The sequence below is a fragment of the Balaenoptera ricei genome, chromosome 14, assembly GCF_028023285.1.
Source record: "Balaenoptera ricei isolate mBalRic1 chromosome 14, mBalRic1.hap2, whole genome shotgun sequence".
NCBI lineage: Eukaryota > Metazoa > Chordata > Mammalia > Artiodactyla > Balaenopteridae > Balaenoptera > Balaenoptera ricei.
Window position 1 is genome coordinate 79,781,908 of NC_082652.1, and position 288,358 is coordinate 80,070,265.

The 288,358-nt window shown below is 38.4% G+C and overlaps 1 pseudogene; it reads left to right on the plus strand.

The window, feature by feature from the left end:
- Positions 1 to 35,906: 35,906 nt before the first annotated feature.
- LOC132348180 (nuclear transport factor 2-like) lies at positions 35,907 to 36,290 on the plus strand (annotated as a pseudogene).
- The last annotated feature ends 252,068 nt before the right edge of the window (positions 36,291 to 288,358 follow it).

A 288,358-nucleotide genomic window follows, 5' to 3' on the forward strand; every position in this document is an offset into this window, starting at 1 on the left:
ATAATATATTTACAAAGGCCTCCAAGTTTCAACACAAGAGTTTCATCAATGGATGAGAAAAAGGTTGAGCAAGTTCTCAAGGAAGTTCTGGTAGTTGTATGTAATGATGCCCTCCCAGCCCTAATTCATTCTCTTGGATCTGGCCTTCACACACACCACCACTGAAGAGGTAAATTTCATAGCTGTTTATATTCCACATGAATATTTGTAATTCATCCTTTCCCCTGTACTTATACAGTCACATCTGGTTGAATCAATGAGATTTAATCCATTGACTTGTCAGTAGCCAATCATATTCTTTCTTGAGAATTTTAACTAAGACTAAGAGTAGAAAGCTGTGGTTTTTGAAAGGAGAGATCTTGAAGACTAGAAACTAAGTGGTTTTTCATGATCAACAGCAAAGAAATGCCAATTTGCCCCCAAAAAGAAGCTAAACTCCTTGGCTTGCAGGGCTCTCTAAGGTCTGGTCTCTGTCAGACTAGTCCTGGTAATCCCAGACTAGTACTAGTACCCTTGCTATGTGCTTATCTAGCATATGCCACCTATAAACATGTATAACCTCTTTAGTGAATTATTTAATGTTTTTATTCTTTCTTGTTCATGACTTAATTCCCATCTAGCACTAAACTGAAAGCAATAGTGATGGTCTACAAATATTTGATAAATGGATGAGTAAGTGAATAAATAACAAACAAATAATAGGTTGATTGACAGACATGAAAAAAAGCAGAAACGAGATACAACCTGGATCCATAAGCAACGGCCTTGATCCTTGAGTTTACTGGTTCCCTGGGCACCAGTTTCTAATAAGCCTAGTGCATTTCATCTGATTGAGGTATTGTTCTATATTCATTAAATTAAAAATAAGACTTCTCCACTAGTTTGGGTTTGTTTCTGTGCCTTAAGCCAATAGTCCATGGCCAAGATGGAAGGTTATCAGGAGGCAGGATGGCCAATTATTATAGATCTCTCATTTTTCCTCTACAAGAAAAAAATAAGCAGTTGGAAAGGACCAAATTTCAGCCTTTCCTCTAGGAAAATCCTACATGTGTCAAAGATAACTGAATTTTTTTCACTCTCAAAGAAGAATACTATCTGGATTCTTTATACAAATAAAAAAAGAAATGAACCTCTGAACGTTTATTATCATCTAGTTACATGGTTGCAAGGCAGCCATAAAACTCTTTCTCAATGAGAATTCACTAGAATCAAGACACAGTGAAGAATTATTTTAGAAAAATTTATGCCAGAAATATTCTTTCTTAGATGTAGATTTACCAAAAGTGGTCATTTATACAGGTAAACTTTTCCTCTCTTATTATGCAGTACATGTTTGGGGAGTCAGAGCTCACAAACATGAAAGGAAGCACATTGGCATGGGACCAGGACAACTGTAAGTCTTCACAAAGGTAGGAAAACGGGGTCAATTTCAGAATAGTTGGACGAGGCAGCAAGGAAAAAGAAACCCCTCTGTACTCTGCTTCTATATATAGACCTTTAAAATGTTATTAACAAGAGTGGAAATATCTGACAATATATCTTCCTGGAGGTGAATTAAAAATTCCCCAAAACTACTCAAATTCAACAGAACCTAAGAAAATCAGTATTCCATTGAGAAAATCAGTTTTAGTCCAATTTTCAAGTAATTTTATTTAGTAGGATTTTCTTTTTTTTTTTTTTTTTTTTTTTTTAAACATCTTTATTGAAGTATAATTGCCTTACAATAGTGTGTTAGCTTCTGCTTTATAACAAAGTGAATCAGTTATACATATACAATATGTTCCCATTTCTCTTCCCTCTTGCATCTCCCTCCCTCCCACCCTCCCCATCCCACCCCTCTAGGTGGTCACAAAGCACCGAGCTGATCTCCCTGGGCTATGCGGCTGCTTCCCATTAGCTATCTATTTTACATTTGGTAGTGTATATATGTCCATGACACTCTCTTACCCTGTCACATCTCACCCCACCCCCTCCCCATATCCTCAAGTCCATTCTCTAGTAGGTCTGTGTCTTTATTCCCGTCTTGCCACTAGGTTCTTCATGGCCTTTTTTTTTTTTTTTTTCCTTAGATTCCGTATATATGTGTTAGCATACTGTATTTGTTTTTCTCTTTCTGACTTACTTCACTCTGTATGACAGACTCTAACTCCATCCACCTCATTACAAATACCTCCATTTCATTTCTTTTTATGGCTGAGTAATATTCCATTGTATATATGTACCACATCTTCTTTATCCATTCGTCTGTCGATGGACATTTAGGTTGCTTCCATGTCCTGGCTATTGTAAATAGAGCTGCAATGAACATTGTGGTACATGACACTTTTTGACCTATGGTTTTCTCAGGGTATATGCCCAGTAGTGGAATTGCTGGGTCGTATGGTAGTTCTATTTGTAGTTTTTTAAGGAACCTCCATACTGTTCTCCATAGTGGCTGTATCAATTTACATTCCCACCAACAGTGCAAGAGTGTTCCCTTTCCTCCACACCCTCTCCAGCATTTATTGTTTCTAGATTTTTTGATGATGGCCATTCTGACTGGTGTGAGATGATATCTCATTGTAGTTTTGATTTGCATTTCTCTAATGATTAATGATGTTGAGCATTCTTTCATGTGTCTGTAGGCCATCTGTATATCTTCTTTGGAGAAATGTCTATTTAGGTCTTCTGCCCATTTTTGGATTGGGTTGTTCGTTTTTTTGTTATTGAGCTGCATGAGCTGCTTGTAAATCTTGGAGATTAATCCTTTGTCAGTTGCTTCATTTGCAAATATTTTCTCCCATTCTAAGGGTTGTCTTTTGGTCTTGTTTATGGTTTCCTTTGCTGTGCAAAAGCTTTTAAGTTTCATTAGGTCATATTTGTTTATTTGTGTTCTTATTTCCATTTCTCTGGGAGCTGGGTCAAAAAGAATCTTGCTGTGATGTATGTCATAGAGTGTTCTGCCTATGTTTTCCTCTAAGAGTTTGATAGTGTCTGGCCTTACACTTAGGTCTTTAATCCATTTGGAGTTTATTTTTGTGCATGGTGTCAGGGAGTGTTCTAATTTCATACTTTTACATGTACCTGTCCAATTTTCCCAGCACCACTTATTGAAGAGGCTGTCTTTTCTCCACTGTATATGCTTGCCTCCTTTATCAAAGATAAGGTGACCATATGTGTGTGGGTTTATCTCTGGGCTTTCTATCCTGTTCCATTGATCTATATTTCTGTTTTTGTGCCAGTACCAAACTGTCTTGATTACTGAAGCTTTGTAGTATAGTCTGAAGTCAGGGAGCCTGATTCCCCCAGCTCCATTTTTCGTTCTCAAGATTGCTTTGGCTATTCGGGGTCTTTTGTGTTTCCATACAAATTGTGAAATTTTTTGTTCTAGTTCTGTGAAAAATGCCAGTGGTAGTTTGATAGGGATTGCATTGAATCTGTAGATTGCTTTGGGTAGTAGAGTCATTTTCACAATGTTGATTCTTCCAATCCAGGAACATGGTATATCTCTCCATCTATTTGTATCATCTTTAATTTCTTTCATCAGTGTCTTATAATTTTCTGCATACAGGTCTTTTGTCTCCTTAGGTAGGTTTATTCCTAGATATCTTATTCTTTTTGTTGCAATGGTAAACGGGAGTGTTTTCTTAATTTCCCTTTCAGATTTTTCGTCATTAGTGTATAGAAATGCAAGCGATTTCTGTGCATTAATTTTGTATCCTGCTACTTTACCAAATTCATTGATTAGCTCTAGGAGTTTTCTGGTAGCCTCTTTAGGATTCTCTATGTATAGTATCATGTCATCTGCAAATAGTGACAGCTTTACTTCTTCTTTTCCGATTTGGATTCCTTTTATTTCTTTGTCTTCTCTGATTGCTGTGGCTAACACTTCCAAAACTATGTTGAATAATAGTGGTGAGAGTGGGCAACCTTGTCTTGTTCCTGATCTTAGTGGAAATGGTTTCAGTTTTTCACCATTGAGGACAATGTTGGCTGTGGGTTTGTCATATATGGCCTTTATTATGTTGAGGAAAGTTCCCTCTATGCCTACTTTCTGCAGGGCTTTTATCATAAATGGGTGTTGAATTTTGTCGAAAGCTTTCTCTGCATCTATTGAGATGATCATATGGTTTTTCTCCTTCAATTTGTTAATATGGTGTATCACATTGATTGATTTGCGTATATTGAAGAATCCTTGCATTCCTGGGATAAACCCCACTTGATCATGGTGTATGATCCTTTTAATGTGCTGTTGGATTCTGTTTGCTAGTATTTTGTTGAGGATTTTTGCATCTATGTTCATCAGTGATATTGGCCTGTAGTTTTCTTTCTTTGTGACATCTTTGTCTGGTTTTGGTATCAGGGTGATGGTGGCCTCGTAGAATGAGTTTGGGAGTGTTCCTCCCTCTGCAATATTTTGGAAGAGTTTGAGAAGGATAGGTGTTAGCTCTTCTCTAAATGTTTGATAGAATTCACCTGTGAAGCCATCTGGTCCTGGGCTTTTGTTTGTTGGAAGGTTTTTAATCACAGTTTCAATTTCAGTGCTTGTGATTGGTCTGTTCATATTTTCTATTTCTTCCTGGTTCAGTCTCGGCAGTTTGTGCATTTCTAAGAATCTGTCCATTTCTTCCAGGTTGTCCATTTTATTGGCATAGAGTTGCTTGTAGTAATCTCTCATGATCGTTTGTATTTCTGCAGTGTCAGTGGTTATTTCTCCTTTTTCATTTCTAATTCTATTGATCTGAGTCTTCTCCCTTTTTCTCTTGATGAGTCTGGCTAATGGTTTATCAATTTTGTTTATCTTCTCAAAGAACCAGCTTTTAGTTTCATTGATTTTTGCTATTGTTTCCTTCATTTCTTTTTCATTTATTTCTGACCTGATCTTTATAATTTCTTTCCTTCTGCTGGCTTTGGGGTTTTTTTGTTCTTCTTTCTCTAATTGCTTTAGGTGCAAGGTTAGGTTGTTTATTCGAGATGTTTCCTGTTTCTTGAGGTAGGCTTGTATTGCTATAAACTTCCCTCTTAGCACTGCTTTTGCTGCGTCCCATAGGTTTTGGGTCGTCGTATCTCCATTGTCATTTATTTCTAGGTATTTTTTGATTTCCCCTTTGATTTCTTCAGTAATCACTTCATTATTAAGTAATGTATTGTGTAGCCTCCATGTGTTTGTATTTTTTACAGATCTTTTCCTGTAATTGATATCTAGTCTCATAGCGTTGTGGTCGGAAAAGATACTTGATACGATTTCAATTTTCTTAAATTTACCAAGGTTTGATTTGTGACCCAAGATATGATCTATCCTGGAGAATGTTCCATGAGCACTTGAGAAAAATGTGTATTCTGTTGTTTTTGGGTGGAATGTCCTATAAATATCAATTAAGTCCATCTTGTTTAATGTATCATTTAAAGCTTGTGTTTCCTTATTTATTTTCATTTTGGATGATCTGTCCATTGGTGAAAGTGGGGTGTTAAAGTCCCCTACTATGATTGTGTTGCTGTCGATTTCCCCTTTTATGGCTGTTAGTACTTGCCTTATGTATTGAGGTGCTCCTATGTTGGGTGCATAAATATTTACAATTGTTATACCTTCCTCTTGGATCGATCCCTTGATCATTATATAGTGTCCTTCTTTGTCTCTTGTAATAGTCTTTATTTTAAAGTCTATTTTGTCTGATATGAGAATTGCTACTCCAGCTTTCTTTTGATTTCCATTTGCATGGAATATCTTTTTCCATCCCTTCACTTTCAGTCTGTATGTGTCTCTAGGTCTGAAGTGGGTCTCTTGTAGACAGCATATATATGGGTCTTGTTTTTGTATCCATTCAGCCAGCCTGTGTCTTTTGGTGGGAGCATTTAATCCATTTACATTCAAGGTAATTATCGATATGTATGTTCCTATTCCCATTTTCTTAAATGTTTTGGGTTTGTTATTGTAGGTGTTTTCCTTCTCTTGTGTTTCTTGCCTAGAGAAGTTCCTTTAGCATTTGTTGTAAAGCTGGTTTGGTAGTGCTGAACTCTCTCAGCTTTTGCTTGTCTGTAAAGGTTTTAATTTCTCCATCACATTTGAATGAGATCCTTGCTGGGTAGAGTAATCTTGGTTGTAGGTTCTTCTCCTTCATGACTTTAAGTATATCTTGCCACTCCCTTCTGGCTTGCAGAGTTTCTGCTGAAAGATCAGATGTTAACCTTATGGGGATTCCCTTGTGTGTTATTTGTTTTTTTTCCCTTGCTGCCTTTAATATGTTTTCCTTATATTTAATTTTTGACAGTTTGATTAATATGTGTCTTGGCGTGTTTCTCCTTGGGTTTATCCTGTATGGGACTCTCTGTGCTTCCAGGACTTGATTAACTATTTCCTTTCCCATATTAGGGAAGTTTTCAACTATAATCTCTTCAAATATTTTCTCAGTCCCTTTCTTTTTCTCTTCTTCTTCTGGGACCCCTATAATTCGAATGTTGGTGCGTTTAATGCTGTCCCAGAGGTCTCTGAGACTGTCCTCAGTTCTTTTCATTCTTTTTTCTTTATCCTGCTCTGCAGTAGTTATTTCCACCATTTTATCTTCCAGGTCACTTATCCTTTCTTCTGCCTCAGTTATTCTGCTATTGATCCCATCTAGAGTATTTTTAATTTCATTTATTGTGTTTTTCATCATTGCTTGATTCCTCTTTAGTTCTTCTACGTCCTTGTTAAATGCTTCTTGCATTTTGTCTATTCTATTTCCAAGATTTTGGATCATCCTTACTATCATTATTCTGAATTCTTTTTCAGGTAGACTACCTATTTCCTCTTCATTTGTTAAGTCTAGTGTGTTTTGACCCTGCTCCTTCATCTGCTGTGTGTTTTTCTGTCGTCTCATTTTGCTTATCTTACTGTGTTTGGGGTCTCCTTATCACAGGTTGCAGGTTTGTAGTTCCCGTTGTTTTTGGTATCTGTCCCCAGTGGCTAAGGTTGGTTCAGTGGGTTGTGTAGGCTTCCTGGTGGAGGGAACTAGTGCCTGAGCTCTGGTGGATGAGGCTGGATCTTGTCTTTCTGGTGGGCACGTCCACGTCTGGTGGTGTATTTTGGGGTGTCTGTGGCCTTATTATGATTTTAGGCAGCCTCTCTGCTAATGGATGAGGCTGTGTTCCTGTCTTGCTAGTTGTTTGGCATAGGGTGTTCAGCACTGTAGCTTGCTGGTCATTGAGTGATGCTGGGTCTTGATGTTGAGATGGAGATCTCTGAGAGATTTTTGCCGTTTGGTATTACGTGGAGCTGGGAGGTCTCTTGTGGACCAGTGTCCTGAAGTTGGCTCTCCCACCTCCGAGGTACGGCCCTGATGCCTGGCTGAAGCACCAAGAGCCTTTCGTCCACACGGCTCAGAGTAAGAGGGAGAAAAAATAGAAAGAAAGAAAGGAAGGAAGGAAGGAAGGAAGGAGGAAGGAAGGAAGGAAGGAAGGAAGGAAGGAAAGAAAGAAAGAAAGAAAGGAAAGAAAGAAAGAAGCTATAATATAGTGAAGTAAAATAAAGCTATTGTAAAGCAAAGCTATACAGACAAAATCTCCCCCAGAAGCATATACATATACACTCACAAAAAAAAAGGAAAAGGGGAAAAATTAATATATCCTGCTCCCAAAGTCCACCTCCTGAATTTGGGATGATTCGTTGTCTATTCAGGTATTCAACAGATGCAGGCACATCAAGTTGTTTGTGGAGTTTTAATCCGCTTCTTCTGAGGCTGCTGGGACAGATTTCCCCTCCTCTTCTCTGTTCGCACAGCTCCTGGGGATCAGCTTTGGATTTGGACCCGCCTCTGCGTGTAGGTCGCCTGAGGGCGTCTGTTCCCCGCCCAGACAGGACGGGGTTAAAGGAGCAGCTGCTTCGGGGACTCTGGCTCACCCAAGCCGCGGGGAGGGAGGGGTACAGAGGAGGCGGGGCGAGCCTGCGGCGTCAGAGGCCGGCGTGACGTTGCAGCAGCCCGAGGCGCGCAGTGCGTTCTCCCGGGGGATGTTGTCCCTGGATCACGGGACCCTGGCAGTGGCGGGCTGCACGGGCTCCCGGGAGGGGCGGTGTGGAGAGTGACCTGTGCTCGCACACAGGCTTCTTGGAGGCGGCAGCAGCAGCCCCAGCGTCTCACGCCCGTCTCTGGGGTCCGCGCTGATCGCCGCGGCTCGCGCCAGTTTCTGGAGTTCGTTTAGGCGGCGCTCTGAATCCCCTCTCCTTGCGCGCCGCGAAACAAAGAGGCAAGAAAAAGTCTCTTGCCTCTTCGGCAGCTGCAGACTTTTTCCCGGTCTCCCTCCCAGCCAGCTGTGGTGCGCCAACCCCTTCAGGCTGTGTTCACGCCGCCAACCCCAGTCCTCTCCCTGCCGCCAACCCCAGTCCTCTCCCTGCGATCCGACCGAAGCCCGAGCCTCCGCTCCCAGCCCCACCCGCCCCGGCGGGGGAGCAGACAAGCCTCTCGGGCTGGTGAGCGCTGTTCGGCGCCGAGCCTCTGTGCGGGAGTCTCTCCGTTTTTCCCTCTGCGCCCCTGTTGCTATGGAATCCGCGCTGTTAGCTGCGGCTCGCGCCCGTCTCTGAAGTTCGTTTAGGCGGCGCTCTGAATCCCCTCTCCTCGCGCACCAGGAAACAGGGAAGAAAAAGTCTCTTGCCTCTTCGGCAGCTGCAGACTTTTTCCCGGACTCCCTCCCGGCTAGCTGTGGTGCACTAACCCCTTCAGGCTGTGTTCACGCCGCTAACCCCAGTCCTCTCCCTGCGATCCGACCGAAGCCCGAGCCTCAGCTCCCAGCCCCGCCCGCCCCGGCGGCTGAGCAGACAAGCCTCTCGGGCTGGTGAGTGCTGGTCAGCGCCGAGCCTCCGTGCGGGAAGTGCGGGAATCTCTCCGCTTTGCCCTCCGCACCCCTGTGGCTGCGCTCTCCTCCGTGGCTCCGAAGCTTCCCCCCTCTGCCACCCGCAGTCTCTGCCCGCGAAGGGGCTCCTAGTGCGTGGAAATCTTTCCTCCTTCACAGCTCCCTCCCACTGGTGCAGGTGCCGTCCCTATTCTTTTGTCTCTGTTATTTCTTTTTTCTTTTGCCCTACCCAAGTACGGGGGGAGTTTCTTGCCTTTTGGGAGGTCTGACGTTTTCTGCCAGCGTTCAGTGGGTGTTCTATAGGAGCAGTTCCACGTGTAGATGTATTTCTACTGTATCTGTGGGAAGGAAGGTGATCTCCGCGTCTTACTCTTCCGCCATCTTCTCTCCTCCCCCCCAGTAGGATTTTCTTTATTTTTTACTTTCAAAGAAGGACAAATATATTTTCTGTTAACACATGAATACCCTTTTTAAGCAATAAATTAATTTATTCTTAGAGATGTCTAGAAGGAACAAACTATAAAAAGCCTATTCAAAGTGTATCTACTCTCACACTGAAGCAAAGATAACAATATTTTCAAAGATAGACTACATTTTTCCAGAGTATAATCCTAAAAATGTTACACAAATGTATCACTTATGCATGTTTTTGTGCCCTATTAGTCTGCATTATGTTGCCTTATACCTAAGCATCTTAAAAGCCCATTATGGAAGGGCCTTAATGCAATATCTAAATGAATCAAGCCCATTATAATTATTTTCAAACTTAATTTACAACAAATAAGCATATATGTTTTGTAGATTATTTAGGTTAGCCTTCACATAGTTCCATTAAAATTAGTTCCCCAAAAAACATAGTAAATTGAATTTCAAAGGCTGTTAGGAAAATATTCATAGATACTAGAGATTATTTAGTAATTATTATTAGTAGATTATTTTTTTCCTTTAGCATTATCCTATGCACAGTTAAGATGAAGAGATATTAGAACTGCTACTCCACCACAGTGCATTAGGTTTAAGTATTACAATGAAAGATCTGAGGTCTAACATACTCTGGGAAATCCATATATCCTGCTCTAAAAGTAAGGTGGTACATTAGGGAACTATAAATGCATGATATGTGGAGTATTCAAATGAGAAATATATCAAGCTTATATAGGTCCATCCTTAAGAGAAGCTCAGCACACATAAAAAATATTTGGAGGCATATTCTCCCAGTGTGTAAGATATCCACTAATGACCATTAAGACTTTATAAATTGCCTTATCTGTGTGGTAACATTAGGATGGCACTTAGTAAACCACAGCCATAATATTCCAAGGGGGTACTCTAGTGTACTGAAACAATTAATGTACCTTTCAAATGTGTTTTTATTTTGTTTTAGTTTGTTTTGTTTTAAACAAAAAGATACCTTATAAACCAGCAGAATCTGATCAACTCCTTATCTAAATAACTTTTATATTATCCAAAGCCTCTTCTAGAGTGGTATTAATAACTAAAATATTAATTTTCTTGTCTCATGTTCTCTATTCAATTTAATTTAAATTAATTTTTTTTCAATTTTACTTTAATTTTATAATCATTTTCAGCCTATCATGGTGGATTTTCAACTATTTAAATATGTAGTCTCTATTCTTCTTTGTCTCTAAAGTTGATGCCAAGACCGAGGCTACATTTTCAAAGCTGTATCATTAACTATTATGTTCCTAGTGCATGAACATATAAGTTTCTTATTGCAAAAATCATACTTAACAGAGTCAGTTCTGTAGAATGAGCATTTTCTTTAACATATATATAGTTTATTTGCCTACAATGATATAGGCTAAAGTAAAGTAAAAAAGCTGGGCCTAACCCACAACATGACTGAAGGTGAACCAGACAAGGCTGAAAACTAATTAAACTAATCAAATTTCTTAAGCTACATAAAGAATAAGTCTTAGAGGTCAGCTGAGGGCCTGGGAGGAGGTGCACCAGCCCCGAGTGACAGGCAGAGCCCCGACGACGTTGGAACAGCCCTGGGGCTGAGTGGAGGTGAGAAACAGGCACAGGGAGATTTGGGCTATGCCAGGGTGCCACAACCAGCAAGTGACTGAGGCATCACTTCAACGAGTTCTTCTGACTTTAAACGTTTCTGCTCTCTCAAGGGTCGGGTGCCTGCCAGAGCTGTGGGGCTGACAGGGTATTGGTGCTCCAGCTGGGTGTCAGGCCTGAGCCTCTGAGGAGGGAGAGCCGAGTTCAGGACACTGGTCCACCAGAGACCTCCCATCAACTCTTAATATCAATTGACGAGAGCTCTCCCAGAGATCTACACCTCAACGCTAAGACCCAGCTCCACTCAACGATCACCAGCCTACAGTGCTGCACATCCCATGACAAACAACTAGCAAGACAGGAAAACAACCCCACCTGTTAGCAAAGAGGCTGCCTAAAAACATAAGAAGTTCACACACACCACAAAACACACCACCAGATACAGTCCTGCCTACCAGAAAGACAAGATCAAGCCTCATTCACCAGAACACAGGCACCAGTCCCCTCCACTAGGAAGCCTACACAACACACTGAACCAACCATAGCCACTGGGGGCAGACACCAAAAACAACGGGAACTATGAACCTGTAGCCGGTGAAAAGAAGACCCCAAACACAGTAAGTTAGGCAAAATGAGAAGACAGAGAAATCCACTGCCGATGAAGGAGCAAGGCAAAAACCCACCAGACTTAACAAATGAAGAGGAAATAGGCAGTCTACCTGAAAAAGAAGTCAGAGTAATAATAGTAAAGATGATCCAAAATCATGGAAATAGAATGGAGAAAATACAAGAAACGTTTAACAAGGACCTAGAAGAACTAAAGAGCAAACAAACAGTGATGAACAACACAATAAATGAAATTAAAAATTCTCTAGATGGAATCAATAGCAGAATAACTGAGGCAGAAGAACAGATAAGTGCCTGGAAGATAAAATAGTGGAAATAACTACCAGAGAGCAGAATAAAGAAAAAGGAATGAAAAGAATTGAAGACAGTCTCAGAGACCTCTGGCACAACATTAAACACACCAACATTCGAATTATAGGGGTCCCAGAAGAAGAAGAGAAAAAGAAAGGGACTGAGAAAATATTTGAAGAGATTATAGTTGAAAACTTCCCTAATATGGGAAAGGAAACAGTCAATCAAGTCCACAAAGCACAGAGAGTCCCATACAGGATAAATCCAAGGAGAAACATGCCAAGACACATATTAATCAAACTCTCAAAAACTAAATACAAAGAAAAATTATTAAAAGCAGCAAGGGAAAAACAACAAATAACATGCAAGGGAATCCCCATAAGGTTAAGAGCTAATCTTTCAGCAGAAACTCTGCAAACTATAGTTTGCAGACTCTGCTATAGTCCTAGCCATGGCAATCAGAGAAGAAAAAGAAATAAAAGGAGTCCAAATCGAAAAGAAGCAAAACTGTCACTGTTTGCAGATGACATGATACTATATAGAGAGAATCCTAAAGATGCCACCAGAAAAGTACTAGAGCTAATCAATGAACTTGGTAAAGTAGCAGGATACAAAATTAATGCACAGAAACCTCTTGCATTCCTATATACTAATGATGAAAAATCTGAAAGAGAAATGAAAGAAACACTCCCATTTACCACTGCAAGAAAAAGAATAAAATACCTAGGAATAAACCTACCTAAGGAGACAAAAGACCTGAATGCAGAAAACTATAAGACACTGATGAAAGAAATTAAAGATGATACCAACAGATGGAGAGATATACCATGTTCTTGGATTGGAAGAATCAACATTGTGAAAATGACTATACTACCCAAAGCAATCGACAGATTCAATGCAATCCCTATCCAACTACCAATGGCATTTTTCACAGAACTAGAACAAAAATTTCACAATTTGTATGGAAACACAAAAGACCCTGAATAGCCAAAGCAATCTTGAGAAAGAATAACAGAGCTGGAAGAATAAGGCTCCCTCACCTCAGACTGTACTACAAAGCTATAGTAATCAGGACAGTATGGTACTGGCACAACAACAGAAATATAGATCAATGGAACAGGACAGAAAGCCCAGAGATAAACCCAGGCACATATGGTTTCCTTATCTTTGATAAAGGAGGCAAGAATATACAATGGAGAAAGACAGTCTCTTCAATAAGTGGTGCTGGGAGAACAGGACAGCTACATGTAAAAGAACGAAATTAGTACACTTCCTAACACCATACACAAAAATAAACTCAAAATGGATTAAAGACCTAAATGTAAGGCCAGACACCATCAAACTCTTAGAGGAAAACATAGGCAGAACACTCTATGACATAAATCACAGCAAGATCCTTTTTGACCTACCTCCTCGAGAAATGGAAATAAAAACAAAAATAAACAAAGAGGACCTAATGAAACTTAAAAACTTTTGCACAGCAAAGGAAACCATAAACAAGATGAAAAGACAACCCTCAGAATGGGAGAAAATATTTGCAAATGAAGCAACTGACAAAGGATTAATCTCCAAAATATACAAGCAGCTCATGCAGCTCAATATAAAACAAACAAACAAACAAACAACCCAATCCAAAAATGGGCAGAAGACCTAAACAGACATTTCTCCAAAGAAGATGTACAGATTGCCAACAAACACATGAAAGGATGCTAAACATCACTAATCATTAGAGAAAGGCAAATCAAAACCACAATGAGGTATCACCTCATACCAGTCAGAATGGCCATCATCAAAAAATCTACAAACAATAAATGCTGGAGAGGATGTGGAGAAAAGGGAACCCTCTTGCACTGTTGGTGGGAATGTAAATTGATACAGCCACTATGGAGAACAGTATGGAGGTTCCTTAAAAAACTAAAAATAGAAATACCACACAACCCAGGAATCCCAATACTGGGCATATACCCTTAGAAAACCATAATTCAAAAAGAGTCATGGGCTTCCCTGGTGGCGCAGTGGTTGAGAATCTGCCTGCCAGTGCAGGGGACACGGGTTCGAGCCCTGGTCTGGGAAGATCCCACATGCCGCGGAGCGACTGGTTCCGTGAGCCACAATTGCTGAGCCTGCACATCTGGAGCCTGTGCTCCGTGACAAGAGAGGCCGCGATAGTGAGAGGCCCACATACCGCGATGAAGAGTGGCCCCCGCTTGCCACAACTACAGAAAGCCCTCGCACAGAAACGAAGACCCAACACAGCCAAAAATAAATAAATAAATAATTAAAAAAAAAAAAAAAAAGAGTCATGTACCACAATGTTCATTGCAGCACTATTTACAATAGCCAGGACATGAAAGCAACCTAAGTGTCCATCGATAGATGAATGGATAAAGAATATGTGGCACATATATACAATCAAATATGAACCATAAAAAAAAGCGAAATTGAGTTATTTGTAGTGAGGTGGATGGACCTAGAGTCTGTCATACAGAGTGAAGTAAGTCAGAAAGAGAAAAACAAATACTGTATGCTAACACGTATATATGGAATCTAAAAAAAAAAAGGTTCTGAAGAACCTAGGGGCAGGACAGGAATAAACACATAGATGTAGAGAATGGACTTGAGGACAACAGGGAGGGGGAAGGGTAAGCTGGGAAGAAGTGAGAGAGTGGTATGGACATATATACACTACCAAATGTAAAATAGATAGCTAGTGGGAAGCAACCACATAGCACAGGGAGATCTGCTCGGTGCTTTGTGACCACCTAGAGGGGTGGGATAGGGAGGGTGGGAGAGAGACGTAAGAGGGGGGGTATATGGGGATATATGTATACGTATAGCTGGTTCACTTTGTTATACAGCAGAAACTAACATACCATTGTAAAGCAATTATACTACAATAAAGATGTTAAAAAAAAAGAATAAGTCTTAGAAACATAATTGTTGACATTAATGTGGTATTTATTTTACCCTTGAGAATCTAAGAATTGTTTTTTACTCAAATTCAACAACAGTTGTATGAACATGGCTTTAGACATATTTCAAAAGAGAACACAGAGCAAATAAATAGCCCTTCTACAGTATTATACTGTAATAACTTAATATGTGTATATAATCACAATAGTCCTAAACTTATTAATTGTCAGATTGGATAACAGGTAACTGAATTTTGCAGTGACTCTCTTTTTTACCATGCTCAAGCTCTTTTCACTGAAGCAACTATAATAAAAAAAAGAAGCTTTTTTTGTGGAATTCATAACTAGATGAAAATTTCTAGAGATAATGTAGAAACAGACATAGGTAAACTATAAAACACCTCAAAACTCATGAAAATTTTTTTTGTCTTTGCCCTTGGGCATTTTGGAAGCAGTCACCACTATAATCCTAAATTTGATATTTGAGATAAATTTATCTCAGTTCATTACTGTTTATTGCTGAAAGTCTAATAGACCATACTGGCAAATTTGTTCTGTAACACGTAAAAATGTATTTTAAATTATTTCAAAATTGTACTTTATGAAGTAGATTTTGTTTTCTGCAAAGTAGCCCAAAACCTTTATTCAAAGCTTATTTTGCTGGAGTTAAGGAGGCAGATTTCATTTCTCAGTTATACACCAAAAGTAATATTGTTCACTTGTTTCAGTTCACTAAAGTATAGATTTCTATGCCAAATATAACATTCAGAAATGTATTCTTTCACTAATTTTCATAATTTCAGGAAACATGGAAAACTTTTACCAAGCTTGGTCTTATGAAACAGTAATGATAAAATTTTAGAGTAGGAACATCTTAATAGTCTTAGTTCATATATTTTATATTGATTTTTAAAAGATGCTCAAGCCCAGAAAGAGTCCATACTTAATGAATATCAGATAAGGTGTGGCAGACCTAGGAGCAGATGTCAGACGATCCACTCATTTACTTATCAAATGTGACCATTCATGAATCAGACACTATTATAGATGTGTGAGTTGTACCAGTGAACAAAACAAGCAAGGATACTGGTCTCATGAAATGTACATTCTAACAAGGAGAGACAGAAAATAAAGAAGAGACAAAATAAATATATAAATTATATTCTATGTTAAATGGTCATAAGTACTATGGAAAAGAAAAGAAAACATGAAACAAGTTCAGAGAGTAATGGAAAGAGAGAATGATGACAATCGTAAACATGTTGAACAGTATAAACATCACTAAAAAGTAAAGAGTAAGAGGAGGAGGTGAGGGAGTTAACCTTGAGGATACATCTGAGGACCAAATGCCGCAGGCAGAAAAAACACCAGTTCAAATGATTCCAGGCTGGAGTAAGCCTGGGTGCTGTGGGACCACCAGGAAGCCAGGGTGGGTAGAGCAGAGGTAGAGAAAGAAGAGCAGAAGCTGAGGTCTGAGAGGCCGGTTGGGTGCAGATTTTATGAGGTCCTACATGTCATGCATGATCTTACTCTGAGTGAGGTGAAAAACCTTTGGAAGGAACTGAGCAGGGTAGTAACATATGAATTTCATTTTAACAGGATCCCTCTGGCTGATCTGTTGAGAAAAGCCTAAAGAGAGGCAAGAGAAGAGGCAATAAGACCAGTCAGGAGAAAACTGCTATGGTCTAGGTCAAAGATGATAGCAACTTGAACCACGGTGGTAGCCATGAGATGGGGAGAAGTGATTGCATTCTCCCTGAAATGGGTGGAGCCAGTATGAAGAAAGAAGGTTAGAAGTACTACTGGGCATGTTAAGACTGACAAGCCAGTTGAATAAGCTTATGTCCCTTAGGCTGTTGGATATATCAGAAATCTTGGTTGGAGATAATAATCTTCAGAGTTGTTAGTGTAGGGATGGTATTTAAAACCATAATACTGGATAAGTTTCATCAAGAAGGTGAACATACACAGAAAAGAGAGGAAACCTAAGCTTCAGTGCATTTGTTGAATATCTTTCATTCCCAGAATTATTTTTTAAGTCTTTTCTGCAGCAGCCAGCTGCTGTACAGGTGCAGCTCTCAGTCTCTGTGAGAGACTTCATCTCAGCTGCACTGTGTATATTTTGGGCTTTCTTTGTAGCCACTGCCTGGGACCCTGTGGTAACTCACTCAGCCATTCCAGCATATGTGCACAACAGAAAGTTTTGAGGTACAATTAACAGCCGTGGGGGAAAACTTTGACCAGTGGGATACATAAATACTCCATCAGCACTTTGGTAGGATTCGTACTAGGTTAATTTTACATGATTTCTCAGAAAGCCAATAGAAGAATGAGCTCCAGCTATTCACAAGAGTTAAAACAGCTCAATAAATCACCCTTCACTGGACTTCCCTCTGTCCCTGATTCATGCTTCTCAGTCCACCTTCCTCTTCTCTTTGGAATCACTTGATAAAAATAACTACTTGCAGGCAAGTCCTTGTTTCAGGCTTTGCTGTTGTTGTTTTGTTTCCTCAAAAATATTTGAAAATTCACAACTGTAATATGAGAACAGAATGCTATGAAAAAGGAACAATTAGAAAAGGAGAAAGTATTGTTAGGGATTTTTAAAAGTCCAATAGAGAGAGAGAAAAATGAAAAATATAAGAAAAATGCCAAGACAAATTGAGTCTCAAGTTCTAATTATTGGTATCCTATAAGAGAGAAGAAATGAATGAGAAAATCACCAAAAATGTTATAAAGAATTTCCCAGAACTAAAGGATACCAGTCTTCATACTGAAAAGTTCCATTACATGATATGCACAATAAATTAAGATATACCCACATCTAGGTACTTGCTTATGAAACTGAATAAACCTAGAATAAAGATAAATTCTCAAAAATATCCCAAATAGGAAAAAATAAGAAAGTTGAGAAAAAAAAAATCACAGGACACCTACAAAGAATGTTACTGGGACTAGCATCAGAATTCTCATCACCAGCATTAGATTCTAGAAGACAATATAAAAATTCCTTTAAAATTATGAGAAGACACTTACTTTTAACCTATTATACTATATGTTCAACCAACTATTAAGTTCAACAAGGAAAGCAGATATGTTCACACATACAAGGATTCAGAAAATTTACCTCCTAGATACCCATTCTTTGAAGATGAATTTCAAGAAAAATAGAATAAACTAGGAAAATGGAAGTCTAGATGGCTCCAATGCAGGAGAACAGCAAATGAGAATCTCAGCATGACAAGTTGCCACAGGACTAGACAGAACCTGCCCAGATTGGCCAAAACAAAAACAAAACCAAAATCTCCAAAGAACTCTGGGAGAAGGGCATTCAGAAAAAAAAAAAAAGGATTCAGTGACTAGCAGGTGTTATTGAGATGTTAGGGAAAGTATTAAGGAGAATATTAAGACAAGTTGCAGAACACAAACATGCCATTAGAAACGCAAGAAAAAGAGAGAGAAACAAGACAGCTATGCAAAAGATTCATGGTTCAAATATAAAATAAAAAGCAAAGTAAAATGTAACATTATTTTAAGCATTTGATTGGGTGAAAGTAAGGAAAATCCAATTGACCTTGTGGCCCAGTGGTTCTGATACTAGACACATAGAGAAGGAAATGAAATCCTAACATAGTATTTAGGCTGGCCTTAAACGATATTTATAAGGTCTTAGTGGCAGTTTAAAAACATATTTGTACACTGTTTGACATTAAGAGGTGGAATCTATCTCCCTTACCCTATCTTTGATTCTGGGCCAAACATAGTGACTCCCACTTAGACAGGAGAATGAAGCAGAGTGGCACTGAGTAACTGCCAAAGCTAGGCTAGAAAAGAGCACACATCTTTCTCCTCATTCTCTTTGGAGACTTACATTTGGAGCCCTGAGACCATATAAGAAGTCCAAATACTCTGAAGCTGCTATGCTGTGAGAAAGCCCAAACCACATGGAGATACTCTGTCTAGATGCTCTGGTTGATAGTCCCAGCTGAGGGACCAGCAGCAACTAGCATCAAGACTGCATGATGAAGTCTCTGAAGTAACTCTACCTCCAGCCACCGGATTATTGCAATCACCAGAGAAACCCCCAGCAGGATCACCCAGTTGAGACTTGTCAATCTTTTGAGTCTTTCCAACTGAGGCCCCAGACAACAAGGAGCAGAAACAAGTTGTCCCTACTGTGCTCTGGCTGAATTTGTAACAGTAGAGTCTTTGGGATTAATAAAATTATTATTTTATGCCATTATGCTTTTAGATGGTTTATATGCAGCAACAGATAACTGGAACACTATCTATGGTCCATTAGAGAAGAATGATTTAGGCTGATTATGCATATTTACAAAATTGAACAGGAGAATAACAGCAAAATTTAAACATCTAACACTGAAAAAAGGAGAGGGGAGGATGGATCAATGTAAGTAAACAAGCTAAATCCTTATTTTATATATCTCAGAATCATTAGATAAAGTTGCTAAATCAATGAATGAAAACCAAAAAATATGTAAAATGTGGAAATGACCTAAGGAAAAATCTAAAATAGAAGGACTTTTTTTTAAGATTTTTTTTTTTTTTTTTGATGTGGACCATTTTCTCAAAGTCTTTATTGAATTTGTTACAGTATTGCTTCTGGGTTTTTTTGTTTTAGTTTTTTGGCTGCGAGGTATGTGGGATCTTAGCTCCCTGACCAGGGATTGAACCCGCACCCCCTGCATTGGAAGGTGAAGTCTTAATCACTGGACTGCCAGGGAAGTCCCTAAAATAGAAGCACTTTTAAAAAGAGGTTTCCTCTGAAGAGTAATGACTGAGTTTAGGATATAAGGCTCTAAAAATAGCTCGTAAACATCATATCTATATTATTTCATTACCAAGTATATGTATTATACTTGGATACAAACTCTCATTATGATTTCTAATTTTTATTCATGATTTCAAAATGCAAAAGTAAAATAAATGTTAAAGTTTAATGCAGTAAATGTTATATTTTTCCATTTCAAATTATGAAACTAAAAAATGTTAAGTTAGTCAATATTGTGGAGGCTGCAATTAAGCCAATATTCTCATATGCTGTTGGTGCAAACATGACTTGGTAAAAGGCAATCTGTCTTGGAGGAAATCTACCAATATGTATAATGAACTCATAAATGCAGATAAATCTATATGCCCAAAGATGTTCACTTTAGCATTTATTATTTGGGAAAAAATATCATTTTAGCTTAGACTTTAGTGCTGAACAGTCATGCTTGCCTGAAGAACTGGTTGGGTAGAACTGATTAGTTGTTTATTTGAATGCCATTTGAGGAGTTTCCTGGGATAATATGAAAGCTCTTTCTGCTGACGGTGTTCAGACAGATCTTAAGAGGCTTAGTAAACTGATGGCATAGGCTGCTAGAATTATCATTCATCAAGGGTGAGAAACCTCCTAAAAAATACCTCTCATAATTGTATATCTTATCCCTCTGAATAAAAAAAAAAGAATCCATTTCAAGGCAATGGACATAAAACAACTTTGTCAACAATAATAGCACTGGTTCATGGCTAGTTCAACAAAGAATACAGCAAAGGATAAAGAAAAATGCTTTCCTCGCTTTTTCTCAGGCTATTCTTGGGTTAGGTTCAGTGCTTCATTGGTATCAAGTGCACCAAGAAGGCTCTATAGAGACTTGGTCATGGAAGAGCATAACAGGCAAGGTTGCACCAGACAGGAATTAGCTTATTCATAAGCATGGGTGGGTAACAACTGAAAACACCCAGAATTATTTGGCTGGAACATGTAACTTCCTTGGTTCTTGTCCAGATTTGTTCACACAGGAAGATGAAAAGATATGGGGAAGAACAAGAGAAGTTAAACGTATGTATCAAAATATTGAAAAGAATTCAAAACTATTGATATTCAGAAGTTTGGTTAATTATGTTATAGTTCATTTAAAATAAAACAATGGTTGCCAAGAGAAAACAATGTTTATACAATGCAGTAAAAACAAAATAAACTGATTCTAAATTTTATATGAAGAGGCAAAAGACCCAGAGCAGATGACACAATACTGAAGAAAAACAAAGTTAGAGGACTGACACTACCCAGCTTCAAAAATTACTATAAAGCTACAGTAACCAAGACAGGGGGGTATTGACAAAATACTAGACAAATAGATCAAGAAACAGAACAGAGAACCCAGAAACAGACCCATATAATTAGAGACAACTGATCTTTGATAAAGGAGCAAAGGCAATACACTGTAGAAAAGATAGTCTTTTCAACAAATGGTGCTGGAACAACTGGACATCCACATGCAAAGAAAAAAAAAACAACAACAATTAATCCAAACACAGAACTTACACTCTTCACAAAATAACTCAAAATGAATAATAGACCTAAATGTACATACAAAACTATAAAATTCCTAGAAGATAACATAGAAGAAAACTTATAAGACCTTGGGTATGGTGTTGATATTTTAGATAAAACACCGAAGTCATGATCCACAATGGAAAGAATCAATAAACTGGACTTCATTAAAATTAAAAACATCTGCTCTGCAAAAGACAATGTCAAGGGAATGAAAAGACAAACCACAGACTAGAGGAAAATATTTGCAAAAGACATCTGATGAAAAACTATTATACAAAATATACAAAGAATTCTTAAAACAACACTAAGAAAACAAACCACCCAATTAAAAAATGGAACTGGGGATGGGACCTTCAAGATGGCAGAGGAGTAAAATGTGGAGATAACCTTCCTCCCTGCAAATACAACAAAAATACATCTACATGTGGAACAACTCCTACAGAATACCTACTGAATGCTGGCAGAAGACTTCAGACTTCCCAAGAGGCAAGAAAATCCCCACGTACCTAGGTAAGGGAAAAGAAAAAAGAAAAAACAGAGACAAAAGAATAGGGATGGGACCTGCACCTCAGGGAGGGAACTATGAAGGAGGAAAAGTTTCCACACACTAGGAAGGCCCTTCACTGGCGGAGACCAGGGTTGGCGGGGGGGAAGCTTCGGAGCCATGGAGGAGAGCGCAGCCACAGGGGTGCAGAGGGCAAAGGGGAGAGATTCCCGCACAGAGGATCGGTACCAACCAGCAATCACCAGCCTGAGAAGCTTGTCTGCTCACCCGCCAGGGTGGGTGGGGGCTGGGAGCTGAGGCTCAGGCTTCGGAGGTCAGATCCCAGGGAGAGGACTGGGGTTGGCTGAGTGAACACAGCCTGAAAGGTGCTAGTGCGTCACAGCTAGCCGGGAGAGAGTCCGGGAAAAAGTCTGGAACTGCCTAAGAGGCAAGAGACCATTGTTTCAGGGTGCACGAGGAGAGGGGATTCCTTCCCAGTGTGCCCACAAAAGGCAGAGCACTGCCTAAACAAGCTCCAGAGATAGACACAAGATACAGCTATCAGCTCAGACAGCAGAGATGGGCATGAAACGCTAATGCTGCTCCTGCAGCCAGCAAGAATCCTGTGTGCAAGCACAGGTCACTATCCACACCACACATCGCCACCAACCCATGGGAGCTTGTGCAGCCCAGCAAGGATCTCATTCAGATTCAACAGAGAAATTAAAACCTTTACAGACAATCAAAAGCTAAGAGAATTCAGCACCACCAAACCAGCTTTAGAACAAATGCTAAAGGAACTTCTCTAGATAGGAAACACAACAGAAGGAAAAGGCTTACAATAACAAACCCAAAACAATTAAGAAAATGGTAATAGGAACATACATATAGACAATTACCTTAAATGTAAATGGATTAAATGCTCCAACCAAAAGACACAGACAGGCTGAATGGATACAAAAACAAGACCCATATATATGCTGTCTACAAGAGACCCACTTCAGACCTAGGGACACATACAGACTGAAAGTGAGGGGATGGAAAAAGATATTCCATGTGAATGGAAATCAAAAGAAAGCGGGACTAGCAATTCTCATATCAGACAACAGTCTTTAAAATAAAGACTGTTTGTTACAAGAAAGAAGGACACCACATAATGATCAAGGGATCAATCCAAGAAGACGATATAACGATTGTAAATATTTATGCACCCAACATAGGAGCACCTCAATATATGTGGCAAATGCTAACAGCCATAAAAGGGGAAATTGACAGTAACAGAATAATAGTAGGGGACTTTAACACCCCACTATCACCAAGGGACAGATCAACCAAAATGAAAATAAATAAGGAAACAGAAGCTTTAAATGACACATTAAACAAGATGGACTTAATTGATATTTATAGGACATTCCATCCAAAAACAACAAAATACACTTTCTTCTCAAGTTCTCAAGGAACATTCTCCAGGATAGATCATATCTTGAGTCAAAAATCAAGCCTTGGTAAATTTAAGAAAATTGAAATTGTATCAAGTATCTTTTCCGACCAAAACGCTATGAGGCTAGATATCAATTACAGGAAAAAAAACTGTAAAAAATACAAACACATGGAGGCTAAACAATATGCTACTAAATAACCAACTGATCACTGAAGAAATCAAAGAGTAAATCAGAAAATACCTAAAAACAAATGACAATGAAAACACGAAGACCCAAAACCTATGGGATGCAGCAAAAGCAGTTCTAAGAGGAAGTGTATAGCAATACAATCTTACCTCAAGAAACAAGAAACATCTCAAATAAACAACCTAACCTTACATCTAAAGCAATTAGAGAAAGAAGAACAAAAAAACCACAAAGTTAGCAGGAGGAAAGAAATCATAAAGATCAGATCAGAAATAAATGAAAAAGAAATGAAGGAAACAATAGCAAAGATCAATAAAACTAAAAGCTGGTTCTCTGAGAAGGTAAACAAAATTGATAAACCATTAGCCAGACTCATCAAGAAAAAAAGGGAGAAGACTCAAATCAACAGAATTAGATATGAAAAAGGAGAAGTAACAACTGACACTGCAGAAATACAAAGGATCATGAGAGATTACTACAAGCAACTCTATGCCAATAAAATGGACGACCTGGAAGAAATGGACAAATTCTTAGAAATGCACAACCTTCTCAGTCTGAACCAGGAAGAAATACAAAATATAAACAGACCAATCACAAGCACTAAAATTGAAACTGTGATTAAAAATCTCCCAACAAACAAAAGCCCAGAAACGGATGGCTTCACAGGCGAATTCTATCAAACATTTAGAGAAGAGCTAACACCTATCCTTCTCAAACTCTTCCAAAATATAGCAGAGGGAGGAACACTCCCAAACTCATTCTACAAGGCCATCATCACCCTGATACCAAAACCAGACAAAGATGTCGCAAAGAAAGAAAACTAGAGGCCAATATCACTGATGAACATAGACGCAAAAATCCTCAACTAAATACTAGCAAACAGAATCCAACAGCACATTAAAAGGATCATACACCATGATCAAGTGGGGTTTATCCCAGGAATGCAAACAATCTTCAATATATGCAAATCAATCAATGTGATACACCATATTAACAAATTGAAGGATAGAAACCATATCATCATCTCAATAGATGCAGAAAAAGCTTTCAACAAAATTCAACACCCATTTATGATAAAAACTCTCCAGAAAGTAGGTATAGAGGGAACCTACCTCAACATAATAAGGACCATATATGACGAAACCACAGCCAAGATCATTCTCAATGGTCAAAAACTGAAACCATTCCCTCTAAGATCAGGAACAAGACAAGGTTACCCACTCTCACTGCTATTATTCAACATAGTTATGCAAGTTTTGCAACAGCAATCAGAGAAGAAAAAGAAATAAAAGGAATCCAAATCGGAAAAGAAGAAGTAAAGCTGTCACTGTTTGCAGATGACATGATACTATACATAGAGAATCCTAAAGATGCTACCAGAAAACTACTAGAGCTAATCAATGAATTTGGTAAAGTAGCAGGATACAAAATTAATGCACAGAAACCTCTTGCATTCCTATACACTAATGATGAAAAATCTGAAAGAGAAATGAAGGAAACACTCCCATTTACCATTGCAAAAAAAAGAATAAAATACCTAGGAATAAACCTACCTAGGGAGACAAAAGACCTGTATGCAGAAAACTATAAGACACTGAGGAAAGAAATTAAAGATGATACAAACAGATGGAGAGATATACCATGTTCTTGGATTGGAAGAATCAACATTGTGAAAATGACTATACTACCCAAAGCAATTGACAGATTCAATGCAATCCCTATCCAACTACCAATGGCATTTTTCACAAAACTAGAACAAAAAATTTCACAATTTGTATGGAAACACAAAAGACCCCGAAGAGCCAAAGCAATCCTGAGAAAGGAAAACGGAGCTGGAGGAATCAGGTTCCCTGACTTCAGACTTTATTACAAAGCTACAGTAATCAAGACAGTATGGTACTGGCACAAAAACAGAAATGCCGATCAATGGAACAGGACAGAAAGCCCAGAGATAAAGCCACGCACATATGGTCACCTTACCTTTGATAAAGGAGGCAAGAATATACAATGGAGAATAGACAATCTCTTCAATAAGTGGTTCTGGGAAAACTGGACAGCTACATGTAAAAGAATGAAGTTAGAACACTTCTGAACACCATACACAAAAATAAACTCAAAATGGATTAAACACCTAAATGTAAGGCCAGACACTATAAAACTCTTGGAGGAAAACATAGGCAGAACACTCCATGACATAAATCAGAGCAAGATCCTTTTTGACCCACCTCCTCTAGAAATGGAAATAAAAAGAAAAATAAACAAATGGGACTTAATGAAACTTAAAAGCTTTTGCACAGAAAAGGAAACCATAAACAAGATGAAAAGACAACCCTCATAGTGGGAGGAAATATTTGCAAACGAAGCAACTGACAAAGGATTAATCTCCAAAATATACAAGCAGGTCATGCAGCTCAATAGCAAAAAAACAAAGAACCCAATCCAAAAATGGGCAGAAGACCTGAATAGACATCTCTCCAAAGAAGATATACAGATTGCCAACAAACACATGAAAGGATGCTCAACATCACTAATCATTAGAGAAATGCAAATCAAAACTACAATGAGGTATCACCTCACACTGGTCAGAATGGCCATCATCAAAAAATCTACAAACAATAAATGCTGGAGAGGATGTGGAGAAAGGGGAACCCTCTTGCACTGTTGGTGGGAATGTAAATTGATACAGCCACTATGGAGAACAGTATGGAGGTTCCTTAATAAACTAAAAATAGAACTATCATATGACTCAGCAATCTCACTATTGGGCATATACCCTGAGAAAACCATAATTCAAAAAGATTCGTGTACCACAATGTTCATTGCAGCACTATTTACAATAGGCAGGACACAGAAGCAACTGAAGTGTCCATCAACAGATGAATGGCATATATATACAATGAAATATTACTCAGTCATAAAAAGAAACGAAATTGAGTTATTTGTAGTGAGGCGGATGGACCTAGAGCCTGTCATACAGAGCGAAATAAGTCAGAAAGAGAAAAACAAATACCGTATGCTAACACATGCATATGGAATTAAAAAAAAAAAAGTGGTTCTGATAAACATAGGGGCAAGACTGGAATAAAGATGCAGACGTATAGAATGGACTTAAGGACACAGGGAGGGAAGGGGAAGCTGGGACGAAGTGAGAGAGTGGCATGGACATATATACACTACCAAATGTAAAACAGATAGCTAGTGGGAAGCAGCTGCCTCGCATGGGGAGATCAGCTCGGTGCTTTGTGACCACCTAGAGGGGTGGGATAGGGAGGGTGGGAGGGAGACACAAGAGGGAGGGGAATATAGGGATATATGTATACATATAGCAAATTCACATTGTTATATAGCAGAAACTAACATTACATTATAAGGCAATTATACCCCAATAAAGATGTTAAAAAAACACAAAATGGAACCAAGACCTTAATAGACACTTCACCAAAGAAGATATATGGATGGCATATAAGCCTATGAAAAGATGTTCCAAATCATATGCCATCAGAGAAATGTAAATTAAAACATCAGAGATCCCACTACACACCTATTAGAATGGCCAAAACCCCCCCCCAAAAAAACACTGACAATAGTAAATGCTAGCAAGGATGTGGAACAACAGGAATTCTCATACATTGTTGGTGGGAATGCAGAATGGCCACTTTGGAAGTCAGTTTAGTGGTTTCTCATAAAGCTACACATATCTGTGCCATACAATTCAGAAATCATACTCCTTGGTATTTACCCAGAAGAGCTGAAAACTTATGTCCACACAAAAATCTGCACAGATGTTTATAGCAGTTTTATTCATAACTGCCAAAACTTGAAGGCACACAAATATCCTTCAGTATGTGAATGGATAAATAAACAATGGTATTTCCAGACCACAGAATATTATTTAGCACTAAAAAAATGAGCTATCAAGCCATGAAAATACATGGAGGAACTTTAAGTGCGTATTTCTAAGTGAAAGAAGCCAATCTGAAAAGACAACATACTGTATGATTTCAACTATATCATATTCTGCAAAAGGCAAAACTATGGAGACAGTAAGATCAGTGGTCGCCAGGGTGTAGGAATATGGGTGAGGAATGAATAGGTAGAGCACTGAGGATTTTTTAAGGCAGTGAAAATACCCTGTATGACATTATAAAGGTGAATACATGTCATTAGACATTTATCCAAACCCATAGAAGGTACAACACCTAGAGTGAACCCTAATGTAAACCGTGGACTTTGGTGATAATGATGTGTCAATGTAGGTTCATCAATTATAAAAAATGTACCACTCTGGTGAGGATGCTATACATGTGTATGGACAGGGGGTTTATGGGACATCTCTGTACCTTCCTCTCACTTCTGCTGAAAAACCTTAAACTGCTCTAAAAAATGTTTTTTTAAAAAAGAAAAAATCAAATATACATAAATTAATAAATTACATATATAAATTAATAAATCATATATTGATGTAAAATACTGGAAGGCAAGTATTAAAGTAAAATGAAAACACAGCTAAATCTGAAGGGTGTTAAACTGAAGTTTAATTCTTGCTCTTTGCTCTTTTCCATCACAGGTCAGCAGAGGTACTTTACTCATCATAGAGACTAGAAATTACCAAACTAGAAAAATATTAAGTTAGTCAATATTGTGGAGGGTGCAATTAGGCCAATGTTCTCTTATGTTGTGGATGCAAATGTGAATTGGGGAAAAGCAATCTGTCTCAGAGATGCAGGCTGAGGGAAGAGCCACCATCTGTTCCAGAAAGAAAGAGAGAGCCCTGGAGGATCACACATCAGCAATCAGATGTCCCAGCCCAGAAGTGACATATAACTTCCACTCAGAACTCATTAACCTGGACCTGTCACACAGCCCCACCTAACCTAAGAGGCCCGGAAGTATAATCCTACCTTGTTCTCAGAAAGCTGAGAACTAGTGATTATCTCATATCTTTTACGTTGACATGTAAAAGCTTCCCAACTGTGACTTTGATAAACAGAAAATATAAAGAAAATTTTTTTATCTAAGTAAACTCTCAGGGATCATACCATTAGATTCACTTGATACAATCTTCTCTTCTCTTGTCCCGTCCTGTCCTCTCCTTTTTTCTCTCCTCCTCCTCCCCTCTCTTCCCTTTCCTTTCTCCCACCCTTCATCCCTTTCTTCCTCTCTTTCTACTATTATTATTACTGGTAACGTATAACCAGAAGATACTATGATTACATATAGAACAGAAGCCTTTGCCTTCTTAATTAATTGAACTTCATGTTGACCATATTTAGTGATTCTTCTCACTGTCAGCTGAAGCCTGGCTTCCATCACGCATCAGTAAATTAAATGAGAAGTGAATGTCACTACTGACAGTGGAATCACAACCTCAAAGCGTAGTTAAAGTTCTCAGGGTTGCTGTGTGACATTTAAAGAGAAAAGGAACTTAAAAGATATATTATCAGACATGACAAAGATATCTCTACCTCCTGTATTTTGTCTCTTTTATTCTACAAAGTACTGCAAAATTAATCTTCTTAAAGCACAGTCCTGATCATGTCATCACTGTAGTGAAAATATTTCAACCAATCCACATTCCCTGCAGAATAAATCTGATTTCTTGGTTTCACATTTAGTGTTCACTGTAACTTGGCCTGAACTCAGTTGTCCAGCTCATCTTTCTACCATTTGCCTGTTAACATTCCAAGTTCATAATAACTGACTGCCCCCAAATATGGCTGGCATTTTCCTATCTCCATGCAATTATGCAATTCTCTCTCCAAATTCATACCAATTCTTGAAGACTCAACTAGAAGTCTGCCATCCCATCAAATCTCCCAATATCTCTGGGAAGAAATCACCTCCATCTCCCATGACTTCCACAAAACTTTATATTTACAACTATAATATAGGGGGAAAATCAAACTTTAGAACGTTTGTGAAAATTTTCTTGTTCATATTAATCACAGGTAACTTCAGAAATTCTTGATAGTGGGATCTTAGCAAAGTGATGAATAAGGATTAGTGTTCTAGGAATACTCTTAAAGCTGATTTCTCAAGACAAGAGCACATATGTTTTATTTATTTGGGAAAATTTGGTAGGAAGATACTATAGGGAAAAAAGACTAAAGTCACCCAAGATTCGTACTTGTGGCATCAATGCCTCTACCATAACAAGGAAAAATGGCTTTGTCTTACTTACTTTTTAATCCCTCAAAGTAAGTATTCTTTGAATATACACACATGATCATATTAATAGTTGCAGAAAAAGCATTTGATGAAATCCAACTCATTCATGATAAACACTCTCATTAAACTAGAAATAGATAGGAACTTTCTGAACTTGATAAAGCCTATCTAAAAAGAACCTACAACTAACATCATATTTAATAGTGAGAAACTTGAAGCTTTCCCACTAAGAACAGGTACAAGGAAAGAAAGTTCCCTATCACCTCTCCTTTTCAACATCACACTTGCTAATGTAACAAGGCAAGAAAAAAAAAAGGTATACTTACTCATGAAGACATAAACTGTTTCTTCCCCCCACAGGTGACATGATCATCCAAGTAGAAAATCTGAAAGAAGTGACAAAAACATTCCTGAAACTAAGTCATGGCAACAAGGTTATAGGATACAAGGTTAATATACATTTGCTTTCCTATATACCAACAATGAACAAGTGGAATTTGAAATTAAAAACCTAATACAATTTATGTTAACATCCCCCCAAATGAAATACTTAGATTCAAATTTAACAAAATGTGTATAATATCTATATGAATCAAATAATAAAACTCTGATGAACAAAATCAAAGAACTAAATAAATGGAGAGATATTCCATGTTCATGGATAGGAATACTCAATACTGTTCAATGGACAATTCTTCCCAACTTGATTGACAGATTCAGTATAATCCCAATCCAACTCCCAGCAAGTTATTTTATGGATATCATGAAACTGATTCTAAAGTTTATTTTATTTTTTTTCAGATCTCTTTCTTTTCTTTTAAATTGGGGTATAGTTGTTTTACAATGTTGTGTTAGTTTCTACTGTACAGCAAAGTGGAGTTCCCTGTGCTATACAGATTCTAAAGTTTATATGGAGAAGCAAAAGATGAAGAATATCAAACACAATATTGAAAGAGAAGAACAGAGTTGATGAATTGAAGCTACCCAACTTCAAGATTTACTAAAAAGCCTATACATGTATAAAGTGTCCAGTATGAGTCTGTGATAGAAAAAAAGAAAAGCTCAACCTACTCTGGTAAAAAACAGAAAGAAAATATAGGCTCAGATATTTAGGAAACAAAATGAGTACAGGACCCAATAAATCAAATCATGTCATTCATTTCTTGGCATTTCTTTCCTCTATGGGGACTTCATTCTTAAAAGAAGCACCTCTTTACGTTGTAGCAGAGATGCCTACATGGCTACCGGCAATTCCAAATATATACCCTGTTCTCTACAAACTGCATTTGCAGTTCACTCCCCATTCTGGCCTTGGGAAGTCCTACCCTGGCACAGCCTTTGGGCCAGAGCCCACACTCCCACACCTGGCTGGGCCACTGGGACAAGGTACTACCACATTCTGACTCTGAGTTGAGGGGGTGGGGCAAGGTGCCCACAAGGACTGGGGTTTGCTTGATAGGTGACATGAGTAAGACTCCTTACTGACAAGTCTGGGATGAGGGGGTCTCTGGCACCTGAGGCTCCCAGCTGTTTCTCATCCCATGCCTCCTCTGCCAGGCCTCATAGAATTCCTGAGATCCCGCAAGATTGGTCACAGAAACAGAGCTTTGAGCCTGATTCTGCCAATTCTCTGAGCCATCTCTAAACCTAATGCTCAGCAAATCCCAGCCCATCCTTTCCCTGCCCCTCCATCAGGACCAACACTTACTCCCCCCCACATACCCACAGAGCCCACCCTGCAGGCTCCAACCGCACCCTGACTGCCTTGCTGTGAGACCCCACATTCCACCCACCAGGCCCAGGCCCCACTGGTGTCCCCCATGGTGTTCAAGACAGGAGAACATTTCCTGATGGAGGGGCGTGGGTGAAGGAGTCAGCTCCCCCATCACAGGGCTGTGGCACTTGGGCTGGGCCAGCAAGAGGGAGGAGAAACAAATAGACAAACGAACTCTAGATAAAAAGAGATTTTTTTCCGTAATAGCTCCCACAGACAAATCTCAGGGAAGAATCTGATCGGTCTAGTTTGCAAAACAATAATTGTATTATGGGAGAGAGGACCCCAAGGAAGATTTAGATTAACCAAGACTGGGTCATGGGTCTACTCTGGGGTGGGAGATGGGTGGGGACAGAATGGATAACCATTAGGAAAAGGAATTTTTTATCAGAAAAATGGGGAAATGATTTGGGGCAAGCAAAGAATGACATGTGTACAAAATACCTACATGTTAACATGCACATACACATTAGTACACACATTTTAATATTTTTATCTTGTGTGTGTATGCACATACGAGAGTGTGTTATGTATTTGATTTTATCTTGTTTTTCTAGTTGTTTCAGTGTTATATATTTGGTTTTAGGCAGTTACCCAGAGTTAGCCAAACTGCAAGGTCAAAGGAAATACTCCCCACAAGACTGCCTTCACTCTGACACTAACTGCAAGTTTGGAGATTGCTAAAAACCACCTTCAAGTTTAGTAATTCACTGGAAGAACTCACAAAAGTCACTGAAATCTGTAATACTCTTAGTTACAATTTATTACAGGAAAAAGATACTAGTTAGAATCAGCCAAGGCAGAGTCCTGGAGGGGTACAAATACAGAACTTCTGGTTGTCCTCTTCCTGTGGGGTCATGGACAACATTACTTCCTCCCGGCTATGATGTGTGACAACACACTTGGATACTGCCAACCAAGGAAGCACACCCCAACCTTCAGTGTCCAGAGGGTCTTGATCACATACTGCCTGAGTGGATGACCATTGGTCTCCAGCCTTCCCAGAGTTCAGGCTAATACCTTTAGGCTCCTGACTAAATACCTGATCTCCAAAGGAACTGATATGGTGTGGTCCAAAGCCCCCATCATAAATCATTGTTTGTCTGTCCAGTGACCAAAGCCTCCAGGCAAACAAAGATACTCCTACCATGCAGGACATTCCAGGAACCTAGAGGTCACCTCTCAGCAGCCAGAACTCTCTTTGGCTAAGGTGAATTGTTCACAGCACGACAGTATTTTAAGTGCCAAGTCCAGGCAATGCCAATTCACTTTACTGAAATAGCAATTTCATTTATTCTCCTAAATTATTAATGAAAAATAGTATTTTACCCACTTCTCTACCCGCAACCCTGGTTATTATACAATGAATATTTTTTGCTTTACTTCAGTTTTACTGGTGTGTAAAGACTTAATGAGGCACAGCTCACAGATTGATGTTCCTATTTATTAGTTTCTGTTCTTTTGCTAAGCGTGCCCTGTGTAATCTTTGATAATCGCTCAAGTTATTGAAAAAGAGTTTGCACAGCCTTAATATTATTTGCTTATTAATCTGTGACAAACCATAATATTTGATATTTTCACCATGACTACCTCATGAAACTTGCTCACTTGTTCTCTGATTAAAGTAGCAGCACACTGACAATGCCAACAACTTTTAGAAGTGTTTTTGGGAGAGCTATGTGAATATCTCCTTTGTTTTCATTTGAAATATCCAAAAGAAACTGAAAATGTTCTTCCACAACATAACCACATACCTGCCTGTACTTTGGCTGTTCTGAATTTGACCAAATGAGGATCAGGACTGCAACACACCCTTGATCCATAGAATGAATCATTCAAATATCAAATTCTCTTCTCTGATCTACCTTGAATGCTTATCTTCAATTTCCACAGTGCTTTCCTAGAAAACAACACAAACCTCCTGTTCTACAGTTCTTCTGGTTCGTAACCACTTTTGGGTCACAGACTCTTTATGACAAACCCACAGAACAAATTCTAGAATAATGAGTAAACAGCAACACAATAGAAAAAACAACAAAGTTTAATATAGTTTCAGGGGGATTCATGGGTCATGGTTTAAACATCCTGCTCTAGAATTTTTTGGCCATTGAACATTGCTATATTAGTGTCAGATGACATACTTGCATCTAAGTATATTAGGGAGAAAAATATGGACTTTCCAGGTATTTAGAGACCTTCTCCCCCCTTACACTGTAGTTATTACATTGTTCTCTCCTTCTTCCCAGGTCTTCTATACATCTTTTTAAGTTGAATCTAGTCACATCTATTTCCCTCAACAAAAATCCAAGGCCAGATCTGCTAAGGTTACTGTCATCTGTACAAATACCACATTGCTCAGGAAGTAGAACCCAAAGGGAAAAGAAGAGAAAGGAAGGGGAAAAAAATCCCAACAGGTGCTATCTGAAGAAACCTACTCCAACACCAGAACATTCAAGAACTGATAAGAATTAAGAACCACTATCATCCGAGCCTCCCTTATTTTGACCCACCTTACTTTTTGCTTGTAATAGTAGCAGGTCTGTTTATTTAAAATAACAAGAATCAAATAGATTCATTCTGTTCATATGAATAACACACTGCATTGAAAGGCAAATGCCCACTGGATCTCTGTGTTTCATTTTTGTTTTTAAAATCTTAGGCTGCATCAAGTCCATACTGAGAAAAATATACTGGAACTCTGTTATTTTTCTTTTATAAGTGGAAAGTAACTGAAGTCTGGTTATAGTTATCAACCAGATAACTATTTAAAGACCTAATGCTGAAGTTTGGTTTCCTTTAATCAGGCATTGAATGTAATGTACAGTCGGGTCTTAAAACTTCACTTTAAGAGGAACGTTTGCAATTTTGAAAGGAGCTTCTAAAGGGAAAGATATATCTATGTAAAAACTCCCAGTCCAGTTGCCCCACATACTTTAAAAATGAGAGATTAAATTACTAGATCTTTATTGAATAGGAAAATGCATTTTTCCTTCTTTGTCTTCTTTTACTAAAAACAGGATTTCTCTAAGCAATGGTTATCATAATATGGGTGAACACATCTGTGCTTCACAGCTTATGACACCCCAGGGCATGTTTATCTCCACTCTGCTTTTACGGCTCACAGCACTCCAGGGTGCAGCAAGCTCCTAATGGCTCTAGAAAACATTGCCAGTAATTTTTTTACCACTTAAGACAGTAATATCCCAGACGATAATTACAAGTTGGATGGTATTCAGTTCTTGCTCTACATGGCTTACCCCAGCTTGTTTAATAATTGTATGTAGTATCACAGTCCTGAGAGATGTACTTTCTGACCAGAAATATGACAATTTTCATATAAGTGTATATACCTAAATGTTCACATTTCATATTCAAATTTCATAGTTCACTCAAGGTAGGTCAAGTGCCAAGATCTAAAGACTAAAGGTAATGAAATCAATACTTCTCTCAAGATCTCAGTGGAAATAACAATAATGCTTAAAGCTTAAAGTGTAACAATTAAAAAAAAAACAGGTTTCTTAGGATAGAAAGGAAGCATCTGCTCAAATTAGTGTTTGAGATTGACAGCATGACAAATGATTTATTTTGTGTTTTAATTTTATTGTATAATTCTATGGGACAACTTCTATGGACGACCCCATGAGATCTGTCATATAAAATTATATTTTATATATGTATGTATATAGACATGGGACTGAGTGAACTGATGAGGATGAGTATAATTTTTGTGACTTTCTGTCTGAATTAAAAAAAATAAAAAAAAATAAAAAAAAATAAAAAATAAAAAATAAAAAAAAAAAAAAGAATTGCTTTGATAAAAAATATTTTTGACCAAAGTTAATGGATATAGGCAAAAATTCATAAAACACTTGGTGTAAAAGATTCAAGAGGCAGAAACTATATATGATTTGTTCACCACAAAATTTCAATCACCCAGTGTCTGACATGTAGTAGATCTTAGTAAATAAGACATAAAGAGCTCTTACAAATCAATAAGATAAGAACAGCATCCAAATAGAAAAATTGGTAAAATACATAGATAGTCCCGAAAATAATTACACATGGCCAATAAACATATTTAATGTTCAATCTCACTAGTAACGCAAGTTAAACCTACAGTGAGTTATCACTTTTCCCTTGTCAAATTGGAAATATTTTACAATAATGCCTGTATGTATAGAAGTTGTGAGTCAAAACTCTCCTGTGCAACCAATTTAGGTATAAATTGATTTTTTTAAAAAATCAAGGAAGAGCAAGAATTCTTAAATATTTATACTTTTGACGTAGCACCCTTATTTCTGGAAATCAATCTTAATGAAATAACACAACATGCTATAAAAGATTAATGTATAAGGTGTTTCCCAGTCCTATTTAACAGAGTGAAAATTGGCATCAATCCAAGTGGTCAACGATAATGGTTAAATAAATGTACATCCACATGAGAGCATATTATTTAATAATTAAAATGTCATTACAAAATATATGTAATCAAATGGAAATATTCATGATATGTTAAATGAAGAAATCAGAATACAAAGTAGCATATATACACCAATTTTGTGTGTGTGAGTTCATGGGTGTGAAAAAATTGCAGAGGGAAAACTTTAGTATTTCAAAATGTTAATAATGGTTATTTCTGGAAAATAGTAATACAATTTATTTTTCTTTTTTTTTTTTTTTGCATTTTCTACATTTTCTACAATAAAGACTTATTTTTAGAAATAAAAACAACAGAGTGCAGCGGGGTGGCAAGGGAAGGTGGGAGAAGACCACACTGGGTTGCCGCCACTGCTGCCGCCATTGTGCCAGCTCCTCGGGTCTCAATGAGGCCGGGTGGCACCCCAGAATGGGAGACAAGCCAGTTTGGGAGCAGACTGTATCCAGCTTCATTCAACATTACTACCAGTTATTTGATAACGACAGAACCCAACCAGGCGCAAGTTATCTTGACGCGACATGCCTTACTTGGGAAGGACAGCAATTCCAGGGGAAAGCTGCCACGGTGGAGAAATTGTCTAGGCTTCCGTTCCAGAAAATCCAGGACAGCATCACAGCACAGGACCCTCAGCCCAGGCCAGACAGCTGCATCATCAGCATGGTTGTGGACCAGCTCAAGGCCGATGAAGACCCTGTCATGGGGTTCCACTAGATGTTCCCATTAAAGAACATCAATGATGCTTGGGTTCACACCAGTGACATGTTCAGGCTTGCCCTGCACAACTTCGGCTGACCTCCTCCCTCCTCTTCCCGATACTATTCACACTCCTCCAGATGCTCCAAATATCATACACAAATGAGCAGGGCCACGGTGGGAGTGGGCAGGTGCGCTGCTGCTACTGAGGCACTGCACATGATGTTTGAACGCTTAGACTGGTTGCATCTGACAGGAGAAGTTTGTGTTGTACCAGACCACGCCTTAGAAAGACTTAAGTAATGCAAAAGGTTGTCTTTTTTTTTTAAAATCTACTGACAAGTTGCTCTAGTAACCCAAAGAAGTGAAGGAGAAAGCAGCTGTCTCACGGCCCAGATATTGATTTGTTCAGGTGTTTCACTGCCTCATGATACAATAAAACCATGAAAATTTTCTTAACAACAATGAAAGAAATAAAAATAACAACAAATGGTACATCATTAAAAGTTAATGGAATTTTACTTCTGGTGATGGCAGAGTAGCTGGTATTGGATGAAAACTCCTGCAGATAAAATCATAAATACTGGAGAAAATGAGAGAAAACAAGTGGCCAGAAGCAGCAAGAAACTGGAAGAGAGTTACCTTTAAAACAGAAAAATTCACTTGGTAACTTTGCATTTATTCAACTTTTCATGTGAGGAAAGTCCTCATTCTGCACAGTGTGGGATGTCTGCACCTTAGGCAGAAAGCATGGGTCTTACTGGCCTGGTTTTAGGACTGTCATACTACCTAGAATCTATTAAAGGAAACCCTGGAAAAGAGAGAGCCACAGTATGAGGAAGTCCAAAATTCTGCATTTAAAATCTGCCCAAAGCCTTGGTTGACCCCTGATCTATGAAGAGCTGAGACTCCTTAGTGTCTTACAGAAAGTGACAGACAGTTACAGCTTTTAGCTGCTGCCAACTGTAAGGAGCTAGCTTTTAGAGTTTGAGTCCAAGCAGATTAATTCCTAATAAAACAATTACGAACATTCTCCAGGGGAAGATAACAGAATTTAGTCTCTAGAATGTTTCATACACAATTTTCTGTTTAAAAACAAAAATTCCTAGATAAGAAAAACATAGAAAATTATTATTCATGCTGAAATGAGATATCAGCCATCAGGAACCAACTGAAATATACAGGGAGGTCAGAATATAAAGCAGCTGTTTTGTTATAAATATGTTCAAGGATTCAGAGGAAAATACAGAGCAAAAAAATAGAGACTTTCATAAGAGAAAGAAAAACCACAAAAAATGGAGACCCAGTAGTACAATTTGTGAAATTTTAAAAATCTGGATGAGGACAGCCACATACAAAAGAATGAAACTAGACCACTATCTTACACCATACATAAAAATTAATTCAAAATGGATTAAATACATGAATATAACACCTGAAACCATAAAACTCCTGGAAGAAAACATAGGCAGCTAGCTCCTGGACACAGGTCTTGGCAATGATTTTTTGAATTTGATACCAAAAGCAAAGGCAACAAAAACAAAAATAAACATATGGGACTACCACAAACTAGAAGTTTCTGCATAGCAAAAGAAACCATCAACAAAATGTAAAGGCAACTTACTGAATGGGAGAAAATATTTGCAAATCATATTTATAATAAGGGATTAATATCCAAAATACACAAAGAATTCATACAACTCAATAGCAAAAACAAACAATCCAATTAAAAAATGGGCAGAGCATCTGAATAGACATTTTTCCAAAGAAAACATACAGATGGCCAACAGGCACATGAAAAGATGCTCAACATCACTAATTATCAGGGAAATGCAAATCACAATCACTATGAGATATCACCTCACACTTGTTAGGATGGCTATTCTCAAAAAAGACAAGAAATAACAAGTGTTGGCAAGAAATAACAGGTGTTGGCAAGAACACTTGTGCATTGTTGGTGGGAATGTAAATTGGTGTAGGCACTACAAAAAACAGTACGGAGGTTCCTCAAAAAATTAAAAAATAGAACTACCATATGGTCTAGCAATTCCACATCTGGGTATTTATCTGAAAAAAACACAAACGTTAATTTAAAAAGATATATGCACACCTGTGTTCATCACAGCATTATTTACAATAGCCAAGATATGGAAGCAACCTAAGCACCCCTCAGTAGATGAACAGATAACCAAGATGTGGCATATATAAAAAATGGAATATTAGCCATTAAAAAGGAAATCTTGCCATCTGTGAAAACATGGATGGACCTTGAGGGTATTACACTAAATGAAATAAATCAGACAGAGGAAGACAAATACCATGTGATATTCACTTATATATACAATCTAAAAAAAAAAAAAAAAGAACAAACAAAACAAAACTCATAGATACAGAGAACAGACTGGTGGTTGCCAGAAGGGAAGGGGATGGGGGTAGGAGAAATACGTAGGTCAAGAGGTACAACCTTCTAGTTATAAAATAAATAAGTCATGGGGATGTATGTAAGCATGGAAATTATAGTCAATACTATTGTATTGCTTATTTAAAAGTTGCCAAGAGAGTAAACCCTGAAAGTTCTCCTCACAAGAAAAAAAAATAAAATAAAATTGTATCTTTGTATGGTGACTGATGGTAACTAGACAGACTTACTGTGGGGATCCCTTCACAGTGCATACAGATACTGAATGATCATGTTGTACACCTGAAACTAATATTATGTTATATGCCAATTTTACCTCAGTAATAATAAATAAAATCAGTAGATGAGATGAGCAGAATATTGGATCTGGAAGACATAGGATCAGTGAACCTGAAGACAGAGCAGTAGAAACCATCTAATCTGAAAAGGAGAGAAAAAGGATAGATCCTCAACGACATGAGGAACAATACCAAGCAGTCTAACATATGAGTAATTAGAGTCACAGAAAGAGAGAAAAGAGAGAATGGGACAGAAAAATATTTGAGGAAATAATGGCAGAAAAGTTCTCAAATTTGCTGAAACATAAACTTACAGTTTGAAGAAGACAAGCAAAGCACAAGCATTATGAATACAAAGAAAACCACACTCAAGCTTATCATAGTCAAACTGCAAGCAGCCAGGAAAAAAAAGGATGCACTACACACAGGGGGAACAATGATATGAATGACAGATTTACTTCAGAAAGAACAAGGGGTATTGGTACATTCATCAAAACTTATTGAATTGTACATTTGAGAGGTGTGCATTTCATTCTATGTACATTTAACCTAAAACACTGTAAATAGATATTGAATTCCAGTTTGTAGGTTTGCTTTTTTTTTCACAGTGGTATGAGTCAGGAATTTAAAAACTGTATTCCATATACTCTAGTTTGAACAAAAGTGTAACTATATTGAGGATAATGAAAGCTAGGTTTCTCATTATTGGAGAAGGAGCTACAAATATGGAAAAAGGGATGACTAGAATGCATTCTGCAGTGCTGGATTGGAACTAGAGATATTAGTATAAACCTATAAATATATATATATACACACACACAAAGATAGAAATAAATACAAATCTATACATATGTATTACATGTGCACACATATACATGTGTGTTTATATAGATATGGATGTCTATGTATCTGATATGTCTATATATGTGTGAGTGTGTGTGCACATATACACCTACACACATATACTTCGTAGCTCTCTGATGAAGGGATTTAGAAGCAGTGATCCATCAGTAGCACTGAACATACCTAGCACCCAAATCTTGGTTTCTCGGGACCATTCTCCACTAAAAGAAAGCAGGGATATTTTTAAGAAAAGCCTAAACATCTTGCTGCACCATAAAGTAAGGAAGCGCTGAATGAATGCTGGAGGTATATTTAAAGAATACAGGCCAGTTTGAAAGGGATCCCACTGGACAAATTTTGGACAACTTGAATGTTAAAATAAATATTGATTGAAATGGCTTACATCCCTTTGAATAAAATAACAATTCATACCTACATTTAGATATAAATAAATTAGAGTACATAAATAGATGGGGAAGTTCTTCCTTAGTGTAGAACCAATAAATATACAAGGATGCTTAAACTAGTGGGTAAAAGTTTGAGAAACAGGATATTTGTATAGTCTCCAAGTAACTTCCTCTCCATTAATTGCTTATTAATTTCAAAGGGAAAATAGTAGAAAAACTTGGCAGACACCACCTTAACCTAGGGACAAACCACGATAGCACGTACCTCTGATATGATGCATTGAGATGATTACAGCACACTTCTGTGATAGTTCTACTAAAATGTATTACGCCAATCTCATTATGAAGAAACACTAGAGAAGCCCAAATAGGGGAACAGTCTACAAAATAACTGTTTAAAATATCAACACCAAAAGACACAAATAAAAAGAAACTGTTCTAAACTAAAGGAGATGAGAGACATGAAAATTAAAGGAAATGCATAACCCTGCATTGAATTCTAGACCTGGGGGGAACAGAAAATATCTATAAAGGACATTACTGGGGCAGTTGATAAAATATGAATATGGAATATAGATTGTATTTTATCACTATTAAATTTTCTGACTTTGGTCACTGTACTGGTTTTGTAAGAGAATGTCTTTGCTCCTAGGAAAAAACACATTTATAGGTAAATAGATACATCTCCAATTTACTCTCATATGGTTCAGAAAAAGATATGAACACATAAATATATGGGTCAAATATATATGCAGCTAATCCTCATTATTCACAGAATCCAATTTTGTGAATCTGCCTACTCTTTATATTTATTTGTAACCCAAAAATCAATACGCACAGTACTTTACCAATCATTCATAGGCATGGGCAGAGCAGCAAAAAATTTGAGTCTCCTGACTTGCATGTTCCCGGTTGAGGCAGAACAAGGACACACTTGGCCTTCTTGTTTCAGCCCTCATGTTGTAAACACACGTCCTTTTCGAGGTCTATTTAGTGCCACTTTTTCTGCATTTTTGTGCTTTTTGGTGGTGATTTTGATGTTTAAAATGACCCCCAATTGCAGTGAAGAAGTGGTGTCTAGTGATCCTAAGTTCAAGAAGGCTATAATGTGCCTTACAGAGAAAATGTGTGCATTATGTAATCTTCTTTCAGACATGAGTTATAGTGCTCTTGGTCAAAAGTTCAATGTTAATGAATCGACATTATTGATTATATTGATTATACTGTTAATAAATCAATAAATATTTTAAGTAATAATATTTATTATATTTATATATTAAATAAGGTGTCTTTAAACAGAAACACACAAAACAAAGTTATGTGTTGATCACTTGATTAAAAATGGTTGTGACCAGAGATTCAGAGGAATATACTCCTGTATTTCTTCTAAGAGCAAAGATGCAGTATTCACTAATTCAGTGTTCAAGGAAGATTTATAGAACATAACTACTACAAATAACAAGACTCCACTATAGGTCAATAAATGATAGATACATATGTACATACACACATACATATAGATGTCTAGTCGACTATATAGATATGTAAACACACACACAGCAAACAGAACAAAAAGTAAACAATTGCTGCTGAATCTGGGGAAAAGGTATATAGGAATTCCTCTTACTATTCTTGCAACTTTTGTGCAAGTGAAAAATGGTATCAAAATAAAAAGTTGCTAAAATACATAATGGATAACAAATTATCACAAGATGCTCTTGCTTACAAGAGACACAAATTGGTATCTTTCCCCTAGAAATCTGAAATCTTACAGGGATGCAGCCATCTGTGTAGTATTCTATGGACAACTAGAGGGAGAGAGAGATACTGGTTTAATAAAGTCCAGGCACTGGGAGAAATAGGCCCATTCATGCAGTAAAGATGAAGTAACCAAAAGACACAAAAGAGAAACAATGATATTTTTAGGTAGCTATTGGAGCTTAGGACATATGCAGCCTGACCAAGGCACAGTAAGCAGCAGGGTAGAATATGACACTGGCCCTCAAGAAGCTATATTTTTGTTGGGGACCTACTAGAGAAAGGGAGATGCAGTCACAGGAAAAAGGTCCACATTCTCAGAAATGGGATTCTCTTTACAGTACACGTAAAGTTAGCTTTGCCCTATTGAAGTCAACTGGCTTAGACTGGAGAAGTTCTATTGTGCAGAAGGGGCTCTCTTCACTCCTTCCTCCTCCCATTCCTGGGTGGCAACCATTAAAGCACTGATCGCAAATAGGCTATGGATTTTATTTTCAATTAAAATATGTTCCTTATATTATGGAGTCATTAGTTCCTGACATTAGATTCTACCACTTGTTTCTAATATTAATGGATCTGGGCTCTTAGCGTTTTTAGCTATAATTTTAACATTAAGGCCCATATTTTTAAATATGGAATACCTATCCTTAAAAAAACTTACTTTTATAGTTACACTCACATATATATATATACATATATATATATAGTTCCTATGATGTCAAACATCTGACTTAAAAAAAGAAACCTATTACTGCTATTGTTTTCAATGTTTTTATTCATTGTTTTCATTTTTATTATTTTAATTGATATAGCTCAGATAATCACATATTGATTTTCCCATCAAATTCTTGGAGAAAAAAATAAGAAAGTAAAATAATAAAAATTAATAAAGTAAGTCATTCAACTTATCTATTTAAATAAAAAAATAATTTTATTGAGACTACAGTGTTAATATAACTGAAGGAAAGACATAGACTTAGGACTTAATTCAACAAATGTTTATTGACACTTACTATGTACTGCAAGGTTCCTGTCTTCAAGGAGCTCACACAAGATATACACTTATACACACAATCACACATAGGTGACAGAGGTTGTAATGAATATTGGGAAGAAAACTAATATTTATTGATCACCAAAAATATGCTTACCACTATGCTAGCTCATTCCATCTTTACAAAAACCTCCTGGTTCCATATTTTACAGATATGCTTTGAGGCTCAGAGAAGTTAAATCACCTGCTTATGATAAGTGGCAGAGCTAAGATTCAAACTCCTATCTATTTCCAATGACTGTTTATGGCTTTGTTTTAATTTTTTTTTAATATGCTATAAAAATACAGATGATGGAGTAACTAATTCTACTCAGGGCTTAAAGAAGGCTTTTGAAAAGAAGTGGCATGGAGGCTGTCTTTAAAAATTACTGTAATGATCAAGATCTTGGTAAGTTCAGCGGCTATGGTGATATCAGATATGTATTCCCAAGGTAGGATCAACTTGCCAGTGTGGATCTGGTAGACTATGGGTAATTCTGAGTTGATTCTGAGGTTTCTAGCTCCAGTGATATCATTTATTAAAGTAGGAACCACAAAAATGAAAGCAGGTTTGTGGAGCAAGATAACTCACTGAAATGACTGATTCACAACCAATTATTATATCAAGACATTATTTTTACCCGACTTCAAGGGTAAAGGAGAAGATAACCGGGCACCAGAGGAAAAGAAGGAAATTATGCTTGTGTAGGCTGAAGTATGTGTAAACCCTTGGCAATATCTGAAAACTCTATAACGAAATGCTTTATACCTAAAGGTGAAAAAAGTATTTTTCAACAACACAATTGTTTAGCCAAAATCGTTTTAGTTTTTGTTTGTTCATTTTTTCCCACTGCATGTTGGTAAAACTGTCAGCAATTAATTAATGTCTTTCGAAGTTTCAGTCTTTACAAACTACAAGAAAACATAGTGGGAAACATTTTGAGCCAAATAACATATTAACGTGCCCCTAGATTTCAAACTCATGATTGTCTAAAATGCCTGTAGTTGTCGCACTGGGGTGTTTAAATTTTTGTAGATGCTCTCAAAACAATCCCTTCTGATCCTGAGTTAATTGTCAGTCTTCTGAGGCTGGCTCTTGACAAGGATGGGAAAAGAGGCTTCCATCTGGGGTTATACACCAGAGTCTGTTAAGCTGGGATCCAGTGTGTTTAGAGGTGTCCTCCCACCTCCTGCTGTTCTGAGAGCCACCATTTGATTAGAGTGTAAGCAAGGGGGAGAAACTTTTTTAAAAATGGAAAATAAAACTTACTAAGGCAAAAATAATATAAAATTACTATTCTAAACCAGTCTAATATTTTATTCAAACTGTCATTCTTTAACCTAACAAGTAGTATGTAGGACAGGGGAAATACACTGATTTCCTCCTCCCCCCAAAAATAATCATACATGGTTAGGTTGGGCTTCTAGAAGCCTCTACAGCTTCTTGAGGTAATAAATTCCATGGCTTTTCTGCCCACTATGTAAAGCAGTACTTTCTTGTCTTTCTTTAAAATTCACTCTTCTAGGTTTCAAGAGATGCCTCTTATATTTAATATTCCAGGAACTATCAAAGCCTGAATTCACCTGACACTTGGACTTCAGTTATAGGATCATATGAACTTTTCAACCTACATCTGTTCAGGATTCACTCTTAATTATTTTGCTTTCAGGAATGACTTGACCATTTACCAGGTATGTGACCTTGGGCTAGCTGCAATAATTTCTCTTTATCTCAGTTCCTTCATCTTTAAATACATTTCAATAGTATCTATCTCAGAGGATTATTTTAAAAATTAAACCATTCAATGTGTAGAAAGACTTTAGAGTACTGCCTGATTTCTGTGGTAAGCGTTCAATAATTCTTAAATATTATTTTCATCATATACACAGACAATGCCTAGATTTTAACTGAATCTGAACAATGAACAATCTGAGCACTGAACAATGCTATATTTATAGCACTTACCATTTACCACTCACTGTTTAAAGAATTGTACATATATTAAATCATTTGGTTCTGAAACTCTATAAGGAATATACTGCTATTGTCATCACCATTTTGTATATGAAGAAACTGAAGTTGAGGCAACTTAAATAAATTGCCCAACATCACACAGATAAAAGTGGCAGAGCTGGGATTATCCTAGAAGGTCTGCAGATAGATTATACACCCTTAACTATTATGTTATATTGTATCTCATAATGGTTGCTGGAAGATGTCAGTTATTATTTAATTAGTCTTATTATAAATGTTGCTGCTTCTGTTGTTATTGACCCTCATCCTTTTAGAAAAATCCAGCTGAGGAGAACAAAAGCTGAGAAAATGAAGTAGAGTGTATCTTTCAACAGCATCATGAGAATTGAGAAGGCAGGAAACCAGGTCTTGTCACTCAATAACATCACTGAAATTGGAAGGATTGGATATGGACAGGAAGTCGAACTAAGTTTGGCTCTGATTTTTAGTGAATGGATATTCACATGCTCAGTGGCAAAATAGTCGTGAGAATCCAAACTTTTCAATAAACTGCTCTGAACCCTCAGGTAAAACTATGGAGAAATCAGATGTGGGTGGAGGAGAAAATACAAAGGATAAACAGATCAGGGCAGCAGAGTGGTTGAATGGGAAACATCAATGGGGAAAAAAATGACACTTTTATGGACCCTCCCCCCCAAAAAATCTACACTATTTTAAGGTAGTGCATGAAAAGGACCATTTAAGTTGGATAAAGAGGTGATATAGTACAAGGGTTGACAAACTATGGTCTGTAAGCCAAATATAGTATGACACCTATTTTTGTATAGTCCCAGGAGCCAATAATGATCTTTACTTTTTTGAATTTTTTGAAAAAGACTGTAAGAATATATTTTGGAACACATGAAAAATATATAAAATGCAAATTTCAGTTTCCATAAATAACATTGTATTAGAACACAACCAACCCATTTGGTGATGTGTTGTCATGTCTGTTTTCTCACTACAACAGCAGAGTCGAATAATCCCCACAGACCAGATGGCCCACAGAATCTAAATGTTTCCTATCTGGCCCTTTACAGAAAAAGTTTGTCAACCTCTGGCATAGTGCAATGGAAATAACTTAGTTTCTGCCAAAAAACATTAATTAGTGTCACATGGATAAAAATTGCTGCACTTCTGTTGCCTTAGGTTTCCTCACCTGTAAAATGAGAGAGTTGGCATCAGTCACAGTGGTTGTCAGACTACCCCTCAGGAATGCTGGGGTTGGCTAGGAGGGGTCGCTGAAGGGCAAATGAAAGAAGCCAACAGGGAAGACCTTTGTCCTTCCTGCAATCCCCCTTCTACAACCAGAACCATGACTCTTGCATCTGATTTGTCTAAAGAACATTTCTGAAGAATGGACTGCAGTTCCCAAAATAAAAACCATATCTGACCACCACTGAAAGGGCCTCTATGACTGTGAGTAGGCCTTGTTCTGCCTTCCCACTTTCCTATCTTGCCCCCATTCCCATGGTAGATGCACTCTCTGGATTTTTATTTATCAAGGCCTGTCCTAGATCAGAGTAGGCAGGTTCACTTTCTCCACTGTAAAATCTACATGTTCATCAGTGAAAAATTTTAAGCCCTATCATTCAAAGCTCTGGGTCTATACACTAATGATAGAACCTTGTTCCTTGAAAATACTGAAAATAAGCCCTTGTCCAGGTTACCCTTGGCTTTAAAATATCTAAATGCATCAGTAAGAAACAGTGGCTAGTTTCTTGGATAAAAGGAAAGAAAAGAAGAGGGGACTAAAAAACTGAATTAGCTGCTGAATTTCAATCCTTTTATGTAAAATATATATGCCACCTCAAAAGTGAAAGATTTCATCAACAAAATTAGATGGGGAAGAGAAATGTAGGCATGATACTCAATAGCAATTTCACCCTCCCCCCTTTTTTGTAACTTTATATTGATCTTCTGACAGAACCATCAGATGATCGGTTGTTTGCTTCAATGCTATGATGATAGCCTTCCACAAATTCCATCTGTCTCCAGAGATTATTAAAGAATGGAGCAACCTTTGGTTCTTTGTAGATGGGTATCATCTTCTTGGATGACAAAGAATTTGCAATACATTTTTTTTCCCTCTTAGTGATTTTGCATTTAGGAACTCTATGTTATTTTTACAGAGTGATTTCCACTTCGAGATGGCAAAAATACAACTTTATGGTTCAAAGAGAAACGCTTAACATGGCTTATAAAAAATGTACAGAACTTCTCCAACATCAAATAACTCTTGGAATACTACAGCCTGGTAGGCTAAGTGTAAATGAAATGAAAACACACTCAAAACATACTTGAGTTTAAAAATTAAAAGAGAAAAAGACTCCAGGCAAAATTTATCATGATCTTGATAAGCCCAACTTATTTAAAAAGTTATTAGAAATATTTTGCTAAACACACCATAACTAGGATTTCTTTAGAATTATCCCTTTGGAATTGTTCAGTGGGGGAAAAAAAGTGTGAATGTGGAGATAACACACAATATTCTTGATGCCATGGTTTCAAATTGAAATAGTCTACTATGCTTCCTTTCTGATGCTCCCATGTGCTCTTGCTCTGAGCTGTTAAACACTGGCCATGACAGAAGCAGCTGCCTTGCACTGGGGTGTGAAATTATCCTTAAGCATATTTGGTGGAGGAGCTAAGTTTATTCACTGTCATCACAAAAGTAATTGCAAGGACAGTGCAGCAACTGAACAGACCTGGTGTTATCTGGACAAAGTAAGAATTCTTGGTTTCACTCTTTGTAAATATATATTCTGCAATAGTATTTAAAATAAAGCTTTTTTATTAAAAAGTTTTATCAGAGATGTAGAGTATTAAAAGAGTTTAGAATATACATTCAATTTCACCTCCTCTCTTACCCCATTTCCCATTCTTATCTCTGAAAATTGACTATGATGCTCCCACCTCACAGGGCTATCTGGAGATGTCTCTTTTAAGCATTCTTAGGAGAATGACATTACAATCATTAGGACTGTGGCATAATTTAAAAGCAATGGAAGTCAGCAGCGCAGATATTAACAAATGGTTATGAAACTACTACCATCATAATTCCACCACGTGGCAGAGTTCAGTGGTTCACTGATGATGCAACTGTGGGGTTGCCCTGGAGTTCAATATGGAAATCAGAACAATGGATTAGCCCCTTGAATGAAAATTATCCTTATCTACAAAGCAAAATAGCTACAGAGAAATAAACTGATTCCTTTCAGAGAGTTGCAAAGCCTTTTTTTCCCCCTTACTGAGAGTTTCCTCCCAATAGCATGCTTGAAAAGCATAAGTAGGAGGAAGCCAAGACTGAGAGAAAGACACCTTCATCCTGACCCAGTCTTAATTTCCTGGTTTTCTTTTCTTACCTACGATAATTATAACTGCCCTGGTCCTCTTGATTCTGAAGTGTTTAACCTGCTTTTATTTTGTGTTACATTTTTCTCTTGACATCTTTGTTTAAATGTATGTAAATATATGCAAAGTGACTATCCCAAGGCTCAGTGCAGTGACTTGATGCTCCTCACACCCCTACGTACACAGCACAACAGCTCCGAGTTAGAAACATTATTAGTCCCATTTTGGAGAAAAGAGGTCCTGCAAGGTTAAACAACTGCTTAAGTGGCCTGACCGGTGTTGAAACCAGGTCTGACTTCAAAGCCTGTACTACTGGTTCTCCTAAAACAGAACGTTACGCAAACCCTGAGGCTATACTGAGAGACTTCCAAGTTCTCCATGATATTTTTAAATGTTTTATAATACAGATGTGGTAGAAAACGTGTATTCTCCCTACACACCTGATAAATTTATATAAGTTTGAATTTTGATGATTATCTTAAAAGTTAATATGAGCATATTGGTATGTTGTGCATCACTTGGATGAAAAGCTAAAATGAAGTGTTGTCACAGTTTTAAGGTCCATGTCTACATTCCAATCTTCCCCCTTTACAGCTCATTCTCCATGGAGTAGACAGATTCTTTGTCAAATAATGTAAGTCCCCTAAACAAAATCTTCCAATGATTTCCTACTGCCATTCAAAGAAAATCTAAACTCTTTACCTCACTTTATGAGAACACATGATCTACTTCTCCAGTCTGGTCTTTTACTTCTTCCGGCCCCCACTGGGCCCCCACTCCTGGAGGGCAGGTTCCTCACATGGATTTTTTTCTCCCATATTTATAACAGTGACTCAAAGAAGAAAAAGAAAGAAGAGGCTCTCACAAAACAAATACAAATACTTTTGAATAAATGGATGCTTACTTTGGCACTAGATAATACTATTCTAATTGTTGAGAGATTAGGGAAAGAAAAAAAAAACAGGCAGACCTAATACGTAAACAATGTAATAAATGAAGGAAAGGCCAAATCATGGCATGTTACACTGGCTGAATGAGTATTTCTCAGAAGTTAAAATTAAAAAGGTGGAAGATGTGGGTCTCCCCACACACTCACAGTGGTATGAGATATGCTGAAGAAAGATCCTGCCATAGTTACAATGCAAGTATTGCTTTAATTTCCTCAAAATAGCATCACTAGCCGAGTTAAGGTTGCTTATTTAACTTCTTTTTATACTTTTGTTTGAATTCAACTCAATTCAAATTATATTAAAATATAATTTTACATTATTATGTACTTTTATGCTTATTTACAGAATTTATTATGCAATTGTATATATTTATATTTTTAATATTATATATAAATACAAATTATAGATTTATAGCATAATGAGCTTCCACCCAGTTTCTTTCAATACAAACTAGCATTATTATACAAATAACTTAAATGGATTCATACATTTCTTAAGTCTGGGAAACACTACTTTATTCTATGCTGTCTCCTACTTCACGCCTCTAAGATATCCTTTGAAGTCGATCAGATTTTAGTTAAATATCAAATATGAATTGTGATTAAAATACATCCTATAAATTATTGAGGACTATTGTGTCTCTCAAAGACTTAAGCATATCATCCTACAAGTGATTTGTAATAAACACCCCAGGAAGGAGAAAGTGTGCACAATGGATTAAATCAGTGGTTCTCAAAGGGTGGTCACAAGACTAGCATCAGCAACTCCCGGGAACTTATCAGAAATGCACATTCTTTGGCTCCATCCCAGCCCTACCACACCCCGAAATCTAAGAGTGAGACCCAGCTAGCTGTGTCCTAACAACCCTCTCCCAACCCCAGTTGATACTATGACCCCTAACTTTGAAGTCACTGGAGGAGATAATGACTCAGAGAATACTAAGAATTTAGCCAAATAATACAGAAATAGCTTCCTTTACAGTGGGTGTTTTACTTTAATTAAAAAAAAAAAAAAATGTGTTTCCCTTTGATGTGCATCATGTCTTTCCAGCTGTCTTTCTTTCTTTCGTTTTTTTTCTTCTTCTTTTCTTTAGGCTACAAATGTCAATGCCAGTCAAGCAGTTAAAATACCTTTTGGATAAACAGGCTGTGTTTACAAGATTCCAAATCAAGCAATTAACTTGATCATCTAATTCAATTAAACATGAAAGTGAAAAGTGAAGTCATTCATTCCCCCTGTTTGCCTCTGCCTGCAGTGTGAGGCGAGGGTAAGCCTGACACATAATTCCGTATCAGGTAGTTCCAATCTGCAAAGCCATCTCTGAAATGAGGTCTAAGAAGTGGCCCAGAAGCCACTGTGTGGCTTCGCAATCTGCATTTGAGTCTCATACTCCAGCCACCACACTGCCATCATTGCTACTGGTCATGCCCTCTAGAGCTCCAAAGTCTGTAGTTCTCGTAGAACAGGCATCATTGAAGCCAGGAAGCATCCAAAGGGCATGAGTTGCATTCAAGTTGCAAATTCATTTATCTTGAATTAGTCTGTGGGAGAAATGGAAATGCAGTTTCCTCAAGAAAGATCAGAAAAAGGCCAGTTATCCTTCTTAAAAATACCATTTAAAATAATAAATTGTTTCCCCACAAACACATTTCCTCATTGGCCCCTGAGTGAGTTCCTGTATTGTTTAAAACAACAACGGAGAGTCTCTTCTCTAAAGAAAGACACCACGTGACCCCACAAGCACTCCAGGAGAACAAAATAACCCCAGGCGTTCATCTCAGAGGCTGGGTCCTTCAGCAGCAGGGAGCCTGGCACCGAAGAATACTTTTCACACCAGGTCCCCCGACAAAATTATCAACTGGGAGAGAAAAGTCACTCCTGTAGAGCCCAGAGTCACAACACAGCTAGGACTCCAAATCAGCCTCTCCAAGGAAGCTGCTTTTGTTGGGAAGTCATTGCAGAAGGGGGAGGAAATTGAAGAGAAGAAAAGAAAATTAGATCCGAAGGAAAATGCACCCTGTCTTTGAGAGACATGCTCACCTTGTGTGATATACGTCCCTTTGCTTGGATATAACCTGTTTAACTATAAAAAGCCCTATGTCCTCTAATTCCAAGGAGAATTTATGAATACGAATACTGAAAAGCAGCCCTCTGACTCATCTTTTCTGAGATGGCAGCAGTTGGAAGACTCAGTGCTTATTTGTTGAAACTGTGGTTAATGTGCTTATCTGTGCTCGGATCACTCTTTCCTTTTTCCAGGTCTAGGACAGGTTATTCAGGAGCCATAAATTCATTTCAGGATTCATGAATTCAAAACCCATTATATGTTCAAAAGGTTTTCTTTGAACCAAAACCTATAACAGGTTCAATAATGGTAGGAAACCTATATTCTTTTCTAAGGAAAAAGAGTTGTAATAAACAAGATAATTGCTGGCTGCGTTTGTAGGGGGTAAGATACAGTTCAAGTCTGCCATAAGAGAAACAAAAACAAAAAAGCCAACCATGGCCTTGCCTTGTGCGGATGCTTTGACTCTTAAAGAGTCAAAATATTTAACACAAACTTTCAAAAATAATCTGATAATTCTGCCTTTTTATGGTTTAAATGTAAAGTCAGGAAAGAATGTTTTCTAAGAACCCTAAAAGCTGAAAACCTGTTTTTGGTCATTATTTTAAGGTGATCAACTCAGAGCCCTCCTCCAAAAGTAAGAGCAGCACCATTCACAGCATGACTCATAGGAAAAAGCATAGGTTTGGGGCACAGGTAGTTCAGAATTTAAATCCAAACTCATAATTGCTTTGTTGTATGTGTTTGGGTAAGCAACAATATATTTCAAGCTCTATCTGACTGATTCAACTGACATTTATTTACTTGGTGCTTACTATGTGCCATTTCTAGGTTTCTTAGCCAACAGAAAAGAGCAGCAAGGAGGCCAGTATATTGGAGGTGAATGAGTGAGGGGAGAAGCGATCAGAGAGCTCAGGCAGGGCCAGGCCATATAGTAGCCTGAAGCCATCACAGTCTTCAGCTTTTATGCCTTCTAAGAGGAGAGCCCTTGGAGGGATTCTGTCAAAGGAGAGAGATGACGCTCTGCGGTACGTTTCTCCAGGACTGCTCTGCAGAGGGCCAGGAAAACCAGTTAGGAGGCTGTTGCCGTCACCTGCGTGAGTGATAATGTTGTCATGAACAAGGGCAAGTGGTCACTGCATATACTTTGAAGATAGAGCCAGTATAATTTGCTGATGGATTCAATAATGAGTATGAGAGAAAAAGAGAAGGCAAAGATAACTCCAAGATTTTTGGCCTGAGTAAGTGGAAAAATAAGGTAGTCATTAACTGATACTGTGGAAGGAGCAGGTTAGGGTCAGAAGAAAAAGGTGAAATAGCAAAAGTCCAGCTTTGACAGATTAAATTTAAGATGTCTGTTAGATGTCCAAGTGGATATGGTACCTAAAGACACAGGAAAGAGATGCCTAAGGACTAAGTCTAGAGCAACTCCATCATTAGAGATCAGGATAAGGAGAAAATAGAAAGAAAAAAAGAAAAAAAGACAGGGAAGGAACAACTGAAGAATATGAGAAAAATTAGGAGAGTGTAATTTGGGGGAAGTCAAATGAAAAAAAAGTTTCAAGAAGAGAGTAATGCACTGTGCTAAATGCTTCTGAGATCAAGTCAGATAGAGACTGAGATTCCATCGTTGGATTTAGCTATGTGAAGACCATCCAACAGTGATCTTCAAGGATCAACTTTTGATAAGAGTGATTTCAATGAGGTGGTAGAATGATGGCCTGATTGGAATGGTTTCAAGAAAGAAGGAGAAGAGAGAAACTGGAGTCAGCAAGTGTAGAAATCCCATTCAAGGAGTTTTGCCATAAAAGAAAAGAATGAAATGGGGTAAGGAGCAAAAGAGGAAAGTGGAGTTGCGGGAGGATTTAAAATTTTTTTAAGGTTGGAGAGATAATTTTATGTTACAGGCTGGTGTAAGTTATTCAACAGAGAGGGGAAGAATTACTGCTGCAGGAGAAAGAAATGAGAATTGCTGGAGGGATATCTATGAGTAGATAAGGGAGGATGATATTTAGTACACAAGAAGAAGGGCAAGGCTTAGCTGGGACCACGACCAGTTATCTCATAGGACTGGCAAAAAAAGTAGAGTGTATATACATTGTTACAGAGTGAAAATGAGAGGAAACAGGACAAGATATGAATATAGTCATCCAGCAGAGTTAAGAATGAATGAAGTAAGGAAATACAGCATAATACTGCCAGATAGCATTCCGGGCCCACCAAGGTACTTGGTTATGAACATGGTGTGTGATTTTCTCCAGCAATGCTTGACTCCTTGTGTGCTAGAACAAAATAGGGGAAGAGTTAGGGTTAGCCAAGGGAGTTGACCAAACAAGTGCAACAAGGTAAGGGTAGGGCAAGGGAGATAAGAGTGCATGCAAGAGAGTGATTACAATGATTGAGGATAGGATTTAAGCTAGGTAAAGAAGGACAGGAAGACATGAGGTAGGTGAAGGATTGTGAAAAAGGGGGTAGGATCGACGGATCGAAGACAGGAGTAGATGCATTAAGGAGGGATAATGTATAGATATGAGATTCAATTCTGCATGTTTTTAGGGAGAACAAACACATGGTCTGGGAATGTCAATGGGAATCAAGGAGAACACCTATCTCACCTTCATATCTACCAGGGTGTGGTATTTGGGAAAGAAACAGCTACCCCTTGAGAGGACTTCATGGTAAAGCACAGGGAAGAGCCAAGTTTCCATTAAAATAGGAAGGTGAAGGAAACAATCAGAGCAGACACTGAGATACTGGAGATTTTCAGAAGGCAATTATGAAAGGGGTTCAGAAGGTAAAGATAGATGGGATACGGGGTCCAGGAAGTTGGTGCACAGAGTCATGTGGATATTAGATAATGGGATGAGAAATGACCTCAGGTGCCTGGGCTTCAGTGAATGTGAACCAGCCATAATGAGATCTGTTCACCTGGTTCTCAGCCCTTCCCTCTGCCTGCGGAGGATGTAAGTCTTGGGAAACATGGGAGGGAGAGGAATATTGCCAAGAGCAGGCAGGGGCCTGCCTGATTCTAGAGAGGTGATTTTACCCCTAATGGGGATTTGATATGCTAATTACAAACTTAGTTCTTAGTTACTGTCTGCACTTGCATGTAATAAAACACCATTTATTAAAACTATCCTAAAAATCAAATTTGCCTGTACTATGTGAACTATCATTAGTTTAAACTATTTTTGGCTCCAATTAGTTTAGATATACCTCTTTCACAAAAAGAATATTCCATTTATTACATAATCCTTTACCCCTATACCTTGCATTTTATGAATTTATTCTTTTCATAGCGTGGTCAAAATTAGCTACTTGATTGACTATTAGCAGTTTATTAAAGGGAGACATAAGTGTATTCAGGAAAAGGTTTATGCCACATTGGCCAAAAGGATGAGGTTTCCTTTGGTTTCTTCACATCTCATTTTTGATGCTCTTTCTCACACTTCCTGGCCCCCTGGTGTCCCATGCTCACCCTTTGCTGTCTATTCCTGCGGTTCCCTCCCTCCTGCCTGTTCAGTCCCCCAGACTCTCTTGCTCCTCAATAGAATAATCTCAGTTAGGTGTTAGGAGGAATTATTCACATTAGAGTAACGTGACTACACTAAGCAATGATTGATTTGAAGGTAAAAATGGGTACTTTTACAAAAAGAGAGAAAGATAGCTTGTTAACTCAAATACACTTTTACTAGATAAAAATATGTGCCTTTAATTGAGGAGGCTGCGAGGAAGGGCGGTTTACTAGTGGCTTTCATCTGCTCTTAACTAGAACCATTTCTGTTTTCATAACCCACCCTCATGTGTCCATCACAACACACACACGTACCACACAAATACGAGTCATGACATGCCAACAGACACCCCAAATCAGGAGTTATGATAGGCCATTCCACTTCTAAAATACTGTTTCCTGTACTAAAACAACCATCCACTGTTCGTTTTTCTTTTTCACAGCTGCTTTTTATTAGTGGGAAGAACACTTTTTTTTTTTTTTAAGAAAGTGCCATCAAACATTTGGCCATATTAATCTCCCATCTGTAAAACACACTTTACTTGGATTATCAGCAGGGTATGTGTCCTCTCTGAATTTGTTTTCTGGGGAATAGGAATTTATTCAAGTAAATTAATTTGCAAACAGACACAGCTATTGCTGGATGAATGGATTTTCTCTTGGCAATTTGAGGTGTAGCTCTGCGGGTATCTGGGCTATTGGCACTGGTTGAAGTCCTTAGCTTGTCTGCCAGACCCATTCCTATAATGCTGTGAGAAAAATATACGTGACAGTTCTGCAGCTCAGAACACAGCTTGGCCATCTAGCTTCCAGCTCTACTATAGAGTATTTAAGTGGATTCTAGTAAACTCGTAGATGAGACCACACAGTTACTTTTCTTTTTTCTTTTTTTGCTTGTGAATATAACATTTTCACTATTTCCATTCTTTGCTTTAAATTTTCTGAGGGTTCTATCACATGAAAATAAAACCCCTAGAGGTTCAGCAATACACAACGACCCACTTAGAGCTGGCCAATTCTGGAAATTCTTCAAACTAGAGAGATTCAGAAAATACTTCACTATCATATCCTATTGTTCTGAACACAATAAAACAGTGTCAGCAGATAGGCTTCTCCCAGGCAAGCAAATGGCTAGGTAGGACCTCGATCTATCAGTTTAAAACATGAATATAAGGCTTAATGGCAGTAATTTGCCTTGTTTTGTTTGTTTTTAATTGTATCCTTAGTGCTTAATGTAGAAACAAATTTCAACCAAAGGGAACTGTGGTAATATTAACAAATGCATATTCATCAATCTGGATAGAGAAATCTGGTAGAAAATGAGATGTCCCAGAAAGTCTCCCACTATGAAGGTGTAAAATTCTCTTTCACAAAATTTTCCATGCAGTCCATAGTATAATGATTCCTTGAGCATCAACTATTCCAGAAGACTCAGATATGGCATAACATCAATCATGGTGAGTCTATGTAGAGATGTGATGATAAAGACCCAGTAAGAACAGTCCTCAATTTACACAATAAAGACTGAAAATAAGGAATTATAGTGCCTATTTTCTGAAACTGATTTCACAAGCATTCCTTTTTTGTATTTGGCCTTAGGTCCTTAACTGCTCTGGGTCTCAGTTTCACCATCTGTAGGAAAAGGTTAGAAACAAATGAACTTGATGTTCTAATTTTATGTTCAGAGCTCGTCTCTAATATTTAATTTTTATTTTAACCCTTTGTGAGATGTTCTCTTAAAAACCCTAAATTAAAATGTAAACATGAGAGCCGATCCACCAACTGTTTTATTTTCCCAAAGTAAATGTACATGTGTCTCAATCGAACATCAAAGGCCTACGAAAAGTATATTTTACCAAAAGAATGCTATTTCAGTGGGTCTTTCATAGTTCAGGAAGAGGTCATCTTTATGCAAAGAGTTCCGGTGGGGAAGAAAAGAGACAGACACACCTGAGTAATCAGAATAAGTGGAAAGAACATGACAGCCAAGTTGAATACAGAAAGGCCCACTTACAGCAAAAGGCAAATTTGCTTTCTCCATTAGCTGAAAAACCTGTTAGAGAGTTAGAGATTTTTCAGGCAGGAGGGAAAAGAGTCGGAAGGAAAGGAAATTGTTTTTCCTGGTTTTCCATCTGACGGACTCCTGTTCACAGGGAAGAAAAATCATTATTGGGAGGAGAATGCTAGGCTCTAAATAGAAGTAGCATTGACTCTGCTCTTGCCCTTTCCCTATGTGTAATTTTCCTGTACTGTTTAAGCATATGTGTATTCTTGCCTCTTTTTATAGCTTATAAAAAAAGAAAAAACTCCAGGGAACTTAGAATTAGAGCTGGGCTGCTAGTTTGCCTATCACGAGGCCAAGTCTCAGGTGCCTATAAAATAGCTGAGTGGCAGGGATGACCACTCACTATTCCCTTCTTCCTAGTTGATGCCAACATAATATATTTCAAATGGCCCCTCGTGGGGGAAAAGAAGCTGAAGGAGGGTGTAAATCAATATGACCAGCAACTCTTTAATAGTCAGAGCTTCTGCAACACTTAATGTTCCCATCCTCATGGGAGAGCAGCTATTCAGACTCTTGTTAAAGGAAAAGCTACAATACTCTCCAGTCAATAATCAGATGATTTGTCTGTGTTTACCTTGGTCATGTTATATTTCTTCCCCAATTACGAGTTATTCTTAGGATTCTAAATGATTATTCTTTAATTATTAATTTTTTTAAATGGCAATTTTTTTGTTAGCCTATAAACTATGTGTGGGGTGTGTGCATAAGTTAATCTACCAACTTTCATTTTATTTAAAAAAAAAAAACTTCATTTGCGTTTTCTTGCCTTAAGTCTTAAACACACTTTGTAAAATGGCTGTTCAAGTTGACCTTGTATAATGTGTACACACCCAGAAATAAATAAGCCTTGATAAGATGTTGTATACGTACGTTACCTGTTTTTTTCCCATTTTGAGCAGCAGACTGTTGACTCTAACGGGCAGGTAAACTCTATACCTATGCTGTCCAGTTCAGTAGCCACTAGCCAAATGAGACTATTTTGATTTAAATTAATAAAAATCAAATCAAATAAAAAATTTAGTTCTACAGTTGCTCTAGTTACATTTTAATTATTCAGGAGCCACATGTGGTTACTGGCTATCATACTGCACAGCACAGATATAGAAAGTTTCCATCACTGTAGAAAGTTGTATTGAACAGTGCTGGTCTGCACAATTTGAGTTCTTATGTATAGCAATGCCTAGAGAGATTTTTTGTTAATTAATTAATTAATTAGTTTGTTTATTTATTTATTTATTTTTGGCTGCATTGGGTCTTGGTTGCTGCATGCGGGCTTTCTCTAGTTGCAGTAAGCAGGGATTACTCTTCATTGTGGTGCGCGGGCTTCTCATCGCGGTGGCTTCTCTTGTTGCGGAGCACGGGCTCTAGGCGCAGGGGCTTCAGTAGTTGTGGTACGCGGGCTCAGTAGTTGTGGCTCGCGGGCTCTAGAGCGCAGGCTCAGTACTTGTGGCACATAGGCTTAGTTGCTCCGCGGTACGTGGGATCTTCCCGGACCAGGGCTCGAACCCGTGTCCCCTGCATTGGCAGGCGGATTCTTAACCACTGAGCCACCAGGGAATTCCCCTAGAGAGGTTTTTTAACCAAGACTTCCAGAAAGTTATAAAGTATTTTGAAGAAAATTACCGATTCTACTCTCTGCAATACGATTAATATATGATTTATTTTAGAGGTAGTTTTTGTTTTTTGAGAAAAATCACAGTTGATACCTTATACAATGACATCCTTTAATTGCGTTTCATGGGTTGAATTTTTATATGTCTTCTGTCTAATGAGTATTCACTTAGCCTTCCTACCAGTCAACAATTTAGGTTACCCTCTGTCTCGACAGTGGTTTGAACAATAATTTTAAAATTTTACCAATTTTTACTCCAATATTTTATTTAAAATAATGGAAAAATGAAAGTGGTGATAGTCATCTAAAGGTGTGCATGTTTCATAGTTGTAATACAAGTAGGACAACAAGGAAGTTAGATGTACCTAAAGTGATAAACACTTAGATTAAATTGTATATTTTATTCAGGATAGAATGATGTAATTTTGTATGCTCAAAGTAGCGACTATTTCGCTTCAGTTGGATGGTATATGAGCCCAGATAGGACAAGCTCAGTGGCATAACACAGTAAAGGCTAACCTGGTGGCCTGACTGTAACTGCCTGACTCAGCTCCTTCCATCTCGCAACACCACTAAGCACTGTGGCCGCACAAGAAACGCTAGAGGGTGTCTTCGCTCACATCCCTTTGAAGCACATTCCATTATCCAGAACTCAGTCCCATGGTCCCAAACTATGTGCAAGGACACTTGGGAATCTAGTTTTTCTCCTTGTCTATTAAGAAGAAATGTGTGTGATGACATTTCACATTGTTTCTGCTACAGTCTGCCCATATGTAAAACCCCTAGACATTTTCATTTGATTTCTTACTTACAGAACTCACCCCTTCCCCAAGGGAGGAAACCCATTTAGTCACTTAGAATCCAGGATCTCAGAACAATGTATATTAGCCTCCATAAGGTCTAGATGTGGCTCTTATGGACCTGGTAATCTTTCAGTTAAAAATGGAAGGTTTAAGCTCCCTACATATTCTACGTATAAAATCTTGAGACAAGGACAGAATTCATCCAAAGGAGAAGAATGAGGAGACAAGCAGTCATTGCTTCACAGCAATTTTTAGATCACTCTGGCAGAATCTGTGAGATCTCTGCTCCTCAACCAGGGAACAGGAGAGATTTCTAATACAGGCCCTGTTTCTGCTTTCTAGGAGGAACATCCTGGGCCATTGTTCTTAGTGGCTTCTGGCTCATATTCTGGGAGGCTCCTCCTTATTCATTATCCTCCTTGGCAGCATCTGAAGAAGGGGAGATGAGGGGAGGAAATATGCTCTACTTGAGGGCTATTCACAGTCTTTGAAGTCTGTCTCCTGGTCCTGGAAGGCTGGAGGCCCAACTTGTTTTACATGTTGAACAAAGGTCTTATCAGTAAAGGCTCATGGATTCTCTGTCAACATAATTCTCTCAATAACTTAGTAGGTTTCTAACCCTTTTGCCTTCAGCTAATTCTGTGTGTTAGCAACTATGACCAAAATTCTTTCTAAACACAGTTCTTAATGGAATGGTGACTACCCTAAGGTTGTAGGAAACATGAAAGAAAGATCCACTTTTTTAATTTGACCTTCTCCCTGAGTCACTTGATTCAGGTGAGAAGTTTTGCTAAACATCTGTCACTCAAAGCCTTTTAAAAAATCTCTAGAAGCAGCAAGTTTTTCCAAAATTCAAGGCGCTGACTCTCTGGATGCTTTCTATCTTTTGTGTCAACTCGCAGACAATATAATTATTTCCTGACTACACTCCCAGTTCAGCTAACACACGACTGTACAATTTGTACACTGTTGCAACTACACACTTACTACAGTTCTGTTTTGCAGACTTTTCCCCTAGAGCTATAAGCCAAGAAGGTGCAAAGTCTACCTTGTGATATATAGTAGATGATAAAGTATTATTCAAATATTTTGCACAACAGGTGCCACTATCTTTTCAGCCTTCCATATCAGTTCTTTTACGGCTCGTTGCCCAACTGCTAAGCAACTGCTAAATATTTCAGGTCATCATTACAACAGCACCTCATTTGCAGCATCAAATACTTTATCAGTCAGGATTTGATCAACTTCACAGAAACCACTGTAGTAATTTCAGGTGGGAAGAGTTTTATTATAGCACCGGAAAGCTGGGGAAATGAAGATCAGGAGCCCACCTCTAGCAAATCCTTAAGACACCTGGGAAGGGGCTACCAACTGTGAATACTGTCTTGACAGGCCTCAGCTAGAACCTAATCCCAGGACTCATTTTGCCCTTATCCCGTGCAGTCTGCTCTATGACGGGACATCCATCCCTTGCTTTGACGCCCATATTGATGGTTACAGATGGATTTTAGTCATTTCTCGTTAGTTTGGACAGGACTGCTTAATGTTGCAGCTCTGTCTCTTTAACCAGATTTCCCAGCTACATTTACTCCAAGTTCAGCGTTCCTCTGAACTGGTGGCTTCCCCTGCTCCCGAGAAGGGACACCCATTTGAGCAGAACAATGGAATGCCTTTTAGGCTATAGTAATAGCGCACATGACTAATGGTCAATATTCTATGGGTTATAATTTCAGAAATGGATAGAGGAGAAAAGTCCCTTTGTTGATGATGCTTAAATAAAAAATTGTGAATTCAGCAAACTGAACTATTTTCTTCAAATTCAAAATGACTTCTGCAGCAGCAATACAATCTCTAGAAAGTCTAGCACTTTCTAGGGATGAGGGACTTATTAATAGAATATATAGAGAGCTGGTGATCCAGTCTTTCTTCTACTCAGTCCCCTTCTGCCTTTTACAGAGAACTGAGCAAGAGTAAAATATAATAAGGGTCTTCTTATAGAAATTACTTTTTAATGCTACAATAGTGCGCCACCAAGGGACCTCATACAGTTTCCTTCCCCTTTATGCTGGGAAAGTAACAAAACACCCAGTCCTTTGTTCTACTGTAATGGAGGCTTTAGATGCTGTGGTTGAAATTCAAGTGTGTTTCAGTGACACGTCTTTGTTTGCCACCTTTCTCTGTACAGAGCAATAGACCTTTCTACTTGTTTGCAAACAAACAAAAGAAGGAGCATCATATTCATTTCACAGGCAGCCAGAATTTTACTAGGGAAATAAAAGACATGGAATGAACAATGAAACATCACCGAAGACCCCTAATGGTATTTGACAACCTGCCAGAAGACAGAAGAGACATTGTCGGAGACAGAATTAAAAGGCAGCAAACAGGCACGCTGATCCACCACAGTAACTACTGAAGCCTCCCAGAAATAAATCTGAATTAACACATAATTGTTGGGTCTGGGGTTAGTTTTTTCCAACAGTAAATATGGAAAAGGCTGTTGTTACAATATTTCTACTTTTAAAAAGCACACTAATAATTAGCCCCCCTCAAAATGCAAACCAACACATTTTTAAGCATGAAAATAAGAAAAGGAAGGAAACTATATAAGGGATTCCAATGAAGGGCACAGTGAGAAAGAATGAGTTTTCCGGGGCTTCCCTGGTAGCACAGTGGTTAAGAATCCGCCTGCCAATGCAGGGGACACGGGTTCGAGCCCTGGTCCAGGAAGATCCCACATGCAGCAGAGCAACTAAGCCCGTGCGCCACAACTACTGAGCCTGCGCTCTAGAGCCCGTGTGTCACAACTACTGAAGCCCACGTGCCTAGAGCCCGTGCTTCCACAACAAGAGAAGCCACCGCAATGAGAAACCCACGCATCGCAACGCAGAGCAGCCCCCCGCTCGCCGCAACTAGAGAAAGCCCGCACGCAGCAACAAAGACCCAAAGCAGCCCCCCCCCCCCCAAAAAAAAGAGAGAATGAGTTTTCCCCTTTTACTCTCTTCTCTGATACAAGGGCAGAGAGCCACCCAATAAAGTTAGCAGGCAGTAAATTTAGATCTAATAATAACTTCATTAGTTGGGTACATGGAATTATCTGCAGCAAGAGGTCAGGAGATGAGTACAGTGGCTGGATTTTTAAAAGGACTGGATCATTTTATGTTCATTAATAACTTCCTGGGTTTGGCAAGCAAAGATAATGAGAAAGGTAATCTGGTCACTTGTAACAGGGTACAAACCAGTTGCTTCAGTAGGCTTTACAAGGAACTGCTTCCCTCTTTTATAAGACACCATACAATTAAATGAGTGTGTCATGTTTCTATATATCTTCCTCTGAACCACAGGATTTTAAGTGATTCCTGGAGAGAAGATTTTAGGCCCACTGAATCAATGTTCAAATGCTTAGAGCATATTATAGTAGTCCACAAACTTAGGACTAATTCTGAAATGATGTAAAATATGCATTTATTAAACTGTCTACTGTCAATGAGAGTCTTCTTTTCATTCATCATCTGCCTGCCACAGTTGTGAACACAGCAATGGAGTCATAGCTGGAAATTCTGCACAAGTCACTCAGGTAAAATCTCAAAGATAAATCTCCTTTATGTGCATCAGCATTACTATGAAGAAACAGGAGACAACCGCTGCTTCTTCTGAAAACTGTATATAAATGCAAATCAGACAGGCAGTGCCTATGTGCTGGGCACTGTTTATAGATGGAAGAGTTACAGTGCAAAAGAGGCGGAACAAGCCGTCTTCGGGGAGCATACAGCATAAGGGAGAAGGCAGATACTGACTTTTCAAATGCCCCAAATGCAGTGTTTCCTTTATTCTAGTCTTAGAAAAGGTTATGATTAATTCAGATATTGCCAGCTCAGTCCTCTCTGTAACAACTGGGAGGGGTCATTGTTCTTATCACCCTGTCTCTTTTGGAACCTGAGTTCATCACATTAAACATCAATGAATTATAACATTGCGAATAGCATTATTTTATGGCTATATAGGAAATCCTTTCACCTAGCAAGCCAGGTACTTCAAAATGCTTCCAAAAGTAGCAAACTTGTTACATGTATTGACAATTATATACTATCTTGTCACACCACATATGCAGAAAACAGTAGAACAATTTATAGGGCTAGATCCTAAGTCCATTCTTTTGTTTACTCATTAAATAAACAAATACTTATAATGAAGTAGAGTAAGGACCAGGGCAGGAGATAAAGCGAGAAATGGAACCAAGTTGCAAAACGGTAACAGGAATGAATACGTTGTTTTTTTAAAAAAAATATTTATTAATTTATTTATCTGGCTGAACCACCTGGTCTTTGTTGCAGCATGCGGGATCTTTTTTAGTTGTGGCACGTGGGATCTTTGGTTGCAGCATGCGAACTCTTAGTTGAGGCATGTGGGACCTAGTTCCCCGACCAGGATCGAACCTGGGCCCCCTGCATTGGGAGCACAGAATCCCAGCCACTGGACCACCAGGGAAGTTCTAATTACATTGTTGAAGGCTTTACATGCCCAGCCACAGAGTTTGGAATTTATCCTACAGGTAACAGGTACCATTGAAGATTTTGAGCTGGGTAACGCCATTATTCCATTTGAGTTCTCAAAATATCACTCTGGTGGAAGTATAGCTCTATTCAAGAAGGGAGGCAGAAAGTTTTCTTACAAAGCTCTTTCAGTATCTAGGGAAAATAAGGATCTGAAAAAGAACAGTGTCAAAGAAAGAACAAACGGAAGATGATGTCTTCAAGTCACTTAAGAAATGGCATCTTCAGAATATTGGGACTAACTGAATATGGGGAGAAGGTTAAAAAGAAATTATTACCGTAACTCCAAAGGATACGATAATGCCATGATTTGAGCCATGAATTCTAACCTATCTATATGTCGAAATCTTCTGCGGACTTTTATAAAAATACAGATGCCCCGTATTATGAAAGAGTAGGACTGGAATAAAGCCAGGCACTTGCATCTTTCACACCTCTCACAGGTGAGGTTGATGTGCAGCCAGGACTGAGAAACACTAGGACAGGGAATACAGGAAACCTGCAGATTGGGCATGAAGGGGAAAGACAACTTTCCTTTTGAACAGAATGTAATGCAGGTACTTTCGGAAATGAAAGACCCTAAGAGGAGCTGGATCTCCTCTATGTTATGTGCCTAGCCCCATGCCTTGTACACAAGGCCATTCCATTAGTGTTTATTTAATTGAAGGAAAGTATCAGTGGGCAATCAAAAACATGGGAGTAGAATTTTAAGTAGAGGATACACTGAGACACACCATGTCACAATGGAAAGAAAATAGGCTTTGCAAACAGAAGGAGATGGTCCCAAATTCCAGCTCTGCCACTCACTGGCTGTGTGGCTTTGAATAAGTTACTCAGCCTCTCTGAGATTCAGTTTCCTCAACTATGAAGTGGAGAGAATAATGTTGCATTTTCAATAATTTTGAAAGAAGTAACTTAATATACATGAATATATGTATTACTACATATTGTAATTAATATTTAAATCACCTAGGATTGAGTCTCAACTCAATAAATGGTAATTATTGATATAGTCACTAACCATTTTCTTTACATGGACTCTGAAGTGAGTGAGATCTTCTAGGAAAGATTCATTAGTCAAAGAGGAAGGACAATAACATAACCCTGAAGCACATGAACAGTAAAAGGGCAAATAAGAAAACAAATAAAAATAATAAGTGGTGATAAGAGAGAAGAACCCAGACAAGCAATTTAAGGACGGAAAGAGTAACCAACAGTGCCAAGTTCAGTGGAGAAGCCGAGTGGGCATCAGTTGAAAAATGACCATTGGATTTGGCATCTAGTTTGTCATTGGTGACTTTAGTAACTACAGTTACACTGGAATTAATAAACCGGATTGAGAAATACATACTATGGAAGAAGTACAGATACTGCATGTGCCCCTCTGTTTCAACAAATTTAATGTTCAAGAAAAATATTGAGAGTAATAGTTAAGGGGGGATCAGAGCTGAGGACACACTGCTAGGTTTTGGGGACAAAAAATAGTTGGTCATTTTTAAGGGTAGTAATCTATTCCCTCCCCAATACCAAGAACACTACCTGCCACATGTTAGTTCTGGTAACTATAGTTCTTGCACAGGTGAATGAGTAAGATATTTGGGTGAGAGGCAGAATGACAGAAAGGAATTAGGGTTAAGAAGAAGCTTAGCGACAGAGGATAGCCCAAGAGTCTTGGAGGGAAGAGGAGGGCTGGAAGTAGTTCTAGTTTCATCTCTTACGACTATACTGGGTTCATTTTGGCTTCTGGCGAGTTTACACAGGACTTTGGCTCCAGAGTAAAGCCATAATCCCATGATACGGGTCCCTCTTTATGGACCAAGGTAAAAAATAAAAACCTTTATATTGCCTCGTTTCAGGACCTGTTTGTTGATCTTCCCACCCTCTTCCTCTTGTCACCTCCTGCACGTTCCTTGATGGAATAATTCCCAGATTTGGACCTACAGCCCCAGAGGGAAGGTTGTAAGCTTGCAGTCTTCCTTGTATTCACAGTTCTTAACACAGAAGTTAACAAGTAATCAAGACCAAAAGGAGAAATGCCATATTCCCAGGGCTGTCACCTCAGAAATAAAGTCATCAAGACTGTGAATGATGCCAGCAAAGGCAGAGAGTCTAGCTAGTCTCCTATCACAATTCCTAACCTGAAGACTTAACCATTCCCCAGGTGACACACAAAGCCTTTAAACCGATATACAGATGGATGAGAGATGCCTCCTAAAGACACCCTTATAATGTAAATGAAATATACAGAAATTAGAATTCACACACACACTCATTCACACACACATAGGCACACACGCAAACGCCTCACACTCTTCAAACCATCAATTCCTTTGCTGCAACTGAAGGCTCCTCCCACTGAGCTTCACCTGCACCTGCCCTATCAGATGCTCACCTTGTCTGGAAACATCTGCTCCACTATGATTTGCCTTTTCTATTTCCCATTGGTTTGGGGTCTCAATATACCTAATACAGTTGATAAATGAATCAATTTAGATGTGATAATGATTGCTATCAAGTGAAGTAAATGGTTCTTCCAGAGAACATATTTAATGTAAATGTGGTTACCGGTCACAGAGAGACTTGGGAGAATCCCATCATAGGAATTGCAGACACTGTTAGAGGTAAGAAGATGCTTATAGCAGGAAGACTTGGCACCTGACAAAGGCATAGGCTGATGGAATCTGTTACTCTTTAGAGACGAGTAGGTAAATATGAAGAACACTTTGTTAGACCATTACATGCATTTTGCCATGAATTTAAGAAATATAAGATAAAACAAAATGATCCATTCTTACTAGTCTGCAAATCTTTTTCCTGAGAGAAAATAAAGGATTACTGTAATGGGGTTTTATCAACCCCCTCATGTTTCCTATTTGTTTGTATCAACCTCTGGTGAGAGAGAAAAGAAAAGGCGAGGATTTGAAACCAGAGAATGCTGAATATAAATTTGCCAAATACTGAGACATTTCTTCAGCATCTTTAACTTTCTCAGGCTTCTTTGGAAACTTTTTTGCCATTTGTTGAAATATGCTTAAGGGAAAATGTATGCAGAATTAGGTAGGCACTGGCGATGAAAAGGTATCATCAAAACAAAATGTTTAAATAAAAAGGAAAAATGAAAGATTGAAATGTTCACACAAGCTGGGTCAAACACAAAATATCCTAGCCATTGCTAAACTGATTATGAAATGGTGTTTTGCATTGTGTTTAATGAAGTAGCCCTATAATGTTAAAACATAAAAATGAACATTTTAAGATATTCAGTTTCATACAATCAATGATCCATTTTTGTAGGGCCTTCCTTGCCGCTGGAGAGCTTTAAAAGTTTAGATGGCACTTCACAGAGCCAATTAGATAGAAAGGTCACCCTCCTGCCTTCTCCAGCTCTCTTTAGTATTCATGGCTCTGGCTTTCATTTTATTTAGAAACTTGTATTTGGCCAAAGTTTTTATTCTTCAGAAATTTTACCCTAATAACTCTCACAAATTCATTTTCTTGAACCTTCAGTCCTTCTGCAAATAGACATATAGAACTTTAATACCATGGCAATCTGTTAAAAAGTGAAAACTTTTCTTGCTTTTTCTAAATGACACAAAACAAACAGTTTTACTCTACGAAAACTAGGAGCAATGCCTGCATTCAGGTATATGCCCCAAGGTCTGGGGCACACACACCTTGCTCCCTGCTGTATTCCTCATGCTAGGCACAGACAGAGCAAAGTTGGTCAGTGTGGTTGTTTTATTTCAATTGAAACTTAAATTTATCTTTATCTATTATCCTACTAATTAATAGTTCACTAAAACAAAAACAAGTTTGGAGGTAAAAATATCTAATATTTTGAAAAGTGAAAGGCTAGTAATAACTAATTTAAAAAGGGCAGGTCTAAATATTCAAGAAAAGCAGAATATTTACCAAAAAGCAGGTGACTGCACTCACACACACACATACACACACGCACGTGTGTGTGTGTGTGTGTGTGTGTGTATATATATGCGTGCGTGTGTGTATGTGTGTTGCTTTTCCAAATACAGAGAACAAATACATATTCTTTAGTTTTCCGGAGTTCTCTCCACTCCAATAATGCTTAAGAGTATCAGTGCAGACCTAAGCCCAAGAAGCATATTCAGGTCATTCTCCACCAAAAGAGTTAACATAATCAGAAAAGGTAAGAAGGAGTCACCTCAGGGAATGCTACAGTAAGTTGTCAGGGTCACTCACCTTCACAGTTAAGTATGAAATGAGATACGAACTTCCACAGGAAAAAGAGGTCTGAGCCCCAATTTGAGCTCCCTAAGCCACATAATACTGAAACCCATCCTAGGTCAACCTTCAATGCAAGGTCATCAAAATAATTGCCCCCTGACTGATAATCCCATTTCTGGGTGGTTTTTCAGTATTCAAGACCATGACTTCCTTGTTTTCTTCTTCCAGGTTAGTCCAAAACTGACTCTAATTAAGCCACCCTGTGTGCTTGTTCCAGCAGGAACTCCAGTGGCGAGGCTCAGGCACGTGAAAGCCTTGCCTCATATCTCAGTCCACCCAACACTGACTCTGTGGCCTTAGACAAGTTGTTTGACTTCTGACTCAGCTTTAAAATGGGAATAATAGCAATTGCATAGTTGTTTTAAGGATTAATTTGTACAATCTACACATATGGTCTTGCCCGGGTAACACTCAGTAAATGGTAGCTATTATTATAAAAATAGGCCACCCATTTATTACCTGATGAGTGTTTATGTATCACAAATAGATTAATTTTAAAAACCAGGCTAAGTCAATGGTCCCACAGTAAAAAATATCTTAACGTATAAAGATCTCTAGAAGCAATTATCCTAAACATTCTTATTCCTTTTTAAATCACCACTAAGGAAAAAAAAAAGCAGTGGGGTGACTAAGCATCACAGCTTGGAAGAGGGTTTTGCAAACTATGACCTATGGGCCAAGTCTTCCCTGCACTGGTTTTTCTAAATAATGGTTTACTGGAAAGGTCACACCAGGTCATTCATGTACTGTCTGTGTCTGCTTTGGCACTACGATGGCAGAGCTGAGTAGTTGTAACAGAAACACATGGTCTGCAAAGCCTAAAATATTTCCTCTCTGGCCCTTAAACAGAAAAGGTTTGCCAACCCCTGGTTTAGAACATTAGATTAAAACATTTCTGTTATTAGAGAAGAAACTTCTATTACTTTTGGCCACATTTATAAGTGCAACATTACACCAAGCAGCAGTACTGAAGTCACTTACTGGGGTTGATGCCCAGAGAGACATCTGTGGATGGATTGGAAAGTGAAGGTCTCCAGAGGAGACTGGGAAAGACAAAATATCTGGTAGCAAAATGATAACGTGGGAGGAAGGGAGAGAAAGGATGGTCACCACAAATAATAGAAACCAAGTTTTCTTCCTTTGGAAAAATTAACTGCTCCAAACAGGGCCAGGATAAGGCTGAGACTAGGATACTCAGGCACAAAATGTAAGGGGAGACCAAAATCCTGAGTCAAGGTCAATGATATTCTCTGTATTTTTAACAATCAAAAGTAATGCAAATAAATCCATGACGAACAATATATCAGAATTTTAACAAAAACAGTATCAGTATTACTGATTTTTTCTTTTGCCTCAGCCTCTAACATGGTGCCGCCACGCGGCACCGGCCCAGCTTGGTCCACATGTAACTAAGCCGCTCAATGTCTCCTGAAGCAGGGTTCCCAGATGAGGAGCAGTAAGACAACAAGAGCAGTTTCAACACAGGTCTTTAGATATTGGAGGAAACACAACTCCTGACACAGTCAAAATGCAAATTTATGTTTGTCTCCCACCATCCTTACAAGCTTTTATCCAGCGTGGGTAGTAGTCAGCTGCCCGAGGACGTAAATCCCAGCAGGCTTTGACCTGCTGCTCAGTCTGCCTTGGACAACCCTAAGATCCATTGCAAACACAAGCTCATTCAGAAATTAGAATGACTAGTCTCATTAAAACAAACTAATTTCTAAAAAAAAAAAAACCAATAAATAAATAAATAATTTGAGGACAACAACCTTCCCTGGCAATTTAGCCCTGCCTCAGGTTAAAAGCCTGAGCTATAAAGGGGTTCCCTTTTTCCTAATTCCTCTGCCTTGTGACTCTGTAATCACCCCCTCCCCTCAACCCTTCCCAGTTTGCTAGTTGTTTCTTATAACTAAGAGCAGGTGGAAGAAGGCATAAGAAGAGCTGGAAAGACCTTATTGATACCATGGAACACAGGCTCTGCGCAACACTGGCCCTGCCGGTTACAGGGCAATACTGCAGCCCCAGTGCAGGCTCTTTGGATATCCTGTGCTCGGCCTCTCCGACTTCAGCTCCCTTCACCCAGGCCGACGCTGAGGGCCGGAGGGCCGAGATGTGACTCCTTCTTCAGCTCCCAAGGGTCCAGCATTTATTTCCATATTCTTGTTGTTGGGGGTCCTCTGTCCCTCCAACTGGTACTATTTTACTGGACCCAAGGCAAATCCACCCATCTTTCTTTTCTCTTCACCCACATCTGGTCCACGACAAACACTTCCGCACCTCTTGCCTTGACAGACACGAGGAGAGCAGAGGAACCCAGGTGGCCACCCCTTTCCTGCAGGCACAGACTAACAATCCAACCCTGCATGTCGCCAAACCACAGGGAGCACAGAGGTCCCACAGGAGCACCTCCTTAGACGAGGAGTGAGCCTCGCATCAGAGCACTGACTCTGTATAAAGAAATCTCTTTGCAAATCCTTCCCTCTTTCCACTCCGGCCAATTTTTATATCCTGAATCTGGCTGAGGAATCTAAGAATCATGGAACAAGTTCTCTATAATTTCATTTGTAAATTCTCCATCCGACAGACAGGTGTGTCTGACGCACACTTCAGTATTGTATTGGCACCACAGGAAAAAACTAAGGCAGAAATAGTTCCACTTTAACATCTTATTTTACCATGTCACAAGAAACGCCAATCAATTCAGCTCATCACCTAGGTTTGATAACTTCAAGATCAAAAGTTTGAATGCACAAAGGAAGGAGATGTTTTCCTAAAACCCAAATAAATTCATTTGTCCATTAATCACACTTATTAATGTGAGTCTGTAAAAGGGAAATCTGTCCTGAAGCATTTAAGATATTCCTAGAGGTGCAGGAAGAGGAAAACATGCCAGTTTGGTGATGGTCCATGAGACTAATTGCCTGGAGAACTGATGTAATAAATGACAGCAGGCCGTGCTCAACATACTGCACGTTTCGTGCTGTTGGGGAAACTGGAAAAGCAGCTTGTGCTCCTCTTTCAGTTTAAGGAATTAAATTTTTCCTCCGTTGATAACATGAACAATCAGAGTATTCTGTTGCAAAACTCTGGAATTTAATCTACCCATATGGATCTTCTGGAGGTGCTTTAAATCTTAATTCCTAAATGCATCTTCAAGTAACAGATGCTAAAATACGTTCATTACCAATAAAAGTTTTCACCTCCCTGCACATTTCTAACAGTCCTACTTACGTATTTATTAATGCCACTTCCGTGTCTTCTAGACCTACATTCTCCTTATACTTGCTTCCCACATCATTAGGCCTGCAGTCAAGCCTGTTAAGAAATGGCCCTCAAACTATAAGAAGGAATATAGGGAACTCTCACATTTTCTTCTAACTTGTTTTCCTAATGAAGTGCTTTGGTGTGATATGAGTCCCTTTCTTGGTCACAGGGGAGGTTTTGAGAAGTTTCTTATGTGAAGTTTTCAGGGTCCATATCATTCCCTGCTTATCTTTTATTATAATCATTATTAAAGAGAAAATATTCAGTCTTGTGGGACAACGGAATACTCAAGGAGAAAAAGTGATAGAGGTAAGAGTAAGAAACGCAGCCTGAATTTTACTTGAGTTCCTTCGACTCGATCCCTTCACTCTGCCTTATCCCCCAAACTAGTCTTCTCCACCACTTTTCTCATTAGAAGAAGTGGTGGCAGAACACTCAGTGCCCTACGCCACGGTCTCAGGGATTCCTCCTGATATCAAGTCCACACTGCAGGCTTTTCTAGGCAACTCTTGCCTCCACCAGTCTGCCTGGAGCTGTGGAGAATTCCAGGTGGAATCTGCATGGCCTAGCACGGAGCCTGGCACAAAGTGCTTAACAAGTAATCCAGGAACAATCTGGGCATCCTACTTATTTTGCAAAGATACTCAAATTTAAAAGCTTTGCTGCTGTTACATCTTGATCTTCATTTCCTTAGACATGTCTCTGATAGTCATTTTGTCACTTCTCCCATCTTTTTATTTCTATCATAAAGGAAAACAAGATGGAAGGCAAGGACAGTAAAAGTTTTGATCAAGAAAAATATTCCGTTTTCAAAGCCTATGTGGCTTTGTTAAATTAGAAACCCTTTTAGAACAGCTGTGTGGCTATTTTCAGTCCTTCCATTTCTAATTTGTCCACTCAACAAACATTACCTCTCATGCAGTAAGAGAGCTCTGTGAGCTCATAAGGATCCCAAAAGTGACTAAGGAAAAAAAGGTATGAGATGCCTTCATCGTCTTTCTACCCCAGACCCTAAATTTAGTATCATTAATCTCTTCCCCTTAGGTTAAACAGACCTGGAGGCATTATCAATATTTACCTATGTCATCCTATACTTTCTATGAATTTGACTCCATGACTGAAAAAAAAAAAAAAAAGAACCAGAACAATAACCAGCACTTCCAAATATCCAGATGTTTGACGCCATTCAGACAGAGCAGCCAGGATATCGCTGAATTCCTCCCAGATGCTTTCAAACTATGCATGCTTACCCAAAACCCTTGTTTGCAGGTGCTCAGGAGACATAATTCTTTGAGATAAAGAAATTCAATGTTGTAGTTCTGACATACTTTCTTCCGTTTAGTCATTATTTCTTGGTTGACTAAAACACGTACAACGTTCTGAAAGTAATTTCTCCCCAAATTATTATATCATTTCCAAAATATTTACAGTATAAAAATGGTATTTTGACTGAAGAGCTACAAAAGAGGATTAAATAAACCTTTATTCTTTGGAATTTCCCCCTCAATATTTCCAGTCCTACTTTCTTGTGTCTGTTCTCATGTTTACTCCAAACAAAGCAGATCCGTGAAGGTAAAGATGCCTGAGTGGATCTGGTTGTGCACTGCAGATACCTTGGGCTTACTTGGCAGCTATGTAGTTTGGGATGGACTGTGTGATATAGGTGGAAAATTGCTGCATTATATCAGGCAGTTAACTCTGAGGCTTAGTGTTAATCTAGGACTCACTGAAAGTTTTCATATAACCTCTAGGCTCTAATCTTCTTGATATGGGATTGCTCCTTCCCCTCCAACGTTCAGGACCTGGATGTATGCACAGAACAAGTTTCATCCACAACTCATGGACTCCTGCTGATGATTACTTTTGTGTGTTAAGCCTGCTAAATTCTAATGCTATAATTCCATAGCTGTGTCCCCCAAACTATTAGGTAATCAAGCCAAATGCCAGCTGCCCAGGATTTACCAAAGCAGTCGTCTGAAATGATGCTTTGAGCAAAAAATGGTAGAGAGCATTGATCTCTCAAATGATTAAAACTAGCTTCCTCGTGTTATTTTGTTATTAGTCTTGTCTTCACTATTTTTGTCATGTTTTCACTGAAGATGAGAGGCATGAAAAGCAGGATATTCTTCATTCCATGCCTTATGGTTCCACACAAATAAGTTGTTCAGTTGAAGGAATGTAATCACAGTGATAAAGGCAACAGTACGAATAGAGGGACTTGGTTCTCAGTAAGGAAAAAAAAAAAGAAAAAGAAAAACTCATTTGATGATGTAGACCTAAGATTTTTGAGAAGTAACAGATCTTCATGGATCAGTTGGTGGCAGGGGAGTGAAAACATTCTTGTGTGTTGGTTCTTATTTTTTGTTTGTTTGTTTTTAATGCAACAGAAATGCTCTATTTACCTTCTTCCTTTTATGAATTCATGTCAATGACCTTTGGGTAGAAATATCGGAATTCATTGCTGGAGGACTGCTTGAGATATAGCATGATTGATTAGCACTCCCTCAACCCACAATCTCTTTTCAGATCACATCTAACAGTGAGCTTCTTCCCTTTCTCATGACTTTTAATTTTGCTCAGTTTCATTAGTGGTCTTATGGCTGAATGCATTCGTTTATTCACTTGACGATTTCTTCTTTTTTTCTAACAACATTTCAAACAGAGAAGCTTGGGGGTGTAACATGCCTAGAACACTCAGTGGTAAATAATGTCCTGATTAACTGATTATATCACTGCTGAACAGTGACATTTGCTCGGCCACAGTGTGCCTTCCCACAGATAAGTGCATAGATAGTGCCTGACTGTAAGCTTGGTGAAAGCCTTTGCACATTACACTGTTTCCAGGAATCCACTGTAAATATTACCTTTTATGAATGTTTTGCCAATGAGAGATACAGAGTCAATTCTATATTCTATATTCTTCTATCAGTGGGCCTGAGAACCCACTGATAGAAGCAGTGATCCTCTGGTCATCAGGAGACCAACCAGGAGAATGTTTACCTTCTCCAGACCAGCTATAGAGAATTGAGTAAAACTCCCAGGAATATCTACCAATCTCTTTTTTGAGAGAGAGAATAATTCTCATTCTCACTCCCCCTACTCGCCACTGGCTGCACACTTTCGACATTATTAATGGAGAGTCATTGCCAAGGCTGGGGGTAGTAAAGAAGGAAAGCAGAAGGCAACTCTCACTTCGGGGCCCAACAGCACACACACATCTTTGTCATACCAATTGTAACTCAGATTTCATTTCCCCTTGGAAGCAATATTAGGACTGATAAGTACATATAGTTGAGATAGTACTCCTACTATGATAGCTCCAGTAAGTTGCAAGTGACACATTAATTGGCTGATCTGCAATTTTAACATCCAAGAATTTTATTGTTTTAAATAGGAAACTAGGTTGCTGGTTCTGAAAACTACCAAAATAAAGCTTTTGTTGGGGAAAGGAAAGAGCACTTGTTGAGTGACTACACTTCAGGCACTGTACTTTGAAAAGGTCTTCAATACAGATATGATTACCCTCATTTCATAAATAAGAAAATCGAAACTCAGAGAGGCTAAGTAAATTGCTCAATTTACCATCTCTAATAAGGCCTGGAGTAGAGATTCTAATACAGCAGTGTCTGTCTACAAACCACATGCTTTTCAAACTCCCCTGGCTGGTAATCTCGGGATACAATTTGTTTGCAGATTGGAAATTGTCAATATTAAAAAAAAAAGTGTTATCGTGGCTTTATTTTGACACCAACAAAGACTAAAACAAAAAGAACACACCCACAATCCTGCCAACAAAATTAATCAAACTGTTTTCATTTTTCTGTATTTCCTTTCAGGCTTGTTTGTGTTCAGATTTTGACCCAGCAGCTTAAAAACCACAAGGCCTTGGGCAAATTATTTAATTCCTTGATACCTCAGTTTCCACATCTGTGAAAATGAAAGTAATAAAAGTACCTTCCTCTTAGTATCCGTTGTGAGCATTCAATTAGATAATGCATGTAAAGTGCTTGGGATGGTCTCTGGTATGTCATGTAAATGCAGTCAGTGTCATGTTTTATTACTTGTGATCATGGCAGAGATTCACAGCAGTGTAGCTACCTACTCTTACTCAGTTTAACTCTATGACTGACCTATCTTCCTGTCAGCCTACTCTGAGTAAGTACTTGGAAGAAAAATATAAACTCAAAAATTATGAGAAGTTTATACCTAGTGAGTCAGCATCTTTCAGGCAAATACTCTGACTTTTAGATTCCTCTCACGCACACCTCCTCCACCACCCCTGCTCCCCAATATGGCAGTTGGGGTGCGGGGGCACCAATGAGCTCACGAGTCCGTGGGGGACTCTGGACTTGACATCCACATGGATCACTGTTAGTCTCTGCTGAAGGAAAGCTGGCCTGGTTTATTCCTCGGGCCCTGTATTAGTTTCCTATTGCTACTGTGACAAATTACCACAAACTTAGGGGCTTAAAACAATGTAAATACATTATTTTACACTTCTGGAGGTAAGAAGTCCTAAAACCAAGGTTTAGGCAGGGCTATATTCCTTCTGGAAGAGGAGGCTCTGTTTCCTTGCCTTTTCCAGCTTCCAGAAGCTACCCACACTCCACGGCTCCCCGCGACATCACTCTGACCTCTGCTTCCAGAGTCACACCTCCTTCTCTGACTCACCTCCCTTTTTTGCCTTTATAAGGGCCCTTGTGATTACACTGGACTCATCAGGATAACTTCCACAAGACACTTAACTTAGTCACAGCTACAAAGTCCTTTCATGCCATCTAAGGTAGCATATTTATAGGTTCCAGGGATTGAGACATGGACATCTTTGGGAGGTCAATTTTTCTGCCAGATGTCCTTCACATTTGTTCAGTAAGCAAGTAGTGGTACATTTGTGGTTTGTTCTTTTGCCTCAGAATGAAGAGAGGTAACCTTCCTCTATTTCTTTCTTTCTTTCTTTCTTTCTTTCTTTCTTTCTTTATTTATTTATTTATTTATTTATTTATTTATTTATTTATTTATTTATTTATTTATTTATTTATTTATTTATTTATTTATTTATTTATTTATTTATGGCTGTGTTGGGTCTTCGTTTCTGTGCGCGGGCTTTCTCTAGTTGCGGCGAGCGGGGGCCACTCTTCATCGCGGTGCGCGGGCCTCTCACTGTCGCGGCCTCTCTTGTTGTGGAGCACAGGCTCCAGACGGGCAAGCTCAGTAATCGTGGCTCACGGGCCCAGTTGCTCCGCGGCATGTGGGATCCTCCCAGACCAGGGCTTGAACTCGTGTCCCCTGCATTGGCAGGCGGATTCTCAACCACTGCGCCACCAGGGAAGCCCAACCTTCCTCTATTTCTGATACCACCTTAGCTTTCACCCTTCTGGAGCTTAACCACAGCTTTTAAGCAGCTCCTGTTGAACTGAACCCCCATGGATTATGTGTCAAGATCACCTCCACCTCAAGGCAAACCTTTCACGAAAGGCTCTCATCTCAGCTACTCCCTTATTTTCTCACAGTGCATATTGCACATTCTCCCACTTTAGCACCCATCCCACGCCAATGGAGGCCAACGGTGGCTTAGTAGCTCTCACTCACAGCTATGCTTCTCCGCCATCGCTTTCACCCTGCTGGGTCTGCGCTGTGTTGCCACAAGGTTACTAGGCATGGCAGACTTCCTCTTTTTCCACTACCCCAACTTCCACATGGAAAGCAGGACACGAAAGGCTTTTCGCTTCCCCATCACTGAATCTCATCAACACCCACTCCTTCCAAGATTTCAACTTGAGCCAGAGGTGGGGAGGCACTGACAGGATGGTCTCGTTACTTTACTTCCCTTAACTCCCCCTCTGCCTCCGACTTACCACACTCCCAAGACTGGGAGGGGCAAGGGACTGGTCTCCTTCTCCTGTCCCCTGTGTTTCTTCCTTTTCCTGACTGAGAAGGCATTTGCCCTGCCCTGCATCCTAGAGTAAAAATGGTGCAAAGAAAAAACTACTGATAATGAAAAAATCTTAAAACGTATTTGTTACAGGGATCATTCTATATTCTATTTGCAATATTTGCTTTATCTTACTAATGGTTTTTGGTTGGCTAAATAATATTTATAATTATTATTTGTAATGACTACATAATATTCCTCCTCACACAGAGACATTTTTAAGTACTGTAGTAGTGTGAGGGCTATGTAAATTGTGCATAGTTACCATTTTCTCTTTGAATTTTTTTCCTTCGGATAAATAACTTCAACTGGAATTACTGAATCAAGAGTATATACATTTACAATTCTTGAATCATACTGCCATATTGATTTCCAAAAAAGGTTATTCCCATTTACACTGATAGCTGATATGGGCATATGCACATTTCACATATTTTTCAGCATACACTATTATCATTTTTAAATGTTGGGATAATAATAATAAGTAAGCATATTGAGTCTTATTCTGAGCCAGATGGTGTTTCAGTAGTTTACATGTCTAGCAAATACGTGCCTAAAAATACATTAGATGCCTACAGTATCCCTGTGACATATTTTTACCTTATTTAACAGGAGAAAAACCTGAAGCAGGGAGATTAAGTAATTTTTCCAGGTTCACACAGCTAGAATATTAGGTAATTTCATAGATATTTTAAATTTAATTTCTTTGTAGCTTAGTTGGATATTTTTCTACATGCATGCTAACCCTTAAGCAAGTCTTGGGGCAGGGGGGGTTTCACTGTTGTTTTTTTTTTAAACCAAAAAAACTGAGCTTTTTATATAACATATGCTAACCTTTTGGCTGTTATTTTTGTGATAGATATTTTCACAGTCTATTAGTAACTTTTTATACGTTTAGTCTACCTGCTATGCTAAAAATATGATGATTCATATAACCTTTTCCTGGCGCTTTGTTTAAAAGAAGAAATGTAAGGGGAAATCTAGTAGACTGGTTTCTAAAATAAAAAGAGCCTACTGGGACTTCCTAATACTCAAAATTACACATAATACCTAAAAGGACATTTCATCACATATAACATTAACTTTAATTTATATCACCTAGCATGAAATGAGCCATATTTCTTTCAGTGGCTAAGCTGTTGCCAGGTTCTAAATTAGTTCCCTTATGGGAGCTGCATTAACTCCTTCAGGATACCACTGCAGCAGTGAGGACAGATACTGACTTAGGAATGGCAGGGAGGTTGTATTTGCTGGAGAGAGTAAGACCTCAGTGCATGGTCACTGGATACCTGCCATCCGGACAGGGTGCCTGCCTCCTGGGCTAAACACAGGGGCTGCTCTCAGTTCAGCCGTGACTGGCAGTGTAGCTGGATAGCCAGGTGACTCATCAACACAATACACGTCTAAGAGCTAAATGGATGTAGGAAGCTTGACAAGGTCTTGATCTGTTCTTGGCAGAATGATAAAGTGTGTAAAGTTTGCTTATTCTACTACAAAGCTTCTCTCACTGTTTTCTTTGCCCCCTCCTACGCCATCAATTTCCCCACCTCTGCTGTCAAACTTCTGTTACATCCTCACTCCTACCTTACTCATCAAATTCTGACTCCAGAATGGATTCTAGCATCATTTATCCAATCAAAATATTTATTTTGTACCTATTATGTGCTAGCAGTTGAAACTACAAAAGTGGTCAAGACAGTCCCTGCCCTGAAGGGGCTTACACTTGACATCTTAGTGTGAATTTGGTCTATGAGTGTTCTCAAGAGTATTTGAACTTAATCCTTATTTCTTATAAATTTAACTTCCTGTATCAGTAATTAGATGTTGGAAATAGTTTAAGTGATAAAAGAACCTTCCTGTTGCCCTCTCAAATCCCTCTCTCCCTCCCTCCTTCTTTCTCTCTTGCTCTCTCCCATCTTATACCCCTAGACACATTCCCAGTGTCTATATTGAGACTTTACGATTCCAATGTTTTCTAATTTGCTATGGAGGAAGAGTGAACTGAGTGTCAAATTCACCATACTACTTATCCGATGAAGAAATCAATAATAAAATGCTTTCCCAATGTAAAATTTGTGTTGCATAAAAATGAGGAATACCTAAATGAAAACAGAGACAGAACAATATCGTAGGAAATATATTTTGAAACTACACACACAGTGAATAAATTATGATGGTTACAGACCATTCTAACCTTTATCTTCAGAAGGGAGCAATTACTCACAGCCACGTGGTGTAGATGAATTATCATTACTCACTAGTGAAAGGGAACATGTAAATGTCACTGTAGGCACTAATAGTCATGTAATATCACCCTACTTTTAATAGAATATTTGTGCTGATACAGTTGGTAAATTTAAAAAGATGTTATTTCCATGCATTAAAGGACCTGTTTTATTACAAGGGAAAAGAAAAAGAAGGGAGAAATAAAAATATGAAAAACATGAAAGAGGACAGTAGGGAAACAGACAAAAAGTAGGAGAGAAACAGATCATAAAACTCTACTGAATGGTTGGTAATGCTAGGTGTTTTTACATGAATTGCCTCATTTAATATTTATTTTTATTCTCTGTGTTAGTCAGTCTTCTCCAGAGAAACCAAAAGAGAACCAAAATAATATATGTATGTATGTATGTACGTGTGTGTGTGTATGTATGTTTGTATATAGAGAGAAAAAGAGGCAGAGAGAGAGGGAGACAGAGACAGACACAGATATACAGACACAGAACAAGAGAGATTTATTTTAAGGAACTGGCTCATGTGGGAATTGTCAAGTCTGAAATCTGAAGGGTAGGCCAGCAAGCTGGAAAGTCCAGCAAGCTGATATTGTCTGAAGTCTTGAGTCTGAAGGCTGGAAACTCAGGTAAAATTTCTATGTTGCAGTCAGGAGAGAAAAACTGTTCTTCTTCTGAGGATGTCAGCCTTTTCTCTTAAGGTCTTCAACAGATTGGATAAGGCCCACTCACATTATGGAGGGTAATCTACTTCACTCAGAGTATACTGAATGACATGATAATCACATTTTTAAAATACCTTCACAGCAGCATCTAAACTGTGATTTAACCAAACCGCTGGGCACCACAGGCTAGACAAATTTACACATAAAATTAACCATCACACTCTCATTTTTAGAAATGGGAAAATAAAATCAGAGATGTTAATAACTTATCCAGGGGCACACAGAAATTGCAGCTTACTGGAAAGGAGCACAGCACAAGCTCTGGAAAAATGTCTACATATGCATCCCAGCTGCAACAATTACCAGCTGTGGGAACTTGGGGAATTTACACGTCTGTGCTTCAGTTCTTCCACCTGTAAAGGAGATTATTTGGCATACTTTTTGTGGTTGTTTTAAGGGCTCAATGAGATAACGTGTTTGGATAATATGCATGGAATGTAAACATGCCCCCAATAAACACTTGCTTCTACTTTACCATCCCTCACAGGTTAGAACCAGATTCAAATTCAAGGTTGGCTAGCTTCAAGCTAATCTACTAATTAATAAAACTCATATCCCAATGTTAAGAATGCAAAACACTAATTTGTTTCACATAGATGTATCACATGTTGTGTATTTATGCTATTGCTTTAGCGAACATTGGAGTACATCATCTATGGGTACCTGAAGTCTTCCATCAGGTTCTGAGAAGAGAAGGAGGGCAAAGGGCACAATACATGATAAAAAAAAATCATAATATCAAGGTCATTACCCTCAGAGGAGCTTACAGCCTAGTCTGGAAGACAGATGTGTTTGCATCACATGAAGGAGCTCAAGGGGCACATGGGAGCCCTGCTATTAGGGCAGAGGCCACATTCAAGTATCCTCTCATCAGAACGATTGACACCCATAAAAAGAATAATGGGTCCATTATCATTTCTAACGTTTTTGTGGAAGCACAGTCTCTGCAGGGACATAAGAACTCTCAGTAAGGTAACGTAAACACATTGTATAAGGCATATAAAACTGTTAGGCCATTGTATATGTTCATGATACAACACCAGTAACTTGAAGAAATTACAGTGGTTAATGACCAGCTTGCTGTAGTATTGGTGCCCACTTTTTACTTTGGGCTTTTAAATCACAAACATTAACCTGATAGTCATAATCTGTTCTGTTGGGATTATTATTTGGTAAAGCATACTTTTTGCTGTATACATAGTTAGGTACAAAGGTACAGTTCTGCAATAAGCAATCTATTTTCTTCATTCTTTAGTTTAAAATAATGAAGGAATTTAAACTAAATTCCTAAACAGGAATTTAAACTAAATTCCTAAACAGGAATGCCTGTTTATGTTTTGTTCCATTGCATGCACAAGGGAAGAGGAAAAAAATAAAAGCAGCTAACTTCAAATTTACAAAGCTCCCTTTTAAAAATTCCCTCAAAAAGACCAACAAACTACTCTCTTCTCCATTGTGAACAACTTCCTACAACTCAGAGGTGATCAGCACATTAATTAATAATCATAATTCCCTGGTGTTGATATACAAAGTGGAATTTAATTCATCAAATGCTTATGGTCCCTCTGAGTCTAAAACAGTAATTTATTGTAAGTAACTGTCTCAGTGCAGTCTTTGGCTCCCCGCTCTTGCCCACTCCATACCATCCACCATTCCTCTAGTGAACTCGTATTTTAAGAGATTATTCAATTATTGTCTCCTCTACAAAGTCTCTTCTGTCAGCTCCCCCTGTATCCAACCAAACGGCAGCATCAATTTCTCCCTCATGTGTGCCCCTTGCGTGTACAGAGTTTTAAGAGTATGTATAGCGCTCTTTTATTACGAGGCTGACTGCTAGTAGACCGCATGTTTCTTGGGGCCAGGGGCTGTATTTTATTCATCTTCTATTGCTTAGAGTATACTTGGAATGCACTAAATAATTAATAATATTTGATGAATAAATGAATGAGAGGGAATATCATAGTTCCCCCCAAAAGTCCTTTGACTGCTTCCAGCTAGTGTTTTGCCTGGAGAATTCGTCGTGATGAATGTGAGTCTTGGAATTGGAACAGTAGAGACAGAAGAGACTTCAAGAACCATCCAATGCCTCATTTTGTGAATAAGAAAGTCTTGGCCCACAAAGATTACTTTTGTAAGGTGATACAGATTGTAAGTGCCAGTGCCGGGACCAGAATTTACAGCTCCCAACAATCTCTCAGGTATTCTTGACTCTCTTTTAGGCTGTCTCTCTTGAAAGCAAAGTAAAGTACATTTCCTTTCAGAGGTCTTATACGTGGATCTTATATCTATGAATTCACAATGGCCTCCTCTCACTCACTCATAATCAGTGAGCTTGTTATTACAGCATTAATTCTGCATTTCTCTAAGGTTGTTACTTTCTTAAAAAGACTCCTGTGACATAACTTCTTAAAGAGATATAATCAGATTTTAGGGTTCCTGTTATTAAATACAAATATTGAGTAGATACATGAAGTGTCATTTTTCTGGGTAATATGTAAAATATGTGTAAAATATATATATCTTGCCAATATAGGGCTTTTTAAAAAACAACAGCATCTAGCCTGCTGGGCTCACATTATACTGTACACTTAGGGGCACTCTTTGTTAACTCTCTGTAGGATTAGCCTCAATCATAACAATTTCAATGAAGTAAACTTATCTGCACAAGTAGAGACTTTTCCAAGTCTTGAAAATTGAGTCTTATGATTTAATGGCTAAGATAATCATCTATAGATTTGGTAATTCCACTCAGGACTTTGATCTCTATGTGCGCTGGTGAGACGTGAAAGTAGCAGCAAGAATAGTTAGAGATCTCAAGATTATAAATAATGGAATGCCAATGGGATGATTCTTTCTTCTAAAGTATTTAAGACGCATTTTAAAACCTGAATTACCAATATCAAAAGATAACACTTTAATGTTTTCTTCATATTTGCATTTTTACATTTGTTGAGGTTTAAAAGTTTACATCAAGTCAGCTTTAAAATGACAAGGAATGGTTGGCCTACAAGTGACAAATGAAGATGTAGGTTTGGAGTTGTCAGGATGTCAGTCATTTTGACTGACAAATTTCACTGCTGAAATAAGCTTTAAATTTCCTATGAATTTGACTGCCTGTTGAAGTATTTTATGCAGCTTCCAATTCTCTGTAAAAATGCTGTTTTCAACAAAGAGTCAAAAAATATTGCGTGGTTGGTAATGGTGGTGCTTGCATACCTCAAATTTCCCTCTGGACCACTGTCCATATGTCTTTTCATGGGGATGATTGGGCATCCTTTCACTGACCTCAACAGAGTATTTTAATACTGAACACCAGTACACTAAGAAAGCACTGGCATAAAATTGTGCTGTGTTAACACAAAAGGTGGAAGACAAAAAGGAACCATACAGATTATCAAACACAATCCACAACATATCACAAATAGGAGTGAACCAACACATCACTAGTTAGAGCCATAATGGAACCAAAACCAGGTTTCCTAATTCTCTGCTCCGTGATCTCTATATCATCTTTTTTCACATCCATGTCCTCATACGACAATTCTTTTTTAAAGTCTTAGGTGTTTCCCCTCTTTAATAATTTAGTAGCATCTTTTTTACAGTGAATGAAATATCCATATCATGTATCCAAACATAGAATTCAGAGTTGTGTTCCATGCCATGTTTTATGAAAGATTTTTGTTGAAACTCTTAATATCAGTCTTGGAAAGCAAAATAAGAATAGATTTTACTTTTTCAATACAGTAGATGAAATATATTTGTCCCTGAATAGTGAGGGAGACCATTGAAATGGCATGACCTTTAAAAGAACTAGAATACAGGGTAGTGACCATGAAATGAATTTCAAAAATATAAAAATATATCTCGATGATGTAAAAATTAATGTGATTACACAGCAACTAGGAGGTAGCCTGTAAGTATAAACAGGAAGAGGAGAGGTAAAAGAGTCACCATCTATGACATTTATATTGTATTTTGAGTTTATGAAAAGTAAAAATTCTCAGTACAAATACAGAACTAAATCTATATACATGTAAAGTTAACCTAAAGTTATTTTACTGGGGAAAAGGGAACTCCAAGTAAAACCTTTGCACAGATGATAAAAAATAGGAAAAAGTGCTCAACCTCACTAGTAATCAGGCAAAAGTAAAATGAAATACAATTTTTCACTCATCCTACAGCAAAAATTATAAATATTGACAATAATTATGTTGAATACTTTATGGGAAATCAGGCATGAACATTTGGAGAGGGTGAACATATATATAGATGGAGCTTTTTGGAGAACAATTCAGCATCATCAATCCAAATTTAAAATGTATATACCCTCTGACTAAGCAATAACTTTCCAGGAATCTCCTTTACTTAGAAAGATTCACACATGTAGATATGAATGTGTACATGTGTACATATTCTCAGGTATACAAAGGTACATCTTTAAGAATGATAATTATAGCATTGTTAAAGTAGAACTTTAAAAGCATTCAAAATGTTTACTGATAAATATATTATTAAGCATATATACAGAATACTATGAAGCCATTAAAAGGAATGAGGAGAACATACATTTGTAAATGTGGAAAGATCAAAAAGACATGTTAGGACTAGGAACCAAGATGGTGGAGTAGAAGGACGTGCTCTCACTCCCTCTTGTGAGAACACCAGCATCACAAAGAGCTGCTGGACACTCATCGACAGGAAGACACTGGAACTCACCAGAAAAGATACCCCACATCCAAAGACAAAGGAGAAGTCACAATGAGACGGTAGGAGGGGCGCAATCACAGTAAAATCAAATCCCATAACTGCTGGGTGGGTGACTCACAAACTGGAGAACACTTATACCAAAGAAGTCCACCCACTGGAGTGAAGGTTCTGAGCCCCACGTCAGGTTCCCAACCTGGGGGTCTGGCAATGGGAGGAGGAAATCCTAGAGAATCAGACTTTGAAGGCTAGCGGGATTTGATTGCAGGACTTTGACAGGACTGGGGAAAACAGAGACCTCACTCTTGGAGGGCACACACAAAGTAGTGTGTGCATCGGGACCCAGGGGAAGGAGCAGTGATCCCATAGGAGACTGAACCAGACCTACCTGCTAGTGTGAGAGGGTCCCCTGCAGAGCAGGGGTGGCTGTGTCTCACCGTGAGGACAAGGACACTGGCGGCAGAAATTCTGGGAAGTACTCCTTGGTGGGAGCCATCCAAGAGTCCGCCATTAGCCCCACCAAAGAGCCCAGGTAGGCTCCAATGTTGGGTCGCCTCAGGCCAAACAACCAACACTGAGGGAACCCAGCCCCACCCATCAGCAGACAAGCAGATTAAAGTTTTACTGAGCTCTGCCCACCAGAGGAACACACAGCTCTACCCACCACCAGTCCCTCCCATCAGGAAACTTACACAAGCCTCTTAGATAGCCTCATCCACCAGAGGGCAGACAGCAGAAGCAAGAAGAACTACAATCCTGCAGCCTGTGGAATAAAAACCACATTTACAGAAAGATAGACAAGATGAAAAGGCAGAAGGCTATGTACCAGATGAAGGAACAAGATAAAACCCCCAAAAAACAACTAAATGAAGTGGAGATAGGCAACCTTCCAGAAAAAGAATTCAGAATAGTGATAGTGAAGATGATCCAGGACCTCGGAAAAAGAATGGAGGCAAAGATCAAGAAGATGCAAGAAATGTTTAACAAAGAACTAGAAGAATTAAAGAACAAACAGAGATGAACAATACAATAACTGAAATGAAAAATACACTACAAGGAATCAATAGCAGAATAACTGAGGCAGAAGAACGGATAAGTGACCTAGAAGACAGAATGGTGGAACTCGCTGCTGTGGAACAGAATAAAGAAAAAAGAATGAAAAGAAATGAAGACAGCCTAAGAGACCTCTGGGACAACATTAAACACAATAACATTCGCATTATAGGGGTCCCAGAAGGAGAAGAGAGAAAGGACCCGAGAAAATATTTGAAGAGATTATAGTCGAAAACTTCCCTAACATGCGAAAGGAAATAGCCACCCAAGTCCAGGAAGCGCAGCGAGTCCCATACAGGATAAACCCAAGGAGAAACACGCCGAGACACATAGTAATCAAAGTGGCAAAAATTAAAGACAAAGAAAAATTATTGAAAGCAGCAAGGGAAAAATGACAAATAACATACAAGGGAACTCCCATAAGGTTAACAGCTGATTTCTCAGCAGAAACTCTACAAGCCAGAAGGGAGTGACATGACATATTTAAAGTGATGAAAGGGAAGAACCTACAACTAAGATTACTCTACCCGGCAAGGATCTCATTTAGATTGGATGTAGAAATCAAAAGCTTTACAGACAAGCAAAAGCTAAGAGAATGTAGCACCACCAAACCAGCTCTACAACAAAAGCTAAAGGAACTTCTCTAAGCGGGAAAAACAAGAAAAGAAAAAGACCTACAAAAACAAACCCAAAACAATTAAGAAAATGGTAATAGGAACACACATATTGATAATTACCTTAAACGTGAATGGATTAAATGCTCAAACCAAAAGACACAGGTTCGCTGAATGTATACAAAAACAAGACCCACCTATATGTTGTCTACAAGAGACCCACTTCAGACCTAGGGACACATAAAGACTGAAAGTGAAGAGATGGAAAAAGATATTCCATGCAAATGGAAATCATAAGAAAGCTGGAGTAGCAATACTCATATCAGATAAAATAGACTTTAAAATAAAGAATGTTACAAGAGACAAGGAAGGACACTACATAATGATGAAGGGATCAATCCAAGAAGAAGATATAACAATTATAAATATATATGCACCCAACGTAGGAGCATCTCAATACATAAGGCAACTGCTAGCAGCTATAAAAGAGGAAATTGACAGTAACACAATCATAGTGGGGGACTTTAACACCTCACTTACAACAATGGACAGATCATCCAAACAAAAATTAATAAGGATGTCCACTCTCACCACTATTATTCAACATAGTTTTGGAAGTCCTAGCCATGGCAATCAGAGAAGAAAAAGAGATAAAAGGAATACAGATTGGAAAAGTAGAAGTAAAACTCTCACTGTTTGCAGATGACATGATACTATACATAGAGAATCCTAAAGATGCCACCAGAAAAGTACTAGAGCTAATTAATGAATTTGGTAAAGTTGCAGGGTACAAAATTAATGCACAGAAATCTCTGGCATTCCTATACACTAATGATGAAAAATCTGAAAGAGAAATTAAGGAAACACTTCCATTTACCACTGCAACAAAAAGAATAAAATACCTAGGAATAAACCTACCTAGGGAGACAAAAGACCTGTATGCAGAAAACTGTAAGACACTGATGAAAGAAATTAAAGATGATACCAACAGATGAAGAGATATACCATGTTCTTGGATTGGAAGAATCAATATTGTGAAAATGACTATATTACCCAAAGCAATCTACAGATTCAATGCAATCCTTATCAAATTACTAATGGCATTTTTTACAGAACTAGAACAAAAAATCTTAAAATTTGTATGGAGACACAAAAGACCCCGAATATCTAAAGCAGTGTTGAGGGGAAAAAAACGGCACTGGAGGAATCAGACTCCCTGACTTCAGACTATACTACAAAGCTACAGTAATCAAGACAATATGGTACTGGGACAAAAACAGAAACACAGATCAATGGAACAAGATAGAAAGCCCAGAGATAAACCCATGCACCTATGGTCAACTAATCTATGACAAAGGGGGCAAGAATATACAATGGAGAAAAGACAGTCTCTTCAATAAGTGGTGCTGGGAAAACTGGACAGCTACATGTAAAAGAATGAAATTAGAACACTCCCTAACACCATACACAGAAATAAACTCAAAATGGATTCGAGACCTAAATGTAAGGCCAGACACTATAAAACTCTTAGAGGAAAACATAGGAAGAACACTCTTTGACAGAAATCACAGCAAGATCTGTTTTGATCCACCTCCACGAGTAATAGATATAAAAACAAAAATAAACAAATGGGACCTAATGAAACTTCAAAGATTTTGCACAGCAAAGGAAACCATAAACAAGACAAAAAGACAACCCTCAGAATGGGAGAAAATATTTGCAAACGAATTAACGGACAAAGGATTAATCTCCAAAATATATAAACAGCTCATGCAGCTCAACAGTAAAAAAACAAACAACCCAATCCAAAAATGGGCAGAAGACCTAAATAGACATTTCTCCAAAGAAGACATACAGATGGCCAAGAAGCACATGAAAAGCTGCTCAACATCACTAATTATTAGAGAAATGCAAATCAAAACTACAATGAGGTATCACCTCACACCAGTTAGAATGGGCATCATCAGAAAATCTACAAAAAACAAATGCTGGAGAGGGTATGGAGAAAAGGGAACCCTCTTGCACTGTTGGTGGAATGTAAATTGATACAGCTACTAATGGAGAACAGTATGGAGGTTCCTTAAAAAACTAAAAATAGAATTACCATATGATCCAGCAACCCCACTACTGGGCATATACCCAGAGAAAACCATAATTCAAAAAGACACATGCACCCCAATGTTCATTGCAGCACTATTTACAGTAGCCAGGTCATGGAAGCAACCTAAATGCCCATCAACAGACGAATGGATAAAGAAGATGTGGTGCATATATACAATGGAATATTACTCAGCCATAAAAAGGAACGAAATTGGGTCATTTGTAGAGACGTGGATGGATCTAGAGACTGTCATACAGAGTGAAGTAAGTCAGAAAGAGAAAAACAAATATTGTATATTAATGCATATATGTGGAACCTAGAGAAATGGTACAGATGAACCGGTTTGCAGGACAAAAATAGACACACAGATGTAGAGAACAAACGTATGGACACCAAGGGGGGAAAGCCATGGGGGGGTGGGGGTGGGGGTGTGATGAACTGGGCGATTGGGATTGACATGTATACACTGATGTGTATAAAATTGATGACTAATAAGGACCTGCTGTATAAAAAAATAAATAAAATTTAAAAATTAAAAAAAAGACATGTTAAACAAAAACAACAAATTACATAATATAATCCTACTCACATAGTTTTGAAAACTGCACCTAAATTATAGACATGGCTATGTCTATAATTTAAAAAGTAGTATGTCTATGAGTAAAAGTGTATAGAAAAGGTCCTAGAAGTTTACACAATGAAATATTAGCAGAAATTGCTTTCTGAGGAAGAAAACAGGAACTGAATAAGGAAAATAAACATTCATTTTACTACCATCTAAAAATAAATTGCTCTATTTTTTTACAGCATTCATTTATTACTCTCGTAAATATGTATATATGTACACACACACACATTTAAATTACATCAACCGAGTGCTAACTGATTTTGCCAATTCATACGTTATCAGTAATTAGCACATAAATTATTCATGTGTAACAAGGAGTGTCAAATTGTCACAGGGTGCTTAAAACAAGTTTTCTAACAAGATTTTTAAATATATATACTCTCTATCAACTTGTTTATATAATTTAGACTCACAGCTTGTAAAGGATTTGTGAAGTATAGCAAAGTTTCTATTCAAATTCTATCATCATCACTAAAAGTTTCAAATTACTAGAGCCAAGATTAATGGAAATGTAGTAAAATGATGTCATTTGTATTTGTGGATACTGGTGAAAGATAAGACTTCATCCTAGCCTGTTTAAAATATTTAAGGCTGTGAAGTTTCCTCTAATATGGCTTTAGCCACATTCTACTTTTTTAAATTATTTGATTCTTTTTTTAAATTTTTTTTTAATGTCCTAGGTGAAGAAGTGGTCAAACTCTTGATAGCTGACCTTTAATTATTAACCAAAAAGACTAAAAACATTTAACCTAATAGGATATAAAAAGAACAGCAACATAAAGCAACTGAAATTGGAGAAAAGACTTATAATTCTGAAACCAAAATTAGGGGTAAGGTATTAAGAGGTACAAACTATTATGTAGAAAATAAATAAGCTACAAGTATATATCATACAGCTCAGGGAATAAAGTCAATATGTTTTAATAACTATAAATGGAATATAATCCCCAAAACATGAATCACTATGTTGTATACCTGAAACTTACATAATGTTGTAAATCAACTATATCTCAACTAAAAAACAAAAAAAAGCAAAAAAAAGACGAATTAATGCTCTAGTCTGGAATGCAAACCTTATGTTTCTATTCTGCAAGAGAAAAAGTTTAAATCTGTTTTATTCATAATATAACAAAACTGACTCTTTTGAAAGAGTAAAAACATAGACAAATAGTGGAAGAAGTGATAAAGTAACAGATAAAATGAAAATATTTGCAATGGATAAGACAAAAGATAAATAGCAATCTTGTGTGAAAATGAGTACAACATTGGGAAAAAATAGATAACCTAATTGCTTTTAATTGGGATTTTGATGTGAGTGCTTGCAGACCTGGCATGCCATCTTCAGTTCGCCACAATTATCCCTTCACCCTCTATTGTTTTATACCTGCCCAGTTATTTTATTTACTTCATCTTCTTGGCCCCTGAAACAAGTGGAATATGCAACCCCAGTCAAAGAATATGAACAGGCAATTTATAGAAGAAAACATGAAAGACATAAATTCAAGAGAACATATATTATTTCTCACTCAGCAATTTGACATCAACCAATATTGGCTTGGTCATGAGGAACAGAGAATTCTGTACTTTGTTATGTTTGTGTCATAACTTTAATGTCCATCAAGAAGGGACAGGTTGGTAAGTTCTAAGAAATAACATACTGAATACAACTCAATCATAAAATAGAATTAAACAGATCTGTACTACTGTATGAAAAAATGTAGTATAAAATATACATGGTACAATCTTAAAGAAACAAAACTAGACAACTCTATTACAAATACCATGTAAATGGAATACTGCAGAGCGGTTAGCTGGCCAATCACAGGACCTAATTCTGCCAGCCAAGTTAACTTGCCAAATATAAACAAACATCTAGACTAGACTAAGAAAAGACAGTCTCTGGGTTTCTTTTCTGGCTGGTCTATCAGGAAAAACTACCACTCTTCCAAGTATCTTCCCTTTATGCACATAAAACTGCTCTTTAAAAACTCCAACCCAGTGTGGACAAATTGCCAATAAACATATGAAAAGGTGATTATTCCACTGGCCATGAGGGAAAAGAAAATTAAAACCACAATGCAATACCATTACGCACACAGAAGAATGACTAAAATAAAAAAGCAAAGATTTGTAAATGTTGGTGAGGATGTTAAGTAACCAGAACTCTCATAAACAATGGTAGAAAGAAAGTTGATTCAACCACTTCAGAAAGTTGTTTGACTATGTCTACCAAAGCTGATCATTTCCATATCCTCTAATCCAGCAAATACCCAATCAAAATGTGTACTCTTCCAAAAACATACTCTAGAATATTCCTAGTAGCACTATCACAATAGCCCCAAACTGGAAACTATCCAAATGTCCATTTGCCAAGGGTGTAGCTAATAGTGTTCAAAAGGAAATCTGTTGTCAAACTGTAGATTTTACATGTAAGTAATACTGATGATGACCATAAAGAAGCAAAACTAAAAGGTTAAGTGTTTATTTCACCTATGGTCTGTTTATGGAAAGATCGTAATGTAGCAGATAGATACACTTTAAGGAAATCCAGAAACATATTAATAAATGATTAATAATGGAGGACTTTAGGGGGAATGTGATATAAAAATCATTTCCGTCACCCTTTCATTTCCATTTCTTTTCATCTTTTTGCTATCTCTTCTACATACAAGATAGCAGAGAAATTCTAAGAACCTTTTTGTCACTTAGTCAACAATATCATGCATTAGTTGTCACACACAGAGTTTTCCAATGTCTAAAGGAAATACTATGTGTGAAGTAATCAGAGCAGTGCCTGACACACAGCAAATACGCTAAACATTAGTTGTTCTTCTCTTTCCTATGCTAAAATATGGTTGACATAATGATTCTTGAATGGTTAGATTAGATTAGATATTGTTATCTTGTCATCTAACCTAGTTTCATCAGTCACTGAAAAGATGCACTCAGCAAGCTGCTTGCTTTCGCCTCTGGAGATTTTGTCTCACTTTGTTTTTTCACAAAATTAGTCTCCTCCATAGACTTCCAGTAACATACAGGAAATACCTGGGGTTTGTGTCATGTTTGCACTACTAGAGAACACGGGAACACTGAGGGTGAGCAGGAAACAGGTTAGGGAAGCGGCTTTGTACAATCTGTGTTCTCCTTTGTGACTTGATTCTGAATAAAACAACCCATTTTTTTTTTTTTTTTAGGATTAGCAATCTTTAATTTATTTAGAAAGTAGTGCATCCAACAAATTATTTCTGTAAAATGCTCTCAAGCTGGTCCACCCAAGATGTCCCCTAAAACATACCTCATTGCCCCCCCCAACTATGGGCCTCCTCCTGGGCCAGGGTCTCCCTAGTGGCCTCCCTGCCCCCTGCTTTTCTGCCCCTGTCTGGCCTTGAGCATGACCCCCAGACCATTCTTCCTACAGCGTGGATCACAGCGCCTTGTGCTCAAAGTTCACTATCGGCTGTCCCAGCAGCCAGGTTTGGATGAGCTCTGCGTCCCTGCACTGACACTCTCGACCCCTCACAACCCAGCCTCAGTCGGAGCCAGGGGATGGATGTTCTGACCCGTCTCAACCACCGACCAGCTGTGGGCTTGTCCATCACTTCACTGACCCTCCCCGCGCGTCAGCTTCCTCATCTACAGAAGGACGGATCTTGACTGCGTAACCTACGTAGTTCTTCTCCATCGTGAGACCCTCAGCCCATCTCAGTATTGATCAAAGAGCAGGGAAACTCTGTTGGCGGTGCCAGCTCTCAGGTCAGCAGTGTATTTCACCCTCACTTCAACACAGTTTAAGATCTTTTGAAGGATTTTGCTTCCGTTTTAAACATGGATGTTTATGGAAATCCGAAAGCTGCTGGGACCTGGCTCGCTCACACCCTGGCACCACTTGCCATGACTGACAGGAGGGGCTTTGGCCAACAAGGTCTGTTTTAATCAAACGTAAAGCAACCCATTTTATCTTACACTGCATAATGATAATAACCATTTTTATTTTATACTAAGAAATGATATTGCATTAATTATTGTTACTTAATCATTTTAGAATACTATAAATGTTTCAATAAAAATTGCTAGGCTAATCAAAATATTTCCTGTTTCATTAAAACTGTGAACTCTCCCTCATGACTGCAAAATGAGCAATAAAGTTTGATAGCACTGTACAGTCAAGATTGCCTATTGCAAAAGGGTGATTTTTCTCAAAATGTGTTATATGAATACATTAAATATTTGATGCTTAATAAAAGCACAATAACATCCCTTTCCACTAAGTTGCCTCAAATACCAATTACATAAGAAAGATTTGCTAAGCTAATAATTTTCTAAGTAACCCCAAATGTTTCTTTAATTCTTGATGTGTTCTTCTTTGTTCCTCAGAATGAATGTGAGATGTTGTTTCCAATATTTGGTGGCATCACTTTTTCACAGCAAGGATTTACTTAACAAGCCTTTTTATTCTGCCTTGGATTTCATAGTGATGCTTCTAACAATGACTTATCAGGGTACTCTGCCTGAGACATGAAAGCATGGACACAAAACCAGGACTTCTTTTGTCTCTCCTTCTAATTGTGTGATCTCTGGGCTGGTAATCATATCCAAAGACATAACAGTGTTTAGAAAAGATACAGCTCCTAGCCTTTTGTTGACTGCAAATATCATCTAGCTTGTTCCCTTAATGACTCACTTTTCCTTGTGTAATCCCCTCCCTCAATGATTCTAGAATTGGCTATGTGACTTTTTTGGCCAACAGTACATTAGCAAATGCAATGCAAACAGAAGCTGGATAAGTGCTTGTGCATTAGGTCTTACTTTTGGGGGGGATTCAGCTGTCATGTGGAGAGAACATATGGAGGAGGATTAAGGTACCTTGGCTGAGAGCCCCAAGCAACTGTCAGACACATGCCTCAAGCCATTAAGAACAAGCCAGCCCCAGCCTACCTGTGGAATGCATACACGAGTCAGCCAAAACAATGTGGAGCAGAAATGAAACCATCCCAGCTGAGCCCTGCCCAAATTGCTGACCTGCAGAATTGGGAGCAAATAAATGATTATTGTTTCAAACCATTAAAAATTACTTGACTCCCACTATGTCTTTCCATATTCCTGTGAGCCAGAATAGGGACATGGGGCTGATGAGCAAGGCTCAAGTGTGTTGACGAAGACAAGCCTTGGAGGAAACTTCCAGGACAGAAAGAAGGAGGATTTTATCTGACCAGGACAGATCAAATAGTGGGTGACAGGCATCTCACTTGTGGTCACTGTGGCTCAGTAATGACCAGTAGACTAATGTAACCACTGAACACTCTGGCAATATGTCAACTACCTGAAATTAAATCTAACTCAGTGGGGGTGATGCCACATTGCTTTAATAATTTCTACCAGCTGAATCAGTTCTCAAAATAGAAATCAGGCATGGAATGATAAAGTTATTTTTCTTGCATTGTTAGTTTATAGGATGATACCTGTACAACTACATGTGCTTATAAATGCCTGATTTCTATACCTAAAAAAAGTAATTGGAGGACATATAATTCTTTGTATTCCCCCATCACACCAGCATATAGTTGATCAATTATTGACATTATTGACTGACCTTGACAGAGCTCTATATTCTTTCTTCATTAATCCATATATTTAGAAAGTATTTACTGAGGGTCTTTGACGTGCCCAGCACTGAGCTAGGTATTGATAGAGAAGATAAGCAAGGTCCTCATGCAGCTTCCATTCTGGAGGAGAGAAACAGACAATTACCCCAAAGAGCATTTTAAAAAATGAGATAATTAAAAATTGTGATAATTGTTCTGAAGGAATGAAAGTGATTTTAAGAGAGAAAGTGCTTAGACAGAGAGAGGGTCTCTTCAGATAGGGTGGTATCAACAAAGAATTATCTGAAGACAGAATATTTAAGACCTAAAGAATGAGAAGGAGTCATGCAGTTATCACAGTACCCTGTAGGTCTAAAAGTTTCTGCAATAATGACTACATCAATTGTGGCCTCACTTTTACACACTGTCAGCCAACAGTGAACATGGCAGGGGATACAATACTCTAGTGCTATAATCAATCAACTGGGCATTTACTGGAAAATATTTGGTATATGTAGATCTAATTAACTGGTTGGGTTCCTTTTCTTTCACTTTTCAGCTAGTTGTAATGACGTTTTATGAAAATGCAATCTATCTTTATGTTGCTATTTACTTCTACTCAGCTGTCCATTTTAAAATACTGCTTATGATAAAACCACTCAATCTCTCAGCCAACTTGCCTGCAGGGATCCTTTTAATGAGTTTGAGTTGATAAGATATATAGATGTCTATTATACTGTACCAATTAGCAAGTTAAAAAAATGAAGTAAATTACGAGATGCCTATTCCAGAATGAGAATTGACATGGGTTTGTTTTGAAGATAAAAAGAAGAGTCTACAGCTCTTGACTTCTAACATTCAGCTCCTTAACCTGAACCTTTTCCTCATGTTCTTCTTAAAAGTGTTAGTTTCACCCTAGAAAAAATGTTATATTTATATTTTGGACATGAGAGAATCCTTATATAAATTTTTGGCTGAACTAGGTCCATAGAAAAGAAATATCCCAAGTGTAAAAATAGAAGGTGGTAGAAGCAAGCTGTGTATAGTAATAGCTATTTCACACTTTCAGAAAGTTGATTCCAGCATGGTTTGCAATTACAGGAACAGAAAGACATAAGCTAATTAGTTATTGAGTCCTGATGTTCTTCTTTAAGGAAAGCCATTGATCTTTGCCCTCAGAAAGTTATTTTTATACAGTCACATGTGCAAGCTAGTGGGTGACAGACCACTTGTGGGATCCTCTTTCAGTTTTGTTCTTTGAAATGAAAATAATCCTACTTTTATTTACAGGGAGTTTTGAGTCTTTCAAAGAGTCTGGAATATGGCTATAGTCACCAAGTGAACCATAATTAATTGCCTATGGCTAATGACTTGTGTAGCACTCAAATGTATTTACTACTACCGTTTAAAGCCATGTGGGAGTCTTTTAACTGTGCCCCTTTAAACCTTTATAGCAATAGTCATGTGGCTAGAGTTATGTGTATTAATGCCTTTAAAATGCTGAAGAGAGAGAAAAATCAGATAAGAAGGTTTAAGAAGAAACCTCATATTTGGCCACTATGTGTTTAATAAGAGATTACATTTGCTTTAAAATTGAAGATACTTTTATTCTAATATAGTTAATTGAGGACCTTGGGTGTTTCTAGTCCAAGGGTGCATTCATTATCTTAAAAATATGATAGTTAATGTATTTATGCATTCTGCAATCTGCAATTAAATAAAATTAAATTTTCTTATACAGAATATGTTCATGCATTAGATTTTTAATCCTTCATTCTATTACAGTACTAGAACTTCTGACTAATATTAGAGGTGTAATAATTGTTCATTAGGGTGTCCTTGGGAGTAGAGTTAGGGTTGGGATCTAACTACCACACCTAGTGATCAACACAGGATTGTATATGGGTCTGGTTCCTTACCCTGGTATCTAGCAGTAAGAGAAGCATAGAGAGAAATTACCCCTAAACCACAATGAGCCAGACCCCACTTTCCCTGGTGTCTTACTTTTGCTGTGAGTATAATTCTATCATCTTAAAGTCTAGATTAAGAAATCTCACATTTATGTTTGGTGACAACGCCCATGAGAGAGGATGATCATACATACAGAACATTTCCATTTGTGTGCATGGGATTATGCACAATTCCTTGCCTAATGGTGTTACTCCAGTAAGGCTTTCCTGGAATCCAACATGGAATTGAGAGGAGTCTCTGTTTTGGACTCTCCTCTCTCCTATGAACAGGGTAACACACTTTATAATACGTGATCCCTCTAATTTCCAGTCTTTGGCTCTTCTTTCAATATGTCTCCACCAGAATACAAAATCAGACCGATTTTGCCATTCCCATAACCGTAACTCTTGTTCAGAAATGTTTTCAACTTGCAATTTCCAGTTACCAACAGAAAGTCTCCCCTTTATGTCCACATTTGAGTGGAATTCTTCTCCACAGGTTTCAGAACTTAACATTCCCCTCTTGTTTCTAAGTCTGGTCCCAAAGAAACCATAAGAAATTGTGTTATAATCCAACTGCTTTTCTCCCAAACTCTGCTTTCCTCAGCTTCAAAATTCACTAGGATGTGAGCAACTTCTCCTGTTTTGATGGTAACATAAACATTTCTAGTTTCTCTTTTCCAGATACATCAGATCTGACCCTACTTCTTCTGGGGTCCTAGGTCACTCAGATATTACGCTACCCCTTCAGCTGGGCTTTGTAAACTTTAAATCATTCAAGTTAGAGTAGGATGAGCCCCACTTTCCCAATCTTGAATGTCTCCTGATGCTGCTTTCACTTTCTCACAGTTTATGTATTGATTTCAATAATCACTTTCTTCATTGACCTTGTTTATCCCTGAATTCCCGGAGATCTCATCTCAAAATCCAAGCAACAATCTTCTGTTCACATGCAAATAACCACACTCATTGGTCAAGAAAGCTTTCACAGAGGGCTTCCCTGGTGGCGCAGTGGTTAAGAATCTGCCTGCCAATGCAGGGGACACGGGTTCGAGCGCTGGTCTGGGAAGATCCCACATGCCGCGGAGCAACTAAGCCCGTGAGCCACAACTACTGAGCCTGCGCGTCTGGAGCCTGTGCTCTGCAACGGGAGAGGCCGCGACAGTGAGACGCCCGCGCACCGTGATGAAGAGTGGCCCCCGCTCGCCGCAACTAGAGAAAAGTCCTCGCACAGAAACGAAGACCCAACACAGCCAAAAATAAGTAAATAAATAAATAAATTTTAAAAAAAAAGAAAGCTTTCACAGTTTCGTCTGGTTCTAGGTTTGCCTCTTATCCCTGGCTAAAAGTCAGGAAAACATAAAAGATAATCCAGTGTACTGAAGTCACGCCAGTCAGCAAGTCCAAATATATGCACCATGGAAGTTTGCTGGGTTTGGTGTGAACCCCCTCTGGCCTTTAAAACAAATTTTAATCCCTTCCAAAATTAGATTCTTCCTCGTTCCATGTGAGATGTTACCCAGCAGACACGCAGCTACTCACGCAGAGTCTATCCTGGCACAGAAAATGAATTCCCATCCTGCCAACACGTTTTTGCCTGTCCCTTTTCCAGCAAGGGAGCCATGTCCCCTCCATGTGGAACACTGTCTATGAAATCTACAGCTGTTCCCACAGTTTGAGGTTCCCAAGAGACTCTGTTTCCCAAATTCCAGTCTTCTGTGCATGTATTTGCCTTACTCTGCCAAATTATGGTGGTCGAGAATTCCGGACTCTCCTATCAACGAACCCTGCTGCAAATTCTTATGGGGGCTGTGCAGAGGGCACACAGGCATATTGACCTTGTTTATTGCCACTCATGTTCTTGACAACTAGAAACAATATGTTTAGCAAGTTGAATTAGACAGTGAGTGAACCACAAGAACTTCTTGAGCTATCTAGTTTAAAGCCTAGATAAGAAATAAGCCTGGTAGTCACTTTGATCCCTCCCCCCAAGATCTTGGTAGGTGTTCCTAGCCTTCTGGATCACATTATTCTGATAATGAGAAAGAGACATGAATATACTACCGTAAACAAAGTCATAGTATTTTTGTGACTTCCTCAAGCATCATGTATATGCCCTTCAGCTACCAACCTGGAATGTCCTCCCATTCCCTACATGAGTCTTGGCTACTCAAACCCCTAACTTGTTTGTTTAGTCATATTTATCAGTCTTCTCCCTACTCCCAAAACCTTGTGTGTTTATTAACATGCTTAATGGCATCTCTGTGTATATACTCCATTGCCCACACTAGAGACACCAAAATCTCAATTTCTCTCATTCAATGGCCTTTGCATTGATCAGTTACTTTCTGAGTGCTATGTCAGATGTGGAGATATACAGATGAAAGAGAACCAAATATCTGCCTTCCAGAGCTACAGTCAATTATTACAACAAACTGACACAAGGTACTATGGAAGCACAAAGGGAAAATTGCTTAATTCTGCCAAGAAGGACAAGAAAGACTTCGCAGGAGAGACAACACTTGAGGTGATTCCTGAATGAGGATTTCAACCCACAGATAAAGGGATATCTGCCATTATTGACAGAGGCAAGCATACGGCAAGTGCATAGAAGCATAAAACAGCATGAGATGTTGGGGGAACTGTAAGTACATCAGCTTGATTTTCCAATAAGTCATAGTGGTGAAAACGTGGTAGATGAGGTGGAAAAGGTAGGTGTCAAAGATCAGCCTTGGGTACCATGGTAGGGGATTTGAATTTGATCTTATAGTGATTTAATACGTTAAATGAAATATTTTAACAGCAAAACGATTGAAAAGGTGTGCTTTATAAAAATCATTCTGGGGGCTTCCCTGGTGGCGCAGTGGTTGAGAATCTGCCTGCCAGTGCAGGGGACACGGGTTTGAGCCCTGGTCTGGGAAGATCCCACATGCCGCAGAGCAACTAGGCCCGTGAGCCACAATTGCTGAGCCTGCGCGTCTGGAGCCTGTGCTCCGGAACAAGAGAGGCCGCGATAGTGAGAGGCCCGTGCACCGCGATGAAGAGTGGCCCCCACTTGCCGCAACTAGAGAAAGCCCTCGCACAGAAACGAAGATCCAACACAGCAAAAAATAAATAAATAAAATTAAAAAAAAAAAAAGAAATGGCTTTACTTAAAAAAAAAAAAAAATCATTCTGGTGATTTTAGTATGGGAGGTAGAAGTAAGGTAGTAGAGACTGGAGGCAGGGCCTGAATTAAGGCAGTGGGAATGGGAAGCTATTCTGAATTGCAGGAAGGACATTATTAGGAGGATTGTCAGAGTTCATGTGTGATTAATTCTCCCCCTAGATTCTTCACTACAAGAAAGAACAGTCACGCTACCATTGAGCAAAGACTCCAAATACGAATTGATCTGATGACCTATATTCCTCTAAAACTCCACCACAGGCCTTCCCACCACAAGTCTACCAACCTTCCTTACTCTGCGACTTCAACTGTGATTTCTTTCCCGTATTAATGAAAGAACTGCCCCCAACTTCTCAAAAGAGAAAAATCCTACCACCTGTACTCTAGGTCCTACCATCTCTCACCAATCCATGAACTCCTCTTCTATGCGTACGTCTTTCACACGTGCACCCTCAGTCTTCTCCCATCTACTGGATCATTGTTTTCAGCCAGAAAACATGCTGTAAAATTTCCTTTCTTTAAAAAAATTTTATAATTTTCCCTAAATTCTCCTCCGGGTATGTCAATGCTCTACTTTTCTTCCCCCAAAGCCTTTTTCGTTGTTGCTAATTCATCTCACGTGTACTTCTTAAAATTATGAAATCAGTCAATATATAAGAAAAGATCTTTTACCATCACCCCTCAGCTCTTCAACCCTTGGATCTCACCCCTCCTAGTTGCTTAAGTGCATCATATACTCTAAAGCCTCCATGTTTTTGTTTGTGTTGTTATGCCAACATAGAATGTCTTTTCCAACTTTCTCTCCCTATGAAAATGTCATTAATCACTCAAAGTGTACTTTAGAAACCAACTATTCCATAAAGTCTTTCTCAGTCTCTTCAGTCAGAGTAATAATTTTTCTTTTCACTTCCTGCCTTTACTTCTGTTATTATGCCCTTATCTATTCTGCCTGAAATTACAGTTTACAATTCAAGGCTCAAGGTCATATTTCATAATTTATAATTCAAGGTCATATGTCTGACACCCAAAGTAAATTATAAGCTTTGCAAAAGGAAGACACTTCATTTTCCCCACAGTAGAATCTAGCATTATGCCCAGCTTATAACAAATGCCTGTTTACTTAAGAGGTTGGTTAATTAATTAAGAGTGAATCAACAGAAGGATAAAAATAAATAAATTACTTAAAAAATTGTTTTTGCTCAGACGCTTGGATTTAATAACATTAGATTTTCTATATTAAAATTGTTTTCTTCAAAATGACCCTAGAATTCAATACTGTCAAAACACTTAATCAAAATTTATCAGGCCCTTATTATCCAAGGTACTATTGGCTAATCCTGCTATGAAATTTTCTTCTATAGGGAAAAAGAGAGAGAAAGACAGATTGACTTCCAAATAATCAACAAATTTCCCATCTCCAATTTGTATGTTTGTAGTTTTAAATCCAACAAGACACTAATGTAATAATTAATTTAGTCAATTCAGGAGTGGTACATTTAAACATAATAGTTATTTATCAAGATTAATTTTGCTTTATAAGTTTAAAAGGTGCATAACTTAGTTTTGAATGCCTAACAAACCACCCCAAAGCCTACTGGCTTTAAAAAGTCAATAATTTATTTAGCTTTTAATTCTGTGGGTTGGCAATTTGAGCTGGGCTCAGCTGGGTGGCTCTGGTTTAGCTTGGGCTTACTTACATGCCTACAACTAGCAACCGGCTCAACTGAAGGCTGATTGGTCTAGGATCACCTCAACTGGGAAGACTCCTTTTTGATCCTGTAAAGACACCAGCAAGCTAGCCTAGGTTTATTCACAGGGAACTGGGTAAGGATTGAAGAGTGAAAGTGAATTTTGCAATGTCTCCTGAGGCCTAGGGGCAGAGCTGACACATCACCTCTGCTACATTCTATTGATCAAAGTCACAGAACCAGCTCAGGGTCAAGCAGAGTAGGAGTAGACTCTGCCTCTAATAGGAGGTACTGCAAATGTGTGACTAGAGGGAAGGGTAAAGGCTTATGGTCATTTTTATTCAATCTATCACAAATAGTCAAAACTCCATGAATATATATTGAACATTTAATATGAGATTGTCCCTAACAACAAGAAACTATAGCCTAGTGTGAGAGATAAACAATTACCAGGTAATAATGAGATAAGTGGTATATGCTATTTCTCTGCTTGCAACACTCTTTTTCCTTCTATTCTCCTAAGACTCCTTTAAGTTCTCAAATAAACATCACTTCCTCTGAAAATCTATGACAGGGAACAATCTCGTCCTAGCAGTCCAAGTTGGCTATGTGACTATTTCCCACGTGACAAACTTTTTTCATCAGTGTCCATATTGAATTGTCACTTAGAGGGCATGGTATATTGAAAGATAGGTCATTCTATTGTCAGGAATTAATTTTTTTAAGTGATAGAAAGGAAATGAAAGCATAAAGTCTTCTTCATTTTTTACATCATACATTACATCATGAGAATCTTTACATTTGTGCCATTTGTTAATATGTCTGTTAGGGAACAGATGGAAGGCACAGAGGTTTTAAACAGCAGGGGTTGTTATTTAATCAGATTTGTACATTAGAAAAATCACTTGTCCTGGATTGTATGCGGAGATCCATTTACTAGCAAAAAATATAATCTCAGTGAAAAAGTATGGGCGTTTGAAGACAGAAAGAAACTGCAAATTTTGAGAGCTATGTATGATGCTGAATCCACACAATGTGATTGGTTGACTAGAGGTTGCGACTAAGTAAAAACCAGCAATGATGACTTCCTGGTTTCTAGCTCAGGACACTGGGACCAGCTGGGCCTCTCAATGAATGGGAATTTAAAAAGCTGTGTAACTTGAGAGAATATAATGAAACCTTTCAGGAAAGGTTAACTTCCAGATTTCGGCACTGGAAATGAGCTAATTAATTTATGGACATATGTGGCTTATCATTGTCATCACCACAATCCTTTACTGGTGATGAACAGAGGTCCTAAACTGTCTTTAGAGAACTTGATGAAAACTATGGACTTTGTCAACAAAAATAAGGATCACGAAGCACATAACTTAATAGGTTCATCAGCCCCCTATACCCTGGTGAATTTTGAATCCTATGTCAAAATTCCCTGTTCAGGAAATAGACGTGTTAATATTAATCCAAGCTGGATTCCCTCCCAAGAAGAGGACACAAGTGACTGAAGTGTGAGTGAATTAATCTATTCAGCTTAGTAGTTTTATCATCTAATAATATAATTTTAAAACATTAAAATTATCTGATCCTATGCTTAATTTTTTTCATTTACTTCATTTTTGTTAACACCTTATTTTATAATGAGATTTTGACTCAGAGATTTTTGCTTAAATGAAATTTGTCCAGATATATCTGGAAGTGTTCATCTGATTTTGTTTTCATGCTTAATTACCACTAGGCTCCCCTCCTCCCTAAAGAAAGCATTTTTGGAAGTCTCTGGAATGTCCACGCATTGAACGGTGACACAGGAGAGAAGAAGGTGCTAGCAAACGGGCCAATTAATTCTCTTAACTTGAATAAGAATGCTAAGGTTAAAGTCACTAGGATTTAACTACAAAAATTCAACACCTTATTTAACATATTAAATCCCTTCAATTAATTATTGTATAAATAAAATAATTACTTCCCACATTCGTGATTTTGATTCCAACCAAAGCACAGCATTTTAATAATTTTAAGTTTGTATATCAAGACCAAAACAGCCCTGGGAGAATAATAAAATTAATGAAATGTAGACCAACTCTATAGCAAATAATTCTGTTTTCCATGCAAAGTCAGCAAATACCTGAGTATGTTCAAGCAGAATTCACATGAAGCAGATATTGATAATCAGGTCATTAAACAGGTAACCTGGACAGTAAGAATGCAGTTTCTATAGTGCCAAAGACATTGGGGGGCAGTTTACTTCAGCATCTTCTAAGCCAGCTCACAGATGGGAGGTTTAATGATTGAATCAATGTGTTGGAAGGAGAGCATCCAGCTTTTAAATTATTGCTTTATTCAACTTTTTTACAATGCTTTTCCTTTTCTGTATATAAACTACCATGATGACATATCGCAATGATTTAGTCAGGAACAAAGAATGTTCAAATCCTTCACTTGTGAATTTCTACCTAAGAAATAATGAAAATATAGTCATTTTTGTTTGCATAGCGATTTCATGTTTTCTGTTGAATGATCTATAAGGGAGTTACCATATTTATGCTTTTTTTTCCCTTTTACAAAAGAAATCACTCATCTATAGTTACAGTTATATAGTAAAGGATTTTCTTATCGAATTTTCTTTTTCAACAGAATTGATTTCTTTATTGACTCTAGAAGTGAAAACTAGTAAGTAGAATCTGGCATAAAAGGAATAGTTGGCCATATGCTTATATCATTTGCTATAATCTGAACTCAACTGGAATACTAATTGCTTTTGGCTTCTCATGCAGATGTAAGGGCACATTTACCAATGCAAAAGTCAGTGACTATTCCAAACAGGTATATAAACCCACTGCAAGAGTCACTTGAATCTTTAACTGAAGAAATTATGCAAAGGAAAACCAAACTAGAGAGATGTGCTTGGCACAGTTAGCAACACTCTGGCTTGAAGAGACTTGGCATATAGTACGGGGAAACAGATACAGCACCATTCCCGTCTGCTTTTGTCATATGGCTTAGGAATGAAGGCAATGAATGACTATGGCTGGGACACTGGTTGGCTAGAAAACAAACCAGGGGTTCCAAATAACTCTGTTCATTTCTGGACACAGAGGGACTGCCAAGACTTCTAACAAACATGCATACTTGGGCATAAGAAAGGCTGGTTTGGAAACTGTAGATGTCTCGTTTATCTCCATGATCACTATGAAAAATAAAGGGCATTACCTGTGCAATATGGAATTTGGAGGGTTACTGTCATGTCCAAAGAACATATTCAACCTGCTGAAAGCTGATTCCTCTCCTAGTTTGAAACGAGTTGGGGATGCCTGTCTATTTGGCACTATCCACTATTTCCTGAGATTGGTGATGATAAGCCTATTTGTAATCATGTGAATTTTTTCCTGCATTTTGACAGGCAAGCTTTGAGTTATTTGAGGTGATGAGGGTAATGATTTACCAGTGACATTTTACTGTCTGTTAAAGAAAAAAAACGGCACCATTCTTACGTGATGCAGACATGAAAAAGGTGCAGCCTGTTGAAGGCTGTGACAGAAGAGGTCTCATAATAAATTAAAAAGTAGACCATGATACATTGTATTTTGACTGAATATTACAAGTATTAGTATTGTCATACTATGATATTTGTCTTTGAACTGTAATAGGCTCTTGTGTAATTCTGAGACACTTCAACCTGCAACATCATATGTTTTTCTCATGATGACAGTTATTAGCAAATATTAAAAGGTTCATTTAGTGTTTTAACATGAAATTATAACACATGGATTTTGGTTCAAAAACCTTTTCTCCCAGAAAAATTAAAGCCATTTTGCAGCACATATGCCCCTGCTATAACACAAAAAGATTTTTCTTTAAAAAAATTTTTTAAAACTGTAGTAAAATTTCAGGGGAAGGGCAAGTTAGGTGAGAGAAAAACGGGAGGAAATATGTTTTACAGGACCAAATAACAAAACGTGTTTTGTATTTGTTGGGTTATATTGAGGGATGTTCTATATCCACTAATAACTGTTCTTGTTGATTTAAATGGTGACTCTGAAAATGGGCAAGAACATAACTTTGATTCTTATTCAACTGAAAGCGTGAATAAATATCAATAAACACAATCTCAGGTAGAATCAGTACTCAGAGAATTCACTCACTCTAAAGGGAGGCTCCTTGTCAAGGTTAATTCTGTGGCCAAAAGAGCATTTGAAAAGCCATGCAAACCCGTACCTCTCTCAGAAGCGCACTCTATTTGGAAGGTACTAGTGTACTACAACCCAGTCACCTCCAGTAGCCATGGTCCCTCACGGTACCAGATAACATAAAACTCGTACAGTAGTACTTGCCTCTCAGGAGCTTAGAAACCACTGCGTCTACCTAAATTCCACTATACCACTGAAGCAAGGTCTGGGTACAACCCAGAGCAAGAAAATTAAACCTTCATTAAAAATTCAGGAACTATGTTTTTACCTTTATTCTCTTTTTCAATTAGCTCTTTCCATGTTCTAGAATCTCAGAATACAAAAGGATCACAGAATGAAGTTTCTCATGTCTCCACGTCCATGTATGCTTTAATAGTTCAAGTCTTCCAATATTGTCAAAATATTAATATTATGCTTTAAAGGGCCCATATTTTCTAAGCTTATATATTAGTGAAGCTACAGTCACATGGAAAAGAGGTAGAAAAAATAGAAGTTACTTTTTAAAAATAAATTGTTGAGGCCATAAATGAAAAAACCAGGTAGAAGAATATTCTGCAGTAGCATAGGCACTCTAGGCTATTTTACCTTAAACAGAAAATATCAGATGATTAGCAAAGTGAGTACAGATGCTAAGGGTTCATATGTTTTTGCCCTTTCTGTGTTCGTACCAATTCATTTTAAATAGTAAATCTCCTTTTGGCCTCTTGTATTATTAGACCTATACCACTTTATTAATATTCCTTCATATTTGGTGTGAATCTAGGCCATGCAAGGAGGGAAAAGGAGGAGATGAAGAGGGAGAAAAATGGAAAGGGTTGTATCAATGGCATATCTCCACAGTACTAAATGCTATCACTTCTTTCAAAGGGCTTTAGACCAAACAAAGGAGATTATAAGAGACAATTGGTATACCCAGATGCCCAGCTATTCCACTGATAACCTCAAAACTGGCTATACACTCTGAAGAAATGGTTAAAAAAAAAAAAAAAAAAAAGCATAGCATGTATCCCAGTGTATTCCAGTCATGACTCTCATTTAATGATTTCCTAAGATGAATAAAGCATAGATTTGGAGTCATGCAACTCTGTCCTAGAGATCGTCTAAATGTTTTAGAACAGGAAAATCACCACATTTGAAAAGTAACTACATTATCATAACTTAAAATTATTTGGAAAACAGTTACTGTACAAAATCACTTAGGTCCCAATATTTTATTATAACTATCTCCATTCACGAACCAAATTTGCCAAACAGTATTATAATTTTATTTGAATGTTGAGCTTGCCTATTAAAAACTGTCCGTTTATATCCCCAGATGTTGCATTTCTCAATTCACAGTAAGCCCACATTCTGCTTTTGCTTTGAGGTTTGCCAGTATGAACCTATAAGGGTTCTTTTGGGAATCCTGCTGGCTCCATATGCCCTGAAGCTTAAGCAAGCCAACTCTTAAGCTCAGTAAATGAGCAGACAGTAACATTTCCTTGGTAGAAAAAACAGTCAGGTTTCAAGATACAGGAAAATGGTCCTGAATCTTCCCTTCACCTGGGAAAAAAATCTGCATGCAGGAAAGCATCCACAGAGAGTATTCCATGGCTCAACTTGAACATCTTTAAATAACAACAATCTAGATCCTCTATGTTTCCCCTCTATTGAATTATTCTGATTTGTACCACCATCCACCAAATTAGAGGCGTAATGTAGTGTACAATACTGTATGTACTGAGGACATGGAGAAATAAAGATCAGAAGCCACAGTCCCATCAAACTTTTTAGTCAACTTTTAATTTAGTCTTTTGAACCGCAGAGCACTTTTCATCATTTTGGGATTTTCAACATTGCCCTCAACCTCCTTTCAGAGTACCTCTAGAGCTTTCTTGACTGCTTCTTTTTTTTTTTTTAACTCCAACAATGTATTTTCTTTCCCACTCAAGCAATAAAGCCATTTTTCCTTTTCCATTGAAAAGCTTTTTCTCAGTCTTTGTAATCACAATGAGAACACGTCCTCCAGCGCTTACTTTAATTCTATTTCTCCATCTTCTTATCATGATACAATAGCTGCACTATCCTTTAGAATAAAAACAGTTAGGAACAGGCCCATGCCTTTTGATATGAAACTTTCTTTCAGGTCAATATGATCTAGAGGCCTTGAAATAAGAAATAAGCAGCATGAAAATCAGGACTTTCATTTGGTCAGATGCAAAGCTCCCTACCCATTTAACTTTTCCAATAATTGGCTTCAAATACCAACTCTCACAAATTATATAAGTATACACTTCTGCAGATTCCCGGAGTTGTTACATTCTCTCATGGCTGAGTACCTAATTTAGGAATTCATCCAACCACACCAGACATAGTGGGTAAAACACTCCCATCAAACAGAAAGAACATTTTAAAGCCACTTTTCACAAATAAGGTTAAGACACTACTGTTTCAATTTTCAAAAGGAATCTTACTTCTCTTTCTTACCACGCAAATACATATACATATATATCATTTTAGACAGTTCTTCAATAGAGCAGTAAGGATTTGATGCCTTTTTCCAGCTGATGGCTTCATAGATTAACTGCCTATCCCAAATGTCTTGTTGAAAAGGTTAATATAACCTGCTCTATCATCATGTCCATACATGGGGTTTTTGTACCTGTTTCACTCCATATCTAAGAAAGGAATCACACTATTTATTTCTGTAATTCAATAACTTCAAATATATGGGCTACTCTTTCTTCCTGCCAAGAGACAATTTCGGGCAATTGCTAAGATTTAGTCATATACACTACATGAAACTAAATGTTACTGTATATCACAGTCAACGGACAGTAAGAATCTAAAAGTCTATATTATACCATGAGAGGTTACAGAAATAGAGTCTAAAACTAACTACTAACTCAAATGACTTGAATAAATCTTGTGTTAGGATTTGTGATTTACTGACTGAAAATCATAAAAATGATACTGTAAATCAGGAATATATTAAAAGAATTTTACTGTTGTAGTATAAGCAGTGTTTACTTAAGTAAACACATTTAAGATTCATCAAAAGATTTTCATTTTATTTCACTGATTACCCTGGGTGAGGTAGAAATTAATGGTAATAACAGGAGATATATATGCTATATATTTTTAAAAATTTTAAATAAAAATGGTATATATTTAAGGTGTACAATATAACTTGAAAAATAAATTTTTCAAAATAATCCATGTATTTAATTTATGCTGTAGTAAAAGCTTTGTAATGAAAAGTAGCAAACCCCGTCCCATCCTGCCGCACTACCAATTCCCATGCCCCCAGGCCAATGACTTTTAACTCTTAGCTGTTTCTCCCATTACTTACCTCCATATTTTTTAAAATGTGCAAATATTGCAATTTTTTAACTTCTCAATTTTAGGTATTCTCTGTCAGCTTCCTCTTGTCTCTCACACACTACCATCATCCCACATCTCACACACCCACCTACCTCTGCACTCTCAATTAATACATATGTGTGTTAATATAGTAAAGCCATATGATATATTAACATTTAATATATGATTTAATATTTTGACACATATAGGTAACATATATTAAACAAAGACTAGTGTTTACATTATCATGTCTGAATAACTACTATACAAAGCCGTGAGTGATATCTATATCTATCTATATCTATCTATCTCTCTATATGTATTGATATATATAATTTCATGCATCAGTTTACTTTTTATTCTCCTGTAGGTTTCCTTCCAGAGCCCCTCAAATGCCTGCTTCAATTTGCATTGCTTGCTCTTTGGCCCTGCTACACAGTAGTTTTCCTAAGATTTCCCTTTACTGATATCCTTGGATGTCCCTCCATGGCTCTCCTCTGTTGGGTCCCCTTTTCATTAATCCTATGTCTTTCACTTTCTTAGGTTATCCCTTATTCTGCTTAAGAGTAATCCTGGGGAACTTTTTAAGAAAATAAGTGCTAAAGTTAAGGGTTTTGACTTTTTGCATGCTTGAAAATATCCTTCATTTATCCTTGATGTATAATTGAAAATCATTTTCACTATGAATACTGCAACAATGCTTCCATTGTTTCTTGCTTCCAATTTCAGTGTTAAGAGATCTTGTTTCATTCTGATCGTTTGCATGTGGACTATCTTTCCCCATTCTAGAAGCTTAAAGATCTTCTCTTTATCTCTAAGGTACTAAAACTTCATGATAATGTTGACTTTTTTCTTTCATTGTGCCAGACTTGTCTTTTGGAGACTTATTTACTTCAGTCTGGAAAATTTTTCTTGTATTACTTCAATCATAACTTCCTTCACTTTGTTTTTATTGTTCTTTGTTTCTATAATCCAATTAGTAAGATTCTGAACATACTAAAATTCTATTCTGGTTTCAGTCTCTTTTGTCTTTTCAGATTACTCTTTGAAATAATTCTTTGAATTTATCATCCAACTGTTCAATTAATTTTTTAATATTAACTGTTCTATTTTTTTAATTTCAAGGGCTCTTTTGTCATGTAAATGTATCTATTTTATGCCATCTTCATTTTATTGGCTATATTAGTATGTTTCATTTATCCAACTTAGAATATTCTTTAAAGACCTTTTTAGAGGTTTTTCTCACTCCATGCATTCTCTGCTTCTTACAGATTCAAGATTTTTCTTTTTCAGGTAAAAAGCTTTCCTCAAAAGTCTTGTGATCATTTGTCATTCATTAATTTTTAACCTGGAGCACTAATAAGTTAAGTAGGCACTAAAGGAGTTGGAGGGAAGGACTTCACTGCAGTGATTGTAAAGCTGTTTTTTCCTCTAACAGGACATCCAAAGTACAGTATCTGGGGGTTTATCCCCAGGGGTCCATCAATTCTCTGAGGATAAAATCTCCATTTTTCTTCCTGATGAGGATATATGTTTAGCTGTAAGAACACTGTGAGCAAGCATACACCATTTGCTAATTCTTAGGTTCCAAGTTGTTTCCGCAAAGGAAATCAGCTGGCTTCTCATCAGTATCTCCCTCTAAAATCCATAGGATTGCTTCCACCACTCTGTTAATCAGCTACTATTTCCATGTTTAAAAAAAAAAAAAAGAAAGAAAAGATTGAGATCCCTTGTCTGCTGTTAACCTCCCTCTCATTCTATTGGTCCTATTGCACTTGTAACTTTTTATCTCTTTACTGTTATTTAATTAAATAAATGTGTAAGATCAATTGACCAGACACACTTATCCAGAAGCATTAGTATGATTTTAATATGTTAAAAACCTTTTTAAGGTATTCACAGTATTTAAACTTTTAACAGAAATCCCAAGATCTCCAGTTAAAAGGGAGAGAGGAGAAAGAGAATGCATTTTACCTTAGAAAAAATTTAACTAGTGTGATTTAGGGACTGTTTTTTCTTCTGTGCTCCCAGTGAAAAAATATAAAGAAAATCCATTGAGTCAAAAATATCTAATCCTGTATCAGATAAAAGCACAACAATCCTGAATCATTATAGCATTTTCCCAAGTAAGATGACATAATTAACTCACACAAGATACAAATACAAGGATGATCAAAACAGTGTAGTTATAGCAGAAAAGTTGTGGAAACAGAAAGCCTGATAATGCATTATGATGTGTTCATAAAATACAGTACCATATAGCCATTTAAATATGATAGAGTCAAAATTTTTAAATGTTGCTCTTCAATGACAATGTTAAGAAAATAAAAATGCAAGCTACAGTGAGAGAAAATAATTGCAAAAGGTACATATGATAAAAGGCTTGTACACAAAATATAACAGTAGCTATTACAATTCAATCAGAAAATAAGCAGCTGTATTAAAGGTGAGCAAAATATTTTGAGATACTTCACCAAAGAAGATATAGGAATGACAAATAAGCACAAGTAGAGATGTCCAACAGCAGTAATTACTAGAGAAATGCAAATTAAATCCTTAAAAATATACCACTACATACCTACTAAAATGGACAAATTGCAAAGGCTGACACCAGTGACAAGGAATGTGAAGCAACTAGAACTCTTATAAACTGCTTGTGGGAATGCAAAATGATATAGACACTTTGGAGAATAGTTTGGCAGCTTCTTATAATGTTAAACATATAATTATTATAAGACAATGATCCTGCTCCTATTTACCCAAAATAAATGAAAATACACATCTACAAAAGGACTTGTACTCCAGTGTTCATAGAAGCTGCATTCTTAATAGAAAAAAACTGGAAACAACCCAAATGTCTTACAACTGGTGAATGAAAAGCAAACTGTAATCTATTTATATACTGGAATACTACTCATCAATTAAAAAGAATACTACTGATACATGCAACACCATGGATTAATCTCAAAATCATTATGCAAAATAAAAGGAGTCAGACACAAGAGATAATATCTTGTATGATTTCCTTGACATGAAATCTTTTTTAGAAAAGCAAAACTATAATGACAGAAAGCAGATCAGTGGTTGCAAGAGGCTAGGGTAGGGAGAAAGAGGGGATTGCACAAGAACACAAGAGAATTTAGAGGAGTAATGGAAATGTTTTATACCATGAGGGCAGGGGTGGTTACACGTCTGTTATCTATTTGTCAAAACTCATCAAATTGTGCTCTTACAATTGGTGAATGTTATTGTGTGTACATTATTCCTCAATAAAGATGATAAAAAGTGCTATGTAGGTCTTACAATTATGGCCATGGAAAAGCATTCACAATATAGTAGTAAAGTCAGTAGATTTATCGATGGACCGTTAAGAAATGGATGTCTTTGTCAGGCTGTTTAATAGAAGAATTTCATTTGTGGGAACTAACTTATTGAGGTACTGGAAGTACTGAAAGGACAACTAGGAAAAGATAAAACCAGATAATGGCAACATTTGGAAGCCACTGCCACACCTAAGGCTGGGAGAGATTAAAAAAAAAAAAAAAAAAAAGATGGTGTTATCAGATCTGCAGGGCCATCCAGGAGAAGCTAGAATAAAAGCAGGGGTTGCCCTGTGAGAACAGCAGAGAGAATGGGTCTCTCTATAGGGACTCTGACCCCTTGACAGGGAAGAATGGCAAGAAATAGCCTAAGTCCCTTCGTCCCACCTGCCCGCCAGAAGCCATTCAGCAAGGGAATCAAAGAGTTTTTAGGGGTAAGCCACCTGTGATACACAGCAGAGCAGGGAAAGGATGGCTTAGACATGCACAGAAAAGACTGCAAAAACAGTCACAACCACAGTTACCTCTGGTAGAATTAAAGGCAGTTCTTAATTCCTTTCTTTCTCTTTATCTTTTTTTTTAAATATACACTTCTTTTGCAATGAATAAAGTTACAAAAATTAAATCAAGTAAGTTTGAAGAATTCTCTATATTTTGTTGGAATCAAAAGGATAGAAATAAAGAGTCCAAAGTTTGCCATAAATTTTATTTTCTCCTCTTTAAAAATACAAAGAAGAAGAAGCTTCTGGGTTCAACTTAGACTTGACTCTAGCCAGTGAACGCATTAAGTCTTCAGTCATCCCTACTTAATTATGTTATATGCAATGTTGTTTTAAAATGTTCCAGCAGAGCTTGGCATGGTGCTGCTTTCCCAACCAGCCAGCTGGAAAGACCACCATTCCAGAACACAGCCAGAAAAAGCTGCAAGCATGAGCAATGGAATCAATCACATGGGCAATTCACCCTGCGGCCTGACACCTTCCACATTTTAAACAAAGATGCTAGGCAGACAATGAATTGGGAGCCAATCAGACCTCTTAAAATATATTTGGGTGATTTTTGCATAGATATAGGAATAATATGTTCCCAATTTCACAAGCAATGATAATTGTTCTGAATATAATACATATCAAATGAGGTAATAGTATTATTTTAAAATCTTAGTGAAGTTCAACTACAAAAATAGAATCAATAGAAGATACACACACACACACACACACAGATATGCATTATATGGGGGTGGGAGGGAGGGAGAGAGAAAAAGAGAGAGATTTATTACAAGGAATTGGTCTATGCAATTGTAGAGGCTGACCTGGAGGCAGGCAGTCAGGAAGGGAAGAGCACAAGCTGGAACCCCACAGGCACAAGCCCGAGCTGCTGTCACAGGCAGGCAGGAAGGGCAGATCTAGCAAAGGGAGAGCCAGCGTAGACCCAGCTGCTACTGGCAGTCTCTATTGCCAGTCCCTTTTAAGGGCTCACCTGATTAGGTCTGGCCTACCAAGGATAATCTCTATAATTTAAGGTCAACTCATTAGGGACTTTCATTACATCTGCAATATCCCTTCACAGAAACAGCTAGATTAGTGTTTGACTGAATAACTGGAAGGTGTGTCTATGCCACAGAGTGGCTGCTGCCCCCTCTCTGGTGCCCACGGTGTAGCCTGGCTAAGATGACATGTCAAAAAACTATCACACTCAGAACCATACATTTAGGAATACATATACACATACATATTATCATTTATCATTGCTTTAAGACTCAAAATATCTCCTTGCTACCAGACAGTTTCTGTCTTCTTCCTCATTGTTAAGTCCCAGCGGTGCATGGTAGATGCCCAATAAATACTGAATGAATGAATGATATTTTCTACAAGTGCTGCAACATCAAAATGCATGTTATGTCCATTAGTTTAAAATTTATTTTATTTTGAAAACAAAGTAAAAATTAAACGATGAAGACATGAAGAGAAATAGTGGCATAAAAAATGACACTCTGACAGCCAAGAAGATTGCTTCAGGCTTTTCTTCCTCACCCCATTCACTTCTGTTTATCCCCTCAGCCTACATGCACTTCTTCCAGCAGAGCTGATACAGGATGTGTACTCTGTGTGGGCTACAGAATGCTAGTTCAAGTTTCACAGTTAGATGAATCACTAGTAGGCTTCTTTGGCTTTGTCTTCATTCCTTTTCATAACGGGAAGTCTTTCCTTACACACACAGATACCACTAGACTCATCCTTACTGTAACTTCGATCAAGCTCCATTGTAATCGTCTATTTATTTGTGTATCTCATCCTCCACTATTGTTAACTCCTTGTCAACAGGGGCAATTGTGTTCACATGATAGCCCAAGAGCCAAGTTCCTGGAACATACTAGGAGCTCAATGAATGAGTGATACAATGAACAAAGAATGAATTGTGATCTTGCCTTAAACTCCTAAAGAACCTTAGCTTAATACGTTTCTGAGTAAACCCTTTCTTTCTCACCTCAGTCCCATCAGTAATCCTAAAATAGGGGACAAAAATAAAACTCAATTGCCTGTGGATATGTTGCTGACCAGTAACAGATCTGCTATTTCTCCAAGGATTAGGTATATACCTGGGATTTTTTTTTTAATTTTTAAATTAAAAAGTTCTCATCTTGCTGCGTTCTGCAGACTTGGTGTGGAAAAGCTCAGTATTGATTAGTGGAGGCATTTAAGTCTGGGGGACGTGGTCAAATAAATAAACTCCAGGGAAGATTCTAGGAGTAGCCTCGTATACCAAGGACAATCTCTTGAGAACACAAGCCTGGATTATGAGAGGTTTCATACTTGTCTTCCCTGTCATACACTCAATTTTCTCTCAGGAGAGCAACTGGAAAAAAAAGAAAAAACCTTCAGGAATAGAAAAAACAACCTATAATCTATTTCAGACTTCTTAGTGAAAAGCACTAGCTAGCAACCTTCATTCTTCTAACAAGCTAATGCCAATATAAAGCCAGGAAGCTGACCTGAATGATTCTACTGTCCTGTACACCGTAAATTTCCATGCTAAGGACTCCTAACCTCACTCACAGTTTGGGAGCTTATACATTGTGGCGCTTGAATGGTAACTAAGGTGTTTCATGGGACACAGAACTCAGACCTTTGGCCAGAATTCTTCCCTCTACTTCCTGTTTTGCTGGGCACTGTCATTCAAGTGACTGCCCACAGAGGCAATGAGATGCTCTTAATTAGCTTGCTGTGCACCCTAAGAACTACACTGAAACTATGAAAGCTTTCCTTCTTTCTCAGTGGCCTGATTTGTCTTCTTCCTGTCCTAACTATGTCTGCATAGGAGACATTTTTAATATTTAAATTGTGTGCCTTCCAGATAAAGCCTAAACGTACCTTTTCCTTAACTTAGAAATGCAAACAAATAATGAGAAAATGCCAGGAAATAGTGAAGTTTTTAAAAGGAATGACAAACAATACAAAATAGAGGCATTATTTACTAGCCCAAATAGATCTATAACTCCCTGCTTCAAAAAATATTCCGGAGAGATCCTTACACCCTTGTTCTTTGCCTTTTTTCCAATCTTGGGTAAGTCCATCTGACATTAGGTGGTGTTACAAGGTGCCACAATTTGACGGATAAATGCCTGTGTCAAACAGAAAGCTCTTCAACCATCACTTGGCATTGAGGACTTCGGGCGGAAGTCTTTACTTAGAGAAAACCAAGTACGTCTAGAGAAGGCGTGCCGTGCACTCAATCCTTAAATTTGAAGTGAAACAGCAAGAAGCATTTCATTATGCCTGTTCACTTTTAAACCCCTGAAGGGAGATTAGCAACAAAGTAAATACACATTAGGAAAACTTTACTATCCAGAATGCAGTTGTTATAGGTGACAAGTTCTTAAAGTTTCGTTAAGACATAAAGTAGCTTTGAAGCTGCCTCTGGTTGGCATCAGGTAGCTTGTGGCATAAAAACCCCACCAGGACTTAACAGGGCAGCCCGCAACCGGCCTAAAAGAAAGGAGCATCTTCTGCTGGGAAAGCAAATGGTTGATAAGTAGAATGCTGACTTCGTACTGTTGACGGCCTCAAGCTTCATCCATTTATGAAAGAGAGGCTATTTTAGAGCAAGTCATAACATGAGCTAGTTGCAGGGAAGCAGGGTAGAGATGGAAAAGGATGATCTCCCTGAACATCTGTCATGATTACACATAAAACCTTACTACAAAGTCAAATGTGATCTGTTTGGTACTTTGGACTGTTCAGCCTCAGCTATGCGAATGAGTGTTTGCAGTCACGGCTATGTATTTTATCTGTTTTTACGATGCCTATCACTATAGACCCAGACAATCAAGGGAGGCATAACCAACACAATCAACAGGTCAATCGAGAAGATGCATTTGACCATTTAACTCAGAGAATGAGGCATGCATTGTCATACGCTCTCTTGTCCTTTTCCAAAAGGAGTCAGGCAGGGAAGGAAACGTGCTCACCATTGTAATGGCTGCCAGTTTACCATGCCTTTCTCAATTGATGAAGCCCCAGGCCAGCGTCACTCTGAATCTTGTCAGCAAAGATGGCAGTGGAAGCACAGGGGCAGCAGCCTTCCCTTTCCCACCCCAGCCAAGGAGGGAAAGCAGTCCTCCCACAGAGCCGGCACATTTGGTGCTAACTCAGACCCCAGCATGGCCCTTCCAGGCTTGGCTGCCTACTGCACAGCAAGGGCCTTTTGTAATTTATTTAGATGAGTATTGACCTTATTTTCTTGGCACTGACATGTGAGAGTATGTTCTTTTGGAGGATTTGGGGAGTGGGGCGGGGGACCAGCATACTGTCTAGCTTCACTGAATGCACCGGTGCGGAGCAGCTGGCCATCTCACTTCTCTCCTTCAGAGTATCCCCACCTATGCTGGAGATGGTATTTTCAAGCCTTCAATTTATATCAGAACTTTAAAACATGAGGTGATACAAAACAGAATATTTCAGTGTCATTTATCACCCTTTAGACATAAAAACCAAGTAATGATTTTATCTTTCTGAAAGCGTTTGCTAGTCAGGTTTTTCAAAACAACAAATGTCCCTGATTCCAAAATAATTCTCCAGAATCAGAAATCCATAGACATTTGCAAGGAAACAACACTGCAATTCTTTTCTTAGACAAAGACACTCTTTATAAGGATGAGTTTTGAATGGGCATCACCTCCACGCTTGTGAACAGTCCTCCTTTTAAGGATCATGACAGAGCCTGCCATTGTTTTAGAGTCAGTGTATCACCCTTTCTTAATCCATTGAAAAACGCTAAACAAAATATCTTTTAAAAGGAGTTACTTCCCTTATGACTTTTCTTTCTTTCATTACATCATGCCACAGCTTATAACTGATAGGTAGCATTGAAATTCAACTCTCCTTCTCACCCTGTACTCTTATACATTCAAAATGATAATCATTTATATTTTTTAATGGCAATTATTTTAGTACAGAGATAGCAAACTGTCAATGTCTCTATTTTCATAAACACTTTTGGACTAGGACATGAAAGAAAGACACACGTATCAAATCTGTAGTTAACACCAAGATAGGATGAATAGTTGCAATACTATTGATACAGTTTTTAGTGAAAATAAAGTTGGAAGGGACCGCCGAGTTCAGTTCCTACTCAATTCCTTCATTTCCCCCATGAGACATAGAAAAAATTTTTTAAATAAACTGGCCAAAGTCACACAATTAGTCTTCTGAATTTGACCAGTATTTTCCATAATGCCAGGAAGCGTGGCAGAGCCAGAACTCAATGTACATGTTGCGTTAATTCCTAATCGGAAAATTTTAATCTTAGTTCATTACCTCCCCCTTATCTCCTTTGTTGCTCTCAAATTTCGCTCTGTTCTATTTTTCTTCATTGGTCTCATCAGGATGGAAAATGACATTATACACAGGTTCAGTTTCTCTCTCATTGTCCATCTCCCCCACTGGAACAGAAGTTCTACAGAGCCATGAATCATGCCTTCCTTATGCTCTGCTACAGCACCACCAATGAGAAGAATGCCTGGCACATAGTAGGCACTCAATAAACACTTGAAAAAACTGATTAATCAATCACACTTGAGATTTTAGAAGGCCAACCTGCACTTCACTGACACCAGAAATCACAGAGCAGCCCTGTATGAGGAAGTCCAGCCTCCATTTACACCCTTGCCCAGTGGTCTTCAAAGTCTAGCCTTTTGTCCACATCGACCTAAACTCAAAGTACAACCAAATTTCTGCCCCTGCCACTCCACTGAAACTGTATACTCACAGGTTCCCAAAACATTCTAATTCTAATATTCAGTGGCTTTTTCTCCTCCTTGTTCTCTTTTGCTCTCTCTCTCATGGAATTTGTCATGTCAGGACTTTTCTGTACCTTGGCCACTCTCCTCTCTGCTTTGATTTCTTGATACAAGGCCAGTTCTCTTCTCCTTTTGACTTTCACCATCAGTTACCACCAATTCTCACTGTTTCACTCTCCCCTCTGTGTATATAACCCCTGAACTCAGTTTCCAGACTTGTCTTCTGTAAGATCTAGAGCCTTTTCTCTGAACTTCTGAAGGATATTTCTTCTCACATAAACTACTGTCACCTCAATCTCACCGTGTCTAAAACTACCTATCATTGACATTTATTTTTTGGAAATATATCTTTTCCTCCCAACCATATTAAAGTAAGAGTGCATTATACCTTTTTGGATCCCAGTGCCTGGGCTTTCTAAGTGGTTAATAAATATCTGTGTTGACAAATATCAAGTATGGTGATTGTCATGGTAGAACTGTGTCCCCCAAAAAAGAGACTCTGAAGTCCTAAACTCCAGGACCTCAAAATGTGACCTTACTGGGAGACAGAGTTGTTATAAATGTAATTAGTTAAGATGAGGTCATACAGAAGTAGGGTGGACCCTTAATCCAATATGACTGGTGCCCTTATAAGAAGAGGAGAAAGACACACAGGGTGAAGAACACCAGTGACAGTCGAGGCAGAGACTGGAGTGATACATCTACAAGCCAAGGAATGCCAAGGACTGACAGAAAATACCAGAAGCTAGATGAGACAAGGAAGAATCCTCCTCTTTATGTTTCAGAGGTAGCATGGCCCTTGATTTTGGATTTCTAGCCCTCAGAAATATCAGATAATAAAATTCTGTTGTTTTAAGCCACCTAGTTTGTGGTATTACGTATGACAGCCCTAGGAAACTAATGTATGGTTAAAAGGAGAATTTTGGGGTCAAACAACTCTGAAGACAATATCAACTCTACCATTTAATTATGTGAGCTTGGGAAACTTACTAACCTCTCTTGTCTCTCAGTTTTCTTATCCTTAAAATGAGGATAATACCTGTTTCACAGGATTTTTGTAAGATTTACATTTGCAGTGTATATTACAAATTTTACAGAAAGCCTAGCACACAGTGTATGCTCAAATTAATATCCTATTTGCCCTTTGCATTATTAAATGAGCCTTTTATTTACAGTAACTAGTGTATTCATTCAACAAATATTTATTGAATATCTTCTTGGGTTAGGCACTACTCCAAGAATTTGGGATACAGAAGTAAACAAAATAGAAAGACACTTCCTCATGGAACTTACCTATAGAAAATAAGCCTACTTTTTTCTCTTAAGCTGTCACTGCAAATTGTCCTAAACTCTGCTTCAAGGGATTATTATGATAAGAAAGAAATGAGTAGATTTGCTTATTAAATCACAGTAGATTCTTTTCAAGATATCAAAATACTAGGAGCCATCATTACATAACAGTTTGCTTGCCATGGTATAAAGCAAAACAAACTAATATTATCTTTCCATTCAAAATGTAAAGGGAAGAAAAACAATTTTTATTCATTTTCTTAACTACAGGTCCACATTCTAATAAGATGCTACAAGAAACCAATTAAATTTAGCATATACAAAAATTATTAAAAGGTTAAACTGTCATATGTAAAAATACCTTCAAGTAAATCTTCACCATTGAAAAGGAAGAAATATTACCCTCAATGAATTTTTCAACTGTAAAAAGAAAATCTCTCATGTGATTTATGATCATTTTTATCATTTTCTAAAATTTACTTAATGTCACTAGGGTAATGGAGAAAATTTTAAGTATGTGCTGTTGAAAAGTAAAGCATTGTAAGTAACAAAACAACAACAAATAAAGTTCTTAAGCTCTAGAATATTAATGAAGAATGGAGACATCAACATTTTTTTATCTCAAAGACAAGGAATTACTTTATAGATATTTGATATGACATCTTTTTTTAAAATTTTTTTATTGGAGTATAATTGCTTTACAATGTTGTGTTAGTTTCTGCTGCACAGTGAAGTGAGTCAGCTATATGCATACACATATCCCCTCCCTCTTGGACCTCCCTCCCACCCCCCTCCCCCATCCCACCCATCTAGGTCATCACAGAGCACCGAGCTGAGCTTCCTGTGCTTTACAGCATCTTTATCAACAGGAAGGATGACAGAGAATGTAAAACTTTGGTTTGCGTGCCTTAGGACGCATCCCCGGATAGATTCCCTCCCTCGTCCCACATCTCTCCAGCTCCATGTCTCTAGGGTTTCCCTGCCCCGACCCTGTGCCCCACACGTGTCTACTGAGCACTTGAAATATGACTCGTCCAGACTGAGATGTGCTACAAGGGTAAAATATACACCAAATTTTGAAGACCTGGTATGAAAAAAGGAATGTACAATATATCAATTATATTTCATGTTGATTACAATTTGAAATGATAATATTTTGATTATATTGAGTTAAATCAAATATTTTGTAAAAATTAAATTCACCTGTGTCTTTTTACCTTCTTAATGTATCTATTAGGAAATTTAAACCTCCGTATGTGGTTTGTATCTGTAGCTCATGTTATATTTCTATTGGACCGTAGGGCTCATGTTACGAAGTCACAGTTGTTGGGAGTAGCAAGGACTTGCAGTAAAGACCAGAAATCAAGTGGTCACTTAATCTCTACCACTAGCTGACTGATCTGTTCTTTCCTGTGTATCAGCTTTATTCAAACTATAAACCAACTACGGACCAAGTTCCTCCACACAGCAGGAAACATGGCAACACATTCCCATTTTGACATTTTGTTAAACCTGCCATCACTGAGTCACTAACATACCCTCACTAGCCCCATGTTCAGAAACCCAGGAAAGATCTCTGATTGGCCTGGATTGAGTCAGGTGCCAGCATAAGACTAATCAACTGCAGCCAAGTGGGTGGAATCTGTAGGAAAGTGCCACTCTCTCACTGATTACAGGTTTGGAGTGAGGGAGAAGTTCCCGTAAGAGGGATGATGATGCTCCTAGAAGAAGTCAAGGTAAAGGGCAAAGAATTTAACAGAGAGCCACTGTAGTACGAATGTGTTGATAATATTGCAGAGAAGTCCTCTCATTGTGTTTTCATTTGTGAAAGGGACACATTGCTGCTTTGACCCAACATCCCTTCTTTTGCAGAACAAAGCTGTCTATTTGGAATATTATCCTATTCCAAGCTGTCCTAGTGAGGATATCAGTCACAACTGACACCTCCATCCCCACCCACTGGACAATGGGAAAGTGCATTTGACTCAAACCTAGTCAAGCAGAGTGCCACATTCCCCTGGGAACAACTATTGTTCCAAAAGTGAGCACATGACTAAAGGACGACCAATCACACGTCTTCTAGAATTTAAATACAAAACTGGAAGGTAAAAGTTGTCTGTTTTCCATTGTGATTGATAAAGGATGTGAATCTGAGACTATTAAGAGATAGCTTCACTGGGTACACAAAGGAGGACCATCTTCGATCGGACAGAACAGAGACAACACAGGGAAGAAAGTGAAGCTGATAGGGAGAGAAAAAGAAAGAAAAAGAAGGAAGAAGAGAAGAAACTGTGTAAGCATCAGGAGCTAGCCATGCCTGAAAGCTAAGCAATCTTGGACTTCCCAGTTCTATGAACCAGTACGTTCCCTACTGTGTTTGAGCTTACTTTGAGTCTAGATTAGATCTTTTGCACCAAAAAGAGTCTATTCTAATTATCTTAAGGGTCAAACCAATTCAACCTTTGACTCTCAATCTCAGTGTCAGTGCTAAGCTATTCTGAAAATGACAGAAAGCTTAAAATAAACCAGGAGTCATGGAATATAGACAAATTCTATATACAGAAAGCAAACTTAAGTGTATTCCTTTCCTTGAGGTAAGCAAGCTGCATATAATCCAATGTGCCTCATTTGTGGCAGGCTCACACGTCTATTACAGCATTCTAAAACCTGATGGCATTTATTTATTTACTTGTCTCTCTCCACAACTGGACTTTCAGCCTCTTCAGGGCAGACATACTTTATTTATCTTTATATGATGACAGCCTAGCACAGTGCTGGGCAATGAATGCTTATAAGAGAGTGGAAAGGAATTAAAATAGAGAGAGAAAAAATATTGCAGACAGCTTATGCAGGTACTTACTTGAAATATGCTTTCACAGATATAAGACAAATTTTTGTTGTCTTTTTGTTTAACTACTGGTTTGTACCATAATATACCAATGGAGGGACGGTCAGCTCCTAATGAAAGAATAACGTAATCATCATCATCATAATATCACCTAACGTTTTTGTGTGTTTTCTGTATCCCAAGCCCTCTGTTAATTGTTTATATCTTTTCCACTTAGAATACGGGTTTAGCACTAAGAAGATGAAAATACTTCAGGATACTTTGTTATTGTACTTTATGTAGCACTTTATAGTTTGCAGAATTCTTCCCCATATATATCTTCTTGTTTGCAATTCTTTGCAATTCAGTGAGGTAGATGGGAAAATATTAAAATCTCATAACTCATATGAAAAAAAGTCTCAAGAAGTTAAAACACTTTTCTTAAGTAACAATATTAGTAATTTAGAATAAGAATTTAGGTCTCATGACTCCACACCAGTACTTGCTCTACTATAGAAAGAGCAAGTGATGTAAATATCATTACAAATTAACCTAAAACAGACACCTGGAGAATCTGTGGATCATACAGGTAATGATTTCATTGGTGTCCCTTAGTTCCCATTTCCTAGGCATTTTCAAGCTTAATTTCTGCATAAAAATTCTCCTCCTCCAACTTCCTCTCATTACTCTTTTCTCTTAATAATCCACTTACAGAATGAAACCAAGTATCATAATTGTAAATACTGGAAGGTTTTGCTTGCAAATAGGAAGCTACAGACCTTTCCCTAAAAGCAATGCCTACTTCTTTTAAATAAAAGACAATGAACCATGACAGGGAAAACTCCCTTCCCCATAATTTGAAGAAAAATCTTCCCTTGATATTCCTGCTAGGGCAGCTGGTTCTGATCGCAGCAAACAATGCTCAGGCTCATTCTGGCCTCAATACACTGGGTGGGAGAAGCTGCAGTACAAAAGGGACAGATTTCGTCTTCTCATTACTGCCCTCATAGAATTCCTTAGGTTGGGTACATTTTTAGCTACATGGTGGGTGCACCATAAAATCTCATATTTTATATATACACCATACACACACACACACGCTTACACACACATAGAATAGAATATGTAATTTGCACAGTTAGTTTTATGTTGAAACTGGAATTCTGTAAAACAGTGGGTGAAGAGATCTCATTTGTATGATTTTTTTTTTCATTTTTTAATGATAATTTTTAGAGTCTTTATATAGCTGCAATGGCTTACCAGTCTAAATATTTCATTCAGGGAAAAAAAAAAAAAAAAAGAGGTGGCATTTGAAAAGCACTACAATAATTTCATAAGAGCTATATTCATTTTTTTCCAAAAGAGTGGGAATCCCATTTTAGCCTGCCAGGAAAAGAAAGCTTAAGAGTAAATTCTGGGAGCAACGAATTTTTTTATCCTTCTATAAAAAACATTCAGGCTGTTACTGCCTTCAGTCAAGAAATATTGATTGAGTACTATGTGTCAGGCCCTGTGTCTGGGACGAGAATTGTCCTGGTGAATAAACACATCTCCCTGCCTCCTGGTATATCATTTAGCTATTAATTCAACAAATATCATTGAGCATCTTGTATGTTCCAGGTACGACATGCCAAAAAACCCATTAAAATCCATGCTTTCATGGAACTGAGATCCCAGTGGGAAAAAGAGATAATAAACGAATAAGTTTAAAAACAGACTATTTACATTCAGAAAGTGATAGAGGTTTTGAAGGAAATAAGAACTTCCGAGTGCTGTTGGAAGGGAATTCTATTTTAGATAAAGTGATTGTCAAAAATGCCCTAATGGGCAATACTTGAGTGGAGCCCTGAAAATGTGAAGGATCAAGTTCTGTGCAAACCTGGAAGAAGATAGCTGGAGGCAGAGGCCACTGGGTAGAGGAATGTTTAGCAGAAGTGTATTGAGCAAGGGGAAGAGCAGGGAAGGATAATATTAGAGAAGTGGGCAGGTCTGAGGAGGTAGTGCAACTAATGAGAACTTGGGACCTTATTCTAAGTATGATACAAGACCATTTGGGCATCATAAGAAAAATGATGTGATTGAAAAAGCTAGTTCTTGATATCGTTTAATGAATAATCTGTAGGTTTGGAAAGTGGAAGCAGAAGGAGAGGTTTGAGGCTCTGCAGTAACCTAAGAGAGATGACAGTGGCTTTGATTAGAGTGATGGAGATAGTGAGCATAATACTAATACAAATACATAGTAGAGTCATGCACTATCCTACTAAATTTACATTTATTAATTTGTTTGGACTCTTGTATACAATTTTTTTTTAATTTATTATTTATTTATTTATTTATTTTTGGGTGTGTTGGGTCTTCGTTTATGTGTGAGGGCTTTCTCTAGTTGCGGCAAGCGGGGGCCACTCTTAATCGCGGTGCGCGGGGCCTCTCACTGTCGCGGCCTCTCTTGTTGCAGAGCACAGGCTCCAGACGCGCAGGCTCAGTAGTTGTGGCTCACGGGCCCAGCTGCTCCACGGCATGTGGGATCTTCCCAGACCAGGGCTCGAACCCGTGTCCCCTGCATTGGCAGGCAGATTCTCAACCACTGCGCCACCAGGGAAGCCCTCCTGTATACAATTTTGAATAATTTGATAATAACCCTATGATATAGGTGCTATGAATATACCCACTTTACAGCTATGGAGAAGAAAGCAGAGTGGATTTTAGTAGCTTCCTCAAGACTACACAGATAATAACTAATTAGGGGATGTGAAAGTTTAGCCAACTAAAAAGTTAGAGGGAATAGCCCACACATAAGACCACTTTCACTTCTGATACCAGCTGCAAGTTCAGGGGTCCCAAGACCACCTACAGTTCCATAATTCACTAGAAGGACTCACAGAATGCACTGAAGACTGTTATCCTCATGGTTACGGTTGACTGGAGGGAAGGGATGCAGATTGAAATTAGTCAAGGGAAAACACATACAAAGTGAAGTCCAGGAAAGTACCAAACCTGGAGCTACCAGCTGTCATCTCCTGTGGAGTCAAGACAATTAATTTGACGGCATCCACGTGTGAAAGTACGCACAGTATTGCCTAGCCAAGAAGCTCACTCGCGCCTCAATGTTCAGGGTTTTGACTGGAGTGCCATCATGTAGACGTGATTGATTGCTCAAGGGGCTTATCTCAGTCCCTCGTCTCTCCAGAGGGCTACTAATACTGCATGGCCCAGTCTCCCCACCCACCCCTCCACACACACAGAATCGTATTGTCAGCCCTTGTGGTGGGGCCAGCCCCAACCCTAAATCATATTGTTAAGCTACCCTGATGCAAGGTCCACAGGCAAACAAAAACACTCCTATCAGGCATGACAGACCAAGGGCTTAGAGATTGCCTCCTAGAAATTAAGGGCAAGGCCAAACCTCTCTTTGGGCAACGTTAGACTCTTTACTGCACAGGGGAAGACATGAATAAGAGGGAAACAAAGACGTTGTTTTCAGCCACGTAAAATTTGAGATGCTCTTTTTATATAAAAATAAGATGTTGAGTAACAGTTATATATACATATCTAGGGTCCAAGCATGAGAAGACTGGACTGAAAATTCTGAAGCCTACAAACTGTAGATGGAATTTAAATGACACGGGATGGAATAAGATGAATCAAAAAGAAATTTTAGGGAAACGAAGAGAAACAAGGACTAAGCCGTGGAGCATAGCCACATATAAAGGTTGGGGAAAGGAAGAAGATCTAGTAAAGGAAATTGAGAAGTAATGGCCATTGACATAGGAGAAAAATGAGGAAAATAAGAGAAGGTGTATCCAAAAAGTGACAGTTATGTAGAAACATGACCTCATATTTGGAAATGCATACTAAAGCATTTATAGATAAAGTAACACAATATCTGCAACTTTCAAATGGTTCAGTAAAAAGAAAAACATAAAAATATGTTTATAGGGATCTCCCTGGTGGTCCAGTGGTTAGGACTCTGTGTTTCCACTGCAGGGGGCATGGGTTCGATCCCTGGTGGGTGAACTAAGATCCCGCATGCTCCATGGTATGGCCAAAAACAAAAAGGAAAAGAAAAAATATGTTTATAAACATAAAAGAAATACAGAAAAATGTGTTAAAATTATTGAATCTAGGTACAAAGTATACAGGGGGATTCACTGTATTACTCCTTCAAGTTTTTGTGTTTTTCACAATAAAATGTCAGGTATGAGAAGAGAGGGTACTAATGACCAGTGCCAAAATGTTCCTGAGAAATTCAGAAGGTGGGGGCAGATAACAGACTCAGAATTTGGAGTTTGGACTTTGGGATTTGGTAAAGGTAGGAGGAGAGAGAATGGGAGATGAGGAACATTCAAGGAGATTTTCCCTATAAGAGAGAGCTAAGAAGTTGGGCAAAGGCTGAAATAATGTAACAAGGATCCTAACTGAGTGGAGGAAATCAGATGGGGACAAGAGGATCCAAGGCTTCAAAAGAAGCTGATGCTTGAGCTAAGTTTGCAAGAACTAGGAAGCTTTAACCAGAGTGAGAAAATGGGAGAGGAATTCCAGGCAAGAAGAACAACACACGCAGAAGCATGAAGGTGCCAGAAGGGTGTGTTACTACATTTAGTTTGAATTTGTATAGTTTGGCTAGGACTGAAGCTGGAAAGATGGGTAAAGGTTACCTTACAAAACAGCCAGAGTTCCTCCAAGAAGGGTCTAAAGTTCCCTAAATTGAGAATATCCTGGGGCACTGGCTGAGACATAGATTTACAGACTCCACTAAAGACCTGTTGAATCAGAATCCCTGTGGGTGGGACTCCCTGGAAAATGAGAATGTGTGTGTGTGTGTGTGTGTGAGTGTGTGTGTGTGTGTCTTCTCCCAGCATCACATGGCCTTTCATCTCTGCCATCTCTATAGATAGTTTTATTTCTGTATTTCTTTCAGAAATTTTCACATTCCCCCTCCCCCTGACCCACTTTCTCATAGCTTCTAATGCCCAGAACTTTGCTTTGCTTGTGGCTCCATCTTATATGGTATGGGCTCCAACTAAGACCTTTCAGCACAAATGTCCACCACAAACTGACATCTACATCTAGATACCTCTACACCTTTGAGTTCCTATTACAGAGTGAGAAACAGATGAGGAAAGAAGGAGAAACGGGGGAGGAAGAGAGACTGATTGTTGGTTAGTACAGGCCACGAGTCCACTCTAGCTTCAATCAGCAGTGACTAGGGGCACTTCACATGTGCACAGGGCAGGCTCTCTACAGCACTGCTACTCAGAATGTCAGTCCACAGTGAGAAAAGGAGCTTGTGTCAGAATGTAAGTCAGTGCACTGCTTCCTTCATCAATAAAGTCTTGCTATGAAAAAAAAAAGTCAGCTGAACTAAACAGAGTGCTTCATGGCACAGTTAATTTACACTCTGGCACAAGTACCTTCTCTTATTGAGGACAGGTAACAAACAGCTCCAAGACTGGTAGCCAATCCACGGGCCACGCTCTGAAAAGCACTGCTCCAAAAAGAGTTATGGATAAAACAGGCATTTTAAATAATACAAGATACAATCTATGTTGATGTCAGTGATCAAAAATTAGCAAAGAATGTCCTTCTAGCAAACCCATGAGAAAAGCGTTCCGATGAAAATACAAAAGACAGACTTCATCCCCAAGCATCAGACCATATTTCTGAAGATAACGAGAAATTAACTTAAAGTTTAACTCACCACTGAAAATAATTCTGACTACTAGCAAGTAAGGTATATTTTTATAAAGAAGGGAGAGTGAACGCCAAGAGCACTAGAGGTGTGCCTTTAGAGCTTACTTTTATTCCTCTCCACCAGGTGACCTGGGAAGCATAAAAGTCACAGAACTTTTCTTAAAACTCTCTTCAAGGCTGTTAGGAGGTATAAAATACACACCTTGAGCAAAATAAATGTATGCACTTCAAGAAGGTAATAAATCACTTGTAGCTTTATTGCCGTCAGTCATTGGTTCTTGAAGGGCAAACTGTACTTGATTCTTGATTTGCTCTTTGCTTCACTGATCAGCAACTTTTCTTAGAAGTTACAAAGTTTTCACTGTTGACAACTCTGGGATTTTTTTAAACTCATCTTATGTTTTTTAAATATTATTTTATGGCCATATTGGTGTGTAATTTAATTCTACAAACTTCAGTTGAATGCTTACTATGTGCTGGGGACTGCTTCCTCTCTGCTCTGGAGGGAATGCAGAAAGGACTAAAATGTCATCGGGGAGCTCATATGACCCCTTGGGAGAGACTGATGTGTGTGCACATAACTAGGAATTAAGGTAGGTGGCAATTAGTGCTGTAATTGGACAAGAAAAGGGAATAATTAATTCTGACTATAAAAATACAAGAAGACTTCACAGAAGAATTGGTCCTTGAAGGAAAAGTAGAATTTCAAGAGGCCAGGGAAGAGAGACGTAAAGAACATCCCAGGCAGAGGAAATAATTGAACTCAGTCTTGAAAGAGTGTGGCTCATTCAGGAAACATCAAGTAATCTTCCAACACTAGTCCATAAGATGTGTTGGAGGAAGGGTGCACAAAGTGAATAAGAGCACACAGGCTTACAATTGCAAGTCATGTTCACAGAATTGTGAGCAGTCCAAGGTTACAAGATCACAAAGTGTAGAGAAGAGTAGTGGACTCTGAGGTCGGGCTGACGATTGGGGCCATGTTATAAAAGGCTTTGAATGTCATGCTGAGGAATTTAGAGCAAGGAAGAAATCGTACAAGATATGTAGCACTAAAACAGCCTTTGTGGTGGATTATAATATTTGAAATTTTTCATTCCCTCCTTCTCTTATAGCAATTTTCTCTGCACCCTTGCCTTTGGCCTCAGTCATGTGATTTGCTTTGGTTAATGGAGTAGAATGTGAGCAGACATGCCCTACATTACCCTCAAGTGGAAAAAAACTTTTGGAAGCATTGAAGGTTTCTGTCAGACTATTTGTTCCTGTACCTCTACCATGGAGAGAGTCTGCCTCTTTAGCCTGAGTCTTAGAATGGAAAGAATCATGGAACAGAATTCAACTTCTATAACCATAGGCTGGATAAGACCCATACTTGCTGACTGGCAGTCCCTGACATAGGGACACAGGTAAGCAAAAAACCAAATATCCGCTGTTTAAATCCACTGAGATTTCAAGATTTTTTGTTACACAGTATAATGTAGTGAATGGTGAGTAATTCACATTTTTAAAATTATAATGCCAAGAAATTTTTATTGGAAAAATACTGAGACTTTTAAAGAAAAATAAAATTACCTATAATCACAATCCCCAGAGATAATCACAGATAACACTTGACCATACTTTGCACTAAATATCAGTCCAGATGAGTCATAGGTCTATAGAGGAAAGGTAAAGCAGTGAAGCTTTTAGAAGCAAATATAGGAAAATACCTTCATGACCTCGGGGTAGGCAAAGGTTTCTCAAGCAGGACACAAAAAGTGCTAAAGTAAAAGACTGTGAAATTGGACTACACTAAAATAAAAGATGCCTATTAACAAAAGACACCATCAAAAGCCTGAAAGAGCAAGCCACACAATGGAACCAGCATGCGCAATCTCTGTATCCTATCAAGGGTTCATACTCAGGACATGTAAAGAAGGCTAACACGGCAATGGAAAAATGGTCAAAACACTTGAACTGGCCCTTCAACTAATAATACTTTATTTCCTGTTCTGGTGTTGGTTACACTGGTGTGTTTACTTCGTGAAAATTAATGGAACTATATGCTTACTATGATGTGTGTGTCCACAATACAAATACACATTAAAAATGAGAGTCTCTAAATTCTTATGTTTAGATTTAATTTAAAGTCTTAACAAAGCAACTTAATTAAAAGGGGCAGGATCCTTTGAAAGTATCAATGGAAGTTTCTTCAAGAAGTTTTTTTTTTAGTGCACAGCACAATCAGCTACAAACTATTATAGATTTCTGCAAAACTTCATAACTGGCAACACAACATTGGTTGTCAGGAATCTTAATATCTTACCCAGATGATTTTAATGAATATAATTTTTAGATACATATCAGACTTAAAATCCTATTATACTATGACTAAGACTAACACTGCACAGTTCTCCAGTCAGATATTAACAAATATGAAAGATAAATTCCCTTTTCATTTGCTTCATTCTTCCATTAAGTACCACAGAATTCATATTTCAGTCAATACATATGATCTTTTCAAATTAAATTATCATCTTTTAGCAAGCCAAATAAAAGACATTTTGAATAGATGGAGCAATTTGGTTTATTTTACATTTTTGTAATAAATTCTATTTAAACGCAATTCCTTTACCAATTCAATTATGTTACTAGTTGTTGCTAGTTGTTATTCTCTTTTTTTTAATCAAAACTAAACTTCAAAGAGGTGTTCTAAGATTTTATGAGTTAATAGTTTAAAAATAAAAACTTTTTCATAAAATAAAAAGTCTTTTTGATATATTCAGGCTGTTACAAATTAATTCTTATGATATTTCACTCATTTGAGACTGTCTTCTTTTACATCACTGGAGATACAATGTAGGTAGTAATCATAGAATGATTTACTATTCAAACAACATTTATTCAGTGCCCACTCTGTGCCAGTCTGGTTCTCAGAGTTGTAAGCCTAGAGGTAAACAGAAAGACAGGTCCCTTGTCAAAGAGTTTACCTTTTAAACAGGGAAATAATTGGGAGACATGGAAAGAAAAAAAAAAAAAGTGTCTGTGTGAGAGAGGGCCTGAGAAGGGCTGACCTGGATGGCACAGACAGAGGAGGTCTACTGAGGAGCTAGAACATGAATCATAGAAGAAGTAGCTGTATTAATGTGCTAGGGCTGCCACAGCAAAGTCTCATAAACTGGATGGCTTAAACAAAAATTAGTTGTCTCACAGTTCTAGAGGCTGTAAATCAGAGATCAAGGTGTTGGCAGGGTTAGTGCCTTCTGAGTGTTCCACGTCTCTCCAGCTTCCGGTGGTTTGCTGCCAGTATCTGGCATTCCTTGGCCTGTAGAAGCATTACCCTGATCTCTGCTTTCATCTTCACATGCTCTTCTGTGTGTGTCTGTGTGAGTGTGTGTGTGTGTGTGTGTGTGTGTGTGTGTGTGTGTGTATGCTCAAATTTTCCTTGTTAATGCCTGGATCTTGAACTTCCAGCCTCCAGAATGATGAAACCTTAAATTTCTGTTGTTTAAGCCTCCCCATTTGATGGCATTTTGTCATGGCAGCCCTAGCAAATTAATACACATAGCAAAACCGATGTTATACAATAATTTGTCTATTTTATTCCTAGTTTAGGGATCTCTAATGGAAACTTTAAATATATTATAATCTCAGAAATGTCTGAAACTTACTATTTGAAGCAATTTCTCTGCAAAAAAAAGCAAACAAAAAATTCCTCTGCATTTTAGGTTCTTCAAGTCAATGAATACTTGTCATTGTTTTTTTGTTTTTTTTTTTTAATAAATTTATTTATTTATTTATTTATTTTTAGCTGTGTTGGGTCTTCGTTTCTGTGCGAGGGCTTTCTCCAGTTGCGGCAAGCGGGTGCCATTCTTCATCGCGGTGCGCGGGCCTCTCACTATCGCGGCCTCTCTTGTTGCGGAGCACGGGCTCCAGACGCGCAGGCTCAGTAGTTGTGGCTCACGGGCCTAGTCGCTCCGTGGCATGTGGGATCTTCCCAGACCAGGGCTCGAACCCGTGTCCCCTGCATTGGCAGGCAGATTCTCAACCACTGCGCCACCAGGGAAGCCCCTTGTCATTGTTTTGATGGTAAGATCATCTATTTTCTCTTTAACTTTCATTCAGACATTTTGATATCAATGAAGACACGTTCTAATTGCATATCTTATCATTAGAATAAGTTAGTGAAATCATTAGATTTCACATATTTGCCAAGAGCAATTTGATTATTGAATACAGTTGTTACTCTTTATCTAAGGCTTTTTATACTAAATTGACATATCCTGTTGACCACATAAAAGCCATGGACCATTTTTTATCCCTTGTTGCCAAAATAGTAGTAAAAAAGCCACAACTAATCATTAGTCAATGAAAAAGCCAAACTTTCTTTCTTATCTCTGAAACCAAACTCTACATATCTCTCCAGAAAGTTTATGAATATGGTTGAATTAAGAGCTTATTGCCTGCTGTTTTCCTTGGAGATGACCAGAGCCAGAACGCAAGGTAGAATTGTGATGACCCTGTAGCCTGTAACCAGGAGATCCTGTATCTGATCCATTGATAACAAAGCGATTGTTCTTTCCAGCAAGCTACATGATGCTCTGAGTCAGCCACGGTGGAGATTGCCCTCAGAGATTGCCCCTTGGGCACTCCAAAGCCAGATGAAAAACTGACAACAGCAAAGAAAGCTCCAGAGAGTTTCCGTTTTAAAGTGCTGGATCAATATGTCTGTCATCTGACTTACTCTAAAAGATGAAAGCTCATGAATCTTAGGTAGCATAATTACACTTACACCATTCCACTGCCCTAAAATGGCCACTGCTTAATTGCCTTCAGGTTGGAATATCAGCATCTGTGAATGAAAGGAGTTGATCTCTCTCTTAATTTCTGACTAAAATTCTTTTGTCTTTTCCTGCTCTCTGTGACAAAGGCTGCAGAGTTCTGAGATGAATAGCAGAAGACAGTGCAACAAATTAATACAAATGAAGTCATTCCTGAGTGACTCCATCTGCTGTAGAAATAAGGCTCGGATGATAATGTGGCCAAGATCCAGATAATTAGGCCTGACTCCAAATGAATGCACACAGGTAACTTACAGCTTCAGTAACTCTCCTCAAGAAGGCAGACATCCAAAACTAACCTTAACAGAGGCAGCATATGATCCACTGACAATCTGTTTGATATTAAAAAATGAACTTTGTTTTTGCAACGCTGCATGAAGAGTAGGCAAATAACATATGCAACTCAAAATACCACAGACCAAGACATGGTCTAGCATCTTAGATGCCAGTCTTGAAATTTAGAAAACAAAGACCTTAATTTTTGTTTACAGAATTTAATCAAAAGGCATTAATAATCTAGCAACTAAGAAAGGCACATAAGGTGTCTGCAAGTGTTTTTTCTCTGTAATCAACAGGAAGATTATTAACTAATAACAAATGTTATTCATCTTCATAATGGCTAAATGACAGCCTGTTTAAAAATAACAAATGACTACTCCTCATTGACTATTACAGGGTGAGCATGACCTTCACGTATTTTAAGCAAACTAGTCCTCTTTTCAAAGATTTCGGGAGTCCTTTAATTGATAATGATGAGATATTTTATCTTTACCAAGGGACGCTAAACCTTTTAAGATGCTATTTAAATTGAGATAATTTTATATAGCCCCGAGTTAGAAGGAACCCTGAAGGTCTGGCACTGATTTTTTTTCATAAACAAGGTATTAATGAACCACAAATGTAATTAGTTACCTGTATATAGAAACTCTATATAGGAATGTTTCTTCTTTGTCCTCCCTGATTTTTCTATTGTGAAACAGTTGAGTTTCAATTCACAGGTCCCCAAAAAAAGTAGAAGATTTTTAAACTAGACTTTTAAAAATTATCTTTATTTCCTTTGAAGTACAAGCGTTATACATCTCTAGTTACTGGAGGTATCAGGGATTCAATTGAAAGCTCTCTATGGCTTCTAAATAGTTTTGCCAATTACACCAAGCATAACCTACAAATGCCTCTTTACGGTACTTTAGTTTTCAGCTTTCCAGGACTCCCAACCAATACTTTCAGTGGCATTACATGATCAGTTGCTCCAATGTGACGCAGCAGCTGTGACATGCAGAGACCAGTCAGGGAAACCCTTGAGGACAGTCTGCTAGCCTTCCTGATACATAACCAGGTAAACAGAGCAGCTACTGCAGCTGGGGCCATTGTTTCAACATCATAGGCCAAACATGACTGTAAAGTTCCCACTCTATTTGGGGGCTTATTCATTTTCCCAGAGCCCTACTGTGTAATCAGAATAATGGTCTCCCAAGGATGTCCATGTCCTAATCCCCAAAACCTGTGAATATGTTACCATCATAGGAAAAGACACTTTGCAGATGTGATTAAATTAAGGATCCTGTGGTGGGAGAACATGAGAATGATGTATGTTGAAGATGGAGGAAGGCGCCACAAGCCAGAGAATGCAGGCAGCCGCTAGAACTGGAAAAGGCGAGGAAACAGACTCTCCCTGAAGCCTACAGAAGGATGGCAGCCCTGCTGACACCTTAATTTTAAGGCCATTGAGACTGATTTCAGACTTTTGACCTCCAGCAATATAAGATATTTGTGTTGTTTCAAGCCACTAAGTTTGTGGTAATTTGTTGCAGCGCCATAAGAAACCAATACATCTACACATGCCTTTGAGCTCAGAACCTAAAAAACTAGCCAGTGGCTGATGCTTCTGATAATAAGGTATTCCTCCTTCTTGGTAATAAAAGCACCACCATATATAAAAGTAGAGCAAAGGCAGAATTCCATGGAGGAATATTTTTTAAGCCAAAAATTAAGCTAGTTGTTTCTTTTCCATCTCAGATGCATATTTTAAAGTGTCACCAAATTTTCCTTTGGACACTGGAGCCACTTAAACATGTATTATAAAAAAAAGAAAAGTATTTTCTCCAACCATAGGCAAGATACTTTACATTTTAAGCCTGAATTTCCTCTTCTGTAAACTGACAACATTCAACCAAATGTTCTCCAAGTTTACTCCTAGCTCTGAGATCCCAAGTTTCTAGCTTACAACAGTCTTCTGTTAACTTTTATATTGTGCAGATATATTTTACTTTGAGGTAAGTTTTCCTTTGTGGTTTATTTGATGATAATCCTGATTATTTCACCTCAGGTCCCATTTCCTCCAAAGGGAAATTTTTGCTGCATATCAGCAAAGGTTATTTATCATCAACCCGTCTTTTCTCAGGGACTGAGTATACACATTGATTTTGTAACATGGTTTTCAAATTATCTTCATAAATCAGCTAATAGCCAAACAAAAAATGTCACAAACAAAAGTAAAAACTATCAAAGGAAGTGGTGTGCCTTTATTTCCAAAAAGCTATGTGATGTATACCAACCACTGTAACTAAAAGCATCTTTTCTGGTCGTTGTCCTGTACTCTGAGCACAAATTGGGAGACTGTCGTCCTCAAGTCTATGACTTTTCTAAATGACATTACCTAATGTAGCATGCCAGTAGGGAGATGGAGAAGGAGTTGTTTTCTGATAAAGCTTTAGGCACATAGTTTAAGTTAACGAGACATGGCAAGAACAGGTGGGTGATTTGATGTTCACACACTGTAATGGGCCAAAGGTTAATTACTATTCACTGTACAATGAACATAAAAGTAGCAATTATGCTTTCATCCTAGTGGATGTGATGTATTAAAAGCTATCAGCTTCACCTTCTGTAATAACAGCTTTTGTCTGTTCGTACCAGAAAGCGCAAAAATAAGACGGATGGAAAGGGGGCTATGCGACTTTATTATTATACAAGAACAAACATTGGAGTCTCACTGTCCCTCCTTCTGTGCTCAAGACACAAAGGACAGATGAAGCCTGGTAACTCAGAAACATCATTTGTCAATATGATGCTTTTCTTCTTTTGCTGTGAAATGCTGCCAAATTAACTGTTCACATAAAGATTTTCCCTTCCAACTCTTCAACTCACCTGTGAACCACAGATAAATACCGAGTTCACAAAGGGAAAGTCTCAACCACCAAGTTCAAATTGTCAGAGTTAGGAACACATTTGAGAAGTGCTGGCAGGCTGAGCTGAGTGTCCATCTTTGCCAAAAGCCTCAACAAACAGGGTTAATTGATCTTCTCATTATGTAAGGAAGGACAGCCATGAAAATACTTGTAGAATATACAGAAAAGAAAAAGAGTAAGGTTCAGAGATGGCAATATTGTAGAATAATTCATACTTGATATTTGAATGAAAATCATAAGCATTCTGACAGAAAGAAAATCTCTCTCCCAAACAGAGGGGAAAGGATGATGAATATCTGAACATGAATTGCAGAGGGAACTCTTATTTCCAGCTCAGGGAAATGAAAAGCAACCTTGACCTTTACCACAGGAAATGAAAAGCAACCTTGACCTTTACCACAAGAGCCTACCACTTGGAGACTTCACCTATTTAGTGAATTTCTAATCAGACATGAAAGGAGTATTCTATGCAACGTGGACACTGCTCCCATGATGCACTCTGTCTCAGCCTGTTCTGTAATTAACCCTCTACTTGTCGCCCAGAGCCTGTCACCGGTTTACAGAGAATCTCCTCTTTGATATAGCAGCACCACTGAGACAGACCCGCCAGCTCTTTGTCTTCTCCAGCTTGACCTCAGACTTGAGAGCTGTCCCTTGTGAAGCCCTGGCAAGTACAGCCCAGTAGGTCCAGGACCTCCCCATGTACCAGACAGCTAGGTACCCAGCAGATAGTAGAGAGTTGCACATGAAATCCAATTCATTCATGATATGGGAAATACAACGTATTATGGTGATATAATATTTCACCAATGAACACAGTGAAGCGCTCTTCATTTAGTCCAAGCTGGAATTCCCCAAATATTATGAAGATAATTTAACGGAAAAGGAGTCTTATATTTGGTATTAAAAGATGTCAGCCTAAGGGTAAGAGAGTGTCATGGACATATATACACTACCAAATGTAAAATAGATAGCTAGTGGGAAGCAGCCACATAGCACAGGGAGATCAGCTCGGTGCTTTGTGACCACCTAGAGGGGTGGGATGGGGAGGGTGGGAGGGAGGGAGATGCAAGAGGGAAGAGATATGGGAACATATTGTATGTGTATAACTGATTCACTTTGTTATAAAGCAGAAGCTAACACACCATTGTAAGGCAATTATACTTCAATAAAGATGTTTAAAAAAAAAAAAAAAAGATGTCAGCCTAGATCAAGGACTTTACCCAGATTATTTCTGTCTTTCCTTAAGTCCAATAGCAGTTTACTGAGGGAGATGCAGTTTAACATTTCTTACTCTCAAAAGCTTCCAGGATTTCAGAATAGTTCCTTAGAAACTTGGGCTTGGCTTAAGAGGTCAGCTCCCATAGATAATAGCGGCCGAGCACTAGGACAGTTTTGATCTGTGCCAGGAAAACATCAGTGCCACTGATATCTGACCCACCTGGAACTTGTTTGGGTTCCGCCCAGCAGCCTTCATTGCTAAGATGTGTCCCAAACCATTATGCAGCTGCCAACGTGCCCAAGCCCCAAGTCTATCCTCAGGATGAATAAAGCTGGGAAATAAGAAGACACTAGAAGCTTCCAGAGATATTCCTAAACCCCACTATTTTCATTTTGTCACATGCGAGACAAGTGGAGAGGGCTGTGAATACATCTATAGCACAAGTTACATCCCAATGTTCTAATGCATTCTACTCTGTGGGTGTTTCAAACCAATATTGATTTTATTTAGAGCAAAAAGAATTATTTGATGACAAAATTTAAATTTATACTACATAAAAATTCATTTCTTTAGAAAAGCTTTACTTCCAGATATATTACAACTTCTCTGCAGCTACAGACTTCCTTAACTCCTTAATGGCAAAGATCAAAATCTCAAATGTAGTTAATGACTTCTTTACATTCTTCAAACAATGACTTCCCTCATCAAGATAACGCTGAAGACCACCCAGTGTCTCCTGACTTCCCTGGTCTAATTACATTGCATGGTTTTTCTTTAATCTTACTGCTTTAAAATTTGTCTGAAGCAGGCTGTACTACAGTTGTGTTCCCATCACTCTTAGCTTGCACCCTGATTTTATGTACCCTTGTCTGCTTAAAGAGATTACTAAGATTACTGATGTGTTTTTAATGTAAATATTCTCCCTTTGTCGAGAAAAGGGAAAATTATAAAGATGTCAAGTAATATTGATTGTAAATAAGCCTTTCTCACCTCAGTTAATGCTGAATTTCTGTCACTGAGTAAATAAACTGGTATCAGGGTAGGATTAATGTCAACGATCCACTGAAGGTTGCTAGTTTGAGGCAAAACAATAAAGCAAACACTATAAAATACCAATGACTCTTCTGGTTGTTGGTATTTCTTACTTTCCATGGGATTCATAGATCTAAATTCTGTCTTTCTGGTATTAACATGGCTATGGATCATTAAGATACAAACACTGGTAACTTAAAAAAACAAACAATTATCTGAAAATTGGCCATAATTATGGCCTGACCCAGGCCATAATGCTGAGCCTCATAATTTCAGTTTATCCCCAGAAACTTAAAGGCACTGAAGGACACACCACTCATTCTGGGCCAGCCATCATTAGCAACAAAAAGCTAGTGAGGGCAGGGCAGGAATAAAGATGTAGACATAGAGAATGGACTTGAGGATATGGGGTGGGAGGGGGAAGCTGGAATGAAGGGAGGAGTGTCATGGACATATATACGCTACCAAATGTAAAACAGATAGCTAGTGGGAAGCAGCCACATAGCACAGGGAGATCAGCTTGGTGCTTTGTGACCGCCTAGAGGGGTGGGATAGGGAGGATGGGAGGGAGGCTCAAGAGGGAGGGGATATGGAGATACATGTATGCATATGGCTGATTCACTTTGTTGTACAACACAAACTAACACAGTATTGTGAAGCAATTATACTCCAATAAAGATCTATTTTTAAAAAAAAGCTAGTGAGGGGCAGGCAGACATTAGTGTGAAAATATACAGTGAGTCAGAAGGAAAGGCAAGGGGAAATACGTCCCAAACCAGGAGTCAGCAAAGCGTCAGAGACCATTATACGTGGCCTGCAAAGCCCAAAATATTTACTATCTGGCCCCTGCCTACCCCGTTCTAAACTCTCAAACCCAAACATGGAAACCAGCTTACGTACTTGAAAGGGCTGCAGAGAACTGGGACATTCTGCAGAGCCAAGCCTGCTTGCCTGGGTGTGTGCATGTGCCTTAGTGAGGAAGGCCTTTCAAAGGCAGACATTGAGATGAGAGTTTGTGTGTAAGTGACTTTTTAAGGAATGCTCCCAGAAAAAGCCAGTAAGAGAGGCAGAAGCAGGAAAGGGAAGGGAAAGAAGCAAAGCAAATGTGAGATTTCAGGCCAAGCCCCAGTCTTAGCCTGATCCTGCAGGGAGCTCGGGAGTATGGATTGTACCTTACAGTCGGTCTCACCTCCAGGCAAAGGAGGTGGGCTTTTATACGCACGCGCCAGTCCTTGGTGGGGAGGGGGTGGAGACACAAACTTCCAGGCCCTCTGTGCTCTCTGAGTGTGCAGGCAAAGCAACCTTATTACACCAAGGGCAGGACTCTGAAGACAGTCACAGGTGTGAGTCACTTGAAAGAAAGCACACAGAAGTTGAACAATGGGCACAGAAGTCCACAGAATGTTAAAAGGGACTGAGGAGAAGTGGGTGGAGCACAGCCTGTCCAATGCCAGGTGTGCACGCACCAGCACCTGCTAGGGACGTGGCATATAGGACCCAGTGTTGAGCGGCAAATGACTATCTCAATGAATATCCTTATCAGACTCGTCTAGGGGGCTCTGCTCCACCTTGTCTTAGTGAAACACCTCTTTCCCCAGCATGAAGCAAAATGACAAAAATAATAATAATGATTAATATTTAATGAGCACTGTCAAAATATTCTGAACTCTTTGGATATATCCCTTTATCTGATCCTCATAAAAACCCTGCAAAGCTGGTGTCATGTCCCTTTTTAGGGATGAGGAACATAGGGCTCAAAAGGGTTAGCTAAATGACCCAAAGATACTCAGAAGGGAAGCAGTAGAGATGAAATTTGGACCCAAGTCTGTCTTACTCTAAAGCCCTTAGGCTTCCCACTCTCCTACCTCTTGAGCTGCTAAAAAATGGAGAATATGCCATTCCCTAGAACAGCCAAAAACAAATCTCAACAGATAAGGACCTTTGTGACATAGTACTTGTGAAAATCTCAGAGAATGAAAGCATAGAGAGGGGGCAAGGAAAAGAGAGAGAGAATGAGAAAGAGAGAGCTGGTTTAAGCATCTCATTCAAGAGGGTGCCTGGGCTTAAAGGGCAACTAGAATGGTATGACTCTACTCTGATTCAGGTTTTACAAACTATTTTTAACAAACAAATTTATTTCTTAAATAATTCAGTTTGTAGATTTGTACCAGATCCTAAGGGAAAAGGCCTGTGTGTATTTTAAAGCTGTGGTTCTCAAACATTAATGTACTCCCGAATTACGTCAGAAGCAGATTAAAATGCATGCTCTCAGACCCAGGTCTCCGAGATTCTGCTTCAGTATGTCCAGGTAAGGCCCAGGAACCTGAATTTCTTACAGGAAATTTGAAGCAGATGGTCTATAGGTTGCAATTTGAGAAACACTGTTTCAGAATAATGGGCAACATAACAAAAGAACCCACTCTACCCAGGATTCTCTGCCTGACCTGATATTATGATAATTTCATAGATAAAGATAAAGATAATAGATAGATAGATAGATAGATAGATAGACAAACAAATAGAGAATCCATCCAAGCTGACCAGCTAGGTATGGTAAGAGTTTTCACTTACAGATAAGTTAGCCATATGTGACATCTCTGAATGAAATCTAATTATGATCTATAGCTGAAAATTAAAGTTGTTAATTTCTGATATCAAGTGCAATGGACTAAATCCAGATATATTTTTGAATATAAATATGTGCACCAATTCAGTGTAATTTTTTTTCAGAAATTCCAAGATGAGTAGGAGGAAGAACAATTTGGTGTGCTGGCCAAGTTCTACTCTGGGGTAATTAAAATCTGCATACTTAAAATTCTTTTTGTAAATTTCAGTAGCTATACGCTTCTTCCTCACTTCCTGTTCTCAAGGGCAGTAGAGTGGTGCCGTTGTTAGCTGACTAACCCAGGGTGACACTCTCTGCCGCAAATGCTGGGGTGACCGTGTGTAAATTTGAATGTGACTTAGATAAGCCATTAATATCAATGTAAAATATACAAATATATTCAGTTAACATGTCCATGTTTGGCTTTGATTCGAGCCTTTGAAAAATCTATTTCTAATGTTACTATATTTGGATCTTGTAAGGCTAGCTTGATATAGCCAAGTAAACTCATACTAAATTAATATACATGATTTATTGAGAGTGCATCTCATTAACTAGATAAATAGCAACTTGTCATAGAAAGGGCAATCTTGTGCTGTTACTTTTTTTCTTCCCAGATGATTCCAGTGTGGCCTCAGAATGTTTATTCAGAAAAAGAGGCTTATGTCCCTTCTCTTTCTAAGGACTTTCAAATACTTTGCGCACAATAATGACTGACTCTGACAATGCTCTTAATAAAACTTAAGTGGATGAGAGCAGTGGGCAAAATGAATGGAGAGGGGGAGAGAGAGAGAGAGAGAGAGAGAGACAAACTACCACATGGTCCATAAATGAAGGGGAAAGCAAAGCATGCCACCAGATGACAAGTGGGGTAACAGTCACTGCAGCCATTAGAAGCAAAAGCATTCACTATATTCTGATACCGTATTTCTGTCTAAATATGGTGATAAAGCCTCTTTTGACTGGCTTTAGTTTTTGTGGTGCAGTAAGGAAACCTGTTTGGCAGAAGGAGACCCTATAGACGAAACAGAAGGCAAGATACCACGGGGACTAAATGGGTCTGGCAAAACACAGAAATCAAACAAAGGCAATACATTTAGACTACTGATTTTGAAACGCTACAGAAGACTATCTTGCCTTCTAGAATGGAAATTCACAAAAGACAGAAGCAGACTTTGCTTTCAGTAGTTGAACTTACTCCACCTTTTAGCAACAGGCTTATTGCAACCGACTGTAAGAAAGCAGCCTATTGCTCCTCTGAGCTCTCAAGTAAACTTAAGCTTTTCAGATGTCTGACCAAGGGTATTTTTTAAGCAGCTTTGACGTTTAAAAATGTAAGCACACTTAATATCAAAACAGAGTTCTCTTATCTAGATGTAGATAAACATAAGACCAAAAGGGAAGTAAGTTTAGAACCCAAAGGACACGAAACAAAAATAACATTAAAATATGAAAGACTAGAAAACATCTTTAAATATCTCATTTTATTCATATTTGCAGAGTTTTGCAGTTTAGAGAAATTAATATTTTTATAAGAAAGAACACCACCAAATTCTAGCAAATCAAAAGCGTTTAGAAAACAGAAAGGTTGAATAGAGGACTTCAGGTTGAGAAATATGCAGCTTTTTACTTGAGAATGCTCAGTAATGTCTTGGTTGATTGAAATTGCTAATCAAGGCAAAAGATGTATGATTCAAGCAATTACAGAGCAAATGTAGTTTCTTATTTTCAAGACACACAGTGTATGCCTAAACAGGATTTTAATAAATGTTTTTAAATACTTCACACCTTAGATGTTTTCAATTATTTACTGTTTCCTCTTCCTTCCTTTCTTTTTTCCCTTTATCTCTATTACATGACTAGTGTCCCAAATTTTCTATTACTCCTAGCACTTATTAGGTAACCAAGAAGTCTTTGTTGTGTGAATAAATGAATGGTGACTGAAGGGATGGTGGATGACAGGATAAGTAACTAAACACACGAGCAAACAAATAAGCAAAGAAATGAGTGATATCTTGGGCGAGGTCACCTGAGAGCCAATGAATATAAAACAAACAACACTATCACTCCCCACTTGACTTTGATAAAAGCTTTGCTACTGAAGGTTATATCTTTGCCAAAGTTGGCAAACTGGATGAAGCAGTTCTGTGCTGGTGACTGAGGTCAGAGCCACACACCACAGACAGACTCTGAAAGAGTAAGATAGAAGTTCATGAATGGACACTGAGGGATCTCACCAAGCCTCTCACCTGCATGGATGGACGACGAAGTACCTCCAGGCAAACCAGGATTTTCCTTAAGAAACAGTTCTAGGTCCACTCTGCTTCCTGAATGAATAATCAATAAGCCCTCAAAATTTGGAACACGCTCAGATAATTTTAGTCTGAAAAGTGTACCACATCTCAGAACCCCACATAATTGTGGAAGCAACAGTGAAAGCACAAATTAGAGTCAGATTATTAGCTTCCTTCCCCACACCATGTGTTGCCATTGAAGATTTGAAGACATGGTTCTTAAGTGTTCCCAGATTCTAATGATTATGCACCACCACAAAGCAAGTACCCTTACCGCAAATTTCTTTATCTCCCTCTCTCTCTCTCTCCATATATATATATAATGTTTTTAGTGATCAATCAAAAGATGTGTCATTGCAATTTTTAAACTGTGCTTTGTAAATCATTAAAGTGTTCAGTAAACAAACAGTAGTAAAAATCCACCAATGGCCTTGAGTCTTGCCATGTCTCTCTATAACCCCTAGGTTCAAATGGACACTCAGAAGCTACTGAAGGATAACAGTAAGAGACTGCATCTTCAGCTGCCAGAGGCCCCTCTTATCTGAACCCTAGGTTTAGTTCACATTTTACATACTATGCTATATGGTTGCCTTTGGGTTTCTGCAGCATGAGGCTGTGCCTCTCTGAAAGAGGAAACAGCTATTTTATGACGTGTTGCTGAAGAAAGTCAAACCCAGTTGTACCTCCCAAGGTAATCAACACAGTTAAAGAGAGAATGGAGTGGAGGGAGTGAGGGAAGAAAGTTAAATTCCACAAATCCATGTATAGGTTAGACCTTGCACCAATCACATAACTCTCCTACTCCTAGAGACACCCCTATTGTTGGGAGTTTGTCTCAATACAAAAGCCTTCTCAACACCTGAAAAAAAAATCCATCTTTCACTAACTGTGAGCAGATTAATTCAGCCCAGATATGAGCCTTCATGAAGCATACCTAAGTTCTCATTAGGAATCTTTTTCACAGGGAAATAACGTCTCATCATATATAACTTTGTGGAAATGAGAGTACATGGAGTTAACTTGGTATGCAAAGGTGACACTAACCTACTGTCATGAAGGGGTGATTTGTGGGAGACACTTCTCCTTGCACTTCAATTCTCCTAATTACTACAAATTCTACAGGAGCCTATAATGACTCGTCTAGATTTTCAGTCCAATGCTATTATGGTCTATTCATCAACCTGTTACTGCAATCATTATATGTGGGAAAATATTATCCCTGTATGGGTTCCATGTTCCTGTGTTACCTAAGTAACAAATCCAATGGATAACTTCTTTCCTTTTCAAGTGACATTTGCTTTACATAATATTCAAATGTAAGAGTGATGCCACTGCAGAAATAAATAATTTCATAATTAGGACATGTTTTCATTTTCACTAAAACAAATTTCAATCCTGGAATTTTATGCAAAGGTTCTTAAAATATTATGAAAGAGTTACTTTTAAAGTTACTAAAAAGAATGAAAATTAGTAAAATAAATTTAACAAATGCCAACAATTTTGCTTAAACTTTTAGGCTATCAGAAATGCTTTTTGCTTCTGTAAAACTGGCTATTTTATAACATTTAACATTCAAATAAAGATATATAATTCTCATTGGACTACAGTAAAATTTTTCTGAAAATACTTTTGGAATCCAATATCACGTCAAATAAGTTACTGAAGATTAATGTTACCACTGAGAATTCTAAAATAAATTACCACAAAAAATCAAATTAGTGTAAATGTCTTTTATCCTTGAGATAGTCTAGCTGGCCACATAATTTTTTCCTGTTTTAAAATGCAATAATAATTAAAGCTCAGTAGAGTTCCCTAGTTTCCAAAATTGATTCTTCAAAGAATGCTGTAAAGGTTTAATATTACTGGCAATAAAGAGAGCAACTGATGGTATTATTTTTATTAGTTCCTTTATAAAATAAGTGTTACAGTTTTACAAATTCAATATATACGTGGGCCTGTTGACTTCAGAATGTCTTTTCCAGTAGAAGGTGATCACTTATTACTTGTATCTAACGGCCCAACAAAGTAAACAGTTGTCCAATTATTTGCTTAATTTAGAAGGACCCAACTCAAAAATTGTGGAACTGTATTGCAAAAGAATGATTGTTAAACTCTTAACTTCAAGGATGATGGTGTAATATTTCTCTACAGAAAGTGCAGCATAGAACAGTGGTCACAAGTGGACCAAGAAACCAGAATTGAATTGGAATCTCATCATGACCGCTGATCAGACGTTATCTTTAAAAAGTTGACCCTTTCAAAAGTTATTTAACCTCTCTTGGCCTTAGTTTCATTATTGTAACATGGGATAATAACAGAATCTGCTCCATAGAGTTGCAAGGATTAAATCAATTAACACATGTTATGCTCTTAGAACAGCATCTTGTGATCAACAAATGTCAGCAAATGTCCACACTCTTAAAAAAAAAAAAAATTCCTTTCTACTTCAATGCATCTGACTCAAAAACTTAGAATAGAAACTACTTCACATATAAAATCTCTGACTTTATTTTAAGTGTATGCAACACTCTTGCCCAATGTTCAGTAGGAACCAAGCAAAAATGACTCAATTCGAAATATACTCCGAGGGTGTTCCCCGGTCCCGGTAACCAGGATCATGCCAAATACATTATGTGTAAGATTCAGTCTTGTACCCCACTATAGTAATTGAGCTCCTGTCTTATTCCTCCAAGTCTGAGTTCTTGCCTTCATTTAGGTCCAGAACCCTCTATCCTCTCAGGCCTCCCGCAAGGAGAGCCTACCGCTGATTAGTCCTAGCTCACTTTCAATTCTTTTCTGATACTCTCTGCTTATTTCTCCTGGCATGAATTCATGGCTTCGACCATCAAATATTTATTTGGCACTTATGATATTAAAGGCACTGATTTAGACTCAGTGATATGGAAAGGAAGAAGCTGACACATAGAGTCAGTCTCTTCCTATGGGGCTTTGCCCTCTTAATTAGATACGTACTGTGCTCTACCACCAGATCTTCCTACTCTAAGTGGCTGCCTGGACCCCTTCTTTGCTTGCTTCTGTGATCTGTCTTAATCAATCTGTCACACTGATCTGCTGCAATTCCTCCAAGAAGCCAAAGCCCCCTTTGATGCCCAAGAAGACCAGCAACAGACTCCGTGGGAAGTCAGTGTACATGAGAGGACAAATATGGCCTTCTACTCTACATCTAGGCTATTCAGACTTTCTGGAGTTAAGGACCAGGGCATTGTCTGCTTAAACATGAATGGAATCCACCCACTGGCCTGCTGGCACCAAACTGCTTTAAATGGATCCATTGTTTCCCCTCCACTATGCAGAACTGGATACTGCTCATGATGGCACCTTCACCCATCTGCCTTCCCCTGAATCCAAGCCCAATGAGGCCACCTTGATTCAAAGGTCATCACTATAATTCAGGATCTTGTGTACCCACAAGGATGTGTCTGATGAAGTTGGTGACCTCTACCCTGAGCCCAACTCTGCAGAAACACAGGGATTCAGAAGAAGGGCCCCAGATAAAAAGAAACCCATCCATTTTTGCAGTCAAGCAATGATCTTTTCCTTTAGGAAGTCCCTGTCTTCCAAGGCACATACAATTCAGCAGAGGAATGCTGTGTATCCCACAGAGAGTGAGCATGGGAGAGGAGGTGCACCCTGAGGGAAACCAGCTTTTATTGGAGGCACAGCAATGTGCAGGGCAATGTAATTGATGTGATTCATATTTAACCTCATTTAATCCTTGCAACACTTTGAATTACATAGATTAAGTCACACTTTATTGATGAAATAGACACAGAGAAATATGCAGTTTGGTCAAGGCCGCACAGATCCTGAGGAGCACAGCTGGGACTCTCTTTCCACAATATAAGACCACCTCCCAGGAAGAGCGCACTCACAGAGTCTCTGTGGGGTCACTTTTTGTTACAAGGATGAGCCAGGTGCTGAATGAAGCCAGAGGTAGCTTTGATAATAAAATAATCTAGTTGCATTAAAAAAAAACAACTAGGAGCCTCTGGGCAACAGAGACATTCCAGAGTCATCACCAGCTTCCACCTGAGCCTGCCAGTAATCATGACCCAAACTGGTCCTATCTGACCAGAAGGAACAAAAATAATAGGAGCTGAGTAACTCCCAGGTACCCCTCTGCTCCTCAATGAATGCACACAAGTCTTAGAACCTTTTTCCTCTCCATCTCATGAGCAACATGGGCCTTTGATTCATGTTCCAAACTAGCACCTCTTCAACTTGATGTGTGCATTTATCAATTCAACCATCAGCAAATGTTGTAAGCTATGAGAGAGGTTCTTGGGCTCTAGAGATGAACAAGACTAGGTTCCTATCCCCCAAATGTTGATGTTCCAGAGATGGAAACAAGAAGTTGAACAGCTAAGCTCAGCATCATTTGAAAGGTGTCATAAAAGAGGTGTGGGCAGAGGGTTTTGGTGAGATTCCAGAAGGAGGAAGAGGGTTGAGTTGAGGAAGGTTTCACTGAGAAGGTAACATTCAAGCTCTCTGTGAAGGATGAGTGATGCATAGGATCATTCATTTGGGTCTTTTGATGGAGTTTACAATCCTGGTGATCTGAGATAAATCCCAAGCAAAGCAGCAAATTTTTCTTTACGAATGTTTATAATATACATTTTATCTTGAGCTGAATGGAGTAGCTAGTGTTTTTCTTCTGGCATTTTTCATGAGCATTCAATCCATTTTTATCCCAAACTCTGCAATATACTCAGCAAACCCTATAACTCCAGCTAGAGTAGCATTTTGAATATCAGCCTCAACAACCCACACAAATCTAAACTAGGCTCCAGCTTGGCACACTACTTCTTCACTCCAGAGCATATTTATTCCCACAGAGTTTCCAACTTTAAAAACAAAAACAACAAAACCTAGTTAGGACAGTTTTATGTAGCAAACTCAAATGAAAAGTGTCTTTCATCTTGCTTTGAAACTTAAAAACAGACTAGCAAATATTTCCTGGCTAAAAGATAAATATTCCAAATGTCAGGACAACAAATGCAAAAGCTTTGATACTAAAACCTATCTGATTAATGCTAAGAGTCCTTAAGAGGCTCTCGGTATAGTAGCTGTGGGGTATGTACTATCTGTAGGTCCTGGAGGTAGAAGCCAGACTTCAGAGTTCTAAAGACTGAATGATAACATTTTCAAATCACCATGGAGCTTTCCTGGAAGGCAAGGTAAATTCTTCCTTGAAGAGAATATATGCAAATTTAGCTAGCTTCCAAATAGAAAGATGAGCTGCAGAGTTTTATACCATTTGGAGGTTATATTTGCCCAGTGGGAAGACCAGTTAAAGGAGAATTACAGTAGTTTAGGCTTGAAAAAAAACTTAAAAAAGGAAAGCAATGAATCAATGCTCTTAGATTTTAAGCAGCGCTTTTAGGCTTAATGTTACCGTACTTTATTTTTCCCCCAGAAGAAAAGAAATATTTTAAATTATATTATTATTGTGATTCGTAAATAAGAATAAGGCACTGAGTTATTTTCATCTGACACTGATGCTACCGCAATTATAGTTTTTCATTGCAGCAGAAGTGTGCTACTGTAAGAGGTACGAAAAAGCAGGCATGAATAATATCAGTTTATTTGTGTTTTGACTATTAAGTCTATTTTAAAGTGAATAAATAAGAAAAACAATCTAGTCAATAATGATCCTGAAGTTCTGCATAATGTTCTGTCTAATTAAAGACAACAGTATTTATGCTATTTGATGTATTAACATATGTCATGTGGTAGGTAATATTCCCATTACCAGATTAAAAGTACTCTAGAACTGGCATGGTCTTGATGTTTTTGTTGTTGTTGGGTTTGTTTGTTTGTCTGTTGTTTTTATTTTTACTTGGTAGCATCTGATTGGAAAGAAACAAATGAAAAAGGAAAAAAACTTGATGGATCAACAAAATTCAAAGTTAGTACCTATGGGGTCTGACTTGACATTGGGGGCAAAGGCTCTGATCAAGCCAGACATTTTCAAGTAAAGCCAAATTCAGTTTAGTTTTACAAATTTTAAGGATTGTTCTTGCTCCTTTGCTTAACATCCTGGTTGCCTGATTGTAAAGTAAGGAACCAATTTTTACAGACATTGAAGAGGCTGATGTAAAACCAAACTGAACTCTTATCTGGAAATCAATTCCACATGGATCAGGTAGTTTGGCTTTCAGGGTTTGTGCAAAGTTAATGTCAGTAGCATTAAGTATGCTCTGTAACTAGCCTGTTCAAGATCCAGAAACTTCCATATCTAGATCACTCAATATGCCTCTGCAAATCATTTTTATCAATTCTCCAAAGAAATAAATGCTACTAGTTATCAGAAGGGTGATTTACCCTCCATAATGTAAATCTGATCAGTCTTTGAATCTATTTCAATAATTGGCAGATATTATTTCAAGAAAGAGAGATACTAATGGAGGCACGTGCACATGCACTCCTCTAAAAGTACAGAAAGAAGAGAGGAGAGTAGGCAAAGTCAGATTAGAAGAGTTTATTCTCATGGTAACCATCACTGATGTCAGCTACAAAAATGTAGGGTCATCCAGAAGTAAAAGCAACACCAAAAAGCATTACCCTTGCCAAAGCAGCCCCCTGGTTTACTGCATGCACTGTGGATGAAATAAACCTCTTTAGACAAAGAAGAATTCCATTCTAAAAACATGGTTTGAAACTAAAATATCTATCCCTGGTCTCAAATGTACTATGTCCCTGCTCTATTCAGCTATGAATCCCCAGTGTCTAGCTTATGCTAGTAGACAAAAGATAAATGTTTATGAATAAATGAGTGTACTGAAATAGTCCAAATGTGTCTAATTATCTGAAAGCAAACAAGAGTTATACAATTAGAAAACAACTTACATGGGGGGGGGGGATGAATTGGGAGATTGGGATTGACGTGTATACACTAATATGTATAAAATAAATAACTAATAAGAACCTGCTGTATAAAAAATAAATAAATAAAATAAAACTTTTTTAAAAACATAAAAAAAAAAAGAGAACGACTTAGAAAACCCTAGGATGTTTTTATTCCCAGTTGTCTTTACTTTATCCTGTGGCCCTTCTTTTACGTTTGAACTGCTCTAGTCTGTAATCCCCCCTTCTGAAAAATAGGGCAAGTCCACTGTATCAGGGATACCCGTGGCAACAGCAATACCAACAACAGCCCACACAGGTTCTGTTACCTACTAACCAGACCCAGAACCCTGAGACAGGCATTCCAGTAGACAGACAGCACAACTGCAAATATGGCTGGATACTAAGATATTAAAGCCCTAAAAGAACTTTATTTTTAAAAAAAGGCTTTTAACTATTTTAACAATATATTTAATGTATTTATGTTGTTTATTTGATTTGACTTCCTTGCACAACCGCTAAGAATGAGGTCCCCCAAAGAGCATATCCAATGACTCTGGAGATGCTAGCATCCCCACAGGCTCACTTCCTACACATACCATACGTCTTTTCCCTTGAGGTCTTGATATTTTCTCACGACTCTATCGCAAAGTAAATTCTACTCTTAGGACTCTTGAGATACTTCCCACTTACCCACTTTAGAAGACTCTCTCCCTTCCTCTCTCACTCCCTCCAAAGAATGTCCCTCTTTATGTTCTCTCTCTAAGTTGTACAGCATCACTTCTTCAAAGAGATTTGGCTTCTAAAAAAATAAGTGTATCTCTTGGTTTCAGTCAGTTCCTTCTTTCTTTAAACTTCTACTGACTAACATCCACTTTAAGCTTCCCCTGAGTGAAGGAATTACAAGGTCTGGATACCTGCTTGTAAAAATAGGAAGGACAAATGTGGTGAGAAAATAATAAATAAATAAATATCTTAGTAACCGTCTACTTGTATTACCTCTAAAACAACACCCTAGCCCCTGTTCACCAAAATCTTCCTTCCATTCATTCATTAATAAGAATTTATTAAGTACTTCCTATGTACTCAGCACTGGGAAGTATTCTGTATGTGCATGAGGCCAACTTGGTACCTGCTATCTAGACTTTCTTATCTAGTGAGAGACAGAGACAAGTGAACTGGCAAAGGGAAGACAGTATAAAAGTGCTGTGATTGAAAATATACAGGGAATTCCCAGAGCCACAGAGGAGACAGTGACACCCAGGCATGGCAACTGGAGCCAAAGAAAGCTTCCCAAAGGAAGTGACATCTAAGAGAACCCTGAAGGAAGAACGAGGGTCAGCCATGGAAAGAAAGGAGAAAAGAGAGAGCAAAGGAGGGAGAGGAAATGAAGAAAGGAGGATTTCAGGCTTTAAAAATAGCCTGTGCACAAGTTCAGAAGTAAAGAAATAGGAGCCAAAGATTTAGAAACCAGTTCAATATGTCTGGAGAAGAGAAACTAGGAGATATGGCTAGAGAGGAAGCAGTTGTCAAATCAAGAAGGGCCTTCAGCCAAGTTAAAGGGCTTGGGCATCCTACTGAGGGCATCCTACTAGCTATGATGTGAAAGATGTCTTGGCAGAGGCAAAAGTAGGATCAGGGAGCCGAGCATGGAGGCAGTTACAGTTGTCCGGGTGAGAGATGGTGGAGCATAACCTACAGTAGTGACATTACAGGTGGCAGGAAGGAAAAGAAAGGAGAGGAATTAGAGAGACAGAGAAGAGATAAGTGACATAACTGGGAGCCTGGAAGTTTGGGTAAAGGGGAGAGAAGTTAGGATTAATCCATCAAATTAATAAATATTTACTGAGCACCTGCTATATGCCAGACACTGTTCTATGTGCCAAGAATACAAGGGTAACCAGAAGAGTCATATTTCCTCACTAAGGTAAAAGTATTGAGAGATTCACATACTAAACCAGTAACCACAAATAAATTTATAATTAAAACTCATGTCAAGAGCTCTGAAGGAAAATTAAAGAATATAATAAGAGATCATAATGGGGGACAGATTTAAACTAGAAGATTTAGAGAAGACTTCTCTGAAGGGTAACTTTTTAACTGATGCTGAAAAATTAAGCACAGTGACAAAAGGGAAGAAGAATAACCAAGGCAGAAGAAATAACATGGAGAGAAGCAACAATATTGAGAGATATTCAAAAGGAGAATCAATAAACCTGATGATGGATTGGATGTGGGACTGAGGGAGGACGCCCAGGGGATGATTTCCAGCTTTCAGGCATGAATAATGATTAGATAATGATGAGCTCCAACCAATCTCTTTCTTCATAACAAACTTCCTAAGTGCCAGTCATCAGGCACTGCTTCTGCTTGAGACCATTTCTGCCTTGTGATGCAGCCCCTTGTCTTCAACAGGCTGGCCATTCTAAGAGTCAGGAAAAAATGGGTACAGGACCTTTTTGTCCTCACATGGGGAACTCATCCTTTGTCTTTTCAGCTTTTCTCCTGAGTTTGACCACATCACCTTCCTTGAGTCCCTACAAACACGAGGATCGACGAATTCAACCCAGATCTACACACTCCTAAGCCCTACTTAGGAATGATTCTGACTAATTGGTAATGGCCAATAAGGTATTAGCCCTTTCAGATCAATGATTTACACTTCACAGGGAATATTCCATGCCTTAACCAACTGATTTTCACACATTTTAAACAGTGGAATTCTTTTATCAAACTTACAAACTTATTCTTACAAAGAAGCTCAACCTAGAGAACAGATGAAAAGGAAGCTATTCTGGCGGAAGCTTCGAAGAAGGGTCCTGGGCCTCGTCCACTCTGCTCTTATCCACCCCCCTCTCCAAAGTTATCCCTGGAACTTTGAGGTTTTGCCTCAATTCAAAGTTAAGTTGGGAAAACAGCAGGAAAGTCTGAGATCGAGTAAGAAACAGACATTCTCAAATCCTAACATGAAAGTTAGAAAGGAATAAAAGATAGGTAAACCCTATGATTCCTATGACCCTTTTCTCTTTATGAAAATAATGTCTTAAATATACATTATGCTTTTACGTGCTAAATGACAAACAAAATAGGATATAAACCAGGGTCTTGGCCAGATGCAGAGGGCACTCAGATTAGGTAATCTAAGGAAAGTTTAATAAATGTATACAAAGGTGTGAGGGGCCACAAGGGATACCAGGGAATCCCATTAGGAACAAATCTAAGTTACCATCCCCAAGCTGTGAGGAGAGACCCCTGACAGGAACAGCATCCTTGGTCAGCATGGGGAGCCCCTCCGGGTGAGAGCTGAGTTAAAATGCCCCAACCTCACTCATATTTCCCTCTGCCCTGCTGTAACCAGAGGCCAGAAGACAAGGAAGCCTGAGGCAGACCCTCAGAGCTGGTGAGAAAAGGGAGAAAGCAGATATGAAACCACAAACAGGAAATGCACAGTACAGGCAGTTGGCTTGATTTGTAGGTAAGTGAATATTTTAATGTAATTTTCAAACTTGGAATACAGGAAAATACAAGATCACTTAGCAGGTGACATAAGATGGCAATTTATATGGTGCTATGTTCAGAAGAATGATGTAAGCTCAAAATAATACCTTTGACATTACAGACAATGATTTGAGTTTTTAAATATTTCTCTCCACGGTGTCTAGGAAAAATTTGTCTGACCTTTAGTTAAAGACTGTCTCAGGCAGATGATTGATTGTATCCGCCCTGAAAAGTGATCATCCTAAAGATGGTTTCATGGCACAACTGCTACAAAGAAGCTTTTTTGTCAGGTTTTTCTTCAAGTGATTTGGTAAAAATACTCAGGTGACAGCAACATGGCTAAATGCCTCCAAAATTCCCCCCTCCAAATTTTGAGAGCCTTAGCACTTAGGCTGCTCTGTGAATGTCTTTATATAGCCATTATCTTCAGGGACCAGCATGTATACACATATGTACAGTTGACCCTTGAACGATGCAGAGGTTAGGGTCACCCACCTTCCATGCAGTCGAAAATTTGCCTGCAACTTAGAGTTGGCCTTCCCCGTGCTCAGTTCCTCCATATCTGAGGATTCAACCAACCTCGGATTGTGTAGTACTGTAGTATTTACTACTGAAAAAAAAATCCGGGTATATGTGGACCCTTGCAGTTCAAAATTGTTTTGTTCCAGTGTCAAGAGTAATTGGCATGCTGACCAGGCACACGGTGGATGCAATTAAAATACAACTTATTTTTTTCTTTCCCAAACTTCCTTTGGATTTGCTCAGTGGGATGATCCTCCCCAGTCCTAGATGAAAACTCCAGGGTCCAGGGTTCTTGACTCATCCTTAGTTTGGAGGCAGGCTTACCACCCCTTTTAAGAAGAGAGCTGTTGTCAGAGTCTGCATTCTTTCTCTACTCATTTGCCCCCTACTCACCAGTGTTGAGATTGGGAGAGGGGGAAACAAGGAAGAAATGGAACAGGAGACCCTTACTGGCTGAGAATGGCTTCTGCAGTAAAGGGATCTTGAGCTCTCCTGCTGCAACAGCCATTTGAGGCTCACTCTCCCTCCCGTGGAAGCTTTCAAGGGATTCTTGAGAGGGTCCCAGCTAGGCCCCTCTGACCAAGGCTCTTCTGTCCTGCCGTCGGGTCTGCTGTGCTGACGCGCTCTCACTGCTGGTGTCCCCGCACGTCACAGTGCTCCTGGCGAGGGCCCACGGAGGCTGCAGCAGCCTAGCTCTCCTCCCACACACCCACGGGGCGCCTTCAGGAAACACTTCCCTGGTGGGAGGTAGTTAATCCCCAGTCAGCCCTCTTCCTCCTCCCTCTCCCTCTCCCCTTCCCCCGCTTCCTCCCCTTATTTTCTCCCCGCTAACGCACCACGTTCCATGTTGCTCTTACTTTCTCAAACGTGAGTCAGGCACCAGACCTCAAACTCCAGGAAACTGGGCTTTGCCAGGGATCCCTCCCTGCTCCCCACTCGAAATAGGAGGCAGCACTGTTCCAAGCTAGTAATAATTCCCCAAGAAGATCGAGTCAAGGAACCCCCTTCTGTACTCTCTCCACCCAGAAGTGTCTCCTCGTGGATTCAGAGCCATCTCAGCAGTTCTCAGTCTTGGAGTTGCCACTCCACCTTCACATTGAACATCTATTCTATGTAGGTGCCTTGGACAAAATGTAAAGATTAACATCCTATTATGCATTCATATGGACATTCATGCTCACATCTATATTCTATTTTACACTTTATACTTTTATAGCTTTAGGGTTTAGGTAGTTCAATTCTGGGGCTCCTCAAACTACTAAAACTCACTGTCTGATGGAGGCTTTTGCAGAGTAAATAGGAGCAAGACTAAAACCTGTCTACCTATTTATCCATCATTTGCTACCAAAGGAATTTAAAGAGGGCTACAAATAACACAATAACAACTTTTTAATGGGTGAAATTAGGAGAAGATAAGCATTAACTGTTTTCATATAGTCCTTTTGAGTTTGGATTGCATTATATTTAATGACTTGAATGTAAATAATTAAATAAGTGATTATTCTGTACCATTGGTTCTTTAGCATGTTTAAGAATCATACGGAGGCTTTTAAACTTAAGATTCCCAGGGATCTTTCCAAACATCTATATTTTAATAAGGTGATTCTACTGCATAAGTTCAAAGAACACATTTGAGAAACTCTTCTATGTACCCTGGTAAAGGACAGAAATAGAGTTGTAGGTGCCTGTGGGCATGACATGCGGACATTGTGCTTCTAATATACCTACAAGAAGCCCTCTTCCATGCCTCTGTCAGTATCCTGACTACTCAGTCAAGAAGGTTATTTAATGCTTAAATCATAAAAATCTATACTTTTCATTAATTTGAAATATGATATGTATTTATTCAGATTAAGCCATTTTTTGAGTATGATTCTTCTCATAGATATTCTAAAAGACCATTCTTTCCTAAACCACACCCCTAGTGCATTTCCTCAATTCCCAGTTCCGGTTCTTTTAAAGTGGAGTTAGAATCTAAACACAAAATGAATGCAAAATCCTTCTGGATTTTTATTATCTCCTTCTGGTAAATATGGTTATATTGTACACACCTAGTTTTACAGTAATATATTTTAGCTACTAACCCCATGCCTCTACAAAACATTTGACCTAGTTTTCATGAAGGCAAAACCCCAAATCCCTACTTCTTTTTTGAATGCATATGACATGGGTTGATATAAATGCAATTAAGTTAAGGGGCTGCAATAACAAGAACACTGGCACAAACAAGTTTGGGAAAGAAAACCAATGACTCTTGAAAAGAGTCAGTTCCCGAGGGAAACAGAAGTTCAGGGTTGGACTAGAGCAGGGCTGGCAAACCATTTCCTAAAGGGCTACATAGTAAATATTTGTCTCAGCTACTCAACTCTGCCTTGTAGCACAAAAGCAGCTGTAGGCTATAAGTAAACAAGTGAGTGTGGCTGTATTTCAGTAAAACTTTATTCACAAAAACAAACAGCTGGCTCACAGACAAAGAGTTTGCCCACCCCTGGACTATAGCAGTGGTTCTCAAATATTAGCATGCATTAAAATCAATTGGAATTTTTGATTCAGTAGGTACAGCAAGACTTTTGCAAAGCCTAAGAATTTGTATTTCTAACAAATCCCTAGATGATGCTGATACTGCTGGTCAAAGGACCACACCTTGGGAAACACCAGACTAGAGTTTAACTTATTACCTCTGGGTGTCCAGTATGCTGTGAGCAATGGTCGATATATTTAATGAAGGTGTTTTATCCCAGGTTCCCTCGAAAATTGAGCCTGAGGAAAAACATATTAGCTAATGCTTTGGGGAATGAAGAGGGAAAACCCAAAAATAAGGGGAAAAAGCAGTAATAGAGGAAATGAGAAAGGAAAAACATGGGGATGTGTTACTGTGCTGGCCACAGTCTCAGGACAAACACAGCTGGTTGCTCAATCGCGCCAATTGTCTCCACAAAGCCTATATAACTACTATTTCTTGAAACAGTCCTTGATGAGGACGAAGGGCAAGAAATAGATCTGCTGGCTTCTTTCCTTCTTCCACATCTTATTGGTCAACTTTTGCAAAGCCTAAGAAGTTGTATTTCTAACAAATCCCTAGATTGTGTTCCTTGCTCCTCCATGCAGCTGCAGACGTAACTGGAGTGGCCCCGTGTCCTCTCCCGCCACTGATCAGGGACAGTGGATGCCTTTTTATACCATCTCAGCCCATACCTTAAAACCTCTGCCTCTTCTCACCAATTAAATGTAGCTATTCCCAAAATGTTATCTACACTTTGTAAAGGTATTTTTTCAGTGATGCCATCCATTCTCATGACTTCAAGCAGCATTGCTCTGTGAATTATTCAAATGACTATCTGTAGCCCTGATAACTTTCCTGAATATATTAGCCAGAGCAAACCTCAGCATTTTGTCAGGCCCACGTCAGTTCTAAGGGAAACTGCCCTTGATGTTTAGGAGGTTATATTTTATGTCACATGAGCTTGCCACCTCTAGTCACAGCTGATGGAACAAAGGGCAGCACCTGACCCAAAGCAATCAATCCTTGGGCTGGCGGTGGCCTATGCCTTGTCCTGATAAGAAAAGATGGGGTAATCAAGCAGATTCCTCCAAGGAATGTGAATATTAGATGCCCTGAAGCTGAGCAGTTGGCATCAGCTGTTGAAGCTGAAAGGATCCAAAGAGATAAAGTCAAGATTACATCAACCCAAAAAGCAAGCTGAAGTGATGAAGGGAAAAGAAATGATGAGGAAGAAGAAAAAAACCTGGCAATGCAGAAAGGAGAGGAGAGCAGAAGTACAGAGATGGGGAGAACAGTCTGGAGCACTTGGTCCAGTACCCATGAAGGCCAGTCATACCCCGTACACCATATGTGACTATTATCTTTGATTCCCTACGGTCACAGTCTCTATACTTATCCAAACGGCTTTCACTACTCTCCAGCAGGACACCTATCAGAACGCATCATTCCCTAAATATAAATTGCCTCATGCTTTTGCTCATGTGGTTTCCTCTGCCAGTGGTATCTTCCACCAAAACCCAAACACCATCAATTGAAATTCTCCCCATCCTGATTAAGGATGCTCCCCTCACTGTAACAACAGGAAGTAACTCCTCTCTGCCTCCCCTATGTTTTCATAAAACTGTTCTTATCAGGCACGTAAATCTCAAACATATTTATAACATATTTCTTAAAAATTGTAACATCCTTCAGGGCACAGACAAAATATAAACATTTTTGACCAACATGATGTCTCACACAACAGATTTTCAATTAATATTTGCTAAATATTTTATTAAGTAATTATATTCAGTAATTATTCTAATCCTTTTATACATTAATTATATCCCTCCACACATCCCTAATACTGTCCCCGTTTGATCATAATACGTATAAGGTAACATGGTTTGTCAGCACTGCTCTTCAGCACTTTAAATGTATTATCTTATTTAGACCTCGTGATATAAGTACTATTACTGTACCATCCTCAATTTTTTGGCAAGGAAACTGAAGCACTAAGAGTTTAAATAACCTGGACAAGATATCACAGGAGCCCTGGGATTTGAGCCCAAGAAGCCAGGCACCAGCGTCTATACCTGTAGACACTATGCCATCATGCCAGGTAGTAACCTAGGCTGCAATGAACAAAATATGGTCTTAGTTCACTTGAGAATATGGGCTGGTGTGAAACAGGGTACATTACCAACAGAGAGAAGACCCACAAGCCTAAATCAGATGAAGTCTTTCAAATTTCAGCCTAAGTGCCAATAACCTGGTGATACATGCATGATACAGAAAGCAAAGACACAGATTAGAAAAGGCCCTGAGTCATAATCCTCCAGTTCCATACACAGAGGCGAGGGGAGCCCCACTGACCAGCTGCCCCCTAAAACCCAGTTCTTCTGGGGCTACAGCAGCAGGAAACAATGTCTGAGTGGAGGAGATAATTGCAAAGTGTTTACTTTTTTTTCCTGTCAATAAGGATCAGAATATTATATCCAAATTTCCAACACCTTTTCATGTTTCCTTGGAAACAGTCCAGCCTCGGGAGGACTCAGGAGCAGCTACGGACAGCAAATCACCTGGCACAGAGCTGTGTGCATAGAAATCTCTCCCACCGCCCACCCACCACACCTACTCCATCTTGGAGGGAGGATGGATACCCACACAGGTTTGACCATGAGTTCATCCTTCATTTTCTCCAAGCGCCTTGTTGACAATGCTGGAAACACCATCCGGCTGGTCAGCATGGTGTCAGAGTTCAGGCTCTGGAGTTGCCATTCTTGGGGTCAATCATAACTCTGCCCTTTACCAGCTCTTTAATCTTAAGTACACCATTTTATCCTTTCTGGCACTCAGTTTACATACCTATAAAATGGGGATAATAATCACACCTTTTTCAGTTGTGGGGACTGGACTTATACTAGTTAAATAATTCATTTTGTAGAGCTCTTTTTTGGGACAGAAGAGGCTAATACGTGACAGCTATTAATTAAGTATCTAAAATGTCCAAGCTAACTCTGGTTGCGTAAATTTGAACTTGTTCAACTCCTCAAACTTAGATTATTTATGTGTAAAATAGAGATGACATCCACTGCTTATGGTGTAGGGACACATTAAATGAAATCACATAAGTAAAACTATATTACTTGTTATTTGGTAGGCACTAAATTAATGTTAACTGACCCTAAATTCTGCTACAGGTTTGCTCACAGACAAGACCTCCATGAAATTAGTCTACTCCTACCAATCCTTGTATCAAGTCTCCAGTTTTGTACAGAAAATAAAAGTGTTTTGAATGAGTTATCCTATTCTTGAGAAACCTGCCAAAACAATTACTGCAATCTATGCAATAGGCTAGTCGAAAAAACTACTGATCACTAATTTTCTACAAATATTTTGAGTCATTTGAGTCATAACTCAGTGCTACCAAAACTTTTTAAAATATCATCTGGCTAGATATTTCATCTTATGTGTAGATCTCAAACAAAGAATTTAGAACAAAAACTTTGAAGTAAAAGAAACTGAACAGTTAACAACTGGCGACTTGAAGATGGAGGAAAAAAATCAGTGTGTGCTAACCAAGCGATACATCATCCTGCACAAAACTTCAGTTTGTCCTCAGAATAGAAGGAAAAAAATTATCACCATATTAGATTTTTAGACTTTGTTCATATTTAAACAAGCCCCACAATGTCCACTGATCTGCATTTAGACAAGGGCCAGCATCTGGGCGGAAATGAAGAGTCATGGAATAGTAAATTATATTTCCAAATTGCATAACCTCTGTTCTTTGGGGCTCCAAACGAATACAATGAGCAATTACATGCCCATCAGATGCTAAGATAATGGTAGATTACCAGAAATCATGGAGATTAACTATTTTGTTGAATAAGATCAGACTCAGAAATTTATAAATGAAGAATAGAGATCAAGTCTTTGAAAAAATAAAAAAATACCATAAAAATCCTAAACCATTTAAAATATTTATGAATTTTTAGCTCTCTCTACAGGTACTTCAAGGTCATTTGAACAAAAACTAAAATAATGAAACTACAGCCTCAATGTAAGAGCTTTCTAGTATAAAACAGGATTTAAACATGGGAACAACGATACCAAGACAGGAAGGTCATATTAAAACCCTACATAAAGGACAGCAGGGAAGTTGTGAGGGGAGAAGGAAGTGTGAAGTGTGGGAATTAATAACTATGCTTTTTCTCAGCCTCAAAGGCTCTGGCCTCAAAGTTAATTAGAAGATATAAAAATATAAAAATTCTTTGTGTGTGGAACACACAGAGGCAAGATCAAAGCCTCCCGTGGGTCAGAAACAAAATCATTACAAACTGAATTTCTGGGCCATGGTGCCTCCTGTCTTCCCAGCACAGAACCTCCTGTCCCTGTCCACACCTTTGGACTCTTCCTTTAGTATTCTCTTCAGGTGGAGGGCTCCCTTTTTCACCTTGGCCTCTGCATATGAGCAGGAACTTGTTTCAAAACTCAGAGTCAATGGTGATTTTTGCATTGGTGGATATGCTAGAAGCCATAACTCTGCACCGATCAAAATGCCTTGATGCTCCCCTCAGCTTGACTAAACCTCAGACAGGTTTCTTCCTGAATACAGGCCCCTGACCGCCCTTTTCTTAGACCATTTACTTTTAAAAAAACTTGTAAATGCAAATTCTTTCTCTGCTCCTTTGAAATGTAGATAAATCTTCTTCCAGCCTCCTGCCAGTTTTATAACCCAGGAATTTCTTTTTCAAGGACCTGGAGGAGCATCTCTTTGAAACGTCATCATTAAGAAAAGACAGCACCCCCATCTCCCAGTCTCTGTGGGAGGGGAGAAGCCTAATTTGAACAAGAGACAATTAGCCAACACAGATGGACTAATCCCACTGACCAAGCTTCCTTCTAATGCCCTCCAGTACTTTTCCAGTAGCTCACCTCAGACCTTAAAAACCCTCTCACTTTTTGTTTCAGCAGAGTTGAGTTCACTCTCTCTCCCCTATTGCAATAGTCTAGAATAAAGTCTTCCTTGCCTGTTTAACTCTGGTGCAATTTTTCTTTGACATCGTACAGGATTTCTAATGAATCATTTTGAGGGCTTTTGCCCTATTAAAAGATTCCACAATTAAGTAAAACAAAAAACATTTAAAATATATATGCAATAATATATTTCCTGCCAAAATTTTAAGAGACAATTACTTTAATAAATGATTGAGAAAACTTACAATCATAGTGTAGCAGAGATGGTCAGTTGTCTATCAGAGAATAAAACAGTGTCCTGTCTGGAAAGCCAAGGGGTAGAGAAATTTTAGAAAGACAGAGTGGTCAACAGGGTCACATGTACAGAACTGTCCAGTAAGATAAGGCAGAAAATAACTGCTGGGTGATCCTTGCAAAAGCAATTCCAGTTAAATGGTGCCACTGAATATAACGCAGAAGAAAAAAGAAAGGAAAAAGAGGAATAAGCCTACATCCCAGGAAAACTAAGGAGTTAATGATAAATCTAGTGTTTTTGTCCTCGGTCCCTAGCGTCTGAAGGATAGTGCCCAGAATATGACCCTCTCGTGGGTAAGCACAGCACACATTTCCAAATGTAGCACCTAATAATCGAAGTGCAATACTCTGTACTTTGTACTCTGCCTGACAAGAATATGTGCAAAGGACAGAGGTAACAAAACAATTCGTAAAATAGCTGGATGGGATGGAACTGGACATATCAAGAAAGGAACAGTGGCTTGAGTTATAGTGAAATTTTAACATATAACAGACGAAAAAGGAAACTACTCAACTCTGTTGCTTACAAAGAGATTGATCTTCAGTGTGATACCATGGAACAGACATTGGCAAGAGAGAAATGAAGCTCATATTTGGTGAAGAGCTTGTTAGAGAATAGCTGAGAGTCAAATTCCTCTCGCCATGGAGTGACCCAACAGGAACCCAGTGACTCTCTTATGGAGAGTACAAACGAACATTCCTGAAAAGTCACTAAAAGGAAAAGTTGTGGAGAACACAAAGGTCTAATTTCAAAAAATGAGCAGACTTCAAAATATCACTCCACAAAGTAGTTTTTAAACACAAATAAATAAAGTTACCTTTACAGTGAAGAAACTTGGTGGCCACCACCTTAACCAGAAGATCAAATTAAAATCACCAACAATGGGATAAATGATCATCACATGTCCCCTGATGTAACGCACTGAGCAGAACACGTCCCCTACGTGGTATTTCTGCCAAAAATGTTTAACCAGAATCTGATCATGAGGAAATGATCAGATGAACCCAAATTGAGAATCATTCTAAAAAATAACTGGATTGAACTCTTCAAAAATTTTCAATGTTGCAAAAGGTGCAAAAGGCAGGGAAACTTCCAGATTAGAGGAGACTAAAGAGGCATGAGAACTAAATGCAACATATCAGCCTTATTTGGATCTTGCTCTGAAGAACATCACTGTGATGATGGGGGAGATTTGAATATGAATCGTGTATTAGATAGTATGTTGACGATAAATTTCTTGAGAGTGATAAACATAATTATAAAAAAGGTGCTTTGTGACTCTTCCTCATTCTCAGTTCTGCAAAAATTATACATATGTATATTATAGAGGATAATCTTAAGCAAGATTCTATTTAAAAATTAGTAAGAGCTTAGAAAAAGAAATCGTGTTTACTAGAAGCCAGCTGCATGTTTACTAGATTAAGTTAGACTAATTTTTGAGAGCTTAGAAGACAAGATATTTCAGGGAAATGTAATAGGATTTATTTTTTCTTTTCAAAATTCAAAAAAGGCAATTAATGTCTATCTCGATATCATGTAGACAAACTAAAGAAGTGTGAATTGAATGGTCATATGGCAAAGTGAATTCAATCTTATCCAAACGGACATAATTCTGAGGGTTGACATCAGCCTGGAGGGAGCTCTCCCGTATTAAGATAAAGGATGCTAGCCATCAATTGGATAAGAACATGAATGGCATGCGAACGAAATTTGTTAGTGACATTGGCAAATATTCTCAGTGACACAGACATGAATCCCAAATATCTTGATGGACTAAATGGGTCAAAACCAACAACATGACAGTTAATGAAAATTACTTGAAGTCCCATTATTATCAATTAGTCATTATATGCATTTTGAACCTCTCCCAGGAACTGGGAATAGAAAGGTAAACAAAAAGGTCATAAACTCTTAATCTTGCATGAAAATTATAGATTTAAAATAATTTTGAGTGAGATAAGTTCATGAAGGTGGAAGCACAGAGCCTTGGAAGTGCGGATTAGGGAGACCTAACATAGACAGAATATCAGGAAAGGTTGCCCACTTGAAAATGTATACATGGAAAACATTACAGTGTGCTGCAAATAACCAGTCAAATGGGAAGGCATCACGACAGAGGGGTGAGGGGAATTGGAGCAGGAAAAAGAAGACTACACCAGCCTGGCAAAGGGAACAATCGTGTAAAAGCCCTATGCAGATGTGGCCATGGCACAGTAACCAGCTGAGAGAAATCCAGTGTGGTTAGAGCACAGACAGCAAGGGGACAGCCCCAAAGAAATGGAAGAAACAATCCTAACAGATGCATGAGTCAAAAAGGGTTACAGATTTAACTGACTCTCATTTCATATGATTCAATAATGCAATGTAGTTCTTCAAACGATACAATATCCAAGACAAAGGTGGTGAGGTCCTAGACTGTTCATTGCCAGTCACACCCAACTATAAATCTGTGTTTCGTTCAAATAAATTCAGAGCAATCTGTATGTTGGGGCCAATGGAAATCCCGACAAAGTGTTGAAGGAATTGGAAATAGGTCACCTAAAGAGAAGAAAAGGAAAGATTCCAGGAGGCATGATAACTATCTTCAAATATCCGAAGAGCCATCATATGAAACAGAAATAATAGCTGGTATGTATTTACCAAGAGTCAATGAATGGGCGTCAAAACAATGCATATTTAATTCAATCTTAGTTAGACTTTACTAATAGATCCTGGCTGGAGATGGAATGGCTGTCTGGGGAAAATGCTGAACCTCCCAGGTGAACTGATAAATAGGAAAAAGTTTATAGAGAGAATCCAAATCCTTGAACTAAATAATTAATAGGTCTTCTTCTAATCCTGATATTCCATAATTCTATGACAGTGCCATTTCCATTATATGGGCAACATATTAAAGAGCTATTCAGAATATTCCAGTAGGAAGAATTTGAATAGGACCAAGCTGATGAATTTATAAAAATAAAACCTATATACAATATCTGTTCACAAAATTAAGACTGAATCTTAAAAGTAACTTAAAAAAATAAAACCTCAGGCTTCCCTCGTGGCGCTGTGGTTAAGAATCCACCTGCCAATGCAGGGGACACGGGTTCGAGCCCTGGTCCGGGAAGATCCTACATGCCACGGAGCAGCTAAGCCTGTGCGCCACAACTACTGAGCCTGAGCTCTAGAACGCACGAGCCACAACTACTGAAGCCCGCATGCCACAACTACGGAAGCCCGCATGCCTAGAGCCCGTGCTCCGCAACAAAAGAAGCCACCACAATGAGAAGCCCGTGCACTGCGAAGAGCAGCCCCCGCTCGCCGCAACCAGAGAAAAGCCCACAAGCAGCAACGAAGACCCAACGCAGCCAGAAACAATAAATAAATAAAATAAAATAGTAAAAAATAAATAAATAAATAAATAATAAAAATAAATAAAACCTCAAAATGTAAAATAAAGGCAGACCTCATTTTTGAGTTGAAGGCAGTTGAGTCATTAAGAACTTGGACTTTGGAGTAGACCTGTGCAGCCCCAGGAAAATTCTTCAGCCTTTCTGTTTCTTAGTTCCTTATATATGTAATAAAGATAATTAAAAAAAAAAAAACCTGACTTATAGGATTATTGTGAGAGTTAGTGAGTCAACAAATTTAAAGTGCTCAAAACAGTGTCTGACACACAGTTAACCCTACAGAAATGTTTGATATCTGTGATCAATCTTAGTAGTTAGATGAGAGATTCTGGAGTCAGACAAGAGTTTACAAAAGTTTGTGAGGAAGGGCTGGAGGAGCGTGCTCTGGACTGAGTTTCAGAAGAGACACCAGTAGGACAATACCACACCACTGGTCCTCCATGGGAGTTGATGTCTCTGCCACAATTTGGAATCAAGTGAATCAGGAAGCCACTGTCCCAACTACTAACCCCATGCCATTTCTGCTGGGATCTAGAAACCCAAAGCTGCTACCACAACTGTAGGCTTTCAGAACACATCACCAGACAATGGATGCTACACTCTACCTCTCTACAACCACCCTGTTATCACTGTTACACAACAACAAATGCCCCCACTGCAGACCTTACAGACGCAAAAGCATGTGGACTTCACCTCATGTCTGGATTCCAAATAGTATGGAGGCACATCAGTTCACACACAAACCTGAGTTGTAAGGAAGTCTGAGAAATGTAGAATAAACTTTTCGGCTATAGCAGCAATTTAACATTTCTAAAAGGGAGAGAGAATGGAAATAAAAGCGCTAATCTATAATATCTATCATCCTATTTCTTATCACTAGGATAAGAATTAAATAGGATATAATCCATATGCAGTACTTGGCTCTGAGTTTGGCAGACAGTAATCACTCAATAAATTACTAGTTGACTTCCATCATAAACATGGCCGAATAAGAATTATCTTTCCACATCTTATCCTAAAAATCAAGGAAAGAAAAACAACTTAAAACTCTATTGTCAGTAAAACTAAAAGAAATTCATAATCTACTGACTCATAAACATACATAAAGCCTTCCAAAATTAGCAGAAATAAAACAAAAGCCACACAGGATGTCAGGCAGAAAGGAAATGCTAAGAGTGCTGACAGGGCCCAGTGATACAAATCCTATAAAGTATTCTGGAAAAAAAAAAACTTCCTTAAAGTGAAACCACTGAAGCACAAAGGCTATATACCTGGTTTTTGAAAATGGGTGCGGAAGTAGAGGTGAGAAAGCTGACAAAATGAAGTCTCCTGGATGGGTTTTATTTCACTCTGAGAAACAGGGAAGAAGGTGCCCCCAGTGATTCACTTTCAGGAACCACAGTTGTAGAAAGCAGTCCCTCTCTGTGAGCAGAGCAGAAGGGAGCCTTTGGAAGGCTACCGTCACACATACCCACACCCACCCACCTCACCCCACATACACAGGCAGAAGTCCTAAACGAAAAGACAGTTCAGGAAAATTCAACTCATTCAATGAGTAATATATTAAATCAACATGAAAATACTATAAGTAAAAAACATGAAGGAAAAAAAGTAAATTTTACCATTAGATAAAGAATATTTAACCAGAAAATGCAGTCAAAAAAGCAGATTAAAATGAAAACTAAATAATTTAACAAGAATTCAAAAAAATAACAAAGCAATCACCTGTTATGGGCTGAATTGCATCCCCATGAGCCCCCGCCAAATTCATACATAGGAGTCCTAATCCCCAGTACTTCAGAATGTTACTGTATCTGGAGATAAGATCTTTAAAGTGGTAAAGCTAAATGAGGTCAGTGGGGTGGGCCCTAATCCAATATGATGTCCTTATAAAAAGAAGACATAAAGACATAGACAACACAGAGGAAAGACTAGTGAAGAGAGAGGGGGTAGATAGCCAGCCAGCTATAAGCTAAGGAGAGAGGCCTCAGAAGAAATCAACACCTTGATCTCAGATTTCAAGCCTGCAGAAATGTGAGGAAATAAATTTCAATTGTTTAAACCACTCAGTCTGTGGCACTTTGTTATGACAGCCCTAGCAAACTAACACATCACCTCTATGAAGAAAGATCACAAAGCAGAAATGCAAAACTCAGGTAAAAGAGTTACCTTTTAGGCAACAGAAGAAATTAAAATGTGAGCTGATAGAACTCAGGAAATAAGTAGAAGGGAAGGGAAAAGCCATCAGTGGAATAACCAAAAATCACTGAAGAAATAAACGCTGTGGAAAACACTGTTAGGGACTTAAAGGACAGAAATAATAGAGTGAAAAAATGCACAGGAAATAAAGAAAACGTTTCAAAGGCCTAGAGGAAAAACGATTATGGAAAGTAATCAAAGCAAATGCAAAATATGCATAATTGGAGATGCTAAAGAATAATACTAAAACAATTCAAAAGAATAAATATTTAAGCACACAATTCAAGAAGAGTTTCCTGAATCTGCATACCATGTGCCTGTCAGTATGGTTAACAACAAGACACATCCTGGTAAAGTTATTGTAGTGTAAAGATAAAGACAGAATCTTAGAACAGCCAGGCATAAAGATTAAGTTGTTTACAAAGGGAAAAGTCACAAAGTGATCTCAAATGTCTCTACAGAAATATATAGTACCAGAAGTGGGGTAATATGAAAATATAGTCAAGAAAAGAAAGTGTAAGTCAAGGATTAAGTATGCAACCACTCATGGTAGCTTCAGATGCAAAGCTACAAACATTTGAACATGCAAGTATGCAAGGAGTATGATACTCATGGGTTCTTCTTGAGTACGCTGCTGGAAAACCAACTTTAGCCAACGAAGAAATACCTTGGGGAAGAAAAGGTAAAAGGACTGGCAATGAGAATTGAACATAATTAATTATAAAACTAAGAACAGAACAAATGTGAAGATCAAGGTAATAAAAGAAATTGAAAATATTATATCTCCCCACAGTGTAGGAATCATACAACTATTTGGAGAAGAAAGAGGTTAAAAGGTAGGATGTACAGGAAGATTATTATTTCATCTGTAGAGTTAATAGTCAAAGGATTTCAATAATATCATTAAAGTGATAAAATATAAGCATAGGTTAGCAATACAAATGTAAACACTAAGAAAATACTAATAATTAAAATTGAGTTGTAAAAAAGAGAGAAAGAAAATGGTAAAGGAAACATGGTTATATGCTGTAGAAATCAATAGATATTGACTAAAGAAATATAAGACTAAGGCTATTATTATATAATAATTTAATTATAAAGATAACCACTAGGACAAAAATATAACCTTTTCTAAATTCCATTTTAAAAAAAAACATACGCACACACACAAACTAATAGACCAACAGGGAACACGGTTAAGACTTTAAAAACATTACAAAAACAGAAGATATTACATAAAATAATACAACAATACTAAGATCAAATACAACTTATGTGTCAAATCAGTAAATGTAAATAAGTTTAATTCTCTTAATAAAAAGGAAAAAAACCTTTTAACACTAGATCACAAAGGAACACCCAACTCTTGATTTTTATAAAAGATAAATTAAAACAAAGTGAGACAGAAAGATTGAAAAAAAAAAACAGCAGGCAAAAGTATACTAGGAGATGAACTTCCAGTTGTGTCAGGGTGAAGAGGTCAGCAAATCATCTTCACACACACACACACACACACAAAGTGCAAAGCTGGTCAAAATTGTCCAAAGCAACTATTATGGGGCTCTGGAAATAGACCTAAAGCAGACAGCACATTATAAAGTACTTAATCTTGAAGAACCAATAGAGCTTCCGATAAGAACAGAAAGAGGTCTATGGCCTTGTTGCCTGGGGTTAGTCACGCACGTACCCAACCCCCAACTCAGTAGACAGGAGTGGTAGTCTTACCAGAGTAGGGATCACTGGAAAACCAGCCACCCAAAAGGGAGCAATCTTTATTTGGATTGCGGATGGGGGGAAGGGGTGACACATGGCTTTCTCACTAAAAATGATGGCCTCAGTAGGAAGCAATCAGGAAAAAAATACTTCTTTTCTAGCCTGAGATTGTGGTTACGGATGGGGTTAAGTGCTAAAAACGAGGGGGCTTCTAAAGGGCTTTGAAAGCTCTCCATACATCCTTGGATTGCAAGACACATGCATGTGGTGGGGAATCCCAAGAAAGCCCAGTGGAAAAGAAAAAACCGAGACTTAAAACTGGCTGAACTTGCACTTCCAACCTCAGTGGAGGGTTGAAGCCTTACAGGCTCAAAGTGTTTGAGCCCAACCTCTGCCCAAGTCATTCACTGACCACTAAGCTATGAAGACATAGGAACAACCTTCATGAAGTCTAGCTAAAAAATACAAACAAAAATCGATAAACTGACCAGAGACTTTAGTGGCTACACACAATGGGGAAAACAAGATTCCACAGATTAAGTCCAGGTAATTTACCAAAAACATTATTTAAAAAAAATCAGACTCCAGAGTTGTTACGTAACATTAATTAAAATGTCCAGGATTCACTCAACCAAAAATTACAAGGCATGCAAAGAAACAAGAAAATGTGACCCATCCTCAGGGAAAAAAAATCATTTAATAAAAACTGACTCCAAGTGGACTGAGAGGTTGGATGCACCAGACAAAAAATTTCGAAGTATCTATAATAAATATGTTTAAAGAATTAAAATATGATTCCACAAAGAAGGAATCTCAATAGAGAAATAGAACCTATATTTTAAAAATGGAAATTTCAGGGTTGAAAAGTAGAATAACCCAAATGAAAAATTCACTATATGGGATCAATAGCAGATTGGAGATCAGAGAATAAAGCATGAGTGAACAACAGAATAAAAATTTCCCAGTCCAAAGAACAGAAAGGAAAAACACTGAAGGAAAATGAACAAAGCCTCAGAGAACTGAAGATCAAGATTAAGCATCCCAACATATATGCAATGGGAAACCCAGAAATAGAAAAGAGATTAAAGGAACAGAGAAAATACTTGAAAAGACGATGGCCTTAAACTTCTCAAATTTGATAGAAAACATTAATCTACACATCCAAGAAGGTCAACAAAATCCATGTAAGATAAACACAAACACAGCCACACCTAGACACATCATAATCAAACTGATGTGAGCCAAAGACAAAAAAAAAATCTTGAAAGCAGGAAGAGAAAATCAACTTGTCATGTAAAGGGAAGAACAACATGAATAATGGCTGACTTCCATCAGACAGTATGGGACCAGAAGGCAGAGGGACCACATAATCAAAGTGCTAAAGGAGGAAAATCTATCAGCCAAGAATTCTATCTCCAGCAAAACTAACCTTGAAAAATGAATGTGAAATAATGACATTCCCAGAACAAAATAAAAATAATGTGAGATTTGTTTCAAGCAAAACTGCCCTACAAGATATACTAAAGGAAATACATCAGGCTTAGAGGAAATAATACCAGATAGTAACTCCTGTCCACAGGAAGCAATGAAGAGCACTGAAATGGCATATATGTGAGTAAATACAAAAGAACAACCAGCCAGGAGAAACCTCAGCACCTGAATATTTGACAAGATTGAACCTGCAAGCTTCCCCAAGAGCTACCTGAAGAGGCCGGTAATTCAACCCAGAAATGTAAGGGAGTTAATGTCCATGAGAGCACATCCCAACCAATGGGAAATGTGAGACAGAAGGAAGCAGGAAATAAACAGCTCACCTGTCTGCCCCCCTCACAAGGACTGTTCTGAGATCTACAGCTGTAAATGCCGCCTCTGTTACCAGCCCTGAAGAGCCAGCTGTGTTTTGGGGAAGCTTGTCTTACTTAGTAACACACCTCCTTGTATTTCTGCTGCTTCCTTCCCCACTTCACTTCCCTGTTTCCCTCATTTTTGCTTCTCTAGAATGACAACCCCTTCCCAATAAAGCCTCTTTTTTATCTAAATCTAAGAGAGCTGGTCCTAGAAAGAGTGGCCCTAAAAAATCCAACACTCAGGATGGGATTTGGAGGGCTGAATTTGCAAGCTGTCTGGAAATAATAAGGAGCCATCTCTGGAAGTTAACGTGGTAATAATAATTATTATTACTATTAGTTGTTATTATTCCATACCATGCTTTCTCACTTAACAATGTCTTTTAAATATCTTCAATATTAATACATAGGGAACTTTCCTCATTCTAGTTTTTTGTTTCATTTTATTAACAGGAGTTAATTTCAAAATAACCAGAATTTTTATGTTTATCTATTTATTTATTTATTCATCCATCTAACAAATATTTACTGATTTCCCCCACTGTGTGCCAGGCACTGTGTTTAATATGAGAACTACCCAAATGGAAAAAAAAACCAACTGCCTCCTGAAAAAAAAAATGTCCTTATCTTCACGGACCTAACAGCATAGTAAGGTCCTAACTAGGACACTCCAATGGGATGACTGAAGCAATGATAATAATTCCTGGCGTTCAATGGCACCACCATGTCTCAAGTTTTACCTGTGGTTAATTGGGATGAGGTACAGGTGGAAAGTGAGGCACTGGGCTACTAAGGGGTTACTGCTCTTAATGGGTTGTCATGATAATGACAAGGATTGTGGAAAGTGCTGTCTGCTTTTAAAGGAACTGGAATCTTTGCTAAAAAAAAAAAAAAAAAAAAAAAAAAAGAACCACAATAGGTCCAGCAGTGCAAATAGTACAGACAATAAAAATGGAAAATAATAAAAAATCAGAAAAAAAAAGGCTCTTCCAACACACATACACACACATGTGCGCACATATAACAGGGGTTAGCTGATTCTAACACCAGGCAGTACATTTGCCCATCCACTTCAAGCCTCAAATGGATCACAGCCTTCACTTCAGATTTCCATAACCTGCCACAAAGGAAAGAGAAGATTACTTAGAGTGCTCAGTACCACTACACGTTGTCCTGGCCTTCCAGAACCATGGAGAACAGATAAATTATTTAACTGGGTGGGTGTCTGGACCTACATACATACACACACACACACACACACACACACACACACACACACACACATAAACACATGTACACAATGGAAGTTCACCTGGGATTACAAGGGTGATAGTCAATATGTAACAACTCATAGCAATCAAAACTATCACCACCTAGAAAGTGCTTCCCAGATGAAAATTAACTTCCTGTTAATGTACTTCCTGCCTCAAGTTAACCTCTAAAAATCTCTTAGATTCCCAATAGTCAGAGTTACAGAAACTCTGTCCAACTGGAAGGAGTGGGCTGAGAGTCAGGGTCAGGATCGCGGCAGGGGGAAGAAAGGGAAGTCCAAGCTGATATCCCCCTGCTCCTCTTTCCTCCTTGAGTGCTGCCTCTTCTGGAATTATGTTCCTCCTCTTTCCTTCAGCTCTAGGCATTATCCATTCCCCTAAGTGATGCCTTCAGTTCTCATTTTACTTTTGCTTCGCTTATTCTTCTTCATTTCAAAGCTCTCACAGTCGGCTAAACACGATTGTCCACGGAAAAGTTCCCTTCCCAGACTGTCCTAGATTTAATGACGGAATCCAGGTATAAATATGCCAATTAAATTATGAGCAGAGAAGTGAAAGAGAAAATGGCTTTGGCCTAGAGGAGCAGAAAGCAGATCCAGAAATTTTGCAAGGATGGTCTTTGTAGATTTAAGAGCTATATTTATTTATTTATTTTGTTTTTTTTGTTTTTTTATTTTTAATTAATTTTTATTGGAGTATAGTCACTTTACAATGTTGTATTAGCTTCTACTGCACAGCAAAATGAATCAGCCATAAAGAGCTACATTTATATGAACCTGAAAGTTATTTCCTAAATAGTTCTACAGATCATAACAAGTGTTCTAAACAATGAAGTAGCTGTTTTCTCACAGCAGAGCTATAACTTCCCAATACGGCTCTGGCTTCAGTTATTCATGTATTTAACCTGGGCTCTCTATAAATATTTGCTGAACAGTAAACGACTGCGTGAATGCTTGCAGTTTTGATTAGACAGATTATAGCAGTTGGTTCTTTCATGGCAGTTGAAAGAGATAACAATATCGTTTTGAATTATTTTAAGACTACATCACTGAAATTACTAATAGAGGAGTCTTCAAATATGATGTGTCAAAAGATTCCATGGAAGAACTGGGGTTAGCTACTTTATTGAGGACTTCCGCATCAGCTCTGGGTATGGCTGATGCTTAAAAATCAGAAAAGCAAAGGTGTGGACGGTTCTAGCCCTACTGTAGCCTCCCATGACAATTCATACATACAGCTTCCTCCTGGCTCCCCAAATAAACATACCTTACTCCTGAGCCTACTGGGCTGGCCATTTCTCTCCTTTTTTCAGTTTTCTCTCCTCAAATGCATAGTTTACTTATTTCATTGTGAAAGTCTGAATCTTCTCTACCTTCTATCTCCTTAGGATCTTTGCTCTGCTCTAAGTCAGTCAAACATCTGTCCATCCTAAAGGGGTTTTCTTTTTATTATGCATTAATTGCATTAATGGCCCAAAGCTATGGGGTTTTGCTTAGGCCTCTGGCAGCTAGTCTTTCCCAAGTAAGCTCTGGTGTGACTCCACAGTCAACAGGACTATTGGAAGCAAGACGTCCCTCTAACATAGTAAGAGGGCAATAACTGCATAGCACATGGATCCAAATGTCACACCATTCTACATGTGAAAATTCTGAGGAAAACACATACATTTAAACAAAAATTAAGAATGGATGGGACTTCCCTGGTGGCACAGTGGTTAAGAATCCGCCTGCCAATGCAGGGGGCATGGATTTGAGCCCTGGTCCAGGAAGATCCCACATGCCGTGGAGCAACTAAGCCCGTGCGCCACAACTACTGAGCCTGTGCTCTAGAGCCCGTGAGCCACAACTACTGAGCCCACGTGCCACAACTACTGAAGCCTGCGCGCCTAGAGCCCGTGCTCTGCAACAAGAGAAGCCACCGCAATGAGAAGCCCCCGCTTGCCGCAACTAGAGAAAGCCCATGCACAGCAACGAAGACCCAACGCAGGCAAAAATAAATAAATAAATATTTAAAAATTAAATAAAACTATTTTTAAAAAAAGAATGGATTTTAAAGCCTCATGCTAACAGTATAAAGTTTTACTTTTTGGGAAAATGTCTGTAGATAAAACGTCTGTTGACAATAGACCCTGCCTTAGAAAACTTCAGTCTGCCAATGATCTACTAAAGATCTCTAACTTTTTTTTCTATTTGACGTCCATCACCACTCATAGTTACAAAAAAAATGTTTTATTATAATAAGGATTTTTAAGATCTACTCTCTTAGCAACTTTCAAATATGCAATACAGTATTATTAACTATAGTCATCATGCTGTACATTATATCCCCAATGACTTATAACTGGAACTTTGTACCTTTTGACCCCCTTCACCAATGCACATCAGGAAGACACAGATATGTAGTTCTCCAATGTTAACAGGACACCCGATATTTAGACTGAGAAAGAATAGTAGGTTGTGTAGTAGGTAAGCATGCAAGCCTAGACCCAGAACCTGGGTTTGAACCCTAGCTCTGCCACTTACTTGGTGAAGTTACTTAATTCTCTATGCCTCAGCTTCTCCAACCATAAAATGGAGATAATAATAGCACCTACTTAAAAGTGTTTTTGTGCCATGTAAATGAATTAATACATGTACAGCACCCAGAACAGAGCATGGCACTCAATAATTACGGGAATCTGATTCCATTTAGCAAACACTTATTAAGTATGTACTACAGAGCAGGCTGTGTGTGTCAGGAAATGGAAATATAATAATAAACGAGACACAATGTCTGTTCTCCAAAAGCTTGTAGTCTAGTGGCTCCATAGGAGACCATTCTCATGTATTAAAATATCTAAGCACCTGGCAATATGTCACAAACTCTATGACTATTCTCTAGGATAATCTGACCATGAAAAAAGATGAGCTGAGATACTTTTCACGGAAAACCTTGAAAGCAAAAGGGAAAATTGCAGTTATTATTTGGGGCCATCAATGAACTATATAATATTTCATTTAGACCAAAATGGTTTTCACCTGAGTCACTTGGAGAATTTTCCAAGTCCCCGCTTCCTGAGGCATGTATGAACCAAGCTCAGGGATTTAAACGCTACTTCTTTCCACTGCTGCCAAGCTCTCATTGCACCTAAACTTGTAAAAAACAGAATGTGATTGATATGTCAACCCAAAATTTGTGCAGGTATTGAAAAAAACAGAGATAAAATTTCATATAATCTAGCCTCAATGGGAAAAATCCCTGGATTCAGACACAGATCCCTGTCTAACACAGTTATAGAAATAAAACTGCCAAGTTAAATTAGAGAGGATGACATGATTGAAACCTCTGAATCCAGCACTTCCCTCCTTGAAATTATAAAATTGTAATTACAAAAATGAAACTGACTCAAATCCATTTATCTTCAGGGATTGGTTTACACATCACTTCATAACAGGCATACCAAATGATTACAGCAACTGAAGTTGAGACAAGGTAATATTAAATAGTCCTCCCACCTGAAATCTCCAGAGAAGCTGAAAGAAATCTTGACCCTTTTCCATTTCTTTCAAATGTAATAATGTCCAAACTTGCTAAATTAGTCATAAACATTAGTATCTGAGAACCAGGTTAAAGAGAACACAAAATTTTAAAAAGAATAAATAAATTTGATATGACATGTTAGAAAGTCTCTTTCGTGGGAACTGTCCTGTAAAAGCACATCCTCCTGCAGGGCCAAGTCAGTGAGATATTGTAACTGTGACGCTGCCACCAGTTCCAACCTGCTCGAACATTTCCTATGGGAATTCAGTCAGCAGTAGAAATAGAGTCCGTAGCCTAAAGGGAGAGTGTGGTGGCCTTGGGAGCAGAGAGGAAGGTGCACCTACCTCTCCAACATAAAAGGGTGGGAATCAAGAGAAACACTCAAGGGGACTGGGCACGAAGGAAGGAAACCTGTTACTCCCAGGCTGAACACCTGTAGCACTGCCGAAGCCGGCTAGCCCTCCCAGCTCTCTCATCAGAGCAGAGTGCAGCATCTGGGTTCCTGAACAAACTTGCATGGACCCTCTGGAGTCTGGGCATGTTTAAACAGAGCGACACATGGATCCCCTTGTCTGGGAAATTTTGAAGTGAGGCAACAACCCATAACAACGAAACAGAAGCAGCATGCCTCACATGCCACAGTGTGCTGTGTACAAGTACATATTATTATCATTTTTGTAGGTGGAAAGTTATTCAACAGAATAGAAAAAAAAAACAATGGGTTTCTCACGAGAATAAAGCAGTAGGCTTCACAAAGTGGGTCCAAATTCTCCTGGGGGGTAGCTCAACCCTGAAATGAGGAAGGCTAGGGGAGGCCTTACGGCATACTCAAACTGCGTCACATCTAGGTGTGACTACCACTCATCTAACCCTAGCATGAGAGACCCAACGTTTTTGGATACAAAACACTAACAGTACTCGGCCATTAGTACACAATGGCAGCAACATACATTTTGGGTTAAACAAAACTAACCCACAAGACAGAAAGTGTTTTAAGGGAGACAGATGCCAGTCTAGACATCATAGGACAGCTGAATTCACTTTTAATGAGGAGCAGTATTCAGAGGAAAAATAAGGATGCATTCTCTCCCATGAGGAAGGCAAGGGATGGGAATCAGCCTGAAGGTGACAAGGCTTTAGTGAAGGGGGTCAGGCTAACTCAACAAATAATGCTGGATAAAGCTAGGACCCAGCATTGAGAAAGGGCTTGTATCCTGACCCACTAGCACCTCTTAACTGGTTCCATACAGATTGAGGCTGAAGTAGCCATGAGGCAATGGCCCTCCATTCAGCTGCTGAGATTTAAGGGGTACACGTAGGGGATCTTATGGATCTCCAAACCTAGGGAAGTTCTCTGGGGCAATTGTAATTTACATGGATGCACGCTCACTGCTCTTACCCCAAGAATAGATCAGAATAAGATATATTCCATGGTACATTTACCGGTACACGGTACAGGGACAGGAAATATTCTGAGTAACGCTCATGTCCTCGCCACAGAAGGGAGTTGAGTTCAGCTATACAAGAGCACAAAATGGAAACGTGTCTCAGTACAGGACTTTGAACAGAGGTGAGGTAACTGGCTTTGTCCCCAGCTGACTTGGAACCCAGAAGTAACCAAACCATGGCCAGTTTTAATGATTCCTGCCCATGATAACATCTGGTATATGGGCAAGGGCCAATCTGTTGGGAAGACATAGAAAATATCTCTGTAATTCTTACTGACTTACTCTGTAATAAAACTAAATTGTACCATGACTATATTGCATTATGGTATAATACTGGCATTAACAGTAAGATTCAACTGCCTTATGTAAATAAGTTATATAATAATTCTCATACTGATGATCAAATATACTGGAAGATGGAGTTAAAGCCTCTTCAGAATGTAATACTGATGGAAAATGACTAGCCTGAGGAAGAACTGGAAGCTAAGCCTCTGCTGATTTCTTTGCTAACTAGCTCTGCACAAGTTTATTACAAGGTACAAGTAACCAAATTAGTACAAATATATGGAAATGTATGTCATGCCTACACAGGATGAATTGGTTGCTTCTTTAAGTTTATCCCTACCCACACTGGATCCTCCAAATGTTAGGTATATTTATGCTAACAACTATTGCTATATCTGTTACATAAATGCTATCTAAATGTAGGTGCTCAGAAAAATATGAATACTTTATGAACAGATCCTAGGTCAAGGGCTACGGGTCTGGAATTTGTGGGAAAGAGATAAGTCAGCAGAGCTGGGTTACTCAAACCCTGCACGTTCCCAAGAAATGCCTAATTCAGGATTGGCCCTTGGCCAGCTCCTGGGAATTAAGCTCTGAGCCTTTGGAATATTCTGCCTGATAAGAGTGCTTTTGTATGTCTAAAGCCTTGGGCCACCCAGTACCCATTTGATCAGATAGTTTATGCTAACAGTGTGCTTTATGGTGAATGCTTATTTTTGCTCTGGGAGGCTGGAGTTCAAGTAGTTGAGGTCAATCATGCCTATGTACTAAACCCCGATAAAAACTCTGGACACCAAGGTGCAGGTGCACTTCCCTTGTGGGTACACTTTTCATGTGCCATCACACATCATTGCTGGGAGAATTAAGCACGTCCATGTGATTTCCCTGGGAGAGGATACCTGGAAGCTTGCACCTGGTTTCTTCTGTATTTTGCCGCATGTGCTTTGTTCCCTTTGCTTGTTTTAATCTGCAACCTTTCACTGTAATAAACTACAACCATGAGTATAATCACTTATTCTGATACCTGTAAGTTCTTCTAGTGAAGCAGGAAGCTTGAGAGTGATCTTGGGGTCTCCCAACGTAAAGAGTAAGTAGGGAATAAAGGCTACACAGTGGAGGAAGAATGTGAGCCGATACTTGAAAGATGGGTAGATATCCTAAGGAAGAACAGATAATTCAAAACAAGAGGCAAGTTGGACATGTAGAAAGTCCTCTACTGCAATTACGAATCTTGGAAGAAAATAAAGAATTTCATTTCACCTAGAAGTCTGTCTTATGGCTTCCTGGGAATCTCTTTATGACTACTTTCTAACCCTGGCAACAAATAATACAAAACTACATTTTTTATTTTCTAAATTATGTTCCGTAAGTTTGGAAGCTCATGATGAACAACGCTCCGGTTCATTCATTCTCCCTAAAAGAGCACTGAAACTTATTTCTATTTTGAATGTTGATAAGTTGTGAATTTTGTCTTTCATGGAATCTTGTTCTTTTATTTTTACAGATTAAACCCATAAACACGGGCCTCTGTTGACTGTCACTTTTTTTGAGAAAATTCACAAACTGTGCCACATGATAGAACATGTACTATAAAAAGTTATCCACATTAGCTGTCACCAAAAGCATCTGAATTCCTTTTGTTTGGCCAAGGCTTTTTGCCAAGCAGCTAAAAATGTTCTATCATGGGCACTTGATTTCCTAATAAAGTTTCTAGTTCATATCTATGAAAAAGCTGTGTAAATTATTTCCATTATCTGATCCAAATTTTCCTGATGCTCTAATCATACCAAGTTCTACACCACAAAAAAACCCTCCTTTGAGTGTTTCTTATCACCTCTGCCATTAGTCTTTTCTCTGACTGCCTTCTAGTTTCAAGAAATTCTTTCTTGGCTCTCTAGCTCCCCAATCTAATACTTTGAGCTGTCAAAATGAAGACCTTCTAGAGATATTTCAGAAGTTTTTTTCTTTTTTCCTCTGAAACATCTGGCTAACTTCCCATAGATGTTTTTCTTCTGCATTATATATGGAAAAATATAAAATAGGAGTGAAGGGGGAAAGTAACTCTATAGTAGGTAATCAATAGAAGAGTACTTCTCTTGAGAGAGTGCTGAGCTCAACCGATTCTGATTTGCTTTCTATTTAAAATGTACCTCTCAGGGACCTAACAGTTCTCTTGAGTTCACAAAAGTAACAAGACTTGGAGGAACATAAGCCAGCTGGCTAAACAACAGACTGGAAACTCCAGAGCTATTAGTTCTCTTTCTTGTATTAAAATATTATAATCTGGCTCAAGTCCAACAACCTCCTTCCGCTTTTGTGTCCCCAGGTGTGAGATGGTGCCAGGACTACTGACCTATCTCACTGGGTTGCTTGACAGATTATTAATAAGGGGAATTTCAAAGTGTTCTCCCCGCATAAAGCATTATACGAATGCTAAGTAAAAACACATAAATGATTTTAAAATACCATGGTGAAAGTGTGCTGTAGTAGAGACTCTCACATTTTGTGTTTACACTAGCAAGAATGATAATGTTGGCATATAGTCTTTGTGAAAGTAACAACAGTCAGCCAAGGGCTTGTCTTGAATCTTCAAGCAAAGCAGTATGCCGTGGGTACTCTGAACTACAATCCATCTCTCAGCCCAGCAGATACATTAAATTTATGTACGAATTAGTTGAAATGGAGTTAATTTTACCTGAGATTTTGCCTAATTGTGTGATTTGCTCTGTTCTTTAGGCACCTGGCATCTGACAGATTCTAATTTTAATATTCTAAAATCATTAGTAAGATTGTGCTACGCTTCAATTCCAAATGCCTTTAATCACTTGGTATAATCTGTCTCAACAATTTATTTTCTATTTTTAATAATTTTTGACTCTAAGGAATGAGTGAGAAGTAGCTTCTTTGCCCAACATTTATCCAGAGCTTCTTTCATGAGAAAGATATGAAACTTGAAATGAAGCAAGCATAAGCAACAATAGAAAACAAGAATCTGCCTCAAAAAATAAATAAATAAAACCTAGTGAAAATATAGGATCAGATAATCTCTGTACAAGTCAAATTCTCCTTTAATGCCTCCTTCATAGTTTCGATACTTACAAGTTCAGAAGGAATTTGGTTCTGAACTATATCTTTACAGAGCATTGGGAACGATGCTCTCATCAATCACATGAGAGTCCCTAAAATGACTCCATTCCATTCAGTGTTCAGTCTCCAAACTGCACCACTGAGGACCTTAGCTGTGGTAGATAATCATGCTAACAATGTAAATGCAAAATTAAAAAGTAGCAAAGTGTCTGCACCCTTCCTGCTCTCTCTGCAGTCCCACTTCCTCCAAAAGGGGACATGTTCTGTTCATTCAACATTTACAACTCGCTGCCATGATTCCACAAAGTCAATACATGCTCCCAACCCAAAGGTGAAAAAAGGGAAACTGAATTCCCTCTAGCGTGTACATGCGCACCAGCGTGCGCACACACACACACAGTACAAACATATTTGTTTAAACATGAATATCTATAAACAAAAATTGAAATTTAGTAAGAGAAGCAAGAACCTGAGCCAAAAGTGTAAGATTAACTATTACATTTCTGTTGAGGTTGGGGTACAGGAAGGATCCCATGGGGAAGAGGAGACGGGTAATAAGAAGAAAAAGGAGACAGTTAGTGCGAGGTCTGTGAGCTCTTCATCCTGGACACAGTGCATCTGCCCAGAAAAGTTTGATTACACCTAAAAGCACAACTTAGCACTAATACAGAGTTCAATCCATTTTTGATATTTGGCTGCAGACAGCTTTCAAGCTCCACCAGTCCCTCTTCCACTTCTGCTCTACAACTAGGTAAGCTGGTAGGAAAGCCCAGGTGCTCCTTCTTTGGTGCCAGCAAAAAGTTCAAACGTGCAAGCCCCAGCCCATGTGAGGGAACCTTCACCTCAATCCCAGGCTCCAACCACAATTAAAGCCAAGCCAATCTCCTTTCCCTACTCTCTCACCCCATTTTCAGACCTGTTTGCAACCTCCCCTGTTCTCCCCAGAAAGCCTCAGTATGTGAATCATAGACCACTTCATACCCCCTTGGTGCACGTGTGGCATCATCAGTTACAACACCCGAACCAAATTTGGGGTGAATGGAAGAGTACACGCCGTCTCTGTGGGGGACCAGACAAGCACTATCTAAGCTAAGCATGGTCGTTATCAGTTGGGTGAACTATTAGTAGTATGAACTGAGGTTCGAGTCGTTTCTACTTCCACTATTCAGTCCGGCATTTTATGTGTCAAGGAAGAACTCGTAACTAATGTTCCACAGCACCGCCCATGTGAAAGTGGTTGTAACCCTTTTTATCAGAAGCGACTACGGGAATAAGGACCCTCATTTGTCTATGGGGATAGCGCAAGTCCTTCAGCTCAAGCCTCCACTCAGATATCTAAAGCCTACTGGGCAGCCCAGCATTTTGGTACCAACTCGCCACACTGTAAAAGCACAGGGAATAATGCATACAACAAAAGATTTGGTTAAATAAAATTTAAAACTAAGAAGTATTTTATCATATCATTCCACATCACAACCTACCAGACAATATTTTCTGTACCAATTATTAAATTATTTTTAAAGAATTGATGGACCTTGAGTAAACACAGAGATTATTTAGAGCTATTGAAAATCAAGGAGAATGGGCTTTTATGAAAATCTCAATCTGTATAAAATCTAATAAAAGCAGAAAAAACTGAAAAAGACCCAAGAGGAGATACTTACGAGACACACAGTAGCGCCTCATGGACTTCCAGCTAAGAGTGTGTACAAAGAGGGGAGAATAAAGAGGCAGACAGAACTTGGAAGGGCTGACCCCAGTGCTGTCTGTCCCCTCCTTGTGGAGGGTAGAGTTGCAGAAGTTACTGCCTGTTTTGAAACCCTGAGGTAATGGTGGTATTGAGTACCTAAATCAGGACAGTAACACAGCTCACAGAGTTATAAGCATCATACAACTTTATGTACTGAAAGTGCTTCCTAAAACTGAACACTGCACAATTAAAAGTTCGTTGTGACTGTGTCCATCTTTCCTGCATCCTACACGAATCTCTTCAGAAGTCATGATAACTCAAGTCATAAGGGAAGTTTGGCTTGGTACAACTTCTTTTTACTACCTTTTCATTTGTCTTCTTGAATCCCTGTGCATGTTTGCAACAAGCAGATAAATGGAGCTAAAAACAATAAGTACAAAGTTTAAGGGCATCTATTTTAACTAGCCATCAGAAAAGACTTTCTAATTAGAGATGCTCTACAAGGAAATGGGCTTTCTCAGCAAAGGATTGAGCCTCCAGTCCCTGGAAATGCTCAAGTAGAAGCCATCTGCCGCGGGGCTGTAAACAGCATTTCTGCCCTGGGAGAAGGATTGGAATACTTGACTTGTGAGGTCCCCTTCCACTTCCATAATGTGATGATTGATTGATCATGCAGAGAGAAAAACATGCTGTGAACTTGAAAATTATTTTGTCCTCTTAAAAAATTTTTTTGCAAAGCAAAAACTAACACACCATTGTAAAGCAATTATACTCCAATAAAGATGTTTAAAAAAAAATTATTTTTTGCATCTCTTTTCCAAAATGACATTTCTAAGGAATGTGACGCTGATGGTCCCCTAGAGGAACATAAAGACAACTACCCAACCTTGATTTCTCCTCTCTAAAACGTAATTTCTGATTAAGAGCTGGGGGTGGAGGGATGGTGGGGAAAACAAGGTAGTTAATAAACCTTATAGCACAGCCAGCATCATCAATCCACCAACAGCTACATACTGAGTAGCTATTATGTTGCAGGCATGACAGGAGATAAAAGATGTATCAAAGGTCCCTGGCTTCAATGTCCTAAAAATGTGTGGACAAATCAGACATTAAAAAGCAAATGATTATGAATAAATAAAAAGGTTGCAAACTAACTGCCAGGGACTAGGTCCAACTTGCATGCCTCACTTGGTCAACATACTGTTTTTAAAATGTTTAAATTAGAATGCCATTAGGCAGAATATGTACCTCACAATCACCATGTCACCACTCTACCTCATATGACACAGGCCCAATTCACACATTTACATCAAATTCCTGACCCCTACAGGCAGTTGCATTTTTCACCTCCTAATGTACAATATAAATGATTAATAGCAGAAATATCATAAAATGGTATGTATATGGTTACTTTTAAATAAATGCCACAAATATGAAACACTAGAGGGGTTTAGAAGAGGAAAGCAGAAAGAAGAGGTTATGAATGACAGAAGTAAAAGAGGTGGGGAAGCATGAATCATAATTGAGAAGATGTGTTGAGAACATGGAGACTAGAAGGAAGAGGTGAGGGTGAGAATTAAGATTTGATCAAATTGTAGAAGGGTTTGAAAGCCAGGTCACATTAATCAGAAATCTTGACTGAAAGTGACAGAAACCCAAACCAAAGTAGTTTTTTTCAAAAACAGAAATTTATTTAAAAAAAAAAAACTAGAAATTTATTGGCTTCCCCAATTGATAAGTAAAGGGTAAAGGTAAATTCAGATATGGCTGGATCCAAGCACTCAATGATATCAGCCCTTTTTCTCTCTTTCCTTTTCACTCTTCTCACTCTAGCAATCACTTCCGATGTTTTCTATGTATTGGGTTTTTTCTGTCTTATTGCAGATGGGCTATGACCAGGAGGCCAGGGATCTTGGCCTTTCAGGAGACTCGACTTCTCCAGTTTCACAACCCAGGAAAAAGAAAGAAACTCTCCAAAAATTCATTTATGGGTTCAAGGGAAGGACTCTGAGTCTGGGAAAATGGGTTCATGGATCATATGCTAACTACTGTGGTCAGAGGAAAGCAAGTCTAATAACAATAATGATGCATGTGCACTGGACAGTCATAATAAAGGAAGGTGCTGAGATGGCTCGCCCAGGTGCTCTCAGGCTATGGAAATCCACTGGAGGTTTTAAAGCTCAAAACCACATGACCAAAATACTCTCTTAGGAAGTTTACATGATGAATTGGAGGGAGAGGAAAAGGAATATGGAGAAGTGAGTTAGGAGTCTCATCCAGGACCAAGGACATGAAGTTTAACTGAAATAGAGGACAATTAAAAATAGACAGATGCAAGAATTATTTAGGAATAAAAATTAATAGAATAGGACTTCCCTTGTGGCGCAGTGGTTAAGAATCCACCTGCCAATGCAGGGGACACGGGTTCGAGCCCTAGTCCAGGAAGATCCCACATGTCGCAGAGCAACTAAGCCCATGCACCACAACTACTGAGCCTGCGCTCTAGAGCCCATGAGCCACAACTACTGAGCCCGCGTGCCACAATTACTGAAGCCCGTGTGCCTAGAGCCCATGCTCCACAACAAGAGAAGCCACCGCAATGAGAAGCCCGCACACCACAACAAAGAGTAGCCCCCGCTCACCGCAACTAGAGAAAGCCCACACGCAACCAACGCAGCCAAAAATAACTAAATAAATAAAATAAAATTCTATGAAAAAAATATTTTAAAAAATTAATAGAATAAGGAAAATGATTGGATATGGGAGAGAGGTTTCAATTACAATTAATTTAATAAATATTCATAAGTGTCAGTTCTGTTTTAGATACTGGTTATACAGCAGATAAGACGTCTGCATCACACAGCTTACACTCCTCTGAGGAATATGGAGGTGGAACACATAAACTGAGTAATAAGTAATACAATTTCAGTTCCTAATAAATGCTCTGAAGAAAAACAAAAATGTGTAGATGGCATAAAGAGTGGTGAGTGGAAGGTGCTATTTTAGATTAAGGTAGTCTGAGAAGGCCTTTAAAGGAGGTGACACTTATGCAGAGAGCTGAACTGTGAGAAGGAGGCAGACACATAAGGAACTGGAAGAGAAGTGTTCAGGGAGAGGGACCAGCAAGTGAAAAGACTCCAAGACAGGAATCAGCTTGACTGAGGAGAGAGCCAGAAAGAAGAGTGGACAAGGGCAGAATGAGAGGAGAGGAGATCAGCATCAGACAAGGGCCAGATTTGGTAGGGTCTCCTAAGCCATGGAAAGGAGATAGGATTTTATTCTAATTGCTATGGGATTTAGAGCAAGAGACATGATTTCATTTGGGCTGTACATAGACCACCCAGGCTGGGCCGTAGGCAAGAGTGAAGCAAGTTATCATGGTGGCCCAGACGAGGACATGGTGGCTTAGGCTGGGATGCTGGCAACGGAGATGGTGTTAGACAGTCAAAGAGATTCAACATGTTGTGCATGAGTGAAATATAGCATTATTATGAAAAGAAAACTAGAAATGGTTGAAGAATTTTTTCATACTTAAACCTGAATACATCTACTACTCAGGCTATGTCTAAACCATTGGGTGATATTCCCTGTTCAAGAGCAAAGGCCCACGAGTGCTTCCTTCCAACTACATAGAGGGGGGAAACATGTGCCTAAGACCTGCTTTTGACTAAAAGTTTTAACCAACAGTGGAAGACTATTGACAATAGCTATTTCTGATATGGGAAAAGCCCTAAAGGACACCCCAAAGAAAAAGAAAGGATGAGAAAGGAATATAAAAAATAAATCAAAATGAAACTTTTAAAAGAATATTATTTCACAGAGGAATTCTTGAAAACTTCACAGAAAAAAAATGAGCTCCTTTGGCCTCTGGCTTTCACGAATTTTGTACAACAAAAAAGGCACGATTCCCTACCTCTTCTTCACTTTCTTCTTTCTATTAAATTTGTGGTGGTTTTTCAGAACAAAAAAATATTACAGAGACATTTCTGTATATAAAGAGTAAATGTCTACAGATTTTCCAGAGGGGATTTTTAGCAGAATGTATAAAACAAAACATACTTATATGCTTTATTCATTCTACTAATTATAGAAATTTGTCCTATATAAACATAAATATGTAAAAATATTTATGTAAAAATGTATTAATCACATATATATTTTATCTGAGATATATATATTTAGTTAAGAATCTGAAATAATCTAAATAAATAATGACAGGGGATTGATATCAACACCATAGGCAAGTTTTCTGTATCCTTGTTGTGTTGGATTATAAACACATATGGGCAGGAGAGGGATCTGGAGAAATCTAACAGAAAGGCCCTTCCGGAGTTTCATTGGGTAAGGAAAATTTTTCATCTGGTACCTAGTTTATGACCTAGAATGGGGTCACTGAAATTGTGAAATTCTGGCTTTGTCAAAAGAATTCCCTGGATCATTTGTTACTTCAGACCTCAAATTCCAGTACTGAAAGGCAAATAGCCAATAAAAAAAGAAAGAACCAAAAAATAAATTTAAAAATCCTGTGGAGCTACAGGTTCATCATTTTGGATTGAAGCCAGCAGATTAGCACCTTGCTAATGAAGATGTAGCAGTTCTGTCACCATATCTGTTTACATTTTGATCTTGGAATCATCTGTATTTTGCAATGCTGCTTTTCTCAGGCATTATTTGGCCCTACCAGATATCTATTGCTATTTTGGTCCTTGACATGTCTAAAAGTTTTTAATCTCAGTCTTTATTAGGTTTAAAGAAGGGACCCTAGGGGTCACAACAAAGAGGATGCAAAGAACTAGTTGTCCCTGACTGCCTCAGTTTTATATTGAAAGAGAGAAAGAGAGAGAGAGAGAGAGAGAGAGAGAGAGAGAGAAACAAAGGCATGTGAAAAATGAACAAGAACATTTTACAGTTACATCAGTGGCTGTCTGTGACACCAGCATCTTGTCTCCTTTGGGCCACCTCTGAATTATTTTTCACAATTAATGGGAGAACTGAAGAAACAAATGGCAGAAAATTTAATTGCATGTGCTAACCCTGAATACAATGCTTAAGGCAGAGAATTTAACCTGATGGCTTCATGTACTGAACCAAAATAGAAAGAAAACACCATGTGTTTATATTTTAATGATTTTCATTTTTAATTAGTGACTTCAAAGATTTTTAACCAACCTGAGTTTGGCCCCTCAAATACCATATAACATTAATTAGAGTCCAAATTTCTCCAGTATTTTAAAGAATGCATTCAGGGCTTATTTCCCTTTGATTGACAAAAATCTTAGTACCCTGTGACAAAATCCACTTTAGAACTTTTAAAAACACAAATGTGTTATAAATAAGATTTACATTTTGGTGACTCTGGTTTAAGATTTATTTAAAAGGTAACCATGTCCTCTTGGTTATGATGACATTTGTACCACACTCATTTGGCAAAATGCTCCAGAGAGATCATTTATGTTTAACAAAACACAGTTGGTGCAATCAAAGCTGTACTTTAATGTCCTCATTTGCAGTATTTTCTCATGACATTGGCCTCTGCTTTGGACACTGAGAAAAAAGAAACAAACACTCCACATCCAATTTTTTTCTGTTTCTTCTGACATTTAGTAGTGTGCCATGATTTCAAAATATGACTTTTCATTTCTTTATACATGATGGTGTAGGCTCTTGCCTGGAGACTTTTTACATCAGTGAGTTTCCCAGTCAAGAAACTGTAAGAGGAAACTAACACTGCCATGGGAATAGCCTCTGGGTCTGTCTAGGTGTTTGAAGGGAAATTTCCATCTTAATGACAGAAATGTATCCAATTCTTACATTAAAAGGAAGACTGGTGTAAAAGATCCAAGTTCAGTGGGAACACAATCATCATTTAAGCTGTGTGAACAATTGTCACCAACACGATTGGTACACCAATGACCTCATTGGCTGAATAAACAATTACCCAAAGGTCATGTTGCTCCCACAGAATCATGATGGTCAAAACAATGAAAGTAATAGCCCAATGTGATAACAGTTGGACACTGAAACTCCCATAGCACGGCTTGAGAGAATTTAGTTTGAGAAATACAGTGGTGACTGACTGTGGCCATTAGCTTTTTCCTGTTGTGTGAGATTAATTTGTGACTGAGATTTATTAGCCTAAAGGAGGCCTGGGGTTGATGAGATTTTGTTGATATACTGCGTAGAATACACATCAAGTCAAAGAGAAAAGATGAAAAATTAAAATGATAAAGTTGCATTGCTAGCTTGTTGCTGAGGTAATTGAAGTGGCTTGTGTTGTGCTGTGCTGTGATGGGTAGAAATAAAATATGTACAAATTTATCTATATCATCCTTCTGAAGAAAGGAACTACAAAATATTTTCCCTCTCTATTAACGTGTTGAGGAAATCTCCCAGTTCTTTTTTGACAGTGATATTGAAGCAAAACGAAAATGAAACCCATTCAGAATAAGCTCCAGAAGTGAAGCCAGCTATTATCCATGGAAATAGGCATAAGGGTTAGCGTAGATAATTGAAATACGAGCATAATGTAAAAACAGTGTTTTGTCTGTTAGGTGAAACCACAACTCCATAAAATTTCTTTTTAACAGAACTGAAATAGAAAAATGAATTCAATTTTTTTAACCCACCCAACTTTCCCTCTGATGGAGATTCTAATTATCAGTGAAATGCCTAAAAAATACATACAGACCAGAATATTAAAAAAGGAATAAAAAAGCAAGGGCCATGACATTCATAAAGCACTAGAATATCAGCTCCACAAAAACAGGGATCTTTAGCTCACAGACATGTTCCACGTGCCTGGGGTTGTGCTGGCACATGAAACGTGCCCAGTGGGTCTTTGCTGAATTAACAAAGTGCACAATCTTCTACTGCTGAGAACTGACCAGTTAGTGTGGATAAGACCAAAAAAATTTCTTCACTTCTGAGAATCATCTGGCCAATAAATGTGTCACATGGAAATCTGGTGCGCTATAGACTGTCCACCAGAACAGGACCCTGGATGGTGGACCACAACCCAAGTCTAGTGGGCATGGATTTTCCTTGAAGGCAGTGTAACTGGAGAAGTGACAATTCCCCCACACCCACCACCTCCAGAGTTGCAGGGCTTTCAGAGTTGGGAGACCTTCTCCCTCTGAAGCCCATGATGATATTCCAGGACTGTTCTACACCACCTCGATTCTTTAGTTCTTCAGTTACTTGAAGATGTAACATTGACCAGGTATTACAGGTCCTTCACAGAACTGAGCAAATGAGAGTCTAGACATCACCATCTTCTCCACCCTTCTTTTAACCTAGTATTCTCATGCAAGTGAAACAAGGTTCAAGTCAGCAAGAGGCCATAAGAGGGAAAAAAAAGCACAAAAAAATTTTTCAGGGAGATTTATAAAAGCTAACATGCTTCACTTTAGTGAGTGAAGGCAGGAACTGAGTGCATGTATGAGAATCCAGCTTTTGGAGGAGGCATGGGAAGGGTCTTTCTTGTACCAGTGAGAATCATTTCCTCCCACTTCAGACTGCCCTCCGCATGACCTTGACAGCAAACCAGCAGTCTCTATCCCCAAAGTGCGTTTACCTTCAACGCCCCAGGGAAAATTGCAACCTTAATCCTGAGAAGACTCTATCGCCGTTTTAGTATCTATTTATTTCAGTTCTCCTCACAGGAACCTGTGTTCCAAAGTGCACCCCGAACATTCTTCCCATTTCCTGAATGAAGACTCAGCTGGCATTATGGCTCTGCTCTCTCCCAAGACAGCCCCAATGACAACAGGGAATACCTAAGGCCCTTCTCTGCATCAGTCTCTAGAAGGGCATCAAAGTCTCAAACTGCCCAACACTAAAGAAGCTTCTCACCAACAGAGGAACGGCTAAGAGTGCCGGTTCTGGAAATTTATTAGCTGCGTGACCTTGGGCAAGTCACCTAATTATCGTGAGGCTTATTCTGTTCATGTGTTAAGTGAAAATACAACAGGAACCCTTCTGAAGGTTTTTATGCTGATTACTTGTAAGATACTTGGCACAAATAAAGTACTGATACATGCTACAACTTGGATGAGCCTTGAAAACATTATGCTAAGTGAAAGACACCAGTCATAAAGACCACACCCTCTGATTCCATTCATATGAAGGTGCATTATAGCGAAATCTGTACAGACAGAAAGTAGATTTGTGGCTGCTCAGGGCTGGTGGTTGGGATGGAGGGAGAGGATGGGATAGCTAAAGGGTACAGGATTTCTTCTGAGGTGATAAAAATGTTCTAAAATTGACTGTGGTGATGGTTGCACATATCCATGAAGAAACTAAAAACTGTTGAATTCGACACTTTAAATGGGAGAACTGTAAGTATATGAGTTATATTTCAATAAAGCTGTTTCTAAAATGATGCTTAGCACAGTGCCAGCCACATATCTAATATTTGAAAAATGTCGGTCATTATCATTTATTAATTCACTCAACAGATATTTATTAAGTTTCTAACATAACTCTGGCACTTCTAATATAACTCTGTTCTTCTCGTTCTTGTTCTTATCATTCGTATACCATTTTTACATTTGAAACTTTGCATGTGTGTGAAACATGCCAAGGTTTTAATAATGCAGGAAAAGTCCATAACGTTACTTTGACTAAACTGCTTCCTTGAAAAGGTAAAATTAATTTAGATGAATAAAATGTTTTAGATGTAAAGGTTTTACCTGAGAAGTACTCACTGAAACCCTGGAACCTTATAGGCACCTTGAGAATGCCAACAAAAAATGTCTTAATCTATTCAAAACTAGAGTTAATTTATTTATAGTCAACTTAGAAAGTTTTCTAGATGAGAAATGCATAATTTAGTGACAGCAGAGCAGTTCTGTTTCTGTAGATTTTAGCATTTCATATTTAAAAACACAGAAATAAAATTCTGCATTGAATGGTTTAAGCCCAATAACAAACAAAATCTAAAAGCCATATTTGAATCTCAGAAGACATGAGACAATTATTCTAAGTAGCTCTACAAACGCCATCATCCTACTATATTTCCCATGACTTTCATAAAATAATCAGATTCTGCTTCCTCTTGCCCTTCTCTCCACCCACAATCACTCTCACGTCCATCTTCCACCAAAGACTGCAGGTAACGGGTAAAATTTGTAACCAAAAAAATTAAAGAAAAGAGAAGGGAAAAAAGGGCTCTAAAAATCTATGTCTAAATGGGAAATTCTTTTACAAAAAACATTTGGATGTGCTTCGGCAAGTGCAGAGATTTAAATGGTGTTGGGTTATTGCCAAGGTGGCACGCATGCCTGCTCAAAGCTGGTTGTTTTAACCATAACTGCGGCCCTGAGCACAAGAGAGAACAAAGAAGCAAACTAAAAAGTCAAAGCAGCCAGCCTCCAGATCGCCCCTTGTGAATCCTAACTCTATTTTTTATTTCAGATCAGATAGGCTGCTCACCAGAGCGCTCCCTCAACTTTCTAGTAAATTCTCAGAAGCCAGGGCCAAATGGAAAGCACTGAAGGCACCTGTAAAACCCAATTTCTCCCAGAGATTCACTGATACCTTGGCAGCTGCGGTCGGAACCCAGCCGAAAAAGTAAGTCTGTGTTGGTGAAAGATTTTTACGTTAAAATACTGCTCTCCGGGTGTCCTCGCTTTTTCCATAAACACTCCATGGGTTTGTCCCTTCACACTGTTTTCAAACCACCAAGAGCCACTGAAATAAGGAGGAAAATTGCCCTAAAAATATAGTATTCGAGGCAGTATTTTTTCCTTATGGACATATTCAGGATTCCTTCCCAAGCAGATTCTGAAGCAAAACAAAGTAAAGAAATTGAAAAGACTAAAAGAGTAGGAATTAACTCAAGGTCTATGGACAAACGTCCATGGGGATCACACTCATTTCTTTTCTCCTTGAACACATGGCTAACTTACTTTGCCTGCTGTATTAATAACACAGTAAATTTAAATCATTTAAAAAATTTAAATTCTTTATAGAAGAAAACTGATGGTTTCATTTTCATAGATAGACCAGTCTATATAAAGCAAAATAATAATATAATAATAATAATAATAATCACAGTGAGTTTTTCCTTCTATTAAGACTTAAATTTTTTTGATAAATTTCCTGTGTTACTGATATAACTATGTCCTTGTAAACAGAACTACATTTATCTTAATACACTTATTTGTCAGGAATTCTTTTTTTAATTGAAGTATAGTTGATGTATAATATTATATAAATTACAGGTGTACAATATAGTGATTCACAATTTTTAAAGATAATACTCCATTTATAGTTATTATTAAATATTTGCTATATTCCCCGTGTTGTACAATATTCTTGACAAATGCCTTCTTCCTATGGTTTTAGCCTTATGATAGCTTGCTAGCTCAACCCTAAGTTTCTTGAGGAAAGTAACTGCTTTTTATTACTATTTATTTTTATTCCTCTTCCCTCACACAGTATCTGGCACATAGTATGCTTCAGAAATTGCTTCTGAAATAAGTGAATTATCATCTGAGTTACTGATGTATACTTGGCATCATTTTAGAGATCTATGATCAGTTAAGGCAACTTCTCTCATAAAACATCAGCTTAAACCATTACAAACTTTCATAGATTGATGCCCAAATTATGATTGAGAAGGAAACTTTACTATGCTTCCCCTTTCACTAGGTTTTGACAGTTGCTGGGAAAGAGGAAAGTCATTCATGGTCATTTTATTCCATTTCAGCAAAATACTTCCTGTTACTTTGGGGGATTATAATGTGATGAGACTATCCTAGCTGGTCTATTAACGTCCCTCAAAATTGTACTTGCCCACTATTTCCCATTTTACTCCCAGATCCAGAACCCCACTGTCAAAGGAACCCAGAACAGGGTAGATAGATATGCAAATACAGGCCCTTCCTCTTTGCTTGCAATCGAAGCTGTTGGCAGTGAGCCTGGAATGAGTGAAATGCGTGCCCAGGGCTCCTGACAATTGCCCACACTCTGTCTCTCTTTCTCTTTCACATGCTTCATTCTTTGCTTTCTGTTAAGGATATGTATTGACTTTGTGGAACCACTGCAGTGAGCTGTAAATGATGCATTTAATGAAAAATCCTTGCCTAGCACTCTGAAAGAGAACACAACAACGTAGGGCAATCATTGCTGGGCAGTGATGGGTGTTGGAATATCACATTCATCAGTTTCACTGGCAAGACAGATGTACTGATTGGCAATATTTCAAGGGTGTGTAGTAAAAAATATTAACTAATATGTTAATCATATTCATTATTTGCTGTTTCTCCTGTCCCTATCATGGTAATCCTTTATTCTTTAAAGATTGGTGACTCTTTTGTCTGAATGCCCCAAATCCCATATCCTGAAAAGATGCACAAAAGGGTTTTGAGTGACTACTCTTTTGGAGGAATTATATTAAAATTTTGATTTCCACAGAGCTCTGTAGTTATTGCTACCATCCTTGTATTTCAACACTGAACTTCAGGTTATTGAAAAGACAATTTTTCTTCCAGTTTCTTTCTTTCTATTTCTCTCTTAAAAACAAACAAAATAAACAGGACTTGGCCTTTTCTGACAATGCCGGGAAGTACAATCTGAGTGACAAAGTCCAATTGAAATAGGCACCTGATGGTGACAGAGAATCTGCATGGCAAAGCCTGGTTTGAATGAGACTGGAGATGCTCCCCAGGGCCCCGAGGCCCCTGCCCCATCCTTCACACCAACGGTGGAGGAACGTGCTGGCGCTGGATTTCATTTTCTCTGGGATGACCACACACAGTGCCCTGGCACGCTGAGTGTGCACTTCCTGTGAGAGCCTGACTCGCATCCACCAGCTGGTGTGTTAAGAGACGACCCCTGTTACTGAACAGCCCTTAGACAAGAGCGACAGGTGCAGCCAACAACCGCCACAGGGTAACAGCCCAGGACTCTTGCAGCTAGCTCTTCGTCCTGCAATCTGGTGAGCTGGAGCTCTGCAGGCTTGGGGAGAAGAGCTGGTTTTGTGATAACAGCCTGCAGGTGCACATGCCAGCTCACCTCTGATGGAGCAGGCTATCTAGTTGTCCCCCACGCTAGACAGAACTCACAAACGTACCAGTCACCTTGTGTTCATACTACCTGAGACTTGTCTTCCTGGAGACAGTATCTTCCTGTGATGCTCCAGTTTTCAATTACTTACTCTTCTCATGAACAGTCTGTCCAAACTGCAGCCCATTATTTGTTTTTAATTGACATTACTATTCACTATATTAAGAAACAAACTTTCTAGAGGGCTTTTTTTGGGCATAATCCAACCACTAGAGCACATTTCCAAGTGAAGACAAAAATATTCTCTATATGATACCTAAAGATTTGGCCAGTTCTGATGAGGAAAAAAATTAGTCGACTATGGTCTGGGGGTCGTCGAAATGAAATAACTGGTTGACAGTATTTTGTTGTTGTTTGTTACTTTGGCTTGACATAGAGTATGAGTTACAGAAATGGTCACTCGTTTTTTTCTATTTATGTCTAACTTTGACAGGTTTCCTGGAGTCTCCTGAGTGGCATGCTGCCATCCTAGAGGATGCCTGAGTCTTCAGAGAAACCTAATTAAAACTGTGGTTAGAAAAATCTTACTTTTAACATATTTAATCATAGAAATGTTATCATGTGCAGATCCATACAGGATGACTAGGATCCTTTTACATCCAAATATCAGAGGATGCCTTGTGTTTATAATTTTTTAAATTTAAATAACACCCTCAATTTCCTATCACTGGATAAATTATAAAAATAATTCATATACAATTTACAGATTTATATTTTTTCCAAAACTGTATTTCTAGAAATATGCTGCATCAATTTCTTACAAACTCAGTATGCTCATATTCTATTTTATTTAAGTCATCACTTGTTTTATCTGTACTTTTCTATTTGTTTTACCCATCTTACTAGTACTTCTGGAGTCTAATAAATCACTCATAGTCTTCCACATTTAAGCTATACCAAGCTAAAGGGATGTTACTGCCTCAAATGTTGTTTTCACGTATTGTACTTTCTCTTGAAAAAGAACCTTCTTTTGGTCACTCTACATGCCTCTTCTTTCCCTGATAATCTTGCCTGCTTGACTTGAAACTATTTTGCTGTGTGATACGTGGGGAGATGGGGTGCTGTTGTCGCTTCCTCCTGACACTTGTCCTAGGTGAACGAAATCTCCTCAGGAGCATTACGCTGGCTTCCTGCAGAAACCTGCTGTATAAAACACCTTCTATGACATCAATACTCTGCCCTAGTTAGTTTCTATTTCCTGAAGCTTTTTAAGGATGATTTGAATGTTCTCACTCTAAATCCCTCAATTTCTGCCTTAAAAGTACCAACCTTCTTTGACACTTCCTTGTGAAACTTGGCTGGTGCTCCGTGTAAGAAATTCAGCCTTTATCTCCCCGTTGCATCGTCTCCCTCACCACATCCCTCTAGTTGCCTGTCTCTTCCCGCTCTCCAAAACATTTGTTCTCCTGCAGACACTCCTTTACGCAGGCAGGTAAAACAAGAAGCGGGCCCCCCAGTTGTCACATTTCATCCCCAACAGAGAATCGTACAAAATCCAGGAGCAACTCATCACTACTTGTAGCCTGTAGCAAAATGGGTCATGAAATTTGCCCAGATTTCCCATAGGGCTCAACATAAAATTTTCAACAAACAAAATTAAATATGTGTTCTCTAATAATTGCTTGTGAATGTCCAATCTTTTTTTCTACATCTTTATTTCAATTTCTATTTAATTTTGCCTCTTATATCACTCTGAACTGCATGCCCAAACTCTTACTATCCTTGCCCTGGTTGAAAGAATTTTCAATACTTTCCATTTTCTTACATTTTTAGGATTTATCTCTTTGTCTGAGGATCACACAGTCAGTTTTCCTGGCATAATTCTTACATTTCATATACTGACTCTTCTTTTTTCCTATTACTAATGGGACGTATGTTAATACAGGATTTAGGCTACCCAATACTTCTTTTCCACATTTACAATCCATCAACCTTAAATGAAATAACTGGTTATCTCCCTGGCTTTTGCCTCTGAAAAAAATCCAAAATCCACAATATGACAAGGGCTATAACACACCTCTCATTCTTGTAATTTTTTTCCTCTCCACCATTGAGAGTAAAGATGGATGCCTTTCACTTCTGTGTAGACTCTTCATACATTACAGTAACTTGGCGGGGACCCACAGCTTTGAATGATCTTAAAGAAAAACTGTGTTTGCCGGATCCAAAAGTTGTTCTCAGTCTAAACCTAACAGAATTCCTTCCTTTGGCACCTTCCCTTGTTTTTTTCCCTAAGACCAACATCAGTCATCTGTCTGCCGCCACATAAACAAGATCTGGAGAAGTGCTTAGAAACTTGTTTAACACTCTTTGGTATTGCCAAGCTTTACAGGAGACAGAATTCTCCCACAAATTCTGGGTAATCAGCATTGGAAATATCCATGAAATCACATTTTACTACCTGCCTTATCCTCCTTCTCTCTACAGATCATCTCACTTCCCTCCCGTGTGCCATGAAGAACTTTGAATGTTTGTTCTTCCCAGCTTCAAAAATTCAGAAAAAAACCATCTAAGTTAGAATTGTTTGCCATCCCTAAGAACTTGATCACATTGCTAACTTGGAGCTGAGAGTAAATGATATTTCAAAAGACACTGGCAATAATGTTCTTTGCAGAACTGTTTCAATGGCAGGAAACTAACTGGCTTCCTTTGAAACATTCATACACACACACACACACACACACACACACACACACACATATCTCCATACACTCAGACCCTCTTAGAACATTCTCTCTTGGTGATTATGCCTGTCCTCTAAGCCTAGAGTATCTGGGCTTGACTTTATGAAGTAAGCTGGGTTTACCCAGTGAAAACAGTGGGATGATGAGGAAAATCCCCAAAAGCGGGTGCCTCTCAAGGAAACAGAGTCAGGACAACAAGATAGAGCTGACCCTCCTCTTATGGAGACTCAACCTCTTCCCCACTCTCAGAGCTTGAAGGTTTCTTTGCCATGAACTGCTTTATTTCTTTGGTCTTTCTTCCATCATTTCTCCACCACCTTTAATCTCAGAGTGTAGCTCTTCCTGCTCTGGAAACGGTTCTTAAAAGTACTTCATTATTCACATTACTAACTCTTTCAGCACCATTTAATCTATTTGTTTTCCTCTCCAGTCAAGCACCCCCTTCTCTGCTGGCAAATCAGATGGATTTGCCATTGCTTGACTTCTTTTCTTTCTCCATCAACTTCATCCTATATATAAATCTTCCTTTATTGCTCTTTGATTCCTGTTATTCATTCATGATCAACTTCTTCATTGCTTTCCTATACAAATAAATTTCTTCTTTGAAAGCCTTTAGTCTCATCCCGTCTTGTAAACATTCTCTCTTGCTGAATTAAGACATGTTCCACCCTTCTATGACTTTTTAAATAGAATTTCGGCTTATATTTTTTAATTTGAACATATTTTAAAGTGAACTTATTCTTCCACCACAGATATTAACTAAGTTTTCCAGATTCTTCAAATTAATTTGACTTTTATCTTTAAAATATAAGGAAAAATGCAGTATTCATTCAGAGGTTAGGAAATGTTTTTCAAAAACTCTTTATTTACTACCTATATCTAGTAGATACTGTACTAGATATTTGACATATTCAGATGATGGAAAGACCTACTGTCCACACTCTACTGTGGAGCTAGATGTACAAAGAAACAACTGCATCCAGTGAAACACGATGGACCAGAGAGGTGGACCCAAGAGGTCTCCATTAGTAGGAAGTGATCAAAGAGGTCTCAAAAGAAGAGGAAGTGAAGTGCTGAAGATGGAGCTGAAGTCTGCCAATCAGCTAGCCACAGAGAGAGTGGGAAAGTGGACAAGAGAGGGCCATGGGTGACTTAACTCTAACCCCAACCCTAACCAGCCCATTCCTAGCCATAAACTTAATGCTACTGGCAAGCGTCATCAAACCACACGCCTAATTTCCTAGTGCGCAGGAACGCGCAGGCTGAGCGCTGCCCTTACCCCACACCTGGCTAGCTCAGCCTCCAGCAGCCTCCCATCTTCCTGAATCACCTGCCTTACAGTTTCTGTAAAGGCATGCATGACTTTTCTTAGGCTCCCAAGGCTTCCCCCCTCTTCTTCTGTTTCTCCTCTCCTTTATTCTTATCTCAGGGATTAGGGTCCCATGTCCTACAGATTAATCACGTTCATTGTCTTGGGTCTCCCACTCCCAGCTCATGACTGCCAAAGGTCTCTCCTTTCCTTTCTCCCATTGCGGACCTGTCCTTTCTGGAGCAGTGGATCCTCAGCTCCTTTGTTCAGCAGGAACTCTCTTACTGGCACTGTCCTTGACAGCTCTTCTGGCTCATCTTTATGGTATTCACTGCCCTTCCATGACTCTCTTCCCTCCCCATTAACCCTGTAATTTTTTTCCCCGTATTTTCTGTGGCCCCTAGTACTATCTCGCCTTCCACCTCTAGGTGGCGCTGTTGCATCGGTATGGGCAGGTGGCACGAGCTCTGTCCTTTGCGGTTTCATTCCGGACTGCCCTCAGCTGCAGATAACAGGCTTCTTCCTCACAAAGACTCTACACCATCCATATAAAGAGATCATTGCTGTGCCCTTGTTCGTCACACCTGAAAGACTTCTGCTAACAGTCTATTTACTGGAATAATTTCTTAAACTGCACCCATAATCCATTTGTCTTTGGACTCTGGTAAAATTAGTTAACCTCGCTAAGCCTCACTTTCCTCATCTATGGGGATAATAGTAGTAGACACCTTAAACTGTGATGATACAATTTAAATGATACAATGTATACAAATGTTAGGCACCATCTCTGTGCCACAGTAAACAAGCAATAAATGCTAGACATTATTATCACTGGTGTCATCGTCAACATCATCAGCTCTGTCATATACAAACTGTAGTCCTTCTTCGTTCTTTAAGTGAAAAATTCCTGGAATGTTATTCTAATTCCCTCTTCCCTGGGGTTTGATTCTCTATCCCCAAATACTCTTTTTCTTTTCCAAAAATATCACCATCCCAAAAGAAGCCTCAATTGCTTCAATCCCACTGTTTTATTTCTGGGAAGAATGGTGAGAATTTTTAGTCCTAAACATGCTAAGTAAAATCACAACAAATTTCTCCTGAGTCCTGTCCCTTTTTCTCCTATAAGATCTCCAGAATAAATCCATATTCTCTATTGATCTAAAGCTCACATCAAACTTCTTACTGGGAAAAATTTGGTTTACTGAAAAATATTTCCCTTGGGTTCATCCTAATTGAGCTGATAGTCAGGGTGCCCAGCCATATAACCTCTTGTCGGACGGCTGTTCCCGCCCCTTGTTAAAAGAGCCCTTGCAACAAATGTACCTTTGATGCCATGTTTATGGTGCTCTCTTCCTCTTTCACAAACTTCCCAGATTTTCTTTACTTCTCTCTTTATTCTATTCCTTTCTACCTATAATACATGAGAGGCAAAACAGACAAAGCATCCATTAGGAGTGCGATCATTCCCTTCCTTTTCCTCCTCATTCTCTTATTCCTCACCCTTCCTCACCCTCACCCAGCCCTTCCACATTCTGCTGTCTCCTCCTCTTCAAGTACCCACTGTAATGGACTCTAACCTAGCTAAAAAGTCAGATCCAAAAGCCTCTGTTCCAAAACAGGGCACTCATGCAGATAACTGACCCCAAGAAGTTGTAAGAACCGGACCCACCGCAAGCTCTAACCGCCTTCGTCTACTCCTTAGGCCACTTTTGCAATTTTAGTAATATCTACAACCTCTTTCTGGTACATGTCTCACAGCTGAAACTGTTTTGAGCTCCTGACCACACTGGGAGGTAGTTTTATCAGATGTTAGATTTATAGATGAGAAAATGCAATGAAAAAAAAGAAGAACTTTGCCTAAGTTCCGTCTGATAATAGAAACAGCAATAAATTCATGATCCCACCACTTTTCCTATAAGACAAAAGGGGCCCTTTTCAAATATTCTCAGTGGGATGGCTCCGTGCACGCTGCCCTCGTCTGAAAAACATTCAATTTCCATTCTTTTGTCTCTCTCCCCTCTATGTATCCCACACTGACAAAGCTTGCTCCTCCTTGCAAGAGCAAGAATCAGACTGATTGGTTCTATAAAGTTGATTTGGTTCACAAATCCACATGAAAAGGAGAAATACCCTATATTCACATGAAGAGGAAAAATGGTGTGACTTTGGGCAAGTTCTTTCAACCCTCTTTACCTCAGTCTTCTCAATAACAAAATGAGAGGGCTGAGTCTGACTGTCTCCAAGACCCCTTGTACTGGCACATTCTGCGATATTATTATTTTAACAATGATACAAATGATACTGAAGATAATATTTCAATCTCCTTTCTTGACAAACATGATATTAAGTGGGATTTATCCCGGGGCATGCAAGGATTCTTCAATATACGTAAATCAATCAATGTGATACACCACATTAACAAATTAAGGAATAAAAACCATATGATCATCTCAATAGACGCAGAAAAAACTTTTCACAAAATTCAACACCCATTTATGATAAAAACTCTCCAGAAGATGGGCATAGAGGGAACCTACCTCAACATAATAAAGGCCATATATGACAAACCCACAGCAAGCATCATACTCAATGGTGAAAAACTGAAAGCATTTCCACCAAGATCAGGAACAAGACAAGGATGTCCACTCTCACCACTCTTAGTCAACATTGTTTTAGAAGTCCTAGCCACAGCAATCAGAGAAGAAAAAGAAATAAAAGGAATACAAATTGGAAAAGAAGAAGTAAAACTGTCACTGTTTGCAGATGACATGATACTATACATAGAAAATCCTCAAGATGCCTCCAGAAAACTACTAGAACTAATCAACGAATTTGGTAAAGTTGCAGGATACAAAATTAATGCACAGAAATCTCTAGCATTCCCATACACCAACAACAAAAAATCAGAAGGAGCAATTAAGGAAACACTCCCATTTACCACTGCAACAAAAAGAATAAAATACCTAGGAATAAACCTGCCAAAGGAGGTGAAAGACTTGTACTCAGAAAACTATAGAACACTGATGAAGGGCTTCCCTGGTGGCGCAGTGGTTGAGAATCTGCCTGCCAATGCAGGGCACACGAGTTCGAGCCCTGGTCTGGGAAGATCCCACATGCCGCGGAGCAACTGGGCCTGTGAGCCACAACTACTGAGCCTGCGCGTCTGGAGCCCGTGCTCCGCAACAAGAGAGGCCGCGACAGTGACAGGCCCGCGCACCGCGATGAAGAGTGGCCCCCGCTCGCCACAACTAGAGAAAGCCCTCGTACAGAAACGAAGACCCAACACAGCTATAAATAAATAATTAATTAATTAATTAATTAATTAATTTAAAAAAAACACTGATGAAAGAAATCAAAGATGACATAAACAGATGGAGAAATATAACATGTTCTTGGATGGGAAGAATCAATATTGTGAAAATGACTATACTACCCAAAACAATCTACAGATTCAATGCAATCCCTATCAAACTACCAATGGCATTCTTCACAGAATTAGAACAAAAATTTTACAATTCGTATGGAAACACAAAAGACTCTGAATAGCCAAAGCAATCTTGAGAAACAAAAAAAGGAGCTGGAGGAATCAGGCTCCATGACTTCAGACTATACTACAAGGCTACAGTCATCAAAACAGTATGGTACTGGCACAGAAACAGAAATATACATCAATGGTACAGGATAGAATGCCCAGAGATAAACCCACGCACATATGGGCACCTAATTTATGACAAAGGAGGCAAGAACATACAATGGAGAAAAGATAGCCTCTTCAATAAGTGGTGCTTGGAAAACTGGACAGTTACAGGTAAAAGAATGAAATTAGAACACTACCTAACACCATACACAAAAATAAACTCCAAATGGGTTAAAGACTTAAATGTAAGACCAGACACTATAAAACTCTTAGAGGAAAACATAGGAAAAACACTCTTTGACATAAACCACAGCAAGATCTTTTTTGACCCACCTCCTAGAGTAATGGAAATAAAAACAAAAATAAACAAATGGGACTTAATTAAACTTAAAAGCTTTTGCACAGCAAAGGAAACCAAAACAAGACAAAAAGACAACCCTCAGAAAGGGAGAAAATATTTGCAAATCAAACAACAGACAAAGGATTAAGCTCCAAAATATACAAACAGCTTATGGAGCTCAATATCAAAAAAACAAACAATCCAGTTAAAAAATGGGTGGAAGACCTAAATAGACTTTTCACCAAGGAAGACATACAGATGGTCAAGAGGCACATGAAAAGATGCTCAACATCACTAATTATTAGAGAAATGCAAATGAAAACTACAATGAGGTATCACTTCACACCAGTCAGAATGGCCATTATCAAAAAATCTAGAAACAATAAATGCTGGAAAGGGTGTGGTGAAAAGGGAACCCTCCTGCACTGTTGGTGGGAATGTAAAATTGATACAGCCACTATGGAGAACAGTATGGAGGTTCCTTAAAAAACTAAAAATAGAACTACCATATGACCCAGCAATCCCACTACCGGGCATATACCCTGAGAAAACCATAATTCAAAAAGAGACATGTACCACAATGTTCACTGCAGCACTATTTACAATAGCCAGAACATGGAACCAACCTAAATGTCCATCGACACATGAATAGATAAAGATAAATATTTTTCATAAATAGGTAAATATTACTCAGCCATAAAAAGAAACGAAATTGAGTTATTTGTAGTGAGGTGGATGGACCTAGAGTGAAGTCATACAGAGTGAAGTAAGAGAAAAACAAATACCGTACACTAATGCATATATATGGAATCTAAAAAAAAAAAAAAGGTTCTGATGAACCTAGTTGCAGGGCAGGAATAAAGAGGTAGACATAGAAAATGGACTTGAGGACATGGGGTGGGAGGGCAAAGCTGGGGCGAAGTGAGAGTAGCATCGACATATATACATTACTGAATGTGAAATAGTTGGCTGGTGGGGAGCAGCAGCATAGCACAGGGAGATTGGCTTGGTGCTTTGCAGTGACCTAGAGGGTAGGATAGGGAGGATGGGGGGGAGGCTCAAGAGGGAGGGGATAGGGAGACACGTGTATGCATATGGCTGATTCGCTTTGTTGTGTAACAGAAGCTAACACAGCATTGTGAAGCAATTATACTCCAACAAAGATCTATTAAAAAAAAAAAAAAGAATGACACAGCCCGAAGACATGATATAAACTTATTAGAACCAAATGGGTCCAAGATGGCGGACAAGTCGACTTCCACTAGACCTTGAGCCTCAGTAGATGCTCACTGTAACACATCAGCAAGCTAAATGACACGCCCACAGGCACCACGACAGTTCCAAGACTGACCATAAGGATTAAAACGTGGGCAGTGGTCCAACTCCTGGAAATCCCTGCCCCTTCCTGAAATAGCTGGACTACTCCTCCCACTCATTAGCCTATAAAAACTGACAACCCCATACGCTGGTGCCTTTTCTCCCCTTCTGAGGTGGCCCACACTCTGTCTGTGGAGTGTGTTTCTCTCTAAATAAATCCATTTCTTACTATCAAAAAAAAAAAAAAAGCATAGAAACACCATGTATAACTCTTTTATTAATAATAGTGGGTCATCTTTAATGTACGTTTACTATGTGCCAGATGGTGTTAAACAATTTTTATGGGTTATCTAATTTAATCCTCATAAGATCCCTATGTAGTCCTATTTATGCCCACTTTACAGATGAGGAAATGTAGGCACAACAAGATTAAATAACTTGTTCAAGGTCACGGGCAAGTAGCCAAGCCAAGGTTCAAACTCAAACAGTGAGACTTCAGGGGCAGCCACCACGTTCCACTGCTTTCACTTTCTTAATGCTTTTCAATGAAAGAAAAATATTTAATTAGTGGCTATTAATTTTTTCAGGTACAGCACTAATCCTCTAATTTAAATCATGTACAACTTTGCCTTTAGTAGGTTATCAATAAGCACTTTAAGACCTGTTTCTTGCAATTATTTGTTGCATAAGGACTTCAGAATAATGTCAAGAATAACAAATAGTTTTTACTTACAAAGAGGCTGGCAAATTGAGTTTCCTTCATCTGTAAAACCTCTCCACATAAAATTAGTCATCCTATTTTATACCTTATTTTTAGGCTGCTTTATGTTCTCTTAACATTTGGTGCCGTTGAAAATCAAAAATCACAGCAATTCTATGTCTGGGGAGTTACTTACCAGAGGCTCATGTTCAAATATTAATTTATAGTCCATGCTAATTTTAGGAATTAGTGCTTTTTTAAATAACATGCACCTTGCCCAGCTTTTAAAGGATTTGTTATGAATAAGGAGTGATCATTATGCATATGTGTCATGCTGAGTGTCCATGTGAGTTGAACGGTGAATATATTTTAAACATTTTTTTCTGCCATTTACTCTCTTCTTCGAAAAAGCATCAAAACTAAATGATAGGCCAAACCCGTATGTTGCTAAAACACAGAAATCCCCACTCAGTTACTGAAAATTTACATTTTTTTAAATGAAGGTACAATGTTTAATATTATTACTACTATCATTTTTGAATTATTAAATCATCTCACATGACACTTGCAATACAAATAACAATAACGAAAGTAAAAAAGAAATCAAACACGTTCTTCCAAAAGTATGCCACTTGAAAGTGAACTATAAAAATGAAAAATTTTAAATGATTGTTTTGTTTCAGCAAAGCACAGTTTGGGTGTCTCAGACAAGGTTATAAACACACACTATGATTTTTGTGCATTCATGCAGTGTTCCACAATGGGAGATGCTAGCGGTCCTTCTAGGAGTACTATCTGAGGGACTGCACAGAAAGCTTAATTTAAAACCATCAGCCTCTTCACTGTACACAGAATGACATAATCAAAGGACATACACTCTGCCTTCACACCACTACAGCTGTCACGAATATTATATTCAGGCCAAGATTTGGGATTTTATAACAAAACACATTTCTGTAGTTGAATCTATAGGACATTACACAAACCATAACTCATGTAGTCTGGGGTATCATGTACCCTAATATTTAATAATAAATCCAAAATAGTAAGCATGCTGGTTATCCTTCTGTATTAGTTTTCTATTGCTGCTATGACAAATTACCACAAGTTTAGGGACTTAAAACAGCACCAATTTATTATCTTACGGTTCTGGAGGTCAGAAGTCTCATGTGTCACTGGGATAAAAATCAAGGTGTCAGCAGAGCTGTGTTCTCTGGAGGATCTCAGGGAAAATGTTTCCTTGCCTTTTTCAGCTTCTGGAGTCTACTCCCATTCCTTTGCTCTTGGCCCCTTCCACCATCTTCAAAGTCAGCAATGGCCAGTAGAGTCCCTCATATCACATTATTCTGCCTCTGCCTCTTCCGTCTCCCTTTTCTACTTTTAAGGTCACTTGTGATTACATTGAGCCCATTTGAATAACCCAGGATAATCCCCCTATTAGAATGTCAGCTGTTTAGCACCCTGAATTTCCCTTGCCATGTAACCTAACATAGTCACAGGTTCTGGGGATTAGCGCTGGACATCTTTGAGGGACCGTTATTCTGTCCACCACACCTTCTAAAGAATTAAAAAGAAACCTTGATAAAATGTCCTGAAGTTCACATGAGAAGTCTTTTTCAGACCTCAGAGAGGAGACATATTCTAGGCATGAGGTTTTCCAGCTATGCCAACTATCAGGTCCACCAAATTTTTGCATCTTCTCAGACATTTCTATAATCAGAAGTCATCTTCAACCCCAGACATGCTCTTTTTTCCAATGGCAATTAATAAGGGACACAGGAGAATTTTTGTAGTTTGCCTACAAAAATCCAGCACTAGCCAGGATCAATATTTTGCAATTCCTCATTTTCTCTGATGCCCCACATCAATTGCTTTTTATTCCATTCAGCAAACGATTATCTAATGCCAACAAAATGCCTGGCACTGTGCTAGGTGCTGAAATATAAATACAAAGAGAAAAAACGCAAACCATACTCTTGAGGAGCTCACTCATGTGTGTACGTGTATATGCAAGTGTGCCTATTTGTGTGCATGTGTATATGTGATGTGTGCTTACGTGTGCGTGTGCATGTGTGTGAGAGAGAGTATTGTTGAGTGAGACCGGAGCATCCAGGACAGGCAGAAAAAAACATTATATCAATGTACTGTTGACACACACACTATGATTCTTTTCTAGCTCTACTTCCCTTTTCCGGTCCTGCTGCCACATGCCTGGTCCAGGCCATTATCACATCTTGCTTCAGCTACTGTGAGTCTCCCGGCTGGTCCCCATCCTTTCAGTCTCCCACCTCCAAAACGTTCCACACTCAAATATAAACACAGCTGTAGCTGTGTCACTCCCTGGCTCAAAAGTGATACCTTCTTCATTGTCTATGGAAAAAGATATACATTTCTCCACATGCTATCCAAGGCCCTCTGGGCTCCACCTGCCTTTCTCATTTTATGTCCTTTTAACGTCATGCGTACTTGGGCTGATTGCAATCACAGCGGTCCCTGAAATCGTCCTGTGCTTTCCCAGGCCTCTCTCTACCTCTGACCATTGAAGGCCACTCTACCCTTTCCCCATATCCAAATAATATCCATTCTTCAGAACCAAGACCAACCATCACTCCTTCCATGGAACATTCTTCTGTCCCTTCTCCACTGAAAATAATCTCTCTACCTGGGGCTCCGACAGCATTTCATTTTTTATTCTTTAATAAAAACTATCCATTTCTGCCTTAGATCTTTTACTTTGCTAAATATCAAGGCCCCTCTCCCAGATTATAACTTCCGTGAGAGGAGTCACTGGTGTTATGTCTCTTGGAAACATCTACAGTAACTGGCACAGCACCTTGTCCATAGCAAGGACACTGTACTCACGTTTGTCAGGTTCAGCGGAATGGGTCAGCAGCGTCATCTTCCAGAATGCTGTCACAAGCACTGAATGTTTCTATGGCTAGTTCTCCTTGGAGCTGATGGTCGGTGGGTGCATTTTTCTCCATTATATTCACAAACACGGTGAGACAGACAGGAATTGACAGACATCCACAGTGAGGGAACCAATTTCTTCTGAGAATGACTTAAAGTCACTGATTAACCCACAAATTCGAAGGCCAGAATGAATGTGTATGTTACACAAAAACAAAAGTAAGGTAACACAGAACCTCAAATGGCCCTGTAAGTCAATCTAGAAGCATCACCTGATTTCTACATTAATGCTACAGAAAATAAAGAACGTATAGAACATATAGAATTAACAGGAATTCCTGATTTTGCGAATGTGCATGTGTGTCCAAAACAACTGTTTCATAATAAATATTTATGGTAAGACAGGCTATGAAGCCACGAAAGTGTTTTTAGTTGTCATTGTCATCAATTCTACTACATAATTATCATCTCAAATCCAAAAATATCTTGAATGGGTAATAGTGAATAATCTAGATCATGAAATTCCATTAGAAGGGTATTAGCTGACTCAAGAGACTAATTATAACGAGGTATTGAGCTGCTTATCCACTCATCTCAATTGTAAAACCATAAACCACGCCGTATGGGCAGTGGCTGCCAATCAGGGTCATGTGGAATAGTGAAAATAGCATCGAACAAGGATCAGGCGCCCCAGCTCTGTCATTAACTCTGTGACCTTGGGAGCCCTTAATAGAGATCATCCCATAGGAGAAAAGCAGATCCCTTCCTTAGAAAAATACAGCTATACTAGCGGCAGATGCTGCTCATTCATAGAAAACACTCTTAAAACTGCAGAAAGATTGCACACACACACACATTCACTCACCTTTCCCAGACTAATACCTTCCTGCTTAATGGGCCTGTTTAGTACTACCATTAACCAGATGATTATAATTTGAGCAAGTGTTATCCATCCATGTCCTAAATAACAGTAGCTGACAAAATTATCAAACTGCTTCCTCACCCATGGAGTTTATCAGACAGAGGTCAAGGCTAAAATTACTGTATTTATTTCCGAGTCTACCTTTTAATAATAATAATAATAAAATCATTACATGTTGTTTTTAAATTTCCAAATCACCTGCCAATTATCTCATTTAATCCCAATAGCCCCGTAAAGTCAATGGGACACATTTTTGAAAGCAAGCAGAACTGCTGTTCGTGGGCTTTCTGAGCACCTCCAACTAAGCTAAATTTGGGGATACAAAAATGATTAAGACAAGGTTCCTGACTTCAGGTTGCTTTTGGTTAGTGGTAGAGACAAGACATTGTCTTCTAATTATTTCCTTATGCATCTTAGAAGTCCTAAGGGAGCACAAAGGAGGGGATTGTATTTCTACTGGAAAAAAGTGTGTGTGTGTATGTGTGTGCGCACAGCGGCAGAGGAGGGAGGGAGTTGGACAGAGAGAGATGTCAAAGACGGCTTCACTGAGAAGGTGATTTTGTCACTGGATTAACGTCCCTGTTCTATCTGTTCCTAGGAGAAGCTCTGAGTGTTACTGAATCTCTGTGTGCTTGAGATTCCTTCATCGATTAAATATAGATCACAGTGCTGAATTCATAGGGTTACCAGGAGGATGGGCTGATATAGCATATGGGAGAGCAATGTGTAAATATCAAAGCATTCAATATATACGGTATTATTATTTCCACCTGGCAGAGGCACCAACTAGGTCCAAAAGGCACCAACTCCAAAAGTGAATGGCTGGTCCAAGGTTGCTCCACCCCCTCTACCCAGTGCCAATGTCCCACTTCGGACTTTGGAGGTCCTTCCCTGACACTGCCTGCTGCAACGCTGGAGCACATATAGAAAGCACTCATCCTGATAGCATTTTATGAGCCCTAAAATCATATTAACATATTTATATAAGTAAACATTCCAACATCTGAAGACTCTTCTGTGAATTTTTGCCTCTAAATCCTAAGGGGATACTCTCCATAAAAGAAGGATCCAACAGAGCATTGTAAGGGAGGAATCGTGATAAGGAAAATCTTAAATATTTAATACAGGGAAAAAACAGTATATACTTTTTTTAACAAAGGGTTTTAAACTACCCAAAGTTTCAGAGAATAAAATACGGCAGATCCTCAACTGTTTTAAGTGATTTAACTGTGAACTTCAATAGAAAATACTTGAATAGAAATGTGCCTTGCATTTAACAGATACTCAACAACTGTTGAATTCAGAGATTTAACCTGATCATTCTTACCCCTAAATTTGTAATAATAAAAAATTTCCCCTCATATAACATCTATAAATCTTGTTTTAAGCCAATCTATTACAGTCCAATTTTCAGTTCTTCAAAGATAAAATTTTATTTAAATCTAATAAAGTCTCATCCATATATATAATTATTCCTCCCTTATTAATAATGTCTGGAAAATCTTAAGTTAAAAAATGTATATTTATTGTACACTATGTACCAGACAATGTGTTGAGAGATGGAAATAGACGTTTATGGGAATTTCACAAATAATAGCATTTACTGAATGTATCCATCTGTATTAGTCAGGGATCCCCAGAGAAACAGAACCAGCAGGAAACAGATAATAAGGAATTGACTCATGCAGTTATGGAGGCGGGCAAGTCCAGAATCTGCAGAGCTGATGTCCCAGCTCCAAGCCCGTCAGGCAGGAGAATTCTCTTACTCAGGGGAGGGTCAACCATTTTGTTCTATTCAGGCCTTCAACTGATTGGATGAGGCCCACCCACACTGGGGAGAGCAGTCTGCTTTATTTAGTCAACCAATTTAAATGTTAATCTCATCCAAAAACATCCTCACAGAAACACCCAGTATAATGTTTGACCAGATATTCTAGCACCTTGTGGCCCAATCAAGTTGGCATGTAAAAATAACCATACCATCCAAAAAACCCTCTTTTTTCCCCTCTAAATTTGGTAAGAAATTAATCACCAAGGACAGGTCACTTCAACAAAACATCAATTGACTGGTTCTCTTTTTAGGTAAGGAGGCAGTAGAGGCTGCTGGTGACTTGAGGGCTCAAGCATATTAATTAGTAGAGTAGTTGGAAAGATTAAATGAGGTGACTTGTCAAATGCATGTCACATACTAAGTAACTGGAAAACATTAGCTGCTCTAACATTAATAACTACTGTTATTACTGTGAGCTCCAATTCTAGGCCTTACTATTAAAATATGGCACAACTGCCTTAGCCAGGATATTTCTTTCTATCGGCATATGTGGGAATTCTATCAGTTACTCATACACACAGTTTTATCAGTTGTTTATATACATAGATCATTTACTAACAATCAACTCAATCAAAATAACTTTCTGTATTTAGAAAATCGGTGATGGTGGGGGAGGAAATCTTAAAACACCCAAAGATTATAGAGAGACTCGGAGGCAGAACTGGGCAAAGATTCCCCCTCTCCCACTGGCTAAACCCAAGTGTAATCAGTAACTGTGAAGGCCCTGGCATTCCAGGGTAGGAGGCAGGACAAGAGAGAGCTTGTTCCTCCCGTTCACCTTGTCTGCTTGACCCCAGACAGAAAAGCTTGGACTGTAGTTGGGAATTGCCTTCTAGAATGGCCCTGCCATAGTTACTGTGTGATTTGAGAGGCTCTCTTCATCCAAGTGTGGTCTCAGCTTCCTCCTCTGAAACTTCTGACCTTTAGGTACTTCTGCCCCATTCCTACTTCACCCAAAGGCTTAAAACTATGGTTTTTCTATGAGGACAAAGGAGGGCAATCTGAACATTTGGAGAAAGTCCTAAAAGTAGATAATTGAGGTTTTCCTCTCCCTCTGCTAACTCTCTCCGCTCCTACTGAAAAGTGTTAGAGTACTCAGCATCCTCAAGGTCAAAGTTAAACCCAGGTTGATATGCATCTCCTTTCCAACCCTGCTTGCCCATCTTCTACTGTTCACATCAACTGCCTCTTCCAGAATTCATAATCTATGCAGAATAAGTCATTTCAAGTTCAGGGGGAGTTTGGGGGGTAGAAGCGCCCCCTACGCCTGCTTACCCATTTCTTTTCCCCTCTCTCTCTCTTAACATTTCCTTACTCTCTCAGTCAATAGAGGAGTTTAAACATGTAAATGCCGTTCTAAACTGCATTTAAAGAATTAACCCATTTTGCCCCTCACTGGTCTAAACCACAGGGTGCCAACCAGACGCTAATTGCTTTCTTCTGGTGGGGTTCCAGACAGCTCCTAGGAAGGAAAGAGCGCACATTCCTGGCACCAACTGGCTAATTCAATTTACTTCAACGGCATTAGCCTCTGTCAGAATATTCATGAGCAGGGGAATGAGGACCCGCGGCACAGGCAGGCGGCAGCCACTCGGGCTAAGGAAGGCGCGAGGGAGGGGGAGCGGACCGCGCGCCGTGCTCGGGGGACGGTGACCGCGACGAGCGGCTCTTCTCCTCGGCCGGGCGGGGCATCGGCTGGGCTGGCGCGCCTGGCATCGCAGCTCAACTCCTGGCGACCGCGCGGAGACTTTGAGAAAGATCCGAAGGCAGAAAAGCTGTGACACTTTTGACGGAGGGGGTAGGGGGGTGGGGGGGCGGGGGCAGCGCCGAGAGCGGGGACGAAGGGACCCAGCGGGACACGGCTGCCTGCTGGGGAAGGCAGCGATGTGAGCCGGACGTCTGCCCCGGAGGAGTCTGGACCGAACGTCCCCGGAGAGTCGCGGGCCTGCCAGGTAAAGCGGAGAGCTCGGGTGGGGCCCCGCGCGTTTGTTCCTGGGCTCCCAGCGCGGGGCTGCGCGGGGCGCCGGAGCCCGTTCTCCCGGGCGCCGCGCGCGGTCCGGCTCCGCGCCGCTCTCTGCCCGCAACTACCCGCCGCCGCGGCCAGCTTGCGAGCGGGTCTGAGTTGGACTTGCTCGTACTTTGGGGGGAAGGGGATGTGAAGGAGCTGCCTGGGCTGGGGAGCCGTTCTCTGAAAGCTAGAGCGCAGTGGGGCAGCCTGAGGGCGCGGCGCGCTGGCAGCCGGAGCTGAGCGCCCGGGTGACGGGGACCGGAGACCCAGGAGCGCGGCTCTCTGGGCCTCTTGACCCAGCCTTCGCCCTCGCTTGCCCCGAGGCGGCTGCGCCTCTCTCCAGCAGCGGGTGGGAGAGGGCTGGCCGCGTCCCCGGCTCGAGGATGCGCGCCGGGGACGGGCACCAGAGACCTAGGCTCCAGGGAAGATCGGGCGCCCGCGGGGCTGGTCCCAGTCCGCGCCTCGCGCGGCACCCACGCCCGAGTTCGTCCGTGGGAGAAGAATGTGGTGGTGACTCCTCGCGTCCCCGCCACCTGCCGGACACCGCCAACTCCTCGGATTTCCTGTCTCCGGGCCCTGACACTCCCAGGGAAAGCTCTGAATTGCGCGCGAGTTGTTTGGGCTTTGCTCCTTGTAGTTGCTGTGGAGGGAGAGCCGGGGGTGACGGGGCGGCGAGGGGTCAGATGGGGTGAAAGTTGCAGATTTGTAGAGGAAACGCTATCGCGGAGCTGCAACGTGCCCTTAGCAACAGGGAGAGACTGCGGGCTGGACTTGACGCCGAAGCAAAAGCCTCTGCCTGGCTATCCACCACGCGGCGTGGGGGGGGAGGGGTGGAAGCTGGAACCTGGAGGGCAGCCCGGAGGCAGCGCCAGAGCTGTTTTTTTCTGCTAAGACCAGGCAGAGAGTCAAAGGGCTGGCAGCAGAGCATTGGGGGGTTGGTCGCCTAGTAGATTCGGAGTGTACCGTGCCATTATTATTGCCCTTATTATTACTATTATTAATGCTGTTGTTACTGGCATGAATGCCAGGAAGGATTTTTTTCTTCTGATTGTTATAGGTCGCCTGGAAACTAAGTCTGCCCCTCCCCACAAAAAAATGTCCCTTGACCCCACTCTAATCTCTGATGCTCCTCTCCACCAAGGAAAATTACTCCTCAGAGCTGTGGCGGAGCCAGGGACCCAGCTAAGGAATTGGATCTACCTAAGAACAACAGAAACAAAAAGTCGCAACTTCACAATGTGCTTGCACCAATGCTAAAGATGAATGTTATATTTCTATGGGCTCACCTTCCTCAGCCTCATCTGGCTCCGGAAGGGTGGAGGTATTGCCAGTCTTGAACCCATACTTGACCCAGCTTTTTCTTTTCATGTATTTATGAAATCTGGAAATTTATTTTTCTCTTGTCGTGACCCTCGCAATCCCACTGGGCATGTTACCTGGCAGGGGCAGACTCCAGTTCCCAACACCCGAGGCAGCCACAAGGGCACCTGCAGTCACCTCCTCTTGGCTTGGCCCCGGTCAGAGCTGCTCCAGGGTGCAGGCTTGGCCAGCTGATGACACAGAAAACAGGGCAAGAGTGTGGGAGAACAGTGTGTCAGAGTTAAGCCAAGTACAGGAGATGAGGTCAAGCCTCCTTGCTGGCCACATCCCTTCCTGCCAGAGAAAAGAGAGAGACAAATGAAGAGCAAATGGGAAGTATTTTAAATTGGAACCAAGCTCTCAGAGTCTACTTTAGGCTGTTGCCATTGACTTTGGTATGACCTTTTCTTGCCAGTGCTTCTGATTTTCCCTATTTGCCAATGCACGAGTAGCCGTGCCTTTCTAATAGGACAGTTGTGGTGGTGAGATAATCTAATTTTGTAGCCCAAAAATGCTTTGAGCATCCTGGGAAAGGACAGTCTATAAAATACTCAATTTTAATGTTTTGTGGAAAGTTTGCTACACTGCAGGTTACGGAGATACATTTTTAGCATGTGTGCCGTGTGGCAGTGTAAAATTAAAATAGAAAAGGAAAGTACAAACATAAAAATGACAGCATTCTTGACTTTCTTGTGCACACTTGTGGAAAAATTATCTTTCATTTGAGGAGAGTTACCCGGGAATTTAATCAGTGTTTATACTACTGAAACGCCCCCTTCTACCTTTCTCCCCAGTAAAATTTTATGACCCAGTTCTCACAGGAAAGGCAATGGGAATGTAGTAAGTGCTGGGGGCTGAGAGGCAGGATGGAAGGGTTGTTAGGGGAACCATCACATAGGATTTGGAGACTGGAATGGGAAGAAAGATGCCATCATCCTTGCAGAGCAGGGAAATGTTCTTCTGGAAAAAAACAGTTGAGCAGTATAGGGCAATAGACCCAGCACTGGCTGTTGTCTGCTCTCTTATTTCAGGACTAGAACTTGATCAGATGTTCCAAAGAGGGCTAACCAAGGTGTTTTGCCCTCCTCCCTTTGGTAAAGGTATTGCCTTGCTCTTATCTTTCGATGGCTGTTAACTTCTCTCTCCCTGCCTGTACAGTGCAATAGTTTCCCTTGCCTTTTCAAAGAGATTCAGATGTACTCTCTCAGTCCCTTATATATTTGTAAATATTCCCCAAGTTCTGAAGCTTCTCAGAGACGTGCAGCTGTTAGCAAATTTAAGTACATAGTTGGAAGTAATCAAGAGAGCCACTGAAAAGTGGGTATGTTTTCCCCTGGTGGAGAAGTTATTGAATGCCTTTTGAGCTAGAAAATTAGCAGTTTAGAAAAGCAGGAGGGATTTCCTTGACTTCCCTCTACTCATAAACCAGTAGCTGTATTTTTCTTTCCCTCATAGTAGTGAGCACTGTTTGGTTAAGCATTTTCTGCAGTTTGGGACTTAAAATGGGGCTCTGCCTGACGGTGCTCTATGCAGAGAGGAAAAATGTAAAGAGATACGGAAGGAAGAGCTGCAGTAGCTAGAACATAAATCAGCCAGAATATATGGGGGGGTGATGAGAATAGGTCTTTTCACCCTAAAAAAAATGTCCACTTTGGAAGAAAAAGAAGTCTGATTATTGGCATCCAAGGCTGAAACCAAGGCAGCTGATGCCGAGAGGAGCCAAAGGGCAGTTCTTCTTAGTTTAGAAACAGCAAGAGAGCCTCTGCCAAAGATTGCTGTAAACACAGAATAAAGATTTCATTGTGGGCTGGTGTGACCAGAATAATTAGACAGTTAATTGTTCATTCTGATCTGGTGGCGTTGTAATCAGTAGGACAGAGCAGCGAAAATAAGAGCAAGGGAGAAATGGAAAAGTAACACATCACTTTTATCTTCACTTGTTTTACTCTGATGGTATTTAGGAAAATCCTGGTTAGTTTTTTTGTTTTTGTTTTTTTTAAGTATATTCATATCCCCAGAACACTGGCGATCTAAGATCCCTTGCTGCCATTTTTCCCGCTCCAGGTTCTACTCTGGTTATGGACAAAATTTCTCATCTTCTAAAATCAGCATGGGAAACTACAGTGGGAATGAGTGCATTAGGTAACTCCAGTGTTAATTAATAGATTTATTATGTGCAAACCTTAGTGTCAGCTCAGTCAAAATATACGCAAATAGCACTAGATTTTTGTGCTTCTCCAACACTTTTTTCATAGACATATAAGGTTTAAGAAGTAAATATTCCATTTTTGACGTTTAATTATATTCTATTGTGAAATAAATTGTGTAGTGATTAATCTTTCACATTTAATTGAAGAAATAGCCTCCTCTGTATTTTCATACTAATTTAGAGACAAAAGAAAATGTATTTTAAGTGATAAAGGTGATTTTAAGCAGCTGAGCATCTACAGTTATTACAGGCAGTAGACTGTGACTTACTGTTATTTACTAAAAGATGGCACTGTCATAAATCCCTTCTGAAATGACTTCTACAATGAAGAAATGAGCAAGGGAGTAGAGAGCATTAAGTACCTGCTGTCTGGGGTGGAGGAAAGGAAGAACCATGTATTCATTAAGTTCAAACCCTCCCTGAATCCCAATATTGACATAGAATATGGAGCAAATTCTCTTTATTTGAATTTTTTAAAGGAACATTTTTAAGTGTCGACATTAAGTATAATTGTTCTGGGAATAAAAGCACTATGTTACAAAGAAAGCATAATAAGTTACATAAGGTCATAAAGTCTCATAAAGAGAAATACTTAGTTTCTCCAAGATATATTCATTTTGTCTCAGTTTAAGAGGTACAAAACTGTCCTTACTAACCTTTAGTTTCTTTTATCCATCATGAATCAAAAGGGATTGCAAAGGAAGAAAACTTACTGAAGTGTTAAAAAAGCATAAGTGGTACAAAATTACGGAACTATCGAGTTTTCTGAAGACAAAATTCTACTTTACAAAATGCACTGTCTACAGCAATTGAAAATAGAAAATCATATTGCCACATTAAATTATGGAAACAATCCATTTTAAAGAAAAATTTAGCCTTTTCTCATTTAATTGCTATTCATGGTTTGCTAAATAGTTTTTCAGAATAAACTGCCAATCTCCTGCTAACCAGGATTGTCTAGTTAAGAATATTCCTAATTACATATGGATTAACTTAATTTTAGAACCCTAAGAATATTCAGATCAAAGCATCACTCAAGTGCAGTGCAAAAGAGAAATGGTCCAATTCGCCTCAAGGTATATGTAATTTTTTTTTTTTTTAAGTTTAAGGAATCATAAAAGGACAAACATTTGGTGTGGGAGTACATCAATGAATAACTACAATAAAAGAGTAAGGGAAGCTATAAACTGTTAGATATTTTAAATATATGCAAAGTAAAGTTATAGCAATACAGCTCATTTCTTCTTCCAAAGCAGTAAGGGCTGGTCATGCAAATACCATGCAAAGTTCAAATGTCAAAGACATGCACAGCATTGCCTGAAATGGGAGTATTTTTGCTATTTATAAGAATGTTTGACAATCTGATCAAAAGTTTAAAATTTATTCCAACAAATGCCATGACCATGTTAAGAGTAAAGAGGAAGAGATGGAAGAGATATTTCTTTATAGTTCCATAGTTCCTAGCTGGAATCTTACACATAGTAGATTCTCAATAAATATGTATTGATTTCATTTTTTATAAGGAAAATAAAATTGAATTAATGGAATTTCCAAGATAGATGAATTTATAATATGTCAAATAGTTGAATGGTCTTTGTTGCTTCAAAATCTTTCTCTAAACTGGCAAGATATGCCTGTGACCAGTAGTCATAATTATTGGCAATATTCTGGTCTGGGTATGAGGGAGGTAAAAAAAGATGAAAAACTTAAAGGCTTTCCTTTTCTCTAGTTCTACCTAACTACTGAATGTGTTTATGTATACCTAAGTTGATAAAAATGCACAGTATCTCTTCATAACAAAGATGGCAGTTCACCAAATGGTTATTATTTACAAGAAGCCATCACACCGATTCCACCTTTCAAGTACTGTTAGACCTATTATGACTAAAAGGCTGCTATGGCAACTAATTAAAGGGTAATTAATAAAATAATAATTTCATTCCAAGGCAATGGCTACCTCTGGTTGTCATAGAAGTTTGTTTGACATACGGCCAAATGGTCAAGCCCAACCATGCAATTGCAGCAGTGTTCAACCTCCCACAGGAGGACAGAAACCTACAATGAAATTACTTCTGCCCAGTATACTTATACTTATCTGCCCTGCACCTGATTTATAACTAAAATAAGCTATGTTGACCTTCCACCAAAATGAAAAACAGGTGCCCATAAGGAACTGAAATGTCTATAGGTAAATCATCAGGCTGTTTTCTTTTTCTTTTAGGTCTGACCTTAGTTGAATGAACAAGGTGGTCTTAGTGTTTTCCTAGAGAACAGAACATAGTGTAGTATGTTGGCATAATTGGGAGCTAACAGTCAAGAGAAAACCAGGCTAGAATTAGCATGAAGATTCAATTACCCCTTGTTCCCAGAGGCAGTTGTTTACCAGGATTGGTGCTAAGGTTGTGGTCAAAATAGGATGGGAAGATGTGCTGTGCAGCTTGTTTGTTACCTAGCTGATATCCTTGGATGGAACCAAACTTTGGTTTCCACTTTCCACCAGTAAATTGAAACAGAGTTTATTAGATAGTAGCTGATGTAAATTGCTGGATACACATTTTAAAAGTACAGTTGAGCATAAGTATTTTAGATGTATTTATAAAAATTTGTGGTTAAAGATACTGTATACATAATATTTTTCTGAAGGAATAACGTATATTTTAGATCATATTCATTATTATTTTCTTTCATTTTATAAAACTAATGACTTTGAATCCCTTATCAATTCCTAATATGGGGTTAATTTTCACATATTATAAATAATCAATGAACTTACCATAATTTGTTTTCAAAAACCAACAGAAGTAATTTCATTTAGCAATTTAATTAGAAATTGGCTAAAGGAATTTCATTTAGATGTAATTTCTAAAGGCAACCAAATAGGTGTTTTTTAATTTGAAAAATTATTAGCACTCTGATAAGAGTATCAAACAGATGGAAGTGAACACTCAATCTTCATATCTAATATCTTTTTCTATGCAAATGTTTTGAGTAGACATGTAGAATGGGCAGTATCACCTACTTCCCACTTTTTAAGTTTGGGGGAAAACCAACTAAACATTACAGTCATCTCTGTGCCCACCCCTGCACAGACCCAAAGGTTCCCTTATCTTCATTTTATTTGTATTTGTATGGACACATATACACTACCAAATGTAAAATAGATAGCTAGTGGGAAGCAGCCACATAGCACAGGGAGATCAGCTCGGTGGTTTGTGACCACCTAGAGGGGTGGGATAGGGAGGGTGGGAGGGAGGGAGACGCAAGAGGGAAGAGATATGGGAACATATGTATATGTATAACTGATTCACTTTGTTATAAAGCAGAAACTAACACACCATTGTAAAGCAATTATACTCCAATAAAGATGTTAAAAAAAAAAAAAGAAACAAGACAAGTTCCAGTATCTCTCTTTTTCAAATCACTTGATCCCCTGCATCAAAGGCCTCATCTGAAGTATAAATTTGCAAAGGCATCATCATCACATCATTGAAAGAAGAGGCCACACTTGAGAGCATGTGTCTTGTAAGCTTTTTTTGGATATTAAATAAGACTCTAAATCTGTGCCGTACTTTTTGCACAAACTGGCAAGAACTCCCAAGGATGCTCATCTTATAAATAAATACTAAGTAAGATTTTTGTTATTATTTGCTATCGTTAATCTCACTACAAATTGTATTTAAAGCAAAGAGAATATAGCAGTCAAAGCACATCTTCACTGAAGTTATAGTTTTGAAGTGTTATAGTTGTATCTACCTTTATATCCTTAGGCTAGGCATTCATCTCAGTAATATTGGGAACATTTATTCAGTCTAAAAATATGAGGCACACTCACATTTGGAAATAAAATCCTTGAGTAGTCATTAAAAAATTAATCCATTTAGCAGTTCAACACCTCAGTGTAATACTTCAGGCAGCTAAGCACAGAGGCTATCATCTGATTCACGGGGCTGGCGAACAACTGGAGATCAAATTGCTGAGGCTCGTTTCTTTAAACACAGGAAAACAACAGATTTCTTCATGATATAGAAATGCTGTCCATGTCTTCAGATACATCTATATAGTTCGCCTCTGTCGATTAAAATGTGTAGCGTTCAGAGAGAAAGCAGAAAGGGCAATAAAAATAACCACCATTTATTTAGTCCTTGTCTCTGTGCCAGACACTGAGCTAAGTGCTTCAGATGCATGACCCCATTAATCTTCTTTGTGAAACCAGTATAGTTATCAACTTCATTTTGCAGATGCAGAAACTGAGGCATAGGATTAAGTGGTCACCCCAGGCAGATTTCAAACCCAGGACTCTCTGGCTCCCAAGTTTGGAGTCCTAACCACACAGTTACACTGCTCTCCCTACAACAGGGTTTCTTAACCTTGGCACAAATGACATGTTGGGCCAGATAATTCTTAATTCTTGTGTGTGTGTGTGTGTGTGTGTGTGTGTGTGTGTTTTAACTTCACTGTTTTTTGTGGGGGTTTTTTTTGTATTTATTTATTTATTTTTAACATCTTTATTGGAGTATAATTGCTTTACACTGGTGTGTTAGTTTCTACTTTATAACAAAGTGAATCAGTTATACATATACATATGTCCCCATATCTCTTCCCTCTTGCGTCTCCCTCCCTCCCACCCTCCCTATCCCACCCCTCTAGGTGGTCACAAAGCACAATGATTCTTAATTCTTTATCGGAGGAGTGAAAAGGAGCTGCCCTGTGTGTTGTAGGACATTAGCAGCATCCTTGGTCTCTACCCACTAGGTGCCAGTAGCATCCTCTCAGTCGCAAACACCAACAATGTCTCCAGGCATTGTCACATGTCCCCTGGGGAGCAGAATTACCCCAATCAGGAACCACTGCCACAGAGCAAAGTTCAACCTCCATGTATTGCTTATTTTGCACACATTTTCAACTTAAGGTTAGGTCATTCATTTTCTAAATAATAATATAGGTACATCTCATAGTTATGTTAGGCACATTATAGATGATTTGTTTTAAAAAAAAATGATGAGACAAAACTTTGGGAGAAAAATTAAGTCAACATGCATTTATTAGTATCAGTTCTGTTCCTACTAAACTTGTTTCCTTTTAAGCCCAAAGAGAGCCTTTGGATCAAAAGAGTGCCGTGATTATATTTTTGTACCAACAAAGATCAGTATAATGGTTGAAAAAGTTTTAAGCCATAGTACCCAGAAAAAGTACCCAGAAATGCCAATTAACAGATTGTCCACTAGACTCCAGGTTCCAAGAGAACAGGGATGGCAACCCTCTTGTTCATCTTAATATCCCCCGAACCCAACATTATACCTTGCACATAGTCAGTGCTCAATAAATACTTCTTTAATAAATGACTGAAATTATGGTTAACCTAGTGTAGGTTTTGGATACTCTATCGCAGGCCTGTTTAGACTTGACAGGTATTACATTTTCCTTTAATTAGAGGCACTGATGTGCACCTGACAGTATGCTGACCATATTTATAACTTTAGTGAAACCAGAGGAATAGATAATACGTTATATGAAGAAATATGATCAAAAAGGCTGATAGGATGGGCTGTATCTAGTAAGATGAAACTTACCGTGAACAATGCCAGTGAGGAAAACAAACCATGTAGAGATCTAGTGGCCTGCCCAAGGCCTACCTCAGCTAAGGAAAAGCAGAGCTGGGACTCAAACTCAGGCCTCTTGACACCCATATTTTCCAGGGATGAGTCGATCCTGTCTTTGCTTTGTCTTGGTCAGGGGCACCTGAGATGTCCTATTCTGTTCCATGCATCACGCTCTACCTGCGTCATATCTAATAGAAAATAGCTACTGGCCTCTGAGGGGCTCAAAAACATGCCTTTCAGATGAATGGCTGAAGGTCTTTAAAATGGCAGTGCTGACATAGAAAAGACTTAGAGGGACCATAATAGTCATCTTCAAGTATCTGGAATATCTTCATGTGACAGAAAATAAATTTATTACACATTGCCATGAAGAACTGAACCAGGGCCCCTGAATGGAAACCACGGAGAAGCAAATGCTATTGCAGCATAATGATGAGCTTCCTAATGATGAATTGTCCTACACTGGAGTGAGCTCCCCTGGGAAGTAGTGAGCTCTCAGTCCTCAGAGGGGAGCATGCAGATGACTGGCCCATGGGAATTTGAGCCCAAACAGGTGGGAGAATGTACCAGACACTCTCCAGCATTCCCTCTAGCCCTCAGTATATATAAATTCTTTCTTATAGGCTATTATTGACCTTGTAAATTACTATATATAGTTCTGTTAATAAAAGCAAGATCTATGTTTTCTCTAATCCACTCTATTCAGAGTCATTGGAGTAAACAGAATAGAATGAGTAGGAGAAAGAATCTTACCACGTGCCATATAGAATAAGAATCATTTCCTATATGCCAAGCACTGTGTAAAGCATGTCACCAGCATTATCCCGTCTATTCCTGATAAGAACCTCATGAAGTAGGAATCTGTACAATCACTACTTTGTAACTGAGGAAACTGAATCACAGAGAAGGTACATAACTTGTCCAGACTCACACAGCTAGTAATTCCAGCCTTACTGCTTGAACCTGAGTCAGTCCAAAGTTACAAAGTCTGATTTATAACTACTGTAGCACACCACCTCATCCTTTCAGGAGGAGTACACTATTTTGTTTGAAACGTTGGCAATTTCTAGAGTTTGAGACATGTGGCTAATTTAAACGCAAATACCTAAAACACCTTTCAAAGACTAAAATACGTCATTTTAAAAATTATTTGCTTTTTCTATTATCCATGATGTTGCTCCCTTTAAATAGTGCAATGCTATGAGTCAACTTTAAGTAAATAAGCAAAATAGGGTTTTAGGGTTTTTGTTTATTTTTTTAGATGTCTTTAGAAGAAAGATTGATATTGGAATTTCAGACACTGTTCTGTAAATTAGAGAATTAGAACTCAGGTCTCCAGGCAGAAAGTACTAGTGTGAAAACGGGACTGTGAATTTCCATAAATTTGGAAATTCTAATGGTCAAGTTATTTGACCCAATTGTATCATTAAAGATCATGCTCTCTTCTGATCACGATTATCTTGTTGGATGATCTTCTGTCTTACGATTATCTTATTGGATATTTCATAAAACCAAACTGATTTTAAAACTACTTTCTCTGCCTTTATTATTTCAGTGCCAAAATGATGCTGAAAAGCTCTAAGCCATTCTGCCAGAGAGCACTGGATTCAGCCCATTTGTAACTCAGATTTAGTTGAAGATAACTTCAACTTTGCAAATTAAATCTGGTGACTTCCTGTTCTTAGGAAGTACTGCTTCGTGCCCACAATTCCAGACAATTGGCTAAAGACTTAAAACACTCTTCTGCATTTGCTTTCTAAACTTATTGCTACCCTAGTGCTTACATGACTTCAGCACTTATTGAAGTCCATAATTCTATATTTATCTTTCTTGCAAAACATCAAGGCCATTGTAGGCGGGGGTCCAAGCACTTATTATAGAACTTAAAGTGGCATTTCATGCAGTTCTCTTCAGGGCAGCTGTTTTGCCAAAAGTAAGGAGGCTTCACTGGGCCCTGTGGCTTGCATTGCCAAGAAGAGGATGATCGAAGTCATCTGCTAATAATGAAATAGTCTTGTGCTGTATGTTCACAGCTCAGCAAGGCTCATGTCTAAAATAATTGCCTTGCTGAGCCTCTTACCATAACATATTCTCATCAGGGTGTCATTCTACCATGTCAAATTGTGGCTTGAAGAACATTTATATGACTTTGTGAAGTCGAATGGAGATTAGCGCACTGTTTTATTCACAAATTTCCCCGCAGGTTTTTACATTATTCCATAAAGGGAAACTCTTATAAAAAGAGTGTTCTCAATATACTTCATGGTGGGAAATATTGTAAATCAAGAACCAAGACGTCTCCTAAATGAACATGAGTCATGGGAAACATCTCTACAACTCGAAGAATTATGGAACGTAGAGAGTGAAACCATGAAACCATGTCTTCAATCATATGTGAGCTACCCAGAATGTAGGATCTGATAGGTTATTCAGGGGATTTGGACAGAATAAATTAGGAACTGACCTGGGAAGGAGACATCGACAAGCACTGAAGAATGTACCAGGCAAATGCTGCTGCCAGTACCTGACCCTGGACTTCAAGATCCTTGAGTCAATGTGTGTCAAAAGCCAAGTGGCATCAATCTGTACCCTCATTTACAGTTCTGAGAAGCATAGATGGCCTTAAGTCATGGCACCTTTAGAAGTCACTGGCTAAGGGATCTGAATAACTGGGCCAGGAGTAAAGGAAGTACAGAGGAAAAGAAGAGTGACTACAAAGGCATGGCCTTATAATATCATAGGGTAGAGAGAAAATATGTCATTTTAGGAGTTTGTTTCATTATAATATGCAGCCTTCAAGTTAAAAGAGATGTTACCTTCCCTTTCCTATCCCAATCCTACTACTATTCACGTCCTACAGAAGATACCAAAGATAACTCTTGTACCTTTAAGATAAAAGGAAAACTTTCATACATTTGGTGCTGGGTAAAAGAAATATTTAAGCCAAATTAAAGACATCAAAAATAAGTTAAGTGCATCGAAAAGTCACAGCCATATTGAACAATAAACAATTTATGGAAGGAGCCCAGAAAAATTGTTTTTTAAAATATTGAAAAGCATAGCTTCTGACAAGTATTCTTTATTTATGAGTGTAAGTAGAATTTTTCAAGGAACACAAAAATACTAAAATAAAATGCAAGTTTGACACATACATTTCTCTTTGAGGCTTGGCATAGAAGGGAAATCTAGGTAGATATGAGGTTAACTGCATAGTTTAATTCAATGACCATTAGCTACCCTAATTGAGAGAACAGGAGGTCAGGATTACGTGAAATTGTAAATGATTCCAAATCATTTATAGTTGACTAAAGAAGAGTTTTTGGCCTTTGACTTGAATACAGGTAAGCCTGGGGATCTAGCATTCAGTTTTTAAAAAGATAAAGAAATCTCAATGGGAACACCGTAGATGATTTTTTTACGTATTCTTGAAGGAATAAATAAACTCATTTTACTTTAAAAAAATAAATAAGCCTATATGGAAAAAAAAAAAAAAGGAAATCTCATAAGTGAAGTCTAGATGCCCAAGCTTAGAAACTTCTTTTTCCCCCTCCTTTCTTAGCTCAGCTCCTCCCTACTTGTCCTGGGGTGCTTGTGGGCCATACTCACCAGACCAGAGCTGAGCTTACTTTCTGCTGAGTACACCAGATAACTGGATGGTTCATTGGTTGTATTCTTGCTCTTGCTTCCTATTCCCTTAGAGCTCCCGTGATTTTATGAATGTGTGGGTTGGAGGGCAAGAAATAGGAGGAGGTGCTGAGAGGGTTAACCCAGGAAGAGTTGCCCCAGTGACACAACCCCAGGTCTGACAGACCCCAGACTCTTTACCGCTATCAAAAACACAAAAACAAAAACACCATCTCTCTTAAATATTTCTCTGGTTCCAAGGCAAGTTGGAATACAAATCGTTTCAAAAGGATCCTGTGCATGCAAAGTGAATAGCTGTCAACAAAGCTATAATTAAGGAGATGAGATGCTGTCAATAAACTTGAAATAATGATCTTCCTCGGAGCAGCCACAGTATGTCTTAGCTCTTCTCTACCCTCTCCTCACATGGCCTCCCTCCAGAATAATCTAGAGTTTTCTCAATAACATTTAGAAGGGGAAACATAGCTTTTTAGAGACTTTGAGAAATTCCAGAGACCATGTTTCTCTTCCTTTTCAGATAGACATGTTGCTAACGTTTCCTTAAAATTCTCGGTGTTTTTTTTAGCCAATTATTATTATTTGTCCTCCCTCCAGTGTTCTATGCATTTAAAGAACCCAATATAGTTTCATTAGCTGATGACTATAGCAATTGAGATACCTCCTGGGCGAAGAGAGTTCTGCCTTTGCAAATTAATTCCACATGTGCTAGTTCATGTTTTCAGCACCATCTGCCAACAACCCTTCTCTTGGCTACAATTGATTTCATATTATTTCTTTGGTCCACTGGAACATTTTAGGTCTCAACAAAAGTTTCTAAATGAAAACACAGAGCTTCCAAGCCAAAGAAGTCACTTTCCTTAATCTTCCTTCGGTCCCCTGTTTCTGCCACAGCCTTGCTCGTCACCCCCTCTTCCTGAAGAAACCACATTTTGGGGGACCTATATCTGATCCTTTTTCCCAAAAGATGACTCAAAACTTAACTTCCTGAAGGAGACCACCATTAGCTATAGATTTTTCTGCCCCACCCCCAAAACTCTGTTGTTCTCCCCTACACCAAATTACATTTCTGCACCACGTTTGATACTGTTTTTACCAGTGATGGTTCTTGTCTCAGGTGTATATTTTCTCTCCCCCATAAGAGTCATAACTTCTTCAAAGGAGAGACGCGGTATTTTCCTTTTCTACAGCACAGAGCTCCCTTCTCTGTATGGTGAGGGCTCATCAACCAATGGCCTGGTGCTTTATGATATCCCTGAAACATTTTTTCTTTTCTACCTTGAAATATTCTGCTGTGCCAGCTCGATGCTGGGAATGTTCTAAGTCCACACTCCCCTCAGCTCATTGATCGACACAGCCACAGAAAGATGAGAACTCCAGAGGGTCACTGCCATTTCAGGAAAGGAGGAGCCCCAAAGGTAGAAGGTGAGGGGCACAAGAGTACAACTAGCACTAGGAGAGAAAAAGGAAAGTTAGGAAGGGTGTTGGGAAGGAGCAGTAAAGTAGGATTGTGTGGAAAAGGGAAAGTTTTCAGCTTTTAAAAAATGCATGTAAATAATTACATTTATGTTTACTCCTCGGAATATAGGTATAGCTTTGTGACATGCTGGTGAAAGAAAATTTATTTTTAAACTGCATGTGGGCTGTGCTTTAAAGGTTGAAGACTACAAAAGTTGAAACATGTGCGCTTTAGGCTTGGCTGTGAGAAACATCAGAATTACCAGAACAACTAGCCATGGTCTCCATCTCTGAATTCCAGGCACCAGGTAGCATTCTGGCAAATATGTTCTCTGTGTCCTACCAGGTTAAAAATCTTGTTTGACCTTCACCATCTGCCTCCTACGAGCAAATCCAACACAAATCCAAAATGAGCAGGTGGATTTAGGTCCTGGAGATCGGCACTTCCCAGGGAAAACTGGAGAAATTTATTAACCATTAGCAGTTTGAAATACTCATTTACAAGTATTTCTCTGAATATGTCTTCCCAGGATGAGATGTCTGAATATGAGACATCCAGGAAATAGGCTAATTTAGAAGGAATTTGAGTTTGTAATGAGTGTTTCCTACAGATTCTGTAATGACTCCATTCTGGTTTTGACCGTGTAAAGAAGTATACCCTTTTCACTGTTGTTAGCATACACTTTTTAGGGATTCGCTCCTACACAGTACAGTGACAATAATTTTTCCATGGATAGCTACAGATTCAGTACCTACAGGTTCTGCACCGAGAATTAGAACGTGTTCATTCAAGCCATACCTCTCCAAACCAAGACTAAAAACCAAATGCAGCAACATCCCAAATAAGACCAAAGTGCTATATAAACTCCTAAATAGCCACATGCATGTGATAAAAGAAAACATCAAAATTGGATGTTTTGATCAAGCTCACACCATAGCTTGCCACAATGTAATCTGGTTTATATCTTCACAAATGAACATGAGCTGATGATTTAAATGGATGACTAGAGAATCAGGGCAAAGGTCACGTATCAGACTGCTCAGGCTGCCATAACAAAATAGCACAGGCTGGGAGGTGAAAATGGAAGTCCAAGATCAGGGTGCCAGCAGAGTTGGTGTCTAGTGAGGGCTCTCCCTTGGAGACCTCTTTGTGTGTGCATGCGCACGTGTATGTGTCTAGAGACAGAGAGAAGTACAGATAGAGAGAGAGAAGGGGAGAGGAGGGGAGGGGAGAAGAGGGGAGAGGAGGGGAGAGTTCTAGTGTCTCTTCTTGTAAGGACATTAATCCTATGGGATTAGGGCTCCACCCTTATGACCTCATTTAACCTAATTACTTCCTTATCCCAAACATAGCCACACTGGGTAGTTAGGGTTTCAACATATGAATCTGAGGTGGACGTATACATTCAGTCCTTAAAAGTGACATTTTAACCAATAAAGCTTATTAATGTTTTGTCACATTTAGACTGACTCAAGCATTAAGGAATCCCTGAACACTATTTGAATCCACTGAGTTTGTGACTTTCCCAGTGGTCACACAGTAGTTGACTAACCCGAGACTGGATTCCAGGACCACGTGCCATTGTTCTTGCCAATACCATTCAATGCCCCCTCCCCACTCCCTGCCAAAGTGCCTCTGTACTGCTTAGGTGGCCACTGAATTTCATGTTGTTTAGCAATGTCTACTGCTGTCAAGCCTTACAAAATATCTGAAGAATCTAGGTTTTTCTCTCCATTCTACTGCTTTATGTTCTATTCCTTGTCATTTTTGTTTACATTTCTAGCTTAAAATTATTGGTGGTCTCCATGCTTCTATTCTCGTCTTCTAGCAGGCCACTTAACTTTCTAACAAGACTGCACTCCCTTCAATAATCCCCTTGGTTCTAGAGCTGGACTCCCAGGCGTCTCAAGCTGATATGTCAAGGTAGCTATGGAGTGGACAACTGAAGCTTGTTGTGCATTGGAAAGAGAAAGGGTGCAGTGTGAAGGCCCAAGGCCATTGCTGTAAGTAGTATTTAGGGTAATATCTGCTAGGTGCTATAACAAAAACACCAAATGTTAGTGATTTAACACAGTAATAGTCTATTTCTTACTCACATCACAGTTCAATTTCATGTCAGGTGGACCTTCTGAGTACTTTCTCTCCAAGCAGTGACTCAGAAACTCAGGCTGCTTCCATCTTGTAGCTCTGCCTCACCTAGGGGGCAGAGAATTTTGCCCAAAGTTAGCAGAGAGGCAAAGACAAAGTGTGAAGCATGTTTCAGAATGTTTTCTAGTCAGTAACGAAAATGGTGATGCCACTTCCAGCTGCCTTCCTTTGGCCAGAACCCTGCCACATGACCCAAAGCTAACAGTTAGGGAGACTGGGAAATGTACTCTTTCTGTGTGCCCAGGAAGAGGAAATGGGACTCATTAGCACCTGGTCAGTCTCTGAGGTAGCTCACAACCCTTTCTTTACTACTAAGAAGGATTTTGGTGTTTAGGTGAACTCATTGATTTGGTGGCATTGCGGAGGGGTAATAATTGTCAGTAATTCCACGTTACCTATACCATGAAATGCAAACTCCTTGATGACTCTTAGAAGACACAACATAGCAATGCTGTGTAATTATTAAGTGCATTGTCTCAGGAATCAGACAATCTGGGTACAGCTGATGCTCCTGGTTCCAGGATCATACATCGAGAACCAGTGACCACAACCTATCCCACATTCTGTGAACAGGGGTGTCCATCTCTCCATCTGATGATAAGCTCCTGCAGCATTGGTTGGAGGATTAGTCTTTAGCGTTGGAGTCTGGTTGCTTTAAATCACTGTTCCTGACTCTCCCTGAACAAGTTACTTAAATTCCTGGACAAGTTAACTTCATCTTTCTGAGCAAGCTCACTCATTTGAAAACTGGGAGTAATAATGCCAATCTCAAAGGAATAATATTCAATTATCTATATAAAGTATTTGCACCTTCACTAAAACACAGGAAACACAATAAATGCTAACTGCAAATATTATCAGAAGAACATAGGGACTATGTGTAGTTTGCCTCTATACAATATCTAGCCAACAAAAATAGTATATCTTTCCATTTGTTTGTGTCATCTTTGATTTCTTTCATCAGTGTCTTATAGTTTTCGTCTTTTGTTTCCTTAGGTAGGTTTATTCCTAGGTATTTTATTCTTTTTGATGTGATGGTAAATGGGATTGTTTCTTTACTTTCTCTTTCTGATCTTTCATTGTTAGTGTATAGAAATACAACAGATTTCTGTGTATTAATTTTGTATCCTGCACCTTTACCAAATTCATTGATGAGGTCTAGTAGTTTTCTGGTAGCATCTTTAGGATTTTCTATGTATGGTATCATGTTATCTGCAAACAGTGACAGTTTTACTTCTTCTTTTCCAATTTACATTCCTTTTATTTCTTTTTCTTCTCTGATTGCCATGGCTAGGACTTCCAAAATTATGTTGAATAAGAGTGGCAAGAGTGGACATCCTTGTCCTGTTGCCGATCTTAGAGGAAATGCTTTCAGCTTTTCACTGTTGGGTATGATGTTACCTATACGTTTGTCATATATGGCCTTTATTATGTTGAGGTATGTTCCCTCTATTCCCACTTTCTGGAGAGTTTTTATGATAAATGGGTGTTGAATTTTGTCAAAAGCTTTTTCTGCAACTATTGAGGTGATCATATGATTTTTATTCTTCGATTTGTTGATGTGGTGTATCAAACTGATTGATTTGCAGATATTGAAAAATCCTTGGATCCCTTGGATAAATCCCACTTGATCATGGTGTATGATCCTTTTAGTGTATTGTTGGATTCAGATTGCTAGTATTTTGTTGAGGATTTTTGCATCTATGTTCAGCAGTGATATAGGTCTGTAATTTTCTTTTTTTGTGGTATCTTTGTCTGGTTTTGAAGAATCAATATTGTCAGAATGACTATACTGCCCAAGGCAATCTACAGACTCAATGCAATCCCTATCAAACTACCAATGGCATTTTTCACAGAACTAGAAGAAAAAAATCTTAAAATTTGTATGGAGACACAAAAGACCCCGAATAGCCAAAGCAATCTTGAGAAAGAAAAACGGAGCTGGAGGAATCAGGCTGTCTGACTTCAGACTATACTACAGGCTACAGTCATCAAGACAGTATGGTACTGACACAAAAACAGAAATATAGATCAATGGAACAGGATAGAAAGCCCAGAAATAAACCCATGCACCTATGGTCAATTAATCTGCAACAAAGGAGGCAAGACTATACAATGGAGGAAAGACAGTCTTTTCAATAAATGGTGCTGGGGAAACTGGACAGTTACATGTAAAAAAAAATGAAATTAGAACATTCTTTAACACCATACACAAAAATAAACTCAAAATGGACTAAAGACCTAAATGTAAGACCAGATATTATAAAACTCTTGAAGGAAAACATAGGCAGGACACTCTTTGACATAAATTGCAGCAACATCTTTTCCAAACTGTCTCCTAGAGTAATGGAAATAAAAACAAAAATAAATGAATGGGACCTAATTAAACTCAAAAGCTTTTTCGCAGAAAAGGAAACCACAAGCAAAACAAAAAGACAACCCACAGAATGGGAGAAAATATTTGCAAACGATGCAACAGACAAGGGATTAGTCTCCAAAATTTACGAACAGCTCATGCGACTCAATATCAAAAAAAAAACAAACAATGCAATCAAAAAATGGGCAGAAGACCTAAACAGACATTTCTCCAAAGAAGACATACAGATGGCCAAGAGGCACATGAAAAGATGCTCAACATCTCTAAGTATCAGAGAAATGCAAATCAAAACTACAATGAGATATCACCTCACACCAGTCAGAATGGCCATGATCAAAAAATCTACAAATGCTGGAGAGGGTGTGGAGAAAAGGGAACCCTTCTACTCTGTTGGTGGGAATGTAAATTGGTACAGCCACTATGGAGAACAGTATGGAAGTTCCTTAAGAAACTAAAAACAGAGCTACCATATGATCCGGCAATTCCACTCCTAGGCATATATCTGGAGAAAAACATGGTTCAAAAAGATACATGCACCCCAGTGTTCATTGCAACACTATTTACAATAGCCAAGACATGGAAGTAACCTAAATGTCCATCGACAGATGAATGGATAAAAAAGATGTGGTACATACACACAATGGAATATTACTCAGCCATTAAAAAGAATGAAATAATGCCATTTGCAGCAACATGGATGGACCTGGAGATTATCATAGTAAATGAAGTAAGTCAGACAGAAAGACAAATATCATATGATATCGCTTATATGAGGAATCTTTAAAAAAGATACAAATGAACTTATTTACAAAACAGAAACAGACTCACAGACTTAGAGAAGGAACTTATGGTTACCAGGGAGAAGGGCTGGGGGAGGGATAGATTGGGATTTGGGGATTGACATGTACACACTGCTATATTTAAAAGATTACCCATAAGGACCTACTGTATAGCACAGGGAACTCTGCTCAATTTTCTGTAATAACCTAAATGGGAAATACATATATATGTATAACTGAATCACTTTGCTGTACACCTGAAACTAACACAACATTGTTAATCAACTATGCTCCGATATAAAATAAAAACTGCTTTAAAAAACTGTAAAATTGAATTTTTAAAAAATGATTTTTTAGGTGGTATGGGGTAGTTTAAAAAGCAGCAGTTTTGGAATGCCTAAATCTACATACAAGCTGTGGACTTTGGCCAAGTAACTTGACGTATCTTTCTTTAAAATATATTCCTATTACCTATGTCACAAGATTGAGGTCATGACTACCTACGTCATGAGATAACACGTAGGAGCTTCTTAGCATAGTTCATGTAACACAGTTGGTGCTCAATGCAGTTACCAAGTTCCACTCAAAATGGTTCTACAATGGAAAGTAATGTTTCAAACTATGTGAGTGAGAAAAAGCAATCTTAGAAAGACTTATTTTGAGAGAATTAAATGATTATAGTTTCAATCAGATGCTTATACGGGTGAGTTTTTTATCTTTGACCTTCAATCCCATCTGAGAACAGCTTCTCAATGCTTTTATTCAAATGACAATCACTGTGCAAAAACTCAACATCTCTTCATTCGGGAACTTACAGTACCCATCTTAATAAATCACAATGAACTGAAGACGTGAAGAATAACTGGATAAACAGGCCTCTCTCTCCAGCTGTCAAGTCTGTTTGTGATAGCAACTGGTATTTCATTGTAAAAGATGCTAATTTCAATTTGAGCTGTGGCAGTGTTGAGAGAAGCATAAAAGGAATTCTTGATTATCTATATCAGTAACTGTGGTCCCTGGGGATACACTTGGAAACTTCAGATCACATATGGCAAGAGTGCTGTGATAAAATATGCATCAATGAAGCTTCACGATTTATGATAATAAAGAAATGGATAGTTTTGTCCTCTATGATAACTATCTGTGGCTGGTATTTCTCTCTTTTTACTATTTCTGGAGGCTTTATAAATGACAGTTGTTGTACTAGTTATTATATCATTCTGTACCTGGACCACCATTTCATTTCTGTAACCGTCCTGTCAAATTCCTGGGGGCTTATCGTAATACTGTTTCAATAATAATGATTTTCCCAATCTAAATTTAAGAAATAGTAATTACCTTAGCTGCTGGACTGCATTAGCTGCCTCTCAGTTAAACAAACACTAATTATTATTTCAACTTAAATATCACTGCTTATTAGCATTAGCCAGACTACAGAGGAGAAGAGGGAGGTAGAAGTTCTCAGAGATGCATAGCATCATGGGGGGAAATGGGTGTAGGGGTGAAATCAGGGTAACCACTATCTTTTCTTGGGAATAAAGAATAAAAATTCTTTATTTTAAAATTATGTTCTTCCTATTTTGGGGGCCAGGGGTTGTTGCAATGTCCTTTCCTATCTTAAATAGTGATAACACCACATGCTTAGGTTGGGAAGAGTGTTTAATATCGTTACTTGGCAAAATTAAAACTTAGCAACTCTAACTCCTCCCTTTATTGGTTTTGACCAGCCCTTGAAATCTCAAAATCTGGAAGCCAAATGGACTCTTCCCTATAACATCCCAGCACAGAGTCTTCAGTGGCCAAGGGCTGACTCACCATTTTACAAGTTATCTGTTCCATTCATAGAAGTGCTCATTATTTACTCATTTTATTGATCCAAAATCTGCCTTCATATTCCACAACCCTACGTCAGTCCTCCCACGCTACACAGAATAATTCTCATCCCTTTCGCTCTAACAGCTCTTCAGATACATAAAGAGAGGCAGCATGGTCTCCCAGTTGGCCTCCACTGAAGTAACCCTCATCTGCTGCCCGTGGTTTTTACTCCATGGCTTTCTCACTTCCAATCACCTCCACGATGTGTGCCTCTACAAAAGAAGGGTCTGATCCATCAATTTAGAAACTTAGAAACATTCATTTAATTGTCTAGAGAACAAAGCCCAATGTGTTTAGAGCATTAGCATCTCCACCATCTGCTTCCAAACAAGCTTTCTCTCCCACAGCGTTCTCTATTGTACAACACACACCAGTACAAATCCTCTCTCCATTCCCATACTCTTTCTGACCCTGGGCCTTTTCTCATCGAAATGCTCATCTCCGTCTCTTTGACTACTTTTCAAAGTTCACCTCTTCCAGAAAACCTTTTCAGATCCATAGGTTGGTATTCACTTCTCCATCCCCTGGGTTCCCTTAAAATGGACCTTGTATTGCAATACCACCACTAATGATTTTTTTACTTGTGTTCCTATTGGTTTCAGTAGGACATTACAAGATTTATAATTGTACAGACAACCTTACTTGCTTTTGAATACCCTATAGTGTCTACCACAGTGCTTTGCACATGGTTTAATGTTCATTAATATTGTGTTCAGTTGAATTAAATGGTCCCTCAAATGCACACAAACTATCAAAAACCCTTTAGCCACTAGTCTCCAGTTTTCCAACCACAACCCCCATTGAGATCTCTCTTGCTCTTGACCTATTCTGTCCAATACAGGAGCCACCGGACACATGTGGCTATTCAATTTTAAACTCGCATCAATGAAAGCTAAATGAAATTAAATCTTCAATTCCTCAGTCTCACTAGGCACATTTCCAGAGCTCAATAGCCACATGCGCCTAGTAACTACCATACTGGACAGCACAGATTTGGAACACTTCCATCACTGCAGACAGTTCTGTTGGAGAATGCAGGTCTAGACACCATTCCTTGCTGTGTGATTATCCACATCACACTGTTGGCAAACAGCATGCAAGCCTCTGGCCAATTAGAATCCCCAGATCTTTTTTTAATGAACACCTTTTAAGTTAAGGTCCCTTCATATTGTACTTAGATGATTACTTTTAGGGATCTAAAGGCAACCCCCTTCCCCTCATTAAACTCTAATACATTTTATATCTTCTGTTTTATCCCATCCATCTAGCTTATCAAGATACTCAATTTTTAACTCTGGCATCTTTTGAGATATCCTATCCTAGGTTTGAGTCACCTGCAGATCTTTAAGTACTCCTGATTAAAGTGTTGTCTATAAATTGAGTGACTATATAATTTGTCATCCAAACCAGGACACTTTTCAGAGTGAAATGGAATGCTATAAAAATTATGCTGAGGCACAAGTATTAACTGGGACTATCCAAGGCTCACAGGGATGGATAGAACTTTGTCCATAAAAGATCACATCCAGAACTATTGCCCCATCACTAGAGAACATCCCCCAGATTGACTGAGCTATTTTCAAAAATCTGGTAATATGTTGATTAAATTTTATGTAATTTCAGACCATATTACTCCATTTAATTCACGAGGCTATCATGAGAAGTAACAAATATCTTACTTAAGTTCAAATCATCTTACTGCTTTCAGCACTCAATAAATGGACAGATACAGCAGTTTTTTATTTCAGAAAAAGAAAACACAATACAAATGGAAATAAAATTTATGTATACATTATATAAATATGAGCAGAATAAATGAGTTTACAAAATTTGGATATAGTATCTTTCTTATTGTTATATAAGGACTCCTTATTGTTATATATGGACTTTCTTATTGTTATATAAGGATGTTCACAAAAGGCTTCCTTGTACATGAAAAGCTCACAAAGACTTGAAGCTCCATTTTAAGATTCCAACAAAAGGAAAGAATACATGTAGCAATTTTACTTGAGAAAGTTATTCAACATGTATCACTTTATTTGTGAAAGTGTCAATTTGTAGGAAACCTACAGCTCCTAGTGGTCTTGAACTATCACTTGCCATTCATCTGTGGCAACTGGGCCAACAAAATCCTTGTAAAACTCTAAAACATAGAACATGAGCCCTTATTTTTTAAAAAAGGAAAGACAAAATCAAGTGCAGATGCTTAAAAAATGAAGATGATGTTGTAACACTGCCAAACCCACATAAAAATAAAATAAAACAAAGATTTATGTGGAAGTCTGTTTTCATGGATTTTTATCTTTAGAAATATGAATAAATTTGGGCAAAAATTAGACCAAAAGTCCTATAAATTAATGTAGCTAAAAATCAGATAAAGATCATAGCATAACATTGAATGAAAGAGATGAAAGAATAATGTTAGACTGAAACCAGGAGAGAGGGACCAAGTCTTGGCTCCACCTCTACCTAGCCCTGGAACCTTAGTCAAGTCCTTCCTGATCTCTGCACTTGTTTCTTCATTCATCCAGGGAGCAATCTTTGTTCCCAGGGATAACTTGGGTGGGAGTAAGGAGTGACATGACCCCTCAAAGTCTACACAGACTGGAACCCAAGAGTTCTCCAGCTTTAAAATTCTGTAATCCTAGATATAAAGTTTAGAAGGAAATACTTAAGCTTCTTCTATTCATTGAAAATATAATTATCAATTATGATTGAAATAAACTCTTTTTGGAATTGTCATTTATTTCTTGAATCTCTACGATGTGTAGCAAGTGTATACCATCCACCTTCCACTTTTAAGACATTTTAAAGACACTCTATAGTATTATCCTACTTATGTCTTCTGCTTATTTTTTCATGTTTTTCTCATGTATATTATTTTTTCCTTAATCTTGAAATCAGATATTTGTAATTAGGTATTTATACGTTAAATATTATTTCAATAAAATCTTACTTCTACTGACCTATCATAATAATACTAAGATGAAGCATATATTATCTCCTAAAAAAATACTTATTTTCCTCTGCGGCCTAGATATATATGAAAAAAACAACTTTCTAATCCATAATTTGTGGGATTAATATATGTTATCATTTTATTTGGGGCCTTAATTCCCAAGCTCATAGCAATTCACAGGCAGTTAAGAAACCCAATTAGATCAATTTTGGAAGTTCCTTGTTTTTCATTAGGATGATCCTTAAGGGTAGATGCAGTTAATAGTTTGATTCTGGCTTAACAAATGGATCAGTGGTTTTCCTGACCTATCCTGAATTTTCAACCCTTCTCTTCACTGCATTCTTAGACACTCATCTTTGACTCTGAAATGAGCCATTGCATAATGTGCTTGATTCTATCTGAATTTTTAAATTACATTTCATGTTTTCTTAAATTACTATATTGTTTAGTTGGCTTTTGTAAGCATGATTTTCTTGGTCATAAAATGTATTTGAGAAAATTCTTTCCAATTGTTTTGTATATGCACTGGAACTTTGATTCTCCCATCATTTATAAGCCTTCATTTACAAGCCTCTGCTTTTAATTATTCTAAATATTTGTGCCATGAACAATTCTTTCACATTTTCTGAGTGACTCTGTATTCTAGGGACTATTATTCAAAACTGGTCCTGCACCCTCTTCTGTCTTAAAGTCCAAGAGAATACACTACATAATTCTTCACAAACATCTCTAGATCCCTTATGAAGTAAACAGTTAAAACATTCAGTTTCCACATCCTGCTGTCAAACAAATCTCTAAACCCTGGAATACAAATATTTTTGACTGTCTGATTTTTGTCCCTGATTCAAACTTGGTAGATATAATAAATGACTTTAATGTGAATTTTGTATTCTATCTCTTTTTTGCATCCCCCCATAATGCATTTTGCAGAGCATTACAGAAGGACTCAATTTTCCTTATCCCAAAGATTTAACACTTATTATGCGCAAAGCTTCTAAAGATTTTTTTGGTGTAGATTTTTCCTTTATATTCACTTGTCCCACTGCAGGGACAAAAAGCTAGGAGAGCAGGGGAAAAAAAAGAAAAAGAAAAAATTGCACCAAGCTTAGAAATCTTTTTCCCTTTTCCTTATAGGCATAAATGAGAACCTTTCATAACCAATCTTCTATGAATTCATGTTTCTTTTCACTCTAACTTCACTGAATAAGGGTGGGGAGCATGGATTACCTGGGTAAAGTAGAAATAAAAATAGTGCTAAACTGAGATAGGTCCTTCTTGAGAAACCTGAGACGTACATTTTTTTTTTTAATCGTCCAGTTGTCCTAACCCTGGGGTTTCTTTCTAAAGAGACAAGAACATTTGGATATACTGAGAAGAATTAAACGTGTGAAGACAAAGGCTGTTCCTTACAAGTGAACCAAAACTGATCTTTCTGGCCATGGGTTCTAGTCACTGGTAATCAGGCATCATCCGTCATTACAGCTATTTCTCTGGCGGCGCCAACTCCACGGTTGTTGATGCCCTGAATTTAGCATCGGGCCCTGGCTCCAGCGCTACGCACAGAGTGACAACAGACACAGGCAGCTGTCCCTTGAGCAAGGTAAACTCTGCCAGAGATAATACAATAATGGTTAACAACATCCCAAAGAAAGGAGTGCCTGTCAAATTTTCGAGGGTGCAAGAATCACCGAAGAGCTTGTTGAAAACGCAATCTTTTTTTTTTTTTTTTCACTCTACTCTCACTGAATAAGGGTGGTAGCACAGAAGCAGAAGTGAAAATGGTGCTAAACTAAGACTGGATATTCAATAGGTGGGATGTGGAACCTGGGCACGCACATTTAACAAGCACCCCAGGTAGTTCTGATGCAGATGATCTGTAACCAACACTTTGAGAAAAGGTGCCCCAAACAATTTAAATGGGGAAAAGGGAGGGACATGGCTCATGCATTGAAAATTAAGCCTGTTCTCCAAATTTGATGATAATAGATGGGTGTATGAATAAATGAATGAATGAAATGTCTTATTCACTAACATTTATGAAGAGAATACAAAATGAAAGAAACAATGCTTGCGGTAGAAGTTCTCAGTCTCTTGAACGATACACAAGCAGCCTCCACCCCCAGTGGCAAGCGTGTAATAGAGGAATGCAGAGCAGGGGCCATGGGGAGGAGGGCTGAGATTTATGGAGCAGCTAGCCTGTGCCAAGCATTTTGGAGACAGGTGCCCTACAAGCTCTGCTTGGTGGCACTGAGTCAGGCCCCAGAAGAGAGAGAACATCTGAAGAATGAATAAGAATTTACCCGGTGATTAAGGTGGGAACATTCCAGGGAGAAGGAGCAAAGAGTACCAATGCACAGCCAGGCAAAAAAATCCAACCCATTTCCAACTCTGCTTGCCCCAGGGCTGGGTGCAGGCAGAGAAATGGTGAGAGACCATTTCCTCAAGCTGCCATCAAAACCATGTTTTTCTACATCCAAAACTCTCCCTTACCATGTCAGTTGCAACTTGCAGAAATCACACCATATTTGCCACACTCATGTTAGCAATGGAGAAGCTACCATGATTTGTGTCTCAGAATTTTCAAGCAAGTGTGCATGACAAATCTCAGTCTGGGTCCGTGACACTAGATCATTAAGGTCTAAGGACAATTCATATGATTGTCATTCAGACTATTTCTCAGAATGTCTCTAACAAGTCCTGTATAGTGACTACAAGTGTTTCCATTAGTTTGCGAAAGCAAATTCCACTCACTTTTTCCCACTGCTTCGTGGTTATTACCCTTCTCCTTGGCTGGAAGCACTGTGGTAACAGAAGCCTATAGAAGAAGCTAAGGAGAAGGGGGTAAATACGTGTGCTTAAGGACATCTCCCAACCATATTTAACAGATTCCAGCATTGTCAGTGCTGTACACTTGAATGAAATTTTAAAACTAAGGGGCAAATTGTCCCTCTACAAGACTTTACAGGGTTTTTTTCCTATTAGCACTTTTTTTCTTTTATCTATTTTTCAATTTACTTGACTTTTGTTTATGAATTTTATCATCTAAGTCAATTAGCCTCTTGAAATATCTGCATAAAGGAAAATCTAACAACCATTGAGCTAAGAACAGAAAATAATATTAAATAAAATACACCTCTCTGATCAGTCATTCATTGGTCACAGTAATAAAACCAGAAGACTCATTAAGGGCCACCTAAATGGAAGCCAGCAATGGTTCATGACCACCTAAGTATAGAAATCGGGAGTGTTTATAAACATTTATAGCAATTTGACAGAGAAATATTTTGTGTATTAGCTCTAAAAATAAATTTTAAATTGGGGCTTGTATTTTCAATTTTTTTCCATTTCATTTTTCTATCGTCTCTTTCATTGTATTATATAAAAGCATCAGAACACAATAGATTAGAAAATAAAAGCAACTGATCTATCAGCACAGATAGTTCAAGATGCCCTAAGATAATCCTCAGACCTATAATAATAGTAATTACAATATTAATTTACAGTTGCACAGAGCTTTATGTTTTTCAAACATTCCCTTGGTCTTGAGTGCAACCTTTCTAATTGTTAATCTCCATCTCCAGAGGTTAAGTGACTCATTCAAAGGTCAGACAGCCAATCTGAGGTAGACCTAGTACAAGGACCTGTGGCCCCTTACTCTAAGAAAGCTTTTTCTCTCTTTCCGTAACTCAAAACCATCACTTTAAAAAAAACGACATTTCAGAAAACTTAAGAAAATCTACCAACGTGAGGAAGGAATTTTTTTTAAATTTTAGGGCGTGGTTCAATTGTAGGGTTTAAAAATACTTTTCTGTTTATGCATGACTTTCACGCCAGCAGGGATATTAAGTATCCATAACGTACACACCTCTCTTCCCATTACACAGATGGGGAAAACAGAGACCTAAAAATACAGGTATCCCTGGCTTTTCAAAAGTTCTCTTTAAGCCGTTTCACTTTTATGAAAGACCTACATTAGCATCTGTTTTCACTAACCTAAAAAAATCCAAAGAGGATTTTCGCTTTTACAGAAAGAAGGTGAAAATCAAAATTAGCATTCAGCATTTGTTTTGCAGCCAGCAGTTACAGAGGCATCATGCACCCTCAGCAGTAAGAATGGCACCACCAAGCTCCCTCCCCAGGAACTACACGCAGCATCTCAGCATCAAGCCGCAGTAGCTTTCAACTGTGTGAGCATCTGTGCTTTATCTCAATTTATTTTGCACATGTGCTGGCAAGATAAGTCTTAAGGTAATTGCTCCTCCGCTTTATGCCATTTCAGCTTACTAAAGGTTTCACAGGAACGCTCTACTCTGGTACAGCAGGGGGCGGGGGGGGGGGTGTGGAGAACCTCTATAAGTGCTATTTATCGACAGAGCCAATGTTAGATGGATGCTGTATGTCTCCTGACCCTGTGTCCTTTCCACTTGTAAACACCGCCTCTTTCATTATTTACAGCACATATTTATTGAGCACCTACTGTGCACCAAGGGCTATCCTAGGTGTTAAGGATACAAACAAAAATTCCAACCCTCTAGTAGCTTACATTCTCATGCGGATGGACAGACGATAAATACAAAACAAGTCAACTAAATATGTTAGACAGTAATAAGCACTATGCAGATTAAAAGAGGAGGAAGGGGAGTGTGAGAGAGAGGGAAACAGCAATTTTAAGTAGAGTAATCGTGGAAGACATCACAGAGTAATCTTTGCTCAAATATACATATTAATATAACATGTACACGCATATATAATTTATTTATTCAGAGTTTCTCAAAATGTCATCAATTTTGACCAATGATGGAAGTGCATTAGGAGCAAAATCATAGTTTACCAGCCTTCGCAGAAGGTAAAACCTTTGAGACAAGAGACTCTGAAGATGTGAATGCCCTGGAAAAGTTCTATGTCTTGTTCTTGCCTCGTCATGATCCAAGGGGCAGAAATGAAAGAAAGCAGATGCACCTTTCATGATTAATTAACGAGTGTTTATCCTGCTCCCCTAACATGCCCAGATCTGTGCTTGAACTGGGGAGAAAACAAAGATATGTGACCTCCTCCCTCTTTGGGGAGTTTACAGTCCAGCTTGGGTGATCAGAAAGAACATACTTCAACCATTCCAAGAGTCACCTGGGATGACGGTAAGCAGTAGCGGCTGTGAGACAGAGCAAGGCTGCCAGGCACGTCCGGGAAGGTTTCTACCAAAGCCCTGGGCTGGACTCTCTTTATCAAGTGGTGTACTTTCCGTGGGAGCCCCAACTTCTCGAACTAGGGAATTCTACTCTCCATCAAATAACAACGTAACAAGCAGGCTGTAATATCTTTCCCATTGTAGCTAATTTATAGGGGGCAGAACAAAAGAGTATTTCTCAAAGTTAAGAATTAAGATTAGGAAAACATAAGAGATATTAGTAAAACAAAAACATAGCAGCCCTTAATGTATTATTTTAATTAACAAATGAAAAGGCATGCTTCAATACATTTCAACTACTTTTGTTCTTTTAGCTGAAAGACTGTAAATCTTGAATATTCATGTGGCTTAAGGTGATGCTTATTTTTCTGGGCTTGTGCTACATGTCACAGAGAGAATAACGACTTATTGTGGATTTATGAAGGTCTATAAAATTTTATTTTATCTTACTTAAATCAAGAGTCAGGGAATTTGTCCCACTGGATGGTAGTAACAGACTTTTATTACATCAAAGGTGGTGGTAGCTTACAGAGGAAAAATTGGCCTTCGATGGTGTATAACTTCATGATCTAAATGAAATGAGATGGATAGTCCTCCTCTGGGTGATTCTTTACGTTGTTTTTTAAAAAGAAAAGATAGAAAGAAAGAAAGAAAGAGGGAAAAGAAAGTACTAGTAAAGCTCATCTTCATACAAGGCAGTGTTATTGAGATTATACAGTGCAGTGCCAAAGTGTGATTGTGTCAGAATGCCTTAGAACTGTACCTTTAGTCCAACTCACAATGGTCATCTCTATAATTACTTTAAATTAATTAAAATGTCTTAAATTATATTTGTAACTTAACTATTAGGGGAAAAAAACAAACAAACCAACGAAAAAACATGATAAAGCTATGACTACAGGAATGTCTGGGGAATGAGTCATTCTGAATAGCTAAGCAAGAGTTGAGGTTTTACATCCATCTTTAATCTTTAAGCATCTAAACTATCTTTATTATTTTAATTTGGATAGAAATCACATTTCTTACTAGGGAAAGCCTGTGCTTCCATAGTATTTTGTCTCCACTTTCAGGGCACATAACCTTCTATCTAGAAATTACTTCTTTTCACATCTGCCTGCCACCCCAGTACGTTGTACATAAGCTCCTCAGGAGCAGAAAGTATGTTTCATTCACCTTTGTTTCGCACAGAGGAGGTGATCAATAACCTTTGTGGAGTGAATCAGCGGTGCCCTTACCATGACGACTGCAGTGCCTTCACAAAGATTCTCTCAGTGAAGAGTCAGACGCCATTTTGAACATCCATTATTGAGCTGGACTACAAGACAGAGATTCCCTCGGGTTCTACTCAGGATTGCAGGGCTGTTTGCCTCTAATAGCTGGTCCCAGACGCCGTGGGTTTTTTAATTCCTATATCAAGTTTTGGAGTTTTAGCTATGTTTAATCTGCAGGGAAACCAGACCACCACACTTTGTTCAGATGCTTTGGCATAGTGATGGATTTCCAGCGATAGTCCCATGAGTAAAAAAGGGTCCAGGGAGTAAAAATATGAGCTTTGATCAAAGAATTTTTTAAACTTTCTCCTGGCAACTCAGAATCATACCCCCCACCTCTTTTTTAAACTTATTTTTTGGTTCTCAAATATATATCAGAGAAAGGAGGTTGTTGATTACATAGTTGAGATGTTACATTTTCCAAACCTAAAAACTCTTGTAGTTATAGTCAGTTTACAGATTCCTGGAAATGGAGTCTCTTAGCAAGTGAATGTTTTCTTGGAACTCATGGATTCTACAAAACTCTAAGCTACTTAAGTAGTAAAAGTCACACTTCAATGTGATACAATGTTTGACCACACACTAGATATCACAAATCTTCAACTCCTTACAAAATGGAATTGACCTTGGAGGATTTATGTGTTTAACATTTATAAAGTATTTAAAACTCCTTAAGTAAAAACTTTCTGGTAGAAATATTGTTTTATTGTTATCCTTACAACTTAAAAAAACAAAACAACACTACTTGAAACACTGCACATTTTACACCCCTTACAGTTTTCATATACATGATCTAATTTGATCCTCACGATGATCATTCAAAAATATAAATGACTGTGAGATCTGTATCAACGAATCTGTAATACTAAATTCTCAAATTTCATTTGGTTCTAAAACTAGCCTCCTGAATTTTCTTATCCTAGATATTATTCATTTCTTGTGTAAATGTCAGAGGCCAGAGAAAAATAAACCATTCTGCCATTTGGTATGAAGCAAGGAATCTAGACCGACATCATTAGTGTACTTAGCATTTATGGTAAGCACTTCAAATACTGAGGATGTTTTTTAAAGTTAGAAGGAAAGGGCTTCTGCTTCCCTAATGGCCTTCTTTTGACCATTTTAAGTTTCCTTAGACTTTATTAAAGTACATGAGTTATGTCATTAAGAAATTTTAAATTAATGTTTTAAGTATGAATGTGGCATACATTATTTCTCTAAGATATGCATTAAAGAACTGGACATGCCCATAGATTCTTGTGTTTTTTAATAACAGATATTTGATATTTTTTAAAGAATGGCAACTGTCACTGCTGAGGGCCTGGGTTCGATCACTGGTCGGGGAACTAAGATCCTGCAAGCCGTGTGGCACGGCCAAAAAAACTTAAAAAAAAAAAAAGAATAGCAACTGGTATAGGCTACAACAATAATGGGAGTTGTATTTCTTAATTTTTAATGAAATTAGTCTATAATGAGTAGACAGCATCTCTGATTTAGGCATGCCTTAATTACAATTTTAAAGCTTTTGTTATACAGCTTTGTCTAGAAAAATGTGAATGCTATTTGGAAATTTATAACGTTGCTGCACACACACACACACAACTTTTCATAATTCCTTTTTCTAATTTCATTTTCCAATAGTGAAACAAAGCAGAAAGAGTGAAAAAAATCTCTTCTGGCATGCTTGTATTTTACCTGAAGATTATCTATTGACTGTTACTTTACACAATGCTAAATTACTGTGAAAAACTGTGGAATCACTGAGGAGGCTTGTGAGAATACAGGATGAATATGTTAGGACTTAAACAGGTAAAATCAATTCTTAATTCTTAGTATACTAATGGCCATTTGTGGTGTGACTTAAGAGGTACATCAAGGATTGTAAAGTAATTTCAGAGAAGAAGAGAGGAATAAGAAAATGGGTCTATTGTGTGTCTTAGTATAAAGGGCTTCTCTAGCCTTTTTAGAAAAGGTGCACATTTTTTAAACATTTCCTGTTATGTACAGCAAGTGAACATCCTAAAAGAGTTTGCAATTCTTAAGAAAGTGAGAAGAGAAGAGGCACGATGAGTTCCTTTAAAAATGTTTTACATGTTCTCCAAAATAGCAGACAGGGAAGAATGAGCAAGAGCCCAAAAGCTTTGAATCCACAAGAGACAAAACCAGAACAAAAGGAGGCCAAGCAGGATCCTAAGGAAATCGAATTGCACACTTACGAGAAATTAATTCGCCGTATAAGGTTTCTATGGCTGCTGTAACAAATTACTACTTAGTGGCTTAAAACAGTACACATTTAGTATCTCACAGGTCTGTAGTTCAGAAGTCTAAATGGGTCTTGCTCGCCCAAAATAAAGGTGTCGGCAGAGCTGCCTTCATTCCTTTCTGGAGGTTCTATGATAGAATCCATTTCCTGTCTTTTCCAGCTTCTAGAGGCTGCCTGCACTCTTGGCTCATGGCCCGTTCTATCTTCAAAGTCAGCAGTGGCTGGTCAAGTCTTTCTCACCTTGAATCACTCTATGACTCTTCTGCCTCTCTCTTCCACATTTGAAGGACTTGAATTCATTTGCAAGGGCTGCCATTACAAAGTACCACAGGCTGGTAGCTCAAACAACAGAAATTTCTTGTCTCACAGTTCTGGAGGCCAGATGTCCAGGATCAAGGTGTTGGCAAAGTTTGCTCCTCTTGAGGGCTGTGAGGGGATGATGTGAAGACACAGGGAGAGGACTGTCCTCTACAAGCTGAGGAGACAGGCCCATGCCTCTCTCCTCAGCTTGGAGATGACAGTCCTCTCCCTGTGTCTTCACATCATCTTCCCTCTGTACCTGTGTCCAAATTTCCACGTTTTATAAGGACACCAGTCGTATTCAATTACAGCCCACTTCAATAACTTTATTTTAACTTGATTACCTCTGCAAAGGCCCTATTTCCAAAAAAGGTCATATTTTGAGGTAATGGGGGTTAGGGCTTCAACATATGAATTTGGGGGGGCGGGGAGGATACAATTCAACCCATAATAGGACCCTTGTGTTTACTATGGGCCTACTTGGGTATTCCAGGATAATCATTTTATTTTAAGGCCAGCCGATTAACCACCTCAACTCCATCTGCTTCCTTAATTCCCCCTTTGCTATATAATGTAACGTATTCAAATTCTGGGGATAAGGATGTGGACATCTTTGGCCAGGGAGTTGCTGTGGGGGGAGTTATTCTACTGATCATACTCACTTTCTCTTTTTTATTTAATGTCAAGTGTTTGTTAGGAAATCTGATATATTTGCTCCATGTTGATGCCTCAGATATTTTAGATAATTGATAATAGAAAGAACTGCTGTTTCAGTGAGGAGCGAAGCAACTAGTAAACATAATGAGAACCAACATACATTTTTAGGGTTAAATAAGTAATTCTAGAACTTATAAAGATAGATGTAATAGATATAATATTTTTAAAACAGTTAAAATTTTAAATATGTGTGGATATAGCAAAAAGTCCTAGAAGACTACTTTATGTTTTAGGTTAATACTATTACATCTAAAAACCGGATAATGTTAAAAAAAATTTATTGTGCTAATACTACATATCATATCTCTTAATAACAAATTAGTAACCAATTGCATTTAAACTATAAGTACACTATTTAATAAACTTTACTTCCAAAACGTTCTTGTGGGGAAGAAGGCAAACCTTTTTTCAAATGTCAACAAGGAGGAAAAATTGATAACAAAGATGTGGAGTTCACACAAAGCCATGCTGGAAAAAAAATAAAATAGGGACTAATTCTTTTCCAGGAAAGAAATAAATTCCAAATTAGTTGGGAATTCTGTAAATTATGTTTTCCCATTCTATTAGTCCCACAGAAAAGCTGTGCCTCACATTTAATAATTTATAAGCCTATTTATAATAATTTTACTGAAAATAAGTCATAAAATACAGGTAGTTCTTAGGACTTGAAAATGTTCTATAGAAACTATAATTTGTGGGTTGAATTCAAACAAAAAAGCAAGAGAAAAAAGTGAAGCAGCACCGCTTATTATGAAGGCCTACCAAGCATGAGATGGCACGTATATTTCAAATACAATGCTATAAGGGTAGGTAGAATTTTTAAATGTGGAAACAGGCTCAGAGAAGTTGTATGATTTATCCAAGCTCAAATAACTTGTGGGGGCAGAACTAGAATTTGAACTCAGGTTTGTTGACTGCAAAGCTCATGCTCAACTCCATGCTGCTTCCCTGAATCAAAAGAAAATATATTCTATGGATTTCTAATCTCTTTAGTTACAGGATAAACTTCTAATGTGAGTATATAACTCTTCACATAATATATATTCAAATTAAGTATTCTCTTTAAAAATATCCAGCTTATATGTTAGTGGTTATATGCTAAGTTTAGTAGTTTCAGGTGATATAGTTTGAAAGGGATATATGTCCTATGGTTTAAATTTTCATTTCCAAGAGTTGTCTCTCTTAGTTGTGAATTTGTGTAACTAAGGGTTTCTACTCTTATCAGGACAGTTAAAACTGTACAGAGTGCTTGTTCTGTTGTTTTGTTCTTTTGATTTTCTCAGTAAGTTCTTTGTGCTAAGGAAATAAAACACAAAGTCTCTCATCTTAAGTGTAGTGTATCTTATCTAAGGATGCCCTGAGATTGATAGGATGCTTGCTTCCTGGCATGTCCTTCTCCATAAGGCATTTGGAGTATTATTGATTTAGTAATTTAGATTGTTTTAAAGTGGGTACATCTATGTTTCAGGTCCAGTTAAGTCTAATACCCTCTAAATGTAGGACAGTTTTCATAACTGATGTTATATGATCACCATATTACTTTTTTCTTCGCATTATTAGCTGCTCCAATAGTGCATCACCATCGAAAGTATCTTCTTTAAAATGTATAACTATTCAATGCCAGACCAATTTTCAACTTGAAAACCATCATCAGGACATTCTTTTAAAATAACAGAGGAATCTTCTCCAATTAGAAAAATATTAGACAAGACAGGTAGCTCCAGCAGTAATTATTGATGGGTAATAAAATCTACTGAACAACAAAAGCACCCTTTTTAATTCAACTCTTTATTTATAGGGCTATAATCTCATATCAGATCTTCTGGATTAAGAATGAATTTTAAGAACAAGAAATATTCATCAAAAAGAGACATCTTCCCTTGAATTTGTGTTTTCTAGGTTTGGGGGAAAAAAATGGGAATTAGTAACCTGCAATTAACCTGCTGTATTTGTGCACTTCTCATTAGTCAAACTGCCTTCCATTGTAACCGATGAGACAGAGCAGAGGGCCAGTATTTCTTCATTAGTGCTGGTTGGCTTGTTTTGGGTTTTTGTTTCCTACTGAAAAAAAATTAACTGGTGATAATGAAATGGTTTCTGTCTTATTATAGGTGTTGTATAGTGAATCACTACAACCTTCTTCGGGATTGCCATCCATATTATTGGAGCATGGCATTTACTGAATTGAGGAGGCTAGACTCAAGGAAATGAGGCCACACAGGTTTTGCAATCCATTTATACACATGGATATAAAATATATATTTCCTTGGATATAAGGAGAAAAAAAACTTCTTTTTTTCTTTTTTAAAGAGAAAAATGAGGTATTTTCTTTCTTACCCATGCCCTATGTGTCATTACACAATAATGACTGACAGCTGCCCAGAGGGCTTAGGTTCAGGAAAGGCTAATAAATGGCCAAATGAAAATAGCTCATTAGGAGCTAGAAAGCAATGACTTTTTATATCCTACAGCTAAATTTGTGACAAATAAGATTATTGGCCTTAGATTTTCCAAATGGTCTCCCTTCTTTCATTACGGGATAGGAGTACACACTGCTGCAAGTCAACATGTCTAATAGATGATTCCAGTAGAGGATGCCGCCTGTAAACAGCATGGCTATTCAGAAATGTACTGACTACAAGAACAATATTTCAATTGTAGTCATTCCCTCCTCATACTTGAAGGTCATGTACCTAAAGATCCCTGTGGGGGGGCTTCCCTGGTGGCGCAGTGGTTGAGAATCTGCCTGCCAATGCAGGGGACACGGGTTCGAGCCCTGGTCTGGGAAGATCCGATATACCGCGGAGCAGCTGGGCCCGTGAGCCACAATTACTGAGCCTGCGCGTCTGGAGCCTGTGCTCTGCAACAAGAGAGGCCGTGACAGTGAGAGGCCCGCGCACCGCGATGAAGAGTGGCCCCCGCTTGCCACAACTAGAGAAAGCCCTCGCACAGAAACGAAGACCCAACACAGCCATAAATAAATAAATAAACAAATACTTTTTTTAAAAAAAGTAAAAGTCTATTAAAAAAGAAAAAGATCCCTGTGGGAATAAAATTTCAAGTTGAGAAACTATCACTGTAGATAAAAATGAGGCTGGAGGTCAGAGTCAGGAAAAAAGTCTATAAAAGTCCTTACACTTTTCACTCACTAGATATTTGTGCATGTGTAAATATGTGTGTATATAAATAGTGCACACTAGATACAGTTAACAAAGATGTTTCACTTGTTTTAAAATTTGAAATAATGAGTATTATACTATTAATTTTCATTTGTCTTTCCTGGCTCTCCAGAATTTCTCAGAATCTCTTTTCCCCATAATTTCAAAGTCCTAGATTTTGTTTTACTTTGTTGCACATACCCATGCTAAAACGTTTTCTATGTCTGTTGATCCATTAAAATGCTCAACTTGGGCTTCCCTGGTGGTGCAGTGGTTGGGAATCTGCCTGCTAATGCAGGGGACACGGGTTCGCGCCCTGGTCTGGGAAGATCCCACATGCCACGGAGCAAGTAGGCCCGTGAGCCACAACTACTGAGCCTGCGCGTCTGGAGCCTGTGCTCCGCAACAAAAGAGGCCACAATAGTGAGAGGCCCGCGCACCGCGATGAAGAGTAGCCCCCACTTGCCGCAACTACAGGAAGCCCTAGCACAGAAACGAAGACCCAACATAGTAATCAATCAATCAATAAATAAATCTTTAAAAAAAAAAAAAATGCTCAACTCATTTATAATTTGATAATCCCTTATTAGTAAAAGGAAAATATTTTATAATAAAGTAGCATGTATTTCAATATGTAAATGTTCAGGAAAGACTTCACTAGAAGACCAAAAATGTCTCCTAAAATTTCCCAAGTGCTCCTAAAGGGATAATTACTCCCCAACAGGACCATCTAATTTAGACCAGAGGCCCATTGCTTGTTTTCATACACCCCACAAGCTTAAAATTGATTTTTCCATTTTTAAATGGTTGCGTTGGAAAAAAAAGAACAATATTCTCTGACATTAAAAAATTATATGAAATCCAAATTTCAGTGTCCATAAATAAAGTTTTATTGGAACACAGCTACACTCACTCATTTATGGCTTGTGTATGGCTGCTTTTGTGCTACAACTGCAGATTTGAGTAGTTGTGATAGACTGACTGGCCTGCAAAGCCTAATGTACTTACTAACTGACCCTTTAAAGTTTGAGGTCCCCTGATTTAGATTGCAGCATATTCCAATACATCAAGTCATATATTCTCAGCTCTGTCCATCATAAACGCATGGCCAAATCAATCCCTCTTCATTCTAAGGCAGGACTTTACTTTGTCTTCTCTTCTTTCATCTTACCTCAACTCAACTTTGCTTTGGAGTTTGGGGGTTTTCTTTGTTTTTCTTTTGTTGTTTTGTGTGTTGTTTTAATTCTCTCCAGTAGGAATAACTTTTATTGTGCATACAACCTATATATTCCTGACCCCAGCAGATTATACTTATTTTGTATCTAATTACTATTGCATGAGACTCCTTCACCTAACTGCCAGAAATCAGCCCCCATCAGGTTCACCCACCATTTCTCAGGCTGCTGCCCTCAAGAGCTCCCTAATGAACTTCTGCTCCACCACAGGGAGTGTCACTCTGCTGACCATGTTCCTTCCATGGTAACTGCTCTTCGAATTGTTGACTGCTCTTCTCCTGGCTGCTCCTTCCAAAGCATGGGACTCTGATTCCCCACTGCACAAATGAGATCAAGCCTTTAATAACGGCTTAGGGATAACAGAAGAAAGTATAACACAAAACATAACTGACAGCTGCTACTAGAATGACTATTTTAAAGCCTACCACCCTAAATCTGCTGGGACCAGAATCACCCATTTCCAGCAAATCACCACCCATCTCCTTGCCTTGGCATCTGGGACCAACTGAGCCCCCGTCGGATGTGGAGGAAACTGTCTTCCCCAATCCAAAGCCCACTCATGTCTTAATCCATGTCTGGGGAGATGTCCTTACAGTTTCAGATTTACATCACTAGGTATCTATATACACAAAGCAAGCACAGCTGAAAGGGTGCTATTTCCCTGGTCTATCCACTCTGGATATAACATCTTATTTAATTATTTATCAGTTTTGCCCACCCAATTTAGGTGATTTTAGCAATACTTAAAGAGGTTCTTTTAATGTGGACCCTTTATAAAGACAGCAAAAACATCAGATTAGTTGAGAATGACTGAACCCCAAGTGTGGGATAAATACTGTATAATTTAGTAACAAATATTTATAAATATATATAAATCAAGTCATATATAAATTAGTCATTAACCAATAAATACTTTCTCTAACTCTGTCGCCTCTTTTTTCAACAGGGAAGCAGTCTGACCTCAAATCAGACCCAGAGAAAGTAAGAAGGAGTTACCTATTGACTTAAGAAAAGTATCTGCTGAAAATATGAGTCATTTGATCATATAAAGACCAATAAAATGCATATAAACATATTTTATTTTTTGACTTGAATACCATATGTCATCCATTGATAGAATATTTTTTAATATAATTAAGTTCTGGAATACAGTTCTAGCTTGCAAATATTTTAAAAAGAAGCTTCATAATAGCACACTGGCATGTGCCCTCTGTCCCTAAAATAGAGTAGGGCCACCAATATTCTCTGGAGGCCAATCATGAGGTGTGAAATCAACTCACCTCCAAGTCTATTCCAGCAGATCCTGTTCACACATCAAATGAATGCATAGATCTATACATAGAAGTTTGTTCCTTATCCTGATTTTTACTATCAAATGTATAAAAGATACAAGGCAGCACTACTCAACTCTGTAAAAGCAGCATTTTTATAAACCAACCAGTTCCTTTCTAAAGAAAAAGAATTGGGGTTATATAGCCATGATGAATTTTTACATATACATTTTTATGAACTTAGTTTACATTTGGATATAAAATATCATCATCTATCTATTATTTTTCCATCAGAAAGTCCCTTTCCTCAAACTACCAGTAGTATTTTGGGTATTATCCAAGAGATAGATTTCTAGTATTAAATATGAAACACAAGGGATAGCTTCTTAGGTGTTGAGAAGCTTAAAAACTTCAAATTCTCTTAGAAACTGAAGTTTTCTAACCTGATCTTTCCTTTAAAAAGAATTGCCTCTTATTGGTTTTGTTATTAGTTGTTCTAATTCATTATTATTAAAATACCTACCGTGTGTGTGTATGTGTGTGTGTGAGAGAGACAGAAAGGCAGAGACAGAGACGAAGAGGGAGACAGAGAGACAAAGAAAGAGAGAATGAGAATAAGAAGAGAAAATAAACATGCTAAAGACCTTGAGCCTTAAACTTTACTGGTAAGAAAGGTTATTCTGCAGATGGTTTCTCTATGGGTAAAATACAGGTCTCAAATATCTCTTTGGAAGTTTAACTTATTCACACATTTCTTTATATTACAAGCGAGCTATTTCAGGATGTAACAGCACCCAAAAAGATCAGCAGAGAGATAATGGTTAAGAATAGGTGTGTGCAAGCATGGAACTGGTTATTTATGGAGGAGAGGTATCAGAGGGGACAGTGGCATAAACTTAGGGATTCTGCTAGTGTACCATTAACAAGGATTGTTAGCTGCTCTGGATAAAGACTAAGCTGATATAACAACAATAAAAATACAGAATAGAAGTTTACTTCTCTTTTATAATAATTAGAAAGTAAGGCAGGACTGCTCCATGAGGTCATTCAGAAACATGTGTTCCTTCCAACTTGGAACCCTTAGAACATACATAGTCAAAGTTGAGTTCACCCCACATCCCTTTTCCAGTCTACGGTTCTCATAGGGAAAGTGGGAAAACGAAATCTGCAACCAGTAATTTCGTTCTAGGGAATTACTTGTAGAAGTTGCACTTGGTACATCCATTTACATTTCACTGCAGAGAACTGAGTCTCGGGGCCACATCTAGCTGCAAAGGAGTCTGGGGAGTGTGATATCTAGCAGGGCAATCATGTACCCAGATAAACTCTATTACAAAGCAACAAGGGGAGAACAGCACTGGGAGAAAACCAGGTGCCTATTTGAGCACTTTATTATGGGTTCCCCAGTTACTGTCATTTACCTGTTTTTTTTTTAACTGAAGTATAGTTGACTTACATTATTATATTAGTTTCACATGTACAACACAGTGATTTGATCTTTTATAGATTATACTCCACTTAAAGTTATTATAAAACATTAGCTATATTCCCTGTGCTGTACATTATATCCTTGTATCTTACTTATTTTATACCTAGTAGTTTGTACCTCTTAATTCCCTTCCCCTATCTTGCCCTTCCCCCTACCCCTCTTTATCTGTTTTTACACTGTGGGGCAAAATTCCTTCTTTGAGGGAAAAAATTGTGTACTGGATCTCTGTTACTCTTCACCCCAGAGACCTGCACATATTAGACCACTTACTATCTTTTGGATTAGACTAAGTCCCAGTCCCAACAAAGAATGGGTTATTTAGTTCACATTTTTGAAATGTGAGGTCTCCCTTTAAGTAAAGGTCTGCCCAAGAAGGAGAAATGTTTACCTTTTGCCAAACTGAATATGTCTATGGGGAATCTAGTCTACTCCTTTGATGCCCCTGCCTTTCTTGAAGATTCTCAAGGGCCAGTAGAGCTCTCTTCACTTCAGAAAAGACTAAAATGCTAAATGGCAGATTGCTCACTACAGGTTCAATCTACCAGGATCAGATTAAATACTTTTATGAGTATTCAAAATTAAAACTTAACACAATAGAACTATGACATAGATTCATTGTCAAAATTATGTTGACTTTGGTTAGCTGACGTATTTAGTCAGGGTTCTCCAGAGAAACAGAACCAATATGATATATATATACATATACAGGCAGGTGAAAACCAATGTCAAAGCTCAAAGGCAGAGAGAATGAATCCCTCCTTACTCAGCCTTTTTGTTCTATTCAGGCCCTCAACAGAGTGGATGACAACCCACATTGGGAAGGGCAATCTACTTTACCCAGTTCACTGATTCAAATGTTAGCTCATCCAGAAACACCCTCATAGACACACCCAGAATAATGTCTAACCAAATATCTGGGTACCCTGTAGCCCAGTCAAGTTAGCACATAAAATTAACCATCACTGCTGATGACTATCTTTATTCTCTTTAGTAAAAGCTCTGAATTAGATCAAGTATGACAAAAATATCAGGTAGATAATGAGGAAAACTGTTTTGCTTTTTTTTTTTAATTTCTAAAGGACTGGCATTTGACATATCAGCTTAGGTGTGACTTGGGATATATTTTAAGGAAACAACCATACTCCAGGCACAATTAATATGAGACACTCAGGCTACTTACCAGGAATAGAATATATACTGTAAATAGTCTGAGAGAGAACATGCAGCAATTAAAGACGATCTTGTGATAAATTTGGATACTGGCCTTTTTCTCTCCCTCTCAGTAGTTTTTGCATAATATTAAAGACTTTCTGAGATACCTAGATAAATATGATATAAAATAAAAATTCAAGAGTAACATCCACAGTTAGGTTTTTTCCCTTTTAAAAACCTAATTTGCAAGCTTTTAGGCTGTCTGTATCTCTTCAAATGATGTATAAAAATGATAATGACACAGACCATAACACAATCAGATAATTCAAATAATTACAGCACAAGAGTGGATTTCTTTTATTTCAATTGGCTATTTTAATTGATCAGATAAGCCTAATAATCAAGCAATTTCTACTTAATTTGTGCTAGGCACATATAATTTCAGCAGCCTAGAAGCATCATTATGCTCCCTTAAAAAATTTGTTAAGGCTCTTTGGGAAACTGTAATGTCGAAATTTTAATGGCTTTATTGAGGGCACCAAATCTTAAAAGCATTAATGGAAAAATCCCTTCATAGTACTGCATTGGTTTCCTTGGTCTTAAGATATAGATAGAATACACAAACTTAGCAACCTTTCTGTTTCTATTCTTCAAGCTCACAGTATAGTTTAATAAGAGTAAGGAAAAACTTACAAAATATTCTTCAGGACCAAAGAGACAAAATGTCTATTATTAACTAATAGTTTTTGGTACTGGAAAATAGTTCCCAGTATGAATCCCAAAGATACCAAATTTTTTGTGTTCATTAAGTAACTAAGAAAACATCAGAGGGGAAACCTAGTCTGCAAAACTGTGGCCCTGAGATTTATAATCATCTCCCCATCTAGTCTTTGTATATAAAGTGCTTATTGTTAGGGATGTTCTAATGTGAGTGACCAAGGGTTTTGCTTAAATGAGATAACTGCTACTTAAGAAGGCTGCCAAGATGGAGAAAGCAAGTAGGTTTGCTTTTGCTGATTGCATTTGAATTTCATTTTCATTTTAATGTCATGAACCAGTTGCAGTCAGACTCCGGGCCTTGTATCTGCTCTCCATCTGCTGCTGGACCAAGGCAATGAGCAAAGCACTTCTAAGGACTATGGGCTCACAGTTGATACAAGCAAAGTATCCTTGTCAGGATTAATAATGCAGGCAGACAAGTGGATGTTTATTTTAGATCATTCATTCTGACAAGACTGTCGATTTGGAGTTGCTGCAACTGTGGGTAAGGGAAGTACTGAAAGTGGCTGCAGGCAGAGAACACCCCTTAAGGGGGATTCTGGGGAGGAGGGTCAATATCCTGATGAAAAGTCTTCTTGGATTTATCCACAGTTAGCTTTGAGCTTGTAAAATCTAAAGTGAAATCAAAGTGTATTTCCAGGACTTGATGCAATAAAGAAGTAACCATGGCAATTGCCTGAACTGCATGGAGACTGAGGGAGGAAGTACAGTCTCAAACTTCATGTACATTAGAAATACCACAGAAAATTAAGTAGGAAAATCCTTGGAAAAAGCGAAGTGTGTGAAGAAGAGATGACAAGATATTATTGGTTGCTTTGTTTGGTTCACACAAGTAGAAGAAACTACAGTTAATTCATTTTTCCCTGTTTGAATTTCTGCAATTTTTGTGGTAAGAATTAACAAGACTCGGGCTCAGGAAAAATCAGCACAGAATTACTTCTTGGTCAGTTAGTGGCACGTACTGCTGAAGTAAGATAAATGGGTTCTGATTTTGAAAAGCCATTATTCTGCAGAAAGGATATAGCTGTCCCTCCCCTTAGTGTGATGAACAATGTGTTTACTATAAAATGCTAATTAGCCCTTAAAGTTATTAATGTAATTATTGTTCATCTAAGGACATAAATCTGACAGCCCCTGAGGACAAGGGCATTGCTCACTTAGAATAAGCAGGCTTAAAGCAGTTTTTGCTTCCCTATTTGCTTATTTTAAACTAAATCACTCTTCAAAGAAAGATGAAAATAAAATATCATCAAGCTGCCAGTCATTCAAAGAGGACAAAGATGCTTGGAGCTGAAATTAGAGGTTATGAGACACACTGACATTTGTGTTTACAAGTAAGGCATTATTTTTTAGGCCTAATAAGAGCAGATCATGGATTTAAGAGTATGTGCTATGAATGCCTCATTTAATCTCTGATAGGGCATCTTACTTTGAATACAGTCTGGAAGAATCATTTGGGCAGGGAAGAAAATGAAAAATAGTATTGCTCTATTAAATAAATATAGAAGATTTTGAAAAGAGTCTGTTTATTTACATTTCTACAGAACTTCAAAGTTATGTGTGTCTAGGGCAATATTGCCAGCTTGTCCTCATTGCCTTCTTCAAATAGAGAGGTATCACTCTAGCTGCCTGGAGTAAATAAAATTTCCTTGCCACAAAGAGAAAAAGCATATTAGAAATTCGCCAGTCATGTTCAACACTATTTAACTGAAAATGAGGTTTGTACTCCTCATTAGGATGGAAAGGAGTGGGCAGCCTCATTGCCCAAATTCCCAACCCTTTTATTGTAAAAATTCTTCATATTGCATGTAACAGAAAATCCATGGCTTGAGCAAAAATAGAGAATGACTTTTCTTTTATAACTGGACGCTCTGAAATATAACTAGCTTCCAGTATAGTTTGATCCAGAAGGTAACTGTGTATCAGGGCTCCCGCTGTTTTGCACTGTGGTTCTCACAACTATGCCCTGCTCTGTGTTGTCTTTGTCCTGAGACGCACTCCCCTCAGCAGCAATACTGGCTGCAGCAGTTTTAGAAATCAGAGCCATATGTTACATGGTCCAAAGAAAAGGAATGCTTTTAAGTCTCTTGGAAGAGCAAGGAAGTGGCGTGCGAGGAGGATGCTCCTGCAAAGGTCTACTTACGGCTTACTGAGCCACACACCAAGCGCAACAGACCCTATATGTGGCCTATCCGATAGTTATTTCCCCCTTCCTCCTTGGTAACAGAACCTCGATTTTGCTTAAGAATGGAGCAGCAATGTGCTCAGGGAAGTGGGCCACTTCTTCAGTCTTAAGGGATGAACCATAACTGGACTAAGTCAATCATGGTAATACTACTACTTTTTCCAGTGACTAGTTTAGGGCATGAGTGATTCTGGTCAACAGAACCTTTAGAGAAGTCTACTGGAAGCCTCTGGAAAAGATTTTCCTCTCTAATAATAGAGAGACATTTAGGTAGACATCTCTAATCTCTCTACCCTTCTTTGGATGTTATTATATAAGGAAGTAGTAGTTAGAGCTGTGGCAGCCATCTTGTGATTATGAGACTCTTAGAGAGGCTGATGGAGAAACTAACTTTGTTGAGTCATGGAAAAAACCTTGGAGCCACCTTATTCTAGAAATCTTTTTGTGGAGAGGGAAAATAACCTCCTGTTTCTTGTGGCACTTTTAGTCAAATATTCTGTTACTTGCTACCCAAAGCTTCCTAACAAAATCAACCCTGAGAAGTCAGGAGATGGATGTGGTGATGAGCTTAAGTCCTCCAGGCTTACCTACTGAGTGGTGGGTGGATTAGTCCTATTCAAAGAGCTCAGCTGAGAATGGAAAAGAGGAGTTCTCTAGAGGAAAATCTGAGTAATTTCAAGAAAGGCAAAGGGGAGAGAGGATGCAATCCACCTTCATCAAAAATACCATTCAAGTTGCTAATCAGGAACTCTGTTAACTGTAAAGATAATGAGATGATAGATTCTCATTTTCAGATGTCTGCCAAGCATTTCTTCCTAGATGTCCCACAAGTTCATTACACTCAAAATGTTTAAAATAAAACTCATCTTTCCCCTCAAAAGCTGTTCCATCTTTTATATTCCACATCTCAGGGTATAAAAATCTTTCACTAATTCAAATAAACTGGAAACTTCAAAGACATTCTTTTTTTTGTTTGTTTTGTTTTGTTTTTTGGCTGCACGCCATGTGGCATGTGGGATCTTAGTTCCCGGACCAAGGATCAAACCCGTGTCCCCTGCAGTGGAAGCGCAGAGTCCTAACCATTGGACCGCCAGGGAAGTCCAAAAGATATTCTTAACTCTTCCTTCATCACCACCTCCTACTATGGTCATAACTTCTGTTCCTTCCATATCCAAAATGTCTCTTGGCTTGGTCTCTTCCTCATTTTTCCCCATTTCCTTGCCCTAATCCATGTTTTACGCCCCATCACAATGGCTAGCTGGACTTCTAGGCTTTAGACACATCTAACTCCAATTCACCATCTCATTGCTATTAGAATTAAAAATACCATTGAATAATTTTTGAAACAACCCTTCAGAAATTTCTTATACTGTTCCTAATATAAAGCCTCTGACTACTTTGCTCCCTAAGTTCACACTTCCAAACATACTTTTAAATACACATAGTGATTAAGCTAACAATAAGCAAATTTACTTTAATAGAAATAATATTTGCTAAAGAAAATAGAGTAATACCTAGGGCAAAAGAATAGAATGAGAAAAGCAAGGGCTTTGGAGTCAGGAAGTCCTGGACCTGAATCTTAGCTTACTAGCTGAGTGAATTTGGTCAGGTCTCAACCTCTCAGAGTTCTACTTCCTGACTCTGTGAGTATGGGGAATATAGTCCCCACTTTAAGAGCTGGCAGGGGACTGAAATGAGGTAACAGAGGTTAAGTATTTAATGCAGAATGACAGTAGACACTCAACAAATAACTATTGTTGTTGTTCTTATTACTAGGCACTTACAAAATACTGGATTTTCTTCCTTATCCAGAACGAAGGCTATTGCAGAGATTTTTTTTTTTTAAATCCACAGATTCATGTACTAACACTCACACACTTTTCACATAAAAGAGCACACCAGGTTCTTACTCAGTGACAATGAGCAATTTTAATAAGCTTTTTTATTCTGATTTCCCAAGCCCAAATCTGATGAACAGTAGCAAATTGAAAGGCAGGAGAGTAAAAATGGAGAGAAATAGTAGATGACAGCAAGGAAGCTTAAAGAAATACCTTAACATACAGATTTAAGAACTCAAAATGTGCAACAGCAGGGCAAATGTACTTCGCAACCCCAGAGGAAACCACCATGAGAGGAATAGAGAAAGAGCATTATGCGGTGGTTAAGAGCACAGATTCTGGACTCTGCTGCATCGGTTTGAAGCTCAGCTCTACTGCGAGCTAGCTTATGGGCTCATCAAGCTTCTCAACCTCTCTGTGAAATGGAGACAATCATCGTACCTATGCCACAGAGTTGTATGTAAGTAAATGCAGAAGTAAATAACTTAATGCTCTAGGGCATTTAGAACAGTGCCAGACCCATAGCGAGTGACCACAGAAGCACTAGCTTTTATTATTACAACACAGTACCATCAACAGTGCTTATTTGAAAGACTGAATCATCAAATATTATCCCTGTATCCTCTGTTTTTAAAGAGAAGTGGCAATCACTTGAAAGGCAGGAGAGTGAAAATGGAGAGAAACAGTTGATAACAGCAAGGAAGCTTAAGCTTAATCACTTTCTCTTTGAGAATTGATGCAATCAAAAATGTTACATTCTTAAACAGATATGGTGAAAAAATTTAGGTATCTGAAATATTTATGTTATCTGCAATTCCACTGAGAGTAAGAGAAAAATAAGATACAGCATTTAGATTCAGAATTTTTAAGTGAATGTTATTTTCAGTATATTAAAAGAAATCTTTTCTTCCACCATGCCTTCAGAATTGAAAAAAGAGACAGGGAGAGAGACAGGTTCTTTTGAAAGGAGTTCCTGCGCAGAGCCGTGGGACAGCTCAGCCTCAGTGGAAGTTCCCGGGGTGAGGAAAACTTGGACACGATTCAGCTGTTTCTAAGTGATATAAAGACCCAGCCTTGCAGTTTCTGAGATTGCCAGATCTCTCTTGGAATAAGGTTTCCCTACCTTGCACACAAATGTGTCACAGATGTGTTTCTTCTCTTTTCTGAAAAGAGACCACAAAACAAATCTACTCATTTCTATTCCCTTAATCGAAAGAAGCAGGAGACAGTGGTTCTTGCATTTTTCTAAAGAATGAGTAAAAGCTGCTTACTAAATTTTTGTCGGTATATTGTCTCAAGCTAGTAAGTATCTCTGCTTTAGAGATTTTTTTTAAATAGTAAATCACTCAGAAAATGTTGTGCTCAATTTTCAGTCTAAAAGCAGATTAAAATCATGTATCATCATCACGCATAACTTTTTCATTGTACCTCATCAGGAGAAAGACAATAAGAGTTGTATTGATTAATGGTCCTAATTCAGTCTAATTTTGACAGTAAGTTAATACAGTCTTTAATATTTCAATCTTTGTAATAAATCTTCTGAAGGTGGAAAGAAATGCCAGCCAGTGCCAAGAAAACGTAGAGTTAGTGTGCCCTCTCACAGTGTAGCACCTTTTCTCATTTAATCCCCCCCAATAACCCGTAGAGAATCTAAACGGAAGGGTTGCTAGGACTTTGTGGTGAAGAAGACTGCCTGACATTATCCTTCAACTGCAGTTGTGAGCACTAAAAAAATAGCTGACAGATAAGTCAATGAGATAATAATTTTATTTTCTTACGGAATCTTTTGGATTCTCTTAGCATTTAGGGCTTAACTCCAAATAATAACCAATTGTTTTAAGTAGGTAACTTCCAGCAGAAGGATTATTAAAAGCTCCCCATCAATATTTACTCTTGAAAAAATAACGAGAAGCAAATCAAATTTTGGAACATATAAAAATAACATTCTACTGCAATCAAGTACTTTATCCCATCAATATAAGACTCTATTAGTAGACAAGAGATAAATCCAATATGATTTGTTCAGTAAAAGAACAAAAGAAATTTCATAAAATTCCCACCTTTTCCTAAGAATGGTAAAAATAATAGCTAATATTGACTGAATACCTCCTATGTTCCAGGCTCTCTGCTATGGCTGAGAATCATAATCTCTTTTAACCATCTCATCAACCCCATCCAGAAGATGGCGTCACAGAACTCAATTTAAAAATCAAGGCTTAGAGACACTGAAGAATTTGTCTAACACCTTATTTCCAAACCTGGGCTTTAATTCATCATAATATACTACTTATACTTAGTTAAAAAAGATTATAAGGCAACAGTCTTAATCTGATAAACTATATTAACCCTAAACCAACAGCCAATATCATACGAATGGGAAACAAGAAATCAATGCTTAAGAACCTTAAGACCGCACATGAAAGACATTAACAATTTATACAAAAAATCCAAGTAGATACATACGTGGAAAAAATTATCAGCTTTACTAGTATGTGAAAGAGTGTAATTTTTGAAAGTGAGACACCCTTTATATTCACATTTATTTATTTTATTGGTCAAAATAGCAAACATTTCAAATATAATTCTTTAAGGATACACTGGAATAATTACTTGTAGAAGGGCAAATGTCTCAACTTCTCTGGACAGAAATTTATCAATAAATATAGACTCAAGACATTTCATACCCTTTGTTCAAATAATTCAAAACACTGTTCAAAACATTACATATTTACCCTAAGGAAATAATTAGAAATTTGAACAATCTATATGAAAAGCTATCCTTTGAAATGTTATATCTAACTTTGAAAAAATTGGAACCAGCCTAACTAGTGAACAATAGAGGAATGGTTATATTAATTTTAGTTCATCCTTATTATAGAATATTAAGCTAACTCCTAAAATCCTGTTTGAATATTCATACAACTTAAAAATGATTTATATCAAAATATAAATAGCTAAAGCTAAATGAAAAAAGGGTAGCGTAGTTAAATATAATACAATCCTAATCACCTATTTATACATTAATGGAAAATGACTGAAAGTAAATACATCAAAATGTTGACAATAGTTATCAACATAACTATTAGGTTATGATAGGTATATGATTGATTTTGATCTACATCTTCATATGTTTCTGCATTTTCCAAAGTCCCTACAAGAAACTTGCATAAGTGTTATACTCTTTAAAAATGTTATAAAAAAACAAGATAGTCTCATATAATGGTATTCTATAGGTAAAAATTTCAAGACTAACTCAATTTTTATCCATAAGGGGCTCCCGTATTAGTGACCTATTTTCATCCATACTTCTATTCAACTTTCACAAATAAAACAGCTCCTATCACATTGTTGATGTTCATTAGAGTAAACGAATGCATGACCATCAGTGTGGTCCCCTCAGCAAGCACAACTCTCCTGCTGATCTGGAATCTGGCTTTCTTAATCGTAGTACAAACCGTCAGTCCTGCCAAAAGAAGTAGGGAACAAGGAGTGGCAAGCCTGAGGTAAACAACCGCCAGGGTCTGTGCTTAAAGTGTAAGCAACCCATTCTTAAGTGTAATGATAAAACTGTCACTGAGTCCTGGTTCTTGTCCCCAATCACCCTCAGACCACTAACTGTGAGAATCTATGGGGCAGGCTCCCCCTCTCTGGGATACATGTCCATTTGTTCAGTTCAAAGAAGAAGCAATTCTCACTTGACAAAAAGGTTGGAATTCCGTAAACTGCTAAATTTCTTGATGAGATTTCCAGAGTCAAGTGACTTCACGCAATAATTTCTAGGCAAGCTTGTCCATACTTTGAACAAATCCCCTCTTTATTCTAAATATCCATAGAATAATGTATATATACATAGACATCGACATAAATATCTCTTCCAGGTGCTGTACTGGAAATTGAGAGTCAGACAAGACAGAAAGGGATTTATAGTCTTCTAGCACCTTTCAGCATCAACAATGCCTACCCAACTAAACTCAACATTTATTTGTCCATGGTGCGGGAAACATTAGAATGAATTATTTCAGATTCTAAACATTGATTGTATTAGGGCAATGGATCGATGAAATGATTCTTTTTCATTTTAACGTTTCATAATTTTTCCAAATTTTCTTTCATCGAGTATATATTACTTTTATAATGGAGAAAAAAACATTAAAATGCTTAATATTCTCTGCCCTTGCAGAAATTAACACCTGGCAAGGAGAGAGTTTTCAGACTAGGTATATGACAGTATAAAGAGTACCACCCTCACAATACAAAGTTTTGGGGAGCCCCAAAGAGAGAAAAGATGAATTCTGTCCAAGAAGGAAGAGGAACCACAACGTTGAGTGAACTTCACAGATGAAGCAGCTTCTGAAACAGGCCTTGAAGAATGAGTAATATTTGTATCTGATGAAGAAGAACATTCCAAGGAAGATGGCAGCATGGAAAGACTCAGACTTGAAAGCCCAGAACATGCTAGGGAAAGGGCAGTTAATCTGGGGTCACAGCCCTTATTTGATGTGGCCATCCCAACTGTCATCCTATCCCAACCCAATGTTCAATCTTGATTAACTTTTAATTCTTCAATACGCATTTGGATTGTTTCTTATTTTGATATGTTTCACAGTAAATGTGTCTATGTGTGTCATCTGTACCAATGTTAATACTATTTCAAAAATGAAACTGATTTCAAACTTAAACAGATTTAAGTGTTCAGTCAATTCATTTGATTTGCATTTTAGATACTTCTCTTGAGAAATTATAATGGTTCTCTACAGCTCATTATTTCTTATCAATTTGATTAAAGGTTCTGTAACTTAGCTAACTCAGGTATAGAACAACATTTAGAAAAACATATTTAACTGGTTTTATGACATATGTGAGGATGTGAACTATAATATAAGTATGCAGAATAGTTTCTGGCAGAAATCTTTTCAGACACTTTAACCAGAGACTCCACTGAATCAACATAAAGCCAGTTAGAGGAAATCATTTCACAGTGACAAAAGGACTGTCCAAACAAGGAACAGAAGACTGGGGCTCTAATCCGAGTTCCTCTATTTACTAGCCATGAGATTACAGCAAGTGATAAAATCTGAACCTCAGTTTTCCCATTTGGGAAAGACATAATAATAAATACTATGTATTCCTTACTTCTCAAGATTATTAAAATCACATCAGAATGTACATGTCAAAATAGATAACCAACAAGGACCTACCGTATAGCACAGAGAACTCTGCTCAATATTCTGTAATAACGAAATGGGAAAAGAATTTGAAAAAGAATAGACACATGTATATGTATAAAAAACAAATATTATGTTTTAAAAATGTACATGTCATCAGTTATGCAATTGTTAAAGACCTTAAAGATAATCTTATTAGGTTTCTAGATTTTGCTCCAAGAGCCCCATTCAGGGGCCACTAACAAGATGTAGGAAGGGTGGAAACAGGAGGAGGGGTATTGCTGCTGAACGGACAGTGTCCTCTCTCTCACACCCGCATTTTCAGCTGAGGAGTCCGAGATTATCTGCTTTACATGCTGAGCTCCACAAAAGCTTCCACTTGAAGAAAATGCCCAATAGTTTCAAAGGATTGAAAACCACTGATTTATCCAACTGTCTCATGTAACAATGAAAAAGTAAAACAGAGAGAAGCTAAATAACCACCCCGCCCCAGCTTTAAGTAACGATTATAAAGAGGCTGGGCAAATAATAAAATCCAAGCCTTCTGTTTCCAAGCCCAGTGCCTTTTATGACATACCACATGGAAGTGTTAAATAAATATGTGTACTGACACCAAAGTACTAAGAATTGGTACAAGTGTATACAGGAGATATGACATCACCTGTACAGTATGAAAATTCTGTTCAGCAATATAGAACTATAGTTCTTTCATTAACTTGCATATTTATTCAATAAATATTAAGTGTCAGATATGTGCCATTGTTCTAAGTACTGATTTCAACACTGTATACAATTCAATTTCAAAGAAGTTATGACATCCAAGCTTAACACTGAAATACAACATTCCACTTTTTTATGGAATTGAGTAATAGGTGGAGTATTATAGATTTAATTATTGCCCATACAAAAATACTTCTTTAATTTCAATAGTGAAATAAACACTAAATTACTTGTATCTGGGCACACCTCACTGAATTTCCTCTTATTAATTTGCTCCTTCTATCAAAAGCTAACACTCCACTTGTGAAATACCTTCCACCTACTCTCACCTTCAAGGAATTGGAACCTTCAGGCACCTCCTTTCTCTTCTTTATATTTATTTTTCTCCCTTTCTGGTGATCGTTCTGAAGGATGTAAATATGCTCTAATATCTCCCATATTGAAAACAAAACAAAACCCTTCTTTGCCCCCATGACCAACTGCCACCCAATTTCCTTTCTTTGTTTCAAAGCAAATATTTTTGGAAAGAGCTGTCTAAAGCCACTCCGTTATTCCCATTCTTACCCCCACCAGTATCTACAGTAGAAGGCAAGCTCCGTTGTCTCTTCCCCCTAGTATGTGAAAAAAGGGATCCTGTTTGTTCACCAGCCCCAGCACTTGGAACACCACCTACCACATGCCTAACTCAGTAAATATTTGTAAAAATAAATCATCTAGAACCATACAGTGATTTAGTGAATTATGTATTACATAGCTTGCCAATTTCTCATTATTTCTGAAGGATGGATCACAATATATGCTAAATCTTAACTGATCCCAAATTATATAAATTCCTTCAAACACTATTTGAAAAAATGTATAATGACCCATAATGCTAGAGTAAAGTTAATCTATAAATGAAATTTAATCCCTACCAAAATTGCAACAAGGATAGTTTTTGTATAACTTGGCAAAATAATTCTAAAATCCATTTTAAAGATCAAATGTTTTTAAATAACTAGGAAGATCTGACGAAGAATAATGTAGGTAAAATTGCACTACAAGATATAAAAACTGTTACAAAATAACAGTAATTAAAACAGCGTGAATCTGGCACAGGATGAGAGCTCAGAAACAGATTACAGAGTTCAGAATTGAGCTCAAATATATTTGAGAATTTTGTAAATAAAAAAGATTGCACTTCAAATCAGGGAGGGACATAGCGGTTATTCAATAAAAGGTCTTGGGACAACTGCCTACATACTTGCAAAATAAATAAGTAACCCTTCCTTACTCCTCACACTGAATTCCAAACAAATTCACAGGAGAAAATAAAGGATTGGAAAATAATTTTACAGCCTTGGAGTGAGGAAGGCCTTATGAGTATATCAACAAAACCAAAACCATAAAGAAAAACACTGACTGGAGACAAACTCAACGACAAACTTAAAAGTGAAAGAATGCATACGGTAAAAACAACAACAACAAAAAACTAGAAAACCCTGTCAATAAGATTAAAAGGCAAACAAAAAGCTAGCAAACATTTTTGCATCATATATATCATAAAGGATTACAAAATCCTTGTTATTGTTAAACCAACTGGGAAAAGAACATTCCAATAGATAAATGGGCAAAGGAAATAGATAATTCACCAAAGAATAAATATAAATGGTCAGTAAACATGTGAAAAGATAGCCAGTCTCATTAGTAATCAAGAGAAGGTAAGTTAAAATATTAAATTTCCTTTACCTATTATATTAGCCAGCTAAATTTAGAGTATTGGAAATACACTGGATTGGCAAGGGGATGGAAAACAGAATTCTTATGCACCTATGACAGAGTAAACCAACACAAAGTTCGTGGGAGTTAGTCTGGCATCAAATGTAAAACATACAATAAGGGAATAACCAGACAATTAATATATAAAGGGTATTCTCTGCAGAGTCATTTATAACTGAATAAAAGTCCATCAGTAGATTATTGAAAATATTATTATCGATCCATACAAAGAACTACTACGGAGACCTACATTTCTGAAATATAGAAAGATATCCATAATATGTCAAGTGGAAAATAAAAGATTACAGAACTATTCTACCTCCTAAATATTTCTGAATCAGTCCCCTTCTTTCATCTCCATCATTACTCTGGTGCAAGCTAACATCTTCTCTTTCCTGCACCCCCAGTTTCCTCTTGGGCCTTCCTCGGGTGGAATCAGCCATGGGGGTAGTTTTACAATGCTAGTATCTGATTATCTCACTCCTCGCTGAAAAAGTTCACTACCCTTTGCCCGATCTGGCCCTCCTTATTCCTCTAGCTCTCTCTCTTGCCTCTCTCCCCCTTGCTCTAGGTACCCCAACCCAGTGGCCTTTTTTCAGTTCTTCTGCTCCCCTAGACCCACTCTAACCTCAATCCCTTGCGCTTGTTCTCTGTCTGGAACCTTCTTGCCCACCCTGCACCACCCATCACCACATTATGTCTGTTGACACCTCTGCATCTTCCAATGCTCAGCACAGATGCCATTTCCTCAGGAAAGTCTTCCCAACCACAAAGCATAGATTGGCGCCCCCTTTATGTACCCTCATAGCTCTCTTTCTTTTTTCTTGATCACCTCATCACAGTTTGCAATTATATATTTGTGGATTATATCATAATGATCTATCTCCCTCCTCAGGCTGAGGACAAACAAGGACCATTTCTATTTTCTTCACTATTATGTATCACTGATACATACTAAACACAATTTACAGACTGACATGTATCAGGCACTGAAATATCTTATAAGTGAAGGAAGGAAGGGAGGGCAAAAGGAAAGGAAAGAATAAGGATTTGGTACTCTGTTACTTGAAAATCAATAAGAACATCGAGACCCAAAATAACTTCTTGATTATTATTTTAAAAAATGAGTACATCCATCACAGATTTTTAACCACAAAAGCAATAAACAGTCACATCACCAAAGAAGACACACAGATGACAAATAAGCATATGAAAACATGTTCCATAACATACGTCATCAGGGAAATACAAATTAAAACAACGAGATACCACTACACACCTATTAGAATGACCGAAATCCAGAACACTGACAACACCAAATGCTGGCAAGGATGTAAAGCAACAGGAACTCTCTTTCCTGGTTGAGAATGCAAAATGTACAGCCATTTTGGAGGAAAGTCTGGTGATTTCTTACAAAACTAAATATACTCCTATCATACGATCTAGCAGTTGCCTTCCTTGGTATTTTTCCCCAGACGATGAAAACTTAGGTCCACACAAAAACCGGCACACAGATGTTTATAATAGCTCTATTCATAATTGACAAAGCTTGGAAACAACCATGATGTCCTTTAGTAACTCAATGGATAAACAAACTGTGTTACATCCAGACAAGGGAATATTATCCAGTGCTAAAAAGAAATTAGTTAGCAAACCATGAAAAGACATGAAGGAAACTTAAATGCATATTACTAAGTGAAAAAAGCCAATCTAAAAAGACTACATACTGTATGATCCCAACTATATGAATTCTGGAAAAGGCAAAACTATGGAGACAGTAAAAACATCAGTTGTTGTCAAGAGTTGGGGGGAGAGGGCTTCCCTGGTGGCACAGTGGTTAAGAATCCTCCTGCCAATGCAGGGGACATGGGTTTGAGCCCTGGTCCAGGAAGATCCCACATGCCACGGAGCAACTAAGCCTGTGTGCCACAACTACTGAGCCTGCAAACTAGAGCCCGTGAGCCACAACTACTGAGCTCATGTGCCAAAACTACTGAAGCCCACGTGCCTAGAGCCCGTGCTCCACAAAAAGAGAAGCCACCGCAATGAGAAGCCTGCGCACTGCAACGAAGAGTAGCCCTCACTCACCACAACTAGAGAAAGCCCGCACACAGCAACGAAGACCCAACGCAGCCAAAAATAAATAAATTTTTTTAAAAAAAAGGGTTGGGGGGAGAGAGGGATGAATAGGCAGAGCACAAAGGATTTTACAGCAGTAAAGCTACTCTGCATGATACTATAATTGTGGAGATATGCCATTATACATTTGTCCATACAATGCAAAGAGTGAACCATAACATAAACCAACATGGACTTTGGATGATAATGATGCGTCACTGTAGGTTCATCAGTTATAACAAATACATCACTCTGGTAGGGAATGCTGATAAGAGGGGAGGCTGTGCAGTGTGGGGATAGGGGGTATATGGGAAATCTCTGGACTTTCTGCTTAATTTTGCTATGAACTTAAAAATGCTCCAAAAAATAGTTCCTTAAAAAAAAAGTAGTGAAGTATTTTTTTTTACTATTTATTCTTCTCAAATCAGAGGATCAATGATGCATTGTCTGGTTATTGCTCCTCACTGCCATGAACAAGATGGACGATTCATCTCCTGTGGCAGGATCACTTTTGCATCAAGTTTACAGGACCTCATGAATTCTGATGCCAAGAACCAGACCCATCTCTAACCCAGAGCCCTGATTTCCTAAGCGTTGTCAATAACAAAGCCAGTTCTATTTTTCATTTGCATACAGTAAATCAAAAATTCTATGTTGAATTGATGATTCCAGATTTCTACTTCTCAATCTGTCTTGCCATGGCCCTAAAATAATTCCACTTTCTTGGGGAAATTTCATTATAAATTTCATTATAAACCCAAAAGGGAAAGAACGATTTCCTCTTCATCCTCTCTTTTCCTAGCCTTTCCACACGACACACCACAAAGCCCATCAAATCCACCCCTAACCACCTATGAAACTCAGGGCAGACATTTTGCTCCCCATGATTATCAAGTTTCATTCCATAGATCCCAGTTCAACATTATATTTGTTAAATTTGAACTTGCAATAACCAATGTTTATCTGTCAACACAGTGAAGAATTCAGGCCTATTTGTAGAGCCCAGCCCATTTCTCCAAATTAGGTTTTTCTGATCTTACTTAGGAAAGTGAACGACATTAAGGGAGAAGACTATAGTGGTTCAAAGTGGCTTCTGATTTTCTTTTTAAAGAATTCAAGAAATTCACTGTGTATTTTGGCATCAAATACATATTATATAAATTGTGTGTAACTATAGGCAGATTGGCACCTGTGGATAGTGGGTGGTTGAAGATTTACAGTCAATATTTAGTCAACAGCTCAGTCATTTTGTACTGGATATAAATGTCTGTGACTTCTTTTATACATTATTTTCCACTGTGCTCACAAGCTCATGTAATCTTTTTCTTGACCAGTTATATGAAATAATTTTTAAAATAATACATTTCAAAGACATTTGACATAACAAAAAATAGGTCTGCAAGTGTGTTTATATACATAGTGTAAGAAAGAGCAGATTTACAGCTGGTAGACCTTCATCGGGTCATTCAACATTTCTGGAAGTGAGATTCCCTTACCTATATAATAAAAAATAAGTCAAATGAGCTCCAAGACCTCATTCGCCTTCTCAAATAATCTTTTAATTTATGTAAGAGTCTGCTTGTATCTCACTTATAACATTTATCAGATCCTACTTATGTTTTAGTTATCTGAGTTTTTCATACTCTATCCATTCCCCTTTACCTCCTCCAATTCCAGGTTCTTGAAGCCAGGGACTCTGTTTCATTCATCTGTATACTCCCTCCTCCAACTTGATAAATTAAAAAAAAAAAAATTATCTGATCACAGCCTCCAATCTGTTCTGCTTACTTGTGCAAATGCTCTTGTAAAAATTCTACCACCTCCCATGACTTCCAATCCATAGATGCCACTCTCAGTACTCATCAATCTTCCTTCGTCTTCATTTGCCTCTAGCATTCTTCCTCTCCATGCCAGTACTCAACCAGGTTAACAATGCTAGAAAAATTTATAAAGTCATATAAACTGGTACAGTTGGTTCAACATTTTTAAATATTTCCCTCCCTTCCACTAGTTATCCATATAACAGTAAGGTTGTTCCTCTTAAATGTGTTAATAGGCAGGACTCTGTTGACTGTCACATAACTGGGTGTATAAGTGGTTGTCTCTGGCTTCTGGTTCCCAGTCTAACCCCTAGTCATAGTGATTAATCCCAAAGATAGATGTCTGTTTCAAGAGGCAAATGGGTACCCTCCAAGGCTTAGGTTCTTTCCTGAAACCCTGCTCCCCCCTACCAAACACCATTTTTGTCTTCATTGCCAGATATGGGATCTATGTATGGGGATATTCTATGACAAAATGTTCATTTCTTTTTACAAAAGCAACTCAAAAAAAATATTTAAAGGAGAATATGTACCTTCCCAATCATCTTAGAAACCATGCCCCTCTGAGTCCATGCACTAGCTTTGCAGTGAAGTCTAGTTCCCCACTCTCTCCACATACACAGTATCTTCACCCCTCTGTGTGTGTTTATGTGTGTATGTGGAAGGATACATCATTGGAAAATTAGGAGCAAGCACCATTGAAGGGATACTCAATTCATTTTTACCTTGATAGCCATTTCTTAGAGAGACTCAAGAAGAGTATGCTCACTATAGCTGGTACTGCTAAAAATGCCCTACTTTTCCTGAAATAGTAACTATTAGCTCATTTAGAAAAATCACAGTCCAAATTAGAAGCTATAAAAATCATATTCAGAAATACACATATGGATCAATGTAACAGAATAGAGAGCCCAGAAATAAACCCACACACCTATGGTCAATTAATCTTCGACAAAGTAGGCAGGAATAAACAATGCGGAAAACACAGTCTCTTCAGCAAGTGGTGTTGGGAAAGTTGGACAGCTGCATATAAATCAAAGAAGTTAGAACACACCCTCACACTATACACAAAAATAAGCTCAAATTGGCTTAAAGACTTAAATACAAGACATGATACCATAAAATTCCTAGGAGAGAACATAGGCAAAACATTCTCTGACATAAATTGTACCAATATTTTCTTAGGTCAGTCTTCCAAGACAAGAGAAATAAAAGCAAAAATAAACAAATGGGACCTAATCAAACTTTTAAGCTTTTGCACAGCAAAGGAAACCACAAGCAAAATGAGAAAAGACAACCTATAGACTGGAAGAAAATATTTGCAAATATTGCAAATGACAAGGGCTTAATTTCCAAAATATACAAACAGCTCATACAACTACAACAAAAACCACAAACAACCCAATCAAAGAATGGGTAGAAGACCTAAATAGACATTTCTCCAAGGAAGACATACAGATGGCCAATAGGCACATGGCAAGATGCTAGTCATCACGAATTATTAGAGAAATGCAAATCAAAACTACAATGAGGTACCACCTGACACCAGTCAGAATGGCCATCATTTAAAAAGTCTACAAATCGCAAATGCTGGAGAGGGTGTGGAGAAAAGGGAACCCTCCTACACTGTTGATGGGAAAGTAAATTTGTGCAGCCACCATGGAAAACAGTATGGAGGTTCCTCAAAAATACTAGAAATAGAATTGCCATATGATCCAGCAATCCCACTCCTGGGCATAAAATCCAGGAAAAAACTACAATTTGAAAAGATAACGTGCACCCCAATGCTCACAGCAGCACTATTTGTAATAGCCAAGACATGGAAACAACCTAAATGTCCACTGATGGATGAATGGATAAAGAAGATTTGATATATATACACACACATAAAAAAGAATGAAATAATGCCATTTGCAGCAACATGGATGGAACTAGAGATTATCATGCTAAATGAAGTCAGAAAGAGAAAGACAAATACCATATGATATCATTTATATGTGGAATCTAAAATATGACACAAATGAACTTATCTACGAAGCAGAAACAGACTCACAGACATAGAGAACAGATTTGTGGTTGCCAAGGGGGTTGGGGGGTGGGTGGGGATGGATCGGGAGATTGGGATTAGCAGATGCCAACTATTATATAGAGAATGGACAAACAACAAGGCCCTACTGTATAGCACAGGATATATTCAATATCCTGTAATAAACGATAATGGAAAAGAATATATATGTATAACTGAATCACTTTGCAGTACAGCAGAAATTAACACAACATTGTAAATCAACCATATTTCAATAAAATAAATTTTAAAAATCATATTCAGAACTCACCCTTTCTAGGTATTCTTCTAAAAATCAATAATTTAATTTACTAAAAATTTAAAACAAGTTTTTTAAGACCTCTAAGGGTACATTCACCTACTCTCTCTCTCCTGAAGACCACCTTTTTTTCTTCCCTGAAGGTTTAAAACATTCTCTTATACATTTTCAAACTCAGCCTCATCACAATCCACTGCTATTTTCAAAATCCACAGTGACTTCTGAGAGTCATCCTCATTTCTGTTTACAGTCCTCCCACAGTTTCCACATGTTACCTTCAAATGACTTGGCTTTAATTCTAGGGTTTGTACAAACCTGTTTGTTTATAATTAACCCATGGTGTGACTATTTGATGCAGGTGAATTTTTACCAAACCTGGAAGGGGCCTCCACAAGAAGCAAGTAGGATCCTCACTCCACAAACTCAGATGTGCAAGACACCAGCTTTATTTTCCCATTATTCCACTTCCTTTCTGAGTCTCCATTCTGTGGGGTTAGTGGGCAGTTAATTCCCAGCAATCAGCAACTCCACTTTTCCTGGGGTTGGCCTAACTTTCTGAGGACAGGGGAGAGCTTTCATAGTAGAAAGACACTGATAAAGGGCATTTGCCGTTCATCTACATGAAGTCTCCCCAAGACATTTCCTTATGGCTGTCTGCATGATCCCGTCAAACCTGGCTGTTCTCTCCCCTATTTACATTCCTGGGGACCCAGGAACTGTTTGAGCTTTGGTACCACGCTGGGGCACCAGAATCTCTGTGAAGCAATCCATGACCCCATTTGCCTAGCTCTAACTTACTGCCAGTTGTTGTTGCTTCTGTGGGCATCTACCCAGGATGTAGGATACAGATCGCCCCTGATCTCAGCATCTTTGAGTTTCTTGATGGTTGGCTGTGCCCCTAAGACTTTCTCTGGGACGCACCTACATCTCTGCCCTCCATACTTCCCCTCCATATACATACTTTCCCATCCCCATCCAAACTCCCCATATTCCAAGAAATATTCTTCTCATTTATAGAAAGCCCAGAGATAAACCCACGCACTTATGGTCAACTAATCTATGACAAAGGAGGCAACGATATACAATGGAGAAAGACAGTCTCTTCAATAAGTGGTGCTGGAAAAACTGGACAGCTACATGTAAAAGAATGAAATTAGAACACTCCCTAACACCATACACAAAAATAAACTCAAAATGGATTAGAGACCTAAATGTAAGACCGGACACTATAAAACTCTCAGAGGAAAACATAGGAAGAACACTCTTTGACATAAATCACAGCAAGATCTTTTTTGATCCACCTCCTAGAGTAATGGAAATAAAAACAGAAATAAACAAATGGGACCTAATGAAGCTTCAAAGCTTTTGCACAGCAAAGGAAACCATAAACAAGATGAAAAGACAACCCTCAGAATGGGAGAAAATATTCGCAAACGAATCAACGGACAAAGGATTAATCTCCAAAATATATAAACAGCTCATGCAGCTCAATATTAAAGAAACAAACAACCCAATCCAAAAATGGGCAGAAGACCTAAATAGACATTTCTCCAAAGAAGACATACAGATGGCCAAGAAGCACATGAAAAGCTGCTCAACATCACTAATTATTAGAGAAATGCAAATCAAAACTACAATGAGGTATCACCTCACACCAGTTAGAATGGGCATCATCAGAAAATCTACAAACAACAAATGCTGGAGAGGGTGCGGAGAAAAGGGAACCCTCTTGCACTGTTGGTGGGAATGTAAATTGATACAGTCACTATGGAGAACAGTATGGAGGTTCCTTAAAAAACTAAACGTAGAATTACCGTATGATCCAGCAATCCCACTACTGGGCATATACCCAGAGAAAACCATAATTCAGAAAGACACATGCACCCCAATGTTCATTGCAGCACTATTTACAATAGCCAGGTCATGGAAGCAACCTAAATGCCCATCGACAGACAAATGGATAAAGAAGTTGTGGTACATATATACAATGGAATATTACTCAGCCATAAAAAGGAACGAAATTGAGTCATTTGTTGAGACGTGGATGGATCTAGAGACTGTCATACAGAGTGAAGTAAGTCAGAAAGAGAAAAACAAATATCGTATACTAACGCATGTATGTGGAACCTAGAAAAATGGTACAGATGAACCAGTTTGCAGGGCAGAAGTTGAGACACAGATGTAGAGAACAAACGTATGGACACCAAGGGGGGAAAACTGCGGTGGGGTGGGGATGGTGGTGTGCTGAATTGGGCGATTGGGATTGACACGTATACACTGATGTGTATAAAATTGATGACTAATAAGAACCTGCAGTATAAAAAAACAAACAAACAAACAAAAAAACAACTAATACTAAACTTTCTTTGGGTTATTTGTATGGAAATATGTTAATATAAATGTTTCAGACATTATATGAAATTTCTAAAAATCTTATATGTTCTGGTATAATGTTGTAAGTCATAATTCTAGTTATTACTTTAAAATGTATATCTCAGAAATAACTTAAAAAAATATATATATTTTTTTTTTTCTCATGTAGAGGAATTGTTTTCTCTATCTCACGAAGTTTCTTCCAGGCATTTTGTCTGAAATCCTGTTCTGGCTCTCACTCCCCTCCTGAAGTGACAAGCACCCACCTGCCTGCTCTAGCCTCCCTGGCCCCTGTTGAGTTTCTTAAGCACCCAACCTTCCCTTGGCCTGGATACTCTCTCAGTCCTGCATTTGGCTGCCTCCTTCCCACCTTTCCTGCCTCAGTTTAAATGTCACCTCTTCAGTGAACTTTCCCTGATCACCCTATGCAGACAGCCATTATCCTCCGTTACTGTTTGTTTCCTTCATAGCCCTATCACAGCCCATTATTTTTTGTTTCTCTTTTGTTTACCTGTTTGTTCTCTGTATCCCCTCTGGACTGTAAGTTCTAGGACAGCAGAGACTATATCTGTCTTAAGGTTAAGAGCATGAACTTTGGAGCCAACCTGCCTGGGTTCTAATCTCAGCTCTATACTTACTAGCTGTGTGACCTTGGGCAAGTTACTCAACTTCTTTGTGACTCAGTTTTCTCATCTGTAAAATGTGGGAAACATAACTCATAGAGTTGTTATGACAATTAAATGAGTCAATACCTGGCACACAGTAAGTGCTATCAAGTGTTTATTAGACAAAGTATTGTACCTAATAATTGGTATAATGCCTAAATCATATGGGATGCTCAAACCAAATTTGTTGAATATAGAAATAAAAGAATCAGTGAATGAATGAATGAATAAATACATACTACAAGTCCAAACACATACAGTCTTACGTCTGTGACTCACTTGCTCTATTAGCTGAACCACAGTGCAACAAGATCAAGGTCATTTTCTTGAATCTTAAAAAGGGAAGCATAATTTATTGTTTCACAGCAACTAACTACATCTCTCAGCCTGTGTAGCTGCCTAGCAATTGAATAGTGCTGTTTTCGTCTGGAATGCATAAATTCTGAATGAGTCAAGGTTTGTTTGTCTCAGTTAATATACAAATCATATACAGGACATGTTTTATTTACTGTAGTTTCACAGTTTCACCTGCTTTATAAATGATAGCTCTCATTTTTAATCATCCTATGAAAACTGTGTAATTTTACCAACAATAATCCTAGAATCTGAGAAGAAAAATATAATAGCAACTTAATTCTGGTCTCCTTAAAATTATTTACATATGTATAAAATTAATAATTTTATTTAAAATTATTATATAATTTTATAATTTTAATAAAAATTATTAAAAGTTTATAAAAATAATCTATAGGTACATATTTACCTATATATCTGGTTATGTCCATCAAAATTTGAGTCAAGTATCTGACTCAAGGAATAGTCCATGGAAGTGTCTGAAAACCTTTCTGTTGATCCACATGTTGACATTTTTTTTAATGTCCAAAAAAAAAGTAAAGGAAAAGCAAAAATATGTAAGAAGATACAAAGTGATAAAATGATCTTTAAAGATGAGTCACTACTATGAATTTAAGATAATCTCCACATCTAAAAGCACAAGCATTATTATTTTGTTTGCTTTGTGGGCTTCAAGGCTTCTGCTTATGTGCTTTTCTCTTTATTTTGCTTTTCCTCTGTCCATTCCAAGCCACTATAAAGGAGTCATTGGCATAGGGAGTTGGTCTATCACTGCCCAGTCAGAAAGAAGATTATTCTGATATTAGAAAACAGAAATGAGTTTGAAGACTGTGCTTACTACGGGAAAATCCAGCCTACATAAGAATGTCCTAGGTGGCCAGCGCTCATCAACCAAGGAGGACAGGATGGTCCCCTGACTCCCTGATGAGGGGGAAAATTACTATTTTCTCAGACGCAATCCATTATCAGCTCTTGAGGAGAGCAGAGTTGTTATAGGTAAATAAAAGTCCCTTAATCTGTTTGTTTATATACTATGACTGAAATTTAGTCAAGCATAGGGAATATAAAACTTTTATAACAACTAATGGAATACAGACATAAGGTGGCTGCATTTTGCAAGGACTAACCTATCGGTTCCTGACTCTGCAATCATTCAGTATTCACTGCTAATTCACGTTAGGTCCTCAGCTGCATTCACAGAGCTCTGGCAATGTATCCACCCTACTGAGTAGAACATCTGAGAAATTTCCTCTGATTAATGTGCCTAACAGCAAAATGTTCTATATCCCACCACTAATACATGATGTACTCAAGTAGCCTAATTTCTAACACTTACCTCTCTTCTGCTTTCCTTGGGTGTCATGTCCCAATTTTAACATCTCTATGGATATAAGGCCATATATAGAAATGCTATCTCCCTATTACACTCGATTTTGTGCCAATACCATGATTCATTTTATATAGGCAGCTCAATCTAGCATTTCCTCTCCAGCCTAAAATCTCATCGTGTTTTGTTCAGCTCACTGGATCAAAAATATATTGCCATATCATTTTCTCCACTGGAAAACATACTTACTATCATTATTTTTTTTTTCATGGAAATCAGGCTTTATCCTTTGCACACTGCTCCTCATCTCTCCCACCAATGCCTCTCTCCAGGCTACCCCTGCCTAAAATTTTTTATCATTCTAATAAACTGATATATTGGAATGGAAAAAATTTAGCTTCAGTCTCAGGGGTCAATTTATGATCATCTTAAATAAGCCTCTTTTTTCTTATTCTTTTTTTTAATTTTATTTTTGGCTGCATTGGGTCTTCGTCACTGTGTGGGCTTTCTCTAGTTGTGGTGAGCGGGGGCTACTCTTCGTTGCGGTGCGCAGGCTTCTCATTGCGGTGGCTTCTCTTTGTTGCGGAGCATGGGCTCTAGGCGTGCGGGCTTCAGTAGTTGTGGCACATGGGCTCAGTAGTTGTGGCTCACGGGCTCTAGAGCGCACGGGCTTAGTTGCTCCGCAGCATGTGGGATCTTCCTGGACCAGGGCTCGAACCCATGTCCCCTGCATTGGCAGGCAGATTCTTACCCACTGCGCCACCGGGGAAGCCCAAGCCTCTTTTTAATTGATGAGTCTACTGCAAATTGCATACTTCAGTTTACTCTGTAAGGAATACAGTTAAACTAAGGCAAAGCTGGTTATGACTCATGTATAATAAAATGAAAACAGTATCATCATTAAACACCAAATAAAGCCATTGATTCCGTGTATTATTCTGCCAGTTTTAATTGAATTGCATTTTCCCCCTTTCAGTTCTTAATTATGCAGTTCAACCTGAATCTTTATTTTTGTGCACAGAATGGGATAATGTTCTCTTCCTCCTTACCTTAGTGTCTAAAAATATAAGCCTATTGAGAACAGAAAAGGCTTTGTTGGTCTTATTTAAAGCAAAACACCTGCTTTTATCCTGGGAGCTGAATGTGTTGCTGTACGGAGGCTGTTACCAAGTGAGGGGACAATAGGGCTGCTTCCTGTTGCATGTCCTTCTCCCTGACCTGTGGTCTCAGCTCTTTCCAAACTGTATCAGAAGAAGAAAACCGTGACATCACATTACCCAGCCAAGAAGATCCAGGGGACCTCTCCAGCCTGCTAGTGAGCATTAACTCTATCTAGACTGTCAAGTCTAGACAGTACAAAGTGAAGTAGATACTATTTAACATGGGTGTAGATGTGGTTAGTGAGATAATAATCTAAAAATTCATTCTCTTCTTCAGTTAACTTGTGGAAGATTTAAAGGCAAATGCCAGACTCTCTTCTCTGATATGTGCCATACAACTGAGATTATGCGCAAATGAAAACGAACAAAGGGAGATGGAATAAGTGTAGAAACCTAGATTTGAAGGAAAGCCTGTGATTACAATGAAATTCCTTTAATTCAAAAGTGGCAAAGGGAACACAACCTCTACTCTTCTCTCTTCCCATAAGGCTGTTGTCTATTTCTGAAGTGCTTCTGCCAGAGTCAAGTACATGCATCACTCTCATACCAACAGTTTTTATTGCTAAGACTCAATTCACAGGGGCCAGATGTTCTTGTCTAGAGGTATCAATGATAGCAAGTAATGGGCAAGTTATTCACCTTGGAGCATATAATAAAGGCAAAATTGTGTATTTTCTGGTAGGACACTGTCCCAACAGAAACCTAGCTTGGTGAATATATTTCAGAATTGAGAATCAAGGGATGAACTGGGGTCAGTCTTTGATGTCCCAATGACATTCAATAGGAACTAAGTAAATAAAGACTGAAGACATCACCTCACACCAGTCAGAATGGCCATCATCACAAAATCAACAAACAATAAATGCTGGAGAGGGGGTGGAGAAAAGGGAACCCTCCTGCACTGTTGGTGGGAATGTAAATTGATACAGCCACTATGGAGAACCGTATGGAGGTTTCTTAAAAAACTAAAAGTAGAACTACCATGTGACCCAGCCATCCCACTACGGGGCATATACCCAGAGAAAACCATAATTGAAAAAGACACATGCAGGGACTTCCCTGGTGGCACAGTGGTTAAGACTCCGTGCTCCCAATGCAGGGAGCCCGGGTTCAATACCTTGTCAGAGAACTAGATCCCACAGGCATGCCACAACTAAGGAGCCCATGTGCCACAACTAAGGAGTCCATGAGTCGCAACTAAGAAGCCCACCTGCCAAAACTAAGACCTGGCACAACCAAATAAATAAATAAATAAATATTTTTAAAAAAAGACACATGCACCCCAATGTTCATTGCAGCACTATTTACAATAGCCAGGACGTGGAAACAAACTAAATGTCCATCAACAGATGAATGGATAAAGAAGATGTGGTACATACATACATACAATGGAGTATTACTCAGCCATAAAAAGGAATGAAATTATGTCATCTGTAGAGACATGGATGGACCTAGGGACTGTCACACAGAGTGAAGTAAGTCAGAAAGAGAAAAACAAATATCGTATATTAACACATACATGTGGAATCTGTAAAAACTGGTATAGACGATCTTATTTACAAAGCAGAAATAGAGACACAGATGTAGAGAACAAACGTATGGATACCAAGGGGGAAAGGGGAGGGTGGGATGAATTGGGAGATTGGAATTGACATATATACACTGTGGATAATATGTATAAAATAGATAACTAATGAGAACCTACTGTATAGCTCAGGGAACTCTACTCAGTGCTCTATGGTGACCTAAATGGGAAGGAAATTCAAAAAAGAGGGGATATATGTATATGTATAGCTGATTCACTTTGCTGTACAGTAGAAACTAACACAACATTGTAAAGCAACTATACTCGAATAAAAATTTTAAAAAAAATAAAGACTGGAGGAATATTATCACAGTCTAGAAGCTCAGATGACCAGGGCCTGAGTCAAGGGAAGAGGAAGTGGCTGCCATTTAGACATATCCTGAGAGTTGAGGAATTGGCTTTCTGGGACTGAGAATATCTGATCATCGTTGAGGAACTGGGTCTCCCTGGAATTTCTCCTAGCTCTGGCATATCAGACTCTGCCAATCATGCAGCTGTATCACCAGTAGCCATGCTAATGGAGAAAGCTGTCATGGAATGAGAAAAGGCACTAATTATTCTCATACTCGTTTTACCTATGTTGAAAATCATCTGCCAATAGTTCCTTGTATCATGTACTGCAAATCGCTCTAATGAGCTTATTCCAATTCTATCTTTTTTATTCCCAACCTACCCTTTGATGGAAGAGAGGAGAGAAAGAAAAATGCCCAATAAATGAAAAGGGGGCTGTAGGATATAGAACCCACATGCACTGAGTTCTTTCTATGTTACAGGTACTGCTTGATTTTTTTACATCAGTGACCAGTTCTGTTCGTTTTGGTTTTTTTTTTAACACCAGTGATCAGTTTTTTTTAAATATCAATTAGGATTAAAAGTTTAAAAATGTCACTTAGATACTAGACAAGTAAGGGTTAAATGTAAATTCAGAGCCATGGGTCTACATAGTTTATAACATTCCTGACTGATTCTATAGTAATAGGTAGCTGGCAAGTCTACAAATAATGTTGTTGTTGTTGTTTTTTAACATCTTTATTGGAGTATAATTGCTTTGCAATGGTGTGTTAGTTTCCACTTTATAACAAAGTGAATCAGCTATATACATATACCTATATTCCCATATCTCCTCCCTCTTGCGTCTCCCTCCCACCCTCCCTAACCCACCCCTCTAGGTGATCAGAAAGCACCTAGCTGATCTCCCTGTGCTATGCGGCTGCTTCCCATTAGCTACCTATTTTACATTTGGTAGCATACATAAGTCCATGCCATTCTCTCACTTCATCCCAGCTTACCCTTCCCCCTCCCCATGTCCTCAAGTTCATTCTGTATGTCTGTGTCTTTATTCCTGTCCTGCCCCTAGGTTCTTCAGAACCATTTTTTTTAGATTCCATATATATGTGTTAGCATATGGTATTTGTTTTTCTCTTTCTGACTTACTTCACTCTGTATGACAGACTCTGGGTCCATCCACCTCACTACAAATAACTCAACTTCGTTTCTTTTTATGGCTGAGTAATATTCCACTGTATATATGTGTCACATCTTCTTTATCCATTCATCTGTAATAATGTTGATTTTTTATGTTCATTGTTCCTAAGGTTGCAAACTAATGCTCACATCACAGTAACATCTATTCTGAATAAATTTCCTGCAAATGCCTTTCACAACTATATTGTTTTTATTAAGAAATTAAAACACAGCATATTTGGGCAGTATATTTTTTTTTGTTCCACACAAATTCACAGGGATCCAAAAAGATCATAAAGGAGATAAAATTGTCACTTAGAGACTCTCCTTCAGAAGGGTTTATGAAATTATTCTTTCACTATTCAAAATGGGAAATCATAAAACAAGGAGCCTATAACAAATCCTTGGCATAAATTCACATGAAGACTGCCTGCCAACATTTTAATTAAGGACAGTAGGTTGGCTTGTCAAATATAATTGAGAGAATATCGACCAAAGGTTGGTTTGTCTAAGGGGCAGTCGATGGTACATGAGATTCTAGGCACAGTGTCTCTCACATTTCCCCTTGACATCCTTTGGAAAGGAACATTCTCCTTCACCTGCCTTCCAAGAACTGAAACGGTTAAATCAAAACACTCAGTTGGATCTGACAGCCAGGTTCTATGGAAATATAAAACTTGGTGCTGAAGCAACTTTATGAAGGTAGTAATTCTATGCCTTTGGGGATCAAGTAGGATTCCCATGATGGAGGAGGGTTGATGCCTCTCCCTGGCTGTAACTTAGCCCTCAACAAGTGTTCTGATAAGATTTGCTGAACTACTTCTGAATGCAGAACAACATAGATTTACCCTGACAGCAAACAGGAAAAACGTCCTGAGATTTAAAAAAACAACATATTTTCTAGAAAAATGGAAATCAGCTGACAAAAACACCCCATGAAATACATCCCTTGATTCCTTAATGGCATCCTCTTTATAAGCCAGATTTTCTTATGACCTAAACTGCTCCCTGATTGTAAATTAAGCGCTGTATGAATAACTTGCCTGACGGTATTCTAGTGATCTAAGGTTCATGTTTAACTATTAACAGGAAATAAGATTCCAGGTACTATGACCTGAGAAAAGTACCACTGGGGTACCATGTAGCAAATTCTGTTTAAGTCTTATAATAAAGAAGTAACGTTTAAGTGCTGGAAGAATGCAAGCCAATGAAGAAATTGATGTAAAAAGAATTTAACCCCTGGGCTGGGGTATTTTATGTCTCAATATTGAAACTTGAACATTTTTTGCATCAGAAAAGTTATTCTTAGTTGTTGGCAGAGTAAATCCATGTTATCCTGCATTCTGAAGCAGTTCAGCTGAAGCTAATTAGAACATCTGCAGATTTATGCAGCTTTCTGTATATTAAAGTCCCTACCCTTGTGAAATAAATATTTCTCCTCAATCCTTTATTTTTACCCATCTCAGTGTTAATCAGACTAATATGGTATAAATTTTAACAACCACTTTTATGATCCTAGGATGAACGGTACAATACAAGTCTAAAATATCAAGACCTTATAAATAGTGTCAGCATGTACTGGATTTCAACGCTTTCCAACTCGCCATCAATTTTGGCTTAGAGAAAGGGAAACAATTATGAACTCAGTCATTTGTTTCTTGTTACTAGTTTTTCAGAGATTTTCGAGATGATCCATGCGTTCTTGGGATATTAAGGAGAACCTCTTTGGTCTCGGTTTCTCTTGATAGAGAATCCACTGACTCATGTAGGTAATTACACCAGAAAAAAAAAAGAGGTCAATTTGTTTTTGCCACTTAAATAAATTACTCAGACTCATATAGAAAATGAGGTTTTTCTAGAGTTAACTTTAAAATAATCCAACCCTCTTGGGAAGCAAGTCCACTGCCTTTCTTGGGGAGCAAGACACCTAGATGTTATACTTCACATTAGGACTTTTTAAAAATCTTAACTAGCCTCTCTGTCAGATCAGGCTAACGTCAAGGTCATGAGTAATTTCTACCTTAGTCTTATAACACCTCAAGGTGTTTCCCATTAGTCTTAAGTTAAAAATCAATTTGAATTTTCTCAGGCTGAGAAGCAGTGTAGTGAAAAGAAGCCTAACCTGGAGTCAGATGGCCCTGTTGCAACTCCAGCTTTGTCACTGACCAGGTGTGAACCACTGGGCAGTAATCAAACTACCATGAAGCTCAAATTTTTCTTCGGTAAAATGGAGATAACATTTACCTTTGTATATGATTATAAGGATTAAATGAAATAATATGTGTAACTAGTACATGCTCAATAAGTAAGAGTGGAAATACAGAGATGGGGACCTGAAAAGGGGAGCGTGCAAAAAAGAGACAATTTTTTGGCAATTTTTAAAAAATTGTAACACTTGTTTAATTTTAAAAAGAAGGCACTGTCAACTCCTAACAGATTGTTTTAAACAAATTCCATCAGCTTCTTCAAGTCATGCTACAATTTAAAGCAATGATTCTCAAAGTGCTGCCGGGGCCAGCAATAGCAGCAACTCTTGGAAAAGTCTTCGAAATGCAGATTCTTGGGTCCCACCCTGACCTACCAACTCAGAAACTTTGAGAATGGGACCTGGCAACCTGTGTTAAGCCCTCCAGTGCGTGCTCAAGTTTGAGAAACACTGTTTTCAGCCTTCCTTCAAATGTCAGCATAACCCCTAAAGCTTCCTCTATGAGGATGTGAAGATTCCTAGTAGATTTGCTAAATGATCTGAATCCTCACTTCCTCCCTCTTGGCATTCGTCTCCTGCTCTTTATTCAGGACTAATGGATGTTCACACTGGCCAATTAGTCAGTGCTACAATTCAAATGGCCCCAGCTGTATCCAGAATTCACATGAAAGGTTTCCTAAAATATTTGAGTGGGTTTTTTAAAAAACATTGCAGATCTTCCTGTTTGAAAAACAAGCATTTGGACCTATTTTTATCCAAGTATGAGGTATATTCATGCATTGCATTCATGTGTTGCTTCCTCTATATAATTATTTTACATGTTCATCCAATACAAACACTGCTAAAAACTAGTTTGTTAAGACTTCTACAAGTTGAGATTATATCTGAGCTCAGTCCTAAAGAACTTCCTAAAGAAGGAATTGCTTAAACAAAGAGGTGGAGGAAGGTGGAGAATTTCAGGTGGAGGTTAGTTACAGCAAGCAACAGCTTGGTGTTTTACAAAATGTGAAAGTAAGTCAATGGAGAAGTATTGGGAAAATATAATTAAAAACATATTTTTCTCTCAATCCAGGAAACCTCTCCACAAACATAAAAGAGAAAGAAAACAATTTTATTATTGAATCAGTGTTAAGCCAGAATGTGATACTCATCACAGCAATCCACTAAGAGAGTATAAAGACTGCAAGACATCTCACCCTTTCATAGAGCCAAGCAGATCAACCCTCTACAAACATGTTCTCCAGATAAACAATAACTAGTCAAGTAAGAGGACTTGACAGCACCATTTGTCACACACAGTTCTTCCTAAATTTACTTAGTAGTTGGGGTGACCATCTGTGTTAGCTAATTGGCTTTATCCAAAGGAAAAATTAACTTCTCTTTATGACAAGAGGTAGTTTTGTAACTTGGAGCGAGGGACAACCAAAGTTAGGCTCCTACCCTCCCACAGAAACTGGGCCATGGAGGCTCCATCTTCTTGGATGATGACATTTCAAAGAGACAGCAGAAAGAATTTAACAATTACAAGTTCTCGAAAGTAAATACTCTAAGAATAGAGAGTAGGAGGAAGTCTCTTCCCTTATTTTCAACAGAGAGAATTAAGCCTATTATTTTTCATTTGTATTCACCCTTGCAAGAGGCATGAATTAAAGTCCACAGAAGGGGCTTCCTTGGTGGCGCAGTGGTTAGGAATCTGCCTGCCAATGCAGGGGACACGGGTTCGAGCCCTGGTCTGGGAAGATCCCACATGCCGCGGAGCAACTAAGCCTGTGCGCCACAACTACTGAGCCCACGTGCCACAACTACTGAAGCCCACGCACCTAGAGCCCGTGCTCCGCCATAAGAGAAGCCACTGCAATGAGAAGCCCACGCACTGCAACGAAGAGTTAGCCCCTGCTCACCACAACTAGAGAAAGCCTGCGCGCAGCAACGAAGAGTAGCCCCCGCTCATCGCAACTAGAGAAAGCCCGTGCGCAGCAACGAAGAACCAACGCAGCCAAAAATTAATTAATTAATTTTTTAAAATGACACTTTAGAATATTTACTTAAATAGGAAAAGGTCCATGGCTTAGAATGAGGTTACAATATCACATGTTTAGTATGACATATTTTGCAACACATATACTCCAAAGGAAGGAACACATTAACACATGAACACATTAACAATGACATCTCTGGGTGGAGTAGGAAATGGTGTTCCAAGGTAGTTTAATTTTTTCCCTTTATTTGTATTTTCCAATTTCTTCAATAATCACAACTGTCTTTTATAATTAGGGAAATAAAAGTTTAACAGGAACAACAAGATGAAGAATTGGGACAAGGAGAAGAAGAATTCCTGGAACTAAGGCAGAGTGCTTTATTTTCTCTTTCTCCCCAAACCTCAACCAACTAAAATGAAATGCTTTATGCTTATTTTGTACATCTAAATGCAAAATGTTTTAATTTCATCTCCAAAGCATCAATAATACTGTCCACACTCACATCTGTTAATCTGTTATATTGGGGGTTTTAGAATCTGTACGGTGGGATCTATGAAGTCCACATTCTGCTGTCAATCTTAACACCAGGGATTTTAGAAAGTAGCATGAATGAAATGTGCTAACCCTAGCCTTGGGATACAATAATTTTACAAAACATGTTTATTTTTTTTAACCAAAGAATTAATATACATTTGAGCTGCTATACATAAAAATATTCACTTTTCAACTTGAAAGCTCAGCTGCAATGGGAAGAGAATATAATGCATTGTAAGAAAAATTTTAAGTTATAAGCTTGTGTGGCCATGCATAAAAACTCTGAAAAACTGTGACCATCCAAGGATTGCTCTCTGAATGGGTCTTTTATTCCAGTGAGTTGGCACAGTGAAAGATGCCCTGCATTGTTCTGACATCACACCAGGGTGAAAACACACATTTCTGTTGACATCGATACAATGCACTACAATATATTTTTTATATCCTCTGTAGGTGTTCTGAAAGGACCCCATTGGTGGAAATGTTTTTTTAAAAAATTGCAGGAAAATCCCTGCAATGAATAGAGCACAAAAGCATTTCAATTTCCTAGGAAAAACTGGAGTCTACTTAGAAATGTAACAGTAACGTTAAGCATACAAATAGAAAGAAATTTCAAAGGGAACATATAAAACACTTTTCCTGTGTCACAGTTCATTATGCAAACGCTACACATCTTAGTATAATGCGGTATACTTCAGAAAATTAGTTTATCAGGAAACTTGTGCATAATAAAACTAAGCGGATCAAGAGAAACTTAATTTTGATGTAGACATGGTTCTATCTCTCCCTCAGCTCTTTTGCTCCCATGCTTCCTGATCTTAATCAAAATTATCTTTATTTGAATTCTTATAAATGAGT